This window comes from Lagenorhynchus albirostris, chromosome 9, assembly GCF_949774975.1.
Source record: "Lagenorhynchus albirostris chromosome 9, mLagAlb1.1, whole genome shotgun sequence".
Taxonomy (NCBI): domain Eukaryota; kingdom Metazoa; phylum Chordata; class Mammalia; order Artiodactyla; family Delphinidae; genus Lagenorhynchus; species Lagenorhynchus albirostris.
In genome coordinates this window covers 67,038,638-67,326,995 of record NC_083103.1, presented here as the reverse complement: position 1 = coordinate 67,326,995, position 288,358 = coordinate 67,038,638, and positions in this window count along the sequence as shown.

Sequence of the window (288,358 nt, the reverse complement as noted above, 5' to 3'; positions counted from 1 at the left end):
AAGAGTTTGATGGTGTCTGGCCTTACATTTAGGTCTTTAATCCATTTTGAGTTTATATTTGTGTATGGTGCTAGGCAGTGTTCTAAATTCATTCTTTTACCTGTAGCTGTCCAGTTTTCCCAGCACCACATATTGAAGAGTCTATCTTTTCTCCATTGTATATTTTTGTCCCCTTTGCCAAAGATAAGGTGACCATATGTGCGTAGGTTTATCTCTGTGCTTTCTCTCCTGTTCAATTGATCTATATTTCTGTTTTTTGTGCCAGTACCATACTGTCTTGATTACTGTAGCTTTGTAGTATAGTCTGAAGTCAGGGAGCCTGATTCCTCCAGTTCTGGTTTTCTTTCTCAAGATTGCTTTGCTATTTGGGGTCTTTTGTGTTTCCTTACAAATTGTGAAAATTTTGTTCTACTTCTGTGAAGGATTCCATTGGTAGTTTGATAGGGGTTGCATTGAATCTGTAGACTGCTTTGTGTAGTATAGTCATTTTCACAATGTTGATTCTTGCAGTCCAAGAACATGGTATAACTGTCCATCTGTTTGTATCATCTTTAATTTCTTTCATCAGTGTCTTATAGTTTTCTGCATATAAGTCTTTTGCCTCCTTAGGTAGGTTTATTCCTAGGTGTTTTATTCTTTTTCTTCCAGTTGTAAATGGGAGTGTTTCCTTAATTTCTCTTTCAGATTTTTCATCATTACTGCATAGGAATGCAAGAGATTTCTGTGCCTTAATTTTGTAACCTGCTACTTTACCAAATTCATTGATTAACTCTAGTAGTTTTCTGATAGCATCTTTAGGGATCTTTATATAGTATCATTTCATCTGCAAACAGTGACGGTTTTACTTCTTCTTTTCCAATTTTGATTCCTTTTATTTCTTTTTCTTCTTTGATTTTTGTGTCTAAAACTTCAAAAACTATGTTGAGTAATAGTGGTGAGAGTGGGCAACGTTGTCTTGTTCCTGATCTTAGTGGAGATAGTTTCACTTTTTCACCATTGAAAACGATGTTGGCTGTGGGTTTGTCATATATGGCCTTTGTTATGTTGAGGTAAGTTCCCTCTATGCCTACTTTCTGGAGGGTTTTTATTATAAATGGGTGTTGAATTTTGTCAAATGCTTTTTCTGCATTTATTGAGATGTTCATATGATTTTGCTCCTTCAATTTTTTAATATGGTTTATCACATTGATTGATTTGCATATATTGAAGAATCCTTGTATTCCTGGAATAAATCCCACTTGATCATATTGATAATCCTTTTAATGTGCTGTTGGATTCTGTTTGTTAGTATTTTGTGGAGGAATTTTGCATCTATGTTCATCAGTGATATTGGCTTGTAGTTTTCTTTTTTTTGTGACATCTTTGTCTGGTTTTGGTATCATGGTGATTGTGACCTCGTAGAATGAGTTTGGGAGTTTTCCTCCCTCTGCTATATATTGGAAGAGTTTGAGAACGATAGGTGTTAGCTCTTCTCTAAATGTTTGATACAAGCCATCTGGTCCTGGGCTTTTGTTTGGTTGAAGATTTTTAATCACAGTTCCAATTTCAGTGCTTATGATTGGTCTGTTTATATTTCCTATTTCTTCCTGGTTCAGTCTTGGAAGGTTGTGCTCTTCTAAGAATTTGTCCATTTCTTCCAGGTTGTCCATTTTACTGGCATATAGTTGCTTGTAGTAATTCCTCACGATCCTTTGTATTTCTGTAGTGTCAGTTGTTACATCTCCTTTTTCATTTCTAATTCTGCTGATTTGAATCTTCTCCCATTTTTTCTTCATGAATCTGGCTAATGGTTTATCAATTTTGTTTATCTTCTCAAAGAACAAGCTTTTAGTTTTATTAATCTCTGCTAGTGTTTTCTTCATTTCTTTTTCATTTATTTCTGATCTGATCTTTTTGATTTCTTTCCTTCCACTAACTTTTAGGGTTTTGTTGTTGTTGTTGTTGTTCTTCTTCTTCTTTCTCTAATAGCTTTAGGTGCAAGATTAGGTTGTTTATTTAAGATCCTTCTTGTTTCCTTAGGTAGGACTTTATTACTATATAATTCCCTCTTAGAACTGCTTTTGTTGCATCCATAGGTTTTGGGTCATCGTGTTTTCATTGTCATTTGTTTCTAGGTATTTTTGATTTCCTCTTTGATTTCTTCAGTGATCTGTTGGTTATTTAGTAGTATATTGTTTAACTTCCACATGTTTGCATTTTTTACAGATGTTTTCCTGTAATTGATATCTAGTCTCATAGTGTTGTGTTCAGAAAAGATACCTGATATGATTTCAGTTTTGTTAAATTTACCAAGGCTTGATTTGTGACCCATGATACAATCTATCCTGGAGAATGTTCCATGAGCCCTTGAGAAGACAATGTATTCTGTTGTTTTTGGATGGAATGTCCTACAAATATAAATTAAGTCCATCTTGTTTAATGTGTCATTTAAAGCTTGTGTTTCCTTATTTATTTTCATTTTGGATGCTCTGCCCATTGCTGAAAGTGAGGTGTCAAAGTCCCCTACTATTATTGTGTTACTGTCAATTTCCCCTTTTATGTCTGTTAGCATTTGCCTTATGTATTGAGGTGCTCCTATGTGGGATGCATAAATATTTACAATTGTTATATCCTCTTCTTGGATTGATCCCTTGATCATTAGGTAGTGTTCTTCTTTCTCTCTTGTAATAGTCTTTATTTTAAAGTCTATTTTTTCTGTTATGAGAATTGCTACTCCAGCTTTCTTTTGATTTCCATTTGCATGGAATATCTTTTTCCATCCCCTCACTTTCAGTCTGTGTGTATTCCTAGGTCTGAAGTGGGTCTCTTGTAGACAGCATACAGACAAGTCTTGTTTTTTTGTCCATTCAGCCAGTCTATGTCTTCTGGATAGAGCATTTAATCTATTTATATTTAACATAGTTATCGATATGTATGTTCCTATTACCATTTTCTTAATTGTTTTGGGTTTGTTATTGAAGGTCTTTTCCTTCTCCTGTGTTTCCTGCCTAGAGAACTTCCTTTAGCATTAGTTGTAAAGTTAGTGTGGTGGGGCTGAATTCTCTTAGCTTTTGCTTGTCTGTATGGTTTTAATTTCTCTGTTGAATCTGAATGAGATCAGTGCTGGGTAGAGTAATCTTCGTTGTAGGTTTTTCCCTTTCATCACTTTCAATATGTCCTGCTGCTCCCTTCTGTCTTGCAGAGTTTCTGCTGAGAAATCAGCTGTTAACCTTATGGGGATTCCCTTGTATGTTATTTGTTACTTTTTTCTTGTTGCTTTTAATATTTTTTTCTTTTTATTTAATTTTTGATAGTTTGATTAATACGTTTCTTGGTGTGTTTCTCCTTGCATTTATCCTGTATGGGACTCTGTGCTTCCTGGACTTTATTGACTATTTCCTTTCCCATATTAGGGAAGTTTTCAACTATAATATCTTCAAATATTTTCTCAGTCCCTTTTGTTTTCCCTTCTTCTTCTGTGACCCCTATAATTTGAATGTTGGTGTGTTTAATGTTGTCCCGTAGGTCTCTGAGACTGTCCTCAATTCTTTTCTCTTTATTCTGCTCTGCAGTAGTTATTTCCACTATTTTATCTTCCCGGTCAGTTATCCGTTCTTCTGCCTCAGTTATTCTGCTATTGATTCCTTCTAGAGAATTTTTAATTTCATTTATTGTGTTGTTCATCATTGTTTGTTTGCTCTTTAGTTCTTCTAGGTCCATGTTAAACGTTTCTTGTATTTTCTCCATTCTTTTCCCAAGATTTTGGATCATCTTTACTATCATTACTCTGAGTTATTTTTCAGGTGGACTGCCAATTTCCTCTTCCTTTGTTTGTTATGGTGGGTTTTTGCCTTGCTCCTTCATCTGCTTGTGCTTCTGTCTTCTCATTTTGTTTCACTTACTGTGTTTGGTGTCTTCTTTTCACAGGCTGCAAGTTCATAGTTCCCATTGTTTTTGATGTCTGCCCCTAGTAGCTATGGTTGGTTCAGTGGGTTGTGTAGGCTTCCTGGTAGAGCAGAGTGGTGCCTGTTTTCTGGTGGATGAGGCTGGATCTTCTCTGTCTGTTGGGCAGGACTGTGTCCAGTGGTGTGTTTTGGTGTGTCTGTGAACTTATCATGATTTTAGGTAGCCTCTGTGCTACTGGGTGCAGTTGTGTTCCTGTCTTGCTAATTGTTTGGCATAAGGTGTCCAGCACTTTAGCTTGCTGGTCTTTGAGTAGTTCTGGCTCTTAACATTGAGATGGAGATCTCTGGGAGAGCTTTTGCCATTTGATATTATGTGGAGCCATGAGGTCTCTGGTGGACAAATGTCCTGAAATTGGCTCTCCCACCTCAGAGGCTCAGGCCTGACACCCGGCCGGACCACGAAGACCCTGTTGGCCATATGGCTCAGAAGAAAAGGGAGAGGAAAAAAACAAAAGAAAGGAAGAAAAGTAAATAAAATAAAATAAAATAAAATAAAGTTATTAAAATGAAAATATATTATTAAAAATAAAAAAAAATAATTTAAAAAGAAAGAAAGAAGAGAGCATCCGAACCAAGAAACAAATCCACCAATGATGAGAAGAAATAAAAACTATACCAGAAAAACCCCAAAATGGACAGACAGAACACTAGGACCAATAGTAAAAACAAAGCTTTTGGGAAGTCTGTGGTCTTTGTCAGCATTCAGTAGGTGTTCTGTTAGAGTTGTTCCACATATAGATATATTTCTGATGTATTTGTGGGGAGGAAGGTGATCTCCATGTCTTACTCCTCCACTATCTTGAAAGTCCCATGGTGAGTATCTTTAATGTTCTATCTCCAGCACCTTGAAAAGTACTAGGCATCTAATAGGTGGCATGCTACCATTTGCAAATGTCTTCTGATCTTTGGTTTTATCCAATAAAAATCTGTCATGTATTATTTTATCTAAACCAGAGGTCACAAGTTCCTAAAAGAATGAGGTGATTATCCAGGGACGAACAGGTAACATAAATGAGGGCAGCAGATTAGGTACAAGGCAGTAGGAAGAGGTGGGAAACTAGAAAGTACATATATATTCTTTCTAAAAGTGTTCAAGTTCTTTTCTTTTGTAACTCTCTCCAGTAAAGGGTATAACACAAAACAAACATCTATAGATAAATTCAGATCTCTGGTCAACATTTTTGTACCATTTGTATGGTATATCTCTTAACATAACACACTTAAAATGACCTCTTAATATAATACACTTCATTAGTAATGTAACTATAACCACAGTATTCCCTATGTGTCCATAGAAATTGCTGATCCAGGACTAAACTTTTTGGTTTGTAGCTTCATTCCCAAGGAGTACTAACAGCAGTTTTCTGGGGCAGCTCAGATCTCACAACTGAGATCATTATGTTACTGTCTTTGAAACCTCTTCTCTTCTGATCAATCCTTTGCCAAGCAGATCTAGAAATCAATTCTTGGAGAGTCCACCCTGCTAGCTAGTCAGACAAACCCTAACATGTTAGAATCCCCACTGAGGAAAATCCTAACTTTTGCTGAAGACATCTACTACATTTACTTAGAGTTCCTAGATCCCTCTGTTGATAGGTTATACACATAGAAAAGATTATTACATATTTTTTAAACTATTTCATAAGTTATGTTGTGTCTTTAAAAAGCATTAAATAAATTGTGTTTTAGCACATAGTCAACACTCAAATAAAAGTTTTATTACATGTTAAAGTTTCTGTTTCTTGTAACCAAAATGAAAGAGGTCAGCCTTTCCTCCAGATTATATAGATTATTTATGATTTTATGTTAATTCTTCAGGAGCAAATCATATCACTTGGAGCTTCCCAGTTTTATCATTCAGCCTATCAATTATATGCTACTTCATCCTTACCAAGAATAGCTTAACTCACACTACTGGGATATTAGCTGTGGACATACACTATATTTTAGTCTACTGGAATAACAAATTATGAATTATGTTTCACCAATCTATAATGAATTCTACTGGCATTCTTATAAAACACTGAATTTTCAGGTACCAATGAGCAAGCACCTTGTATTTAGTAGGTGCTCAATAAATAGCTCTTGATGGATTGATATATGCTTCAATAAAATAAAATGAATCCATTTCTTCTTTTTCCTCTTTCTCAATTCTGTTTTAAGAAGTTGAAATTGCCTGATCTGAGGATATTTTAAGCAATGTAGATGCCTTAGGTTCAGCATTCACTGACCACATTTGTCTTTTTCATGATAACAGATGAAAACAGTAATGGAATTGTGGAATGGGGTTTAAGTTTGAAGTTATACCTGATCTGTGTTTAATGGTGTATATATTTTTTTTACCCTTAAAATTTCCCTGGAGTGTGAAGTAGCATTGTCTGTATCAAAATTGGCTTTTGCTCCTAACACAGAATATTTTATTTCCCTATTCATGCTACATTTCCTCATCCTTCTCTGCTTCATTCCTTCCCAGGTGCAGACTTGCCATTATAGTCAGTTGTGTCTCATTCTTCTCTCTCACTATAGGGTCTGCCTCATCACACATGGTCACAAATCATATTCCTTTCAAAGTTAAAATTTCCCTTTAGCCCCAGGTTTTTATTTCTTCATGTGTTTTTTTCAGCCTATAATGAAGTTTCTAGGGTATCAAATGAAGGGGATAGCTGCCAAAGGTGTCACTTCTTACTGAAATGATAATTTATGATCCCCTTCATGATTTGTGCATTTGATGTCATATTTCACATATTCATATCCATCCCTTAACAGTTTATTTTATTATAACTGATTTTTTTTTTAAAAAGATTTATTTATTTATTTTTTGGCTGTGTTGGGTCTTCATTGCTGTGTGTGGGCTTTCTCTAGTTGTGGTGAGCAGGGGCTACTCTTTGTTGCAGAGCATGGGCTCTAGGTATGCAAGCTTCAGTAGTTGCAGCACATGGGCTCAGTGTATGTGGCTCATGGCTCTAGAGCACAGGTTCAGTAGTTGGGGCACACAGACTTAGTTGCTCCGAGGCATGTGGGATCTTCCTAGATCAGGGATTCGACCCTTGTCTCCTGCATTGGCAGGCAGATTCTTAACCACTATGCCATCAGGGAAAAGCCTGTGTGTTTTTTTCTTTACAGCCTTTGTTGTAGGAGAACTAGTCTGCTAGTATTCAGGTGGCTCTCAGCAAGGGTTGCTCTATATGTTATTACAGCTTTGATGTGTTTGTGGGGAAAATGAGCTCAGGATCTTGATCCCTACTCTGCCATCTTGATTCTGCCAATAAAGAAAAAAAGATGTTTTATTAGCACAGTATTGAAGCACAGAGCGTAAAAGAATTTCACACATACATGACAAAATATTGAGGAGCTGATTTTCACTAACAGTTAATAAACCAAGACAAGTGGTTTGGTATTTCAACAAGATGATTATTTTGGGGGATGGGGGATCTGAAGAAAAACAATAGTTATAAATTGCAACCTTAACCCAGATGTGATAAAATACTCCCTGATAGCTTGCAAATTAAATAATGTGCAGCTTTAGACATTTCATTCATTCAACACACATTTATTCTGTGTCTGGTGTATGCCACTCTTTGCTAGGAAATGATGCTGAAAAATGGATTGTCCTTTCCTTCATGGGATTTATAGATTAATAGGGAAATATTACTAAGGATGCTGTGAAAAAGTATGTATAGGGCAAAGAGATGAACTAAAAGAAGGTTGGACAAATTTACATGAAAGACAGAGGGAAGATTAATGAAAAGCTTCAGAGAAGAAGGAACAAGTGAGTCTTAACAACTTAGTAGGTCGTCAAGCAGACATGGCATAACCCATATGGAATGAAAATTAATCTTAATTATATCCCTAATAAAACAAACTAACCTAGTAGCACCAAATGTGTGGTACTTGACAAATGTCTTTTTATATTAAACAAACACACTTCATTTTTATTCATTTTCTCCTCTGTCAAATTGTCATACACAAATTTTTAATTATTATTTCTGAATTGTCATACAGCAAAATAAACTTTTTTGGTTTAGCAAATTTTAACATGTATAGATTAGTGTAACCACCAGCATAGTGACTATTCAGAACAATCCCATTACTCCCCCCAAAATATGCCTTGTGTTACAATCACACTCTCCCTACCTCCTACCCCCCGGCAACCATTGATCTGTTCTCTGTCACCATAGTTTTCTGCTTTTGAAAATGTCGTCTAAATTGAATCACTGAGTATGTGAATTTTTGAGACTGGTTCTTTCATTCAGTATAATCCATTTGAGGTTCAGTCAAGTTCCTGTGGTATCAATAGTTTTTTCCTATTTTATTGCCAAGTTGGGTTCCTTTATATGGATGTACCAGTTTCCTTATCCACTTACCTGTTGAAAGAAATTTGGGTTGTTTTCAGTTTTTGAAGGTGATGAACAGAACTGATAAAATATTCACATACAGGTTTTTGGGTAAACATAAATTTTTTATTTCTCAAAGGTAATAGTTTAAAGAGTGGGGTTGTTGAGTCATATGGTAAGCATATGTTAAACATTTTAAGACACCGAAGTGGCTGTGCCCTTTTCAACCTCCACAGCAATGTATGAGTGCTCTATTTTTTCACCCCCCTTGCCAAAACTTGGTGTTCTCAGTCTTTATTTTTTAAATTTTATCTATTTTCATAGGGTAGGTGGTAATATCTCACTGTGGTTTTATTTTGCTTTTAACTTTAGTGAAGTTCAATTTGTCAATTTTCTTTTCTTTTATGGATTAAGCTTTTACTGTCATGTCTGGGAATTCTTTATTTCACCTTCATTCCTGAAAGATATTTTTACTGGACATAGAATACTGAGTTGATAGCTTTTTCTTTCAGCATTTAAAAAGTGTTGGGTCACTTCCTTTTGGTGTTCATAGTTTCTGATGAGAAGTCCGTGATAATTCAAGTTGTTTTTCCTGTATAGAAAATACTTCTTTTTCTTCTAGCTGTTTTCAAATTAGTTTTATTGCTTTTAATTTCCAGCAGTTTGATCTTACTGGACATGGACTTTGGGGGAATCCTATTTGATGTTTACTGAGCTTCTAGAATCTATAGTTTTATGTCCTTTACCATGTTTTTAACCATTGTTTCTTCAAATATTTTTTCAACATTACACTTTTTCTCCTCTCATTCTAAGCCTCTGCTTTAAAAAAATATTAGATCTTTTGTTGCTGTCACCCAGGTCTCCGAGGGGCTATTCACTTATTTTCCTTTTTTTCCCTCTGTGTTTTTCAGACTGAATAATTTCTGTTGATCTGTCTTCAAGTTCACTGAGTACCTTCTTTATAATCTCCATTCAAAGATTTCAAATTTTCAATTATTTTACTTAGTTCTAAAATGTGCTTGGATTTTCTTTATTCTTTTTCTTTTGTGGATAATTTTATTTTTCTTCTCATTTCAATAATGTTTATGATTGCTTGTTGGAGTAATTTTATAGTAGCTACTCTAACGTCTTTCTCAGAAATTTCCAAGTTCTGCATCACCTTGGTACTTATGTCTGTTGATTGGCTTTTCCCACAAGAATTGAGGAGGTTCTTTGTATGCTCAGTAACTTTGAATTGTATCTTGGATATTTTGAGTATTATATTATGAGTGTATATTATGAGTATGTAAGTCTTTTTTAAATCTGTGGAGAATTAATTTTGTTTCAGTTATCAATCTACTTAGTTATGTTCCTTTGTCGGTTCAGTTTCCAAAGACTTTATTATACTATTTGCCTCTGTCCCCCACCTGAGGGTGATCTGTCTGTTAGTTTAGTTCTCAAATTGTTTGGTATTTTTATTACTATCAGATCTACACATATGTAGCTCAAGATTGAGCTCAGAAATTTATAACTTATTCTATGGTATTGTTTTCCCAAGCTCCTCCCTCCTTGCAATCTCTCTGGATGTTTCTTGTTCCCTGGGGCTCCTCTTTTAAGTCATGTGGCCAGCAAGCTGGGGCTTGGGTTGGTCCTCTCTCCTTGCCCTTTCACAAATATGTCCACCTCTAGGACAAAGCAGAGATATGACAGAGAGAAAAAAAATAGCAAGGGAGGATCATCTCACCTCTTGGGACCACAGGGCTGAATGTCCATATGCTTCACAGTTTTGCTCCTATGGGTTCTTATTACAACTCTTATTTTCCCCTCTGAAGTATTGTTTGGGGGCTCAAATGCAAGAGAATGGGAAAAAAGGGAAAACTACAAAAAGGTGATTTCTGCAGTCTATCTGAACATTAGATGTTCCTTTTCCTGCTCCTGGAGTCAGAAATAGAGGGGTTTTCTAGAGAGCTCTCTGGCTGCACCCTGTGCCCACTTCCAGATTTCAGGCTATACTTAATCTAGGTCTAAGATACTTGAAGGATATCCTGGTAAAAACTGGTAATCTCACCACTGGTTTGGTGATACTGTGAATTCTAGTCTTTATACACAAGTTTCCTGCATTACTTAATTTCCAGAAACCTCAAAATCTGCTCCATGCATTATATCCAGGTTTTATAGCTGCAATCCGTGGGAGAGACAGGGTAAAATGTGCTTATTCTATTTTATCCAAGATTGAAAACTCTTATGCTATTTTAAAACATTTGCTATTATTAATTAGGCCTATACTTTTCCTTTGAGGAGCTATGGAATACTTTTCATGTCTACGAGGCACATTTATGTAGAATCAATGGTACCACTTGTCAGTATAAGACTCTTTCAAAGGGCATTGAGGAAGGCTTGATTTCAGCACGTTGAAAGTTACCATTTGATATTTTGGAAGTTATAAAACACATTTTGTATTGTCTTAAATAGTTCCAGAATAGCACAAATAATCAACACAATTGAACAAAATAAGTTTGGCTTAGTAATATTAGTGTATCTACAATTGTAGTTGTAAATTGTAAGTTGTTTTTATCTCTTTTTTTATTTTGAGGACATATGTTTATATTTAATAAATATTGGTCCACATTTTATGTTTATCTTTCTTTAGATAATTTAAATCACTGAGGCTACTAACAAGAGAAACTATTAAAAATTTGAATTAATGCACATCCTTGAAAATCTAATGTAAGCAATAGACTTCTTTTCCAGGAAAAAAAAAAAAGAAGCATAAAATTTAGGGCTTCACAGATGGATTAGAGTTCATCTGTGAAAATTAGTTAAGAATCTCTATTATGATCAACATACTCATTGCTTTTAAGTAGTCAGTTATTAAAGTCTAGTTAAAATTGAAGTTTTGATTAGAAAAAGCTGAAGGAGAAGACTCAAGAATGAGTATTACATGCATTTGAAACAGGATAATCAAACACTAAAATTTGAAGAACTATAAAATATTTTCCTGTCAAAAAGGTTACTTCTGTTCAACTTGAATATTCTACTTTCATTTGATATCTCATTCAGTGTTATGAAGAAGAATCTTTTTGGAATTTATGCCAAAATCTTTTCACAGAGACACACAACTGATCTCTTAAAAATCTGAGTTAAATCGTGTGACCAAATTGCTGACAGCAACTTCTACTCCAGAAAGCACATCTGCTGACCTAGAGAAAGGATGACTGGTTGGATTGGCATCTCCTTCTTCAATGTTAGGTAAGAGGAATTTATAATCGTGTATGTGATTGGAGCAAAAATTAGCGTTTTGGCTGACAGAATCATCATCTTAATGCTTCGCCTGAAAAGACTGATCTGGAAGCAATTTAGAGAGTTTGATTTACAACCAACTTTGAAAAGAATAACACATGTTCTCAAGACGTTTCGAACATGCAGTGAAGAGGGAGCTGTCCAGCCACTTAAACTTGCTTTAATCTTATAGTTTAATCAAAGATTCCCTCACAAACTTTACCCTTGGGAGATCAGGGACACTCCTTGGAGAGGCTTAGGTCAGAAATCAATGTGTAGTTTTACTACAGTCACCACATGTACCTCATGTTTGCAAGACATGTTTCAGTTTATGTGCCAGGTTGAACTTAATTGTTTCAGAATTGCAGACCCCCCCAGAGAGTGAAAATCAGAAACTGTGCACAAAATATTAGCAGACAACACAGCATGTCCTAGCATGCCTGGCAATGAAATGAAGAGCATTTCTTCAGTGATCCTGGGATAACCAGCAAACAAGAGATTTTGGCATTATTAGACCTCTGCTTGTTGAGGATAAAGTGGTAGAGCTAAGACTTAATAGACTGAGCACGGTTCAAGCCACACTACATACATGCTGATATCCTATGATTACACTCTGGTAGGAACAGGGAGAGGGAAGGAGCTTCAAGAAGTTCAGTGTTTTTTAAATCTGTGATTCGAACTATAGCTTCACAGTTTTTGATATACCCTCTTGGGGTACTTATATATATAGTATTTCCCCCAAATAATTCTCTCTTCTTTATTGTTAAATTAATAACTCCTATTACAATACTCATTAATTGAAAAACCAGTACTCTTGCTACTAAGAGATGATAACCTTATGGAGAAATGTAGGGAAATACAATGAAGACAAAACAATATTAAACTATATTAACTATGTTAAATTATATTATTAGAAATACTACAAAATACAAATGGAAATAGACATGAATAAGGTAATTCAAATGCTATAAATTTAACTATTTATAAAATGTATTTCTAAATTAAAAGAAGAGAAATTCTTCTTCTGGAGAGGTGGAGTAGATATAATTTTCCCTGGTCCTCCTGCTAAGTACAACTAGAAATCTTGGACATCACACATAAAACAAACACAAGAAGAGTCTGAAAGATAGAGAGAACAAGGCAGACCAAGTAGGAATCTTGGGACCCAGGGAATGACACACAGTATCCTTTAGCTTTCTTTTTGCCTCATATATCCCAGACTTGGAGCTAAAAAGGACAGCGACCTGAAAACACCAAAAGTCCCAACAAAAACCTGCTCTTATTAGTTAAATGATCAGGAAAGGGGCAAAAGAGCAAGGTAGAAAACCTTTAGATAACAACTGCCCTACTCTGGTCAAATTCAATGGTTCCTGTGGCCCTACCCTGTCTATGTCAACAAAGGCACTAGGGAACCTAGACATCTACATTCATGAGGTTGTAACAAGATGCTAATCAACCCTGACAGATGTTGTTGGGGAAAACCAAACACAGACACGGGACTTTCATCCCTGCCAGCTGGTAACAAGCCACATTACCCCCATAGTGTTGGTGGAATTCATGTGGAGAGCCTGGCTTTTTATCCCTCCCTTACAGTGATGAGGCATCTCTCCTATCTGCTGGGGTCAGAGGAGATCAGTGGGAGTCAGAATGTTCAACATCTCCCAGAGATAATGAGGTCACCCTCAGTTCAATGTTAGTGGAGACAACAAGGGGAACCAGAACTCCTGCTTAGCCAGGAAGTAACAAGGACTACCCTCCCAAGTATCAATGGAAGCTGATTGGGAATCCTGAATTGCTACATCTATCTGGCACTAATAAGACAGCACTAACTTTTCTCCTGATTAAACAGTGTCAGAGAAAGCCAGTTAACAGAAAAGGTTTAAATAAGATCTAGAATTTCCTATATAATATGAAAATATTCAGGTTTTAATTGAAAATCACTTGTTATAGCAAGAACAGGAAGATTTCAGACTAAATGATAAAAAACAATAGATGCTAACACTGAAATGACAGAGAAGTTAGAACTATTTGGCAAATATCAAGGCATCCATGACAAAAATGCTTCAATGAGCAATTACGAGCAAGCTTGAAATAAACGATAGACCAGAAAGTCTTAGGAAAGAAATAGAAATATTTCAACAAAGGAATAAAAGATATAAAGAAGAAAAAGTGGAAATTTTAGAACCAAAAAATACAATAACGAAAATAAAAAGCTCAGTGATTGGGTTTATAACATGAAGGAAGAGGCAGAGGAGAGAATCAGTAAACTGGAAGACAGTACAATCTGAACAGCAGAGAGAAAATAGAGGGGGAAATGAACAAAGCTTAGGGTATCTGTGAGACTATAACAAAAAATCTAATATCTGTGTGATCAGAATTTCAAGAGAGAAGAAAGAGGGTAGGGTTGAAGAAGAAAATGTCCAAAAACTCTCAAATTTGGTAAGACATATAAACCTATAAATTCAGGAAGCTGAGTTAAATGAACTAGATAAAGAAAGACAAATACTGTATGCTATCACTTACATGTGGAATCTAAAATAGTCAGACTCATAGAAACAGACAGTTGAATGATGGTTGTCAGGGGCTGGGGATAGGAGAAATTGGGAGATGTTGGTCAAAGAGTACAAACTTTCAGTTATAAGATGAATAAATTCTGGGACTCTAATGTACAGCATAAGTATAGTTAGTGATACTGCACTCTATACTTGAAAGTTACTAATAAAGCAGAACAAATGTTCTTATCCCACACAAAATGTGGTAACTATGTGAGGTGATGAATGTGTTTATTAACTTGATTTTACTAATCATTTCACACAGTATACATATATTAAATTATCATGTTGTATATACCTTGAGATAATTAAATTTAGAGAAAAGAAACTGAGTGAATCCCAAACAATATAAACCCAAAGATATCCATGCCAAAGCACACCATAATTAAACTTGTAAAACTGAAAACAGAGAAAAAATTTTTGGGACCAGTCAGAGAAAAATAACATGTACAGGGAAAACAACTTGGTGACAGTGTATTTCTCATCAGAAACTGGAGAACTGAAGGAAGTGGCACGATATTTTTTCAAATGCTAAAAAAAAAGAACTGTCAACTCAGCTCTTGTACACAGTGAGGATATCCTTCAGGAATAAAAGGGGAAATGAAGACATTTTCAGATGAAGGAAGCCTAAGAGAACTTGTCGCTGGCAGTTCTACTATAAAAGAATGGTTAAAGGATGTTCTCTAAACAGAAAGAAAATGAAAGAAATATGAACTTGGGAACATCAAGAAAGAAGAAACAACATGATACATAAAAATATGGGTAAACACAATAGGCTTTCCTTTTCCTCTTGAGTTTCTATATTCTGCTTGACAGTTGAAGCAAAGGTTATTACACAGTGTGATGTGGTTCTAAATGTTTGTGGAGAAAATATCTAATAAAATCATGATATAATATAAATGAAGGAGATTGAGGGGTATAAAGGGAGGTAAGTTTTCTACATTTCACTTTAACGGGTAAAATGATGATACCAGTAGACCAGTTATGTATATATAATGTAATCCCTAGAACAACGAGTAAAAACACTATGCAATAAGACATACTCAAAACACTATTGATAAATCAAAATCAAATTGTAAAAAATATTCAACTATTTCAGAGGAAGGCAGGAAAAAGAAAACAGAGAAACAAAAAACTGAGAGAACAAAAAATAAAATATCAGACTTTAGTCCAAATATAACAATAAATGTATTATATATATATTTTTTCTAAGCAAACAAATAATGAGACAGAGTTTGAAAGAAGAAATTGAAAAACATGACAGAACTATATGCTGTCTATAAGAAACTCATTTCAAATAATAGACTTCAGAGGGAAAAAATATTTTACAGAGAGAGTGGGACATTATATAATGATAAACAGGTCATTTCACGAAAAAAACTTAGCAATCCTATGTATGCAACAAGCAACAGAGCCAAAATATAAATAAAACAAAAACTGACAGAACTAAAGGAGAAATAGACAAATCAATAACTATAGTTGGAAACTTCAAAACTCTCTCTCAAGGATTGATAGAATCACTGGACAAACAACCACTAAGGATATAGAAGAACTCAACAACATAAATTAATAGTATTTAATGAACATTTAGAGAACATTCTACCCAATAACAACAAAATTCATACTAGTTTCAAGTGCACACGGATTATATACAAAGATAGACAATATCCTGGAATATAAAACAAATCTCAACAAATTTCAAACAATTATAATTATAGGTAACAGTTAAAGTAATAAATTTTATTCTATTTATATTTTAACACAGTAGAAAAGGTAACTCTAGAATACCAGTAATAAAATGGTAGTGCCTTAGGCTGATAAAGAGTATCTATGAAATACATACAGCATGTAGAAGTCAGGAAATTAGATGCCCTCTGGGAGTAGTAAATGGAAAAAAATAAAAGAATAATTTAGGAAGTGCTGATTTCTTGACGTGGGTTCTTACAATGCAAATGTTTTCAGTTTATGGGAATTCATTGACCTACATAAATAGGATATGTGCACTTTCATCTATGTTTATTATACTTCAATAATAAATAAAAACTAAATATTTTTTAAAATTGTAAAAAGCGTGTTCTCTGATTATAATAGAATCTTAGTAGAAATCAGTAGCAGAGATATAACAGGTAAATCTCCAAAGATTTGGAAATTAAGTAGCATACTTCCAAATAATCTATGAATCAAAACGGAAGTCTCAAAGGAAGTTAAAAAGCATACACTGAACAGAATAAAAATGCAAATACTACATATCAAAATTTTGGGAAATAGCTAAAACAGAGCTGAGAGGAAAATTTATGGCACTAAATGTATGTAATAGAAAAGAAGAAAATCTAAAACTAATAATCTATATTCCAACCTTAGTAACCTAGAAAAGAACAAAATACCCATAGCAAATAGAAGAAAGAAAATAATAAAGATAAGAGTAGAAAGCAAAGAAATTAAAAGCTGAAAACGATAGAGAAAAATCAATGAAACAAAGAGATGGTCCTTTGAAAATATTAATAAAATAGACAAACCTCTACCAAGATTGACAAAAGAAAAAAGAGAGAAGATACAAATCCCAATATCAGGAATGAAATTGGGATATCACTAAAAATGCTGCAGACATCAAAACAATAACAAGGAGAATACTATGAAATACTATACAAATAAATATGATACTTTATACAGAATGGTCCAACTCCTCAAAAAACAAAAAGAACTAGAATTCAGCCAATAGATAATTTAAATTGCCTTATAACTATTGAGGAAATTGAATTTATAATTATAATTTCCCCCCAAAAGAAATCTCTAGACCTAAATAGTTTCCCTGGAGAAATATATCAAGAATTTAAAGAAGAATAAACAGCAATTCTACACCTTTTCTTCCAGAAAACGGAAGAAAAACACTTCTTAATTGATTTTATGAAATCAATTTACAAAATAAGAAACTGTAGTCATGTATACTTATGACTATAGATGCAAAATTCTTTAACAAATATTAGCAAATGAAATTTAACAATATATAAAAAGAATTATACAAAATGACCATGTGGAGTTTATTCTATGATGAAAAGCTGATTCAATATTCAAAAATCAGCTGATGCAATTCACCACATTAACAGGTCTTTGTGGAGGAATACATGTATAAATCAACGGAACAGAATAGTGGGCTCACACAAATATGCCAAAAGGATTGTTGACAAAGATGCAAAAGCATTTCAATGCAGGAAAGATAGTCTTTTCAACAAATGGTACTAGAGCAGTTGGACATCAATAGGGAGAAAAAATGAACTTCAATCTAATTCTCACACCTTATACGAAAATTAACTTAAAATGGGTCATGGACTTAAATGTAAAATATAAAAGTATAAGTCTTTTCAAAAAAGAAAATTTGGGGGATCTAAAGCTAGTCAAAAAATGCTTAGATTTGTTTCAAACCATATATTCAACAAAGAATGCATGTGTAGAATATATCAGTATTTCAAAACTCAATGATAAAAATCCCACATATCCAATTAGAAAATGGGCAATTCATGAAATGACATTTCATTGAAGAGGATATACAATAACAACTAAATACATGGAAATGTTCAACGTCATTAGCCATTAGGAAAATTCAAATTATAACCACAGTGGGTTATCACAATATGCCTATTAGAATGGCTAAAATAAGAAACAGTGGTCTAATTCTTGACAATCGTCTCTGAACCCAACTTCCGGTTCTACTTTCTTCTGAGTTTACCTTCTTGGAGTTCTTTGAAGTCCTTCCCATGAATTTCTGTTTTCCACTGGACGTTCTTACCCAGTGTGGAGTATACATAACCTTCTAGTTATAACTAGAGGTAGAAAGTCAATAGGCATCACAATTTGGTGTTGAATGAGATGTGTGTAATGACATTGCTCCTGTCTGCAGAGAATAGGCCATCTCAACCAGCATGCACTTGTGGTACTCAGTGAGATGTTGTTTTCCCAGATAACCTAGTCCTCTTGAGGTTAGAAAGGCAGGTGAAAGCAGGAAATAATGAGAAAGACATAAAGTGAACCAGTTTCACAAATGTGGGGGAAATGGCGATTGTGAAGATAAATATGTTTTCCCTTTATAATGGGAACTTATTGACCAAGAGGATAGTTAATCTCATGAAAAGATTTTTCTCTAGGGATCCACCAGCTTAAATTCCCAAAAGAAGGTATAAATGGTCTTGGGTGAGCTTTGGAACTCTGGGAACCCTAAAGATGGCATGAAAACATTTGGCAGCATTTACATCCTTGGGATGGTGAGAGTCATTTCAAGCTCTTGGTTTAGCTAATGTGCCTTTCAGAGAAGCAATAAACTGGCAGCCAGCAGGCACTGGGGAAATTAAAACATGGGCATAGTGCTTCCTCTTTCTTTATCCTGTATGAATTATGTTATTTTGCTGCTGCTGCCATTACTGCCACCATTCCTGCCCCTGCCTCTGCTGAAAACCAGAAAGCTTAAACATTGCCATCAGCGCAGCTTATTTTTCCAGAGAGAGCTCAAACCAGGAGAACAAAGGAAAAGTAGATATCAGAGAGCCGGATTTTGTGGGAACGGTGAGCCCTTAAACAGACTGAGACTGTAATATGAGTGGAATTCATTCAGAATGAAATGTTCTGATTTCTAACATCTTGATTCTCCCCTCCCCCACCATTTAATATTTACTTCTGGAGTGTTGATGTCTGCCTTCTGTCAGCAGATTTCCTCCTCATCATCTCTGGCTCTGTTCAGCCAATACTGCTAATGATGAATGTGCAGGAGAAATAAAGAGAGAGAGATTGAGGTGCAGAAGTGCATCTGGTCCTTCCACTCAGAACAGCTGTGTGGAACGGTTGCCTATGTAGACTGAGTCCAGCTGTCAGTCAGTTATTTTAGTTTGCACTAACAATTGGAATATATTATGATATATTTGATACATAATTGTTTCAGATGAACCTGAGTCTCCTTTTCATTTGCCTACAGTTCTGACCCTTCAAATACTACTACCCAACTTTGTGTTTATATAATGTGTTAATTAACTTTGTCCTTACAAAAACTGGGTAAGACAAATAGGGTAGACTTTAGCATCATTTTTCACAGTGGAAAATTGAGGTGACTTTATTTTTTAAAAAATTTTTATTGGAGTACAGTTGCTTTACAATATTGTGTTAGTTAATACTGTACAGCAAAGTGAATCAGCTATATGTATACATATATCCCCACGTTTTTGGATTTCCTTCTCATTTAGGTCATCACACAGCATTGAGTAGAGTTCCCTGTGCTATACAGTAGGTTTCCATTAGTTATCTATTTTATACATAATATCAATTGTGTATATATGTCAATCCCAATCTCCCAAGTACAACCTTCTAAGACTGAACCAGGAAGAAATAGAAAATATCAACAGACCAATCACAAGTAATGAAGCTGAAATTATGATTAAAAATCCTCCAAAAGATGAAAGTCCAGGACAAGATGGCTTCACAGGCTAATTCCATCAAACATTTAGAGAAGAGCTAACACCTACCCTTCTCAAAATCTTCCAAAATATAGCAGAGGGAGGAACACTCCCAAACTCATTCTACAAGGCCACCATCACCCTGATACCAAAAACAGACAAAGACATCACAAAAAAAGAAAATTATAGGCCAATATCACTGAGGAACATAGATGCAAAAATCCTCAACAGAATACTAGCAAACCAAATCCAACAACACATTAAAAAGATCATACAGAATGATCAAGTAGGATTTATCCCAGGGTTGCAAGGATTCTTCAATATACGCAAATCAATCAATGTGATACACCATATTAACAAAATGAAGGATGAAAACCATATGATCATCTCAATAGATGCAGAAAAAGCTTTTGACAAAGTTCAACACCCATTTATGATAAAAACTCTCCAGAAAGTGTGCATAGAGGGAACCTACCTAAACATAATAAGCCGATATATGACAAACCCACAGCAAACATTATTCTCAATGGTGAAAAACTGAAAGCATTTCCTCTAAAATCAGGAACAAGATAAGGGTGCCCACTCTCGCCACTCTTATTCAGCACAATTTTGGAAGTCCTAGCTGTGGCATTCAGAGAAGAAAAAGAAATAAAAGGAATCCAAATTGGCAAAGAAGAAGTAAAACTGTCACTGTTTGCAGATCACATGATACTATACATAGAAAATCCTAAAGATTCCACCAGAAAACTACTAGAGCTAATCAATGAATTTGGTAAAGTCACAGGACACAAAATTAATACACAGAAATCTCTTGCATTCCTATACACTAACAATTAAAGATCAGAAAGAGAAATTAAGGAAACAATTCCATTTACCACTTCAACAAAAAGAATAAAATACCTAGGAATAAACCTAGCTAAGGAAGCAAAAGACCTGTATGCAGAAAACTATAACATACTGAGGTGACTTTAAATGGTATCATTTTACTCAGCATCCAATGCTTCTCCTGTTCCTCTATGTTGTTTCTGCTGCCTGCTGTCTACATGGCTATTGTCTGCATGACTACTTTGCTTGAGGGTTGAGTCTACATCCTTATAATCCTAGAATATTGGTATTATTGGCCCTGATGTGCTTTTGTCGAGGTTAAGGTAAACCAAACAAAAATACCTCTTTAAAATTATTCCAAAACAATTTTTCTTTTGGTCTAGGTCCCCCAATTTTATGTTTTTGTCTATTTTTCTCATCAAGAGAAATTGTGAGCTTGGGAGAAAAAATAACTATGGATAATAAGTCTGAAATAATTGAAGTGACAGAGGGCTGGCCTCATGCTGATACTCTGTGGGGCATCAGTCCTGCAGGCTTTGGAAATGTGGCAACTTACTAAGGTTCTTGAAAACTAATCCTTCATATGACTGTGCTGGCAGTGTCTGGAGCCAGATCAGAGTTCTACTTGGTTTGTGGTAGAGCCTCCTGGACGAGGGGTCAGTACTTTGGCCTGGGTTTGTATCCTGGATCCGTCACTTATTTATGTGTGACAGGTGAAATTATTCACTCTTTGTGCCTGAGTTTCCTCATCCACAAAGTGGGCTTGTAATAATACCTATAACAGGGTTGAGAAGACTTCAGGAGTTAGTACATCTCAGTTATGTAGAACAATAATCAGGTACTCAATAAGCATTATCTATATTATTACCAATCTTTGCTTCCTTTTGCTACTTGGGCAATATTTATCTTTTGAACTTATTTTCTGAGATTTGGTAGTAAATTCTAAGCTTTTGATATTAGAGGGACTAGTGTTCATGCTCTTGTACAAATAATTAAGTAATATTAGAGACAAGTCACTGGATAGATAAAGCTGTAGGCACCCAAAATTATGATAGTGGTTTTGTGCAGCAAAGAGTAGATTTGAAGTCTTGCCACTTAACTTGCCAAGTTAAGATTGTCTTGCCACTTACTATGTGTTCTTGGCTACTTAGATAACTTTTTGATTATGTATCTCTGTAAGATGGAGATAATAACACCTAACTTCCTTCTTGGTTATTGTAGTGCTCAGAGATCATATTCAAGAAATGGCTCTGTGAGTGTCATATTGCAGTAAGAATATTGTTTATTATGATTCATATTTAGATAAAACTTAAGGGGAAGATAGTAGCTTGGTGATGGAGTCTGCTTTCAAGAGTGATAAATGAGCCACATTTCTGCCTATGTAAGCTCTGGCCTGGAGACTCTACTTCCTAGTCTGCATGAAAACCAAGGTATCTCTAATGATTCACTCAAATAATTAATTTCTTGATTATAAATGGGTCACAGTCCATCTGTTTTAATGGTTGTGATCTAGAAGATGGAGAACATACTTATTCAGAAAGCTATTTTCTGTTTTTGCCTGGCTCTTATGACATCTGCAACAAGTAAGAAGGCTAGCAGTCTGTGGTTGTCGTGTTTCTTCCTCCCTCCCTTCATTCCTTCTTCTTCCCTCTTTTCTTTCTTGCTTTCTTTTAATGGGTAGTATGGAATAGAATGGCGGATGTTTATTCCACTCTGAGACTTTCTAGACATTAACTGCTTTAATATTTCCATTTGGAAAATCAGCCAGTTCATTAACAATTTCTTACTGAATAGCTACTATGTTAAGTACTGAAAGGGATAAAATGAAAGCATAAGATAGGCCTAAGAACTTGATGCAGTTAGCAGTACAGAATATTCTCATAACATTCATTGAACATTTTTGCAGATTACAGATTGTTTTTAATATGCACTATTTCATTATAATCATGGCATTACCTTATTAATAATAATATTGCTATCACACTTTATGAGGCTCAGAGAATCAGAGACCTCAGGTATTTAGTAACTAATGACAAAAGTAAAGAGTGCAATAAAAAATGGAAGAGCAGGGTACTGTGAGAAGGTATAATAGAGGGATCCATTATAGTCTTGGGAGGAGGAGGCCAGAATGCACATGGGAAAGACTCAAGAAGGAATTAACTTCATAATGATTTGTAATTAAGCAAATGGGGTCAGGTTGGATTGGGGAAGCATTACAGACAGAAGAAAGTCCATGTTCAGCAACCAGGAAGTGAAAGTGTGTTTGACGTATTTCAAGAACAGAAAGCAGCCCCGTATAGCTAGAGTGGGGATAACAAAGGGGGAGAGTAACAAAAGTTTAAGCTGGAGAAGTAGTCATGGACCAGATCATGAAGAGCATTGTAAACTGTGCAAAGAATTTTAGATTTTACCTTAATTGTGATGGGAAATCATTGAGAGGTTTCGGGCAGAGGAACGACATGATTTTAAAATACCACTCTGGTTGTAAAATACAATATATGCGGTTATAATATTTAGTACCAACTGAACAGAGATCTATTAATTTAGGGTAGAATCTGACCTTTCATTTGGGGAAATGGAGCGAGTTAACATTAAGAATTATCAGAATTTCCAGTTGGATAACAGAGAATAAAGAATTCTAAGTAGAGAAATTGCATGTGAAAAGGTATAAGAAGAAATGGCATCAGTTCAATGCTGCTGCCAAGGAATAGGGTGCAATGTGAGAGAAAAATTTATAGTGATGCCTTTGTTTCTGGTCTTGGCAGGTGACAATTCCAAGATCATTTGAACCGTAAGGCAGAGGCTTTTAATGTACTTCTTGTATTTCTTGGCATTAGAGTAGCAGGGTGATGGCCTTGATCATGAAAATGGGAGCTGTCAGTAACTTTGCTTTAGGCAGCTAAGGAAAACAGATTGGCAGAATGGGACAGAATAATAAAGCTTTGAGACAACATAGGAGAGCTGGGACTAGGGGAAATATTTTCAAATTAGACTCAAGATGCCATAGCCACAAAGTAAAGAATGATCAATTGAACTACATTAAAATTCGGAGTTTATGTCCATCAAAAGTTGTCATTAGGGGCTTCCCTGGTGGCACAGTGGTTGAGAGTCCGCCTGCCGATGCAGGGGACACGGGTTCGTGCCCCGGTCCAGGAAGATCCCACATGCCGCAGAGCAGCTGGGCCCCTGAGCCATGGCTGCTGAGCCTGCACGTCCGGAGCCTGTGCTCTGCAACGGGAGAGGCCACAACAGTGAGAGGCCCGCGTACCACAAAAACAAAACCAACAAAAGAAAGTTGTCATTAATAAGTGCAAAGGAAAGCCAGACAGTGGGAAAAGATATTTACAACACATAAACTGACAAAGGGCTCACATTCAGAATACATAAAAACAGATATAAATCAATAAGGGAAAGGGCTAACTCAACACAAAAATAAGCAAGAGATTGTCTTCTTTTGCTAAATTATCTTCATCTCATTTCTCTATAATGTTTTGTTGTATGAATTCTCCATAATTACCATTCTAATATTGATGGATGTTTGGGTAATTTCCAGTATTGGACTATTAATATCCCTATTAACTTTCTTGTATACATCTCTTTTTGCATAGATAAACACATTTTTATAGGGTGTATATTTAGTAGTGGAACTTCATAAAAAAGATCCATTGAACATATTAAAAATTACAAACATTAATTGTAATGAGAGAAATAAAAATTAAATCATAATGAGCTTTCAGCCTATACTAAAATTGAAAAGACCCACAATACCAGGTATGAAAAAAAATTTGATGCAAAGATAACTGTCATATTCTGTTTGTGGGCGTTTAAATGGGAACAATGATTTGGGAAATGAGTTTTGCATTATCTACTAACATTAATGATATACATGTCTTTTGCTCCTTGGTGGGGGAGTGATTGGAAGGGACACAAATGGAGTATTGGAAATGGAGTACTGTTTCTTAGTAGTTAGTGGTTACAAAGCTATTCATTCTGTATCAGTTCACTTACTTATGTATTTATGTTTTGTGTAATTTTCTGAATGTATTATATACTTAAGAAAGCTTAAAATATAACAATAATTTGCCTTGCAAGAGAATTCTCCACAGTGTGCCATTTATTTGAGTTGCCAGATTATATTTAACTCCTAATTTATAGAGAGATGAGCTAGCTAGCTGGATCAGAATTTCCACAGCTGAAGTTTCCTATGTACCAAGATTTCCCTTTGGAAGAATTAATGAAGGAATATGAAATACTAGCAATGTTTTGGAAAAACCTAATAAAAATTATATCAACATATTTTTTTTGCAGTACGCGGGCCTCTCACTGTTGTGGCCTCTCCTGTTGCGGAGCACAGGCTCCGGACGCGCAGGCTCAGTGGCCATGGCTCATGGGCACGTGGGATCTTCCCGGACTGGGGCACAAACCCTTGTCCCCTGCATTGGCAGGCGGGCTCTCAACCACTGCGCCACCAGGGAAGCCCCTATATCAACACTTTTGATGTTACACAGGCTAACGTCAAAACATTTAATTTATTTATTCCTGTGTGGCATGATATTAGTCAGTTTACATATACTGTATTTACTTATTTCAGATGTCTTTAATGAAAATATGAAATTATTAATCCATTTAATCCATTGGTAGGCAGGGTTTTTTCAGAAGTGGCTTCCATAAATGAAAATAATGAAAGTTGTTTTGGCAGGTACAAACACTGTAAATTTTGGGATTGGATGATCTCTATAGTTTCTCTAATTTTAAAAATTCCACAATTACTTCTTATGATAGTGGAAAGTGAGGCAGAGAAATGTATTTACTGGAAGATACAGAGTAATGGTAAAACAAAACAAAACCTTTTGTTTTCAAGAGACCGATCACAAAATGAAGGCAAGGAAAATCATCTAATTTACAAGCAATACTTCCATGAAAATAATTAGGAAACTGAATGCATGTCAGTTCATTTAGTAAACTCCTTAAAACTGTAAAGTCTACACATTTTCTGAAATTTAGAAGTATTCTAAAAACATTTAACAAAAGTTGCACACATTTCAGGAAAGCTGTTGCTTAACTTGCACAAAAAAATTCCTCCAAGTTAGCACAATGAGAAGTAAAACAGGACACTCAGTAAAAGACAACTCAGAAACAAAGAAAGTAACAGAAAGTAAAGAGTTAGACAAAATACTTCCATATCACGTGCCTCTCTATTGTTTTACTCAAGTCTTTAATCGGTTTTCCCTGAGGCATCTTAACTGGTGGTACTGCCTTTCTGTATTAATATTCATACTCAAGGAGTCTCTTCTTAGCTTCCTGTTGTGTGAATGACACTTGAGCTTGAAAAAGAAAAAGTAACAGTGAGAGCTAGAGCAAGAGAAGACAAAAATGAAGGAAAGAGTAACTGGGATTTCATTTTACAGTAAATAGCAATTTTAAACAGTTCTATAAAGCCACTAAAAATTTCACCAACTGGATGTCAAATATAAACTGATGAGTTCCCCCTCCTCACTCTTACAATGGCCAATCCTTAAGTTTTACTCATGATCGAATAACATGTATTCACCTTGTGTATCTGTGTGTGTGTGTGTGAGGTTAATTTATTAGATGATAAACTCCAAGAGACTGGGAATCATGTCTTTCTCACTCACTGTTTAATCTTCGCAATTCTGGTAACAGTGATTTGCCCATCATAGACTCTCAATAATTGTACATCTAATCATATCTCGTCTATGAATACTGAATTCCAGTTTTTTGTTCCAAGAAAGCATAGTTAATCATTTAAGCATGATTCTGAATATACATTTATTAGGAAGGACCATGTGCTTCAGCTATATGTTCCAGACAAAAAGAAAAAGAAAAAAAAATGAGTAGGCTACATGGTTGGCTTTGTGCCAAATGAAATCCAGATAAACTTGTAGAAATCCAAACATTTTAATTTGCTGTTAGCCACCAGCAGATTTAATCAATGCATGTGCTCTTAATGAAAATAAGGGTACCTAGGCAATTAATAGAAACAGAGCTGTTAACAGTTCTTATTTGCTTAGAATAGTAGACTTTGGAGTTGACTCACAACTTAAATGAATACATTATGTGTAGTGTTCATATCTGTCTTCACAGTATTTATTTTGATATTAATTAGGTTAACATCTAGGTTCTTATCATTTAAAACTAACTTCAAAACCCTCAAAAGTATTATAAACATCACTTATCAGACAACTATTTTAGAGCACCCTCTATATGTGACACACATATAGGTGATGGGGGCTTTAACATAAATCCAGAAGTCATTCCAGCCTTGCATAGCCTTACAGTGTAGTTTGAAACATGAAATACAGTGCAGTTTGAAATACAAAATACACAACAATGTGAACATTTTAGTATAATCTTGACAAACATAATGAGTGAGATACCCTCATTAAACATCCAGCTTCTTTCACATGTGTTCTTAATATTATCATACAATTCACAAAACATTAAAAACTGCATGATCTGCATATTGCTTTTAGCATATGTTATTGCTAATATTTCTTGATGTTCAAAAATGGTCAATGGCATTAAAACAATCTCCTATTAAGATCAATTTGCAATGTGAGACTAGGTGGTTTGAAATCAGAGAGGTAAATAACATTGTTCCAAGAATCCTCTAGTGAATTATAAAGGAAAAGGAGTTAAAGATCAGAGAAGATTACCAGTAAACAAATGGTGTATTTTATTCCCAGATAAAAAATGTTATAATTGCATAGTTATGCTTCATATAACTCCACATATGCATGCATATATATTTCCTATTCTCTGAATGGAATACCTATAATGTAATCATAAATATGATGTACTTATTTCATTGTTTCCTTGATCCATGAAGACATTGCAGATGTTTCAGTGAGTTAGAAAAAACAATGTACCTCATTTACAAAAGCACACTTAGGGTAATTTTTTTCATGTGACAGTCATGAAACATGAAAATGATTATGAAATCATTAATTTGTTTTCATTTTCTATCCAGTTTACTATTAATTTTCAGATGACCATTTAATTCAAGTAACAAAGTGATTGCCTGGTGCTCTAGAACTAGATCTAGAAGGAAATGCCCCCTTCTCTACTCACATGAGTACATAAAACTAAAATATCTCTGTCCTGTCTAGATGGGAAGGAAGATGGGCCCCTAACCCAGCCAGAGTTTGGGTTATAGATGTTATTGTTTCTGGTAAAGTGAGGTGCATGGTGAAGGGGTTTGCCTTGGTCCTGGTGGTGTGATCTGCCACCTTGTTCATTCAAGTCAAAGATAGAAGTTCTTTTCAGGGTTTCTAGCATAATAGCAACATAAAAACCAAAGTGCATGCCTGATAACTTCAAAATATCCCAGGGACCATAGAAAAAAAATTTTAATATAGTCATAACTCTTTTGAGGAACAGTCAGCAATTATGGACTTCCCCTCTTCCCCATGCTCATATAAGCAATTGATCTTTCTAAAGTGTGTTCCTAAGACCCTATCATTTCCTAAAAATTAAAATATAGGGCTTGTGCCTACATTCTAACAACTGCACCATAACGAAGATTCACCAACTTGGTTATTAACAAAGATGCAACGGACATGATCTAAACGGGGAGCTAATCCCCTATGCCCATAACCGCTAGACCTTGTTGCTTTTTTTCTACTTCTTTGGATTTCCTCACAGTACATATCTGGAAATAATTCAAAGTTGGCATGCAGGTACTATCAATTGAATTGCATTTACTGAAGATACATTTCTCACAATTGCAAAATGAAGCCTATGAGAAAATTATAATGGATTTGGGATAATTTAGCCTACTGAAGAGAAAACCTGCTCTTAAAATATTTTCACAATGTTTTGTCCTATTTATATACCCCTGATTTTCCATTTACTTGCAAAGGAATATAACATATTAAGATATTTTTGGTAACAGTTGATGAAGAAATTACCAATAAAAGGAGGCATTTGTTTGCAGGTCCCTGGTTCCATGAAATGGAAACATTCCCAGGGCCTCTATCAACTCACCTTGCTAAAATATTACCTTTGATATATACCTGATGATCACATATGTGAATATACTGAATGAGCACAATTAAAGAAACACTTTCTAAATAAATTGACCTCCAATTTGTAACAACCTCAATTTTATTTGCTGCAGTTCATACTTAGAAGGCCTCCTGCATATCCCCACAGACATTGAATGATGCCTTGCATAGAGTGGTAGTCAAGAAGCACTTCTTTCTTTTATTTATTTCTTTTTTCTTTTTTTTTTGCAGTACGCGGGCCTCTCACTGCTGTGGCCTCTTCCGTTGCAGAGCACAGACTCCGGACGCACAGGCTCAGCGGCCACGGCTCACGGGCCCAGCCACTCTGCGGCATGTGGGATCTTCCCAGACAGAGGCACGAACCCGTGTCCCCTGCATCGGCAGGCGGACTCTCAACCACTGCGCCACCAGGGAAGCCCAAGAAGCATTTCTTGAATAATATCTCACTTTCCCTGAAAATGAAAGCAAAAACCTGATCTCCAGGTTATCAGATCTTCAACCAGATGCAACGTGGAACATCATCATCAAAGTAGAGATTACTACCAATAACATTTTCTTTTAATTGTTCTTAGGTTGCTCATTGATTTTTATAAAGATCTGTTTTGTATGGAGACTTGTGATACTTGATAATTCATAAAATAATTTAACTTTGAATATTTTCCAGCAGCTCCCTTGGTTTCTTCTATAATAACAAGAGTTCAAAGATTTTTCTCTTTTGTCATGGTATAAATCTATCAGTGTTGAAAAGGGTATGAAAGTTTTATATACAAATGTTTTATTCCTGCTGTGTTCTCTGTAATGGTGAGAACTTTCCATGGATAGATCTGAAGCCAGGACTACCAGTGGCTGTAGGGAAGGCTACTGTCTGTGAGGGCTTATACTGGTTTTCTCTTATGGGTTGCAGGAAAAGTGGAGTTTGCTATTTGTTATGTGAACTCAATGTTACATGAGCTCAAACTTTCTATGAGATTTGTGTGTCCTAGGGGTCCCAATAAAAATCAGATGCTGCAAATTATTAAAAACTTCCTAAAGAATATATTTTCAAACCATATATCAGCACATATCAATTTAAATCAAAATACTTTTGTCATTAAGATTTTAATTTCCTGTTTTGCAACCATAAAGTTTGACTCACTAGAACAATTATTAGTATAGACACCTGAGAGCAGAAATAGAATTAACCTAGTTGGAAGAGCTCAGAAATAAAATCTAGGATCCTGAAATCTCAGTTTCTTGGACTGAGGTGTGACTTGGCTTTCGAATATTGCAATGTTAGATATGATTCTCCTTTTGGGGCAAGAAAAACATGTTTTCATAAGTAAACTTGGAATTGCAGTGGACGGTGATTTTCCTTTGTCTTTCCTTCTTCCCCATAAAAAGGCAAGTCTGTCTCTCTTTGATTCACAATTTCACATGAGTTATCTCAAAGGAGCCCTGATTTCTGCGCAAATACCCTGTCAAGGCCAGCTGCATCCCTTGTCTGGTTTGTGGCATGGTAATATGAACTATGCCTCTGGCATCATTGAATTTCTCTGCTCAGCTCCTGATGATACTAAAAAATATATTCAGTAGCCTAGATCAGGAAAGCAACCAGACAACCTACCTCATCCTAAGTAGCAGATGCAATTATTTTGGCTATTAGATCTTGGAATTTGGTAATGTGGTTCAGTAGCTCAAATTAAATAACTTGACCTATAGGCCCAATTTCAGAAAATACCTTAACAGGGTGCCTTAGTAATAAATTGAAAGGAGCTATTTTCCATACCCTGTCATGCTTTCTTACCCAATTACCTCAGTGTTAAGGGACTATTTATAAACATTGTTGCCTCATTTGTCAAAGTTAAGGGTAAAGGAAATTTCACGCTATTTCCACCTGTACCCCTTGCTCTTTGAAGCCAGTTGAGGGTCCAAATCCCTTAGCTAGGCTGTTTTGCTTATGCTGCATCCATTAACGATCCACATACCTGTAATACCAGAACTCCAGGTCTCGACCAGCCAGATGCCCTGCTGTATGTTACTTACTTTAGTAATGAACCACTCACTTTAGCTTACAGCTGCATAAATTGCATCCACATATGTTTCCTTCTAATATATGATAAGCTATAGTCCAGGAGAATTGCTGATGTAGTAGGTTTATGGAATAGAATGGAATGGAATGAGTGACTGCATAACAGAGAGATACAGTAGAAACATCAATGATCTTAGAAGCAGTAGATCAGGGGTCTGCCCTCAAATAAGCTCTTTGAGGAGAAGCAGCATGGCTAATAAAAGGTAGCTAAGGGCATCCCTGGTGGTGCAGTGGTTGAGAGTCCACCTTCCGATGCAGGGACACGGGTTCGTGCCCCGGTCCGGGAAGATCCCACATGTCGCAGAGCGGCTGGACCCATGAGCCATGGCCGCTGAGCCTGCGCGTCCGGAGCCTGTGCTCCGCAACGGGAGAGGCCACAACAGTGAGAGGCCCGCGTACCACACAAAAAAAAGGTAGGTAAGATTTACAACACACCAGGCTTCCGGCTAAGCACTTTTAGTACAATATTCTAATTAATCCTTACAACAGACCAATAAGGCTTGCACTGTCATCCTCTTTTTATAAATGAAATATATGAGCCTTTGTGCATTCAAATATTTTGCCCAAAGTTATATGGTTTGCAGGTAGGAAAGCTTGTTAGGACTTAAGTCTTGGTCTCTTTGACGCTGAAATCCCCATCCCTGTAACTGCTAGACTTTGCTACTCTCTTTTGTTTTTTTGGATATTCTCACTGTATATAACCCAGAGCCAATTAAACTGGCATTCAATTCCAATCAATTGAATTGCATTTATTGAAGACTCGTTTCAAACAATTGCAACAAAAAGCCTGTGGGAAAATGATAAAGAATCTGGAATCATTTCACCAACTGAAGAGAATGTGTGCTCTTAAAATATTCTTATATTTATTTTGCTCTTTTTATGCACTTGTACTTTCTCATTTACTTCATAGAAATGTAACATATTAAGGCATTTCAGTAACTTCTTCCTCTGTCTAGGGTCCTTTTATGTTAATATTCTTCAAATCGATATAGGTTTAATACCCAGCTATTCTCCATTTCTACTGCTGACAGAACAAAAGAAAATAGACTTAAAACCATACTGTAAGATATTTAGACTACATATAAGAAAAGATCTCCTGAAAGTAAGAATGGTGAAAAAGTAGACTGGTAGATTGATGGTGATGATGGAGTAGGTCTTTAATGATAGAAGTGATCCTTTAGAATTCCATGCAGTCAAGCAAAGCATGGGCATGGGCAACATGACATTAAAAATTTCAGTTGGACTCACAGTTCTTGGCTCCTATAGCTGTCCACATACGTCAGATGGAACATTGAAGAAAATGACTTGGTAACTCACTAATATCAATACTTGTGGCATGTCTACTTTGTATCAAGCATATGCTCAGAGAAAGTGAACAAGATAGACTCAGTTCCACTCTTGCAGAGCTTACAATATAGCGGGACATTCAGGTGGAAATAATTTTCCATAACATTTTTAAGTAATTGAAGACAAATTATGTTAAAATATTAAATTAGTAAAAGTTGATTGCTATCATCGTGTTTTTTAGTTATAACCAGAATAAAATAAACTTTTCATGACTAGCCAATGATGTCTTTCTCTTTCCATAAAGAGGCTTCTGTGTCAGGTCAAATGAAACTTCAACCACACATATTGGAGTATCAAAAGTCATATAATTAGTATTTGGAAATCTCTCCAGTTCTGACTTCATAAATATAAAGTGCCATTATATTGGCAAAGGTGCAGAGGGTTTAGCCCATGTCAAAGTAAACTTGCCCCTGACATACTTTTGCAGGGAAAAGACACATTGCATAAGAGCTTATTATTTCAAAAGGCTTCCCTCTGTATAATGCAATCAATATTGTTTAAAGGATGATACTATTGATTCTAATTAACCAAAATTGCTTACCTCATTAGTTTGCAGTTTATAGGTGTTCCCAGATAGATGATAATATAGTGATTATAATCCTACTCTCACTGTATGGGATAGAGACGTTTATATAAAAATGCTAACTGTGGCACTCTGGTTTTGAGTTGCCTTGGCACTTGTGATAAATGAACAATTTTTCCTGTATATACATTATTTTTAAATAATAAATTATGTAAGCACTCATACTAAATGTGCAAACATTGAATTTTGGAAAACTGAATTATTAAGTACTGGGATTGTTCTATTACTAAACAATTACTAAAGAATCGTTCTATTACCACCATCAATGCTGGATTCCAATATATTTTGAATGGACATTTTTCATTCTAAATGATCTGCCAAAGCCTCGTTTATATTTCTGTGGCCTGACATTTGTTAAGCACTGAGTCGTAGAGTATAATGGATCAATTTGTCTATTTTCGGGACTATATATATGGATATGTTTAGATAATAAAACACAAGGGCCTTTTTTTTAACATCTTTATTGGAGTATAATTGCTTTACAAAGTTGTGTTAGTTTCTGCTGTATAACAAAGTGAATCAGCTATATGTATACATATATCCCCATATCCCCTCCCTCTAACGCCTCCCTCCGACCCTCCCTATCCCACCTCTCTATGTGGTCACAGAGCACTGAACTGATCAACCTTTGCTATGTGGCTGCTTCCCACTAGCTATCTGTTTTACGTTTGGTAGTGTATATATGTCGATGCTACTCTCTCTCTTCATCCCAGCTTACCCTTCCCCCTCCCCTGTGTCCTCAAGTCCATTCTCCATAGCTGCGTCTTTATTCCTATCTTGCTTCTAGGTTCATGAGAACGTATTTTTTCTTTGTTTTTTTGTTTGTTTTTTACATTCCATATGTATGTGTTAGCATATTGTATTTGTTTTTCTCTTCCTGACTTACGACTTACTTCACTCTGTATGATAGACTCTGGGTCCATCCACCTCACTTCAAATAACTCAATTTCGTTTCTTTTTATGGCTAATATTCCATCATATATATGTGCCACATCTTCATTATCCATTCATCTATTGATGGACATTAAGGTTGCTTCCATGTCCTGGCTATTGTAAATAGTGCTGCAATGAACATTGTGGTACATGTCTCTTTTTGAATTATGGTTTTCTCAGGGTATATGACCAGTAGTGGTATTGCTGGATCGTATGGTAGTTCTATTTTTAGTTTTTTAAGGAACATCCATACTGTTCTCCATAGTGGCTGTATCAATTTACATTCCCACCAACAGTGCAAGAGGGTTCCATTTTCTCTACACCCTCTCCAGCATTTATTGTTTGTAGATTTTTTGATGATGGCTATTCTGACCGGTGTGAGGTGATACCTCATTGTGGTTTTGATTTCCATTTCTCTAATGATTAGTGATGTTGAGAATCCTTTCATGTGTTTGTTGGCAATCTGTATATCTTCTTTGGAAAAATGTCTGTTTAGGTCTTCCACCCATTTTTGGATTGGGTTGTTTGATTTTTTGATATTGAGCTGCATGAGATGCTTGTGTATTTAGGAGATTAATCCTCTGTGAGTTGCTTCATTTGCAAATATTTTCTTCCATTCTGCAGGTTGTCTTTTTTTTTTTTTTTTTTTTGCGGTACACGGGCCTCTCACTGTTGTGGCCTCTCCTGTTGTGGAGCACAGGCTCCGGACGTGCAGGCTTAGTGGCCACGGCTCACGGGCCCAGCCGCTCCATGGCATGTGGGATCTTCCCGGACTGGGGCACGAACCTGTGTCCCCTGCATCAGCAGGCAGACTCTCAGCCACTGTGCCACAAGGGAAGCCCCTGCAGGTTGTCTTTTCATCTTGTTTACGGTTTCCTTTGTTGTGCAAAAGCTTTTAAGTTTCATTTGGTCCCATTTGTTTAGTTTTGTTTTTATTTCCATTTCTCTAGGAGGTGGGTTGAAAAGGATCTTGCTGTGATTTATGTCATAGAGTGTTCTGCCTATGTTTTCCTCTAAGAGTTTTGATAGTGTCTGGCCTTACATTTAGGTCTTTAATGCATTTTTTTTTTCTGTGTGATGTTAAGGAGTGTTCTAATTTCATTCTTTTACATGTAGCTGTCCAGTTTTCCCAGCACCACTTGTTGAAGGGGCTGTCCTTTCTCTATTACATATTCTTGCCTCCTTTGTAAAAGATAAGGTGACCATATGTGTGTGGGTTTATCTCTGGGCTTTCTATCCTGTTCCATTGATCTATATTTCTGTTTTGTGCCAGTACCATATTGTCTTGATTACTGTAGCTTTGTACTATAGTCTGAAATCAGGGAACCTGATTCCTCCAGCTCCATTTTTCTTTCTCAAGACTGCTTTTGCTATTTGGGGTCTTTTGTATTTCCATAAAAATTGTGAAATTTTTTGTTCTAGTTCTGTGAAAAATGCCATTGGTAGTTTGATAGGGATTGCATTGAATCTGTAGATCGCTGTGGGTACTAGAGTCATTTTCGCAATGTTGATTCTTCCAATACAAGAACACAGTATATGTTTCCATCTGTTTGTATCATCTTTAATTTCTTTCATCAGTGTCTTATAGTTTTCTGCATACAAGTCTTTTGTCTCCTTCAGAAGGTTTATTCCTAGGTATTTTATTCTTTTGGCTAAAATGGTAAATGGGAGTGTTTCCTGAATTTCACTCAGAATTTTTGTCATTAATGTATAGGAATGCAAGAGATTTCTGTGCATTAATTTTGTATCCTGCTAGTTTACCAAATTCATTGACTAGCTCTAGTAGTTTTCTGGTAGCATCTTTAGGATTCTCTATGTATAGTATCATGTCATCTGCAAACAGTGACAGTTTTACTTCTTCTTTTCTGATTTGGATTCTTTTCATTTCTTTTTCTTCTCTGATTGTCATGGCTAAAACTTCCAAAACTCTCTTGAAAAGTAGTGGTGAGAGTGGGCAACCTTGTCTTCTTCTAGATCTTAGAGGAAATGGTTTCAGTCTTTCACCACTGAGAACAATGTTGGCTGTGGGTTTGTCATATATGGCCTTTATTATGCTGAGGTAGGTTCCCTCTATGCCCACTATTTGCAGTTTTATTTTTATTTTTTTATAAATGGGTGTTAAATTTTGTCAAAAGATTTTTCTGCATCTATTGAGGTGATCATATATTTTTTTATCCTTTAATTTGTTAATTTGGTACATCACACTGTTTGAGTTGAGTATGTTAAAGAATCCTTGCATTCCTGGGATAAACTCCTCTTGATCATGGTGTATGATCCTTTTAATGTGCTGTTGCTTTCTGGTTGCTTGTATTTTGTTGAGGAGTTTTTCGTATATGTTCATCAGTGATACTGGCCTGTAGCTTTCTTTTTTTTTTGTCATCTTTGTCTGGTTTGGTATCAGGGTGATGATGGCCTTGAAGAATGAGTTTGGGAGTGTTCCTCCCTCTGCTATATTTTGGAAGAGTTTGAGAAGGATAGGCATTACCTCTTCTCTAAGTGTTTGATAGAATCCACCTGTGAAGCCATCTGGTCCTGGGCTTTTGTTTGTCGGAAAAGTTTTAATCGAAGTTTCAAATTCAGTGCTTGTGATTGGTCTGTTCATATTTCCTATTTCTTCCTGGTTCTGTCTTGGAAGTTTGTGCTTTTCAAGGAATTTTTCCATTTCTTCCAGGTTGTCCATTTTATTGGCATAAAATTGCTTGTAGTAATCTTTCATGATCCTTTGTATTTCTGTAGTATCAGTTTTTACTTCTCTTTTTCATTTCTAATTCTGTTGATTTGAGTCTTCTCCCTTTTTTTCTTGATGAGTCTGACTAATGGCTTATCAATTTTGTTTATCTTCTCAAAGCACCAGTTTTAGTTTTATTAATTTTGCTATTGTTTTCTTCATTTCTTTTTCATTTATTTCTGATCTTATCTTTATGACTTCTTTCATTCTGCTAACTTTGAGGTTTTTTGTTCTTTCTCTAATTGCTTTAGGTGTAAGTTTAGGTTGTTTATTTTGACTTTTCTTGTTTCTTGAGGTAGGATTGTATTGTTATAAACTTGCATCTTAGAACTGCTTTTATTGCATCCCATAAGTTTGAGTTGTCGTGTTTTTGTTGCATTTGTTTCTAGGTATATTTTGATTTTCTTTCTCTTTGTTATTTAGTAGTGTATTGTTTAGCCTCCATGTGTTTGTATGTTTTACAGTTTTTTTCCTGTAATTGATATCTAGTTTCATAGCACTGTGGTCGGAAATGATACTTTTTTCAATCATCATTGAAAGATGATTTCAATTTTCTTAAATTTACCAAGGTTTGATTTATGAACCAAGATATGATCTATCCTGGAAAATGTTCCATGATCACTTGAGAAGAAAGTGTATTCTGCTGTTTTTGATGGAATGTCCTATAAATATCAATTAAGTCCATCTTGTTTAATTTGTCTTTAAAGCTTGTGTTTCCTTATTAATTTTCATTTTGGATGATCTGTCCATTGGTGAAAGTGGCATGTTAAAGTCCCCTACTATTACTGTTATTGTCTATTTCCCCTTTTATGGCTGTTAGCATTTGCCTTATATATTAACGTGCCCTTATGTTGGGTGCATAAATCTCTATGATTTTTATATCCTCTTCTTGGATTGATCCCTTGATCATTATGTAGTGTCCTTCTTTGTCTCTTGTAATAGTCTTTCTTTTAAAGTCTAATTTTTCTGATATAAGAATTGCTACTTCAGCTTTCTTTTGACTTCTATTTACATGCAATATCTTTTTCCACCCCCTCACTTTCAGTCTGTATGTGTCCCTAGGTCTGAAGTCGGTCTCTTTTAGACAACATATATATGGGACTTGTTTTTGTGTCCATTCAGCCAGTTTTTGGTTGGATCATTTAATCCATATACATTTAAGGTAATTATTAATATATATGTTCCTAATACCCTTTTCTTAATTGTTTTGGGTTTGTTTTTGTAGGTCTTTTCCTTCTCTGTTTCTTGCCTAGGGAAATTTCTTTAGCATTTGTTGTAAAGTTTGTTTGGTGGTGCTGAATTCTCTTAACTTCTGCTTGTCTCTAAAAATTTTAATTTCTTCACTGAATCTGAATGAGATCCTTGCTGGTTAGAGTAATCTTGGTTGTAGGTTTTTCCTTTCCATCACTTTAAATATGTCCAGCCACTCCCTTCTGGCTTGCAGATTGTCTGCTGAAATATCAGGTGTTAACCTTATGGGGATTCCCTTGTATGCTATTTGTTGCTTTTCCATGGCTACTTTTAATATTTTTCTTGGTGTGTTTCTCCTTGGATTATCCTGTATGGAATTCTCTGCACTTCCTGGATCTGATTGACTATTTTCTTTCCCATGTTAGGGAGGTTTTCAACTATACTCTCTTCAAATATTTTCTCAGACCCTTTCTTTTTCTCTTCTTCTTCTTGGAACTTTATATTTTGAATGTTGATGGGTTTAATGTTTTCCCAGAAGTCTTTGAGACTGTCCTCAATTCTTTTCATTCTTTTTTCTTTATTCTGCTCTCTGGTAGTCATTTCCACTCTTTTATCTTCCAGGTCACTTATCCGTTCTTCTGCCTCAGTTATTCTGCTATTGATTCCTTCTAGAGAATTTTAATTTCATTTATTGTGTTGTTCATTATTGTTTGTTTACTCTTTAGTTCTTTGTCCTTGTTAAACATTTCTTGTATTTTGTCCATTCTATATCCAAGATTTTGGATCATCTTTACTATCATTACTCTGAATTCTTTTTCAGGTAGACTGCCTATTTCCTCTTCATTTGTTTGGTCTGGTGTGTTTTTACTTTGTTCCTTCATCTGCTGCATATTTCTCTGTCTTCTCATATTGTTTAACTTACTGTGTTTGGGGTCTCCTTCTCACAGGCTGCAGATTCGTAGTTCCCATTGTTTTTTGTGTCTGCCCCAGTGGGTGAGGTTGGCTCAGTGGCTTGTGTAGGCTTCCTGTTGGAGGGCACTGGTGCCTGTGCTCTGGTGGATTGGACTGGACTTTGTTTTCTGGTGGGCAAGTCCATGTCCATTTGTGTGTTTGTGGTGTCTGTGAACTTATTATGATTTTAGGCAGCCTGTCTGGTAATGGCTGGGGTTGTGTTCCTGTCTTGATAGTTGTTTGGCATGGGGTATCTATCACTGGAGCTTGCTGGCTGTTTGGTGGAGCTGGGTTTTAATGTTGAGACAGAGATCTCTGGGAGCACTCTCGCCAATTGACATTATGTGGGGCCAGGAGGTCTCTGGTCCTCCAATGTCCTCAACTCCGCTCTCCCACCTAGGAGGCTCAGGCCTGACACCTGACCAGAGCACCAAGACCCTGTCAGCCACATGGCTCAGAAGAAAAGGAGAAAAATAAGACAGAAATAAACTGAATAATAATAAATAAAAATAAATAAATAAAAAAGCAAAGAGCAACCAAACCAATAAACAAATCCACCAATGATAACAAGCACTAAAACTAAACAAAGACAAACAGAAAAATCAGAAAGAAATCAGTCACAGACTGCAAACCCAAAGTCTACAGTTTTTCCCAAAGTCCATGGCCTCAATTTTGGGAACATTTGTTGTCTATTCAGGTATTCCACAGATGCAGGGTACATCAAGTTGATTGTGGGGATTTAATCTGCTGTTCCTGAGGCTGCATGGAGAAATTTCCTTCTCTTCTTTGTTCACATAGCTCCTGGGGTTCAGCTTTGGTTTTGTCCCCACCTCTCGTGTAGGTTGCCCTCAGGAGTCTGTTCCCCACCCAGACAGGAGTACGTTAAAGCGGGGCCTGATTAGGGTTCTCTTGCTCACTCAGGCTGGGGAGAGGGAGGGTTATGGTAGTCATCACTGGAATGCGAGATGAGCCTACAGCAGCAGAGGCCAGTGAGACATTGCAACAGCCTGAGGCACACTGTGTGTGTGTGTGTGTGTGTGTGTGTGTGTGTGTGTGTGTGTGTGTGTGTGTTCTCCCTGGGGAGTTGTCCCTGGATTGCAGGACCCTGGCAGTGGTGGGCTGCACAGGCTCCTGGGGGTGGGGGCTGTGGATAGTGACATGTGCTTGCATACAGGCTTCTTGGTGGCAGTGACAGCAGCGTTACTGTTTCATGCCCGTCTCTGGGGTCTGTGCTGATAGCCTTGGCTCACACCCGTCTCTGGAGCTCACTTAGGCAGTACTGTGTCTTCTGTGAGCACACGGGGAAGGAATCCCCTCTCCTCGCACAACCCAAGACAATGGTCTCTTGCGTCTTTGGCAGTTCCAGACTTTTCCTGGACTCCCTCCCAGCTAGCTGTGGTGCACTAGCCCCCTTCAGGCTGTGTTCACGCAGCCAACCCCAGTCCTCTCCCTGGGATCTGACGTCCGAAGCCCGAGCCTCAGCTCCCAGCCCCCACCCGCCCTGGCGGATAAGCAGACAACCTCTTGGGCTGGTGCATGCTGGTCGGCACTGATCCTCTGTGCAGGAATCTTTCCACTTTTCCCTCTGCACCCCTGTTGCTGCACTCTCCTCTGTGGCTCCAAAGCTTCCCCCCTGCCCACCTGCCGCCTCCACTAGTGAAGGAGCTTCCTGGTGTGTGGACACTTTTCCTCCTTCACAGTTCCCTCCCAGAGGTGCAGGTCCCATCCCTATTCTTTTGTCTCTGTTTTTTCTTTTTTCTTTTGCCCTACCCACGTAGGTGGGGATTTTCTTGCTTTTTGGGAAATCTGAGGTTTTCTGCCAGTGTTCAGTAGGTGTTCTGTAGGAGTCGTTCCACATATAGATGTATTTTTCATGTATTTGTAGAGAGGAAGGTGATCTCCACATCTTACTCTTCAACCATCTTGAAGATCGCCATGTTGGTTTTTTTAATCAGTGAGATGAAGGCTAATAGTGATAGTTATGTGCTGGTAATAAAAGACAATACAATATTTCTATTTGAAGGTAATGTATAAAAGACTTTCCTGAGATGGTGGAAATGTGAAAAAGAAGGAGAAAGGATGTATTAACATGCACTGAACATCTGCTTTCTACCAGGAATAGTACTTAGCACTTTGTGATCATTATCTCATTTAATCCTCATAAGTCCAGGATTAGGAAGTGCAATTAGCCCCATTTTGTATATACCAAATAAAAGCTTCATGTTTGGAGCTTACATAAGTTTCCCAAAATTTTATGGATATTAAATTGTGATTTGAAATGATAACTTGCTGACTCCAGACAACTGCTTTCCTTTTTCCTTTTTTTTTTTTTTTTTTTGGACACTGACATTCAGAACAAGCTTAAAAGCAAAGGGTTCAGGCTTTTTGCACCTGGCCAGGAAGGAGAAATATAAATAGCACTAGGAATCTCCTTGTATATGGATACACACTTGTCATTTTAAGCAAAATTAAGACCTAGACAAGAATGCCTAGTATTACTACAAATAGCTAAATTTTATTAAGGACTAGTATTCTGGGTAGTGTTCAAAATATTTTATGTATTTTAATTCATTTATTCCTCATAGAGAACTTATAAAATATATATTATCATTATCACCATTTTAAAAAAGAAAAAACAAGAGAAAGTAAAGTGATCTGTTTTTATTAGTGTATTTTATAACTAGGAAATCCAAGAGAGTCTAGTTTAAAGCTATTTGAACTAATAAAGGAATTTCCAATATGACTGAGCACAAGAATATATAAAACTCAAAGGTATTTTTCATTTAAGTAAAAAGCAAGAAAAAGGACATGGAAAAAATCTATTCATAATAGTAATGAAGACTATATACATTTAAGAATAAATGAAATGAGAAAGATATAGGAAATAAATGAAGTCATTTTATTGAAACACAATACCTTATGTTTCAGAATGGGAATATTAAATATCAATTCCCTCAAAAATTAATATATGAATTTAGTTATCTGCTAATTAGTAAAGAGCAGATTTTCTGAGGGAGATACATTGTCTTTGAAATGGATAAAATGATTTTAAAATTCATGTAGAAGAATAAATGCCCAAAAAAGAAAATTATAAAAAGCAGATAGGAGAAATGGGTTAGGAAAAATGGGAGGGGATTTATTTTGCCTAATACAGAAAATTTTATAAATGTACTATAGTAAAATTAATAGTATATTAGCATGAGAATCAGTGAGCAACAACAGTGACAACAACAAAATACAAAAAAAAAAAGCAACATAATAGAGACTCTGGAAATAAATCTGATATATTTGAGTATTTAGTATATGATTGAGATAATTCAACTCAATGGGAAAATGATGGCTCATTTAAGAAATGATTATCCACTGTAAACATAAAATTATATCCTTATTTTACTCCAGATATAAATCTAAATTTAAAGTAGATTATACATGTACATAATGACTATGTTAGAAAAACATCTAAGAGATTACATGCCCCACCCAATAACATAAGTGACCATCCTGACAAAATAAGTTATTCAAAATCTGTAATAAAATGTGCTTATATTAGGTAGTACAAAATTAAAAGTGTGTATGGCAAAAGATACCATGAAGAAAATCGATAGACACTGAAAGAGTTTGGAAAATATATTAGCAACATAGATGACACATAAGGCTCTAACAAATTAGTAAAATGAGCAACTACTCAAGAAAATGGACTAAGATTTTAATAGACAATTCAGAGGAGAGTAAAATTAAATAGAGAGTAAAATTAAATACATACATATTTACTTTAAATTTATACATATATATTCACTTTACAAACAGTAGTATTTGGTGATATGCAAATTAATGCAAAAAAAGAGAAAAAGACAACTAAAATAATAGTTCTCTTATATGAACAGACTTTTTCAAAATATGCAACTTTCTATTTTCAAAGAAGGATTTGAAACTTAGAATCTTGAGCTCAATGCCTGTATCCTGAATCCTGAGTTCAATGCCTGTACCAAAACATAGAATTATTATTTTCAGTAAGCTTGGTTCCCTGTCTCAATATTGATAAGAATAGCCAGTCTCTGATTATATAAATAAGAAGATCTATGCCAGACTGAATTTTAGTAGTTCACTGTCTTGCTCAGTGAATTAGTTCAGAATTAGTAGAAAGAAAAAACAAACAAACAAACAAAAATTAGAGAGTGTTGACACCAAGCCAAAAAAGAGTATTTAAGAAGTTCAGATTCAGATGTGGCTGTCAATTTAACAGCTTCTATGGAGAGTAGGCATAACAGGCTATAATGGCTATTGTGTGGGAAAATGTTGCAATATTGACAGAAATAGAGAGAATAAAAATGATGGAAATTGACATTTTACAGAGAATTATATTAAAGTATAGTGATTCTTAAATGTATGTATTCAAGACCAGCTTGAGATAATATTGGAACAAAGGCACTGTATTTCACCATATAGATTGCTTATTCAGTCAGAGGACTAAAAAGATTAGGAGAGGATTACTAAGTACCAGTGTCACATTGCCCATATTTGTCTGCAACTCAGGTCACTTGCAGAAGAAGGACTCTAAAAAGGAAGTGAATATAGTTATCAGACAGGATGAGCAGATGATGGGAACAGTAATCATATAGTTATGGCTTTCTTTGCATGGCTTGTGAGTATGACCTTGAGTACTTGAGCTGCTAGAAAGACAGCTACGTAGGCAAACAATTGGTTTGTATGCCATATTAATTCATTTTTAATTTGTATTTCTTTTAAATGTACAGGAAGTTAGGAGATTTGGTATCATTTATGAATTTGCCAAAAACCTTGTCCTTGAATGCTGAAGGTGTATGAAGTTGACTATTAAATATAGAATACAGTTGGTCTGGAAGAGAGATAATGAAGATGACTTAAGAAAAGTTTGCAGATTTATGAACAGCCATTATAAGGAGTATGGTTACCAGCTGTTCTACATGCCCAGAGAGACTCGAACAAGAAGTCCCTAACTGCAAGGGTAATTAGACACATAAATAAGTTGCTGAAGGAATGGATGTAGAGTTTCCTTTTTGGGAGTGATTTCTGGAATAGGATGGTTATCTTCTGGGGGGGTTGCTTGGATACAGGAGGGTAATCTATATGACCTCTTTGAGATCCGATTTAGTCCAAAAATCCCATTCTGAATTGATCTCTGTGAAGTATAACTTCAACGAGCCACTGCTTCAGTAAATGTTTTCAGTGATGGAAATGCTAATTGAAATAAAGACATTATTATAAAAGATAACAGTGGGGAAATGTTTAGAAAAGAAGTTGAGGCAGGGTCACAGATACAGTTTAGTACTGTTGTTTAAAATGATGTTGAAGTTCTAGGTTGTATAAATAGAATTATTGTAGAAACTGTGAGACAATTCTCTATACTAAGCAGACATCAGACTTTTGTTGTACTGTTATGACAGTTGAGGGTCTCACAACTTCAGCTAAAAGTGAGAAGCTTGGAGCAACTCCAGCAGAATGAAGAAACAATGATAGGGGTGTTAGCAAAGAGCTTCTTTAACAGTGAAAAGAATAGAGGAAATGCAATTTGAAATGGGAAATCACTTATTTCTTTATATTTTCTTTGCTAGACATCTTCCTTGCTACCTACATTTTAAAAATAAAGCTGTATGGGATTTAAAATTTAGGAGTGTCCTTTGGATGTAAGTACTTTAGGATTAATTAAGTTATGTTTGTCTGCCTAATCATTAATTTTTCTATCTCCATGTTGAATCTTGTCTATGCTTCTTTCTTCATTTTTTTCTTTCCTGGGCAATCACATCTTCTGATAAGGAAGGCTCTGATTCCCATTCATAATCTTCTCCCTCAATGTAATAGGCAGAATTCTAAGATACCCTATAAGACTGCTGCCTTCTGATGGATACACCCTGCATGGTTCCCCTTCTTGGTGAGAGGAGCATGTGCATATTATGAAATATCAATCCTGTAATCACGCTACCTTGTATGGTAGAAGGGATTTTGTTGATATAATTAAGTTCCCTAATCAGTTGAGTTAATTAAAAGGAGATTATTCTGGGTGAGCCTGAGATAATAGTACATTAAAAGAAGTGAGATACTCAAAGCAGCAGCAAACACTGTGCTGCTGGCTTTGGAGGAATAAACTGCTTTAGGAGCTGAGAGCATCCTCCAGCTGACAGCTAACAAGAAAATGGAGACCTCAGTCATATGGCCACCAGAAAATGAATTCTGCCATCAATGCAAGAAAGCTTGTAAGTGGATTTTTTTTCCTAGTCAAGCCTCAAGACGATGATACATTTAGCAGGTGCCTTAATTTCAGCCTTTTGAGATCCTGAACAGGGGACCCAGCTAAAGCAGGTCAGACTTATGACCCACGGAAACTGTGAGATAACGCATTTGTGTTGTGTTAAGTAGCTAAATTGTGCCAATTTGTTACACACCAATAGAAAATTAATATACCAAGCATTCTCTACTTTGTGTGCTTTCTAGATTGCAAAGGTACATTTGGCCACTTATGGATCACATCCTAGCTCCCTTCATTCCTCTATTTGTCAGTGAGAACTGTTGTTTTTAATTTTAAATATCTCTAAAGCAACTGGCCACAATCTTCCAGGTCAGCCTTCTTTATTTAACTAGAGATACTATGGTCATCTCCTATTTGGTTTCCCTTCCTCCAGTCTTGCTTCCCTCTAATACTTTTGTGTCTGGGCAGTCAGAGTGAACATTCTGAAATAAAGATCTGTTGACACCATGCTGTTGCATAATATCCTATATGAACTTCATAGTTCAAACTCTTTTCCATAATATAAAGCCTTTTAGGACTGGTCCTGGACTGTCCTTCAGATCTCAGCTACTCCAAACATCTCCAGGACATCTTTTTCCACCTTCAGTTCTCTGAACAAGTAAGTAGTTCATGTACAATATTTTCCTTCACACTCTTTCCACAGCCTGAAATTCTCATTGCTTGGCTAATCCTTACTCCGTCTTCAACAGACAAGTAAAATATCACCACTTTTGGAAATGCTTCCTTGATTCCCACGCTCACTTATATGCCTTTTCTGTGCCTGCTGCATAGTCTTTCTTATATTGTAGTTGTGAACCTCTTTGTCGATCATTTTAATTTGATTGAGAAATCCATGAAATTTGAAAGTCAGCTCATCTCCGTAGTCTTATCATCTTGCACAGAGTCCAGCATGTGTAAGGAGCAAATACATGCCGATTTTACAAGTTGAAGACTGGATTTCTTAATAATGAAAAAAAATTCAAAGTGTTTTGGCTTAAATAAGGTTTTGTAGTCTTTTAGTGTCCAGAAGAAGAGAGTAACCAAAGAAAGCTGAAGACACTTCCAATGGGCAAAATGTGAGAGCATTAGATCTAAGACTTGTCAATATTTTCCAAGGAAATTTTTTAAAAATGGGGGTTCTCTTTATACCAGATATAAATCATTTATATCTGTATCAGATAAAAATTGTATGCAATCCAATCCCTATGGATTGGGAGAAAATATTTGTGAAAGATGTGACAGACAAGGGGTTAATTTCCAAAATATGCAAACATCTGATACAACTCAATATAGAAAACAGACAATCCAATCAAAAAATGGGCAGAAGACCTAAATAGACATTTCTCCAAAGAAGACTTACAGATGGCCAACAGGGACATGAAAAGATGTTCAACATTGCTAATTACTAGATAAATGTAAATCAAAACTACAATGAGGTATCACCTTACACCAGTCAGAATAGCTATCCTCAAAAAGTCTATAAATAATAAATGCTAGAGAGGGTGTAGAGAAAAGGAAACCCTCCTATACTGTTTGTGGAAATGTAAATTGGTGCAGCCATTATGCAAAACAGTATGAAGGTTCCTTAAAAAACTAAAATAGAGTTACCATATGTTACCAGCAGTCCATTCTGGGACATATATCTGGAAAAGATGAAAACTCTAATTTGAAAAGAAATATCCACCCCAATGTTCATAGCAGCACTATTTACAATAGCCAAGATGTGGAAGCAACCTAAGTTCCCCAACAGATGAATGGATAAGGGAGATGTGGTATATATATAAAATAGAATATTACTCAGCCATAAAAAATGAAATAATGTCATTTGCAGCAACATGGATTGACCTAGAGAATATCATACTAAGAGAAATAAGTCAGACAGAGAAAGACAAAAATTATGTGATATCACTTATATGTGGAATCTAAAAAATAATACAAATGAATTTATTTACAGAACAGAAACAGATAAACAGGCACAGAAAACAAACTTATAGTTACCAAAGGGGAGGGGTAAATTAGGAGTATGGGATTAACAAAAATAAACAATATGTAGTTTCTCAGTCTTATAAAAGTTAGCATCTTATGCTACAGCATCTGGGCTTTAATAAATAGTAACTAGTATATCAAGTAAAATTACCTTTTTCTACAGTGCACCTTTGGGTAGATTTTTTAGATAGTGATCCAGTATGACATTAGTAGGGGACATCATAATGTCTTTGCCCTATTTCCAAGTTTTGGATAATTTTTTAATGGCATAGCCATTCTCTCCTCCAAATATTTTCACTGTTGCTTTGAAAAGAGAGAGGAAATCCATATGTTAACAATGGAGGAAAGGAGGAAGAGGCCTGGGTGGCAGCATTCTTTTCTGTCTTCTTGATTGTGCTGTATCTTTTTAAAAATTCGGCAGATTTAACAGTGTGGAATTTAACTCTGGCCATTTGCTTTCCTCTTGCCTGCCTTATGATATTCATATCTTCTTTATAATAGCATAATTTTTACCCTCTTCCCAATTTGAGGTGACATTACAAAGCCTACTTTCTTTAATTCAACACTGGAACATACTATGCCACATTTTCCCATTCCCCTTGGTGATTTTCTCTGACAGAGAGGGAAGGATACATTTAAAGAATGAGACTAGAGAACAATTGAGCCACACAAGTTAAAGGAGGGCATGGATAAATTCTATAATCAAAAAAAAAAAAAAGAACTAAGGTACATTGATGAATTAGATTTATCTTTTCCTTTATTCTTTAGAACCTGGAGTCAATATCCATAGATCGCTCAGTAATCCTCCCCATCTCTCCTTTCCATACACATACACTTATTCCATTATTATATATTTTTCTCCCTGCCTTAAAATCGTTTTGTTTTATTCTAGTGAATTACACCTACAACTTAAGTCAATAATAAATTTTTCAATCGACAATCTTTAACCACCAGCAAAATTACATATTTTTTCCTATCTAGACAAAAGCTCTTGAATTTCAAATAACTTCCTCCTAAGGGGTGGTCTTACTCCTTTGGGTAAGAGCTCTAATTTTTTTTTTTTTCCAGTACACGGGTCTCTCACTGTTGTGGCCTCTCCCGTTGTGGAGCACAGCCTCCAGACGCGCAGGCTCAGCGGCCATGGCTCACAGGTCCAGCTGCTCCGCGGCGTGCGGGATCCTCCTGGACCAGGGCACGAACCCGTGTCCCCTGCATCAGCAGGCGGACTCTCAACCACTGTGCCACCAGGGAAGCCCAAGAGTTCTAATATGAAACAAGCAAAAATAAATTGTTCCAATATTTATATATTAAGTTACAGAAAATAGTTTTGAATCTTTGTAAAAATTTTTTCTGGACAATCTTTAATTCTAAATATATCTAGTCTGGTCTTTCTGGTACAATTTCTAATCATGATATAAAATGTATTCATCATTTTGAAAATGACAATTTAATGGAAAGTACTTTTTCAAAGCAAACCTGAGAACTTAAATTGCCATTTCTGTTCTACTCCAAAGAGATAGTATACCAGTCTTCTTTTGTGAATGCCAGGTAAACAGAAATGGACCAACTTCCTCATCTGTAAATTGAAAGATATTTGAGTATACGAGCATTTACTCAAGCTGATTCAGAAAAATTTTAATACTAAGAATAATGCCCATTGTCACATAAATTAGAGAAAAATTGGGTAAACAAAGGGAGTCATTCATCTGTAGCAATTCGTAGGATCACTCATTTCATAGGAAAACTCTCTCTTGATAATGCCACCTAATTATTGCATCATACAATAGTATAATGGAAAAAGAACCCAGATAAGAGTCAGGTAATTATATGTTTGCATTCCATTTTTTTACTTCCTGGCTCTGTGACCATGAATCAATCACTTTACCTTTCTGTGCATTTTTTCAATGATGAGCATATTTTCCTCTTAGATGTGGTGTGCTGATTAAATGAAATTACCTATGTAAAGTTTCTAGCACACAATATGACAGTTCTTTTTCCCTTTTGAAATTAGCTTTTTCCTACCATCACTCTCTCAAATTTTCTGCCCTGGGAATTTTGTATCCTTCATTTTTTGTTTAGGTATAAATCTTGGTCACTTATTCACTGTCTCAGGTGAAAATGCTGTTCTATTCCATTTAGCACTAAGGTATTTGTATACCAATTTACAGTCTTTTCTGAAAATGTGGTAGAACAAGGTCTCTTCCTCAATATTCTCAACTATAAGGATTTATAATTGTGATGAAGGGGTGGATATTAATAATGAACAATTCTTAATTATCACCATAAGTCACACATATAATTATACATGCATATATCTAATAAATTGACTAGCTTGAAATTGCATTGGAATGATGTTATGTGGCTTGGACATAGAATCTGAATCTTATTCTGCAAACATCCATATACCATCCTGGAACGTATATATATACAGAGAAAGAGAGAGAGAGATCAAGGCCAGAAAAAAGTATACTCCCTGTAATGAAGATTTTTCTCCAAACCTAGTATGAATTACATTGAACAAGATTGGAGACTGTGCCTTGACTTGTTTTCCCCTGAGTGTATACCTATTTCTGATCCCAAAGACAACTAAAGGTAAATCCTGTGATATGGATGGAGAGAGAGAAAGAGAGCGAGAGGGAGGGAGGCTATATGACTCTATCCCAGGAATCTATCGAGAAGTTTTCCCTAATCTGCACATGCCGGCTCTAAGGCAGGCAGATTTTCCCCAAAGCCATCTCACTGACAACCTTGAGAGAGAAAGGAAAGCAGTACATATCCCTATGTGGACTAAAAGCTTTATTATAGGGTCACAATGCAAATGCCTATGGTGGCAAGTCAAGAATGTGTCAGGTATGCAGGCAGGTTGAAAATTAGACAGTACTTGGTCTTTCTGAAGGGAATAGCTGCCCCCAGAGCCTGTAATTATTGCCACACAGGAATGCAGAACCAATTCAATCAAATTTTTTGATATCCGAAAGGTATTTTAAATCCAGATTTTTATGCAGGATCTCTTGGTAAAGAATTGTTTGTAATTTACAAAACAAAACACTAAGCTGGTTCAACAAAATATGTCTCTAGCAACATATACAGAAAGAAGAGAGAAGATTATCAGGCCAGGAGACAATGTTAGGATTTGTTGCCTTAATACAAGTGATTCACAGTTTAAATGCACTCTAGTGTATTCTGTATGTGCACTTCTATATTCCATCTAAAAACATCTAACTCTAAAATAACTTGAATCAACTTACTAAGATTGTGTTTATTCATATCAAGAAAAACTTCACTCTTTTAAAAATATATCATATAAGTGTACTCATTATCAAAGGGTTTTAAAAACATATGAGGTTTTCTTGTTGTTGCTGTTGATTCTGAACTTCAGGAACATTTATTTAAAGACCATCAATATCTTTCTGTGTTAGATATATTGAGAAGAAGAGCAGTAAAGAAGGTTAACTCTTTTCCTTTTCTGTTGTTCCAATTTATTTTTATTATGAATTTTCACAGTTGAAATCTAAAACATAAGGATTTATTTTTAAAAGAATGACACCCAAATAAAAATCAGAACATGTGGTTTAAACAAATGATCAATGAAAAGATAATAGTGGTTGGAGGTAGCCTTATACCAAAGAGTCAGCTAGAAGATTAGATAGCTGGGGGCTACATGCTACAAGAGGGTTGTCGCTATGACATAGATTAGGAGAAGGGATTTCTGAAATAAAGAAGAGAGCTGGTAGAAATGTCTCAGTGACAGAGACATTGCCAAGTGTTACCAAGCATGCACGTTGGAGAAGAAAATGCAAGAATATATCATCATTTAATCAGGAAGATGAACAGCTTGTAGTTTACTGTTTCCTCTTTATCAAAAGTGTTTTTATGAAATAAGTGAGTTGGTTTATTTTTCTGGCAAATGATATTTAAGTAATTACTGAAGGAATTATGGCTTTTCTTGAGTAGCACTAGCAGAGAATACTTAAAATATAATTGATCCATGAGTTAATCTCTGGTTTGTAGATTTCAAACTCACATACTGAAGGGCCAAACTATTCATAGCTCCTTGGATGATGTTTTTCTATGTCTGCATTAGTTTGCTTACTCACTGAGACCTCAGTGATTCAATATAACAAAGAATTAAATGTTTGCTTTTTACCTGAAATTAAAACCACTGGGGAAAAAATTAGTTAAACAGAACTTTGATTTGGCCAATTTATTATTTGATCTGAAAAGACCTAAATAGCATGGAAGGTGAATAAAAGTTAAGGAGTTTACAATAACAATTCTTATTACTCCCTTTGTTCTCCAAGTCATTCCTTTCTTGTTTCTATTTTCTCGATTCTCTTTTCTTTAAATCATTAAAGGTATATTAAGGGAGTATATCAGGCAGACACTTTTGTCATTTAATAGGATGCATTGTTTGGTTGGCAAATATATTAATTGGTCTCCTGGTATTGAGTAAAGTTGAAGTTTATTTATAATAATACTGATCAGTTAGTTCTAATGCCCATTCTATTAGGTAAGAAGAATCTTTGTGACTTAATACTAGACTCTCAATAGAACCAGAGACTGTGGATCTCTACATAAAGAAGTTGATGTGGCCATTTATATTACTGTACCAATAATTTTCTCAGTGTGCCATAGACCTCAGGCTTCTGTGCATTTTCCTACTTACTTCCTCAATTTTAAATACTTTTTTCATTCATTCCTCTACCGTCTCTCCCTGTTGTTAGTCTGGTGACATTTGGTCAAATTGCCAATTTTATAAATTATTTGTCTACTAAAAGGAGAAGAGGGGGAATGTCTAAGGACATCTAGTTCTTAAAAAATTTAAAAAAGAGATAATTAGAATGATTAATTCAAAGGAGCAATTAAAGTCAACTATGAAAGGTGCCTAGGAATTAATAACAAAGCTCAGATAAGGAGCTGCATGGCCAGTTTATATGCAAAGGTCATAGTGGCAACATTAGCATATGTGTCCCAATTTCTATATTCTAGGCAAACATACATGCACACACACATGGATATGCTAGTTGAACATGTGTGGATAGAATAAGCATTTTATTTCCTCAAGGAATGATTATAAAATGGATTGTGGAATCTTATTGGGGAAGGAATGGAAGTGCTTCCATTCCTTCCAGAGTGAGTGGAAGTGCTAAGAATGACTGAAGAAAGGATGTGGGAAAAGGAGCTTTTGGACTTTATATAACTATTGATGTGAGTAGGTGGCTGTAAAGGAAGGCAAAACAAATTTTGAGTTAAGATGGTCAATGAAATGAGAGGCTAAGGAAGAGAAAAAGAAATATTTTAGTTTTATCTTCCAAAAAATCAGGTTCTGGTCATCTAGAAACAAAGAAATTTTCAAGCTTAATTTTGACTTTTTCATTTTTCTTTGGTGCATTTTAGCCCCTACTTAGCCTTCCCATTTTAGCCAACTCTGGTTTTCAATAGATTCCCTTGGTCTAGAATTTCTGATCTAATCTTTTTTCTCTTCTGAAATTGTTTACTTTTTCATTTTCCTTTTTAATTATTTGTGTTGTAAATTATATTTAATATAAAACCATGACACATTTTTTGAAGTGGGCAGAGGATACAGAAATAATTGCTAATAATAAACATTCTGGAAAATACTGAACTGACAAATAATTGTTTACAAACTGACTAAACTTTTCCCAGTGTATAGTGGTTATAATGTTCATTGAATTTTGGTGGTAGGATTTCTGAGTAAACAAGATGTTAGTAATCAGAGTTCTGCAAATATCTGTGACAGACTGGACATTTACTCAGTTGCCTTGTTTTTTGCAAATTAACCATGCTTTGCATGCTTTGTCTTTGTCCTTTGGTGATATGTTTAAGATGCCATCCTCAGAAAAGTCACAGAAACCACATTTATCCTTCACTTGAGTCCCTACAAGAATTCTCAAAATAACAGATTTGTGTTGTCTACTAGACTCCCATATATTTTTTTCTATCTGCCTTTATATTCTATGTATTTATTTTCCCTGTCTTCTAGAGTTATCTTTCTCAGGTTCAGGGAATCCAACCTTGTCTTCTGTCTAGACTTTATTGTTTGACTTACTCCTTTAGCTAATTTTAATAACCAAGGCTCTGCTTTAAAGGCAGGTTGTATTCCTAACCTCTTTATACTTTGACCATTGATGGGTCCCCTGAAAGGATCACATTCTATTATGCATTTCGGCTAAGTTTTTTTATCTTTTATTTCATCCTGAGTTCTTAGAAAATCTTTCTTCTAGTCCTTGGCTCTCTCACCTCCCTTTGTCTTTAACTGGTCAATTGATAAGCAGTATAAATATTGGAGAAAGCTTCATTAAATATCCTTCATAGCTTCTGCCTGTTGATCACCTCCCAGTTTTTTAGAGTTTAAGCAATTTGACAAGCTTGTAAGAAGTGTGCTCTAAGTAACATGGATAAGACATGTATCCTTATTGTAGCTCTTATAAATTTTTCCTTATTTTTCTGTCTTCCCCCATCAGAAAATGGGGTTATAATTAGACTTTACTGTCAATCTTTTTGACATGAGAATGACTTGGCACATAAGGTGCCCAAGAAATATTTATTAAATAAATGAATAAATGAACAGGTGCTATGGAAGTAAGGGTGACTAAGATTGATGACTAAGATTGACCTTATCATCAATAAATTTACAGTCTAATGAGGGACACACACAATACCAATATCATTTAGCAAATGTGATGTTAGTTAATTAAATAGAAAGTACGCTATGAGGCCAGATATAATCTGATTTGTGTTATCTGGGAAGACTTCCAAGGAGTGGTTGCATCATTCATTCATTCATTCATTCAACAAATCTTATTAAGCTCTGTGTTTCAAGTATGTTGGGTGTTGAGGGTATAATAGTGAAAACTCACATCAAGGACCTTGTTCTTGAAGAATTTTCATTTTTTCTCAAAAAATGAGTAAATAAATAAATGAAAATGAAAATTTCATATCAGTAAGTTTTACTTAAAACAAAAATCTAGAGTCATCTATGATTCTTCCTTTTGCCTTTTCCTCTGTTTAGTTCCATCAGTTAGTTATGTTGGTGTTATTTTCCAAATATATCCTGAAACTACCTTTTATACAACTTCATAATAACCAACCTATTAAAGATAACTTTAAGCTCTTTATACCTCTGGATTATTTGCATTCACTATTTCTTTTTCTTGGAATTTGCTTCCTTTTAGGTCACTGCATGGGTAATATTTTTTGAACTACAGTATCTCACCTCAAATATCACTTCTTCAGCAGTGCCTTCCTTGTCATCTTACTGAAAAAACACTCTAACTAGCATTCCTTAAGATGTTATAGTGTTTAGTGGTTTTTGTCATTACTTTGCCTGGATTAATAAAATAACTTCCAAAATGCATTACACCCACTTCTCTCTGTCTCCACTTCAACCATCCTAGCCCCAGCTGCCATCTTCTCCCAGTTTCCAGGCTACAATAAATTCTCCATTTAGGAGATAGGGTAAACATTTAAAAATATCAGTCAGATCACTTTATCCCAGTTACCATCAAGATGCTGAGTCCAAATCAACTCTAGAAGAATTACACAGAGAAAATGGGAAAAACTGGTATTCTTTTCAACAGTATTTGTGAGGAGAGATGCTATTGTAACTGGTGTATGTCTGTGGTGGGGTGAGTTGGTGGACAGAGAGGCAATACCTTTGTCCTGGAGCAGAGAGCACACTGGCTAGGCTAGGGGAAGGCAAATGTTAGAATTCTGCTTTTGCTTCTACCACCTCCATCTCCCTTCACCATCTTCCCTTATAATAAAGACATATACACACTACTATATATAAAATAGATAACGAATAAGGACCTACTGTATAACACAGGGAACTCCACTCAGTACTCTGTAATGGCCCATATGGAAGAAGAATCTAAAAAAGAGTGGATATATGTATATGTATAACTGATTCACTTTGCTGTACACCTGAAACTAACACAACACTGTAAATCAACTACACTCCAATAATTTTTTTTAAAAAAAGAAAAGAAATGCCTCCATAACTCCTCACCTGCTGGCTCAGGCCTCTTGTCCAAATGTCCCCAAGAGTAAAATCAGGTAGCTTAGAGTACTATGCTTGTGAGGAGCTGAGAAAAACTGCTGGCAGATAACTGACCTGAGCAATTTCTTCTCGAACGCTCCCTTTCCGAATTCTTAAACCTGGAGAATTACAACTCGAATAGTGCTTCCTCCTAATGATATTTCTTCCTAGAGTGTGAAGAGTGAAGATTTGACCTAAGGAAATGTTTTATGAACTGGGAAGTGATTGGTTGTAGTTTTCTGGTCTCTTGGTCCTTATGCCCCAAAGATCACTGAGGACCCCCAGTCTTATCCCCTAAGTTCATTATAATTAACATAGATATTGATTTTGATTTTAAGACAACATTTTATGTGAGACAATAATGGAATAGTCTCCCCACCCACACAAATTATTGAATGTAAGGAAGTTAGAATTTAGAATATGAGGGTGTAATAAAATATTTTAAGTATAAGGTCTCAGGAGTTTTGCTGGACAAAGAAAAACCTACATTGAAAACATTTTGGAATAAAGTTCTTAAAGAAGAGGAATGAACAATTCAAGATATATGAAAAGGCATATGAAGTAAAAGTGATCAAATACCTGAATAAAATGTGTCATTGTCGTAAAGATATATAGAACAAAAGGAAAAATGTGTTAATACCAATAAATAATTAAATATATATAATAGTAACATATATCAACATATTCTTTGAATATCAAGTACATAGTAATAAATATAACAAATGGTATTCAAGATTTCTACACAAAAACAGGAAAACTTTTATTGAGAGATAAGAAAGAGACCTAAAAAAAATGAAGAAATATACCATGTTCATTGAATGCAAGACTTAGAAGCAAAAAAATGTCAGCTTTTCCTAAACTGATTTATAGGTTGAGTCTAATCAAAATCTCAACTGGGTTTTTTTATGGAAATTGACTAGATGATTCTAAAATTTATATGGAGAAAAAAGTCAAAACTACCTAGGACATTTCTGAAGATAGGTGGAGAGATATAAAAAGTAATTGAAGGAATGTCTAGGAAGTTTAGGCTCAGACTAACATGTCATACAATTTTGTGTAAGACAGAGGTCACATGGTAGAACAGTGTAGAAAGTGTAGTCAATAAATTAAACCAGAAAAAAAATGGTTATCAATGTAGAAAAAAGGTAAAGTTAGATCTCAGCCCCTCAGTTATTACAAATAAACTGAATTTATTTGTAAAGACAAACTTAGAAGCACAAAGGACTTAAATATCTCATATATTTTAAAAAGTAACTTAGGAAATGTAGGTGTAAAAACTTTACAACTTTGGATAAAAGAAGTTCTGAAATAAGATGAAAATCATTAATGAAACTTTTATAATTAATTTTGATGCATATAAAGATAACAAGAGCTAGAGAAGATGTGGATTTATAGGGCTTCTTAAATGTTACTGATAGAAGTGTAAATTGGTGCAACTACACTGAGAAACAGTTTGGAATTACCTCTCAAAAGTGAACAGTTGCATTTGCTGTGACTCAGCATTTCCACTTATATATATTCTCAGGAGGAATTCTGACACATATTTAACAGGAGATACAAAGATGTTTGTTGCAGAACCATGCACAACTAAAACTCTGTAAACAACCAAATAATCCTCAAGAGGAGAATGAATATCATAATCACACAACAGAACATAACTATCACAACAAGTGATTTACAGTGACATGGATGACTTTCAACAATGCAATATTAAAGTTAAGATGTAAGTTCCTATATATTTCATACACCATGAGATAATTTCTATCTATTTATCTATCTATCTATCTATCTATCTATCTATCTATCCATCTATTTACCTATCTATCTATCTATCTACTTTTTAGGCAGACATAGAAATGAAAAAAAGTATTTAAAAAAAAGTGAAGAGTGAAAAACACTTGGTTCATGGTGGTGGTTGCCTAAGTGTTTGGGGTTGACAGCATGGGAGATGAATTATGGAATCATGGATTCTATGATTATATCAAAGTCTTAGCTCCTCTTTTAGATAATAGTTCTATGTTTATTTATAATATTAGTATAAATCAATAATAAATAAATAAATGAAAGTGGGCCATGGAGGAAATCATGACAAGATTATGTTATGAACTAAAAATATGATTAATCTAGTTCAAAGACCTTGAGGTCCAATTACTTTTGAGAAATCATATGATATTACTTGTCTCTTCTAAATTTTCCAGACCTCCTACTGGACTTACCAAAAAAAAAAAATGTATAACCTAGTTTTAATAGTGTGGCCAACACTTTTGGTGCATTGTGTTGTATTCTGTCTGCTTACCTCTGAATTCAGCTTTAAGTTTGATGTACAGTTCTCATATATGATGGCAACATCATGTGCCCTCTTTGTTTCTCTGCTTTTCTTCTCAGGGTTTTCTTTAAAACCTGGGGCATCTCTTACCAGGAGCCAAGAAAATCAGGGTAATTAACACCCAAAGGACAAACCTCAATCATTGGTGGATGGGAATGTGTGACAAATGTCAAAGACTCCTTTCCTTTGAGAGAAAATTATGTCTGTTCTACATTATTTCTCAGGGGGGTCCAGAGGAAGTGAGTTCTATGTACCCCAGATACTCTCAGGTCAATAAAATACATTTTATTCGCTTTTTTTCCTCCCCTATCTTCTATTTTTGTTCCCTTGCCCTGTTTTTAAAAAGTATATAACCCCAATAAACTACCTGCATGCAAATCATTGTCTCAGGCTCTCCTTAGGGGGCACTCAAACTAAACCAGAAAGGAACTGGCTTGATGATGGGTGTAGGAGTTGGGCTTACCACTGATAGGTTAGTTATAGGAAATTTCTGTGGGGAAGTTACATATGAGTTGTGATCAAACAGTGGAAATATCAAGCCATAGGATGCATCAGAAAATAAAAGCACTGTAGTCAGAGAGCACAGGAAATACAAAAACCAGGGAAGGGGAGAGAAATTAAAATGTTTAAAACTCAGAAAAAAATACCAGAGAGGCTGGCACATCCTGAAGTATTAAGGAAGATGCAGCAGGAGAACTAGGCAAGGACCAGAATCTGTAGGCCTTTATATGCCATATTAAGGAGTTTGAATTTAATTTCAGATGTAATCTGAAGTAAAGGAGGACTGTGACTTAGACTGGGGATATGAACTAGAGTGTTACCTTGACAGCTGCGAAGAACTTGGGAATAGAAAGGAGTGGATGGGGTCGAGATATAGTTTGAGGTAGAACTTATGCCACTTGCTAAAAGATTCGCCATGGTGGGTGATCAAAAGAGAGAAATCAAAGATGATACTTAGGTTTTAGGCTTAAGCAAGAGTTGTATGAGAATACTACACACTGAGATGGAATAAAATAAGATAGATTGGGTAAGTAGTTAGGATTCAAGACATATTTTTGGAGATTTTAATTTTTTCAATGCCTATAATATATGCAAGAAGTGTGTATGTGAATCTGAAGCTAAGTAAAATACTCAGTGTTGAATATATGACTCTGGGAGTTATCATCGTTTTGTATTTCATGCTTTGTTTCTGAAATTGATACTTTAGCATCTACAGGATGGTCACTAGCTATTCTCGAGTAAACCCTGACCCAACCAAAAACATCTGGAGACTTTAGATAACCCCACACCCACATGTCCTAACAGTAATAGCACACTTTCAAACACAGCTAGCTGATTGTAAGCCCACTTACCTTGTCTTGCCTGTTCTTGCTGGTGGAAAGCACAATAAAGGGGTTTGCCCACAGTTTCACTTTCTTCCTCTGCCTAGTGTCTGTCCTGTTGCTTCCCCTGAGTAGTCTGCATCCGGTACTGTTTCTCTGTAAGGAGGGGTGAGTAACAAAATTATGAACTCTTTCCATCTTTTTTCTCTTGATCTGAGTCTAGCCTTACCATAGCTTACCGAAGGTAATATGGTTAAGACACACTTAAACATGATTTGAGTCACATATGAATTCTCCAATGTCCCTCTTTATTGAATAAGCATAGGAATATGGACTATATCATTTAATAAACACATAATGAGTGGATATTATGTTAGGAAATGTAGTAGCATTTGAAAACAAAAGCATGAAAAAGACAAGGTCCCTACCCTGGAAGAACTCATACATTGTTTACTGACAGCCTCCGTCCAAATATCTAGAAACAGTTGCAATTAGGTCTTCACACCAAAAATTTAGATATGATATGAGCTGGATATGTCCCTTGAATCTTCATGTGACCTCATTGTTTTTCCAGCCCTATTCCTTGTTTTCATCAAGTTGGTCCATTCTATGGGCTTCTGTTTTGGTTTCTCTGCCTTACCTTAACTTTTCTGCTAGGGAGGCTAAGTTAGTCCTGGAAATTTAATTTGATTGCCTAGGACCATGATCTTTATTTACCCCAATGCAGGCTCCTTTACTTGGGAAGTGAAACTTCTTCTTTGAGATGATAACCATTTCTTAGTGACCAGTTGTCAATTTCTATTGAATCTATACCCCCTTGTCCAACTGTACTGCCACTACCCTAGTTCAAGCTATAGTCCTCTCTCACCTGGCCCAAAACAATAACCTCTTTGTCAGATTTCCCATTTCAAATATTATACTCCTCCAATCAGTTTCTATAATGTAACCAGAATAATGAGCACAGGTCTGTCAATGCATCTGTCATTCCCTCACTTAGAACCTTTCAGTGACTTTCCACTGCAGTTAGTTAAAATAATGTAAAAAATCCTTTCAATGGCCCATGAAAGTAAAAGTTCTGCACCCAACTCAAATGTGTGTGTGGGGTTTCCACACCAACAAGCAATTCTATGGACATCAGCCGTGTGTCCTTCAATTCAACTCAATTCTGACACCATCTACCCAGAGTACCTTCAGATTCCACAGGTTAAAGGTTCAGTCCTACAAAACTACACCCCCATTCAGATGCCAATCATAAGCCAAGGTTGTGCTTCTGATCAACCAGCTACAGATTGGAGGTTCTCATGACCCCCTCATTGACCTTCAGATGTCAGTTGCAAGTTCAGGTTGTTACCTGTACTTCTGACTGACTGGCTATAAATCAGAGGTTTTCACAATCCCTTCCTTAGGTTTGATTAATTGCTAGAGTGGCTGAAAGAACTCAGAAAACTCATTTACTTACTACATTACTGATTTATTATAAAAGGATATAACTCAACAGCAGTCAGACAGAGAAGATGTTTAGAGATATAGGAAAAGGGCACAGAGCTTCCATGCTCTCTCCACGTACCCATTATCCTCGAGAATCTCTAAATGTTTAATCCAGAAACTCTCTGAACCTTGTCCTTTTGGGGTTTTATGGAGGCTTCATTACACAGGCACGATTGGTTAAATCATTGGCCACTATGTATTGATTCAACCTCTAGCCCCTCTGCCTTTCCCAGAAATCAGGGGTTCGGACTGAAAATTTCTAACCTCTAATCACATGGTTGACTCCTCTGGCAACCCACCCTTATCCTTAGGAGCTTTCCCAAAGTCACCTAATTAACATAACAAAAGACACCTTTACAGCTCTCATCCCTTAGGAAATCCCAAGGGTTTTAGGAGATCAGTGCCAGAAAGAGGGACTGAGACTAAATATATATTCCTTATTATAAATCACATCACAGAGGCCTTGAATGAACTGGACACTACCTCCCTCTCTACCCTCTCTACCACTCACACCCTTTGTGTTTCAGTCACAATAACTACCATTTTTTCTTTAAACATTGTCTATTCCCTAATGCACTTGGACCTTTGCATATGCTATGTCTTGTATTTGGAATGCTTCCTCCACCTCCTCTTTCCCAAACAACCAATTAATGAATTAACTCCCATTCACCCTTCAGATATGTGGCACAGAATTGGAAAGGTGCTCATTTAATCAGTTTTCTATTTCCTGGGTACATAGCTAAACCCATTTCCCTATCTCTCCACGCTTAGGGTGAAATCATGTAATTAGTTCTTTCCAACAGAATGTGAGTAGTAGTTATGTGTCACTCTGGGCTGAGGCAACTTAGAGTGTGTGTGCCATTTCCACACTCTTTCTTTCCTTTTCATAGATGTTACATATTGAAGGTAGCAGAACCATTAGATACAAGGAGCCTGGGTACCCCAGCTGCTGTTTGGAGGACCTATGCCCAGGAATAATGCTTCTCCACCAGGATTTTCCATAATGATTTTATGTAAGTTCAACCACCAATAATTGAGGTTGTTTGTAATAACACTGTCCTTCCTCAACTTCACTAATTGAGGAACTTTTAGTTTAAGAATTTCCTCAGAAAAGTCTTTCCTAAACTACCTCCTCAAAACACACACACACACACACACACACACACACACACACACACACACACACTGCCATGGAGTTGTTTAACTTCCTTTCATAATAACTATCCCATTTTGCATTTATACACTTATTTGTATGATTATGTAATTAATGTTCATTAATGTTCATTCAGAGAGAATATCATTTAACCACACTAATTTAATTAATCTCTGCATGTTTCCTAAAGGAAATGATTTTGCATTACTTTCTTCTCAGATCCTGATTTCTTACCATATACTTAGCCTTTTTAAGTCTAAGTGAAAAAAAAACAGCCCCTTTTTAACTACTGTGTAAGTCTAACCGTAGGAGAAAGTTACAGAATAGCATCACTGACCTAAATTCTGCAGGCTAAATTATTCAGGATCTTTCAGTGACAGCTTCGCTGGAGGTGGGAACTCAGGCTTGACTTGGGTACCTAATGCTTTTTTGCAGCTTTTCTGTGACTTGGGAGTGACTTCCTAGAGTTGAGGTACTGATAAAGCTTTGTTCATTCTGATTTGCAGAAAGGAACTCATTTCTATTCCAAAAATACACAGGAGTGAAGCTCAAATATGTGTCTTCTAAAACAAATCATTATAAAAAACAAAGAAATTGATCTTATGTAAGATATATTTAATCAGAGGTCTGCTGCTGCCTGCACATCAACATAGCAACTCACGTTCAAATGAATTTCTGAATCAGATAATGACAGGCACATATTTTGTGAGTACTGATATTCTGTCATAAACATATCTTTCTTTTTGATTAAAAGGCTTATGTACCTTTTAACTAAGTGGATGATTCATTGCCCTCTTTTTGGCAGTTTTAGATGAGTTCTAGTTTAATTTTCTTTTCCTGGGAACATGAGTCAGTATCACACAGTGATGGAAAGTCCTGTGGCTGGGGGTGTGAAGTGATGAAAATAGGAGTGGCTTTCTTTTTTGACAAAACTGGGAACAAAAATCTTAGCAATGTTTCTCATTTTTTGTTTGTGTGACTTTGGTGAAGTCACAGAGACTCTGATTCTCCCTTCACTCACATGTTCAATTATTTAGTTTGAGTATTAAATGATGTGCTTCTGAGTACAGCACAGGCACATAGCAAATTTTTCATTGCTTAGCCTTTGAGAAGTATGCCTCATTAATATTTCTCTTCTTTTCTTGTACTGATCCCTTAATTTATGGGTGATTGGAGGGAGAAAGAGACAAAAGCATCTTTACAGAGAAAATTAAAATGAAATCTGTGAGTTGTAGCCTCTTAGTTACTAAAGCTGAATTATCAAAGACCTGGAAAACTAGGCAATGAGAGCAAATATGTAGAAACTTTTCTAGTTCTTCCAGGAGGCTACGGACCCACATTCTGAGAGATACAGACCACTCTACACACGGTCCTGCTCGATTTCCTAATTCATTTCATTTATTAACCTAATCTTTATAATTGCAGTCTTATCAGTCACATCTTTACTTCTATGATTTAGGACTCAATTTAAGAGAGGATAGCTACCTTTGTCTCCCTTCTGAGTATGGAAGAAACCCCCTGCCACAGAAGTGGACATCTCATGCTTGATGGAATACTGTGAAGTCCGCTACTTTATTCTTGTAATTAAAGCATCTCATCTGAGTACCACCTAGACCCAGCTCTGCTTAGCGTTAAAGATTGGGAGGGACTAAGCATGTTCGACATAGTCTGGGTGCAGTGTTCTCAATTAGCCCAGGTGTAAGCCATCTTTGAGTGCTGATGATGTGTCATTATACACATAGTTTTTTAAGTTCTTAGAAAGGAAGTCACAGTACCCTGCAGAAATCTATTGCTGTAGCTATACTGTTTCATTTTGCCTAAAAACTCCCACTTGCTTCTACCACAGTAAGCACATGTAACAGCTTTTTATATATTATAAATCTGCATGAAGTATAATTTTTGCCTTTTTCTCTATGACAAATTTGATAGCATTATTCAAAATTCACTTTATTTATCAAGCTAACTATTGGTATGTAACATAGAGAAAAAACTCACAAGTCGTGAATACAGTTGCATACATTTTCACAAAATGAACATATTCATGGTACCAGAAGCTAGATGAAGAAACAACTTTAACAGCATCCTACAAGCTCCCGTCTAGTGACTATCTCTCCCAAGGGTAACCATATCCAATACAACAGATACATTTTTTCAAGTTTTAAAGAGTTAAACAATTACAGAAAACAAAATTCTTTTTTACTTATAGACACTTTTCTAAACAAAAACTCCATCTCAAGATCTACATATAATAAATGAAATGTAATCTCTATTTATCTATAGTTATTACTATTAGCTTTTCAAGACCAAGCATATCCTTTAAAATATAAAGCTTTTAAAATAATAACTTTTTATACTTAAAATTCTCAATGTAGATTCACATAATTTTGGGAGAGAAGTTAATTGGACAGCATATATCAATTTTGTCAATATGATATTTCATTACTCAGAAATTCTAATTTGAAGAATATAACATATAGAAATAAAAATCTATTAGCATAGAGCTATATGTTTTAAATTGCAGAATTGTTTAAAATAGGAGATACGAGGGACCAAACCTAAACAGGATTCTGCGTGGTAGGGACTTCGCAATATGTGGTTCCACTATTAACTGAATACTTTCCAGCCTATAGAATGAAGTTAAGCAATTTCATTGCTTGGAGAGAAATTGCAATTTCATTGCATTGTTTAGAGGGAAATCTATATGCCTACTGATAAATGAAAAAAAACCAAAAAGCTAATGCAGAATGATATGCTATAGGGATTCTAGCTTTGTCTGAAAATCACAAAAAAATTGATAACAACAGTTTCATCATGACATTATGGATACTGATTTTGGAAAGTAGAATTGCAGATTTCTACCTCTTTACACAATTTTCTATTTTTACAATTTTTATAACATTCATTATGTTTATAATAAATATTGAAGATTAAAATTAAAAGTTGTATGCTGTAGGAAGCATGTTCCAAGAAATTAATTCACCTGCCTTGAAAATTTAAACTTGCATGTAAATTCTTATAGAAATTTTAGCTATAATCACCAAAAACTGGAAACAACCAAGACGTTCTTCAGTAAGAGAACTGATAAACAAGCTATGGTATATCCATATGAGCTATGGTATATCCTGAATGAGCTATCAAGCCATGAAAAGACATGAATGAAAGTAAGAAAGTACTGGGGAAAAAACAACAACAATGATGGAGATATGTCAAAGGGACACAGGAGCCAACTGAAAGAGCTCTGAACACTTTACACAGAAGAATAAAAAAGGTAATAATGTATTATAACTCAAAGTATAACATAAATATCAATGAAGCTACCCTCACATGAATAAATTATTTAATAATTAAAGAAATGAGGGAGAAGAGACAAATCTCCCATGCAAAAGGTTCCAAATAATTTTTTTTTGTTATTCTGACTTCATGGAGGTGGAACATACTTTCTCACACCCCAAGTGTGACCTGGCCCATAGTGACTTCCACAGAGTATAATATGGACAGCAGTTAAAGAAAGAATAACTTGATATTGGAGAAATCTGACAAATGCTACCTCAACCAGGTGATCTAAGTCAATACCAAGAATAACTCATGTTGATATTATCTACATTTGATTTAATGTGATGAAAAAGGTACTTTACCTCTTTGATCTTCCTCCCCAAACCCATAACCTCATTCTATTATGAGAAAAAAATCAGACACATTCTGATTGATGGGTATCTTATAAAATACCTGACCAGTACACCTGAAAACTAGCAAGATCACCAAAAACAAGGGAAGACTGAGAATTGCTACAGCCAATATGAGCCTGAGGAAACCAAATAACCAAATGTATTATGAAATCCTGGATGGAATTTGGAAAGAGAAAGAGGATATCAGGTTAGAATTAAGAAAATCTGAACAAGGTGTGCATTTTAGTTAATAATAATGTATCAATATTAGCTCAGCAAGTATAGCAAATGTAAAAATAGTACTCATTTTGACATATTTTTGTTATAAGACCATTTTTCCCCAATAAAAGTTTTCAATAAGAAATGTAATGTGCAATATATCTTCAAATGGATTCTACCCAGTGACATTAAAAGAGGCTTAAAAAAATGGAGTCACATATTTATGCATAAGAAGACACGTAATTGAGACAGCATGCTTTCCTTATCATTTTAAAAAATATGATTCCATTAACAATACAAACAAAAATATATATTTTGAAACAAAATAAGATAGTTCTATAATTAAGCAAGTACATGCAAGGTGATTATATAAAAAATAAAGAGTTATAAGAGACTGAACTTTCTAGAAATTTCAATAGATTATAAAAACATAATAATTAAAACAGTGTGTTACTGGCCCATGCACTAACAGATCCAAAAAACAGTATAGAAGATGTAGCACTGCAGTTTTAGCACATTACTTTAGTTTAAATTTGTAGAGAACTTCTCCGTATCACTACAGAAAAATGAATCGTCCAATTCAAAAAGAGAGGGACTTCCCTGGTGGCGCAGTGGTTGAGAGTCCGCCTGCCGATGCAGGGGACATGGGTTCGTGCCCCGGTCCGGGAAGATCCCACATGGTGCAGAGCGGCTGGGCCCGTGAGCCATGGCCGCTGAGCCTGCACGCTCCGCAACGGGAGAGGCCACAACAGTGAGAGGCCCGCGTACTGGAAAAAAAAAAAAAAGAAAATGATGCATACAAATAATTCACAAAAATGGAAATACAAATGGATTTCTTAAACATGTGAAAAATGTTCAACCTTAAAGATAGTAAGAGCATTGCAAATTAAATCATGTAGGTTGAAAAGTTTGCTAACAAACTTCATTGGTGTGGGAAAGGGAAACAGTCACACTCTTATGTTTCTTGCTGAAGTGTAGATTAACATGACTTTTATGCGAGGTTCTTCATTAAATCTATCAAAATTTAAGATGCACATATACTTCCATTCACCAAATCTTAGTCTAGTAACATTCAACAGGTATACTTGCTCATGTCTGAACTGATATATGAAGAAGAATAAACATCAGTGCATGTTTTTAATTGCAAAGATTATACCAGTGTAATTTTGCATCCATAATTCTGCTCAGTGCAATACCATGCAGCTGTTACAAGGGTCTATCTATATACTGGTCTCCAAAACATATTGTTTAGTAAAACAATGTAAGACATAATAATGTGCATAGTATGCTATACTGTGGGAAAAACAAATGCCACTGTAGGGTTATATAGAGTATCTTTGGATTGATACATATAAAAAAAGATAACAGCGTTGTATTGGGGAGGAGGATATGAAGAAGGATTTGAAAGACTTGGTGGGAAGTACATTCACTTAGTTTTGAGTTTTGTGCCATGTGCATATATTACTTATACATAAATAAGTAAATAAACAATGAAGAAAAAGATAAGGTAAACATTTCCTCCTAGTCTGTATTTGCATAATTTTGACTGTCAGTATAAGTGAGAAATAAAATGGTAAGTTTCATATTATCTGTTTTTACTTAGGCAACAACCTCAAACAACCTTACATTTCTGAGTAAAGAAGAGTTAAAATCTAAAAGCAAAAGGCCAAATCTTGGTCAGGAAGACTGGGCTTATCATCGTGAAAACAAATATTAAGCGTAAGGTGAATATGCCTTCAATCCCAAAGCCAAGTAACTCCTGTAAAATGTGCATGTACCTGTAGGCTCTTGTTTCTCCATTTACTATACCAGTATGAGCTACTTCCTCAGACCTCTTTTGGTCTAATCAACTTCTTAGAGACCCTTATAGAATGTTAGAGCTGGAAGAATCTTCAGCTTTTTAATGGACACAACTTTTATAATTCTGCAAAATAAAAATGATACTGCAGGGAGGTTGAGTCATGAGGTGAGGTAATAGTGGAGCTAGGTTTACTGACTCCCAGTTCAGGGCTACATTTGCCTTATACATCCTGGTTTAACGGGCTGTCCTTGGGTTCAGCTGGTCTACCTAGACAAGAATACCTCAACAGGAAGTTGAAGTAGTTAATGCACACATCCAAAAGCCCTGAAGACTCAGGACATAGATGTGGATCCAAAGCCTCTACTTTCCCACTGTTTTTAATCTCGTGAGATTTACCTGGTTAGGGTATCTTATCATAGGGCTTTTGAGGAGCACTGCTAAGGTAGACAGAATTCTATCTACCAACTGAGAGCAGTGTTATGTTGCAATCTTGCTGCTACATCCATGTAACATTCCCTCTGGTTGAGCTTCCTGGATGCTTCCAGGGGGTGGAATGGCTTTTAGAATGATTTTTATGTCCTTTAGGAATTCGACTGTAAAGTAGTTAAGAAGAAAGACAATTAGCATTAATAGGTACTTACCATGTGCCATGTTTTATGTTTCATGCTGAAGGTTCAGGAATTGAAAAGATACTATACCTTTCCTTAAGAAGTCCAGTGGTTAACTAGGGAGAGGGTTAAGTAAATAAATTGATAGAAAACAATATCATATTACTATAGAAACGCATCTTCATCACTTACTGTGAAGACTGAATGGAGGCTCTGATTGCCTGGGGACAGGAGAGGTGAGTCTAGAAATAGACTCAGTGAAGGCATTATAGAATAAATGATGATGTGACTAAACAAATGTTCCAGACTAACAAGGAGCAGAGAATAGCATGCACAATGGCAGGGGCATTAAGAAAGCAAGATCTGTTTTAAATGTCTTTTTTGAGGTTTAAATTTGTTCACTATCAATATTTATTTTATGCTTACTTTGCATGTATTCTATTTCTTAGAAATATGACACATCTCAAAGTCCCAGAATAATTCAAAGTACAATTGTATGTCATTCCATAAACACAATTTGAGTAGTGGTCTAGGGTGTTGTGAGAAAAATGCTTTAGCTTCTTTTTGCTTTATGTAAATCCATTGTTATGGATACTTACAAAAATTAGGTGAAAACACTTTATAAAGAATAAAGAGCTAAATCCATACATGTGATTATGATGAAAGGATGATGATGGTGATGGTGAGGATGATGGTGGTGATGAAAAGCAAAGAAATCTGCTTTGGTTCATGGCAGAAGAGAATTCTCTTATATATGATAAATTTATTGGTAAGTAAAGACTGGTTCCCCATAAGCTAAAATCCTGAACAGAGCTACTGTCAAGAGAAAATGAATTGATACTGTCTTGACATATCCCTATGAACTGAAAAACAGATAGATGATTTCCCCTGGTATCTGAGAACTTGGAGAAGAGAGACTGCGTCACTAATAACTCTATTTCTTCCACCAAAAACTTCAATAAAAATTATATATTTCGAGGTTCTGCATATGTCCTTAGTTGTGAGTGGAGTCTGGCCTTTTTGAAATAATAGGAGTAAGGAGACACAAAAGCCAATGAGATTTTGTGTGCGTTTGTGTGTAAGTGCATGTGCATGTGTATACTCACACATTACACATGCATACATACACGCATAGATGTATGCAAATATATCCACATCTATCACACACACACAGACATATCTAATCTGTTATCTGCAAGTGTCTCTCATACATGCTTCCATTCTGTGAATTTATTTTTCTTTCCAAATGACACAGGCATATAAATTTGAGCCAAGATGTTTTAACATCATTCTGGAAACTGATGTCCTTACATTCCTGACCCAGAATTCATAAAGAAAACATCAGTAATGACTAATATCTAATGCAGTGTATGAGGCTTCTAAATGCATGAGTTCATGATATATTTTTTTTTTTTTTTTTTTTTTTTGCGGTACGCGGGCCTCTCACTGCTGTGGCCTCTCGGAGCACAGGCTCCGGACGCGCAGGCCCAGCGGCCATGGCTCACGGGCCCAGCCGCTCCGCGGCATGTGGGATCCTCCCGGACCGGGGCACGAACCCGTGTCCCCTGCATCGGCAGGCGGACTCTCAACCACTGTGCCACCAGGGAAGCCCTCCTCACTTGTTTTAATAAAATTATTTCAATGAATGATAGTTAAAGAGTTTGGAATAACAAAATATTTTCCTCCAAAATTTAAACGGATAGCAAGCTGCATGACAATATTTTATTTGCTTTCTATTAATTTTCCGTACATTAACTACACAGAGATAAAGTATATTAAAAAGGATAGATGGAGTAGTGAACTAGCTGGAAATAAATATACATCCAAGAAATATTTTGGGTCATTGAACCTAAATATCAGAAGTAGCTAGGAAAATAGGACAATAATCTTAGACCTCAGATTTAGCTTTCATTGCACAGAGAGGCATATAGATGAAGGAATTTGAGTTGCAAAGAAAATGAACTCAATAAAATTTGCTCAAATATGGATGAGGGCAAGGTTTGATTATTATATTAATATGATGAACAATCTCATTGACATTAATAACAAGGAATGGAGTATATAGCTGGGCTTCATGGGACTGGATCTAGATTGTTAGGAGTTAATCTCTCTCTCTCTCTCTCTCTCACACACACACACACACACACACACACAAATGCACCATGGCCTCCCTTCCTTTTATAACATAATAAGAAATAACTTCCCTTTTCCTTCCCTCCCTCCCTCCCTCTCTCCCTCCCTCCCTTCTTCCCTTCCATCCTTCCTTCCTTCCTTCCATTCTTCCTTCTCTATCAGCTTGTCTGATGCATTCTACCCAGTGGGAACTGGCTGTTCTACTTACTCTTTGTGTTATTTTCCCCATAACTATAGCCTGAAGGTGCCTATGATTTGTCTTGACACAAACTCTGCAAAGTCTGGCCTCAACACTACATAGATTTTTATCTATAGAACAACATACTACCGTGTGATTAATCTCTCTGTCTTCTGGTTCATTTTCTCAAGAAGACTCCACTATGCCAATGGGCTGTCTACCCTTGGTTAAATTTAGGTATTACCAATTGCGTTCAGTGGAGATGTGTGCTCATTTGCATCGCTCCTTTCTGGAGTGATGTGGGACAAGCAAGTTGACTCTCATACTCTGGTATATTACAGACAGCTAATCCAAATAATTTAGGCATCTACTGTCCACCTTATTTACTAGTCATCCTCTGTAATTTGACTTTCCAAATTAAGTTTAATCAATTAATTGACAAACAGTTTTTGAGCACATTTGATGGATCATCATTACCTTAAACTCTGGAGAGATTACAAGACAATCATAAGATATATTACTAGTTTTAAAGGAGTTTAGAAAATAGTTGGGGAAGAAATCAACAATGCATTTGAGATAACCAGTAAATAAATTACTCATTTCTGCAGTATAGATATAAAGTATGATAGTTAAATGATAGCAGAATTATGGGTGAGTATAGTCTGAAATTTCACAGACTGGATAGGAATTAATATGTGCTTAAAATAATGGGTAGGACTTCTAGAGTTTAGGAGAAAGGACATTCAATATAATATTAAGTCACACGTGATATCATCCTTTCTAAAGAGAACATTTAGTGCAAGATGGAGGAGACTAGTGAATAGAGGAAAATAAGTTTGGGGTCAAGATTATTGAGGACCTTGAGAATTTAACAGAGGAGACTATTCTATAGTAAGGAAGTAGTAGAATAAAAATGAAAAACAAGTAAATATAGGAGAATGATAGCCTGCAGGTAGGTAAGACCATCTGGAAGTTTAAGTTAAAAGTTAAAGAATTTATTTTAAGGTGATGGTTGCATCTATGGAAAAAACATGAGCATATGGGATGTGATGAAATGAGTAATTTTTTTTTTTAACTCTCTTGCCCCCCCTTTTTTTTTTTTTAAATAAGATGTTGGGGGTAGGAGTTTATTAATTTATTTACTTTTGCTGTGTTGGGTCTTCGTTTCGTTTCTGTGCGAGGGCTTTCTCTAGTTGTGGCAAGTGGGGGTCAGTCTTCATCGCGGTGGGCGGGCCTCTCACTATCGCGGCCTCTCTTGCTGTGGAGCACAGGCTCCAGACGCGCAGGCTCAGTAGTTGTGGCTCACGGGCCTAGTTGCTCTGCGGTATGTGGGATCCTCCCAGACCAGGGCTCGAACCCGTATCCCCTGCATTAGCAGGCAGATTCTCAACCACTGTGCCACCAGGGAAGCCCTGAAATGAGTAATTCTTGAGAGCAGATGTATTCAAGTTCAGGCGCTGGCTCTGTTCTGATCTGGAAATGTGTCCTGGAGCAAGCCATTTGTTTTCTCAGGGACTTAGCTCATCTACATGATGCCTTGTTGGAGGAGATCATTAAGAGACCATGACCACTGGTTGACCTGCAACTGGACTTGTGATCAGAGGCTCCTCATTCCTTGGAATATACTTTTCGTCCACCATTCCCACAGTGGAGCCATTTTCAAGGACGCAGCCTTGAAATAGCAATGTGATGTTGAGACCATCTGGATGGTATATGTGACTGATTGTTCATATTAAGACCTATATATAAACTTTTAAAATTCTGGTGCGTGGATGTGGAGATCTACTCATCTTGAGGCTGTCCAAGACAAGCCATATCTATAAATCCCTTGCTTATTAAACCTGCCACCTGCCAATCTGGAGTGATCTGCCTCTTTCTTCAGTCTCTCCTTGACCTCCATGTACAGGGCCAGTTTCAGATTTCATCCAGGAAGCTCCTGAGGTTTCAAACCAATATGTCTGTATTATAATGTTTTCTCAGTTTCCTTCTATCTTGAGCCTGAAAAAGTCAGTGATACATGTTGGAGAAAGTTATTATTGGGCTTTGTGACAGAAAGAATAGAAGGATAGAAGAGAGAGAAAAATCAGGAATCTCATCAGTGTTTCTAGTCTAGTTTTATGAATTTAGAAATCCAAATTTTTCATATAAAAATCGGTTGTGTTGAGGTCAGTGTAATGCTAAAATTTTTAAGCCTAGAGCTGAGATAAATGCTTAGTTTGTTTAAGAAAGGTTATTGCTTATCACAATTTTCATATGTAGGTGAATTATATGTATCTTTGCAGTAAAGCTGGAGTGAAAATTTTTACTTTTTGTCGTGGGCTAGAAAAAGTGGTTATATGTGATTTTTGATAAAGTAGTTCTGTTATGCTTTGGAAATTAGTTGTGGATTTCAGCAAACCTGATTCCCTGCTGTGTGAAATGAGAAACCCAGAGAAGAAGAAAGATCTGTCAGGAGAGTAAGTGAGCTCAATGCTTTGATTAACAGGCGGCCAGGTGTTAAATTTAATTGCCTCTAGAAAAAAAGGAAATTTTGCTTTTCAGCATTAGTCTCATAATTCCTAACGATGGTGGACTTTTACATGAGGAAAAAAGGGAATGGTGTAAATGGCAAAACTTAAATTTTAAGGAAATGTGTTCATGGCAGAGATTTAAATTTACTCTTTGTTAATAGATTTTTAGTATAAAATATATAGAACATACAACATAGAGAGTAAAAGGCATACTTCTATATTCAATTTTCTCAAATACTGACATTCACCATATTTACTTCATATTCACTTGTTAAGAAGTCAAATAACTACAGATCAAAGTGTTATCCCTAAGATATCTTCTTTTATATAATTCCTTATTTTCTCACAGAAATTTAATATCTTAAATTTATTTTCTTCACCATGAAAAGGAAGAGACAAAGCTTATGGACACATATATTTTCTACATGTTTATATATTCATAAAACTATACTATATGATAGTCAATATTGCATATTCATATGTATTTTTTAAATGAATGTTTGCAAAATTTATAAAACTGTGTCTAAGTTTTTCATTTTAAAAATCTTTATGAGAATTACCTGTACAGAAACATATTAGCTCTATTTTACTCCATTTTGTGAATATGTCATCATTTATTTATTCTCTTTTTAATGAACATTTAAATTATTTCCATTTTTAACTTATTAACTACATGAACATTCTTGTTTATATCTCCAAAGAAATGTGTGCTCTTTTCTCTATAAATCCACAGGTATAGCAGTTGGTCTAAGGATACATGCTCTTCCATTTTACCTTTCACTGATCAACTGCTTTCAAAAGAAATTATATTAATATAAATTATAAAATCCCACCAGTAATGTATATGATATCTGACTCGTTCATATCCTCACTATTAATTGAAAAGTTCAGACTTCTCAAGTTGTCAACATGCTGAATATTGAAAAATATTTCACCTTGTCCAATTTGTATTTCCTGGATAATGGTAGAATTAAAATATTTTTGTAGGTTTACTGGTTATTCTGATTTCCTCTTCTACAAATTGCCTCTTTGTAGTTCTTGTCAATTTTCCACTGCATTGTCTATCCTTTTCATTAAGATTTGTAAAGTATTTTAAAATAAATTATTAATGCTTGTCCTTTATTAATAATTTTCCTTTATCATTTGACTTTTAAAATTTTTAATGTTTCCTTCCATTCACAGAACTTTTAATGTACTCACATTTATTGATATTTTTTCTTTACATGGCCTGCTATTCATGAATTCTTTAAGAAATATTTTCCCATCTTAAGGCCATAAAAATGTTATATTTTACTTGGTAAATTTTAAATATTAACATTTAAATATTAAAATAAACATTTAAACCCATATGAAATACTTTATTTTAAATATATTGTTATTTTTTCAACAAGGATAACTGACATTATTGAGTAATCTGCAATTTTCTACCGACTTTTAATGCTACTACAATCCTAAATCAAATTTATATATTGCTGCCTTTCTAAGCTCATTATTATAAAATGATATTTAGTAAGGTTAATCCTATTACATGGTTCTTCTTCCAAATTATACTTTATTTTCTTTCCACTTTCTGTATGAATTTGTGATTTGGACCATACCAAAAAGTAGAAAAAACTATTTAAGTATTTATTATATTTGTATTAATTTTATAGGTTACAGTGGAGCCATTTACATCTTTATGACATCAAATACTCTTGTCTATGAACAGAGCATGTATCTCCATTTGTCCACATCTTTTTATTTTATGTTCTTGAATAAAATATTCATATCTTTTGAGAGATTTGTTCATAGGCCTCTCTCATAGTGATGGTACTTATTAAATAGGAATTATTATTGTTGTTGCATTGGCTATTTTTGACTAATAAGAATGTTATCATTATTTGAAGATTGAACTTTTACCAGAAAGACTGGTGAATGCTCCAAATTTACTAAGAATTATTTTACATTTTTTTGTAGAAATTATATTTATTTAAATGGGGATTTTTTTCTATTTATTTACAATTATTATACATTTCATTTCTCTTTATTTGTCTTATCACTCTGGCTAGAACTTATAGTAACATTTTATGATTTTATTAGATTACTTGGAGTTTTCCACATAGATATTTATATCATGTGCAGACAGGGACTATTTTACTTCTTCCTTTCTGCTCTGTATGTCTTTTATTTCCTTTTCTTGCCTTATAATGCTAGCTAGTACTTCCATTACTGTGTTGAATAGCAGTGGTGAGAGTGGATATCTTTGCCTTGTTCCTGTTGTCAGGAGTTGAGAATTCAGTCTTTCACAAATATGTATGATGTTAACTTGAGTATTTTTGAAGATACTTTTTATCTATTGTAAGATATTTCCCTTATATGCCTAGTTTTCTGAGAGTTTTTATGTTACAAAGAGATACTGAATTTTGTCAAATTCTTTTTCTGCATCAACTGTTTTGTTTATGTGATTTTTCTTCTTTATCCTGTTAATATGGTATATTACACTGATAGATTTTAAAATATTACATCAAGCTTACTTCCCTGAAATAACCCCAATTGGTCCAATATCTCTGTTGGAGAAAAAAGGCTTTACTACATTTTCTAGTTTGTTGCCTTATAAGCATCTTTGTAAAATTAAAAAAAAAATCCCTCTTTATCAATAGAGAATGAATTCAATCAACTATTGAATTGCTGATAAGCTAAGAGGCTTATGTTCATATATTTTATATCCTTGTAGCTTTTTTTCAACAGTCATTTCATATCAGCATTATGCCAATGTTCCTTTTGCTCATATAGAGCTATCACTCTCCACTTAAAAAGACTTTACCCTTCCTTTTAGGTCATGTTGAATCTCAGCTTCTCTGAAGAACTTTTCCTAGTTTCCATAATCTTGCCCCCCTGATGTGTTTATCGTTATGTAATTTACCAAATATTGAAGTCTAGTGCTTTTTCACCTTATTGTATGCGTTTAAGTACTACCTTCCATCTAGTCTGCACCTGACAAATTAAACTAAAATCTGAGTGTGTAACCCAAGTATCAGTATTATTTAAAGCACTGCAGTTGATACCAATATGCAGGGAAGTGTTAGAACCAAAGTTGTCCTAAAGCAGTGGTTCTCAGATTTTAGCATATGAAAGAATCATGGGGGGTGGGGTGAGGTTGACAAAACAGATTCTAGGTTCAACCTCTAACATTTCAGATTTGGTAGAAATCTAGATGTGTGAAACTCAACAACTTGCATTAAATAGTTGCATAATTGCTAGTTCCCCAGTCCACAAATCACTATGTAAATAACAGATGCACACATATTCAGTGAGCAATCACGTCACTCCTATGAAGGCCTGTCAGTGATTGGTAACAGTACATCTATTATCCAGTTCTCTCAGGCGTAGCAAAGTTGTAGTTGTACTGCCTTCTCATCTCCGAGTAATAAATCCACATGAAATTTTACAAAAATGGATGACGGAAAGACAAAATTGGCCAAGAAAGATGAAAGTGCAGCAAAGAAATTAAAAAGTAGTGATGCTGAAATTGAAATTCAAATCTAATGTCAATGAAGTTATAGAAGAAATAGCTGACTGTAGGAAAGTTCACACTGACAACATTATATATGCAGTGAGAGGAACTTAGTAAAGGGGAACTTATCAATAGAAATAAGGAATATAATAGTGATGAAAAGAATGGCAATATCCCAGAGAAGACACACTGGCAAAAAAACTTCATCTTATAGGAAATCAAGATCTTTCATGGCACTGGATATGCAAAAGATGAAATGTTGGGAGCTAATTCAAACTTAGAAGGAATTATGACAATTTACAAAGGCATAAAAGAGATACTTACCTCAAATCATAAGTTATCTGATGAGAAGAAGGGAAGCAGTACTTAAATTACTTTTGATACTTTTTACAAAGAAATAAAACATTAATTCTCAATGTTTTTAATATTTTAAAATATAGTGTACTAAAACATAATTTTGTTTTAAAATTTTCTATATATTTATAATCTACAGTAAGAGAGTTTTAAATGTTTTGACAAAATATAATTCTCCCATTGGTCATTAAGACTGTTTTACATGGTTTCAGTTTGCATAGTTATTTTTATGGTCCCTCACTACTGTATAAGGTGAGAATTGCCTAGCATTAAATAACTGCTATCAAAGAAAATCTTTATCCTTTGTAAAGGGAGTTGACTGTATTCATGACCGTCATTAATCTCTATCAGTAAGAAGAGGACAGAAGGGGTTTACTTTCTTATCAGACCCATCCTATTTTCATTTTATGAGTAATGTTTTGAATTCCTGACATAATTCCATCAGCAAAGAAGTAACCACAACTTTGCCATTTATTAGTGGAAACGATTATTTAGGTGAAATACTTCAAGCCCAAAGAAACTAGAAAACAATGCAACAAATATCCATTTTAAATACTAACATTGTGCCATATATGTTTTATATAATTACACTTTAAGAAATGAAACATTACAGATAGATTGTAGTTGAAGCTTCATCTCTCCTTCTATCTTCTTAGCCAGAGGTAATCATGACCCTGAATGTGGTGTGCATCAAGATAGGAGAAATGTTTATGATAATAGGATATTTTGAAAGAAGCATTAGTTTCAGAATGAGACAGGTTGTGTTTATTTCCAGGACCAACCACTGGAGATGAGCCATTTAACTTCTCTGAGCCTCAGTTTTCTCATGGATAAAAAGGGAATAATCCTACTTGTCTCACAAAGTTGAGTAAAGATGAAAAATAATTGATACAAAGCTTTTCACACTTAGGAAGCTCTCAGTATGTAGTAGATACCAGTTTTACTATTGTTATTTTGTCTGCTGTCCGCTCAGGAGAGTTCAATATGGAGAGACAGTTACAATGTTTCCTGACTTTGGATTGTTCTTTCTCTTGAGCTAATCCACAGCTCTTCCTTTGAACAAGTGGTCATTCCTCACTTTTACCTCATCTTTCGGTTTTTGAAAGCAACTGTGGTTAAGTGGCTCATTGCAGTCTCAAAAGCAGTCCTGCCTGAAGCTGACAGTAGCCCTACAGCAAATAATAATATATAGTGAAGTTCCGGGGTGGGAGTGCATTAAAGACAAAATGATTCTGTATATTCATTGGAGGTTGGAACCCTTGTCGTGTTGTACATGTGTCAAGCAATTTACCATCTGCGGCATCACGCCCCCTGCCTTCAAAGTTGTGGGATATTTTGCCAAGTGCGTTTGTGTGGCAGCAAATATTACTTGCTCTCTTTTTGTCACAACCTATAGAATGGTTTAAACAAAACTTAAAAGGGCATCCCAAAGCACGGCTGGCACTGGACAATTTTTTCAGCACCAACACAGCTAGAGGAGCATTTCAAAAATTTCCCTTTTGGGCTTCCCTGGTGGCACAGTGGTTGAGAGTCCGCCTGCCGATGCAGGGGACACGGGTTCGTGTCCCGGTCCGGGAAGATCCCACATGCCGTGGAGCGGCTGGGCCCGTGAGCCATGGCCGCTAGGCCTGTGCGTCCGGAGCCTGTGCTCCGCAACGGGAGAGGTCACATCAGTGAGAGGCTCACGTACCGCAAAAAAAAAAAAAAAAAAATTCCCTTTTGCGAAAGCAGGCCTCCTTGGTTTCCTCCTACAGACTTCATTGGCAGTCTGGACCCATCCCAACTAATCAATAAATAAAGCCCAGTTAAGTCACATTTATTTCTAGAAGGAAATAGCAATCAGTGGATTACCGTGGAAGCTCAGCCCTGTCCATCAGCTGAATCAGTAAACAACGAAGGTTGGGGCTTTGAGACTCCATTCTGAAGGGAAAGTGCTGCCTCAAAGGCAGGGAAATAAACCAGATCACTCAGATTTATATGTTACACTACTCTATTATCTGGAAAATAAGATCAACCCTGCATTTCACTTAAAATGTATAAGCACCTCCTTCTTTGATGTACTGTCTTTTTACCGAGACTTTGTTGTTGTTGTTTTTCATCCTCTAATGATTTTTATAGCGATTAGTAACTTGAAAGGAAGACATTTGATAATTGCCTACTATTTCAGGGACTTGTATATATTTTATCTCAATAAATTCTCATACCACTGAATAAAAAAGAATCCAAGTTTATAGTGGTAATAAGCTGTGTGTTTATTATTCAATTCCCAGTTTGCTAAAATGGTTTGTTTACTTGATTTATCCTTTCAAATACATTATAATCTCCTTAAAGGCATAGAACAGGTCTCATTCAACTTGTAGCCTTCACAGAACCTTGCTTGGTAGGTGCTCAGTAAATACATATTGATTAAATGAATGGACTAAAGAGTGTAGACATCCCCAGAAGTAGTTGTCTTATTTCCACACTCTTGCCCTGTAAAATTAATATCACATGATTTTCATTTTGATATAATGGAATCAAGAGACTCTGCTACAGAACAGCTGAGTGACCTTGGGCAAGCCGTTGCACTTCTTTGGGATTCATTTACTTCATGAAAGGGGGAAAAGATGCTTTGTGAACGTCCCTTCTACTTCCAAACTTCTGTTTAATTTCACTGGGAAAGAATTAGAATGGGTCTTGCTTTTTTTCATAATTTTACTCTTAAGTATCTTTTTTGTTATAGTGGTACCATGAGACATATCACTGCAGATGTAGAAACATAGCAGTTATAGTAAGTCTGGGGGAAGGGGTGATTATATCTTCTTTCTGTGAAAGTCCAGAATCCTTTGGCCCCATGTAGCCATCTTCAACAATATGGTGATGGTCATGTGAAGCTTTCTTCTGCCGCATTTTCTTTAGAAGAGTGGATAGCTGAGAATCACAATTTAAATAATGGTCCTTCCATGCAGTTGTAATTTAATAAGTCATATGTATAACTATTTGCATATAATTAACCTCCAACCCCAGATTTTTGGAACATTTAATGCATTTATTGTGTGTGATTGTGTGTGTGTGTGTATATATATATATATATATATATATATATATATGTAATAGGAATAAGCACTCAAGCTCTAACATAAGTGTTTATTTACTTTTTTTAATAAAAGATATTTTCAGACCCATTCAAATCTTTTAACTTTTATTTTACAGACCCACAACAGGGCTGGCTAAAATCATAAACCTGCTGCTTCAGACCCTAGAGCTGTGTATCCACAAGCCAATGTGCAGCATCAGCTCAGCAGCACATCAAAGCTCCAGGCTGCTGTGGGAAAGGACTGATTATTTCTTTGAGGTACCCTCAGGGGCCTCCCAACAGTGAGTTTTGTATATCTTATGGAGTCTATTTTTCAAGTTAGAGCATCAATTTCTTTTTTTTTTTGAAAATTGGGTGAAAATCTGTCTAGCCATTTTTTTTTCACTTGAAGAAAAAGTACATGGATAAAATTTTCCTATCTTTTATTGTATCAAAGGAGAATGACAGTGAAGTGGAAGCATGGGATTTGCATTTTTAAAACTCTTTGGCTTCAATAGGAGAATATTTTGGCAAGGGGCAAGCCAAAAATGTTGGAGGGCCCAGAGAGGAGATAAAGGCAGTAAGTGGTTCACTCAAGAGCTGACTGTGGTGTGGGCAACGGCATCACATTATTGTGAAATGGAGAGAAACAAGTATATCTGAGAAATGCTTAAACTGTAGAACTCACTGTACTTGGTTGAGAGGATGTGGAATATAAGCGAAATTTCAATGTATAGGTCTTGAGGCTTATAAGGGAAAATTAAATTTAATTGGATGTAAAGTTTGATGAATTATCTATTAATTTAAACTTATTAGCCTTAATATTCAAATTCTTCATCTTATTTAATTTTTGTCTACTTCTTAGAGCAAAGAAAATCAAAGATTTGTATAAAGTCTCTGTCTTTTTCATCTTTGTTATATGGGGAGCAATAAGTCATTGTTATATTTTTTACTTTTATTTATTACAAATAATCTTTTTGGTATTTAGTGAATTTTCTAGCTGGTTAAAAATTAATGTTGACCTTTTTTCTGCTTATTTCTATTTTTCTGAAAAAATATGGGCTGGGTATTCCTTTGATGTATTTCATTTTTAATCATTTAGTATGAGAGTCCTTGTTGCTCAACAGAACCATTTTTTTTTTTGGCCGGGCCATGGGGCATGTGGGGTCTTAGTTCCATGACCAAGGATTAAACTCATGCCCCCTGCATTGGGAGCATGGAGTCTTAACCACTGGACCACCAGGGAAGTCCCAGAAACATTTTATAAGAATATTTTTTGTTTCAACTGATATATTTGATTTTAGTTTAGTTATTTATGCTTTTTCCTTTTGTATTTTTCTACTTATTTTCTATTAAAAGTATGTTTTCTTTGTTTTGTTCAGTGATTTTTAAATGTATCAGGAATTACTTTTAAGTTTTTCCAAGATGTTGAATCAAAACAAAATAAAATAATGAAATGTACATTTTTATTCTCCTTCAAAGATGAGGAATTAATACACTCTAGTGTTTGTAAATCTAGGCTGATTAGTAGAACCACCTCAAACACTTTTAAAAGTTCCAATGCCCAGGCATAATATAAGAAACACTAATTAAACCAGAAATTTGAGGGTGGAACCCAAGTATCCACATTAAAAAACAACAGCTATCGAGTGACCCCAACATTCTCCTGCTAAGGTTGAAAATGAGTACTCTGTTCCTCTTCTTTCTACTCTCTTCTCTTTTCTCTTCCTTTTATTCATCACACAAATCCAATCCAAGCCTTTTGTTTCAGTTACGCATTGAAATAGGCTACATCAAAACTTAGTATCATAAAGTAGTAGTCATTTTTTCTATCTCAGGATGCTATAGGTTAGGAATTTGGCAAGGTTCAATAGGGAAAACTTTCATTGCACATAACATTGCAGAGGTGACTTGGGGTAATTCTACTGGCAGATGGGCTGGTCTGGGGGATCCATATGGTTTTACTCACATGCCAGGCACCTTGGCAGTGATGACTGGAAGATTGGGCTCAGCAGGAATTATCTAATGTAACAATTAATTGTGGCCTCTCTAGCATGTTTTATGTGCCAGTGTGTGTATGTGTATATGTGTGTGTGTGTGTGTGTGTGTTTTGAATAACAACAGTAGAATATTCTTTACTAGAGGAATTCAAATATTTTGCTACAACTTTTAAAAACGAGAGCATAATTTTTTTTGTTTTGCATAGAATACTGCCATCGAAATGGAATAGCTTCCATTTTTATACTCAGATTTTTTTTGTTTTTATTTTCTTTCTAATTCTAGAAATTTTCTTAGAATATGTCTTCATTACTGTCCTGCACTAAATATTCTGATTTCTTTCTCATGAAGTCTTTTTATAATGTACACGTATAATTAAAATATACCATACATAGGGTAGCACAAATTATAAGTGCACTGCACGTTGGATTTTCAAAACATGAATTACCCAAAAGAAAAGAAAATATGCATCCATGAAAAGATGCATACACAAATGTTCACAGGAGCTTTGTTTGTAGTAGCCAACTGGGAACTATTTAGAAGTCCATCAACAGGTGACAGTATAAACAAATGGTGATATATTCATACGAGAGAATACTATTCATAAATAAAAATGATGAGTTATTCATGTGTGCAACAATATGGATGAATCTAAAAATAATTATACTGAGTATAAGAAGCCAGACAAAAAAAAGACAGAATACTAAAAAATTATATTTATATAAAACTCTAGAAAATGCAAATTAATTTCTTTAGTGACAGAAACTGTATCAGTAGATCTGATCTGGTGAGTAGAAGGGAAGAACACGAGGGGGGAGTATGTTCTCTAAGTTGATTGTCGTGATGGTTTCATTGGTTTATACATGTGTCAAAATGTATCCAATTTTACAATTTAAATATTTGCATTTATCATATGACAGTTATACTTCAATAAAGTTATGTTGTTTTAAAATGTATAAGATCTGTGTAATGCACATCCAGATGAAGAAACAGAATATTACCTGGACCAGAGAATCCTCCCTCATGCCACCTCTCAGCCACTATCTTCCCCCATGTCATCAAGAGTAACTATATCTGGATTTTTAACTCCATAGATCAGTTATATCTATTTTTGAGCTTTATATAAATGGAATTATACAATAAGTGCATTTTTGTCTGTTTTATTTTGCTCAACATTATGGTTGAAATATTCATCTATGTGTTGCATTTGTTAATTCTCATGGATGTAATTTTTTTTTTTTTTTTTTTGCAGTACGCAGGCCTCTCACTGATGTGGCCTCTCCCGTCGCGGAGCACAGGCTCCAGGCGTGCAGGCTCAGCGGCCATGGCTCACGGACCTAGCCGCTCCATGGCATGTGAGATCTTCCTGGACCGGGGCACGAACCCGTGTCCCCTGCATCGGCAGGTGGACTCTCAACCACTGCGCCACCAGGGAAGCCCTCATGGATGTATTTTATTTGATTACATTAATAAAGAAAATTTTCATATCCATTATCCTGTTGGACATTTGAGTTGTTTCTATTTCTTGGCTTCTTTGAGTCTTGCTGCTATGAACATTACTATTTGTGCCCTTTGTACTTTCCTTTTTTACTGTATACATATCCAGAAGTGGCATTGGTAAGTGACAGTATGTGTATCCTATGGTATGTGTAAGTTTTGATTTTAAGAAACTGCTGTTTTCCAAAGTATTTGTATCATTTTTATTTCAGCCCATAGTGTTTGAGACTTTGAAGTCTACTCTATCTCCAACACTTGGTCCAGCCAGTCTTTTTAACTCTAGGTATTCTGATGTTTGTAGTATTCTCTTCTTGTGTTTTAATTTTAATTTCCCTAATGATTAAAGATGTTGAGGATATTTTCATGTGTATATGGGCGATTTGTATATCTTCTTTAGTAAAGTGTCTCTTCAAATCTTCTACCCAAGTTTTATAGGGATGTTTATTTCCTTATTCATAAGTTTCAATGGTTCTATAAATATTCATGATGTAGGAATCTTATCAAATATGAAGTTTGCAATATTTGTTTCTCTGTTTGTAGTTTGTCTTTTTATTCTCTTAATAGTGTCTGCTGAAGAACAGAATTTCCTGGTTTGATTTATAATTTTTTTCTTGTATGGATCAGGCTTTTAATTCCTTACCTAAGAAATCTTTGCCTAACTCATGATCACAAAGTTTTTCTCTTGTGTTTTAATTCAGAAGATTTTTAGCTTTAAGATTTCCATATAGGTCTTTAATCCACTTTCATTTTGAGTTAATTTTGCATACCATATGAGGTATGAATTTAAGTTCCTTTTTTGTACATTGGTATCCAATAATGCTGACACCATTTGTTTAAACGACTATTTTCCACTGAATTAGTTTTGCACTTTTGCAATTAAGTGTGTGTGTGTGTGTATGTGTGTGCACTTCTATTCTGTTCCATTGATCTATTTTTTATCTACATGCCAATACCACACTGATTGGAATTTGGTATCTCTTAATTTTTTTTTTTTTTTTTGCTGTACGCGGGCCTCTCACTGTTGTGGCCTCTCCCGCCACGGAGCACAGGCTCCGGACGTGCAGGCTCAGCGGCCATGGCTCACAGGCCCAGCCACTCCGTGGCATGTGGGATCTTCCCGGACCGGGGCACGAACCCGTGTCCCCTGCATCGGCAGGCGGACTCTCAACCACTGCGCCACCAGGGAAGCCCGGAATTTGGTATCTCTTGATAAGTCTTGTAGTTGGGTTGTGAAATCTCCCAGCGTTATTTATCTTTTACAAAATTGTTTTGGTCCTTTCCATTTCCATATGAATTTTGGAATCAGCTTTTCAGTGTCTACAAAAAATTTCTGTCACAAATTTGACTGGGAAACCATTACCTTTATAGATTAATTTGGGAAGAATTAACACCTTAATATCTTAACAATAGTAAGTCTTTCAGTCCATGAATTCTATAGCTCTCTCCACTTATTTATATATACTTCAATTTCTCTCAGCAATGTTTTGTAGTTTACAGTGTATTAGTATGCACACCTTGTGTCACATTTATCCCTAAATATTGGATATTGATGATGCTATTGTAAATGATATTTTTAAATGTCAGATTTTGATTGTTCTTGCCAGTAATAGAAATACAGTTTACTTTTACAGATTGATCTCATATCTTGTAATCTTGATAAACTCACTTATTAAGTCTCCTGGCTTATTTATGGATTTCATAGCATTTTCTACATAGAAAACAAAAACTGCAGATAGAGATTGACTTCTTCCTTTACAATCAATCTGTTTTTATTTCTTTTTTGTGCCTTATTGCCTTACTTGTAAACTAAGTTGAATAAAAAGTGAGAGCAGTCACACTTGCTTTGTTCCTCATGTGTAGGGGGAAGGCATTCAATATTTCACCTGTAAGTATGCTATTACTTGTATGATTTTCATAGATACCCTTAATTAGATAGAGGAAATTCTAGTTATCTAGTCCTGTATAACAAATTACAACAGAATTCATGGCTTAAAACAATAAATATTTATAATCTCACAGTTTCTGTAGGTTAGGAATCTGGAAACAGCTTAACTGGGTGATTCCTGGTCAAGGTCTTGCATGAGGTTGCAGTCAAGCTATTTGCCTGGGCTGCACTGATCTTTTAAATTTATATTATTTTATATAGTTAAGTATTTTATATTATTTACTATATCTATATAGTTATACATTATTCACATAGATACACACTGACAAATTCAAATATATACATATATGAACATATATACATTATATGTAAATATTTAGATTCACACCATATATAATATGTAGTATTATATATATAAATATATATGTCACATATAAATTTAGATTCACTGAATTCATTGAGAGAGGACCAGAAATATTAAGTGGGTAAACATATAAGATTATGTTTTTCTTCTTATAATTTTCCAGGAAAGACAACATACAGTTTAAAACAGAAGGGAGTGGCACGATATATTTAAAGTGACGAAAGGGAAAAACTTACAACCAAGAATACTCCACCCAGCCAAACCTCTCATTCAGACTTGATGGAGAGCTCAAAAGCTTAACAGACAAGCAAAAGCCAAAAGAGCTCAGCACCACCAAACCAGCTTTACAACAAATGTTAAAGAATCTGATCCAGGTGAAAAAGAAAAGGCTGCAACTAGAAACAAGAGAGTTAAGAAACGTAAAAGCTCACAGATAAAGGCAAACATACAATAAAGGTAGGAAATTATCCACACACAAAGCTAGTAGGGAGGTTAAAAGACAAAAGTAGTAAAATCATCTATATCCACAATAAGCAGTTAAGGGATACAGAAAACAATTAGAAGTAAAATCAAAAGCAGTAATCATGAGGGGAGGAGAGTAAAAATGCAGGGTTTTTAAAATGCATATGACATTAATAGATTGGCAACTTAAAACAATCATGTGTATATATAGACTGCTATATGAAAACCTCATGGTAACTGCAAACCAAAATTCTCCCTATATATATTTGACTCAGTTAGTGATTACATTTTATATATGGGAATATCTTCCTCTCTTTATGTGGAAAAATTTGAGGTTGACATCAAGAGTGAAAGAAGAGGCATGTCAAACCTTATAAGTTCTTCAAAATTCTTAAAACTGTATAAATTCAGTGTGAGACTGTTAAATACTTGTTTTAATTTAGATCTTATCACAGTAACAAAGCAACATAGTAAGGCGTATTTGTACTGTTTTCAGCTAGAAAATCAAGTAAATATCTTCCAAACTCTATTGCAATATTAAAATTAAATAATAGTTTTCTTTACTTTGTTTAACTCACATCTACCAATTATTTTAACCTAGGGATTAGGAAAGTAACAGAATTTTACATAGCATATGGTTTTGGACATGTGAAATGTCCAAAACCCAAAATGTTTAAAAAGAAGTACATTTAAGTATAACTAAAAACAATTAGCTTGGCAAATTATACTCTTAACTTTTGCTTAGGAACAAAACTTTTCTTTCTCATTGAAAGCATCATGGGGTTCTGTCTGGCGTCATGTATAGTAAAACTCAGATGAAGAAGACAATATAATGTAATAGAAAAACCTATTGGTATAGGAGTAATAAAAACTAGATTACCAAAAGACACCACTTGCTTTGTGACAAGGTTTGCAAATTAGGTAGAGAAAAAGAGTGAAATGAGCCAGATGAAAATAAAACAATAATGCAAACCCAAGATGGGTAGAACTCACACTCAATCTCTATACAGGAGAACATAGGTAGTATTTGGAGTTGTAATAAGCTGCAGGGATCATGCCTTCCTAAAGAGAGGACACTGATACTTTTGCCTAGCTAGTGATTGCTATAAACATTTTTTTTTCCCTAGAGTTTTAAAAAGAAGGCAGAAATCCAGACTTTTATTTTAAAACTCCCAATTTGAAAATATTTGCAAGTTAATTATTTAAAAATCCTATGCTGAATTTCCATTTCAGCTCTGACTGAGTTAATGGTACCAGACTAGGTCCCCTGCTATAAGAAACAATAAGACTCGCCAAAATACAGGAGACAAGTATTTTCAGGCATAGGACAACAGGCAGCATAAAACCTCAATTCCTTAGAAAAGGAAACTTGTAAGGTATGATCTCAAATCATGCTGACTCTCTGATTTTGTACAAAACTATTCCAACTATGGAACAGTGATCTGAAATCCAAGCAAAGCATGGTGATCCCATTGAGCTGAGGTGGCAGGGGTCAGTTTGTGGTAGCTGAAATAGCTGGAATCTGTAGGGCAGAGGGGTTTGGGGATTTTCCCCAATTTCTTGGCAGACAGCTGGACTACACATGCCTAGGTAGAGACTGTATTAGATTTACCAGAGAGTGGATTATGCAGGGTTGAAAAAGAAACAGAAATATTCATGTCAAACAAAGTTAGAGATATTGTTTTCCTGGCTTAGCCAGGCTGAAGAGACTTGATCACACATGGCACCTAGCTGAGAAATCAGAAAGACCATGCCTTAGGAGTAAAGACTATGTCTTAAAGAAGGGCTTATTCTATGCTTATCCTAACAGTGCCTCAAAATAAACCCTAAGAGATAAACAAGGAGGCAAATTTTGCTGATTAAGTCACCTAAATTTAGAGAAACTTGAGAAACTCTTTGGTCTTTCAACAAATTCACCCTAACAGGCCATGAGACTAAGCCTAAATTCAAGATAGAGAGCCAATAATTATACTATTTACTAGAACAAAAATATATACTCTTCAGGGGGAATTTACAGAACTCAAAGTCTATAAATGTCTTACCAACAATGTACAGAACACAATAAAAAATTACTAGTCATGTAAATAAAAAGGAAAATAGAACTCATTGTAAAAAAAAGAAAAAAATCCATAGATATTTATCCTGAGAGGACTCAACTCCACCAAAAGAGGTTAGATTAATTAAATATAGACTTTAAAACAGCTGATAGAATGATGTGCAAAGATACAAATGAATATATGTTAAAAAAATGAATAGAAATTTGATCTAAATAAATGAAGTTAGGAATCTTGAGTAGAGAGAACTATTAAAAAAATTAAATGGATATTCTAGAACTAAAGATTACAGTGAGTTAAATTTCTAAAAAATAGACAAGATTAACAGCAGGTTAAAAATGGCAGGAAAAAAATGGATCAGTAAATTTTATGGTAGATCAATAGAAATTACCTAACAATTGGAGTTTCAGGGACCTGTGAGGCAATATCAAATGTTATAACCTATGTATAATAAAAGTTTAAAAAAGAGAAGAAAGTGTTAAGTGGAGAGAATCAAATTTTGAGCAATAATGTCCCCAATTTTTTCAAGTTTAATAAAAAATTTTGACATACATATTCCCAGGCTCTGAACAAAACATAATCCAGATACATAAAAAGAAAATCACACACTTGCACATCAAAATTAAACTACTAAAGATCAAAATAAAATCCTTATCATATACATTATATGCACATTAAATACAGAAAACAGTAATAAACAAATATGGCTGACTTCTTATCAGAAATATTGGGAACCCAAAGGCAGAAGAACAGTTGTAGTGTTGGAAGAAATAATAATCTATTAACATAAAGATATACCTATCCAATGAGTTCTTCACCAGCATTCCTAAACTACAAGAATGCTAAAATCTATTTTTCATGATAAAGGGAAATTTTATTAGAAGAAAACTTGGATATACACTGAGAGAGGGGCACCAGAAATATTAATTAGGTGGGTAAACATAAAATATTATGCTTTTCTTCTAATAATTTTCCTAGAAAGATAGCACATTGTTTAAAACAAAAACAATAATATTGTAAAATACTGCTTTAACATACGCATAAGTTAAAATAAGACAATAATAGAACAAAAGGAAATGATGGTTAGAGTTTACTCATGTAAGTTTATTATACTTGTGAAGTGGGAAGTTGGAATTAAGAACTCTAAAATATCAGGTATGAATTGAGAGGTAGGAAGTAGAAAGAAAGTACAAAGAGTAAAGGATGAGACAGGAGGTGAGAAAAGTGAAGTGGTAAAGTACTGATTTCAAATAAATGTTAATTAGGTTTAGGATGAACACTCTAGACCCTACAGGAACTGCTAAAAATAACTTTTAAACAACAAAATAGAAAACAACTAATATCTGTTAGATTTAAATCCAACCATATCAATCATTACAATAACTATAAAACATTCCTAATTTAAGGGCACATATTGTCAGATAAAAAGAAAGGCCACTATATATGCTATAATATGAAGCACTTTAAATTTAAAGATACACATCGTAAGTGATGATTTCTAATCTATACTAATATAATAATCCACAGATTTAAATTAGTAGTAATAGAGTTTAGGTTTTCAAAGAAGACAATTTGAACAACTATTCTTAGAAAAGGAAAAAAATGGGGAAATAACTGTAAGCTGAGATTGAGTAAATCAAAATATATTCTAAATGGAAAGATTTTATTATTCCAGAAAGTTATAAATGAAAACTGTATAAAGCAAGGTCTTGTGTTATGCAGTTGAGATAATACCTTCCAGTGCCTGGCAGTGTGGACTCTGGAGTCATGGTTTTTAGGGTTGAATCCTACCTCTACCAGTTACTAGTTATGTGGCCTTGGTTAAGTTAGAAAACTTCTCTGTGCTAGGAAGACATACGCTCTCCGTTCTTCAATGTTCTCACCTGTAAAATGAGGTTAATACATGATAAATGCTTAGAATAATATTTGGGACATAGCAAGTGTTCAAAAATATTAGCTAGATATCTTTTGGTTTCTTAAACTTTGAGACTAATTAATGTAAGATCTGTCTTAGAGAGTTGTAGAGGGAGTAAGATTTATTTTTAAAATATTGTTTTAACAATAGAAAGAAGGGATTCCTGGTGGATTTCCTTTAATTCTATATACTTTCAGGAGGGAAAATGAAAAAAAAAACTAGAAAATGCTAAACTCTTGTGTGAAATTAAAGCCCTATACTCTGAATTAATAAGGTACTTCTAACTTTAATTTTTATACTGCTCTGTTAAAAAGTGTTCAGGTGGCTTAAAAGTAAAAACATATTTAAAATAAAATGAATAAGAAAAGTGCAAAAGGAAAATACATGCAGAAAGAGATGGCTATCAACTTGTACCAGGTAGGAAACGAATGTGGCTCTGAACTTGATGGGGGTTGATGTGAATAGGCAAATAGGCTTATGTATAAGGTTCCCCGTGTTCATAAACTAAAAATAAAATATTGGCTTAGGAAATGCACAATTAATCCTATTACTAAGCTTAAGGAGAAATTTCTCTCCTTTGTCCTCATACGGACACTATACAAAATAATAAACAATATACTAATACCTTACAGTAAACATGATGACATGTTTGCTATAAGGATATTTCTTATCATCTCCATCAAACAGGCAAATGGCATTGTGCTTAAATGTAATTTCATAGGAACAATCTCAAGAGAACAATTATAATGTAGTACAGATGCATGGTTTTGATCATGTGGCATAGTTTAGGACAGCTCATCTGAGAAGCTTAAGGAATAGATGGAACAAGCATTGCGTCAGTCAGAGTCTGATTAGGGAAGCAGAACTGCGATGAGTAATATAGACTAAGAGGTTTTCTATAGGGGTTAGACTTCATAAGTTTGCGGGCATTGGTGGTGCTGTGTATGCAAGCTGTTGACCCTACATCTAGTATTAATCTTGAAGTCAGTCTGTGAAGATTGCTGCTTCTTAAGCCTGAAGTCAGTGTAGATCAGCTGACTGGCAGTCAGGAAGTAAAGCATCTGAGAGCAAGGACAAATTGAAACCTGAAAAAATAGACTGTACTCTCCCTGTCCCTCGTGATGTCTAATCTCAATGCTGCGGTCGACTTACTGTAGGGAAAACTGGTGACCTTTGCCATGGACCTGTACACCCCCTAGGATCAGGACTTGGAGAAATTTAAGGAGAGGATATGGCAGGATCTATAGGAACCACATTTCCAGGTGCTGAACCACACCTGTCAGGTGACATAGCAGAGTAGTGTGAGAGCTGCTTTAACGCTTGGCATCCTTCAACCACCTGCAGAAAGAGGTACTCTTGCCATGACTGTCTTCTACTTCTTCCTTCATGGAGCAAAATAAAAGCTCTACTGGGTGACTTCCATGACAATTAAAACCCTAATGGCAAAACAGTGTTGGAGTCTGCCACCAGCTTTCATGAGACGTACCATTCACTAAAATAAAACCCCATGATATAGTTCAGGATAAACTATTTTATAGATTTTAATCAAGAATAAATTCTTTCTACTAATAATTCTATTGGGTCTGAGAATCTTAGATTAGTTTAATTTCTTTATCTGCAAATATTGCTATTGTATATCTTCTAAGCATGATAGCTAGTAATAACAACTCTTTGGCCTTTTGAGCAACTTTAATTACTTACTAGTAAAATGACTGATCTGAAATATAGTTAATCTCAGTAACTGTTAGAGGTTTTCTTCTTCTATACCATTAGTAAGTTGTATTTCTACTTCTCATTTCTCTCCTTGAGCCTCACTTCTAGACAGAATAGCTTAGACTGTGAGTCAGACCTGGGTATGGATCCTATTTTTACAACCTGAGTAGTTATTTAACTTTTTAAACCTTAATGCTTCATCTGTAAAATGAATATCCTGATTGTACCTGGATGTAATAACGATTGAAAAGACACTAAATTAAAGCACTCAGAACAGAGGTGTATGGTAATAACTCGAAAAAAAATGTTTGTGATTAACATTCTAAGCAGAATTAGAAATGAATTGGACATAAAGAATGTTTTTGAGAGTTTGGTCCTTTAACCAATGTGAGGAATGCCTAAAATAGAAGTAACTAATATTGGCTTTTTTCTAAATCTTGAAGTGTCTAAATCTTGCAAGGTACTATTTGAAGATTAGAATGCTCATGGTCCAGAAATCTAATATACATAAGCAAAAATTTATGACACATTATTTGTGGCGTTTAACATATTTGGGATTTAGATAAACCTGTAAGACTTTCATTATCTGCTTGTGTAGTCAGATTATTTTAAATAACAACAATGTAGGAAACTGAGCATGGACTTTCCTTTTGATATTTAATAAGGAAAAATATTTATTCTTATATGGAAAACAATTTCCTGGAATCATAGAAAAACATATCAATGTAGCAGAAGCTGCTCTCAGTTTCCCAGCATGCTCATAGCTCCACACTGAAACTTTTAAAACAAGTGTTTTAATAGAACACATAAAATTGTTGTAAAGTCAAGTGGCACAGTTGTTCATTACAAGCAGTGTTTCTTTTGAAACAGTCATTTTAAGAGGTATTTTTTGAGTGAGTTCATTCTTGCTTCACTCTGCAGTCATTTGAAAGCCATTTTCCTACTTTCTGGCAAGGATTGAAATGTGTGGAGGGCCCTTGAGTCTCATGAATTATCATAGTGAATCAACAGAAATCTCTCTTTTATTTGGCCCAGGTGTTTCCATAATTGTGAACCATGGGGGACATAACTATTGTGTTCGATTGCCTTCACAGTCTCTTTCTACTGAAGTAGAGCTAAGGTTGTATACATAGTTGCCAATAACAGTTAAAATTTACCAAAGGGTGACTTGGATTTTATTTATAGGACGTAAAGATAAGCCGCAAATTCGCATTTTATAGCTATCCAACACACTGAAGGTAACACTCCCAATGATCAAATTCCTAAATAATTTGCAAAACAGATAATTTTGCTATAAAGTATATGGCGATTAAAGCTATCCATAAACCATGAAGAACATAAAAGGACAAAGGGCTGATTGCTTTTCAAATTGCTTTCACAAATCTCATGTAAGATTCACAATGGTGCTGTGAATTAGGCCAGTACTTTAATTTACAGAAGAAGAAACCCATTCAGAAAAGTAAAATGACTTCCTTAAGGTCACTTGACTAATAAGTATCAAGGCAGAGGCTCAAACCTGGATCACTTAATTTCAAGGCTACTGCCTTTTCTCCTACCACATAAATTTTGGCCACATATTGCTGGAGGACATCTTTATTGAGACATCAGCATTCTGGCTCTGCAGGTTACTCTACAGGTACTGATGTTCATGAAAACATGGAACACAATTTAGAATGCCAGCTACAGAGGAATGAGATAAAAACCAATGAAAATGACATTTTTACAACTGTTTGAAATAGATTTAATCTTATTTTACCTTAGAATTATGGTTTTCAGGAACTGCAAATAAATTACATTTTGTATATCAAATTCTGCTTTGAATGCTTCTAGAGGTCATAAAACTATTTTTGAGGAAACCTTTCTTAAAATGGTTTTGTAAAGCAAATATTCTTTCTCCACATTTTAAACTAAGTACTAAAAATATATCTTTCCAATAGTTTATCAAGTGTAGTAATCTAGAAATCAGTTTTGTTCAGGTATATCCTCAAATAAATCTAATAACAAGAATTGGCATCCTGGCTCTCAATCTGTGGATCAACATTCCCTGCAAGAGTTCTGACAAGAGTTCAAATTGAGGTTTTTTTTCCCTGATAGTTTTAGAGAAACCACCACAGTATAGAAAGGTTTATCCAATTTTGGTCATCCTTGAGAGCTTAAAACAAGGAGGCATCTTTCCAGAATACTTAGACAATCTAAGGTTCTTCTGTTACATTCTTTTGAAGCATTCTCCTTTGCTCCCTTGTCACACTTACAAATGGAACAATGCACTGCTCATGTGATTTTATTTTATTTTTTACTATTAACTTTTACTGAAAAGCTGTATGACTGCAGTCTCTGTCAACTCCACCACTATTCCTAATACTTACCTCAATGTCTGAAACAGATTAGGAGGAAAATCAATGTTTGTTCCATAAAGAATAAAGGCTTAAAAGTGTACAGTATTATATTGTATTTCTAAACTAAATTGGTCTATGATTAATCTATATCTTTAGAAAAATATGTACCAGCATTTTTAGAGAGACTATCTCTGGGTTTTGTAAAGTTACTGGTAATTTGATTTTGTTCCTAATGGTACTTGCTAATAATTTTATGATTAATGTATGTGATATTATTATTAAGGGAAAATAGTTATAAAAATAAACTTCTACATTATGAAAGTAGTATCATCATAAAACAAGAGGGTAGAAAAAGGAGCATTCAGTCAATAATGAGAGGAACAATTTGTTGGCTAAAGGGAAAATTTGTTAGATCTTCATATTAAACAATATACAAAAAATTGCCCTGTTAAGATAATTGTAAATGTAGAAATTTAAATGTAGCAACCAGTTGAAGGCACAGTTGAAAGACTTGTGGATGTAACGGCACATTAAAATCATAAATCAATTGATGGAAAGCCCTCAAAATATTTTGAGATTGGGTGAAATAACCGTATGTTAAGAAACAGCATAAAATTAATTAAAAGTAAACTCCAGAAAATGTTTTAAATTTAAAGAATTATTATAAAAGAAAAAGGAAAACATAAGACCCTACATATATAAATAAGCAAGAAGGTCTTATTTGCCTATAGGAACTCTGCAAAAGAGAAAACTGAAATGGCTAATAAGCGTATCTAATGTTGATACTCACTAGGAATCAAATTAAAATTAAAACAACAATGAGATACCATTTTTATATCATCAAGCTGGCAAAGGTTTTAAAAATACACTTAATGTTGGCAAGGTAGTAGTGAGACAGGAACTTCTGTTTGTATCATAAACTAGGTCAACTTTTATGAAAAGCAACACAGTAAGTATAAGGAGATCAAACTCAATAATGCTCCTTTTAGCAATTTATCCAAAGGGGAATAATATGAGATATAGACAAGGATGTGTATGCAAGAAGTATCACTGAAGATTTATTCATAATAGTGAACAATTGGACAACTTAAATGTTCAAAAATTAAGTAATGCTTACCCAATTTATTGGGCATATAGATGATCAATCATTACATAGGTATGAAAATGATTTTTATGAAATAATGATATAGGTCTATGAGTCTGTTTCTGTTTTGTAGGTAGGTTCATTTATGCCACATTTTGGATTCCACATATAAGTGATATCATGTGGTATTTGTCTTTCTCTTTCTGACTTACTTCACTTAGTATGATAACCTCTAGTTGCATATGTGGTGTTGCAAATGACATTATTTTGTTCTTTCTTCTGGCTGAGTAGTATTCTGTTGTATATATGTACCACATCTTTTTTTTAAAAAAATTATTATTTATTTATTTTTTTAACATCTTTATTGGAATATAATTGTTTTAAAATGGTGTGTTACTTTCTGCTGTATAACAAAGTGAATCAGCTATACATATACATATATCCCCATATCTCCTCCCTCTTGCATCTCCCTCCCACCCTCCCTATCCCACCCCTCTAGGTGGTCACAAAGCATCCAACTGATCTCTCTGTGCTATGTGGCTGCTTTCCACTAGCTAGCTGTTTTACATTTGGTAGTGTATATATGTCCATGTCACTCTCTCACTTCGTCCCAGCTTACCCTTCCCCTCCCCGTGTCTTCAAGTCCATTCTCTACATCTGCATCTTTAGTCCTGTCCTGCCCTTAGATTCTTCAGAACCATTTTTTTTTTAGATTCCATATATATGTGTTAGCATACAGTATTTGATTTTCTTTTTCTGACTTACTTCACTCTGTATGACAGTCTCTAAGTCCATCCACCTCACTACAAATAACTCAATTTTGCTTCTTTATATGGCTGAGTAATATTCCATTGTATACATGTGCCACATCTTCTTTATCCATTCATCTGTCGATGGACATTTAGGTTGTTTTCAGGTTTTGGCTATTGTAAACAGTGCTGCTATGAACATAGGGGTACATGTATCTTTTTGAATAATAGTTTTGTCCAGGTTCATTCCTAAGAGTGGGATTGCTGGATCATATGGTAATTCTATTTTTAGTTTTCTGCAGAACCTCCATACTGTTTTCCATAGTGGCTGTATCAGCTTACATTTGCATAGACATAGAAAACAGACTTGTTCTTTCCCAAGGGGTAGGGAGGGGAGGGAGAGGTATGAACTGGGAGTTTGGGGTTGGTAGATGCAAAGTATTATGTTTAGAATGGATAAACAACAAGGTCCTACTATCACAGGGAACTGTATTCAATATCCTGTGATAAACCATAATGGAAAAGAATATAAAAAAAAGAATGTGTATGACTGAGCCACTTTGCTGTATAGCAGAGATTGGCACAACATTGTAAATCAACTATATTTCAATTAAAAATGATATAAAAATCCATATTGTAAAGAAACAACAGTAAATTCAAAAATAAGTCATACAGAATAATCCATATTGTGTTAAAACATATTAAATATGATGGAAATATAATTGAAAAACAACTTTAAAAGCTAATACTTTATTGCACTTTGTTGAGGTCATATTTGATGGTGCTGAGGCAGGGATAACCACTAACACGTACTGAACTCCTACAGACGCGCACTGTCCTAAGCACATTGTAAGCGCCACCTCCTCTAATTCTCTTAGCAATCCTATTAAGCCAGTACTATTATTTTCTCCATTTATACATGAGACTTAACATAATCATTATGTCAGTTTGTTTTTGACAAACATTTAAAACAAGTATTTAGTAAATTATATAAGGAAAATGTGGCTATCATTATGAAAATAATTATATTTAATTAAAATCTGATATTATGCTTTTCAATATATTCTAAGTATATTATAGATTTAAGCATTTTTAAAAGCAATAAGAAAAAGAACAAAACTGGGTCCCTATCTTACACAACACAAAAAAGTCAACTTAAAATATATTAAAGACTTGGATGTAAGAATGGAAACCATAAAATTCCCAGAAGAAAACATAGAGGGTAAGATTTTTGACATTTGTATTGGCAAAGATGTTTTGGATTTGACACCGAAAGCAAAGGAAACAAAGCAAAAAATAAATAAGTGGGACTACATCAAACTAAAATGCTTCTGCAACAGCAAAGGAACTGTCAAAAAAATTAAAAGGTAACCTACAGAATGGGAGAAAAGTTTTGCAAATCATCTATCTGATAAGGGGTTAATATCCAAAATTTGTAAAGAACTCATGCAACTTAATAGCAAAACAAACAAACAAACAAAACTCCCAAACAACCTGATTAAAAATGGGTAGAAAAATAGAATAGACATTTTTCCAAAGAAGATATACAAATGGCCAATGGGTACATGAAAAGGTGCTCAACATTACTAATCATCAGAGAAATGCAAATCAAAACCACAATAAAATATCACCTCACATCTAGTAGAATGGCTACTATCAAGAAGACAAGAGAAAGCAAGTGTTATCTCCTGATAACAAGAGACACAATGCAATTTTATTTAGCCGTGAGAAGGAAGGAAGTCCTTACATTTGCAACAACATGGATGGAACCTGAAGACATTATGCTAAGTGAAGTAAGCCAGACAGAAAAAGGTAAATACTGCATGGTGTCATGTGCATGTGGAATTGAAAAAAAAAAAGTCAAACTCATAGAAATAGTGAGTAGAAAATAGTGGTTGTCAAGATCTGGGATGTGGGGGAAATAGGGAGTGGTTGGTGAAAGTGTATAAACTTTCAGCTGTAAGATGAATAAGTTCTCGGGATCTAATGTAAAACATGATGACTAGTGTTAATCACATTGTATTGTATAATTGATATTTGCTAAGAGAGTAGAGCTTAAATGTTCTCAACCACACAAATAAAAAAACAAATATGTGAGGTGATGGATGTGTTAATTAAGTAGATGGGGGAATCTTTTCAAAATGTATACATATATCAAATAATCATGCTGTAGGGAACTCCCTGGCAGTTCAGAGGTTAGGACTTGATGCTTTCACTGCTGAGAGTGTGGGCTCAATCCCTGTTTGGGGAAACTAAGATCCCGGAAGCCATGTGGCATGGCCAAAAAAAAGCATTATGCTGTACACTTTAAATATCTTACAATTTTATATATCAATTTTACCTCAGTAGAGCTGAAATTTTTAAAAAGCAGTTAATAATAAAATAGAATTTTATACATATCCCAGCTGTACTAAGAAGACATTTTATGCTTCAAGACCGAGGAAGAAATAGTCATTGATCATTCACATAATAAAATGTATGTACCTCTGATTATGTGTAAAAGTTAAGTAAACTTAACATAATGAGAGAAAAGGTAATGGGATACATTTTTCTCAGAAATATAACAAACATATGTTTGATCTCTAAAGTATGTGAGGGTTGTATTTGGATCTAAAGTGTAAAACACAAACATAGTGGATAAATGGTTAAAGAATTATTCATTCATTTATTTAATCATTCAATGAAAACTTATCACCTTCTATATGCCAGGCACTGTGAACAAAGAGTTATGAACACTAAACAAGTACCTTTTAAAAGTCTAGATAACTAATAAATTAGCAAAATGCTAAAGAGCACAGGATATATTACATCATTCTGGTATACAAGAAAAATCTTTTTAATTGACAGAAACTTAACATCTACAGGCTGAGTGGGAGGAAATAGATTCCTACATGACTGGTGGCACCGTAAATTGGTGCAATATTTTGGATGAGCAAGTTGACAACTCATTACAGAAATAATAAAAATCATGATTTTTTTTTTACCTAGTAATACCATTTTTTAGAACCTATCCCATGGGAATAATGCAAGAAGGAAGAAAAGTCTCTATGTTAAAAATGCTTATAACTGCATTATATAACTGAAAAATTAAAAGAAAAAGTCCAAATGACCAATTGTGAGAAGAATGCTAAGTGACCAATTGTGAGAAGAATGCTAAGCAGATAGTGCTATATTAAATTAAAGAAATATTATTGTTATTAGAATGACAAATGTAAGATCTATGCACAAACTGAGAATGAATGATACCATTGAAAAAAAAGGTAGAACTTGAAAGGCAGTATACATGACAATTATAACTATAGGAATTAGTCCACACGATCATAATAATAGGCACAGTATACACTATGGAGTTTGTATATAGACATAGAAACTTGGGCTTTACATCATTTTTTTTATTTTTCTGATATGATAGATCTAGAGACAGTATAACACGGTAGAAGATGATAACAAATTAGTAAAAATGCAGATTTAGAGTCAAACAGACTTTTTTGTTCAGATATAAACTGCCACTACATTGTATATGTTTATAGAAAGGCTCATCACCTTCTTATTAAGAGGCTGTCAGGCACATTCATCACTGTATTGAGGATGAACAGTGGGTTCATCAATGGGAGGAAATGCAATAATTGTTCTAAAATTTAAGTCAAAATCTTTTTGATGGCATAGGTAGCAATGCTATTTAAGCACATGGTCCAGTTTTATTCCATAAAATGATAAAGGGACCATATGAATTCAATGAAATGAATTATAGTAGTAGGATTAATCATGAGTGAAAATGAGTACATCAAAAATAAGAGAGAAAGGGGAAGGGAAAAGTAAATTATATCTCCCTCTGTTCAGCTTCTTGGAATTTAGTCATTTCCACTCTCAGCCTCTAAATGAATAGAGCTCTCTGGAGAATATTTTGGATAATCTAATAGTCAAAACTCTTTAAATATATTGCCCGGTTTCTGTATAGTTCCTGCTGAAATTTTTTTCTCATTCTCTCAGGCTCAGCTTTATTTTGTCCTTCTCATACTCACTTCCACAAGGAAGAACTCAAAAGCAGATGAAGTGAAGCACTATTGATTTTAAAACACACTCTTACAGTCTTATGTTAGCTTGTTTGTTTCCTTACACGATAATTTACTCTATGAGTCCAGGAGGATGCTCACTGACCTTCAGTATCCCTAGAATCTAATGCAGTGGCTCACATAGAGTGCACTTGATTAAGCTTTATTGAGCCACCTGAGAAGTCTGGAAGTCACATAGAAATTTACTTGGTTCTCATTATCCAAGAAGGGCATATTCCTGTTCCTCGGATGAAGCAAAATTTGTCTTGCACTTGCCTAGCATGAACATAGACTGTTCAGGCTCTTCTCAACAGGCCCTTATTAGAGAGGTTTGCATCCTTCAGATGGCAACAGTCTTAAATATCCAGAAAAAGCTGCCTAAGAAAATTAAATAGAAAAGTTTCAATTAAAGAGACAATGATACAATATCTACTACTAGCAAGGCCTAGTGCTAGTCCTGGCTAGTTTATTTAGACTGGGAGAAGTCTATCCATTTCCTTATCCCACAATTCTATTTGTTCTACTCAAATATATTCAAAAAAAGTATCTGAAAGAATGAGCCACATTCTATGTGATCCATCATATTGAAAAGAGCAAAGTAAAAATAGGAAATTCTTGTAATAATATACATATATAAATACTAAACTGAAATTTCCTCTGTTAGTCTCATCATTTTTAGTGATTTTCTTATTCAGTTACAGTTAGGTCAAAAATTAATTCCAGTCTCTATTATACAGAGTCTGATCTTGATATTTTTCCCTATTATAGACACCAAATATACATTATCGTATGAAAATTACATTTATTAGTTTTTGATTCTTTTCAAGTAATTTGACATTTACTTTACAGTAAACAATAAAAATAATGAAAAACCAAAATATTTTCAGGAGAGGTCTCCTGATACATAACTATGGAAAGATCTCTTTTGGAGACTGATACACTGATATTAAAATTATTTTATGTGTCTTTAAGCATAATATCTTATGTCATAAAACTTGATACATCTCACACACTAAATCCTATGAAGTTCTTTTTTAGAAGACTGTTCTCTATAGAATACAAGAGGTGTTCTTCCTAGTTACAATAGTTCATGCAGCTTGAACTTGGCTAATGATATTACATATTATTTTCCTGTATTTTTTTTTCTGGGATGGGCAGATTACTTTTGCCTATGAAGAACCACTTACCATTTAAATAATCCAAACGTTTTATGAGTCGTTAAGAGATAAATTAAGCAGCTTTAAATATTATCAGCAAATAGATTTGCATTACTTTTGGTAAAAAAATGTGAGTGACAAACAAAATGTTAATTAATTTAAATAAAATTAATTTAATTTTAAATTAAAAATATAAATTTGTGGTACATATATAGAAGTTATATATATATAACTTTTGTTGACCATTAGACCATAGAAAATCATCATCATCAAAGAAAGATGGCCTAAGTATATAAAAGTTGTGAAGAATAATCAGATATAATTTCAAGGAATTTGCAATCTATTTAGAAATACAAGGTGATATATCAACAGATGTATATGTATCTATACCTCTGCTTCTGTGTCTATATGTATATCTATATGTCTACTTCTATATCTACTGCCCTATATCTGAGGTAATAATACTCAATACCAAGTAAACTCATGGATTCATTGTAAGTTCTGTGTTATTTTAAGTTCTTCAGGGATCCACTGGAGGGAATGATCATTGTAGATAGATGTTTTTGGAGAGGTCAGAAACAAGATTAAACTGAAGGAGCTGAGCTCAATTTGAATAACAGGAGAAAGAGCACTTCAGGCATGATGCCATAAACAAAAATACAGGAATGAGAATGTGTAGGAAAAGTAGCGTGGCTCTATAGAAATGGAGTTATTTAAGAAGGTATCAGGAGGGCTTCCCTGGTGGCGCAGTGGTTGAGAGTCCGCTTGCCGATGCAGGGGACGTGGGTTCGTGCCCCGGTCTGGGAAGATCCCATATGCAGCGGAGCAGCTGGGTACGTGAGCCATGGCCTCTGAGCCTGTGTGTCCGGAGCCTGTGCTCCGCAATGGGAGAAGAAGGTATCAGGAGGTAATATTGTAGAATTTGTTGCAACTGAGTTTTGAGTAGAAATCGTAGACCATAATGTAGATCAATAATATAATCTGATAGATTGATGCTGCACAAATATACACACATAACTCAATTGCCACAGGTTCTGCAAAGACTTTTATCATACATTTCTAAGCTTAAAATTTAGACAAAATAATACAACAAGGAAGAGAAGATGTACAGACCCAACCACCAAATGGGAGTTCATGCCTTTTGTATTAATATGAAGACAGTCCCCTCTACCTTTAAACATGTGATATCAGGGTTTCCCTGGTGGCACAGTAGTTGAGAGTCCATCTGCCGATGTGGGAGACACGGGTTCGCGCCCCGGTCTGGGAAGATCCCACATGCCATGGAGCGGCTAGGCCCGTGAGCCATGGCCGCTGAGCCTACGCGTCCGGAGCCTGTGCTCCGCAGTGGGAGAGGCCACAACAGTGAGAAGCCCTTGTACCTCAAAAACATGTGATATTATTTTCCTGGCCTTTTCTAGTTGACTACAACTGATTTTTGATATCTCACTCTAGATGTTAGCCTAATTTAGTTTACCCTGTGCTCCAGTAGCACTCTCTGCTGATTCATTACAGCAGGTATTCTGTATTATGATTACTTAATCATAATACAGATTAACTGATTTATCCTTAGGTCTAAAGTTCCTAAAGGCAAGTTGTCTTCTCACATCACCATTTCAGGTACTCATAGCACATAGTAAAGTACCTATCCCATATGTATTAATTTGCCAGGGCTGCCATAACAAAGTACCACAAACTGGCTGGCTTAAACAACAAAAATGTATTGTCTCAATTTTGGAGGCTAGAAATGTGAGATCAAGGACTTGGCAGATTTGGTTCTTTCTGAGGACTTTGAGGGAAGTTGGCTTGTAAATAGCCATCTTCATTTTCACATGGTGTTCTTCCTGTATCTGCACATCATTGTCCTCTGTACATATCTCTGTGACCAAACATCTTTTCATAAAGACATCAATCATGTTGGATTAGGGTCAACCCTTATGACCTCACTTTAACTTGATTATCTCCATAAAGACCTTCTCTCCAAATAAGGTCACATTCTGAAATACTGGGGATTTAGGATTTTAACATATGAAATTTGGTGGGGTACAATTAAACACATGACACCATAATAGATGTTTGTCAAATCAGTGATTGCATGAATTGATACCATTTATATAACTTACAAATTTGTTTTAATTATCCAACATGTGTGTTTCGCCAAGACTGTGAGCTCCTTTAGAGCAAAGTCATATCTCATTTATGCTTGAATCTATAGTGCTGAAAACAAAGACCAACACAGGGTTGGTGCTCAAAATGCTTGTTAAATGAGTGATAATTAGCAAATAACGTAAATGTATTTTCTGTAAAAATACCTCTAGAAGAATGCTTCATTTGGGTCTTGGATAATGCTTTGTTTAATGACTTTTCTGCTGATTGCTGCAGATTGTACAGTCCCCAGAGTTTCAATGCCTTAGGCAATTTGAAAAAGATACTGTGTGTTATTCAGAGACTGGAAGTCTAAATATTTCCATGACCTTAATGTCTTGTTGCCTTATTAGAAATCAGCTCTCATCTACGCTTTTGTGTCATTTCCATACTGTTTTTTTTCTGATTGATTTTTAAAAATGCTAAAAATAAAATGTAAACTGACTTTCAGTGGAACCTGTCAGAGAGATATGAAAGTGTCTTTACGATGTAAATAGAAAGATGATGAAAAGTGGAGAGACTGAGTGTGGGAATGGGGCCCAGAGGAAGAACTTCAGATGTCAATGTTGTTGTCTAGTTCAGTATGACCACCTGAGTTATCATCAGAATGAGGAAGGTGAGTAGAATGTTGATTTGTTTCACCTTTTCTCTAATTTAGGATGTATAATCAGCACCAGTAGTAGTAAAACAAGTATAGATAAAGCTACTCTCTGAAGAAATTCATGAACCTAAAGTAATCTAATAAGGCAAACATGGAGGAATTGTATTTATTGGAAAGAAGACAGTAAGTCTGGGTAACAATCAGGGTGACCTTAGGGATGCAGAGGGCCATGCCCCATTTGTATTCAAGCTAATAAATTGCATTCATGCTGCATCCACAAAGCATTTTTCCAGGCACTTCTTAGTTGTACTGGTTAGAACAATCTTACCATTGAGTTATTTTCTGACTAACTCATAGTTTTAAAGATAGATAAAAAAGAACAAAAAGAAATGTTAGGAAGCAGAATCCAAATAAACAGAGCATTTGTGAAGTTTTGGTTGACGAGATTAAAATTAGAAGAGAAAAGTATTTTATATGTGCCCAGTAGTTACCATATCTGCCACTCCTGCTTCTCTTTTTGCAGATCCAGATTGCTACCTGGTATGATTTTCCTTCTGCTTGAGGGGCTCCCTTTAATACTGATTATACTGTAAGTCTGCCAGTGATAAATTTTTTCAGCTTTTGTATATATGAAAAAATTTTAAGTTTTCTTTTAGTATCTTCCCTGGTTTTAAGTAATTTGGCTTTTGTGCAATTTTCTTCATGTTTTCCTTTGCTTTGGGTTGATTGAACTTCTTATATCTATGGATTTATAATTTTCATCAAATTTGAAAAGTTTCCAGCTATTATTTCTTTTCATATTTTTCTAACCCCTTTTTTCTCGCCTTTCTTTCAGAGACTGTAATTATACATAAAATAAGATGCTTAAAGTTGTCTCACAGCTAACTGATGTTCTATTCATTTCTTTTAATTCTTTTTAAATCTCTGTGTTTCTTTTAAATTTTTCATTGCCATATCTTTTCATTCACTAACATTTGTAACATCTAATCTGCTATTAATCCCATTTAGTGCATTTTTCATCTCAGACATTTTAGTTTGTATTTTCTTGAAGTTCTATTTGGATCTTTTTTTAGTATCTTCCATGTCTCAACCTTTCATCTAGCTCCTTGAGCAAATGGAATAGAGTTATAATAACTATTTTAATGCCTTTTTCTACCTGACATATCATCTGTGTCATTTCTGTATAGGTTTTGATTGATTTTTCTCTTATTTATGTGTTGTATTTCATGCATCTCTGCATACCTCATAATTTTTATTTGCTAAATATTGTAAATTTTAAATTTCAGGGTGCTATATACCTTTGTATTCTTCTAAATATTCTTGAAAATGTTTTCTGAGATAGAGTTTAGTTACTTAGAGACAGTTTGATCTTCTTTGGTCTTGCTTTTTAGTATTCTAGGGAGAACCAGGGGAACGTTTAGTTAGGGCTAATTTTGTGCCACTACTGAGGCAAAACCTTTCTGAGTACTAAACCCAATGTCTCATGAATTATATGATTTTCCACTACTGGTGTGATCAGGCACTATTACCAGTCATATGTGAGTGCTGGAAATGGTTTTCTCTAATCTTTCCTAGTGACTCTTTCTTGGGTAGATTCCTCACACGAATGCACTGATTAGTCTTCAGAGGAAGGTTCTGCAGATCTCCAGAGTTCTCGCTCTGTACTCCTGTCTCTTCCCTGTTACTCTTCCCTTTAACTCTTGCCTGTTGTTCTCCTTGGACTCCTAACTCAGTATCCTAAACTCAGGGAGACTGACTGCTGGGTTCCAGCAGGGTTCCTTACTCATGGCTCCAACTGAGTTCTCCTTCTCCATGCTATTACTTGGAAACTGTCTCTAGGCAATAAGTCAAGGCAATCTAGGACTTACCTTTGCATGTCCTGTCTTTCAGAGATCACTGTCCTTTATTACCTTATATTCAATGTCTTAAAATCTATTGTTTCATAAAGTCAGTCTTGTTTTTTATTGATTTTAGGTAGTAAGATTTTTTGTGAAAAGATTTTAAGATGTCATAAATCTGTATAATAAAATATTATTATACAGGGTATGTAGAAAAACTCCTACTTGTTATGAGGCTTATTGTTGTCAAGCTTTATATGTTAAAACTGAGGTCAGCATATCCTAACGTGTAAGTTGTTTCAGTAGCCCCTGGCCTCAAAATAAATTTGAATTTTCCATCACAATTTCTCTTCTTTCCTATTTTCCTTCTAACATAAGAAGAATTTTGTCTTTGCTAGACTGGTTCCTAGGACCTCTGTAATATAAAATTGGAATAATTCATTCATTCATTTGTTCAACAATATTTATGAAGTACCTGTTCTGAGCTAGACACTATTCTGTGTATGTGAAACATATCAAGTGAACAAAAGAGAAAACATTCCTGCCCTCATAGAGCTTTATTTATTTATTTATTTATTTATTTGCAGTACGCAGGCCTCTCACTGTTGTGGCCTCTCCCGTTGCGGAGCACAGGCTCCGAATGCGCAGGCTCAGTGGCCATGGCTCACAGGCCCAGCAGCTCTGCGGCATGTGGGATCTTCCTGGACCGGGGCACGAACCTGTGTCCCCTGCATTGGCAGGTGGACTCTCAACCACTGCGCCACCAGGGAAGCCCCCTCATAGAGCTTTTATTCAGAGAAAAGCTCTGAATAAAATTAATAAATAACATTAATAAATTAATGTTAGAGCAAATAACATTAATTTATTAACATAGAAAATAAGTAAATTGTCAATCATAGTGAAAGGAAATGTGTAGATCAGAGAGAAATAAAGAAAAGCCAGAGATGTCAGATCAACATCCTTAATAAACAGCTGGGAAAGGAGGGATAAAAAGGAAGAATTGCCTGAGAAGATTGGGGATTTATTATGAGAGAGGTTCTTCAGCTGCTGAGGGGTGGAAAGAATTTGTGGAAAAGAAAACAGAGACTGTTAGGAAGAGTAGCTGGATATTATGTACTGGAATTGCCTGAAATTCTCTCTGAGAGATTAAATTCAAGATTTCAGTTATTTTATTACCTTTGAAATGTTGGAATAATCTTCCTTGAAAGTTATCTCACATTAAATTACAGGAAAATAGAGGACCCTATTTCATGTACAATCTACTTACACATTGTCATCATTCTTACCTTTTAAGGAATGCATTTTATTTTATAGATGAAGGAACTAAAGTTCAAGAATTTTAAAAAATTGTCCAACTAGCAAGTGATATTCAAAACTAGAATACAACTTGGCCTGTTTCAAAAGTCAATGATTTTGCTTGTACACAAAACTACTCTATAACCTTGTTTATGATGTAACAAAGGTACATTAAAATGGAGGATGTACAAACAAGTGCTCAAATAAAGTTTCCATGACCTTTGGTCTAAGTATATCTCAGAGGATTCTCTAGGCCACTTTCATGGCTAAGCATCTCAAAAAGTTTGTTGATTTTATAGCTTAGAACTTTAGGTGGTAAGTCATTCTTTTTATAAAAGAGACTAAGAAATAGAGCAGAGATCCACTAACTATAACCAATGGGCCAGAAATCAGCCCATCACATGCTTTTGTAAATACACTGTTATTGGAACACAAGCATGCTTGTTTTCTTATTGTCTATGACTGCTTTCAGTAGACAATGGCAGACATGAGTAGCTGTGAAAAAGACCCTATAGCCTGTAAGCCTAAAACTTTTACTCTTTTTATTTTAACCAAAACAGTTGATAATCCCTGAAGAGGATCTTACTTCTGTAAGGTCTTAGTGGTTCTCAAAGGCAAGATGTCAGATCTGTGCTGATCCTCAAGTCTGGAGGATTAATTAAGTAATTTCCATAATGCTACATATTTTTTTTAAATTTTATTGGAGTATAGTTGATTTACAATATTGTGTTGGTTTCAGGTGTACAGCAAAGTGATTCAGCTATACATATATATATATATTCATTCTTTTTTAGATTCTTTTCTCTTACAGGTTATCACAGTATATTCAGTAGAATTCCCTGTGCTATGCAGTATGTCCTTGTAGGTTATCTATCTTATATATAGTAGTGTGTGTATGTTCATCCCAAATTCCTGATGTATCCACCACCCCATGTTTCCCCTTTGGTAACCACAAGTTTGTTTTTGATATCTGCAAGTCTGTTTCTGTTTTGGAAATAAGTTCATTTGTATCATTTTTTAAAAATTAGATTCCACATGTGAGTGATATCATATGGTATTTGTCTTTCTCTGTCTGACTTACTTCACTTAGTATGAAAATGTCTAAGTCCATCCATGTTACTGCAGTAGCATTATTTCATTCTTTTTTATTGCTGAGTAATATTCCATTGTATATATGTACCACATCTTCTTTATCCATTCCTCTGTTGATGGATATTTAGGTTACTTCTATGTCTTGGCTATTGTAAATAGTGCTGCAATGAACATTGGGGTGCATGTATCTTTTCGAATTATGGTTTTCCCCAGGTACATGTTCAGGAGTGGGATTGCTGGATCATATGGTAGTTCTATTTTTAGAATTTTAAGGAACTTCCGTACTGTTCTCCATAGTGGTTTTATCAACTTACATGCCCACCAACAGTGTAGGAGTGTTCCCTTTTCTCTAGACCCTCTCCAGCATTTATTTTTTGTGGACCATTTGATGATGGCCATTCTGACTGGTGTGAGGTGATACCGCATTGAAGTTTTGACTTGCATTTCTCTGATAATCAGTGATGTTAAACATCTTTTCATGTGCTTTTTGGCCATCTGTATGTCTTCTTTGGAGAAGATCTTACTGCTACGTCTTGAGGAATAAAAATTCTTACAGCCCATCCCCAGCAAGACTCACTGTCAGCAGGATATCCCCTCCAGCTTTCTTCCTTGATGAAGTGTTGCTCAACCAACTGGCCAATTACTATACAGTCTGCCCTGTCTTACTGAGAGAAGTTTGAGGAGGCAGTCAGAGGCCTGGGAGTCTTTGTTACTGTTTGTTCCTTAGTTTATAGTATATTCTGTATTGAATGAACAAACTTTAAGAATGACAATTCCATGTTTTTCAACATATTTGGAACTGGATTTTCAATAACGTCTAAAATTAAAACAAAGAATAAAGTCACTAATCATTTTATGTTGCATTGTTGAATAAGATGTCCTCTAAATTATACATTCTGGTAAATAAAACACTTGCATGAAGAATAAAATAGGATTTTGTATTGTGATTTTGGCATTTTAAAAAATAATATAGACTGACTTTAAACAAATTTTGATATGTTGTTGCAGGATTGGGAAATGCCCATTTAAAGAAAGGAGACCATACTCATTTTTTAAAAAATTATTTTTAACCTTCCATTTTGAATGAATTTTAGATTTATACAAAAGTGACAAAATCATACAGAGTTCTTGTATTCCCCCACCCAGTTTTTCCTGATGTGAAGATTTTACATAGCCATCTTACAATTATAAAAGCTAGTAATTATCATCTGTATAATGCTTATTAACTACATAATTTACTCTAATTTCACTAGTTTTGTTTTATTTTAAGCAAAAGTCTCTACTGAGAATTTTTTTTGGTCCCAGAAACACATCTTGCATTTAATCATCTCTAATCTGTATAGCTTTAGACTTTCCATATCTTTCATGATCTTTACAATCTTGAAGAGCACTGGTCAGTTATTTTGATGCAGATGTATTTGCTTTTTTTTGTAAGTGAAATGATGGAAAACTGAAGTTCCTTCCAATGGGCAAACAAATAGACTGCAGGTCTTTGGGGATTTCAGATAGCAAATGACTGAGTTCATAAATCCACTGGCTACTTCTGGAGACTTTTCTCATAAGTGGAGCAAAGTAGGAAGAGATTGGAAAGCTGAAGTTCTTCCTAGTATTTACTCTGGTACATTCTCCAGTATATTAAGATGGCAAATCAGAAACTTAGTTATTTTCTACATATGAGTTCAACAACTCAGTACTTATCTGAATAAAAAGTGGACAGTATACTCCTAAGCTGAAATATAATAATTAATCTGATTAGAGAGCAATGCTTTCATTTGAAAAGAAGCCTGAAAATACATATGAAGATAATCATGTTTGCTTGTTCAGGGAATGACCCATCTTATTATATTCATTATTCCCAAATAAATGGTAAATTTATTTAAACCACTATCCTTTCAAGACTGAGATTTTAAAAATAGCAATAATGATGAAGCACAGAGAGGTTTCCTCAAAGCATTGTAATCATATTACTATTGAGATGGGAAATGTCACCCATTATTAAAAAATAAATAATAGTCATAGAGTTTAAAAACAACAACATGTTAATTAGAGAAAGACTATTTTATAGAAAACAGACTATTAAGAAAGTATTTTCAAGGAACAGTCCCCCTTGATTTAGTAAATTATTATCCCTTTGTTAACTGTCTATTGAAAAAAAAAAAAACCTAAACAACAAGGTTTTCCCTAGCTTAATATAAAATACATTGTTGCCTGAGGAAGCCTGTTTGCCTGGTAACAAACACTTTGCATTTTGTGTAATTAATCTGAATCTGTCAGGTGGCCAAATTCCTTAATCAACCATTTTCCTACTGGGGAGCTGGATTCTCAGGTGACAAGAGAAACAGCAGGATGATGTCACATCTACCTCATTAATTTGCATTCCAGGTTGTTTGAAGAGAGGTGCAATAGAAAGCATAAAATAAGTGTCCTGAAGATAAATTTTGTTATGTTATCCCATCCTTCCCAGTGTTGGTCACAGGCAATAAACACATTTAAAAAAATCTGTTCCCCCAGGCAACTGACAAGTATGGAACTTTCGCTGCTCTTGTGGAAGCTATAGTCAACCAGCAAACACACCCTTTAAATTGGTATGTTAAAATCCACAAAAGAGGGACACAGTATGATAAAGGAATACATGTTGGGGTATGAGGAAAACTAGAGATTTCAACTCCAGATGGAATGAAATAGGGAAAAGAATGGGAATGTGGTCAGGGGACAAGGTGAAAGAAAAGGGTTCTGCCCTGAGCTCATGCATATGTTTGTAGAAGAGCAGAAATTTACTTATCACCCATTTTTAATTCAGAAGTCAAAATATACCAATTCCATGTTGACATGCTTTGAATGAAATGTGATAAAATATTATCTAACATTCTTTATTGATGATAGAACAGAATAAAAGTAGAATGTAAAATTTTAAAATTCCCAAGACTTTATCTAAGTGAGAAATCAAAACGAAGTTTGTAAAAAAGTGAAATATATCTTTAAAACTATGTTAAAATCTAATTTGTCATGAGAGATTTAAGGTGTTAGGGATATTTTTTCAAGGACTTTCTAAAGGATTTTTTTTCATTCGGGAAATACTTTTTAAAATAACCAGGTTTAAAGTTGAAGAAAACACTGACTAGATATATTTGTGTAAAACCAATCCACCTATCACTAATTACCTTAGGAGAAAAATCTAAAGTAGAGGGAAAAATGTGTCTCAAGGTCAAAATGTCATTTTAGCATCTGGAGGCAAAGGATCAAAAGCAAAAATCTTTAAATGTTTTTAATAAATTGACAGACACTTAAATAGGTCCAAGAAAACTTAGTTTCCTAAAGTTGTATGTTCCAGATAGAGGATATTTTAATTTAATAGATTTCCCATGGACATAAGTAATTCCTGATAGATAGGTTAACTGGCCTTTATTTATAACCATTTTGTCTGTCGCTAATATATGTAATTTCTTTCAAAGTGGCTGGTGAAGTTTTTTTAGTCTCTTAACCAGAGAGATTCAATTGTCTCTAAGACAGGGATTCATAGCCTTCTGCATTTAACTAGTTTCTCAGTTTCTTGGGAATTTAAGCTTGTAGCATATCTGTTTGCTAGGTGTTACTAGTAGAAGGAAGATCACAAAACCAACTAGCACAATTACAATTTAGGCAGTGCCATTTATAATCAATACTATCTCATGCCAAATGAGCCAACTGATAACACAAAATGGCTTCAAGGATAAACAATAGCTTGTTTTCTTTTTGGGTTTTCCAAAACCAAGTTGTGTATAATCAAGAAAGGCCATGTGGCTCATTTCCTGATTAATTATTGGAATTCTCTGTGTCATATAAAATGTAGCTGGACCATCTATGGAGTGTGTAGATACTTTGTATATTCCCTGGCATTGAACTGATTATTTCCAGGGATATTAAACAAGCTCAATGACAACAAAAACATAGCAGCTTCCCTGGTGGTGCAGTGGTTGAGAATCTGCCTGCTAATGCAGGGGACACAGGTTCGAACCCTGGTCTGGGAGGATCCCACATGCTGCGGAGTAACTAGGCCCATGAGCCACAGCTACTGAGCCTGCGTGTCTGGAGCCTGTGCTCTGCAACAAGAGAGGCCACGATAGTGAGAGGCCCATGCACTGCCATGAAGAGTGGCCCCCGCTTGCCACAACTAGAGAAAGCCCTTGCACAGAAACGAAGACCCAACACAGCAAAAATAAATAAATAAAATTAATAAAAGACAGAATAGGTGATAGTGTGCCCCGAGCACACTATTAAAAAAAAAAATCACCTAGTTTTGCTAACTTCCTAACAAGTGTCAGGAGCATACTCAGAGCTGGGGATAGAAAGAAACTAATACATTAATCTTGCTTAGCAGATACTCTGTTTACAAATATAAATTTTATATCTGCAACATGGGAGACTAAATGAACTGCTTTGTTAACTCAATGTTATGTAGTGAGGGAGAAGCTATAATGTTAATGTTCTTTATTAGAAACAACCACCTATCATACAACTTAAATGTGTAGTATCAGATTTCAATATCATGTGATTATTATCCCATGAAGCATATTGCATGATTTTGATATGCAAAGGTCATGGGTTAAAATATGAATCTATGTAATTATTATAATTAGCGACACAGTGGGAATATCAGTGTTAGAGAAATGAAAATGAATAGGTAAAACTCTTTATATTTCTATAATTTCAAGGGGTACTAAGGCTAAGTGCATAAAAATTAGAACAAAGATTTTAGTATTTATAATATGACACATTCCTAAAGTTCAAAGTTTTATCACAAGTTTAGAAGTTTGTCCATATCTTACTTCCATTAATATATTTCACACTTGAAAAAAAATGTCAAATACTACCTAATCTTGCCAGAATTCTGCCTCATGTACTCATTTTCTAAACTTGGGGTTTGCCAGAATAGATCATGTCATTGGCTAGCTTTCACTGAAATTCATCCCACACCATTTCCTTTCTTCATTATTTCATATGTAGATAGTGCCTTTGGCTTTAAGATGTCCTACTACTTTTTGGGAAAATTTGCTATCACTTACAAGAATATTAAACATAGTACATTTAAGTCATTTCAATAAAGCTACTTTAACTAAGGCTAGTCTTAGAAATAACCTTTTGCAGTAGTATAATAAGCATTAGGTTTAACATTTCTAAGCCTTCTATAGAGAGGATATATTACAATCATGCAGTAAAAAACTGTATAAAATATCTAATAAAATGGTTCTTTGGGTACCAAACACTATAGAGAGTGTGTTTGTGTTTGTGTGTGTGTGCATATACAAGTCCCTGTAACTTAGGGGAGGTGAATAAGAAGGAGCCTGCACCAGGGGAAAACTCACTCCTCATCAGTTCTATCAACAGATTTTAGGTAACAGAAATAGAGTCAAGAAAAATACAGAAAAAGAGAACACAATCACTAGAATTTTAAAGAAAGATGACTCAAGGCTGCTCTGGCTGCCTCTGGTATGAATAGTATATTCAAGCACTAGTTAGGAAAACAGAACTGTAGGAGACAAAGAAATAGTGGTAGTTAGGGAATTTTTTTCTTATCCTTCTCTTCTCCCTTATATTACTAGATTTTCAAATTACAATGAGAAAAGCACTACATAATGACTGAGAAGTCATTGTACTGTGGTCATGTGATAACCCTGGAGTCAGACAAATCTGAGTTCAACCCGAGCTCTTTGTGTGACTGTGGTTAAATGTCTCATTGGAGATCCCCAATGAACATGCTATTCTGATATTCACATCCTTGTGTAGTCTCTAATTACATTACCTCTGGGCTTGTTCATGTGACTTGCCTTGGCCAATGGAATATTAACAAGTGTGACATGAGAAGGGTTTTCATAAACACTTGAACACTGGGGCTTGTCCCCTCTGAAATATACCTTCCCTGTAAAGAAGCCCAGATCTAGACATATGGGGAAACCATGTGGATTCTCAACCCCAGCCGCTATCTGACTACAAACATGATACCCCAAAGGAGAACAGCAGAAGAACTATCCAGGTGAGCCTTTCCCAAAGCACAGAAGCATGAGCATCAGTAAATAATTGTTGGGTAATATGGTAATTCTATTTTTAATTTTTAAAGGAACCTCCATACTGGACTTGAGGACACAGGGTGGGAGACAGAAGCTGGGGCGAAGTTAGAGTAGCATCGACATATATACACTGCAGAATGTAAAATAGATAGCTAGTGGGAAGCAGCTGCATAGCACAGGGATATCAGCTTGGTGCTTTGTGACCACCTGGAGGGGCGGGATAGGGAGGGTAAGAGGGAGGCTCAAGAGGGAGGGGATATTGGGACATATGTATGCATATGGCTGATTCACTTTGGTGTACAATGGAAACTAACACAGTATTGTGAAACAATTATACTCCAATAAAGATCTATTAAATAAATAAATAAATGTTATTTTAAGCCACAATGTTTGGAACTAGTTTAACATGCAGCAGTATATAACTATAGCTGAAACCTATATCAAATGACTTAACTTCTGTGAGTAAGCCAGGATTATGGCTTTACATTTAATAGATGAAGGAGGAAACAAAGCTGGGTCTGAATTACCTTGTCTTTAAGTTATATCACTGTTTGTCATGCTCATTCTTCTTTAACTGTTTGGAGAAATAGAAATGTGAAAGACACATCTATAAGAACTTAACTTGGGGTCATTTTTTTTAATTTTTTTTTAGTTTTTAATGATGGTTTTCCTGAGACATTTACCTAGGTTTTGAAATCTGAGTTGAAAGTATTATTCAAAAAATGGTTACCAATGCAATATTTGTTGATGAAAGTGTCAGACATAGCTCCTACCCTTACAGGAATTTGTAATCTAACAAAAGAGATGGATATTAGAGAAAAATACTTAGAAATATATGCAACAATTTATTGAATGGACAGATCTTAGCTGGACACAATTAAAGTACAGCTTTATTTTTTTCCCCACTACTGGCATTAAACATATTCTGATGAATCACACTTCCTCAGTCATTGATAAGAACATCTCAGGAAGATCCATACATTTCAGGTCTCTTTAAGCTAGAATAGTCTTATTTCAGACATCAGAAAATCTAGTCCAGTCAAAATCTCAAATCCAGTTCAAACTCTCATATCTAATCTTATATGCAATAAAATATCTCTCCCTTTTTATTCACTTATACATTTTTTTTTCAATTTCCTCTTCTGCTTCTGGATTCTCCCAAGTCTGAGCTATGGAAGAGAGAATTTGAAGGGGAAGATTAATATCTTCAGTGACTAAGACTATTGTAATTGAGCCTTTGAGGTCCTCTCTTATGGAGATACTTTTCCCCAAAGAAAATTTTGTTTGCTTCTTCCAGGAAGATACAACCAATACATGACCTCTTGAGCTCCCCTCATGTCAAATGTGTCAGGTTTACCTCCTTTGGCTTTCAGAGGCCACAGGTCTTACTGTCCTTTTTGTCCAGGACCCAGCATTCTTATGGAAACACATATGGCTTTCTAAACACCACCTATAACTCTGATCTTAGCTCACGTTATTTTCTGTCTGTTTCATTTGTTTACCATTAGATATATAGCTTATTTATAAAAGAAAAGCCATTTTAAAATGGATTTTATTCATGATCCAGTTGTTTTGCAGTACTTGGTGCCTTCAGAGTACCTAATCTCATTAATCTTGGAAGTCATAACATGGTGTTTTTACTCCTCATTTGACTTGGAATTATGGAACAAACTCCACTCCTTTAGAAAGGGGAAGGAAATCTCTGCTCAGTGAGTCTTAAAATCGTTTTTTCCCCTTTATTTCTTTTATTTCCCTTCTTTTAACCCTGAGGGTTTGGTGATAAAGGTTTATGGTTGGAGAATTAATATTAATATCTCTTAATAAGTCCTGCAGCTCCTATTAGAATGGGAGGATACAGTTCCCTATGCTCAGATTCAGTCTTCAGCTGAAATTTCATGGTAAGTATCATTCAACATCATTTTATATTATATTTATGTGTCACAAAGGTTCTGTTAAATATTATAATGAGAAAGATTTAATTTACATTGTGAGGCCAGCAAAGGTCTTTCTAAAGAAATAACATTTGATTTGAGAGATGAAGGGTGATTTGGAGTTATCTAGGGAAAGAATAGGAAGAGAAGATTGACTGCACAGGGGAGTTGTAATGTGGGAGGAAAGAGTGGTATGAATGGTAATTTGTAAAAATAACTCAGGCTGATAAATGGAAAGGGAATTTAAGCCATATGTCCAAATAGAAGGCTTTTCCAATCATCTAGATTAGAAGTATAAACAGTGTAGGTGCAATGGAGGTGAAGACAACCAGTTAGATTCAAGAAATATTTCACATGTAGAATTGAAGAGATATGCAATGGAAAGTATGTGAGATACGGAGAGGGAAGTATATTAAGAATAACACCCAGATTTCACAATTCAGCAATGGATAGATTAAGTTGCCACTTACTGAGATAATCAAAATAGGAGGAAAACAGAAAGGGGAGGTTTTGGTAGATCAAGAATTTTGTTTGAAAGGGCTGTGAATCATACAAATGATGGATTTAGATGTATGGAGGAGAGACAGAGTTGTAGATTGTTACTTATCCCTGATGAGTTCGTGACCTCTCAATGGGTCCTTTACCCAGAGTCACAAATGCCAATCAAAGAAACCACGTTCGGTAGAGTAGAACATGAACTTTATTCGTTGATCAAGGAATGGAGAAGGGAGAGCTTGTGCTCTGAAAACACCTTCTACTCAAAGGAAGGGGAGTAAGGGAGTTTTAAGGGGTAGGAGGCAGACCTGTCACCAGGACTCTAGGAAAGAGGTGGAGATTTCCAAGGGCAGCCTGGAGCAGATAGGGCATGTACAATCTTCCAGGCCTTTGCACGTGGCAGAAATTGTGCCCAGCAGAGTACAAATTCAAGATCTTAGCATAGTAATGAAGCAAAGGTAACTTTCAGACACCTTTATCTCTCATCTGTGCAGGCACGTTCTTGTGGTCAACTCAGAGTCATTTCAGGGCCATTGAACACAGCAAATCTCTTAAAGCACAGCTGCAAACATCTCTGTCAAATACCAGTGCTTTTGAAACAGAGATAAATCAGGACAAATATCCTTTGGCTCTCAGGGGCTAATATGGGTGACAACATGAAAATTTGAGGCCATGAATACACCTGAGTAATTCTAGTATTTATTATTCGAGTTTAGAAGAGCTGGTAAAGGCAATTGAGAATGAACCATTAGAAGAAATGGAGGAAAACCAGGATAATGGCATGGGGCTAAGATTACAAGACAGGAACAGAACAGTGTTAATTGGATTTGGCAACGTCGAAGTCAAGAGTGGATTTATGGGGATGTCAGTGAAAAATTAATCAGTCAATCTAAGAAAGAAGTAGAAAATTTTATTCGAGCCAAATTGAGGAGTATAATCCAGGAACAGAATCTCAGAAGCTCCAAGAACTGTTTTGCCCTTTCTAATGGCAATTCTAATGCCCATTCTAATGTACAGAGGGCTGTACATTAAATGATGTATTATTATTACTATGTTGTTTTTTGTTTTTTTTTTTTCGTGACAGGAGCAAATTTTATTTAATACTTCTTTTTTTTTTGCCACTTAGAAATTTTTTTTTTAACATTTTTATTGGGGTATAATTGCTTTACAATGGTGTGTTAGTTTCTGCTTTATAACAAAGTGAATCAGTTATACATATACGTATGTTCCCATATGTCTTCCCTCTTGCGTCTCCCTCCCTCCCACCCTCCCTATCCCACCCCTCCAGGCGGACACAAAGCACCTAGCCAATATCCCTGTGCCATGCGGCTGCTTCCCACTAGCTATCTACCTTACGTTTGTTAGTGTGTATATGTCCATGACTCTCTCTCGCGCTGTCACAGATCACCCTTCCCCCTCCCCATATCCTCAAGTCCGTTCTCCAGTAGGTCTGCGTCTCTATTCCAGTCTTACCCCTAGGTTCTTCATGACATTTTTTTTTTCTTAAATTCCATATATATGTGTTAGCATACTGTATTTGTCTTTTTCTTTCTGACTTACTTCACTCTGTATGACTAACTCTAGGTCTATCCACCTCATTACATATAGCTCAATTTTGTTTCCTTTTATGGCTGAGTAATATTCCATTGTATATATGTGCTACATCTTCTTTATCCATTCATCCGATGATGGGCACTTAGGTTGTTTCCATCTACGGGCTATTGTAAATAGAGCTGCGATGAACATTTTGGTACATGACACTTTTTGAATTTTGGTTTTCTCAGGGTATATGCCCAGTAGTGGGATTGCTGGGTCATATGGTAGTTCTATTTGTAGTTTTTTAAGGAACCGCCATACTGTTCTCCATAGTGGCTGAACCAATTCACATTCCCACCAGCAGTGCAAGAGTGTTCCCTTTTCTCCACAACCTCTCCAGCATTTATTGTTTCTAGATTTTTTGATGATGGCCATTCTGACTGGTGTGAGATGATATCTCATTGTAGTTTTGATTTTCATTTCTCTAATGATTAATGATGTTGAGCATTCTTTCATGTGTTTGTTGGCAGTCTGTATATCTTCTTTGGAGAAATGTCTATTTAGGTCTTCTGCCCATTTTTGGATTGGGTTGTTTGTTGTTTTGTTGTTGAGCTGCATGAGCTGCTTGTAAATTTTGGAGATTAATCCTTTGTCAGTTGCTTCATTTGCAAATATTTTCTCCCATTCTGAGGGCTGTCTCTTGGTCTTATTTATGGTTTCCTTTGCTGTGCAAAAGCTTTGAAGTTTCATTAGGTCCCATTTGTTTATTTTTGTTTTTATTTCCATTACTCTAGGAGGTGGGTCAGAAAGGATCTTGCTGTGATTTATGTCATAGAGTGTTCTACCTATGTTTTCCTCTAAGAGTTTGATAGTTTCTGGCCTTATATTTAGGTCTTTAATCCATTTTGAGCTTATTTTTGTGTATGGTGTTAGGGAGTGATCTAATCTCATACTTTTATAAGTACTTGTCCAGTTTTCCCAGCACCACTTATTGAAGAGGCTGTCCTTTCTCCACTGTACATTCCTGCCACCTTTATCAAAGATAAGGTGTCCATATGTGCGTGGGTTTATCTCTGGGCTTTCTATCCTGTTCCATTGATCTATCTTTCTGTTTTTGTGCCAGTACCATACTGTCTTGATTACTGTAGCTTTGTAGTAGAGTCTGAAGTCAGGGAGCCTGATTCCTCCAGCTCCTTTTTTCGTTCTCAAGATTGCTTTGGCTATTCGGGGTCTTTTGTGTTTCCATACAAATTGTGAAATTTTTTGTTCTAGTTCTGTGAAAGATGCCAGTGGTAGTTTGATAGGGATTGTATTGAACCTATAGATTGCTTTGGGTAGTAGAGTCATTTTCACAATGTTGATTCTTCCAATCCAAGAACATGGTATATCTCTCCATCTATTTGTATCATCTTTAATTTTTTTCATCAGTGTCTTATTATTTTCTGCATACAGGTTTTTTTGTCTCCTTAGGTAGGTTTATTCCTAGATATTTTATTTTTTTTGTTGCAATGGTAAATGGGAGAGTTTTCTTGATTTCACTTTCAGATTTTTCATCATTAGTATATAGGAATGCCAGAGACTTTTGTGCATTAATTTTGAACCCTGCTACTTTACCAAATTCATTGATTAGCTCTAGTAGTTTTCTGGTAGCATCCTTAGGATTCTCTATGTATAGGATCATGTCATCTGCAAACAGTGACAGCTTTACTTCTTCTTTTCTGATTTGGAGTCGTTTTATTTCCTTTTCTTCTCTGATTGCTGTGGCTAAAACTTCCAAAACTATGTTGAATAAGAGTGGTGAGAGTGGGCAACCTTGTCTTCTTCCTGACCTTAGTGGAAATGCTTTCAATTTTTCACCATTGAGGATGATGTTTGCTGTGGGCTTGTCATGTATGGCCTTTATTATGTTGAGGAAAGTTCCCTCTATGCCTACTTTCTGCAGGGTTTTTATCATACATGGGTGTTGGATTTTGTCAAAAGATTTCTTTGCATCTATTGAGTTGATCATATGGTTTTTCTCCTTCAATTTGTTAATATGGTTTATCACATTGATAGATTTGCGTATATTGAAGAATCCTTGCATTCCTGGAATAAACCCCACTTGATCATGGTGTATGATCCTTTTAATGTGCTGTTGGATTCTGTTTGCTAGTATTTTGTTGAGGATTTTTGCATCTATGTTCATCAGTGATATTGGCCTGTAGTTTTCTTTCTTTGTGACATCCTTGCCTGGTTTTGGTATCAAGGTGATGGTGGCCTCATAGAAGGAATTTGGGAGTGTTCCTCCCTCTGCTATATTTTGGAAGAGTTTGAGAAGGATAGGTGTTATCTCTTCTCTAAATGTTTGATAGAATTCGCCTGTGAAGCCATCTGGTCCTGGGCTTTTCTTTGTTGGAAGATTTTTAATCACAGTTTCAATTTCAGTGCTTGTGATTGGTCTGTTCATATTTTCTATTTCTTCCTGATTCAGTCTTGGCATGTTGTGCATTTCTAAGAATTTGTCCATTTCTTCCAGATTGTCCATTTTATTGGCATAGAGTTGCTTGTAGTAATCTCTCACGATCTTTTTTATTTCTGCAGTGTCAGTTGTTACTTCTCCTTTTTCATTTCTAATTCTATTGATTTGAGTCTTCTCCCTTTTTTTCTTGATGAGTCTGGCTAGTGGTTTATCTATTTTGTTTATCTTCTCAAAGAACCAGCTTTTAGTTTTATTGATCTTTGCAATTGTTTCCTTCATTTCTTTTTCATTTATTTCTGATCTGATTTTTATGATTTCTTTCCTTCTGCTAGCTTTGGGGTTTTTTTGTTCTTCTTTCTCTAATTGCCTGAGGTGCAAGGTTAGATTGTTTATTCGAGATGTTTCCTGCTTCTTAAGGTGGGCTTGTATTGCTATAAACTTCCCCCTTAGAACTGCTTTTGCTGCATCCCATAAGTTTTGGGTCGTTGTGTCTCCATTGTCATTTGTTTCTAGGTATTTTTTAATTTCCTCTTTGATTTCTTCAGTGATCACTTCATTATTAAGTAGTGTATTGTTTAGCCTCCATGTGTTTGTATTTTTTACAGATCTTTTCCTGTAATTGATATCTAGTCTCATGGGGCTGTGGTCAGTAAAGATACTTGATAAAATTTCAATTTTCTTAAATCTACCAAGGCTTGATTTGTGACCCAAGATATGATCTATCCTGGAGAATGTTCCATGAGCACTTGAGAAAAATGTGTATTCTGTTGTTTTTGGATGGAGTGTCCTATAAATATCAATTAAGTCCATCTTGTTTAATGTATCATTTAAAGCTTGTGTTTCCTTATTTATTTTCATTTTGGATGATTTGTCCATGGGTGAAAGTGGGGTGTTAAAGTCCCCTACTATGAATGTGTTACTGTCGATTTCCCCTTTTATGGCTGTTAGTATTTGCCTTATGTATTGAGGTGCTCCTATGTTGGGTGCATAAATATTTACAATTGTTATATCTTCTTCTTGGATCGATCCCTTGATCATTATGTAGTGTCTTTCTTTGTCTCTTTTAATAGTCCTTATTTTAAAGTCTATTTTGTCTGATATGAGAATTGCTACTCCAGCTTTCTTTTGGTTTCCATTTGCATGGAATATCTTTTTCCATCCCCTTACTTTCAGTCTGTGTGTGTCTCTAGGTCTGAAGTGGGTCTCTTGTAGACAGCATATATAAGGGTCTTGTTTTTGTATCCATTCAGCTAATCTGTGTCTTTTGGTGGGAGCATTTAGTCCATTTACATTTAAGGTAATTATCGATATGTATGTTCCTATTTCCATTTTCTATATTGTTTTGGGTTCGTTATTATAGGTCTTTTCCTTCTCTTGTGTTTCTTGTCTAGAGAAGTTCCTTTAGCATTTGTTGTAAAGCTGGTTTGGTGGTGCTGAACTCTCTCAGCTTTTGCTTGTCTGTAAAGGTTTTAATTTCTCCATCAAATCTGAATGAGATTCTTGCTGGGTAGAGTAGTCTCGGTTGCAGGTTTTTCTCCTTCATCACTTTCAGTATGTCCTGCCTCTCCCTTCTGGCTTGTAGGGTTTCTGCTGAGAGATCAGCTGTTAACCTTATGGGGATTCCCTTATGTGTTATTTGTTGTTTTTCCCTTGCTGCTTTTAATATGCTTTCTTTGTATTTAATTTTTGACAGTTTGATTAATATGTGTCTTGGCATATTTCTCCTTGGATTTATCCTGTATGGGACTCTCTGTGCTTCCTGGACTTGATTAACTATTTCCTTTCCCATATTTGGGAAGTTTTCAACTATAATCTCTTCAAATATTTTCTCAGTCCGTTTCTTTTTTCTTCTTCTTCTGGAACCCCTATAATTCAAATGTTGGTGCGTTTAATGTTGTCCCAGAGGTCTCTGAGACTGTCCTCAGTTCTTTTCATTCTTTTTTCTTTATTCTGCTCTGCAGTAGTTATTTCCACTATTTTATCTTCCAGGTCACTTCTCCGTTCTTCTGCCTCAGTTATTCTGCTATTGATCCCATCTAGGGTACTTTTAATTTCATTTATTGTGTTGTTCATCGTTGCTTGTTTCATCTTTATTTCTTCTAGGTCCTTGTTAACTGTTTCTTGCATTTTGTCCATTCTATTTCCAAGATTTCGGTTCATCCTTACTATCATTATTCTGAATTCTTTTTCAGGTAGACTGCCTATTTCCTCTTCATTTGTTAGGTCTGGTGCATTTTTATCTTGCTCCTTTATCTGCTGTGTGTTTTTCTGTCTTCTAATTTTGCTTATCTTACTGTGTTTGGGGTCTCCTTTTTGCAGGCTGCAGGTTCGTAGTTCCTGCTGTTTTTGATGTCTGTCTCCAGTGGCTAAGGTTGGTTCAGTGGGTTGTGTAGGCTTCCTGGTGGAGGGGACTAGTGCCTGTGTTGTGGTGGGTGAGGCTGGATCTTGTCTCTCTAGTGGGCAGGTTCACGTCTGGTGGTGTGTTTTGGGGTGTCTGTGGCCTTATTATGATTTTAGGCAGCCTCTCTGCTAATGGGTGGGGTTGTGTTCCTGTTTTGCTAGTTGTTTGGCATAGGGTGTCTTGCACTGTTGCTTGCTGGTCGTTGAGTGAAGCTGGGTGCTGGTGTTAAGATGGAGGTCTCTGGGAGATTTTCGCTGTTTGATATTATGTGGAGCTGGGAGATCTCTTGTTGACCAGTGTCCTGAAGTTGGCTCTCCTACCACAGAGGCAGAGCCCTGACTCCTGGCTGGAGCACTAAGAGCCTCCTCAATTTGGGGTCATTCCTTGTCTATTCAGGTATTCCACAGATGCAGCGTACATCAAGTTGATTGTGGAGCTTTAATCCGCTGCTCCTGAGGCTGCTGGGAGAGATTTCCCTTTCTCTTCTTTGTTCTCACAGCTCACAGGGGCTCAGCTTTGGATTCGGCCCTGCCTCTGCGTGTAGGTCGCTGGAGGGCGTCTGTTTTTTGCTCAGACAGGACGGGGTTAAAGGAGCCGCTGATTCGGGGGCTCTGGCGCACTCAGGCCGACGGAGAGGGAGGGGCACTGCGTGCGGGGCGGGCCTGCGGCGGCAGAGGCCGGCATGAAGTTTCACCAGCCTGAGGCCCGCCGTGTGTTCTTCCGGGGAAGTTGTCCCTGGATCCCGGGAACCTAGCAGTGGCGGGCTGCACAGGCTCCACGGAAGAGGGGTGTGGAGAGCGACCTGTGCTCGCACACAGGCCCCTTGTTGGCAGCAGGAGCAAGCGTCTCCCGCCCATCCCTGGGGTCCGTGCTTTTAACCGCGGCTCACGCCCGTCTCTGGGGTTCGCGTTTTTAGCTGCGGCTCGCGCCCGTCTCTGGAGTTCCTTTAAGCAGCGCTCTTAAACCCCTCTCCTCGCGCACCAGGAAACAAGAGGGAAGAAAAAGTCTCTTGCCTCTTCGGCAGGTGCAGACTTTCCCCGCACTCCCTCCCGGCTAGCCGTGGTGCACCAACCCCTTAAGGCTATGTTCAAGCCGCCAACCCCAGTCCTCTCCCTGTGCTCCGTCTGAAACTGAATCCCGAGCCTCAGCTCGCAGCCCCGCCCGCCCCGGCGGGTGAGCGGACAAGCCTCTCGGGCTGGTGAGTGCCGGTCGGCACCGATCCTCTGTGCGGGAATCTCCCCGCTTTGCCCTCCGCACCCGTTGCTGTGCACTCCTCCGCGGCTTCGAAGCTCCCCCCTCCGCCTCCCGCAGTCTCCGCCCGCGAAGGGGCTTCCTAGTGTGTGGAAACTTTTCCTCCTTCACAGCTCCCTCCCACTGGTGCAGGTGCCATCCCCATTCTTTTGTCTCTGTTTTTTCTTTTTTTCTTTTGCCCTACCCAGGTACGTGGGGAGTTTCTTGCCTTGTGGGAGGTCTGAGGTCTTCTGCCAGCCTTCAGTAGGTGTTCTGTAGGAGTTGTTCCACGTGTAGACGTATTTCTGGTATATCTGTGGGGAGGAAGGTGATCTCCGCGTCTTACTCTTCCGCCATCTTCAAGGTCCCCCCGATGTATTATCATTAACAGTCTACACAATCCAGATCTGCAAGTACAGAGTGGTGAGTCACTGTGACCCTTTACAAGATGAAGAAGGAATGTTACCTTTTAAGGAGTTGTCTTGTTGATGCTAGGAGAATGTTGTTCTTTATGGTTGAGCAGATATTTCTGCCAATGGGGAGGTCCGGTTGATGCATAATACAGGTACACAATGCACAGTAGAGGGGAAAGAGAAGGTCAAAAGGCAGAGAAAATTTTTTATGTTTAAATTTTTCTTGGCATAAAATATGAATTTTATTTCACAGGGGGATGATTGGTTGAGTGATAGAGAAGGAAACCAGTAGTCTTAAAGACTGAAGTTTTGGAAGCTGCACTGCTAACACCATGGCAACTTCTTTCTGATTCTTTCATTGAGGAAAATTATGAATTAAAAAGGAAACTCAGACACTTCATAAATGTATGGACTGGATTCATTGAGTGGGATAATATATCCTGAAGGATCAAGGACCATCTCCATTTTATATTTTCTCTTCTTTTTTTTAACTTTTAATTTTATATTGAAGTCTAGTTGATTAACAGTGTTGTGTTAGTTTCAGCTATACAGCAAAGTGATTCAGTTATATATGTATATATAAATATATATGTGTGTGTATATATATTATTTTTCTGATTTTTTCTGTACTTTCTTTAAATACAGGTGTATTTGTTAAAACACACGTGCTAATCTTTGTTTCTCTCTGTATATAAGAAATTAGTGGAGGGCTGGAAAGGTAATACAGCTTGTCAAATGTATACTAAGACTCAGTAAAAGTAAACTGGATATTTTTGGGTCTCATATCCGTGTTGTCCCATTTGTCCAGCTATTTCTCAACCGTAGAAAAAAGCATATGCTTCATTTATTCCCTAATTGTCTCAGAAGGCTGAGTGGGAGCATTAAAGTGCCTACCCTTCTCCAAGTTGATGAAGCACATTATATGACTTCAAGAAAAGCAAGCCACTGTCCTCCTCTCTAAACTAAGCCTTTGGATTATGGTCACCAATTACAACCAGATGGGTGTCCAAGAATTCAGCTGAACTCTGACTCTATCAACCCAGAAATAGCATCAGATTCCACAGGTAAAGGGCTCAGCCCAAGATGGCCCTCCACTTCGGACCCAGTTGCAATCCCAGGTTGTTACCTGTGCTTCTGATTGACTGGCTATACATCAGAGGTTCCCAGGACCCCCCTCTTTGGGTTTGATAAATTTCCTAGAGTGGTTCACAAAACTCAGGAGACCTGTTCACTGACTAGATTACCAGTTTATTACAAAGGATGTTAAAGGATAGGAATCAACATCCAGATGAAGAATTACATAGGGTGAGGTTAAAATTAAAGGAGTTTCTGTCCTCATGGAAGTTGGGACCCACATGGTGACACATGGAAGTGTTCTGGTTCCCCAGCCTGGAAGCTCTTTAAGCCCCCTCCTTTGGGGTTGTTATGGAGGCTTCATTATATAGGCATGATTGATTAAATCATCAACCACTGGTGATTGATTCAACCTCTAGCTTCTCTCCCCTCCCTGCAAACCAGGGGATGCAACGGAAAGTTTCAATCCTCTATTCCTGGTTGGTTCCCTGGCAACCAGCACCCCTCTTTAGGAGCTTTCCCAAAGTTACCTCATTAACATAAACACAATTGCGGTAAAAAGGGGCTTTTATGAATAAAAAAACACAAAATTTACTTTTATGGCTCTGAAGGATTTTCAGGAACTGAAGACAAGAGAACAAATATTATAACAAAAGATGTTTTTAGTGCTCTTATTACTCAGGAAATTCCAAGGGTTTTGAGAGCTTTGAGGCAGGAACCTGGGATGAAGATCAAATATATGACAAATATAATTTGGTTACCTGAATTACCAAATATGTATTCTTTTTTCAAAATAGATCTTTATTGGAGTATAATTGCTTCACAATACTGTGTTCGTTTCTGTTGTACAACAAAGTAAATCAGCCATATGCATACATATATTCCCATATCCCCTCCGTCTTGAGCCTCACTCCCACCCTCCCTAACCCATGTCTCTAGGTCATCGCAAAGCACAGAGCGGATCTTCCTCTGCTATGATACTGCTTCCCACTAGCTAAATATTTTACATTCAGTAGTGTATACAAGTCAGTGCTACTCTCACTTTGCCCCAGCTTCCCCCTACCCACACTGACCCCAGATCCTCAAATCCATTCTCTATGTCTACGTCTTTATTCCTGCCCTGCCACTAGGTTCATCAGTACCGTTTTTTTCTTTTTTTTTAGACTCAGTATATATGTGTTAGCATACAGTATTTGTTTTTCTCTTTCTGACTTACTTCACTCTGAATGACAGACTCTAGGTCCAAACACCTCATGACAAATAACTCAATTTTGTTTCTTTTTATGGCTGAGTAATATTCCACTGTATATATGTGCCACATCTTCTTTATCTATTCACCTGTTGATGGACATTTAGGTTGCTTCCATGTCCTGGCTGTTGTAAATAGTCATGCAATGAACATTGTGGTACATGTCTCTTTTTGAATTTTGGTTTTCTCAGGGTATATGCCCAGTAGTGGGATTGCTGGGTCTTATGGTAGTTCTATTTGTAGTTTTTTAAGGAACCTCCATACTGTTCTCCATAGTGGCTGTATTAATTTACATTCCCACCAACAGTGCCAGAAGGTACCTTTTTCAACACATCCTTTCCAGCATTTATTGTTTCTAGCTTTTTTGATAATTGCCATTCTGACTGGTGTGAGGTGATACCTCATTGTAGTTTTCATTGGCATTTCTCTAATAATTAGTGATGTTGAGCATGTTTTCATATGTTTCTTGGACATCTGTATGTCTTCTTTGGTGAAATGTCTATTTAGATCTTCCACCCATTTTTTAATTGAACTGTTTGTTTTTCTGATATTGAGCTCCATGAGCTGTTTGTATATTTTGGAGATTAATCCTTTGTCTGTTGTTGCATTTGAAAATATTTTTTCCCATCCTGAGGGTTGTCATTTCATCTTGTGTATAGTTTCCTTTGCTGTGCAAAAGCTTTGAGGTTTAATTAGGTCCCATTTGCTTATTTTTGATTTTATTTCCATTAATCTAGGAGGTGGGTCAAAAAAGATCTTGCTGTTGTTTATGTCAAAGAGTGTTTTTCCACTAAGAGTTTTATAGTGTCTGGTCTTATATTTAGGTCTTTAACCCATTTGGAGTTTATTTTTGTGTATGGTGTTATGGAGTGTTCTAATTTCATTCTTTTACATGTAGTTGTCCAGTTTTCCCAACACTATTTATCAAACAGTCTGTCTTTTCTGCATTGTATATTCTTGCCTCTTTTGTTGTAGATTAGGTGACCATATGTGCGTGGGTTTATCTCTGGGCTTTCTATCCTGTTCCATTGATCTATCTTTCTGTTTTTGTGCCAGTACCATACTGTCTTGATTACTGTAGCTTTGTAGTACAGTATGACATCAGGGAGCCTGATTCCTCCAGCTCGGTTTTTCTTTCTCAAGATTGCTTTGGCTATTTGGGGTATTTTGTGTTTCCATATGAATTATGAAATTTTTTGTTCTAGTTCTGTGAAGAATGCCATTGTTAGTCTGATAGGGATTGCACTGAATCTGTAGATTGCTTTATGTAGTATCAACAATGTTGATGTTTTCAATCCAAGAACATTGTATACTTTTCCATCTGTTTATGTCATCTGTGATTTTTTCATCAGTGTTTTATAGTTTTCTGAGTACAAGCCTTTCACCTCCTTAGGTAGATTTATCCTAGGTCTTTTATTATTTTTGTTGCCATGGTAAATGGGATATTTCCTTAATTTCCCTTTCTGATTTTTTATTGTTAATGTATAGGAATGCCAGAGACTTCTGTGCATTAATTTTGTATCCTGTAACCTTACCAACTTCATTGCTTAGTTCTAGTAGTTTTCTGGTGGCATCTTTAGGATTTTCTATGTATGGTATCATGTCATCTGCAAGCAGTGACAGTTTTACTTCTTCTTTTCCAGTTTGTGTTCCTTTTATTTCTTTTTCCTCTCTGATTGCCATGGCTAGGTCTTCCAAAACTATGTTGAATAATAGTGGTGAGAGTGGGCAACCTTGTATTTTTCCCAATCTTAGTGAAAAGGCTTTCAGATTTTCACCATTGAATATGATGTTTGCTGTGTGTTTGTAATATATGGCCTTTATTATGTTTATGTAGGTTCCCTCTATGCCCATTTTTTGGAGAGTTTTTATCATAAATGGGTATTGAATTTTGTCAAAAGCTTTTTCTGCATCTATTGAAATGATCATATGGTTTTTATTCCTTAATTTGCTGATATGGTATATCACATTGATTGATTTGCATATACTGAAGAATCCTTGCATCCCTGGGATAAGTCCCATTTGATCATGGTGTATGATCCTTTTAATATATTGCTCCACTCTGTCTGCTAGTATTTTGTTCATGATTTTTGCATCTATTTTCATCAGTGGTATTGGTCTATAATTTTCTTTTTTGTAATATATTTTTCTGGTCTTAGTATCAGGGTGATGGTGATTTCATAGAATGAATTTGGGAGTGTTTCTCCCTCTGCAATTTTTTGGAAGAGTTTGAGAAGGATAGGTGTTAGCCCTTCTCTAAATGTATGATAGAATTTGCCTGTGAAGTCATCTGGTCCTTGACTTTTGTTACATGGAAGATTTTTCATTACAGTTTCAATTTCATTACTTGTGATAAATCTGTTTATATTTTCTAATTCTTCCTTGTCCAGTCTTGGAAAATTGTACTTTCCATGAATTTTTCCATTTCTTCATGGTTGTCCATTTTATTGGCATATAGTTTTATTTAGTAGTCTTTCAGAATCCTTTGTATTTCTGTGGTGTCAGTTGTGATTTCTCCTTTTTTATTTCTAATTTTATTGATTTGGGTCCTGTTCCTTTTTTTCTTGATGATTCTGGCTGTTTATCAATTTTATTTATCTTATGAAAGAATCATCTTTTAGTTTTATTGATCTTTGCTATTATTTTCTTTGTTTCTATTTCATTTATTTCTGCTCTGATTTTTATGATTTCTCTCCTTTTACTGACTTTGGGTATTCTATGTTCTTCTTTCTCTAGTTGCTTTAGGTGAAGGGTTAGATTTTTTTTTTGACATCTTTCTTGTTTCTTGAGGTGAGATTGAATTGATATAAACTTCCCTGTTAGAACTGCTTTTCCTGCATCCCATAGATTTTGTGTCATTGTGTTTTCATTTTCATTTCTTTTTTTGCATTTCAGATAAACAACTAATACTTTATTCTAGTATAAGTATTCCTTTTTTTTAACATCTTTATTACAGTATAATTGGTTTATAATGGTGTGTTAGTTTTGGCTTTATAACAAAGTGAATCAGTTATACATATACATATGACCCCATATCTCTTGCCTCTTGCATCTCCCTCCCTCCCACCCTCCCTATCCCACCCCTCTAGGTAGTCACAGAGCACCGAGATAATCTCCTTGTGCTATGCGGCTGCTTCCCACTAACTATCTCTTTTACATTTGGTAGGGTATATATGTCGATGTCACTCTCTCACTTTGTCCCAGCTTACCATAACCCCTCCTTGTATCCTCAAGTCCACTCTCTAGTAGGTCTGCATATTTATTCCCATCTTGACCCTATGTTCTTCTGACCATTATTTTTTCTATTTTTTTTTTAGATTCCATATATATGTATTAGCAGATGGTATTTCTTTTTCTCTTTCTGACTAACTTCACTCTCTATGATAGTCTCTATGTCCATCCACCTCACTACAAATAGCTCAGTTACGTTACTTTCTGTGGCTGAGTAATATTCCATTGTATATATGTGCCACATCTTCTTTATCCATTCATCTGTCAGTAGACACTTAGGTTGCTTCCATGTCCTGGCTATTGTAAATAGAGCTGCAATGAACATTTCGGTATATAACTCTCTTTGAACTATGGTTTTCTCAGGGTACATGCCCAGTAGTGGTATTGCTGGGTTGTATGGTAGTTCTAATTATAGTCTTTTAAGGAACTTCCATATTGTTCTCTGTAGTGGCTGTATCAATTTACATTCCCACCAACAGTACAAGATGGTTCCCTTTTCTCCACACCCTCTCCAGCATTTATTGTTTGTAGATTTTCCGATGATGGTCATTCTGACCGGTGTGAGATGATATCTCATTGTAGTTTTGCTTTGCATTTCTCTAATGATTAATGATGTTGAGCATTCTTTCATGTGTTTCTTGGAAATCTGTATATCTTCTTTGGAGAAATGTCTATTCAGGTATTCTGCCCATTTTTGGATTGGGTTGTTTGTTTTTTTGATATTAAGCTGCATGTGTTGCTTGTATGTTTTGGAGATTAATCCTTTGCCAGTTGCTTCATTTGCAAATATTTTCTCCCATTCGGAGGGTTGTCTTTTCATCGTGATTATGGTTTCCTTAGCTGTGCAAAAGCTTTTAAGTTTCATTAGGTCCCATTTGTTTATTTTTGTTTTAATTTTCATTTCTCTAGGAGGTGGGTCAAAAAGGTTCTTGCTGTGATTTATGTCATAGAGTGTTCTGCCTGTGTTTTCCTCTAAGAATTTGATGGTGTCTGACCTTATATTTAGGTTTTTAATCCATTTACAGTTTATTTTTGTGTATGGTGTTCGGGAATGTTCTAATTTCATTCTTTTACATGTGGTTGTCCAGTTTTCCCAGCACAAATTATTGAAGAGGCTATCTTTTCTGCACTGTATAGTCTTGCCTCCTTTATCAAAGATATGGTGACCATATGTGCATGGGTTTATCTCTGGGCTTTCTATCCTGTTCCATTGATCTATATTTCTGTTTCTGTGCAGATATCTTACTGTTTTCATTACTGTAGCTTTCTAGTATAGTCTGAAGTCAGAGAGCCTGATTTCTCCAGCTCCGTTTTTCTTTCTCAAGATTGTTTTGGTTATTCAGGGTCTTTTGTGTCTCCATACAAATTGTCAAAATTTTTTGTTCTAGTTCTGTGAAAAATGCCAGTGGTAGTTTGATAGGGATTGCATTAAATCTGTAGATTGCTTTGGGTAGTAGAGTCATTTTCACAATGTTGATTCTTCCAATCCAAGAACATGGAATATCTCTCCATCCACTTTTATCATCTTTAAATTCTTTCATCAGTGTCTTATAATTTTCTGCATACAGGTCTTTTTTCTCCTTAGGTAGGTTTATTCCTAGGTATTTTATTTTATTTTTGCAGTGGTAAATGGTAGTGTTTTCTTAATTTCACTTTCAGATTTTTATCATTAGTGTATAGGAATGGAAGAGATTTCTGTGCATTAATTTTGCATCCTGTTACTTTAACAAATTCAGTGATTAGCTCTAGTAGTTTTCTGGTAGCATCTTTACGATTCTCTATATATAGTATCATGTCTCTGCAAACAGTGACAGCTTTACTTCTTTTCCAATATGGATTCCTTTTATTTCTTTTTCTTCTCTGATTTCTGTGGCTAAAAATTCCAAAACTATGGTGAATAATAGTGGTGAAAGTGGGCAACTTTGTCTTCTTCCTGATATTATTGCAAATAGTTTCAGTTTTTCACCATTGAGGATGATGTTGGCTGTGGGTTTGTCATATATGGTCTTTATTATGTTGAGGAAAGTTCCCTCTATGCCTACTTTCTGGAGGGTTTTTATCATAAATGGGTGTTGAGTTTTGTTGAAAGTTTCTCTGCATCTATTGAGAGGATCATATGGATTTTTCCTTCGATTTGTTAATATGGTGTATCACATTCATTTGTTTGCATATGTTGAAGAATCATTGCATTCCTGGGTAAACCCCACTTGATCATGGTGAATGATCCTTTTAATGTGCTGTTGGATTCTGTTTGCTAGTATATTGCTGAGGATTTTGCATGTATGTTCATCAGTGATATTGGCCTGTAGTTTTCTTTCTTTGTGACATCTTTATCTGGTTTTGGTATCAGAGTGATGGTGGCCTCATAGAATGAGTCTGGGCGTGTTCCTCCCTTTGCTATATTTTGGAAGAGTTTGAGAAGGATAGGTGTTAGCTCTTCTCTAAATGTTTGATAGAATTCACCTGTGAAGCCATCTGGTCCTGGGCTTTTGCTTGTTGGAAGATTTTAAATCACAGTTTCAATTTCAGTGCTTGTGATTGGTCTGTTCGTATTTTCTATTTCTTCCTCTTTTAGTCTCGGAATGTTCTGCATTTCTAAGAATTTGTCCATATCTTCCAGTTTGTCAATTTTATTGGCATAGAGTTGCTTGTAGTAATCTCTCATGAACCTTTGTACTTCTGCAGTGTCAGTTGTTACTTCTCCTTTTTCATTTCTAATTATATTGATTTGAGTGTTCTCCCTTTTTTCTTGATAAGTCTGTCTAATGGTTTATCAATTTTTTTATCTTCTCAGAGAACCAACTTTTAGTTTTATTGATCTTTGCTATCATTTCCTTCATTTCTTTTTCATTGTTTGCTGATTTGATCTTTATGATTTCTTTCCTTCTGTTTACTTTGAGGATTTTTTGTTCTTCTTTCTCTTATTGCTTCAGGTGTAAGTTTAGGTTGTTTATTTGAGATGTTTCTTGCAAGTTAGGCTTGGATTGCTATAAACTTCCCTCTTAGAACTTATTTTTGTGCATCCCATAGGTTTTGGGTCATTGTGTTTTCATTGTCATTTGTTTCTAGGTAGTTTTTGATTTCTTCAGTGATCTCTTGGTTATTAAGTAGTGTATTTTTTAGCCTCCATGTGTTTGTACTTTTTTTTTTTTTACTGTAATTGGTATCTAGTTTCATAACTTTGTGGGCCGAAAAGATTCTTGATATGATTTGTTTTCTTAAATTTACCAGGCTTGATTTGTGACCCAAGACATGATCTATCCTAGAGAATGTTCCATGAGCACTGGAGGAGAAAGTGTATTCTGTTGTTTTTGGATTGAATGTCCCATAAATATCAATTAAGTCCACCTTGTTTAATGTATCACTTAAAGCTTTTGTTTCTGTATTTATTTTCATTTTGAATGATCTGTCCATTGGTGAAAGTGGGGTGTTCAAGTACCCTATTTTGATTGTGTTATTGTCGATTTCCCCTTTTATGGCTGTTAGTATTTGCCTTATGTGTTGAGGTGCTCCTATGTTTGGTGCATAAATGTTTACACTTGTTATATCTTCTTCTCGGATTGATCCCTTGATCATTATGTAGTGTCCTTCTTTGTCTCTTGTAATATTCTTTGTTGTAAAGTCTATTTTTTCTGTTATGAGAATTGCTACTCCAGCTTTCTTTTGATTTCCATTTGCACAGAATATCTTTTTCCATCCTCTCACTTTCAGTCTGTATGTGTCCCTAGGTCTGAAGTAGGTCTCCTGTAGACAGCATATATACAGGTCTTGTATTTGTATCTATTCAGCCAGTCTATGTCTTTTGGTGGGAGAATTTAATCCATCTACATTTAATGTAATTATCGATATGTATGTTCCTATTACCATTTTCTTAATTGTTTTGGGTTTATTATTGTAGGTCTTTTCCTTCTCTTGTATTTCCTGCCTAGAGAAGTTCCTTTACCATTTGTTTTAAAGCTGGTTTGGCTGTGCTGAATTCTCTTAGCTTTGGTTTTTCTGTAAAACTTTTAATTTCTCGGTCAAACCTGAATGAGATCCTTTCTGGCTAGAGTAACCTTGGTTTTAGTTTTTCTCCTTCATCACATTAAATATGTCCTGCCACTCCTTTCTGGCTGGCAGAGTTTCTGCTGAAAGATCAGCTGTTAACCTTATGGGGATTCCCTTATGTGTTATTTGTTGCTTTTCCCTTGCTGCTTTTAATATTTTTTCTTTGTACTTAATTTTTAATAGTTTGGTTGATATGTTTCTTGGCTTGTTTCTCCTTGGATTTTTCCTGTATGGGACTCTCTGTTCTTCCTGGACTTGATTAACTATTTTATTTCCCATATTAGGGAAGTTTTTAACTATAATCTCTTCAAATATTTTCTCAGTCCCTTTCTTTTTCTCTTCTTCTTCTGGGACCCCTATAATTCGAATGTTGGCCCATTTAATGTTGTCCCAGAGGTCTCTGAGAGTGTCCTCAATTCTTTTCATTCTTTTTTCTTTATTCTTCTCTGCAGTAGTTATTTCCATTATATTATCTTCCAGGTCAGTTATCCATTCTTCTTCCTCAGTTATTCTGCTATTGGTCCCTTGTAGAGAATTTTAAGTTTTATTTATGTGTTGTTCATCACTGTTTCTTTGCTCTTTAGTTCTTCTACGTCCTTGTTAAACATTTTTTGTATTTTCTCCATTCTATTACCAATATTTTGGATCATCTTTAGTATCATTATTCTGAATTCTTTTTCAGGTAGACTGCCTATTGCCTCTTCATTTGTTAGGTCTGGTGGGTTTTTGCTTTGATCCTTTATCTGCTGTGTGTTTCTCTGTCTTCTCATTTTGCTTAACTTACTGTGTTTGGGGTCTCCTTTTTGCAGGTTGCAGGTTCGTAGTTTCCATTGTTTTTGGTGTCTGTCCCCAGTGGCTAAGGTTGGTTCAGTGGGGTGTGTAGGCTTCCTGGTGGAGGGGACTACTGTCTGTGTTCTGGTGGTTGAGGCTGGATTTTTTCTTTCTGATGGGCACATCCATGTCCGGTGGTGTGTTTTGAGGTGTCTGTGGACTTATTATGATTTTAGGCAGCCTCCGTGCTAATGGATGGGGTTGTGTTCTTGTTTTGCTAGTTGTTCAGCATAGGGTGTCTTGCACTGTTGCTTGCTGGTCGTTGAGTGGAGCTGGGTGGTGGTGTTGAGATGGAGATCTCTCAGAGATTTTCACCATTTGATATTATGTGGAGCTAGGAGGTCTCTTGTGGACCAGTGTCCTGAACTTGGCTCTCCCACCTCAGATCCACTGCTCTGATGCCTGTCTGGAGCACCAAGAGCCAGTCCTCCACATGGCTCAGAATAAAAGGGAGAAAAAAAAGAAAGAATAGAGGAAGAAGATAAAATAAAATAAAATTAAATTTAAAAGTTATTAAAAGAAAAAAGAAAAATTAATTATTAAGAAAACAATTTTTTTAAGTAATAAAAAAAAAAGGACAGACAGAACCCAGGACAGTTGGTAAAACCAAAGCTATGCAGAGAAAATCACTCAAAGAAGCATATACATACACACTCACAAAAAGAGAAAAGTGAAATAACAATATATAGCATTGCTCTCAAAATCCACCTCCTCAATTTGAGATGATTCTTTGTCTATTCAGGTATTCCACAGTGGAAGGGTACATCAAATTTATTGAGGAGATTTAACCACTGCTCCTGAGGCTGCTGGGAAAATTTCCCTTTCTCTTCTTTTTTCACACAGCTCCTGGGGTTCAGCTTTGGATTTGGAGCCACCTCTGAGTGTAGATCATCTGAGGTCATCTGTTCTTCACTGATACACTGCAGGGTTAAAGGAGAAGCTGATTCGGGGGCTCTGTCTTGCTCAGGCCGGAGGGAGGGAGGGGTATGGATGCGGGGATAGTCTGCACTGGCAGAGACCTGTGTGACGTTGCACCAGCCTGAAGAGTGCCTTGTGTTCTCCCAGGAAAGTCGTCCCTGGATCATGGGACCATGGCAGTGGCGGGCTGCACAGGCTCCCAGGAGAGGTGTGGAGAGTGACCTGTGCTTGCTCACAGGCTTCTTGTTGGCTGCAGTAGCAGCCTTAGTGTCTCATGCCTGTCTCTGTTGTCCGGCTTAAAGCCTGGGCTCGCACCCATCTCTGGAGCTCCTTAGGCGGCATTCTTAATCCCCTCTCCTTGTGCACCAGGAAACAAAGAGGCAAGAAAAAGTCTCTTGTCTCTTCAGCAGTTCCAGACCTTTGCCCAGACTCCATCCCAGTTAGACATAGCGCACTATCCCCTTTCAGGCTGTGTTCTCGCCGCCAACCCCAGTCCTCTCCCTGGGATCTGACCGAATCCCGAGCCACAGCTTCCAGCTCCCACCCATCCTGGCGGCTGAGCAGACAAGCCTCTCGGCCTGGTGCATGCTGGTTGGCACTGATCCTCTGTGCGGGAATCTCTCCGTTTTGCCATCCTCACTCCTGTTGCTGCACTCTCCTCCATGGCTCCGTTGCTTCCCCCCTCCTCCACCTGTAGTCTCCAACCACGAAGGGGCTTCTTTGTGTGTGGAAACCTTTCCTCCTTCATAGCACCCTCCCACTGGTTCAGATCCAGTCCCTATTCTTTTCCTCTGTTTTTTTCTTTTTTTGCCCTACCCTGGTATGTGGGGAGTTTCTTACGTTTTGGGAGGTCTGAGGTCTTCTGCCAGTGTTCAGTAGGTGCTCTGTAGGAGTTGTTGCACATGTAGATGTATTTCTGATGTATTTGTGGGGAGGAAGGTATTCTCCATGTCTTACTCTTCTGCCATCTTGAAGTTCCTCCTCATTTGTTTCTTTGTATTTTTAAAATTCTTCTTTGATTTTTTTCAGTGATCTCTTGGTTATTTAGCAGCACACTATTTAGCCTCCATATATTTGTGGTTTTTACATTTTTTTTCCTGTAATTCAATTCCAATCTCATAGTATTGTGGTCAGAAAAGATGCTTGATATGAATTCAATTTTGTAAAATTTTCTGAGGCTTGATCTGTGATGCAAGACATGATCTATCCTGGAGTATGCTCTGTGTGCACTTGAGAAGAAAGTGTATTCTGCCACTTTCAGGTGGAATGTTCTATAAATATCAATTAAACCTATCTGGTCTATTGTGTCATTTAAAGCTTCTGTTTCCTATTTATTCTCTGTTTGGATTATTTGCCCATTGTTGTAAATGAGGAGTTAAAGTCCCCTACAGTTATTGTGTTACTGTCAATTTTCCCTTTCATTGCTCTTAACATTTGCCTTATAAATTTAGGTGCTCCTATGTTGGGTGCATAAACAATTATAATTGTTATATTTTCTTCCTGAACTAATCCTTTAATCATTATATAGTATCCATCCTTAACTCTTATAACAGAATTTATTTTAAGGTCTATTTTATCTGATACAAGTATTGCTATTCCAGCTTTCTTTTGATTTCCATTTGCATGGAATAACTTTTTCCATCCCTTCACTTTCAGTCTATATGTGTCCCTAGGTCTGAAGTGGGTCTCTTCTAGACAGCATATATATGGGTCTTGATTTTTTTTGTTGTTGTACGTGGGCCTCTCACTGTTGTGGCCTCTCCCGTTGTGGAACACAGGCTCTGGATGCACAGGCTCAGCAGCCATGGCTCATGGGCCTAGCTGCTCTGTGGCATGTGGGATCTTCCCGGACTGGGGCACGAACCCATGTCCCCTGCATCGGCAGGCGGACCCTCAACCACTGCGCCACCAGGGAAGCCCTGGGTCTTGATTTTGTATCCATTCAGCCAGTCTGTGTCATTTGGTTCGGGCATTTAATCCATTTATATTCAAAGTTATTATTGATATGGATGTTTCTATTACCAGATTCTTAATTGTTTGGGGTTTGTTTTTGTGGGTCTTTTTCTTCTCTTGTGTTTCCTGCCTAGAGAACTTTCTTTAGCATTTGTTGTAAAGCTAGTTTCTTGGTGCTGAATTCTCTTAGCTTTTGCTTGTCTGAAAAGCTTTTGATTTCTCCATCAAATGTGAAAGATATCTTTGCTGGGTAGAGTCATCTTGGCTGTAGATTTTTCTGTTTCATCACTTTAAATATAACCTGTTACTCCCTTATGGCCTGCAGAGTTTCTGCTGAAAAATCAGCTGATAAACTTATGGGAATTCCTTTGTATGTTATTTTTTGTTTTTCCCTTGCTGCTTTTAATAATTTTTCTTTGAATTTAATTTTTATTAGTTTGATTAATATTGTGTCTTGGTTTGTTTCTCCTAGGGTTTATTCTGTATGGGACTCTCTCTGCTTGCTGGACTTGGGTGACTATTTCCATTCCCACATTAGGGAACTTTTCCAGTATAACCTCTTCAAATATTTTCATAAGCCCTTTCTTTTTCTCTTCTTCTGGGCCCCATCTAATTCAAATGTTGGTATATTTAGTGTTGTCCCACAGGTCTCTGAGATTGTCCTCAATTCTTTTCATTCTTTTCTCTTTATTCTGATCCTTGGCAGATGTTTCCAACATTTGGCCTTCCAGCTCACTTATTCTTTCTTCTGCCTCAGTTATTCTCTTATTGATTGCTTCTAGTGTTTTTCTTTTAACATCTTTATTGGAGTATATTTGCTTTATAATGTTGCATTAGTTTCTGCTTTATAACAAAGGGAATCAGCTATACATATACACATATCCCCATATCTCCTCCTTCTTGTGTTTCCCTCCCACCCTCCCTATCCCACCACTCTGGGTGGTCAAAAGGCATGGAGCTGATCTCCCTGTGCTATGTGTCTGCTTCCCTCTAGCTATCTATTTTATATTTGGTAGTGTATATATGTCCATGCCACTCTCTCTCTTTGTCCCAGTTTAACCTTCTTCCTCCTTGTGTCCTCAAGTCCATTATCTAGGTCTGTGTCATTATTCCTGGTTGTCCCTAGGTTCTTCAGAACCATTTCTTTTCTTTTTATTTATATTCCATATATATGTGTTAGCATACACTATTTGTTTTTCTCTTTCCAACATACTTCACTCTGTATGACAGACTCTAGGTTCATCCAGCTCACTACAAATAACTCAGTTTCATTTCGTTTTATGCTGAGTAATATTCCATTGTATACATGTGCCTTATCTTCTTTATCCATTCATATGTCGATGGACACTTAGGTTGCTCCATGTCCTGGTTATTGTAACTAGAACTGCAATGAACATTGTGGTACATGACACTTTTTGACTTATGGGTTTCTCAGGGAATATGCCCAGTAGTGGGGTTGCCGTGCCATATGATAGTTCAATTTTTAGTTTTTTACATAACTTCCATACTGTTCTCCATAGTGGCTGTGTCAATTTACATTCCCACCAACAGTACAAGAGGATTCCCTTTCCTCCACATCCTCTCCAGAATTTATTGTTGTAGATTTTTTGATGATGGCCATCTTGACTGTTGTGAGGTGATACCTCACTGTAGTTTTGATTTACATTTCTCTAATGATTAGTGATGTTGAACCTCCTTTCATGTATTTGTTGGCAATCTGTATATCTTCTTTGGAGAAATGTCTATTTAGGTTTTCTGCCCAGTTTTTGGATAGGGTTGTTTGTTTGTTTGATATTGAGTTGCATGAGCTGCTTGTAAATTTTGGAGATTAATCCTTTGTCAGTTGCTTCATTTGCAAATATTTTCTCCTGTTCCGAGGGTTGTGTTTTCATCTTCATTATGTTTTCTTTTGCTCCACAAAAGACTTTAAGTGTCATTAGGTCGCATTTGTTTATTTTTGTTTTTATTTCCATTTCTCTAGGATGTGGGTCAAAGATGATCTTGCTGTGATTTATGTCATAGAGTATTCTACCTATGTTTTCCTCTAAGAGTTTTATAAGATCTGGCCTTACATTTAGGTCTTTAATCCATTTTGAGTTTATTTTTGTGTATTGTTTTAGGGAGTGTTCTAATTTCATTCTTTTACATGTAACTGTCCTATTTTCCCAGCACCACTTATTGAAGAGGCTGTCTTTTCTCCATTGCATATTCTTGCCTCCTTTATCAAAGATAAGGTGACCATATGTGCAAGGGTTTAACTCTGGGCTTTCTATCCTGTTCCTTGATCTATATTTCTGTTTTTGTGCCAGTACCGTACTATTGTGATTACTGTAGCTTTGTAGTATAGTCTGAAGTTAGGAAGCCTGATTCCTCCAGCTCTGTTTTTCTTTCGCAAGATTGCCTTGGCTTTTCAGGGTCTTTCTTGTTTCCATACAAATTGTGAAAATTTTTGTTCTACTTCTGTGAAGGATTCCATTGGTAGTTTGATAGGGGTTGTATTGAATCTGTAGATTGCTGTGGGTAGTATAGTTATTTTCAAAATGTTGATTCTTCCAATCCAAGAGCATGGTATATCTCTGCATCTGTTTATATCATTTTTAATTTCTTTCATCAGTGTCTTGTAGTTTTCTGCATATAGGTCTTTTGTTTCTTTAGGTAGGTTTATTCCTAGGTATTTTATTCTTTGTGTTGCAATGCCAAATGGGAATGTTTCCTTAATTTCTCTTTCAGATATTTCATTATTAGTGTATTGGAATGCAAGAAATTTCTGTGCATTAAGTTTGTATCCTGCTACTTTACCCAATTCACTGATTATCTCTAATAGTTTTCTGGTAGCATCTTTAGGATTCTTTATGTATAGTATCATGTCATCTGCAAACAGTGACAGCTTTACATCTTCTTTTCCGATTTGGATTCCTTTTGTTTATTTTCCTTGTCTGATTTTTGCAGCTAAAACTTCCAAAACTATGTTGAATAATAGTGATGAGAGTGGGCAACCTTGTCTTTTTCCTGATCTTAGGGGAAATGTTTTTCACCATTGAGACCATTGTTGCTTGTGGATTTGTCATATATGGCCTTTATTATGTTGAGGTAAGTTCCCTCTATGCCTGCTTTCTGGAGGGTTTTTGTCGTAAACGGGTGTTGAATTTTGTTGAAAGTTTTTTCTATATCTGAGATGATCATATGGTTTTTCTCCTTCAATTTGTTAATATGATTTATCACACTGATTGATTTGCATACACTGAAGAATCCTTGCATTCCTGGAATAAACCCCACTTGATCATGGTGAATGATCTTTTTAATGTGCTGTTGGATTCTGTTTGCTAGCATTTTGTTGAGGATTTTTTACATCTATGTTCATCAGTGATATTTGCCTGTGGTTTTCTTTCTTTGTGACCTCTTTGTCTGGTTTTGGTATCAGGGTGATGGTGGCCTCATAGAATAAGTTTGGGAGTGTTCCTACCTCTGCTATATTTCAGAAGAATTTGAGGATAGGTGTTAGCTCCCCTCTAAATGTTTGATAGAATTTTCCTGTCATTTTTAATCACAGTCTGAATTCCAGTGCTTGTGATTGGTCTCTTTATATTTTCTATTTCTTCCTGGATCAGTTTCAGAAGGTTGTGCTTTGTAAGAATTTATCCATTTCTTCCAGGTTGTCCATTTTATTGGCATATAGTTTCTTGTAGTAATCTCTCATGATCCTTTGTATTTCTGCAGTGTCAGTTGTTACTTCCCCTTTTTCATTTCCATTTCTATTGATTTGAATCTTCTCTCTTTCTTTTCTTGATGAGTCTGGCTTATGCTCTATCAATTTTGTTTATCTTCTCAAAGAGCCAGCTTTTAGTTTTATTGATCTTTGCTACTGTTTCCTTCTTTTCTTTTTCATTTGTTTCTGATCTTATCTCTATGATTTCTTTCCTTCTGCTAACTTTGGAGTTTTTTTGTTCTTCTTTCTCTAATTGCTTTATGTGAAAGTTTAGGTTGTTTATTTGAGATGTTTTTGTTTCTTGAGGTAGGATTGTTTTGTTATTAACTTCCCTCTTAGAACTGCTTTTGCTGCATCCCATCGGTTTTGGGTTGTCATGTTTTCATTGTCATTTGCTTCTAGGTATTTTTTGATTTCTTTAGTGATCTCTTGGTTTTTTCATAATATATTGTTTAGCCTCCATGTGCTTGTATTTTTTACAGATTTATTCCTGTAATTGTTATCTCGTCTCATAGTGTTGTGGTTGAAAAAGTTACTTGACACTATTTCAATGTTCTTAAATTTACCAAGGCTTGATTTGTGACCCAAGATATGATCTATCCTGGAGAATGTTCCATGAGCACTTGAGAAAAATGTGTATTCTGTTGTTTTTGGATGGAGTGTCCTATAAATATCAATTAAGTCCATCTTGTTTAATGTATTATTTAAAGCTTGTGTTTCCTTACTTATTTTCATTTTGGTTGATCTGTCCATTGGTGAAAGTGGGGTGTTAAAGTCCCCTACTATGATTGTATTACTGTCGATTTCCCCTTTTATGGCTGCTAGCATTTGCCTTATGTATTGTGGTGCTCATATGTTGGTTGCATAGATATTTATAATTTTTATATCTTCTTCTTGGTTTGATCCCTTGATCATTATGTAGTGTCCTTCTTTGTCTCTTCTAATAGTCTTTATTTTAAAGTCTATTTTGTCTGAATGAGAATTGCTACTCCATCTTTCTTTTGAATTCCATTTGCATGGAATATCTTTTTCTATCCCCTTACTTTCAGTTTGTATGTGTCCCTAGGTCTGATGTGGGTGTCTTGTAGACAGCACATATATGGGTCTTGTTTTTGTATCTTTTCAGCCAGTCTGTGTCTTTTGTTTTGGGACATTTAATATATTTACATTCAAGATTATTATCAATATGTATGTTCCTATTACCATTTTCTTTAATTGTTTTGGGTTTGCTTTTGTGGGTCTTTATTTTCTCTTGTGTTTTCTGCCTAGAGAAATTTCTTTAACATTTGTTGTAAAGCTGGTTTGTTGGTACTGAGTTCTATTATCTTTTGCTTGTCTGAAAACATTTTGATTTCTCCATCAAATCTGAATGAGAGTAATCTTGGTTGTAGGTTTTTCTGTTTCATCACTTTAAGTATATCCTGCCACTCCTTTCTGGCCTGCAGAATTTCTGCTGAAAAATCAGCTGATAACCTTATGGGAATTCCTTTGTATGTTAGTTTTCGATTTTCCCTTTCTGCTTTTAATATTTTTTCTTTGAATTTAATATTTGTTAGTTTGATTAATATTTTGTCTTGGTGTATTTCTCCTAGGGTTTATCCTGTATGGGACCCTCTGTGCTTTCTGGACTTGGGTGACTATTTCCTTTCCCATGTAGGGAAGTTTTCCAGTATAATCTCTTCAAATATTTTCTGATACTGTTTCTTTTTCTCTTCTTCTTTTGGGACCCATCTAATTCGAATGTTGGTGCATTTTGTGTTGTCCCACAGGTCTCTGAGATTGTCTTCAATTCTTTCCTTTTCTTTCTGCTCCTTGGCAGATATTTCCAACTTTTGGTCTTCCAGCTCACTTATTCATTCTTCTGCCTCAGTTGTTCTGTTATTAATTCCTTTAGTGTATTTTCATTTCAGTTATTGTGTTGTTCTTCTCTGTTTGTTTGTTCTTTAGTACTTCTTCATCTTTGTTTAACATTTCTTGTATTTTCTCAATCCATGCTTCCATTATATTTCAAAGATTCTGGATCATTTTTACTATCATTTCTCTGAATTCTTTTTCAGGGAGATTGCTTATTTCCTCTTCCTATTTATTTGGTATTGTCGCTTTTTATCTTGCTCCTTCATCTGTGACATATTTTTTTGCTGTCTCATTTTTTTTTCTTTTTTTTAATGAGTGGGATTGTGTTCCTGTCTTACTGGTTGCTTGGCCTGAGGTTTCCAAAACAAGTTTGTAGGCTGTTGGTTACAGCTGGGTCTTGGTGCTTAGATGAGGACCTCTGGGAGGCTTCCCTCTGATGAATATTCCTTGGGATCTGAGGTTCTCTGTTAGTAAAATGGTTCAGACTCGGAGCAGGAACTGTGGTACAACCCCCAGCTCTTGAACCAAGACCCTGCAAGCTATGCAGGGCAGGAATAAAGAAAAAAATAACAAAACAAAAAATAAAATTAAACTAGGAAACCAAGAGCTATGATAGAAAAAATAGAAAAATAAAAATATGGATGAAACAACAACCATAAGGTAAAATAAAACCAAAACAGTCTCAAATATGTATTCTTTACAAATCACAGTACAGGACTAAGAAACAGCTCCTGCATAGTTGTGGTTGAATGGATTGTCATTGCTTTGAAGTATGACAGGATCACACAAGAAATTAGCTACATAAGATCAAAAAAATAAAATCAAAATAATTCTATAGAAGACTAGTTAATGTACAAAACTGAGTCAGTGATAAAACCATGTTGTCCCAATATCTCTGTTCCAAAACATTGATGAATGATGGTGCTGGCTCAGAAATGTGATTGAAGTTGTGAAAAAAACTAGGGTATATTTTATATTTATGGTTCTTTTATGTTTTTACAAGTCTAAACAGGTCTGAAGAAACAGTTTCATGTTTTGTCTTATCCTTTCTTATTTGGCAGATTTACTATGATTGTTCTATGTCCCCAAATATTTCTTCTAGTTCCTTTGATGGTGTAGTCATGTAATGTGTCTAGTTTTAAATATAAGTTGCACTAGACAGTTGACAAGATAAACTGTGGAGTTAAATGATTTCCCAGTTATTTTATTTTCTGCAATTACCCTTTGATTTCTTCTTGTTGACTTAGTCTAAGGTACCCTGTTCTCTGCCACTGCTACCTCTTTTTCAAGAAGTCTCATGTGAGAATAAGTCTGTCCAAATGTGCTGATACAGAGGCTTTGGAAGTAGCTAGATCTTGGTCTTCTACTCTTTACTATCTGAGGGATCTCTGTCAAGTTAATTAATCTGAAATTTTCTTTTTCTTCACCTGTAAAGTGGAGATTGTAATAGCCCTAGATACTTCAACAGGTTGTTGTGAAAATTAATGATTTGTAAGAAAACAGTTTATAAAACATAAAGGAATTCGAATATTAGTTATTATTTTTAAAGGAAATAAATTTCTCATGGTAAAGTGTATAGCATATGCTGAAGGACATGAGACTTTTCATCAGCTTGATCAGTATTTGAACACAGTCTGCATCAATTACAAGTTGGGTGAACCATTACAAGTTACTTAATGTCATTGCAACTCCATCCTATCATGTGAATTTGTATACCAATATCTTCCCTATAAGACTATTAAGATGTTTAAATGAAATTATGCATGAAAAGTGTCTAATTCCATTTACTATGTGCACATATTATATTCTGCATCAAAATAATATATCTTGGAAAGGAAGGTAACCCACTATGTCTTCCAGCATATGTGCACATATTATATTCTGCATCAAAATAATATATCTTGGAAAGGAAGGTAACCCACTATGTCTTCCAGCATATTGAAAAACCCTTCCTTGATTCTAGGGCATGGTTCCATTGGAGACAATTTATCCCTATTGTCTTAAAAGGAAAAAAGTATCATACTTTTGTTCTACTAGTACTGGTATTACTATTGTTTGCCAAGGGTGCCTTTATTCTAAGAGATCTTCTAAAGAAGATCTCTTTAAAGAGATATTGTGCCTTAAATAATGTAAAATAATCACAAACATTCTACAGGAAGTTAATCAGTGAGATAAATTTAGAAAGGAAAATTTTGCCGTGTCCCTCAAATAACATGTCTGGTACTTCTTTTACATATAAGGATGATCATCTTAAATGAACAGGTGTGTATGCATTAGAGTATCATTTCACACAACATATTTTTTTCCCTCTGCTATACCTGGAAAAGTGACAGGGAGTCAATCTGGCTAAAATCACTGTTAAGGCATGGAAATTATTCCCTCAGTCTGTCCACCACCAACATCAACCCTAAAAGCAAAACAAAAGAAAAATAGAGTATTTTTTCCTCCAGGGAATGACTCTGTTAGAGGCAATCCAATCCTCTTCAGCAAGGGATATTAATTTTTTTTTATTAAGAGTTACTGGGAGGAGATTAATTAACTTGGAAAACAATCTTCTAAGACTCCCTTGGAGTAGGGTGTGGAACACTCCATTGCTATGATGCAAATGGAAACACCTCTATTAATTTTCTGGGTCTGAAAAGGAAAGCAGTCAACTCTATCATGGTTGAGTTTTTAGAGCCTGGAGAGGTGGAGGCTCATGTAGGTTCTTCAAGGGCAAATGCTGAATCTAATCTAACCCAGTACCTATGAGGAGAATGGCTTTGTGTTTAACAAGTGTACACTGAACTTAGTTACTGTAAAATGCAGCAGGGATAGGTAGGTGAGCAGACACTCAGGGAGCAGGGTCCCCATATAATAACTGCCTATAATGGACATGCCAGTATATCCTGAGAGCCAGGACAGAAAGACTTGGCTGCAACTTTTATCAACCAGCAGGTCAGGTATTGGAGGACACCGTGTGGCTATGGATCTTCTCTCAATTTGGCAAGTGAGCTCTCTAGACCATTTTAATTTAATTTGACAAAAAAAGACATTATTAAAAATCTGCACCTGAAAGCTACAAAGCAGTTCTTACCAGTTTCCAAGATATTCAACTATTTAGGACAAGGCCTTAGTTGGTTGGGTGTTCTAGCTAACCCATCATAAAATTTTCTTATGCCATGGAACTTCATTATCATCCTAAACAGGTAAAACTAGCTTTCATATTTATGTAATTTTTTTCAAACATGGAATTTGGAATGACTAAACTGTGCTGTTCAGGTGGGCATGATTAAGTACCATGTAAATAAGAAGTGATTTTTATTTAACCTCAATGAGCATCTTCTAAAACTGTACAATATATATACAGTTTGATCAATCCCTCAAATGTGGACAAATAAATTCTAGGAAGAACACTAGGCATAACCATATCATGTGTCTGAAGAGAGGCAAAAAGATAGGGAAAGCAAGTTTCTCCTTCAGCTGTTTAAATAAACAAAGGGGAAAAGTTCACAGCAACAAACTTCTGTGTTTTCCTCTCAGCAACTTCAAATTATTGAGGAACTGAACTGGTATTACAAACCTGTATCAGCTGATGCTACAGCTTACTCTTTAAAGAAAGTGTTATAGGCTGTTCAGGAAGGGATCTGATGAGAGTCCAGTCACATAGCAAGTCAGGTAGATCTGCCCTTATTTAAAGATAAGTAAACAGGAGAAAAATGAGATTAAATTAAGAAGTTGCTGAGATATATATATATATATATATATATATATATATATATATATATATATTCAGAGCATGTGAGAGCATATTTTATAGCATTTTACCAGTGAATCAAAAATCAAAATGGAGTTAATATTGCTAAGAATGCTCTCTAAAATGGAGCTAGGACACCATTAAGAAAGTGTGACTTATGCATGTCTCAGCCTGGATGGAATCGGATCTTTTGACCACTTATTGTTCTAATGAAGTCATCCAGAACATCTGTCAGAAACACAAGATACTTATTGGACCTTACCCTAAAATAACTAGTAACATCTTATCTACGTAACAGACACTTACCCTAAAATAACTTGTGATTCCTTAAGGACAAATATTTCCTGACTACAGTCAGAGTCAATCACATTTTTCCCCAGGCAACTTTTAACAAACTCATGGCTTTTTGTCTGTATAACTTCCAACCCTTTCTCTTCCCTGGAACACTCTTTCAGTTCTACCTGAATCTGTGTTTTCTGAACTGCAATTCTTAAGACCCCCAAATAAACTCTTTTCTTATTTGCAGCCTTCTGCATTGTATTTCGCCATCACACCAAACAAATATTTGGGAAAGCAATTTTCATTCTCAAGACAATTAATGAAAATAAAACACCCATGTTATAACCATATATCTATCAATGAAGAGATAAGCAAATGTCGTATATACATACAATGGTATACTATTTATCTTTCAAAAGGAAGAAAGTTCTGATACATGCTACAACATGGATGAACCTTGAAGAGATTATGCTAAATGAAATCAGCCAGTCACAAAAAGCCAAATACTGTATGATTCCATTTATTTGAGGTACCTGGAGTAGTCAAATTCATGGAAACAGAAAGCAAAAAAGTGGTAATTAGGGACTGGAGACAGGTGAGAATTGGAAAGTTGTTGTTTAAATGAGCAAGGAGTCTCAGCTTTCCAAGATAAATAAATTCTGGAGATTGATTGTACAAAAATATGAATACACATAACACTATTGAATTGTACCCTTAAAGGTGGTAAATTTTAACATACATTTTTTAACCACAATTAAAAATATATTTTAGGACTTCCCTGGTGGTACAGTGGTTAGGAATCCACCTGCCAATGCAGGGAACACTGGTTCGAGCCCTGGTCCGGGAAGATCCCACATGCCTCAGAGCAACTAAGTCCATGTGCCACAACTACTGAAGCCCGCATGCCTAGAGCCCGTGTTCCGCAACAGAAGTCATCACAGAGAGAAGCCCGCGCACCGCAACAAAGAGTAGCCCCCACTCACCGCAACTACAGAAAGCCTGCGCACACCAACGAAGACCCGAGGCAGCAAAAAATAAATAAATAAATAAGTAAATTTATAATATATATATATATTTAAAATAGAATTAATGAAAATAAGAGGATATGATAATATATTGCAGAAATAACTATCAATATTAAGAAGAAAATTTGAAGAAATTGTGCTACAACAGAATTGATTATTCTGTTGTTTTATTAAGTTATTTTCTCCACTTCAGTTTCTTCTTCCATTGAAGGTGCTTGACAGTTCCTATCCTTTAGAGTTATGATGATGAGAAAATGTACTTGAATCTAGTATAGGATCAGGAAGACATGAAGTGCCAGTGAATAGAGCTGTTTTAATCATTTTCATTTTTATTTCAGATATATGACCATCATTATAATATCATACAGAGTATGATATTATACTGTCCTAAAAATCCTCTGTGCTCCATCTATTCATCTTTCCCCCTGCCCCCTTAACCCCTGGCAACCACTGATCATTTTACTGTCTCCATAGATTTACCTTTTCCAGAATGTCATACAGTTGGAATCATACAGAATATAGCCTTTTGAGATTGGCTTCTTTCACTTAATGATGTGCATTTAAGTTTCCTCCATGTTTTTCATGGCTTAATAGCTTATTTCTTTTTAGTGCTGGATGATATACCATTGCCTGGGTGTACCACAGTTTATTTATTCATTCACCTACTGAAGGACATCTTGGTTGCTTCCGAGTTTTCGCAATTATGTATAAACATGTGTGGCATGTTTTTGTGTGGACATGTTTCCAATTTTTTGGGGTAAATACCAAGGAGAGGGATTGCTGGACCTCATGGTATAGATGTTTAGCTTTTAAGAAGCTGCCAAACTGTTTTCCAAAAGAACTGTACCATACCATTTTACTTTCCCACTAGCAACAAGAGAGAGTTCTTGCTGCTCTACATCGTTGCCTGCATTTGGTTTTGTCAGTGTTCTGGAATTTGGCTGTTCTAATAGGTGGGTAGGAGTATCTCATTGTTGTTTTGCTTTTTATTTCCCTGTGGAATATCTTTTCATATGCTCATCTGCCAACTCTAGATCTTCTTTGGTGAAGTGTCAAAGTTTTGGCCCATTTTTTAATCGGATTGTTTGTTTTTGCCAACCTCTTTTTATCTTCTATAATTTTCACAACAAACCTGTCAGTTAGGGATTATAATTATTTTTTCAAAATGTTAAATATTTTTCCTAGAACCACTGGGGCCTGAGTCCTTTTGACCCTTGATGTTTTGAATCTAAACCCGAAGTTCTTTGCCCTATGCCCTGATGACTCTTAGAAGAAATTGACCATCAAAAGTGCCTTGAATAGTACAATGAAGATTGGCCCAACCTTTACAAATTCTTGTTCTGATGTTTCATCCTCCATATGCCATGGAGAAATTCTTGTCTACTAGAAACCATGTGGCTCCCAGTAGAGTTTAATGATCCTTCTGCTCAGACTAGCAAGCACAAACATGCATACTGTGCTCTAAAAAATGTCACTGGGAGTCAGGCTGGAGTTCAGTGCTTCCAGCAGGGGAAGCAAAACAGCTGTTGCAATGCCTGCAGCTTGGGACAGTGAAACAGAGTTATAAGAGCTGTCATTGAGAGCCCCACGAGCTCTGCTTTCATGGCTTTCTTACCCACACTGTGCCTCCTGATCTCAGAGGCTGTATTATGATGATGACTCTATTTCTAGTGAGCCCAAAGAGCATAAGGGAGATTATTGTATGAAGCACTAAAGGTATATAGGACTTATCCCTATATCCCTTCTACCATTTCAAAAATTTTGGGTTTCAACCATTCTGATGCTTTAAAAATAATCCAGGGATTTAGAAATTCTGAAAACAGAATTGTGCTCAAGTTAACAGTATGGTACACAAAATACTCAATTTATCACAAAAGACAGCAAGAGATCAGGGCATATTCTCACCTCCGAAGTATACATTTGGATCTATCAAAGATAGTTTATGGTTGGGGTTTTTGAAGTGTCTGGTGTCACAGAATCCTTACATTAAAAAAAAAAAAAGTAAGAGAGAAAACTTTTAGAAAGAAACTTGATCTTCTATAGACCAGCGAATGACACTTTAATATTTTGTGTAAAATAATATGCAATAAAACAAATTCATAGTATTTTGCAATAAAAAATGTGATAGGCAATTCTCTTATTAAGGATAAGAATAATGAGAAAATATCCATGTAGTGGGTTTGAATGAATTGCTGAGGAACGTTAGTCAATGTAAGTTTTATGTAATTAATATTCGTCAGTGTTTTTTCTCTTGATAAGGCACTGTTTGAATTGTTGCTTTTATATGTGGTTCTTTATGACGTTTCAGATTCAATGTACAAAAATATTGTAGAGAAAAAAGTGTAACTTTTATATAGATGGAAAAAGAAAAAAATAAGAAATATTCTGATTAAAAACTTAGGCATTTATTAAAAATAATTTTATTTTAACAAAAAACATGGATCCTCTTTGCACTAGTGAAATACCACCACGTTTTCAGAAAATACTTCTTAAAAAACTTGGTTATAGGTGAACACAATAAGTATGGAGCAGGTAATAAAAATTAGGAAAATACATATCAAACATGTTAATATTGTATCTATAAGAGGAAAATTTCTCCAATAAATAGACTCCTAGAAAAATTCACACTGAGAGGTATTCACATTGTAGAAGTTACAGGATATTTCTTCAAGAGATCTGGAATCCCCAACAGGAAATATATTTTCATATATCTAACAGATATTAAGAACCTATTTTTGTGTTTTAAAATAATTTTTCAGGTCTGCTGAAATTATAGATTTCAATGTTTTAATTTTTCAACAAAACAAACATTTCAGAAAAAAAGTGATAAAGAAAAGAAAAAACAAACGTTCAAATTGAAATCTCAACACCTAAAGGCCATTAAAGTAAATTTAAAAATCTGTATCATCACTTTAACTGTTGTGTCCATCATATAGAAATCATAATTTATTCAATCACTTTGCTAATATTGAAACTGAGTTTGCTTGTAACATTTTGTTGCATCAACACTATAACAAATATACCTGTATGTATGTATGTATATATATTTGACCTCGTGTTCAAGTATACTTTATTTCTCAACTTTTATTTTGGAAATATTTATATTGAAAACTGTCAAAATTACAATTAAAAGAATAGTTCTATGAATACTAGTATGTTTGTCCTTTACTTTAGTTCACTAATTCTTAATAAATTGCTGTATTTGCTTTATCTCTCTCATTCATTTTATTACTCTCATCTATACATGTTCATACTGTTTTTTTCTGAACCACATAAGAGCAAGGTGCAGACATCATGACTCCCCACCTCTATTTTAGTGTGTATCTCCTAAGAACAAGAATATTCTCTTATTCTCTTATTGTATTGACAATACAAATATTACATTCACAAAGCTAACACAAAAAGTCATATCAAATGTCCAAATAAGGTCCTTAATGACTTTAATAATTTAGATACAATCGAAAACATAAATATCCCTTTAACAGGAATTTTATATAGAGAGATGTTGTGTTCTTTTCAGTGCATCATATCAGAAGACACGTGATTTCAATTTCTCCTATTACTGACAATATTAATTTGATCACTTAAAGTGGTGTCTGAATGGACTAGGAAGATGGCGGAAGAGTAAGACGCGGAGATCACCTTCCTCTCCACAGATACACCAGAAATACATCTACACGTGGAACAACTCCTACAGAACACCTACTGAAGGCTGGCAGAAGACCTTAGACCTCCCAAAAGGCAAGAAACTCCCCACGTACCTGGGTAGGGCAAAAGGAAAAAAGAATAAACAGAGGCAAAAGAATAGGGACGGCACCTGCACCAGTGGGAGGGAGCTGTGAAGGAGGAAAAGTTTCCACACACTAGGAAGCCCCTTCGCGGGCGGAGACTGCGGGAGGCGGAGGGGGGAGCTTCGAAGCCGCGGAGGAGTGCACAGCAACGGGTGCGGAGGGCAAAGCGGGGAGATTCCCGCACAGAGGATCGGTGCCGACCGGCACTCACCAGCCCGAGAGGCTTGTCCGCTCACCCGCCGGGACGGGCGGGGCTGCGAGCTGAGGCTCTGAGGCTCGGGTTTCGGTTTTGGACGGAGCGCAGGGAGAGGACTGGGGTTGGGTAGCCTGAAGGGGTTAGTGCACCACAGCTAGCCGGGAGGGAGTCCGGGGAAAAGCCTGCACCTGCCGAAGAGGCAAGAGACTTTTTCTTCCCTCTTTGTTTCCTGGTGCGTGAGGAGAGGGGTTTAAGAACGCTGCTTAAAGGAACTCCAGAGACGGGCGCGAGCCGCGGCTAAAAGCGCGAACCCCAGAGACGGGCGCGAGCCGCGGCTGAAAGCACGGACCCCGGAGACAGGCGCGAGCCGCGGCTGAGGGCGCGGACCCCAGAGACAGGCGCGAGCCATGGCTGAGGGCGCGGACTCCGGAGACGAGCGCAAGCCGCGGCTGGAGGCGCGGACCCCAGAGGCGGGCAGGAGACGTTGGGGCTACTGCTGCCGCCACCAAGGGGCCTGTGTGTGAGCGCAGGTCGCTCTCCACGCCCCTCTTCTGCGGAGCCTGTGCAGCCCGCCACTGCCGGGTTCCCGGGATCCGGGGACGACTTCCCCGGGAGAGCGCACGGCGGGCCTCGGGCTGGTGCAGGGTCACGCCGGACTTTGCCGCCGCAGGCCCGCCCCGCATTCCGTGCCCCTCCCTCCCCGCCGGCCTCAGTACGCCAGAACCCCCGAATCAGTGGCTCCTTTAACCCCGTCCTGTCTGAGCAAAAAACAGACGCCCTCCAGCGACCTACACGCAGAGGCAGGGCCAAATCCAAAGCTGAGCCCCTGTGAGCTGTGAGAACAAAGAAGAGAAAGGGAAATCTCTCCCAGCAGCCTCAGAAGCAGCGGATTAAAGCTCCACAATCAACTTGATGTACCCTGCATCTGTGGAATACATGAATAGACAGCCAATCATCCCAAATTAAGGAGGTGGACTTTGGGAGCAAGATCTATGATTTTTTCCCTTTTCCTCTTTTTGTGAATGTGTATGTGTATGCTTCTGTGTGAGATCTTGTCTGTATAGTCTTGCTTCCACCATTTGTCCTAGGGTTCTATCCGTCCATGGTTTTTTCTTAAAATTTTTTTCTTAATAATCAATTTTAATTTTAAGAACGTTATTATACTTTACCTTCGTCCTTTCTTTCTTTCTTTCTTTCTTTCCTTCCTTCCTTCCCTCCTTTAGACAACGAATCATCCCAAATTGAGGAGGTGGTCTCTGACAGCAAGATTTATGATTTTTCCCCCTTTACCTCTTTTTGTGAGGGTGTATGTGTACGCTTCTGTGTAAGACTTTGTCTGTATAGCTTTGCTTCCAACATTTGTCCTAAGGTTCTATCCGTCCCTTTTTTTTTTCCTAATTAAGAATTTTTTAATTCAATAACTTTATTATACTTTATTTTAATTTTACTGTATCTTCTTTCTTTCTGTTTTTCCTTCTTTCCCTCCTTCCTTCCTTCCTCCCTCCCTCCCTCCCTCCTTTCGTTCCTTCTTGCCTTCTTTCCTTCTTTGCTTCTTTCTTTCTTTCTTCCTTCCTTACTTCCTTCCTTCCCTCCTTCCTTCCCTCCTTTCCTTCTTTCTTTCCTCATACTTCTACTAATTCCCTCTACTTTTTCTCCCTTTTATTCTGAGCCGTGTGGATGAAAGGCTCTTGGTGCTCCAGCCAGGAGTCAGGGCTCTGCCTCTGAGGTAGGAGAGCCAACTTCAGGACACTGGTCCACAAGTGACCTCCCAGCTTCACATAATATCAAACGGCGAAAATCTCACAGAGACCTCCATCTTAACACCAGCACCCAGCTTCACTCAAAGACCAGCAAGCCACAGTGCTGGACAACCTGTGCCAAACAACTAGAAAAACAGGAACACAACCCCACCCATTAGCAGAGAGGCTGCCTAAAATCATAATAAGGCCACAGACACCCCAAAACACACCACCAGACGTGAACCTGCCCACTAGAGAGACAAGATCCAGCCTCATCCACCACAACACAGACACTAGTCCCCTCCACCAGGAAGCCTACACAACCCACTGAACCAACCTTAGCCACTGGAGACAGACATCAAAAACAGCAGGAACTACGAACCTGCAGCCTGCAAAAAGGAGACCCCAAACACAGTAAGATAAGCAAAATGAGAAAACAGAAAAACACACAGCAGATAAAGGAGCAAGATAAAAATGCACCAGACCTAACAAATGAAGAGGAAATAGGCAGTCTACCTGAAAAAGAATTCAGAATAATGATAGTAAGGTTGATCCGAAATCTTGGAGATAGAATGGACAATAGAATGGACAAATTGCAAGAATCAGTTAACAAGGACCTAGAAGAACTAAAGATGAAACAAGCAACGATGAACAACACAATAAATGAAATTAAAAGTACTCTAGATGGGATCAATAGCAGAATAACTGAGGCAGAAGAATGGATAAGTGACCTGGAAGATAAAATAGTGGAAATAACTACTGCAGAGCAGAATAAAGAAAAAAGAATGAAAAGAACTGAGGACAGTCTCAGAGACCTCTGGGACAACATTAAATGCACCAACATTCGAATTATAGGGGTTCCAGAAGAAGAAGAGAAAAAGAAAGGGACTGAGAAAATATTTGAAGAGATTATAGTTGAAAACTTCCCTAATATGGGAAAGGAAATAGTTAATCAAGTCCAGGAAGCACAGAGAGTCCCATACAGGATAAATCCAAGGAGAAATACGCCAAGACACATATTAATCAAACTGTCAAAAATTAAATACAAAGAAAGCATATTAAAAGCAGCAAGGGAAAAACAACAAATAACACATAAGGGAATCCCCATAAGGTTAACAGCTGATCTCTCAGCAGAAACCCTACAAGGCAGAAGGGAGTGGCAGGACATACTGAAAGTGATGAAGGAGAAAAACCTGCAGCCAAGACTACTCTACCCAGCAAGGATCTCATTCAGATTTGATGGAGAAATTAAAACCTTTACAGACAAGCAAAAGCTGAGAGAGTTCAGCACCACCAAACCAGCTTTACAACAAATGCTAAAGGATCTTCTCTAGGCAAGAAACACAAGAGAAGGAAAAGACCTATAATAACGAACCCAAAACAATATAGAAAATGGGAATAGGAACATACATATCGATAATTACCTTAAATGTAAATGGACTAAATGCTCCCACCAAAAGACACAGATTAGCTGAATGGATACAAAAACAAGACCCTTATATATGCTGTCTACAAGATACCCACTTCAGACCTAGAGACACATACAGACTAAAAGTAAGGGGATGGAAAAAGATATTCCATGCAAATGGAAACCAAAAGAAAGCTGGAGTAGCAATTCTCATATCAGACAAAATAGACTTTAAAATAAGGACTATTAAAAGAGACAAAGAAAGACACTACATAATGATCAAGGGATCGATCCAAGAAGAAGATATAACAATTGTAAATATTTATGCACCCAACATAGGAGCACCTCAATACATAAGGCAAATACTAACAGCCATAAAAGGGGAAATCGACAGTAACACATTCGTAGTAGGGGACTTAAACACCCCACTTTCACCCAAGGACAGATCATCCAAAATGAAAATAAATAAGGAAATACAAGCTTTAAATGATACATTAAACAAGATGGACTTAATTGATATTTATAGGACACTCTATCCAAAAACAACAGAATACACATTTTTCTCAAGTGCTCATGGAACATTCTCCAGGATAGATCATATCTTGGGTCACAAATCAAGCCTTGGCAAATTTAAGAAAATTGAAATTGTATCAAGTATCTTTTCTGACCACAACGCCATGAGACTAGATATCAATTACAGGAAAAGATCTGTAAAAAATACAAACACATGGAGGCTAAACAATACACTATTTAATAATGAAGTGATCACTGAAGAAATCAAAGAGGAAATCAAAAAATACCTAGAAACAAATGACAATGGAGACACAACGACCCAAAACCTGTGGGATGCAGCAAAAGCAGTTCTAAGGGGGAAGTTTATAGCAATACAAGCCCACCTTAAGAAGCAGGAAACATCTAGAATAAACAACCTAACCTTGCACCTCAGGCAATTAGAGAAAGAAGAACAAAAAAACCCCAAAGCTAGCAGAAGGAAAGAAATCATAAAAATCAGATCAGAAATAAATGAAAAAGAAATGAAGGAAACAATTGCAAAGATCAATAAAACTAAAAGCTGGTTCTTTGAGAAGATAAACAAAATAGATAAACCACTAGCCAGACTCATCAAGAAAAAAAGGGAGAAGACTCAAATCAACAGAATTAGAAATGAAAAAGGAGAGGTAACAACGGACACTGCAGAAATAAAAGAGATCATGAGAGATTACTACAAGCAACTCTATGCCAATAAAATGGACAATCTGGAAGAAATGGACAAATTCTTAGAAATGCACAACCTGCCAAGACTGAATCAGGAAGAAATAGAAAATATGAACAGACCAATCACAAGCACTGAAATTGAAACTGTGATTAAAAATCTTCCAACAAAGAAAAGCCCAGGACCCGATGGCTTCACAGGCGAATTCTATCAAACATTTAGAGAAGAGCTAATACCTATCCTTCTCAAACTCTTCCAAAATATAGCAGAGGGAGGAACACTACCAAACTCATTCTACGAGGCCACCATCACCTTGATACCAAAACCAGGCAAGGATGTCACAAAGAAAGAAAACTACAGACCAATATCACTGATGAACATAGATGCAAAAATCCTCAACAAAATACTAGCAAACAGAATCCAACAGCACATTAAAAGGATCATACACCATGATCAAGTGGGGTTTATTCCAGGAATGCAAGGATTCTTCAATATACGCAAATCTATCAATGTGATAAACCATATTAACAAATTGAAGGAGAAAAACCATATGATCATCTCAATAGATGCAGGGAAAGCTTTTGACAAAATTCAACACCCATTTATGATAAAAACCCTGCAGAAAGTAGGCATAGAGGGAACTTTCCTCAACATAATAAAGGCCATATACGACAAGCCCACAGCAAACATCATCCTCAATGGTGAAAAACTGAAAGCATTTCCACTAAGATCAGGAACAAGACAAGGGTGCCCACTCTCACCACTCTTATTCAACATAGTTTTGGAAGTTTTAGCCACAGCAATCAGAGAAGAAAAGGAAATAAAACGACTCCAAATCAGAAAAGAAGTAAAGCTGTCACTGTTTGCAGATGACATGATCCTATACATAGAGAATCCTAAGGATGCTACCAGAAAACTACTAGAGCTAATCAATGAATTTGGTAAAGTAGCAGGGTTCAAAATTAATGCACAAAAGTCTCTGGCATTCCTATATACTAATGATGAAAAATCTGAAAGTGAAATCAAGAAAACTCTCCCATTTACCATTGCAACAAAAAAAATAAAATATCTAGGAATAAACCTACCTAAGGAGACAAAAAAAAAACCTGTATGCAGAAAATAATAAGACACTGATGAAAAAAATTAAAGATGATACAAATAGATGGAGAGATATACCATGTTCTTGGATTGGAAGAATCAACATTGTGAAAATGACTCTACTACCCAAAGCAATCTATAGGTTCAATGCAATCCCTATCAAACTACCACTGGCATTTTTCACAGAACTAGAACAAAAAATTTCACAATTTGTATGGAAACACAAAAGACCCCGAATAGCCAAAGCAATCTTGAGAACGAAAAAAGGAGCTGGAGGAATCAGGCTCCCTGACTTCAGACTCTACTACAAAGCTACAGTAATCAAGACAGTATGGTACTGGCACAAAAACAGAAAGATAGATCAATGGAACAGGATAGAAAGCCCAGAGATAAACCCATGCACATATGGACACCTTATCTTTGATAAAGGTGGCAGGAATGTACAGTGGAAAAAGGACAGCCTCTTCAATAAGTGGTGCTGGGAAAACTGGACAGGTACATGTAAAAGAATGAAATTAGAACACTCCCTAACACCATACACAAAAATAAGCTCAAAATGGATTAAAGACCTAAATATAAGGCCAGAAACTATCAAACTCTTAGAGGAAAACATAGGTAGAACACTCTATGACATAAATCAGAGCAAGATTCTTTCTGACCCACCCCCTAGAGTAATGGAAATAAAAACAAAAATAAACAAATGGGACCTAATGAAACTTCAAAGCTTTTGCACAACAAAGGAAACCATAAACAAGACCAAAAGACAACCCTCAGAATGGGAGAAAATATTTGCAAATGAAGCAACCGACAAAAGATTAATCTCCAAAATTTACAAGCAGCTCATGCAGCTCAACAACAAAAAAACAAACAACCCAATCCAAAAATGGGCAGAAGACTTAAATAGACATTTCTCCAAAGAAGATATACAGACTGCCAACAAACACATGAAAGAATGCTCAACATCATTAATCATTAGAGAAATGCAAATCAAAACTACAATGAGATATCATCTCACACCAGTCAGAATGGCCATCATCAAAAAATCTAGAAACAATAAATGCTGGAGAGGGTGTGGAGAAAAGGGAACCCTCTTGCACTGCTGGTGGGAATGTGAATTGGTTCAGCCACTATGGAGAACAGTATGGAGGTTCCTTAAAAAACTACAAATAGAACTACCATATGACCCAGCAATCCCACTACTGGGCATATACCCTGAGAAAACCGAAATTCAAAAAGAGTCATGTACCAAAATGTTCATTGCAGCTCTATTTACAATAGCCCAGAGATGGAAACAACCTAAGTGTCCATCATCGGATGAAGGGATAAAGAAGATGTGGCACATATATACAATGGAATATTACTCAGCCATAAAAAGAAACGAAAATGAGCTATTTGTAATGAGGTGGATAGACCTAGAGTCTGTCATACACAGTGAAGTAAGTCAGAAAGAAAAAGACAAATACAGTATGCTAACACATATATATGGAATTTAAGAAAAAAAAATGTGTCATGAAGAACCTAGGGGTAAGGCAGGAATAAAGACGCAGACCTCCTAGAGAACGGACTTGAGGTTATGGGGAGGGGGAAGGGCGAGCTGTGACGGGGCGAGAGAGAGTCATGGACATATACACACTAACAAACGTAGTAAGGTAGATAGCTAGTGGGAAGCAGCCGCATGGCACAGGGATATTGGCTCGGTGCTTTGTGACAGCCTGGAGGGGTGGGATAGGGAGGGTGGGAGGGAGGGAGACACAAGAGGGAAGAGATATGGGAACATATGTATATGTATAACTGATTCACTTTGTTATAAAGCAGAAACTAACACGCCATTGTAAAGTAATTATACCCCAATAAAGATGTTAAAAAAATAAATAAAGTGGTGTCTGATTAATATATATATATATATATATGCACATTTTTTTTTCATTTCAAAGATAACTTTTTCCACTGACAGCTTAAAAAGTGAACTGTGGTACTTTGAGCTATGTGACTATCTTTTTCACTAACAAACCTCCATCCTATGTAAGGGAGCTTGGTTACTGAAGGATAAATACCTATGTATTCTTCATGGATATTGTTAAAATCCCATCAATATTGGTTAATACTATTTTGCACTCCTAGCAACAATTAGGAGCATAGACTTACCACTAGAGTATATCATCAAGCTTTTGCATTTTTGTGAATCTGATTGGAGAAAAATCGTATGTGTAATTTGTTTCCAAGTATCAGCTTTATTGCTTGTAAAATTTGATTGAATTATATAACTCAAATCTACAGGTAGTGCTGTGCTAAAACCACTATACTGGTTTGCAAGAGCCAAGTATGCATCTCTTCCCCACTCCACATTAAGTGACATCATTTTCATAGCTTGAAAAAGGACACAGTGGGACTACTTGTCCTGGAGAAATCAGAAAATGTTACAGTTCAGAGCTCCCCCCGACCTCATCCTCAAAAATCCAGTTATAAAGCATTCATTTCTTCACTACTCTTTGTGACCAAAATGGTCTTCATACTCCCTAACCTCCACTACCAGCCTAGTACTTGGGACCTGTCTGTGAGGAGAGTTGGGTCAATAGCCAGCTGAGAAGATTGTGACCTGAGGCACATCTAGTGAGAACAGTGAGACCAGAAGAGGAAGGTTCCCCTTTGCAAATGACGTTTAGCATATTACCCTCCCTACAACAGAAAAAATATGGATGGCTGTCAGTCCCTTGACATTTTAGCAACTAGATAGATTATTCCTACTTCTGTGGGGAGAAGCCAGTAAAATGTGTAGAGAGGGTAGTTAGTGGTTTCTACTGATGATTTTCAAGAGAATAGAAGTTTATGTTTTACTGGGTGGTAAGATCAGAGAGAGAGGGAGTGTGTAGGTGTTCGCTCTACTCTCTTATGCTGTCTTTTTTTTTTTTAATCACACTGCTCTTTTCCAACTTAACACGTGAGGAATATGAGGCCCAGAAGAATTAAAGCGCCAGTTTTGAAAACAATACACCAAATTAAGGACCAATCTAGGGCTGGAATCATGGGCTTCTGTATCCTAGGATGTCAGAGTAGAAGAAAGTGTAGAGCTCATGAGGTCAAACCTCTTATGTAATAAACAGCAAGTACACTACCAATCTGCCATGTTACCTGCCCAAGAAAAGACAGCAAGTAGGTGATAGAGCCAGAATTACAAACAGAGGTCTTCTGACTTGCAGTTCAAGGGTATTTCTAGTATCCCATGGGAGTCGCCTTCCTAAACCTGTTATATTTATGCTCTTTAATTCATAGAATGGGATTTGGGGGTTCCAATTCAGCATCCATGAAAGAGAATTAAATGATACTAAATCCCCCTTGCATACTTGTGAAAAACAGAAGAGAAGAGAGTTAAAAAAACAAAAAAAAATGAAAACTACTAATGACTGGAATACACACTCAGACAAATTAAAATGAAATTTCTGTATGAGAGATTCTGTCACTGATCTATTTTTATTGTAATATATATTTAATTAATTATTTTATTTTAAAAGAATAAAATTTATATTTTTTTGTGTGGAGTTTTATGGTTTTGACAAATTCTTCCAATGATGTAACTATTTCCACAAACCCTTGTGATGTCCCTTTGAGTAAACCCATTCCCCAAATCACAGATCTATTTTCTGTTACTACAGATTTGCCTTTTACAGATGTTATATAAGTGGAATCGCGCAGCATGTAGCCTTTTGAGTCTGGCTTCCTTTACTTGTGACAATGTATAGATATTGTTGAATGTTTCAGTAAACATTCTGAATTACTGAATGTGTATGACTACTACATTTTGTTTATCCATTCATAGCTGAAGGATATTTGAGTTGTTTCTAGTTTGAGGGATTATGAATAAACCCATGGTAAACAATCATGTACAAGTCATTTCTCTTAGGTAAATATGTAGAGTAGAATTGCTGGATCATATAATAAGTAAAGGTTTAACATTATAAGACAATGCCAAATGCTAAATTGTTTTCCAAAATGTCTGGAGCATTTTGTATTTGCACCAATATGATGAGAGATCCTTCCCTAGCATTTTGTACTGTCAAGTTTTTTGTTGTTGTTGTTTAATTTTATCCATTCTAATAAGTTGTAGTAGCATATTTTCATGGATGTAATTTGCTTTTCCTTAACGCCCAGTGATGTTGAGCATCTTTTCATGTGCTGATGTGCCATCTATATATTTTATTTGATGAAGTGTCTGTTCAAATATTTTGTTGTTTTTTTAATTTTTAAAATTCTCTTACTATTGAATTTTAAGTGTTTTTTTATATTATGGATAAAAGTCCTTATTCAGATATGTGCTTTGCAAATATTTACTTATATTTTGTAGCATTCCCTTTTCATTCCTGTAACTATGTTTTCACAGAGTACTTTTTAATTTTGATGAGGTCCAGTTTATACACTTTTTTCTTTTATGAATTATGATTATGGTGTAATATCCAAGAAGCATTTGCCTAATCCAAAGTCACAAATATTTTATCTATATTTTATTCCAGACATTTGAGACTTTTAGGTTTTATGCTTAGATCTATAATTGATTTTGAGTTAATTTTGCATAAGGTGAGCAGTATGGATTGACTTTTTCTTCATTCCTTCATCCTTCTTTCTTCTTCTTTTTTTTTCTTTTGCATATAGCTCTCAAATTGCTCCAGAGCAATTTGTTGAAGAAATTATTCTTTCTCTATTGAATTGTCTTTACTCCTTTATTAAAAATCAATTAACTATATATCTGTGGATCTATGGCCTGACTCTATTCTGGTCCATTTAAGTATATATCTAGCCTTCTGCAAATATTATGGTGGTTTAATGACTCTATAGCTTTATATTAAACATCTAAATAAAGTAGTTAAGTCTCCAAAAATAATTACTTAAAGTTTCTTTTAAGTAATCAAAGATCTTTGATTTTCCATATATATTTTATAATCATGTTATGACTTAAAAAGAAATGCTTCCTGGTTAATGATTGGGATTGTAATGAAGCTATAGACCAATTTGGGAGATTTGATACTTAAATATATATGTCACCTTGGCTAGGCCATGGTGCCCAGATATTTTATTAAACATTATTCTGGATATTTCTGTGAGAGTATTTTTGAGTGAGATCAACATTTAAATTGTGTGTGGGATTCATCTAATCAGTTGTAACTCTGAATAGAGCAAAAGAGTAAACTCCCTGAAGTAAGAAAGAATTCTGTCAATAGACAGTCTTTAGACTGGAACTGCAACATTGGATATTCCCTGGATCTTCAGCCTGCAGATTTTGGACTTGTCAGCCTCTATAATTGCATGAGTCAATTCTTTAAAATAAATATACATACACACATTACACACACACACACACATCTTACTGGTTCTCTGTTCTGTTTCCCTGGAGAATCTTGACTAATACAGGAGAATAACATCTTAAAAATATTGTATCTTCCAGACCATGAATATTATCATTCTCTTAATTTACTTAAGTCTTTGAATTTTTTTATCCTTGCTTTGAAATTGCCAGTATTCATATCTTGCACATAGTTTGTTAGATTTATATCTAAGTATTTCACAACTTTAATGCTATTTTAAATGATATGCTTTCCTTAATTTCAATTTTCATTTATTATTGTTAGTATGTAGGAAAAAAATTCATCCATATAGACCTTGAAACTTGCAACCTAGATGTAGTAATTCCATGAGCTTTTTTGTTGTTATTGTAGGTACCAAGGGATTCTCTGTGTAGATAATCATGTGACGTATGAATAATGATGGTTTTATTCTTTCTTTTCTAACCTGTATGCATTTTAATTATTTTCCCTGTTGTGATCCACTGGTTAAGATTTCTAGTAAGATGTTGAACACAGGTAATAAAAAAGCATATTCTTGGCTTCCCTGGTGACACTGGTTGAGATTTTGCCTGCCGATGCAGGGGACACGGGTTTGTACCCTGGTTCGGAAAGATCCCACATGCCACGGAGTGGCTGGGCCCATGAGCCATGGCCGCTGAGCCTACGCATCCGGAGCCTGTGCTCCACAACAAGAGAAGGCACAACAGTGAGAGGCCCGTGTACTGCAAAAATAAATAATAAATAAATAAATAAATAAAATAAAAAAGGATATCCTTGCCTTGTTCCTCATTTTAGGATTCAGAATTTAACCCTCAGATATCATGTTAGCGATAAGATACTGTGGATGTGTTTTATAAGTTTAAGGAAATATCTTCTCTTCTTATTTTACTGAGTATTTTATCATGAATGAATGTTGAATTTTATTGATATTTATGCACAATGAGATGATCATATATATGATATATACATATATATTTATATATTAATCTATTGATACAATGAATTATGTTTATTTTTGAATTTTGAAACAGTCTTGCTTTCTTAGAAAAGCACTGTTTGTTCATTATATTAAACTTATATTTCCTGGATTGGTTTACTAATAATAAGTTGAAAAAATTTGCCTTTATATTCATGAGAAATTTGAGTCTGTACGTAGTGTTCTCTCCTTGTAATGTCATTGTCTGATTCTGGTATCAGGAAAATGCTGGCCTCATAAAAATAAGTTGGGAAATATTTGATTCCTTTCTGTTTGATGGAGGACTTTTGGCATAATTAGTAATATTTCTTTATTAAATGTTTGGCAGAATTTATGGGTAAAATCATCTGGGTCTGGAGGTTTATTCATTGAAATATTTTAAAGTATGAATTCAATTTATTTAATGAATATGATATTATCTAAATTATCAATCTTTTCTTAAGTTTTTTTTTAGCTTGTGTCCTTCAAGAAATTTGCTGTTTATTTATGTATATTTATGTTCATACAATATTCTTAGTATTCCCTTATCACCTTTGTAATATCTTTAGGATATGTATTGACTTCCCCTCTTTCATTCCTAAAATTGATAATTTGCATCATTTTTCTTTGTCAGTCTGACTAGAGGTTTATTAATTTTATCAATCTTTTCAAAAACTGCTTGGTTTTATTGACTTTTTGTTGTTTTTAAGTTTTTAATTATATTACTTTAATTACTTTCTGGTCTTTATTTCCTTCCTTCTGCTTGCTTTGCATTTAATTTGCCTTCTGCTGATTTCTTTTTTTTAATTGACATGTAGTTGATTTACAGTATTAAATTAGTTTCAGGTGTATGCCACAGTGATTCAATGTTTTTACAGATTATACCTTATTTTAAGATATTACAAAATAATGGATATATTTTTCTGTGCTGTACAACATATCTTTATTGCTTATTTATTTTATACATAGTAATTTTTATCTCTTAATCTCCTACATGTATCTTGCCCCTCCTTTTCTCCCAGCTGGTAATCACTAGTTTGTTCTCTAAATCTGTGTCTATTTCTGTTTTGTAATATTCATTCAATTGTTTTATTTTTTATATTCCACATACGTGATACCATACAGTATTTGTCTTTCTCTGTCTGACTTATTTCACTAGCATAATACCCTCTATGTCCAGCCAGATTGTTGCCAATGGCAGAATTTCATGGCTGAGCAATATTACATTGTGTGTATATATATATATATATATATATATATATATATATATATATATATATATATACACACACACACCACATTTCTTTATGTGTTTATTTGTTTTAGGACACTTAGTTTGCTATCATATCTTGGCTATTGTAATTAATCCTGCTATGAACATTGGGGTGCATGTATCTTTTCAAATTAATGTTTTCATTTCCTTTGGATATATTCCCAGGAGTAGAATTGCTGGATTATATGGTAGCTCTATTTTTAGTTTTCTGATGAACCCCCATACCATTTTCTATAGTAGCTATACCAATTTACATTCCCACTGACAGTGTACTCAGGTTCCTTTTTCTCCACATTCTTGCCAAAATTTGTTCTTTGCAGACATTTTGATGATAGCCATTCTGACAGGTGTGAGGTGATATCTCATTGTGGTTTTGACTCGCATTTCTCTGATTATTAGCAATGTTGAGCATCTTCTCATGTTCCTGTTGTCCATCTATATCTTTTTTGGCAAAATGTGTATTCAGGTCTTCTGCTCATTTTTTTAAAAAAATATTTATTTATATATTTATTTATTTTTGTCTGCATTTGGTCTTTGTTGCTGTGCATGGGCTTTCTCTAGTTGTGGTGAGTGGGGGCTACACTTCATTTAGGTTCACAGGTTTCTTATTGCAGTGGCTTCTCTTGTTGTGGAGCATGGGCTCTAGGCACACAGGCTTCAGTAGTTGTGGCATGCAGGCTCAGTAGTAATGGCTTGTGGGCTCTAGGGCACAGGCTCAGTAGTTGTGGTGCATGGCTTAATTGCTCCATGGCATGTGGGATCTTCTCGGACCAGGGCTTGAAACTGTGTCCCCTGAATTGACAGGCAGATTCTTAACCACTGCACCACTCGGGAAGTCCCTGCCCATTTTTAAATTGGGTTATTTGTTTTAATAATATTGAGTTGAATGAGCCATTTGTATATTTTGGATATTAATCCCTTATCAGTCATATCATTTGCAAATTTTTTCTTCCATTCAGTAGATTGCCTTTTTGTTTTGTTGATGGTTTCCCTTGCTCTGCAAAAGGTTTTAAGTTTAATTAGATTTAAATGTTTATTTTTTGCTTTTGTTTCTTTTGCCTTAGGAAAAAGATCCAAAATAATATTACTGAGATTTATGTCAGAGAGTGTTTTGCCTATGTTCTCTTCTAGAAATGTTATGGTTTTAGTTCTTACATTTAGGTCTTTAATCCATTTTAAGTTTATTTTTTTATGTGGTGTGAGAAAATATTCTAATTTCATCCATGTTTTCCAACACCACTTATTGAAAAAATTGTCTTTTATCCATTGTTATATACTTGCCTCTTTTGTCATAGACTAATTGACTCTATGTGTGGGGTTCATTTCTGGGATCTCTATTCTGTTTCATTCATCTATGTGTCTGTTTTTGTGACAGTATCATGCAGTTTTGAATTCTGTAGCTTTGTAGTATTGTCTGAAGGCAGGGAGTGTGATATCTCCAGCTTCATTCTTTTTTTTTCCATACTGTTTTGTCAGTTCAGGGTCTTTTGTGGTTCTTTATAAATTTAAGGATATTTGTTCTAGTTCTTTGTAAAATGTCATGAATATTTTGATAAGGATTGCATTAAATCTATAGATTACTTTGAGTAGTATGGACATTTCAACAATATTAATTCTTCTAACTCATAAACATGGAACATCTTACAGTTTCTTTGTATCATTTTCAGTTTCCTTTATCAGATTTTATAGTTTTCAGAGTTTAAGTTTTTCACCTCCTTGATTAAGTTTATTCCTAGGTATTTTATTCTTTTTCACCTTTCACTGTTGAGTATGATGTTAGCTGTGTATTTGTCACAAATGGCCTTATTTATATTGCAATATATTTCCTCTATACCAACTTTGATGACAGCTTTTTATCATGAATGGATGTTGATTTTTGTCAGATGCTTTTTCTGCATCTATTGAGATGATCATGTGATTTTTATCCTTCTTTTTATTAATATGGGGTATCACCTTGACTGAGTTGCAGATATTGAACCATCCTTGAATCCCTGGAGTAAATCCCACTTGATTGTGTGTATGACCCTTTTGAAAACTGTTGAATTTAGTGTGCTGATATTTTGTTGAGGATTTTTGCATCTATATGCATCAGAGATATTGGTCTGTAATTTTATTTGTGTGTGTGTGTGTGTGTGTGTGTGTGTGTGTGTGTGTTTCTGCTTTTGGTATCAGGGTAATGGTGGCCTCATAGAATGAATTAGGGAGTAGTCCTTCTTCTTCAATTTTTTATTTTTTGTAATAATCTGAAAGGATAGGTATTAACTTGCTCTTCTGCTAATTTTGTAAGCTTAGATTATTGATTTAAAATCTTTCTTCTTTTCAAAGTGCTCAGTGCTATAAATATCACTTTAAACACTGCTTTGGCTGCATCCAACAAATTTTAATATGTTGTATTTTCATTTGTGTTCAGATCAAAATATTTTCTAATTTTCTTTGAGACTTCTTATTCAACAGATGTGTTACTCATGAGTGTTTTTAAATTTCCAAATACTTGAGAAATTTTCAGGTATTTTTTCCTGTTATCAATTTCTAGTTAAATAATCTTATGGTCAGAAAATGTATTTTGCATAAAGTCAATTCTTTGGAATTTGTTCATGTTTTTAATATAGCCCAGAATATTGTCCATTTTGGTAAATATTCCAAGGGCACTTGAAAATAAAATTTATTCTGTAGATGGGTTTTTCAAGAAATATTAATGAGGTCAAGATGGTTGATAAGGCTGTTCATGTGTTCTCATTCTTGCTGATGTCTTGTCTACTTATTCTATCTATTACTGAGAGAGGAGTGTTAAAATTTCAACTATATTTGTGGATTTCTCTATTTCTCCCTTGAGTTCTTTTGGCTTCATATATTTTGAAGCTCTGTTGTTAGGTCACATACCTTTAGGATTGCTATGTCTTCTTATTGTATAGAACCTTTTATCATTGTGCAATGTACCTGGTTATTTCCTTGTTCTAAAGTTTACTTAATATGATATTAATTTAGCCACTCCAACTTTCTTTGATTATTGTTTTCATGATATGTTCACTTTGCTACTTAAACTTTAATCTATTTAAAGTATGTATATATATATACATGTATATACACATATATAGATTTTAATCTAGCCTGAAAATCTCTATTTTAATTGTGTCTAGAATGTTTGCATTTAATTTAATTATTGATGTGGTTTAAAATTGTAACTTTTTTTCCTCTTTTCTCTGATTTTAGTTGTTCTATATTCCCTTTCCTCATTTGTTTTTGATAATTTGAGTACTCTAGTATTACGTTTTAATTTATCTATTGTTTTTTGGCTACATTTATTTCTTTTTTTCTTGTCATTAAGAATTACAATATACATATTAAATGTCTACAGTCTATTCAGAGTTAAAATTTCATCAATTTTATCAATAAAATGTAGATGTATTTTAATCCTTAGGTCTATATAACCCCTCCCCTTTAAGTTTTATCACATGTATTCCATCTGCATACCTTGGAAATGTTACCAGAAAGGGTTATAATTTATACGTTCTGAGCTTGTATATATTGTAACAGACTTAAGAAAAAAATAAACTTTTATATTTTTTTCAGATATGTAGCATTTCTATTGCTCTTCTTTCCTTCTCAGTATTCAAAGTTCCCCTCCTGTATTATCTAGCTTTAGCCTGAAGAGCTTCCTTTAGTATTTATTTTAGAGCTGGACAGCTGGCTAATAATTGTCCTAATTTTCTTTTATCTAAGGATGTCTTTGTTCCTTCATTTCCAAAAGATATTGGGTTGGTCAAAAATTTCATTCATTTTTTTCTGTAAGATAGCTCTAGTAGTGTTTAGTTGTCTTTAACTTAATTCAAAACAATTTTGTTAGATTGTATTGTGACAGCTGTCATATCAGCATGCATTTAAAAAACAAAAACTTATCAAAATTGATGAAGTTTTGTGTAGCCATTTTAATACTGAAGGTGTAAGAAAAAAAGCAATATTTTGGCATATTATGCTTTATTATTTCAAGAAAGGTAAAAACACAACTGAAATGCAAAAACAAAACAAAACAAAAAAAGATTTGTTCAGTGTATAGAGAAGGTGCTATGACTGACCAAATGTGTCAAAAGTGGTTTGCAATGTTTCATGCTGGAGATTCCTCACTGGACGATGCTCCACGGTCGGGTAGACCAATTGAAGTTGATAGTAATCATATCGAGACATTAATTGAGGACAATCAACATTATACCACATAGGAGATAGCCGACATACTCAAAATATTCAAATTAAGTGCTGAAAATCATTTGCACTACCTTGTTTATGTTAATCACTTTAATGTTTGGATTCCATAAAGTTAAGCGGAAAAATCCTTGACCATATTTCCGCATGTGATTCTCTACTTAAACGTAACAAAAATATTCCGTTTTTTAAACAAATTGTGATGGACAACGAAAAGAGGATACTGTCCAATAATGTGGAATGGAAGAGATCATGGTGCAAGTGAAATGAACCACCACCAACCACACCAAATGCTGGTCTTCATCCAAAGAAGGTGATGTGTATACAGTGTGATTGGGAGTCCTCTATTATGAGCTCCTTCTGGAAAACCAACCAATTAATTCCAACAAGTACTGCTACCAATTAGACCAACTGAAAGCAACACTCAATGAAAAGCGTCCAGAATTAGTCAACAGAAAACACATAATCTTCCATCAGGATAACGTAAGACCACATGTTTCTTTGATGACCAGGCAAAAACTGTTACAGCTTGGCTGGGAAGTTCTGATTCATCTGCTGTATTCACCAGACATTGCACCTTCAGATTTCCATTTATTTTGGTCTTTACAAAATCTTCTTAATGGAAAAAAAATTCAATTCCCTGGAAGACTGTAAAAGACACCTGGAATAGATTTTTGCTCAAAAAGATAAAAAGTTTTTGGTAAGAAGGAATTATGAAGTTTCTTGAAACATGGCAGAAGGTACTGGGACAAAAGGGTAAATACGTTGTTCAATAAAGTTCTTGGTGAAAATGAAAAATATGTCTTTTATTTTTACTTAAAAAACAAAGACACTTTTTGGCCAACCCAATATTTTTTATGGGTATATAGTTCTGGGTTGAGAAGTCTGTTTTTCAACACTTATAAAGATAATATTCCACTTCTAGGTTGTTGGTGAAAAATCCATAGTATTCAAATTTTTCCCCTGTATGTAATGTCACTTTATTCTGAGTGTTTTTAATATTTTTTCTTTCTCTTTTTGTTTTTTGGCATTTGAATTTAGAGTGTCTGGGCAAAGTTTACTTTGATTTTATCCTATTTTGTGTGCGTCAAACTTCTTGAATCTTTAAATTTTGATTTTTCACCAAGTTTGAGATGCTTTGCAAACATTTTTTCTTCAAATATTTCTTTGTACACCAATTTATTTCTCTTTTTATTCTGAGACATTCATGACACAAATGTCATCCTTTCTTAGGTTTATTTATTTTTCAATCTTTTTTTCTCTATTCTTCTTCTTTTTTTTTTTTTTTTATGGTATGCGGGCCTCTCACTGTTGTGACCTCTCCTATTGCAGAGCTCAGGCTCCGGACGTGCAGGCTCAGCGGCCATGGCTCATGGACCCAGCCGCTCCGCAGCATGTGGGATCTTCCCGGACAGGGGCACGAACCCGTGTCCCCTGCACTGGCAGACGGACTCCCAACCACTGCATCACCAGGGAAGCCCTCTATTCTTCTTATTGGATAATTTCTGTTGACTTACCTTCAATGTCAAAGACTATTTCTTCTGCCATTCCCATTCTGTTACTTAAATCTTTTCTGTTAGTTTTATTGTTTTGATTTTAGATATTGTGCTTTTCAGTTCCCAAAGTCCATTTGGTTCTGTTTAAAATAATTTTTATTTCTCTGTTACGTGCTTTTATTTTTCCAATTATGTCAAAATGTTTACCTTTACTTCATGCAGCATAGCTTTTAAAAAAGCTTTACAATTTTTGTCTAATTGTTGAGGACTGAATTGTGTTCTCCCAAAATTCATAAGTTGAAGCCTTAATCCCAATGTGACTTTATTTGGAGATAGGGCTTTTAGGAAGATAATTAAAGTTAAATGAGGTTATAAGTGTGGGGACCTTATCTAATAGGACAGGTGTCCTGATAATAAGAGGAAGAAACACTGGAGATCTCTATCTCCCTTCATGAACAAAGAAGAAAGGCCATGTGAGGACAGAGTGGAATGGTGGCTGTCTACCAGCCAGGAAGAGAGACCTAGCAACCAACCTAGATGCAAACTTAGACTTGTAGCCTATAAACTTAGGTTATTTAAACCACCTGATCTGTAGTATTTTGTTATGGCAACCCCATAAGACTGATAATTCTCCATTTGCATTATCTCAAGGTTAGAGTCTGTTGATTGACTTTTTTTCTTGAGAATGTATCAGATGTTCTAGTTCTTTGTGTGTCAAATTTTTTTGTAATATATTTTGGATATTTTGAACATTATGTTGTGTATACACTGAATTCTTTCAAAATTCTCCAAAGAGTTTCATCATTCAATACCCTCTTAAGGATTTCAATGTTGAGTATACTGAGGTTTTGATTATTATGTTGGAAAGAGACACCTAAGGAACTTGTCTTGATATTAAGTTCACATAATAGGAACAATACTTTAACCTATATTGTATAATTTTACTTGATGTCGTTTAGTGGAGTAGATGGATATTTAATGAAACAAAGACTCTTCCTGTATCCAATTCCACCCTTGCTTCTGTTACTGGCTTCTAGTAAATTGGAACCAAAAGACGTTTTGGTGATTTGAGATCTATCCAATCCACAATTACTTTTAAATATCAGTTGTTTCGACTAATTATTTAATGCTTTTTATACACATTCTCTAAGGCGTAAGTAGAATTATATATTTATATACAATTTAGGATTAACTTCTTTTCTGGGTAAATAACACAAATTTTCTTCTAAAAATATATTTTATTCTATCATTTGTAGCAGCACAATATTTATGATATGTAATACAATATTATTTGATATATAACAGAAAATATTTTAAAATTCTATCAACTGAAAAGTCATTTCTACTATCAGCATAGCTGCTAAGTACAATATTTGAAAACTGATGGTTATTTTACTTGCTGTTAAAATATGTAGAAAATCAGTTCATTTATGTTAATAAAGTAAGTTTTGGTTATTGCAAATAATAACAACCCGCATTAACATAATTTTCCATGAATCTAGATTTTTCTGCTGTGAACCAAAAATTTAGTTATTTATGTAGTCTGTATCACTTAATATGTGCATATCAAAATCTCAACATTAGCCACAGAGTTATGAGGAATAAAATCCAGTAAGCTGTAACAAATTCATTTGCTTGTAACTAATATAAATTAATAATGAATATTACAAGAACAAGTATTTTAAAAGTTACACAAATTCACTAGCATGCCAAGTTACACTGCATTAACAAAACATAAAATTGCAAATGCCAATTTACAATGGTTTAAATGCCAAATTTCCTGTAGTCTGCAGAACTTATGTAATTGAAGACCCAAGCAGAGGATAGCCTATTTGTGCATTTAATAAAGTGGCCTAGGAATATTGGTGTGTGTGTGTGTGTGTGTGTGTGTGTGTGTGTAGAGCAAAATAGGCAACCTAATTCCATAGAATTCAATGAGCTTTTGGAATGCAAATTTCAACTGTCAAATCTTAATTAAAAAGTACCAGTCAGCACTATTTAAAAATTGGAAGAGAACTAATGGTGGGTTGTTGGAAAATGTGCAACTTGCCTTCTAAATAGAGTAGGTAGGCTGACAGGTATATAATTATCATCACATCAGGTGAAGGACAGGAAGCCAACTGTAGTTCCTTGAAGGGAGGAGCTTCAACAATTTTCAAGGCAGGGAAAAGTTTCTTCAATCTGAGTTAATTTATAATTCCTTTTATTTCTAAAGAGAATCTACTTGTTTTGTATTGAACTTCTCTGAACCTTAGAAAGAAGTGACATTTTCAGAGTTGAGGTTTTATTCTAAGAGGTTAATATTAACATAAATGTTTAGGCACCTTGTGTCAATTAGAACACTTTCCCAGTTTTATTGGACTTCTGGTATCTTTGGGTCACTGTGCTCTTCAATTCAACTTTTATTTTTTTTGCTATATTGTTTCACTCATGTATAAGAAGGTAAATTAGGCAACTGTCATTTGGAAGAAAAAGAGATTTCAAACCTTAATGTTCTTTCCCATAGAAATATCTTTGAGCACTCAGAATTCACAAGAGCTAGAATACATTTTGGACAGTGATATGATTAAGAGGATAGTGTGACTCTTCTAGGCTCAAACTGGTATGCTGAGGATGGTAGAAAATTGCCTAGTTCATGGTTTTCCTTAAAACTGTGCACTAGTGTGAAGTTTTCTTTGAGAATATTCATGAGAAATATCTCCTTGGATAGAGATCAATGGTTAACCCACCACAAGAAGAAAAGGTTAAAATTACCACTGAAAGAAGTTGTGCAACAATTATCTCATGGTTAGAGACTGGCAAAGGACTGGAACATTGGTTCATTTAGGATTCTAGGTATGGAATCTTCATGAGGAGTGAGACTTGGAAAACATAGGAATTGTGCAGACACAGAGGCAGGAGATGGGTATATATTCTTTATAATATCAAGCACTTTGGACACACTGGAAATTCAGGGGTCCTGTAGGGTAAAAAGATTCATAAACATCTTTTTTAGGATAGTGCTTTTGCTTTCTGACTTGATTTTGTCTCTATTTCCAGCATATACATAGAATTTTGACAGCTGGCAACTTCGATACAGAAAGTTTCAGTTTCTGATTGCAAATTCAAGGCAAACCTTCTCTCGGTTTCCTATGGTATACATTATGTCAATACAGCACACTCTGGTGTTGGCACCTATTAAGGTACCCACCAATGTGAAACTTCTGATAACTTGTGGAACAATGTGGAACTTGCAATAATACTTACTGTTATTGAACTAGAGATTCGAAAAGAAAAACCAAATATAAACAAGAAACTCACTATTAGGCCATCTTAATTTCCTATTTCTCTCGCATTTTTAAAAATTAAAACTGTGAAGTAGAGTAAATAATGAACGACTTGCTTATTTTAAACACCTACTGTGGACAATGATTGAGGAAAACAACAGTGTGTTACCTCCAGCTGCTAATTCCTACACACTTCATTAATTACTCGGAATTCAGAGAAGTGAGGTATTTAATTACCTCAATTATCTCAAATTTCTCAAATGCAAAAAGACAACAGTCAGCCACCATGTAAATGTACATCATAGATGTAGCATGAGCATTTTTGACAGGAATCCTGTAGGCAGTAAAATGTCAAGTAAAGAAAACCTTTACCAAATAAAACCAGTGTGTGTAACTGCCTGTTGTAACCTAAAATTACAGAATTCATCTACAACAAAGGGCCATGTCTAGTAAAATGTGATTTGATTTGGGGAATCCATTTGGATTTGCTCATGCCAAGAGTCCGAGAGTAGCAACATGGCTCATTTGTACCTGGATGTCCATCAGTACTATCTTTGCAATCACCATACAGTCCCTGTTTTCCTTCTATAGCACAGATGTTCAATGGAAGGTGGATTAGATTGCTTTTTTGAGCACATTTTTCAAAATTTTCATGCCCTCTAACTCCCAGGAAATTAATTGTACTCTAGAGGGAAGAGACTGTGGTGGAGAAGGAGTGTACCCAAGCTTTTGTATTGAGAAAGTGTTCTTGAGTAAGTTTGATACATGTTGCCCCTTCAACTGTGAACAGTTCTCCAGGGCATCTTGTGGTGGGCATGGAAATACGGTTTAGTTCATTCAGTCATTCAGTTATATCATTCAGCAAATATTTACTAAATGCTCGTGTGTGTTTATGCTTGGTTCCAGTGAAAATAATGAAAGAGAAAAGATGATCTTTGTCCGTGGAGATCTAGAATTCTTGAGAGGATGGAGAAATTGAGGTATCATAGACAGATTTCCAGGCATTACAATGCAGTGTGATAAATGGTCTGAAGTGAGGAGACAGTGAGTATAGGGTATTCTGAGTACAAGAGAAGATACCTAACCCAGATTTGGTGTGTGTGTGCGTGTGTGTGTGTGTGTATGTGGGTGTGCACGCGCACGCAGTATGAGGGTAGGTGGTGCTAGGGAGGGATTTCAAAGATTAAGTTAGGGCCTGAGGAAAAAGTGAGAAGTAACCATTTTGATGGAGGAGGGAGAATAGTGGTCCAGGTAGGTCAAATAGCATTTTTAATGGCTTGAATGTGAAAGAAAATATAACATGTTTTATACCAGTTTACAGTCAGTATAGTCAAATTTGCCCGATAATTAAATACATCCTGAATTTAACTGAGACAACTTAACATGTAAAATGATAACAAAAGCAGCCCAGTGTCATTCAAAAACATATTGAAAATGTTGACATCTTTATATCTTCTATGGCCACTGAGGTAGGCATATATAAACTATGTCATGCATCTAAACTTACTACAAGTCCTCTTGACCTATTTCTTTAATCCATCTTCCTTTTCTTTCCTCTAAAAACTTTCACCTGTTTCTCCTGCCCACTCCTATAAATAACTTTAGCCTTTCTGAACTTCTATGAATTTCTCATACCTAGTTCAGTGAGCTAGTAGCCCAAGTATGAACTTCTGAAAAATTGTGAAAGAAAAAATAGGAATACTTACAAGTAAGATACTCTAAACTGACTTATTCTGTTATCAAAATTTGACCATCTAGGGAATATTGTGATTTATGACCATGGCATATTGAATGTTGATTTGCATGCCTACCAAGAGTTGATTGTATTTACTCCCTAAACTGTTTATTCTAACTGTATTGTAATTACATAATTTAATTGATAAGAGAATTTTTTGTCCCTGGCATGTAAATAAGGACTGACAAGTGATCATGGAATCAACTAATAGAGTGTTTCATTTGAGTGAGGGAAGTAAAAAACAAACTGTAATAAAGTACATGAACAAATATCAGACAAGGAAGTGAAGACTGTGAGAATAAACAACTCTTTCAACAAACTTGGCTGTGAAAAGACAGAAGTGGAATAGTGGGTACAGGTGACATGGGGTCAAAGGAGAATTTTTGTCATTAAATGAGAGATTTAAGAAAGCATGTTAAATGTAGATAAAAAAGATCCTCAAGGGACATGCTGAAGACACGGGAAGGAAGTGACAATCATGAGGATATCCACGTGGAAAGGTGTGGCTAAAAAATCATGGCCTTTGTAATCATATACACCTAAGTTTAGTTTAAAGCACTGTAACTCATACTCATCAATAAATTATTTAATCTCTCAGTTTTTCACTTGACAGTGGGGGTAAATAATGTCTTTAGTGAATATTATTAAAGTTAAATAAAACATGCAATTAATTATTTGTGTATGCCTATTCTTTGTTAATGATTTAAGTCCAAGACGGATGAAATTTTTTGGGTAACTGTTATATCCCCAAAGACAAGAGCAGTAGCTTGTATTAATAAATATTTTCTAAGTAAATAATGAACAAATAAATTAATGAATACACACTAGTCTCTTAACTAATCACAAAACAAGCAAAAAAAAGAAAGAAAATTAAAACTTAGTTAACTTTACCACTCTATAACAAAAGTAGAAAAAAATCTGCTAATGGGTTTCTTCCCAAAGTGTTACATTTTTGAAATCCAATATTTTGAATTTTATTATTTAGCTTACATTTTGGTGACCTGTTAAGAGATATCACTTAAAGATATGGTTCTTTTGCATTTAGTTTAATAATTAGATCACGTTTTTAATCAGGGTTAAGCAAGAAGATTACTTGCATTCATGATGAAAGTAGGACCTCTGAGTGGGGAGATGATGGTACAAAAGTGATAAACTAGATGTTCAAGACAATTTCTTCCTACAGATCACACAGTAAAGATATCTATATCTTTCTCTTAAGTCCTGAAGACACTTAAATAGCAAGTCAAGCCTAGAGGAAAAAATATGAGGAAAAGTACAAAATAGCTTATATTGCTTTTGTCTAAATTTTAAGAAATTTAAAAGACAAATTCTAATTTTCCCTCAGTATTTAATTCCTACTGGTTTCAAAAATTGCTAACAAATCTACTCAAATGCCAAAGCTGGGCATATATGAACTCAAACCTCTCTGAAGCAGGCATAGTTATTCTTATTTTAAATATTGTATAAATAGGATTATGAAAGATAAGATGCCATGCCTGAAGTCACCCATGTAGGTAGTCAAGGGTCCAGTATTCAAACTCAGGCATCCCCCAATGGTATGATCTTATTTCTTTCTCTCTCACAAGTTTGTTTTCTATATCTAAGTGTCACCACAATGTTCATAGCAGTATTATTGACAATAGCCAAAACATAAAAGCAACCTAAATGTCCATTGACAGATGAATGGATAAAGAAGATATGATATTGATATATATATACACACATATTTATATATATACACACATATATATACACACATATATATACCTATATATATATATACACACACATATATATACATATATAAAATGAGATGTTATTCATAAAAAAGAATGAAATAATGCCATTTGCAGTAACATGGATGAACCTAGAGATTATCATACTAAGTGAAGTAAGAAAGAGAAAAACATGATACCACTTATACATGGAATCTAAAATGTGATACAAATGAACTTATTTACAAAACAGAAACAGACTCACAGACATAGAAAACAAATTTATGGTTACCAAAGGGGAAAGGGGGTAGGGGAGGAATAAATTAAGAGTTTGGTATTAACAGATACAAACTACTATGTATAAAATAGATAAACAGGGACCTCCCTGGTGGTCCAGTGCTTAAGACTCTGTGCTACCACAGCAGGGGGCATGGGTGCGATCCCTGGTCATGGAACTAAGATCCTGCATGCCAAGTGGTGGGACCAAAGAAAAAAAGATAAAAAAATAAATAAAATAGACAAACAACAAGGTTCTACTCTATAGCATAGGGAATTTAATAGTATCCTATAATAAACCATAATGGAAAAGAATATGAAAAAATAATATATGTGTATCTGAATCAATTTGCTCACCAGAAACTAACACAACACTGTAAATCAACTATGCTTCAATACAAATTTTTTTTAACTAATAAAAAATAGAATTTTTTCTGTTTTGTGAGAGAGAAAAGGAATAAAAAAGGTAGTTACTATTGGTGATACCAAAGATATGATCTGACATAGTACCCAGCTTCAAGAAAATGAGGGTGCCTTAAGACTCAAAATATTACTTTCAAGAAAAATCTTTGTAAACTTTGACAATGATTATGTAAGAGTAGCTGGTTGATTTATTTCTGAACTTTGGAATTAAGGTTGAAAATAGAGAAGTTAAGATTACATAGAGATTTTATAAGCCATTGGGGAAAATGAAATGCTTTTTAAAAAAGAGTTTTCTTGTTTAGTCAGTTTGAGCCTTGTTTTTTCCTTAGAGAAATTCAGGTAAAACAAAAACACAGTTCTCATGGATTTAGAGAGAATGTATGTGTGTGTGTGTGTGTGTGTGTGTGTGTGTGTGATAAACAATTTTTAAAATCCATATTGTATCTAGAAGAATAAAATATGCCTTTATTCCTTAATACTCAGTAATATTTTGATTAATTCATAAATGGTAAAATATCTATTAAATTGCCCTACCTCACACAAAACAGACAAAAGTGACAATAAAGTTATCAAATCACTAAAATATAAGAAAAGCAATGAAAATAAAGAGTGTAATTTTAGCATATTTGACTTTTCCAGCAGTTTAGAAAATTAGAGTTTTGAAAATTAATAAAACTTACTTTCAATGAAAATTGTTTAATTGTGTAAATAAGAAACAATGGAAGATTTTTTTTTTAACTTTCTTAAGCTCTCAGGGAGCAGGGAACATGCTGGCCCGGGGTGGGGGAAAAAAATAATGGAGGCAAACTCTACGAGTAAATTCAAATGAAGTATTCAAAGACACATAGATCAGTTAAGCACAAAAGTCTCAGAGGGAATTAGAGAGTCCTTGGTCTCAGATATGCTAAGTTGCCTCTCAGGGGTAAGAAATTTAATGTATTTACAGAGTCAGTATATTTTCATACTCAACCATTAAAGCAGTGATTTTCTTATGATAAGCTATACTTATGAGAAATAAGAAAATCAGGTAATCATGTGGATATGATTTTTAAATGAGTGCTCTCTCATTTTTGTCTTCTGGATCATTTGCTACCCTCTCCAATCTGGCTTTCACTAGAGCCTCTTGAAATAGACCCTAATCATCATGTCCCATGGTGACGGGCTCCCAGCATCTAGCATAGTGTTTGTCAAATAGACAATTATAGATGTTTGGCCATTCCAGTCACCTTTTTAGTTCCTAAAATCAAAACCTGGACTTCAATGATGGCGCTTTATCTTGGTTCTTCTTCCACGTTTTCTTTTCAAGAGTGTCTCCTTTGATTGTTCCCCAAAGTAATATTCAATTCTAATGCACTCCTTTGGAGATTTCAGCCATTCTGTGGTATCACCAGAGATGGATTCATAGTGATGTTTAAGCTTCTGTGCCTCTCACTTTCATGGGTCATTTCCAAAATCCCAAACAGAATTTTGTATTTACAATATTCCTTTATTTTTCTTAAAGTTGCCCTCCTTCCAAATTGATAAATTTCAGGTCCACAACACCTGTATCTGTCCATAATTTTATGTGTATATGTAGCTTTTTGTTCCAACATCTTTTCTGAGTTCTATGCCCTGTTAGAGTTCACTAACTTCTCCTATTTAGTATGATTAAAACCAGCTGTTCTTTCTTCAAGCTAGCCCCCTCTTCTGACTTACATGTTTCTGTTAAGGTCAATGCAGTGCTCTCAGTCATCCTAAGTAAAAAACTGAGCATATTGATTAAATATTCCCTCATCTGCATCCCATATTTACAGTTAATAAGCTGTATCCAGCTTCATTTATTTCAAACCCTTTCCTTTCTATTAATGCCATCCCAATTCAGGTCCTTGTTACCACTTGTCATCTCATCCACTGTTAAAACTCTGGTTCAAGTCACCACTGTATTTTTAACCTTCTGTTATTTCAGTGAGTCTCCTGGCTTCTATTTATGCCCTGCTCCTGTCTGACAGTCTATTTTCAACATATTAGTTATAGTTATTTCTTTAAAACATAATTATTTATTTAAAATATTTATTTACTTAAACCATAAGATCATGTAATTCTTTCAAACCTTCTAGTAGCTTCCCACTTCCCTCAGAACAAAGGCTATCTTTAGAGCGTCCTATGAAACCCTATTCAGTGTTCTTAGTTCTCCTCCCATGTCTCTCTTTCTACTCTTCTCACCTTACTCCAGCTGCACTGACTTCCTGATTCTCCCTTGAATATTCGGATACATTTCTGCATTAAGGCCTTTCCCCTGGCACTTGCTTCTGCCTGATACATATTTCTCCCAGCTATCAAATACCTACTCAATCAAGTTTTCCCTAAATGTCCCTTCTCAGTGAAGTGTATTGTAACTTATTTAAAATTATAACTCCCCCATTTCCCATCTCATACTCCTGAGTTCCTTTCCCTCTTGATTTGCTCCCAAATCACTTGACGTCTTCTCACACAATTATTTACTTATTTATTACTGTTTTGTTTATTGTCTGGCTCTTGCTGCTGGAGTGTAAGCTCCATGAGGTCAGGGATTTTGTTTTGTTTTGTTTACATCTCTATTCTGATCATGTTGAAGAGTGCCTGACAGATAGTAGAAGTTCAGTGAATATTTGTTGAGTATATTAATTACTCTGGACTGGCCTTTTGCAGTATTTATAAAACTAATTCCCTGCCTTATATCTCTTCCTTTTCTCAGCCAGCCTCCATTCTGTGGCAGATTAATTGCTCTGTAGCTCAAGTTTATTTGTATAATTTTGGTTAAATCCTTTAACAGCTTCAAATTTCCTATCACAAGAAGTTCAATTTCTTGGCATGCTACTCAACACTCTTCACACTTGGTTTCCAAGCTTTCTTTCCAGTCTCAGTTACTGTGATTCACCTACAATAACCTCTGCCTCACCCTCCATCTCTAAATATTCCTATTTCCTGGCATTTTGCTTTGCTATTTTCATTTCTCATTGCAGGTCTTTAAGCTAAACCTGATCATGGAAATGTTACATGTACTTTGATGAGACCTAAGCAAGATGCCATTGCCTAAAAAAACAAAAATAGAAACTTTCATACCAGCTCAACCATCAGTGTTCTTTCAAGTATGAAAGTATATTTATTGCAAGCTAATTTTATAAATAATCAATTATTTAGTAAATTTTTTCATGTCATGGTGGTTTTCATTTCCCCTTGTAATTTTGTAACTCTTGGGAAACGAATGATGAAAATCAGATAAACACCGTTATTTCCATCATTATACTAGCAGTTCAGTCTATGATAAAATTGAAATGGAAATATTAAAACACATATATAAAAATTTGTGATACATAATGAATATTTCAATTACTAGTCTCTTAACTATAATGACACTTCTTCAAAAAGTCTCAAGGACTTAGAACAACCAGTTACATCAGAAAAGCTGAGGATGTTCAGTATGTATGCATTAATAGTGTAATAAGATGTTCTCTAGTGCTGTTGGTGAATATAAAGTATTGACTCTGATATTCTTTAATTTATTTAAAAGTTCACAGTTGGTTTTCAGAGATGATGTAAGGTTCAATTTCTTTCAGTCTTTATCAAGATTATTAAATATATGCTAACAATAAGAGTTTGTAAAAGCTATTTACCAATTACTATGTTTTCCTTTAAGCAGATATTTTAGAGAGTTCTATAAAATAATTCTGAAGGAATTATTATTTTTAAAAATAAAAAATAGGAATTAAAGAAATTAGTTTGTTTTAGCATTTACATAAAATTAATAAGGTTTTCAAACATTTTTTAAGACCAGTTTGGGTCTCAGACAGACAGTTTTTGAACATAGGTAATAGTGAAATTTTACTCTTATGTTGAAATAAGCAAAAAAAAGAAAGAAAAAATGAGGCAAAAGATAAAAATCCCAGCTATTGCAGTTAAAGTGTTTTTTATGGTGAACTGATTTTTGAATCAGGTTTGCAGTGTAATAGCTCAAATTAACTTTTGACTTGTGTAAAAAGAATACAGACTATGCTACTTAATTAAAAAAATAACAAACTTGAAAAGTAAAGATTAATCTAGTATTCTAAGCCTTAATGACCAAATCAGACTAATTTCATAAGTGATTCTATTAATTATGCGAGAATTCCTCAACAAAAGATATTAACCGGGGGTGGGGGGAGAGAAAACAATCAAAAACCAATTGATCCCATGGCTATTTTTAAACTTGAACTCAGAGAATATTAATATCAGAATTGTCTAACTCACAATCACTTAGGGGTAGGAAAAGTGGGCCGACATTTGTTAAACTACTTAGAAGAATATTTGAAACATCATTAAGAACTGGAATAAATGCCAAGCAATTGAGGAGAAACAGACGGTACAAAACTTCAAACAGAAGACAGTAATCAGTGTGATACGAGATGTGTAATGTCTTTTTTTTTAATATAAGTCCCAGATATTTAAAAGGAATCTATAAACACCCAGAGAACAAATAGACTAAGTAATATGGTTATATGGACTTGTAAAAAATTAATGATGCCAAAAATTGTGTGTGTTTGTGGAAGGACAAAGATAGTAGCATTGTGAAATACGATCTGTGTTTTATTGGGGCAATAGTGGAAGCCTTTAATGGAGTGTCCCAGAAAAGTTAGTATTCCAACCTGTTTCAAGTTGGCTTGGATGTGAGCACTGTCACATCATTTGGCATGTTGGCTGAGCCAGTGCAAAGGGAGGTGGTGATAAATGGGAGTGCGTCCAGTTGTGAGGAAGTGGCTAGTAGGGGGGCTGCAGGAGCTTTGGCACGAGGTCAGGTTTTATTTTCCATCTTTATTAATCATCTCCAGGGGGGAGTAAATTGCCTGCTAATGAAATTTGCAGATAACACTAAATTTTGAGGTATTGCCAACACGGTTAACAAAGGAGAAATTAATATAAATGGACGTAAGCATGCTATTTATCATTTATTTGGATTTAATCAAAATTGTTCCCAGGATACATTTATAAGCAATTCCCACAAATTAAATTTTAGAGAAGGAACTCTCCATCACAGAGCAAGACAAATGGGCTGAGGTAGGGTCACACTCTGCATTCTGCCTGGTTAGAAGAAAAAGGATATTCCATAACAAAAATGCACTGGTTAGAACGTCCTCTTTCTACGTCCATTGATTTCCAATTTAGAAAATAGGCAGATTTCCAAAACTTGAAAAATCTCAGTTTTAAGAATTCAGCTAAAGCACAGAGATTAAGGATAGCATATATCTTCCTTTCGTCTTCTTATTCTAACTTGGCCATCCCCAGAAAACATTGTTTTCCCTGGAGCTCTCTTAAGGGAGAGGTGTTTTTTTCTTTTTTTCTCCTTAGGTCCCATGCCAGCACAGGGCCTGGAGGTAAGGTGGGTATTCACATTGCTTTTCCTTGCTGTTTCAATTGACCTTCTCTATAAAAACAAACAAACAAATACAAAGAGATATATACATACATATATACAAACATACATACATAAAATACTAGCTCCTTTGAAGTTCATGCTATCAAATATTTTAGTTACCTATGATTCTCATAATTATTTCCTTATTCATGAAAATTTCAATATTTTACTTGATGTTTTCTCTTTATCACTATATCCATTGTGATATCAACATCCATTAATCCAACACTATAGATTCTCAGCTCCTAGACGTCCAATTTCTAATCTCTTTGCTCATTCTACATAGCCTCCACTCTCTGGTTGGTCCCTGCTTCTTATCATTAAAAATATCTGTACCATTGCCCCCAAATCTTGATATTCTAATCTCCCATTCTCTGATCTTTACCTTTTATCTTTACAGTTCTCCAATTCTAATAATTATTTGACTCATAACTTGACTTCCAATCAATTAGTCCCTTTTAGGTTTTTACTTTCTACTTCCTCATGTTCTTCTCATTTTATGTAGCTCAAACTCCATTTGTCTATTACTATATTTACTCCCTGGTATAATCCTCAACTCACTTCTCTCCTTCTTTTGTTCTTCCTTTGTAAAATGCCAACTTGGTTCAATCCAATTATATTACACATCAGTAAAAAGAAGCTGAATATGGATACCTACGGACTTTACCACTTTTACATTTATGACCATAAAAGTGAAGGACGGCCTTGGCACTATTTAATACTATCACATTTCACTAACCACTTTATTATGTTCTTTCTGAGAAAGCTGTTTAAACTTTCTTCCATCTTCTCCAACTTCATTCATTTCTTTTTGATTTATTAATTCTCAGCTGGGGATCTAATTTTCTATTTCAGGAAGAAAAATACAAGCAGTGAGAAGATAATCTCATCTTCTCACCATCAAATATTACAACTGTTTCCAAAAACTCTGCTTTCCTTCCTATTAGAAGAGACAAACTCTTCTCTGACAGTTCAAACCTTCCCCTTCTGCATTGAATTTAGTCCTTCTTGCCTTGAGAAGGACTTTATTTCAGTTATCTTCTTCTGTCCGGCATGATTAACGTTATGCTTTCCTCAGTCATTGCCATCACCATAAAAATTAGTTTAAATAACACCCACGGTAAAAACAAAGCAAGAAAAAAATGTTTCCTTAACACGTCACCCCCTGTAACTATGCTTCATTTCTAGTTCTCTTTCAGTGAAATCTCCTCCAAAAATTCTCTCTCTTTCCTGTTTCTACCTCTTCAGTTTCCATGCCTTTTCGCTTGGACCCACACCAGTTAGTCTTTCAACCCCACTACTTCCCTGAAACCTCCTTTGTCAAGGTCTTCAAGGAATGCAATATTGCTATATCCAGTGGTTACTCTCAGTCCTCATTTTACTCAATTTCTCAGTCATGCGTAACATTTTATATCAGTCCCTTGTCAGGGGGGAAAATTTTTTTCTTGGCTTATAGGATATTATCCTCTCCTGAATTTTCTCCTCTTAACCATCCAATCTCTCTCAGTAGGAGCCATTGTTCTTCCTCCTTTTTCTAACCTTTTTAATGCCATTATTCCCTAAGACTTAGTTCTTAACCACTTTTCATCAGTCTCTATAAACTCTCCTTAAATGGTCTCACTTAGTCCAGTCGTTTTAAGTATCACCTTCTTGCTGAAGATTCCAGTATTTGTTTTTTCCTCCAAAAGTTCCTTATCTCCAGTATTTCCAGTCTCAGTAAATGTACTATCATTTATACAAATTTTAGGTCCCTGGTTTTGCCATTTCTTTAATCACACATCTACTGAGAAGAATATGGATTTTACTGTTTGCGGGGGGAGTGTTCTGCAGATGTCTGTTAGATCTGCCTGGTTTATACTGTTATCAAGTCCTCTAGAGCATTGTTGATGTTCTGCTTAGTTGTTTTATCTGTTATTGAAAGCGTGATATTAAAATCTTTATTATTGTGAATTTTCTGTTTCTTTTCTCATTTTGATTTTTACTTCATGCATTCTGGTGCTCTGTTATTAGGTACATACATGTTTATAATTATTATAACATTTATGGGTTCATCTTTTTATCATTATAAAATGCCCATCTTTATTTCTAGTAACATCTTTCTTTTGTTGTAAAGTCTATTTTTATTTTTCTGATATGAGTACTGCCAATCTTATTTCTTATGGTTACTGTTTGCATAGAGTACATTTATCCCATTTTTTACTTTCAATCTTTTGTATTTTTGAATATACAACTTGTCTCCTATAGAGAGCACAGAGTTGGATATTGTTTTTTTGTATCTAGTCTGACAGTCTCCTTTGATTGGATTGTTTAATTCATTCACATAGATAAGGTTGGATTTACTTCTGCTGTTTTATCCTTTTTGCATTAATAAGCAGATACATGTATATTTTCTTATTTAACCTTCTTCTTCATATTAAAGTTAGCATGTTACAGATATGATATTCCAGTTACATTTTTCCACTTAACAATATATATTGTGTATATTTCAAATTTGACTGTTCCTCATGACTTTCATGGCTACATCTCTGATCCAAAGACTATCAGGTCTTAATGATTATTGATGCTTATTTTTTAATAGACACTTTTTTATTGAAGTATAGTTGATTTACAATGTTGTGTTAGTTTCAGGTACTCTGCTGTTTATTGCTCTTAATATAGCAATAGCCTCTTAACTGGCCCACCAAGCAGTCAAAGTGATATATATTTGAAATGCTAATGTCTTCCGACCATGTGCAGAAGAAAATCAAAACACCTTTTCATAATCTTCCTAGCCCCACATAACTGTGTAGGTCTGCCTTGCATAACTCTAACCTACTGCATGTTACTAACCCTAGCCTTCATTTTTCTTCCTTGAATTGGACAAACACAGTATCTTTGTAATTGCTGTACCATTGCCTGGAATAGTCTTACTTTGGATCTTCTCATGGATTACCTCTTAGCTCATTCAGCTCTAACCTCCTTCAAGAGCTCTTCCCTGATCCCATTATGCCCCCTAAAATCAGATCATTATCAGTTTTAAAAATGCTTTTCTTAATAGCACCCATCACAATTTTACATAATCTTATTGTTATTATCTCTCACTTGAAAGCATGCTCCTGCAGAATAAGGCTTTCTTATATTCAGTGCCATATTTCCTGAACCTAGAAGATAGCTGTCATAAGAGTAGGAAATCAATAATTTTTATTTAATGAATGTGCAAAGTAATTACATATATATTTTAGGCAATCAAAACTGCCTTCACCGGGGTGGTCCATACAGAAGATCAAGAGGATGCTATATTAATAAATAAACACTGATATAACAAGGAGCTGAAAAGAATCACAGCAAGTTGAATAAGCAGTAAATATTTTATCCATAACAAATTATATACTCCTAATTTTTATATTTATGTTGATTTGAAATTAATTATGGGCAAATAAAATAATTTAATTTGATGCTGGACATAGTTCTTCATCTCTTACTATCATTTCTTGTATTGTCATCTTTCTTAATATTTCTATTTTTAAGCAGGAAGGGCTGGAGAAGAATGTCTTGATGGGATACTTTGGCTTGGCTTTGGCTGAAAAGGTATGTACAAAATACATATTGCCAAGATAATTCAGGACTTCTTGTGACTTATGTGATTTTTTGGCAGAGTGCCACAAAAGAAGATTTTAGAAAGATGTATATGACCTAATTTTTTCATTGCACTTATTTGCTACAGTTATTTTTTTGGAAAATATAAAGAACCTGTCTGTCATAAGAACAGCATTTTAATATAATTCCTATATAGGTATATAATTGTTGTTCTGTATTAATTTTTTACCTCACCTCTGTAGCAGACAAGGATGCACCAGATTATAAGGTGATTAACTGTTGACTTGAAAAGTTGATTGGGAGTGATCATTTTACCTTTACAAAATTAATTACAAAAATTGCTCTGATTAACTCATCAGATATTTCCTTTTGTAACTTTTATGACTCTCTCAGCAAGGAATTGTGTTTGAAAGATGAAAGCAACATGACTGGTATTATAAAAGTTGGAATTATTTTCAAAGAAAAGAAATGTAGCACTACAATAAAATAACTATATTCAGTCACGTGTCCTGGTCCATTTTACTTTATCCTTATATCTGAAGTCTAAAGCTTGCTAATTCCTGGTTTTCAGCTTTGGAAGCCAGATTGGCTAGAGGAATTTCTTCTGATCAGGAGCAAGCTTTCTTCAGAAGGTTCACCAGAAATTGAAAGAGAGGAGGGAGGCATAAATTAGGACGGGAGAGATGAGGAATGGGGAAGAAACATGATGTGGCAAAGTTGGTCACATGCCTTCCCTTATACTTGGAAATATAAATATAACTTCTTTCACTGTTTTTCCTTCTAAAGAATTTTTTACCTTTTCTGAATTCTGAAATGCAAACGAGTATTTTGCCTAAGGAATTATGAAACAAAGTTGTTCTTCACTTATACACTTTAAGTTTTTCTACTGCATTTTCCCCTATTAGGCCTCTCTTGTCTTGAGTGGCCTCTTACTCTCTTTCCCACTTCATTAATCAAAACTTGCTCTCAGGAAAGAAGTTGACAAATACATTCACACTAAGGCAAGAATAATAAATAGTATCCTAAACATTGTTACCCATTTCCAGACATTATCATCAATCTTGATAATCTTTATCACTCATACTGGCTGTGTCCTCAAAAGCCCTTTAACTCACTACATCGAGCAAAATGTATCAATTGCTCCTAGTTGGTGCTGAGGAGAAAAACCATTTTCTAATCATGCACTAAAATACAATTACATTTTTAAAATTATTTTTTAACATCTTTATTGGAGTATAATTGCTTTACAATGTTGTGTTAGTTTCTGCTGTATAAAAGTGAATCAGCTATACACATACATATATCCCCATATCCCCTCCCTCTTGCGTCCCCCTCCCCCCTCCCATCCCACCCTTCTAGATGGCCACAAAGGACAGAGCTGATCTCTCTGTGTTATGCAGCTGCTTCCCACTAGCTATTTATTTTACATTTGGTAGTGTATATATGTCCATGCCACTCTCTCACTTCGATCCAGCTTACCCTTCCCCTCCTATGTCCTCAAATCCATTCTCTATGTCTGTCTTTATTCCTGTCCTGTCCCTAGGTTCTTCAGACCATTTTTTCCTTTCTTTTTAGATTATATATATATATATATATATATATATATATATATATATATATATATATATATATATGTGATAGCATATGGTATTTGCTTTTCTCTTTCTGACTTACTTCTCTCTGTATGACAGACTCTAGGTTCACCCACCTCACTACAAGTAACTCAATTTTATTTCTTTTTATGGCTGAGCAATATACCATTGTATATAGGTACCACATCTTCTTTATCCATTCATCTGTTGATGGACACTTAGGTTGCTTCCATCTCCTGGCTATAGTAAATAGAGCTGCAAGGAACATTTTGGTACATGTCTCTTTTTGAATTATGGTTTTCTCAGGGTATATGCCCAGTAGTGGGATTGCTGGGTCATATGGTAGTTCTACTTTTAGTTTTTTTAAGGAAACTCCATACTGTTCTCCATAGTGGCTGTATCAATTTACATTCCCACCAACAGTGCAGGAGGGTTCCCTTTTCTCCACACCCTCTCCAGCATTTATTGTTTGTAGATTTTTTGATGATAGCTATTCTGACTGGTGTGAGGTGATACCTCATTGTAGTTTTGATTTTCATTTCTCTAATGATTAATGATGTTGAGCATTCTTTCATGTGTTTGTTGGCAGTCTGTATATCTTCTTTGGAGAAATGTCTATTTAGGTCTTCTGCAATTTTTGGATTAGGCTATTTGTTTTTTTGATATTGAGCTGCATGAGCTGCTTGTAAATGTTGGAGATTAACCCTTTGTCAGTTGCTTCATTTGTAAATATTTTCTCCCATTCTGAGGGTTGTCTTTTCATCTTGTTTATGGTTTCCTTTGCTGTGCAAAAGTTTTTAAGTTTCATTAGGTCCCATTTGTTTATTTTTGTTTTTATTTCCATTTCTCTAGGAGGTGGGTCAAAAAGGATCTTGCTGTGATTTATGTCATAGAGTGTTCTGCCTATGTTTTCCACTAAGAGTTTTATAGTGTCTGACCTTACATTTAGGTCTTTAATCCATGTTGAGTTTATTTTTTTTAGGTGTTAGGGAGTGTTTATTGGAGTATGGTTGCTTTGCAACGTTGTGTTAGTTTCTACTGCACAGCAAATTGAATCAGCCATACGTATACATATATCCCCTCCCTTTTGGACTTCCATTCCATTCAGGTCACCACAGTGCACTAAGCAGAGTTCCCTGTGCTATACAGCAGTGGTCCCCAACCTTTCTGGCACCAGGGACCAGTTTCGTGCAAGAAAACTTTTCCATGGGGTGTTCAGGTGTAATGCCAGTGATGGGCAGTGGCAGATGAAGCTTCGCTCAGTCGCCGCCACTCACCTCCTGCTGTGCAGCCTGTTTCCTAACAGGCCAGGCACTGGTACCAGTCTGCAGCTCAGGGGTCAGGGACCCCTGCTATACAGTAATGCCCTCATTATCTATCCATTTTATACATAGTATCAATAGTGTATATGTGTCAATCCCAATCTCTCAATTCCTCCCACCCACCCCTTCCCCCTTGGTATCCATACATTTGTTCTCTACGTCTGTGTCTCTATTTCTGCTTTGCAAATAGGATCATCTATATCATTTTCCTAGATTCTACATATATGTGTTAATATACAATATTTGTTTTTCTCTTTCTTACTAGATGACATCTTTTTCCTGAGGCCTTTTAAATATTTATTGGGAAAAAATGCTGCATCAGTCATAGATGATTATCATCTGATAAGGAAGTGGTAGTGACATATTTACAAGTTATGAAGCTCACCATTCTTCCCGAACGTTGAGTGATGGACACTCTTCCTGTTAATAGATTCAGTAGAATCTATAGTTTATTCCCATAAACTTCTCATGTGTTTCTCTAGTTATTTTATATCTGTAAGAATGGTTTTCTTCTCCATTTTGAAGCTCTTTGAGGCTAGGGGTTATTGCTCCTGATCTCTTTTCCCTCCTTGGCCCCATGTCCTGGGATGAGTTTAATAAATGCATTTTGTCTTTGACAGGATCCTGTATTTACCTAAATTCATGGAAGACAGATACAAGCTGAATAGTTAATCAACATTTTAATGTAGATATGGTCAGAAGAAAAGAGGCAAGAGGTTTATACTTTTTGATGGAAATCCAATTAAACTAATTTAAGCAGAAAAAAAGGTGTTTTTTAGCTAGTTCAAAAAGCTGTTCATGTTGCTGTCTGGATTCAGACATGGTTATTCTATAGGTTCAAGAAAGTTATTAGTTTTCTCTCGCTTTCTCTCTATATCTTGACTGTACTGTTTCCTTTGTTTTAAAGACTGTCCCTGATGCAGCATGGCAGCAAAAAAGAATTCTTGGCTGTACTATTAGTAGAAAATCTGAAGGGATATGGAGTTTTCTTAGTGTAGAATTCAAACCTCCTGGATTACAACTGGCTGGACTTCTCTGAAGTCTAATGCATTAAGATGATTAAAATTTCACCCAGCAGGTGAAAAGGGTAGAACAGGTAGAAGAGTCACAAAATACATGTGGCTATTGAGATATAGAATGCTCTCCTTGATATCACCCTAGCTGTAACCATAATTCATCAGATGGAAGAAGTCCAGCATGTGAGATACACAAACACTAGTGACCTGGATTTAGTAGGTTTGAATCAGGAAACACTCTATGCCAACACCATTTGGGAGTTTTAGAGATTGGTGAGATTATTATTATTTATTTCAAAATCAGAAAAGAGTTAGAAAACATGGGTTCCTAGGAATATAATATAAATAAAACAGATATGGACATTGTTTTTGCAGAACTTAAATTATGGAGATTCATTCAGACAAATAGGGAGGCAGCTCCAATAAATAGTGTGATAAGCACTACAATGAGAGAAGTATAAGTTATTATGATTTCACTTAGGAAGTAGTGCTAATCTAATTATCCAATGGGCCATCCAGGATATAAGGATAGACAGCATTGGAAAGTTATGGGAATAATGTATGAGTCAGTCAGTTATTTTTCAAAAGAAATACTTTGAAAAACGTTCTTATTTACTTGTCTATTTGCTTTAACTATTTAACTATTAAATAGCTGTGTCAGAATCCTTGAAGAATTACCCTGCTTTCTCAAGATATTTCCCTCCACCAACTGCTACCACTTTACATGTAGCCCACTGATATAAAAAGAAGGAAATAGTTCCTGCTCTAATTTTTGGATCTCATTCAGTTCTTCATTGAGAACTCAATAATCTCAGTTGTAAGGCTGGAAAGCATCTCTTAAAACAGTGAGAAGCAAGCTGTACCAAGCCTAGCCTGGCATAGTACAAAGAATCCTTGAATAGACTTCTCAGGTTAGGTCCTGGTTGTAAAAGCAGGGAAGTCAAACAGATATGGGGAGGCAGCAAATAAAATAAAAGGGTTCCTTTGCAGCTAGAAAAAACCCAGTGACAAGCCCAAGTTATGTTATGTAAGGAACAGTGTTTTCTCCCAAGACTCAAATAACATTCATCTTGCAGGATTTAGACAACACAGTCCAAGCGCTTCGTACATAGTAGATGCTCAATAAATAGTGGTTTAGTTCTTGATTATTAATAGGTAGTGACGGTTTTTGAGAAATTGGATTAATTATCACTATCTTCTATTTATAGAGATGACAGTTTGCAAAAAAATAAGAAAGAAGTCATTTATTGACTTTCCAGTATAGGTCAGGTGTAGATGTTACTTTGTTCACATTTATTTTCTTACATAGTTTTCAAATACCCACTGGGATATTTGATTTTTTCTCTTGATTCAATTCAAACATCACTGAAGAGCATCCAAAAGCCAGACTGTACCAGTGAACTGACAGCTGGCACTCCAACTCATGTTCACACACACACACACACACACACACACACACACACACACAGTGTTAGATCTCAATTATTGGCAGCATCTAATTGTTCTCTGAGTTGGCATCACAGAATTCACATGCAGAGCCTCATGTGTACCACAGTCCTAAAAGCATTAATGAATTCTGCCATCTAAGACAGCTTGCTCTCCAGGAAACAAATAACCTAACGATAATATTTATAGCAATAGCTGTAGTTTACTGGGTGATATCTATGCTGCTGCAGTATACAAAATTCTTATGAATTCCACTTTACAGGTAAAGAAATCAAGATTGAGAAAAAAATAAAATAAATTGCTTAGAATTACGCAACTGAGTCAACATGATTTCAAATAGACACTCCCTGAATCTAAAGCCTTATCCACCTCATTTATAGCAGTAAGAAAGCTGACCTGTACTTAGGGGACTAAAAGTGATTGGTGGTCAAGAGTTAACTAATTCTTTTCTCTTCTGACTCTCCTCTTCCATTCAGTTAGCCTATTGATTCTCAGAAACATTCGAAGGTTCCCTATTGCCTAGTGAATCAAGTATGAATTCCTTAAAGTTTTCCATAATATAGCCCTAACCTGTGTTTCCAAAAAGCTTTCAGTGCTCCCCTGCACGCAATAGTCAAATTGGATTGTTTATTGTTCTCAGAACCTGCTATGGGCTTTCCCGTATTTCTTTTTTGCTAATGATAGTCCCTCTGCTTGAAGGATACCATTCTATAAGCTAAACTGTTAGCTATTTTTCAAGTATCAGGTTAAATTCTCTCTTGTCTAAGAAGCCTTGCTTGAACCCTAGAATCAGGTGTTATCTCACTCATTGTAACACCCAAGGCACTTACCACTACTTTGCTCTATGTTGTGGGCAGAGGTAGTCTAATGTTGGGTGTACTTTGGAGTTCTGCAAATCCTCATTTGGTATTTCACTCACCATTTACTTATTAGGCAAACTGTTTTCTTTTTCTGAGCCTCCATATCTTCTTACATGTATAATATTATCAACCATGATAGGGTGCTTGTAGAGATGAAACTCATTTTTTTTCAACAGAATCTATTAGCTGTTTTTTGTTTGTTTGTTTTTTTGGGTTCTCAACCAGGTGCAGTACCATCTCTCTAGGGGATAGTTGAAAATGTGTATGGGTCTTTTTGGTTTATCATAATGACAAGGGGGCACTACTGGTACTAGTGACAGGAGGCCAGAGATGTTGCCATGTGTGTGACAGTCCCATACAAGGAAGGATTGTCCCACCCCAAATACTAAATGCTCCTAGTTTGTGTGTGTGTGTGTGTGTGTGTGTCTTGTGGTGGAGGTGACACAAGACAAGTTATCTTTGGGTAGCTATTTTCCATTTAAGGAAGGACCAGAAGAATGGACTTTTTTAATTATGCAAGTCTAAGGTGAGAAAACTCTTAAAAAAAATGCAGCTATATATTTTATGACCTGATAAAATCTTGATCCTCCCCAAATCCATTATTATGCAGAACTGATCCCTCAGGATTGGGAGGGGGGGCAGTGGGTAACCTTCCTTAGAAGCCAAGTAGTTAGTAGAGCTGTAATTTAGATAGAAACATATAGGTTACAGTTGAACTAAAACCTAAATCATGAGAAAAAGCCAACCACTTATGGAAACAGAGAACACGTCAGACAAATGGAATATCAACTGTGAAAACTAGAAAGCAGAAAGGAGCTAGGTATATTCCTGTAACATTAGACCAGTGTGGCTGGAGCATCACAAATGAAGAGGGGGGAGGTACAGCATGACGTGGAATCGGAGGAGAAAGTGGGCCATGGATTTTCTCCTGAATTCAATAAATGATGATTGAAGGGCATAACAACACAGGAACGGTCTAATCTTATTTTCTGATTTAAATATGCATTCTTGCTCTTTTGTGTAGTTGATTGGAGGAAAGATAAACGGCAATAAGGCAGTTAGGAAGCCATTATAGTAATTCAGATAAAAGGTGTTGATACTTAGACCCGTATAGTGTCTGTTAATATGAGAAGTGTGAGATTATGGATATAAAATATTTTGTAGGTAAGCAAAAAAGGAGATGGCAATGGATGGATAGAACATGTAAAGTATAAGAAAACCAAGAATTAAGAGAAACTTTTAAAGGGTTGTGATATGCTGAGAACACATGGCCACCAAAAGTTTTAGTGAGAATGTAAAACGATAGGCTTTGGGTACCTTAAGGTTGAAGTCATAATCATAGTAAATTTGAATGTAAATTACATGGCTGCATATCATTTGGGTCTAAGAGGAGTGATCAAGGCTATATATAAAATGTGCAAGCTAACATATGTAAAACCTAGTGAGAGTATAGACAAAAATAAAATATCCCAGATTGAGTCATAAACCATTCAGCATTCAGAGATGCAGCAGAGAAAAAGAGTCAGCAAAGGATATTTAGAAAGAACAGCCAGAGTGAAGTGAAAGAAAAACAAAGAGAAGGGCTATCACAAAGACCTGGAAATGAAAGTGTTTCAAGAAAGATGGTGTGGTCGGCTCCGTTGAAAGCTACTCAGCGGGTCAAGTAAGAAGTGTGCAGAAAATGACCATTACATCCATCAATATGGTACCCTTAATAAAAAGCATTTTCTGGGGAGTGATTGGGATAATGGCCACATTGGAACTGGTTAAAGGGTGACTGGGACTTGCAGGTCTGAAAAATTGACAGATTAAGGTAATGTGAAAAGCATTTAGAGATGTCTAACTTCCTAAAAGCTATGTTTTAAACTTTAAATGTAAAAGACGGAAACCATATAAATGCCTGCGATGCACTAAGAACTGAATCACAGAATGGTCAGCACAAGAACTGATGCTGTGGTTGCCCGTTGGAAGGTAATAATTGTCAGTAACATAAGAGTTTGAATTGAAAAGACAGGGACAAGGATTGGGTCTCCAAGTTGGTGAGATAATATTGAAACACTTGCAGAAATCTAGTACCCATGAAGGGCTGCAGCTCAGAAAGTGTTGTTTTTGTGTGACAAAAAATAATCCCCCTAGAAAAATCAAAATTAAAAGCAGGTATTTCACAAGGGTTTTACACTATCCAAATGACCCAGATTAACATAAATATTAACATAAACACCAGAGATATCCTTATGATGTCTGAAAGGAGCAAACATTAAAAGAAAAAACACTGAAAATTCAGCCTGCTAGAGAATTTGTCCATGGAAGGGAAAGGAGGGAGGGCTGCAAAGATGAGTCCATAATTTTAAAAAGAGTGAGAATGGATGTATTAACTTTCAAGAATACAGTATCATATGATCAATTTAGCAAATGGAGATTGCGAAAAAATATATTTTAAAAGACTGTCCCTTCTATAGAAATATGAAAGATTATATACTCTGAAAACTCCTCAAACTATAGATATTTTTTCATGTTTGAGAAGCTCAATAGAACTTTTTAAATATATAGCTGTCCTTGGAATAAGAAAAGGGAATTTTAGGGACCGACACAGAAAAAGATAGCTGAAACCAGAGTGGTAAACTACCACTGAAGCTCTATTTAGTGGCAAATTTTAAAATATTCAGAGTTTTTTCCCTAATATTTTTATGAAAGGTTTTGAACATATAGAAAAAATGAACAGGAAACATTCATATTTTCACCACCTGGATTCTGCCATTGACATTTACAATATTTGTGTTTTTACATATCCATCCATTTATCCATTCTTCCACCTATCCATCATTCCATCTTATTTTTGATGCATGCCAAAATGAATTGCAGACATCAGTATACTTCACCCTAAATATTTCAGGATACACATCATTAATTAGAATTCAGTTTTTCCAGCATTTTTCTTTTTATGTAAAATTTACATACAATTGAATGCATAAAATTTAAACTGAGTTTTGGCAATTGTGTAGAACTGTGAAATCTAGCACTTATTAGGATACAGAGTACTAGCACATTACCACTATTTCAGAAAGTTATTTCATGATCATTCCCAATAAATCCCCCCACCACTTCCCCAGGGGAAACAACTTTCTTGATTTTTTCTCACCATAGAATATTTCATATAAATGGAATCTCATTGTATGTATTCTGTTGTGTAAGAATTCTTTCACTTATTATAAATATATTTGAGATTCATCCATGTTATTGCTTGTATCCATTATTCATTTCTTTTTATTCTGAGTAGTATTTTATTGTATGAATATACTATAATTTTTTAATTCATTTTCTTTTTAACTAGAGTTTCATAGGCCAGGGCTATCAAAACTTCAAAGAACAAATAATATTCATTTTACATAAACTATTTAAAATATGCTATCACAGCTGCAAAAGAGTAATTTGAGAAAGAAAAATCAGTCTGGCTTATTTTTATTTTTATTTTTTTTGTGGTATGCGGACCTCTCACTGTTGTGGCCTCTCCCGTTGCGGAGCACAGGCTCTGGACATGCAGGCCCAGCAGCCATGGCTCACGGGCCCAGCCGCTTCGCGGCATGTGGGATCTTCCCGGACCAGGGCACGAACCCATGTCCCCTGCATCGGCAGGCGGACCCTCAACCACTGCGCCACCAGGGAAGCCCCAGTCTGGCTTATTAATATTGGTATAAAAATATCTATTAATATATTAGCAAATATAAGCCAATAGACTCTAACAGAAGAAACAAGCTAATAGTACAATCACTCAAACACACATACAAATAAACATCAGTACCAAGTGGAGTTTAACATAAGAATGTGAGGAACATTTAATCTTCAGATGATTAAGCACCGTTTTAGATGGAGAGGAAAAACTACTGTATCATCTTCATGATTATTGCCAAAAAAAATTTGATATAATGTAATATCCATCCATGATAAAGCAAACAAAACCAAAAAATCTCTCAGCAAGCCAGGAATAATTAGGCATAGTATCTACAGAAGTATCTACAATCATAAAGTTGATGTGTATCATTCTTAGGTCTGTTTTTATACCTCTACTTTTAATGTGTGTCTATACAGAGGATAGAATATTGTTTTTATGTTAAGTTTTTACATAGAAGGCACTATTTTACTTATTTCTCTGCAGTTTGCTATTTTTCCCCTTTAATATTATGGATTTATCCATGTTGGTATCTGTAGCATAGTTAATTTGTTTTAATTAATATATTATTCCATTATATGAACGAGACATAGAATATTTATGAATTCTGTTGAGGGGCAGGTAGGCTTTTTGTTTGTTTGTTTGCTTCTTATAGAGGCAAGTAGTGAGTGTCCTTGGATGTATGCCCTTAATGCACAGTTTTTATCAAAGTAGAATAGCTTAGGTGGAAGGTTTATGGGGATTTTCAACTCTTCATATGACGCTAATTTGCTCTACAAGTTATAGCAATTGATACTCCTACAACAATAAATAGTATCCCTTTTCCCCATATCCTCACTAAAATCCAGTGTTATCAGATTTCTTAAATTCATTTTAAAACATTCACTGGAAATGAGATTGTTTTCTATTAATGTTTAAATTTGCATTATTCTTATGATTGCTAATAATATTTGCATTTTATTAACTAGTTGGGTTCTTATCAGAATGTTTATTCGAAGTTTTTGTCTATTTTAAAAAACTGAGCTATTTATCTATTTATTATTTATTTAAAGAAAATCTTCATGTAGATTGTATTTAAATATTTGTTGGTTGTGATTTCTCATACCTGCAGCTTAATATTTTATTTCACTTCTAAAGTCTTTTGTCAGATAGAATATTTCATTTTCACATGGCCAGATATACCAATCTTTTTTCTATTATGGTTTTTGACTTTTGTCTTTTTCAGAGAAATATTTTCCTATCCTGAAATCATGAAGATATTTTTATCATAGTTTCTAAAATTTCCATGGTTTCTCTTGTAAACACTTACATAGTGATATTAAAATAACCCTATGACTTAGGAATTATTTTCCTCAGTGATAAAAATACTGAAGCATCATGAGATAAAGTGACTTGTTTTCCATTTCATAACTAAACAGAAACAGACACGGGACTGAAGTCTATAGCTTCTATTTATAAGCCCAGGTATATTTTAACTGGATAAAACAATTGGAAATTTGAAATATTTTCTTTCTAGAAGTACTTGCATCTGAGACTCTTCAAGATTTAGCACCTAATACCAATATAATGCAGCAATAATGGACATCTCAGATATTTTGACAGTCTTTCACGGATGCTACTTTGAGGTAGATGGGAAAGAAATAAGAAGTAGGAATTCAATTTATAGTGTTATTTACACCACAGTCACTATTTTTATCTTATAATGGTAGTTGATTTTATAATACAATTGTGAGGTATTACATACTATGCACACTTAATTAACTCATTTAAAGTTCATTTAATCCTATGGTAGGTAGTTTCATTAGCCCCAGTGAAGACACAACTGAGAAACAGAAAGGTAAAACCCACTAGCCCAAGTCACAAAGCAAAGCTGGAATTCAAATTCAGACAGTCTGGTTTCAGAACTTATAACTACTGCATTGTACTAACTCTTTGTATCTTAGATTCTGCTTACTTACAAGACTTTTCTTTAAAATAAATCAATATTTTAAACTACCCTAAATTTACACCAGTAATATATGTTTATTATATAAAAATTAGAAAATACAGATACAAATAAATAAACTCCCTACCATTCCAGTTCCTCAGGGATATTTATGTTAATATGCTTCATACATCCAGTGTGAATTTCCTCTAACAATATATCACAAAAATAATCTGTACCAACAAAAATTATTTTTCTGATTTTTAAATTAAGCATGAAAGATAGTTGGAAATTTAAAAGGGTGGATATCAGACATTTCATGGTGATGGAAACAAACTGATGGGGAATATTTAGCATGTATATTACAAATGTCCAATGACTGGAACTTGTGTATAGGTATTTTCAGCTCTACCTGGGTTAGTGCAAAATGTATCAGTTGTGATCAGATTTGGTTATGTATATGAGAAAACATGAAATTTCAGAGGTTTAAGAGTTATAGCATTTATTAATATTCTCTGTCTCATATTATTGTTGCAAAGATTAAATAGATAGTTTTCATACCAGACAGCACAGTCGTTGGCATATAGCATGCTATGACTATTATTGTCAATATAATTATCATTACTCTAAAATTATCTAATATTATTACTAGATTAGATGGATTATTTTTTGAGTTATCAATCTTTGTTTCTAAGTGTCTTTCTGAACACCACAATCCAATATTAAATTCAAAGGGAACCAGGATCTTCTCTTAAGAAAAACCAAATGCTTCTCTTGAAATTACAGAGAAATGGAAAGAGAAAAAATATTAACTTGGTAAAGGCATGTAAGAGAATCTTCACTCTTCTTTTCACTTTGGCTTTTCTGAGGTTTGCCTGAGGTTCACATATACACTCCGAATGTAAACTGCCGTTCCTGTAACATTCAACAGGATTCAAAATGAGCAATAAATAAGATTGGGTAGATTCTCTTAGAAGACAGAGGTATCTTACCCCTGGCCTTCCCTCCATCACTCCCCCTTCCCCCAAAAAACTAAAGAAAGACTGGGGTGAATAAAGATGTGAATTTTGATTAAAATATTAAGCTTGAAAGACTGTCAGATTTTCTTACGTGCAATTAAGTAGGATGAGATACTAGAATGGATGATGGCATAGGCTATTCAAAGGAAAATTATTATATGTTTAAATACGCTCTTCATAGTGACTTCATCAGGAATAAAAACAGACCAAGCTGGATGAAAGAAAATATTCAGAAAATTATCAAAGAAAAGAAATCAGTGCCTTGGATGTCTGAGATTTCAGAATAAGAATACTCTGGAGATGTATAACAGTCATCTGAGAACAAGACTTTATGAAAAGAGGAACTACCCTGAATAATGATAATATAGTACTTTTCACTTCAGAGCATTTGGTAAATAGATATGAAAACTGTTTTGATCACATCATTCTAGCAGCAGAATTCATTAGGTGTTTAACCATTTAAAGTTACTATGCATAGGAGGAAATGTTGAAAGAATAAAGTACAATTAAATAGCCTTTTTTATTAATAAACAGAATTAACTACATAATCTCAGAGGTGTTTTCTGTTTCTTAAATTCTTGATTTGGACAGTGCATTTTGTGGAAACTTCACTGGTTACAACATTTTCTTGATTATATGACTTTTGGTAACCTTTTCTGTACCTTGGTTTCCTCATCCCGAATAAAGCAATATATCTAAAGAAAATTTTTTAACAGTAAGGTAAACTTTTTTTAACAGTAAATGTAAGTTTTGGTTGTGTCCAAGACTGATCTGGGCTCCTTGATTTTATAGAGAGGCTAAATAATACTTATACATATTGTACACCTAAGAACTTGTGAAAAAAATGTGTTAACATATCTGAGTGGCATAAAGAAACAGCCTATAACTTGTTTATTGTATTACTCTAGCACTGAATACATTGTATTCTAATCATTATTGAGTGTCACTGTCCCTTCTAGGACAAAACTAAAGTCTCTTGTGTCCCAAGAACTCTGAATTTAGTAAACTCTCCTTACAGGTAAGTTGATGCCTGGTTGGTGTAAACCCTTCTGGAGGAAGACGAAGATTAGGGTCCAGGGCAAGATGTATATTATATGATCAGATACAGCCCACTAAACTAAGAATTAACCTCATAACTCACACTCTGAGAGAGACCTGCATCTATAAGTATTGACTAAATTAATACTTCTTAATGAGTCTTTTTCTTTTTTAAAAGAGATATAATTGACATATAAAATCATGTAAGTTTAAGGTGTACAGTGTATTGATTTGATACATGTATATATTATGATACAATCATCACAGAAGTGTGCATGATTATAGTCAACGATGCTGTATTATATAGTTGAAAGCTGCTAAGAGACTAGATCTTAAATGTTCCCACCACAAGCCTTTTGAATATCTCAGGAAAACTGTGGAATCTCTCCCCAGGGCAGGGTAAGGAGTACCAGGGGAGGGACATGAGACACAAAAAACAAAATCCTGCATCCAATTTTAGAGGAGTCTCAAAACTATTGAAAATTATTGATGTACTCCCTAAAAGGTTCATGAACCTCAGATTAAAGACACCTAACCTGAATTTCTGATGGGAGACAAGGATCAAGGGTATTTTTCTAGACAACTAATTTAATTACATTTCCACATACAACAATTTCATATATTCCTTTTCTATCCTATTTTTCTCTTTAGTTTTTGAAGGTTTATTAAAATTAACTAAAAATTGATTTTTATTGCCATGTAAGTTATCAAAACAGTATATTCACTAACATGTTCTAAGTTCTACTCTATCTGTTACAGTATTTGGAAGGGCTATTTCATCAAATCATGACAGGAAGCCATGTAAATCTGACTCAAGGGAGTAGAAAATCAATAACATAAATATTAGATATGTATATTAGATATATACATGCCTCTATGTGAAGATATGTATATGAAAAAATGTTGCTTATTACCTGTCTCCTTGCTTTGAGAGCAAGAATATTCATCTGTTTTATTCGTTGTTGTATCTCCAACATAGAACATAGTTCATGACACATAGAGGGCAGTCAAAATATATTTATAGAATAAATGATTTAAGTATTAAAAATAAAAGGAAATTTTACCACTGTTTGCTTAAGTACATGGCTTTAAAATTTGTACCTGCTACCTTAGTATCAGTATATAGTTTTCATGTTGCTCATAATAGGTAAAATTGCTTCAGCATAATAACATTCACCTTTATTGAATACTACTTTGTACTAAATATTATTCCAGGTGCTTTATAAAAATACCTCATTAATTCTTACAGCAATCTGCAAAGTGGATATCATAATGCCCATTTTATTAATCAAGACTGAAGTTTCTACCAATATTAAGGAAAAATAAAATCAAGTATTCAGAGGCTTTCAATTTTATCCCCATCAGCCTTCACTTCAACCCTCATCTCTATCCCCATGAAAACCTAAAAAGTGGAAAAACGAATATAGTTCCAAGAAAGTAAACTATAAGAACAAATATAAATTATTATATACAAATCACCTTAAAGAATGTTATATGCAAAGCCAGAGTAACCCTTGGCTATAATCATACTGCAGGTATTAAATTATCTCAAGGAAAAAGGCACATGAGAACATAGTTGGTTAGCAGTCACAAGGCTCACGCACAGGGAAGCCACAGAGTCAAAGGCTCGCATGACCTCCCCAAGGAGAGGTCCTGGCCTCCAGACAGTTATCTCTCCAAAGTAGATTGGATGTGTGTTTTCTGTATAATACATTTTTTCTCATATTCATTGAATAAATTAAAATTCAGGCTTAAGATTTCATCTCTGGAGACATGGCACAGTCCAGAGGACCAGAAGAGAAAACCAAGCTAGTGACAGAGAAAGGCATGAGGTCTTTAGAGAGGAACTAAGTAATTAGTTACACTCTCTGACAAATTTCATGTGGTCAAATGTAAGCAGTCATTATAATTGGTGACTTGCGATCTTACCTAATAGGTAAGATTTTGGACTTGAGGACAATATAAGGTTTGCATTACCTAATTTGTATGCACAGGCAAATTCCTGCTATTCCTTGTTTGTGATTGGGTTAACAAGTTCAACCCAGGGGAAACTATTTTAGTGATGTTAAGTAAAATAGCAAAGTGAAAAGGAAGACAGAAGTAGATTAGATGGGAAAATCAATGCCAGGAACATAGCATATTAATACAGTTCTCATTTGTTTGCATTTTTCAGAGGAAGTTGGGAAGAAGTAGAACTGTCTGTCCTGTGCCATCTAATAAAGTCTTGCTGCATTGCTACTTTTGAATTTGTTTAGCATACAAATTTGCATAATAAATTTAGAATTTAGACGGAAACACAGATTCCAGCTATCTGTACTCTGTTTTGGGAGTTGCAATATAACCAGAACATTTTCTAGAGAAGAAAATCAAGAAGCCAAGCAGCCCATACCAAGCTGGATTTTGTGAGATCAACAGAATGAAAGGTGTATGAAGAGGTCAGGGACAGTGTAAATCCTGAGATTAGATTTTAAAGTGAACCCAACAATTCAGCACCTAGACGAGAAAGAGACAGGGAAGTTGGTAGTTGCTGTATATGCTGAATCTTTTGCCAAATGTTTGGAGAATGAAAAAAGAACAGGGGAATGCAATCCTGTTATGTCTATCCTGAGAGCTTAAGAATGTAAATAATTTGAAAGTTATTCTGGTGAAATAAAATATAAAGCTCTAGTCACCTGAAATCCCTGTCACTAGGTTCAAGGGGAAGCTCAGCCATCAGTATCTCCAAAGACCTCGTTCTAATTGTTTAGATGATTTCTTTACAAAGACCAGAAACTAAGGTAAGGGACAGAGATAGACAGAGATTTGTATTAGATTTTACTCTCTGAGAAATAGCATTCATATGGCCAAGAAATCTTGGTTAGTTCAGCAAAAAATTTAACACATAATTTTCTACCTGATATTGTACTAGACACTAGACATACTGTGGTAATTTTTTTTAAATGCAGAAGGAGATCTAATAATTATGGCTGTGATAAGCAACATAAAAATGTTTCCATAAAAAGATTAAACCAATCAACATAGTCTAGTTTTGGAAGCTAAAGGTATCAACTTAAAGTTTGTCTTGAAGGATGGACAGGGATCAAGTAAATGTATGTGCAGACAGCATTATAGGCGAGGCAACATCATACATACAAGCTTTAAAATAGAAAGTAGTTGGATATACAGAAGAGACTAAAAGAAAGTTGCTGTAGTTACCAATATTGAGTGAAGTAGAAGTGATGTAAAATGAGTGAGGCAGAGAAGGGTACCATTTATAAAAAGCTAAAGAGCAGATAAATACTGTTTGTGTGTGTGTGTGTGTGTGTGTGTGTGTGTGCACGCCTGCATGTTTGTGTTTTAGTAACCTGTGTGTGTTTGAGTATCTAGAGGATCTGTGTGTGTTTGTGTATCAAATATTTATTATTATAAACAGGTTTATCATTATAACATTGGATGCTGGCCTTCTTGACTTCTGCACAGCTTAGAATAGTGTTGAAACTGGGCATGTCTTTGTGATGTTCATTAGGGCTATTCACAAACACTAGTTTCCTTCCAGTCCTATGTAAGATTGCACTTCCCTGAACCTTAGATGAGGCCTTTGGCCTATGCAATGTGAGCAGGACTGTGGGCATCACTTATGCAGATGCATGAAGAGCCAGAGTACAATCTGCCATGTCCTCTTCCCCTGCTGCAGCAATTACAAAAGCCTGTGTAGTAATGGGTCTTCTATCAGCCTGTGCCCATGAATAATAAGGTGAGCAGAATCCCCTGTTTGAGCTGCAGCAAAGGTTTACTCTTATTATATCAAGAAGGGTTTTGATCATCAAGTGCTGGTTAAAATTATTATCACTGCATCCCCTATAATATAACATCCACAGCATTCTTACCACTGGAAAATTGACTTTCGAAACATCACTTAAATGGAAGGAATGCTAAGAGTGGAAAAGCATGGCCTTCTAGATGCCAAGAATTAATTCCTCCTCCTCATTCAGCAGACAGAAACACTTGTGTCCTGCCTGTACTTATACTCTAAAGCTAAGGTTTTCAAAACGGGAGTGGTGTGGCATTGGTACATTGAAATTATTTGCAAGGTAAATCATAAATAATGTATTGTGAATAGTACAGTACTGAAGTTTGCAATTTATTGACTTAATTAAAATAGATTCAACACCATTCTCTTTAACTTGCATCCTTTTTTATTACTATTTTATACAGCAGGTTCTTATTAGTTATCCATTTATACATATTACTGTACATATATCAATCTCAATTTCCCAATTCATCACACCCCCACCACCACTGTCCCCCCTTGGTGTCCATACATTTGATCTCTACATCTGTGTCTCAATTTCTGCCCTGCAAACGAGTTCATCTGTACCATTTTTCTAGGTTCCACATATACACATTAATATACGATAATTGTTTTTCTCTTTCTGACTTACTTCACTCTGTATAACAGTCTCTAGATCCATCCACATCTCTACAAATGACCCAATTTCGTTCCTTTTTATGGCTGAGTAATATTCCATTGTAAATATGTACCACATCTTCTTTATCCATTCATCTGTTGATGGGCATTTAGGTTGCTTCCATGACCTGGCTATTGTAAACAGTGCTGCAAAGAACATTGGGGTGCATGTGTCATTTTGAATTATGGTTTCTCTGGGTATATGCCCAGCAGTGGGGTTGCTGGGTCATATGGTAATTCTATTTTTAGTTTTTTAAGGAACCTCCATACTGTTCTCCATAGTGGTGGTGTCAATTTACATTCCCACCAACAGTGCAAGAGAGTTCCCTTTTCTCCATACCCTCTCCAGAATTTGATGTTTGTAGTTTTTCTGATGATGCCCATTCGAACAGGTGTGAGGTGATACCTCATTGTAGTTTTGATTGACATTTCTCTAATGATTAGAGATGTTGAGCAGCTTTTCATGTGCTTCTTGGTCATCTGTATGTCTTCTTTGGAGAAATGTCTATTTAGGTCTTCTGCCCATTTTTGGATTGGGTTGTTTGTTTTTTTAATATTGAGTTGCATGAGCTGTTTATATATTTTGGAGATTAATCGTTTGTCTATTAATTCATTTGAAAATATTTTCTCCCATCCTGAGGGGTGTCTTTTTGTCTTATTGTAGTTTCCTTTGTTTTGCAAAAAAATTCAGTTTCATTAGGCACCATTTGTTTATTTTTGTTTTTATTTCCATTACTCTAGGAGGTGGATCAAAAAAGATCTTTCTGTGATTTATGTCAGAGTGTTCTTTCTATGTTTCCCTCTAAGAGTTTTGTAGTGTCTGGTCTTAGATTTAGGTTTCTTATCCATTTTGAGTTTATTTTTTTGTATGGTGTTAGGGAGTGTTCTAATTTCATTCTTTTACATGTAGATGTCCAGTTTTCCCAGAACCATTTATTGAAGAGACTCTCTTTTCTCCATTTTATATACTTGCCTCCTTTGTCATAGATTAGTTGACCATAGGTGCTTGGGTTTATCTGTGCACTTTCTATCCTTTTCCATTGATCTATATTTCTGTTTTTGTGACAGTACCATACTGTCTTGATTACTGTAGCTTTGTAGTATAGTCTGAAGTCAGGGAGTCTGATTCCTCCAGCTCCTCTGTTTTCTCTCAAGACTGCTTTGGCTATTCGGGGTCTTTTGTGTTTCCATAAAAATTTAAAAATTTTTGTTCTAGTTCTGTAAAAAATGCCATTGGTAATTTGATAGGGAATGCATTGAATCTGTAGATTGCTTTGGGCAGTATCGTCATTTTCAAAACATTGATTCTTCCAATCCAAGAACATGGTATATTTCTCCATCTGTTTGTGTCATATTTAATTTCTTTCATCAGGGTCTTATAGCTTTCTGCATACAGGTCTTTTGTCTCCCTAGGTAGGTTTATTCCTAGGTATTATATTCTTTTGTTTGCAGTGGTAAATGGGAGTGCTTCCTTAATTTCTCTTTCATATTTTTCATCATTAGTGTATAGGAATGCAAGAGATTTCTGTGCATTAATTTTGCATCATGAAACTTTACCAAGTTTATTGATTGGCTCCAGTAGTTTTCTGGTGGCATCTTTAGGATTCTCTATGTATAGTGTCATGTCATCTGCTAACAGTGACAGTTTTACTTCTTCTTTTCCAATTTGGATTCCTTTTATTTCTTTTTCTTCTCTGCCATGGTTAGGACTTCCAAAACTATGTTGAATAATAGTGGTGAGAGTGGAAATCCTTGTCTTGTTCCTGATCTTAGAGGAAATGATTTCAGTTTTTCACCATTGAGAATGATGTTTGCTGTGGGTTTGCCATATATGGCCTTTATTATTTTGAGGTAGTTTCCCTCTCTGCCCACTTTCTGGAGAGTTTTCATCATAAATGCTGTTGAATTTTGTCAAAAGCTTTTTCTGCATCTATTGAGATGATCTTACAATTTTCACTCTTCAATTTGTTAATATGGTGTATCCCATTGATTGATTTGTGTATATTGAAGAATCCGTGCATCCCTGGGATAAATCCCACTTGATCATGGTGTATGATCCTTTTAATGTGTTGTTGGATTCTGTTTGCTAGTATTTTTTTAGGATTTTTGCATCTATATTCATCAGTGGTATTGGTCTGTAATTTTCTCTTTTGTAGTATCTTTGTCTGGTTTTGGTATCAGGGTGATGGTGGCCTCATAGAATGAGTTTGGGAGTGTTCCTTCTTCTGAACTTTTCTGGAGCAGTTTGAGAAGGATGGGTGTTAGCTCTTCTTTAAATATTTGATAGAATTCACCTGTGAAGCCATCTTGTCCCATACTTTTGTTTGTTGGAAAACTTTTAATCACAGTTTCAATTTCATTACTTGTGATTGGTCTGTTCATATTTTCTATTTCTTCCTGGTTCAGTCTTGGAAGGTTATACCTTTCTAAGAATTTGTCCATTTCTTCCAGATTGTTCATTTTATTGGCATAGAGTTGCTTGTAGTAGTCTCTTAGGATGCTTTGTATTTCTACGGTGTCTGTTGTAACTTCTTTTTCATTTCTAATTTTATTGATTTGAGTCTTCTCCCTCTTTTTCTTGATCAGTCTGGCTAATTGTTTTTCAATTTTGTTTATCTTCTCAAAGAGCCAGATTTTAGTTTTATTGATCTTTGCTATTGTTTTTCTTTGTTTGTTTGTTTCTATTTCCTTTATTTCTGCTCTGATCTTTATGATATCTTTCCTTCTGCTAACTTTGGGTTTTGTTTATTCTTCTTTCTCTAGTTCCTTTAGGTGTATGGTTAGATTGTTTATTTGAGATTTTTCTTTTTTCTTGAGGTAAGCTTGTATTTCTCTAAACTTCCCTCTTAGAAGTGCTTTTGCTACATCCCATAGGTTTTGGATCATCGTGTTTTCGTAGTCATTTGTCTCTAGGTATATTTTGATTTCCTATTTGATTTCTTCAGTGATCTCTTGGGTATTTAGTAATGTATTGTTTTGCTTCCATGTGTTTGTATTTTTTACATTTTTTCCCTTTAATTGATTTCTAATCTCATAGCATTGTGGTCAGAAAAGATGCTTGCTATGATTTCAATTTTCTTAAATTTACTGAGGCTTGATTTGTCACCCAAGGTATGATCTATCCTGGATTTAACTTGCATTCTGTCATTCTTCTTTGAATGTGAATGAAGAGTACATGGGAATGTAGTATATCTGAAGCCAAGTCTATGACCAAGTTCCCAGGAGAACAACTGGAATTCTAGTTAGATATATAACCATGGACAGGTTGCTTATTCCCTCTGTGTCTGTGTCCTCATTTACTAAATGTGATAACCCTACCAGCCTACTTTCCAACAGGGGGAGTTCAGTGTATCATACAGATTAATAGACACAGTTGTTCCTTATGAATAGTAACGTTCTATACTTATGGAAGTTATTATTTCTGAATAAGTAAATAACTATCACTTGGTTTAAGTACAATCAAGAGATTGAAAGCAAAGTGAAAATGTGCTTTCAAATTTTTATTGTTGTGAATATAAGTTACTCATGTTAAGAGATGGCTAACAAACATGCTGCTAGATTGTAAATGAGAATGTACTTACTGCAGAATTCCAAGACAGGGGTGATGATTGTGGATTTAAGAACCAGGAAAAGTTTCACCAAGGAGTAAAGATTGGAACTGGGCCTTGTTTGCAAGGGAGGATTAAGAAACTTGAACAGGAGGAAGCTTGACATTATGAAAGGTCTGCAATTGTATCCTCATTCTGGTCTGTACTGACCCAGGTGATATCCAGCTTCACACATCTTGCAAAAAGATGCTTTTAAATTCATGGTGCAGTTGTTGCAGTCCTAATGCCAAAATTAGAAACAGAAATTGTGGTTTTAAGGAATATTTGTTGATCATCTACCAGAAGTAAAGCAGAAAATAATGCAAATTATAAGGGGCAAGGCAAAATAGAAGTGATATTTACTGAGTGACAATCAGGGTTAAACACTGGTAGACGTTTTGCATAGATATCATCTAATTATCAGAAAACCTTGCAAAGTGGATATTACTTTCTTAGTATAGAAGTGAAGAAACTGGGGCTCAGAAAGCTCAAGAAAAATTTTCAAGATTTTATAGCATAGAAGTTATAGAGACAGGATGTTTACCCAAACCTATCCAAATTCAAAGATTTTACAAGCTGGTGGTGGTGGGAGGGAGGATGGGGAAGTAGAAATTACCCACAAATTACAAAATACAAGACAGCATGTAATAAGTACACATTGCCAATAGTTAAATTAGGATAGGCACTCTTGCTGAAACAGACTTAAAGTATAAGGAGATGTTCTATCTTTGGTAGGATTAGATCCAGGACAGGTATAGAAAGCAGCTTATTTATGTGATGAAAGACACTGTTTGTCTTCATCTCTGCCCAGTCATTCTCAGTGTTGCCTTTGATCTCAGGCTAAGAGCAAGACGACACCAAGGGTCATAGCCAGACCCAGCAACATACAGTGGAAAAAAGAGATTCTTTCTTCATATAACTCTGACTTATTAGCAAAGAAGCTTACGCTATAGGCTTCCCAGATTTTCCTTCTTGTCTCACTGTCCATAAGTGGGTCATGTGCCCACTTCTGAATCATGTATAAGTAGGAGGAATGGATTGCCTTTAATAATACTAGCAACATTGATTGAGCATTTACTAGGTGCAGACAATGTTCTGTGTACTTCACCTACATTTCATGTTCATAAAAGCTCTATGATATGGGTATTAGTATTATTATGATTCACCACTTTAAAGTTGTAGAAACTAAGGAAGAGAGAGATTAAGTACTGTTCTCAAAGTCAGGAAGTGAGCATGTGAGTTAGCCAAGTCAAGCCATTGAACATGTACTCAATCTACACACTGTATTGCTTCATGTCATGCTACTCTTAAACCAGACAGACCAGTTCTGGAGCTGGGAGTGAGGTATGTGTCCCTGAGGTTCATGAGAGGTAAACAAAACTGAGGTATTAACTGAAAGAAGGAAAGAGATATACACTGAGAGATACCTGCAGATAAAAGAGAGATTACTTCATTCCTGAGATAGTCAGTGAAAACGTTGTGGAGGAAGAGGCATGGCACAGCTTTTTGATGGATACACAGATTTTCTTCTCTTTTATTAGATCAGTATGGGATGATTTTTTAAAAGCTAGTTTTATTGAATAATTATATACCAAACTATGTGCTTAACTATTTCATGGGCAATTTTTATTTAATTTTTACAACACCTTATAGAGTTATCTCTGCTTTTACCATGCTCATTTTGTAAATGAGGAAATGTCAGCTTGGAGAAGTTAAGGTCCAAAACCCACCACTAGAAAATGGTAGAAGTAGGATTCAAACCCAGTTCTGACTCTAAAGTCTAGCTCTTATAAAGTACATTAGATTTCATGTAAAAAATACATATTTGGAACCTGAGAAAGGAAATCCCCATAATTCAGTGCAAGCGGGAGCCCTGCATCAATTCATGATTGTGAACTCAATTGACCATCTAGGCAGACATCATGTAAATCCATTTCAAACCTCCTGACCTACCCACAATCAATAAAAGTAAATTTGAATATCTGTATTTCTCATCCTGCTCTGTGATCTAAATTAAATAATTTGCCTGTCTGTCTCCAGCTAAACTTGTAGAGAAGAGCAGAAACCAGGACTTTGATGGGACTCTGGGTGTCTTTCCCTTCTCCATGCCTTAAGTGTTGCCAGAGGTAAGAGTTCAGTCTTCCTGGGGATCCTGACCCCTTCTATAAATCCAATTTGGTTGTATTCACAAAGAATGAGGTTGCCTTGAAAGGCTTGAAGCATGGGTCATGCTAGTTCACAGGTTGCTTGCCAACAGATTTTAGGTAATAATAGCAGGTAAGCTGTTTGGCTCCATTACAGACTTAATAGTGGGCAAATAAATATTTTAATAGCTTTATTACTACTTTTGATGTTGAAAACAAAATCCATAAAAATCTTTGTACCATATGCTAAGTGATGTCAAAGAGAAGAAAAATTGGCAGTCTGCAATTCCAACTGTCACTTGCACAGTTGCCTGTAAAGTGGGGTCAGAATTTAACTTTAGTGGACATTCCTCTAATTTTAAATGGCTAATGAATACAAATGACAGTAACGACATGGCCATTAGCACTGATCTCCAGATTAATGAATCTGTTTCATATCTGTTAGAATTTTTTTGAATGATCAACTTGAACCCTTTTAATGGTTACTTAATTAAAGGGAATTAGAACTTTAGCAGTGTGACAATCTAATTTTAAAAAATGAGAGAGAAATGTCACAGCTACATCTTACATTCATTTTAATTTGAGAAAATGTATTATCTTCTCAGAGAATATAAAATAAGAGCTGAAAAGCATTTTTTCCCCAAAAAACGTGGGCTATAATAACATGAATCACAAAGTTGCCTCATATTTAGTTGTCATTTAGTCAATGTTTTTAACTTGGTTTTATAATAGCTTAAGGGGGTAGATTCTCTTAGAGTAATTCTATCAGTAAGAGCAAGTTCCTTAACCCCTGTTATAGCAAATCTCTTCTATTGATTTATAGGGCATGTGGCAAATGAGGAAAAATGCAAAGCAATCATAACATTATATGGAATATCAGACCTTAAAAGCAGTTGGTCTTGAGAGCTGGGAGCTCATCTTTGTATTTCATTGCTACACAAACTTTCTAGTCTATTCATTTTAAGAGTTATTAGGGTATTTCAGATACAACTTCTAAATGCCACACACAATTTTAATTCCAATATATTTTCATTTCTTGGAGAATACAATATATACAGCTATGAGTCCAATTTCCCACCTGCACTGACATAGATGGCAGCAGTCCTCCGAATGGTGTACATTTGGGAAGATGCACTGAGTGAAGAGCTCAAAACGTTTGATACTGTCTTCATTTAAAAGATGTTTGGACCTTCAAGATGGTGGAGGAGTAAGACGGGGAGTTCACCTTCCTCCCCACAAATACATCAGAAATACATCTACATGTGGAACAACTCCTACAGAACACCTACTGAACACTGGCAGAAGACCTCAGACTTCCCAAAAGGCAAGAAAATCCCCACGTACCTAGGTAGGGCAAAAGAAAAAAGAAAAAAACAAAGACAAAGGAATAGGGATGGAACATGAACCTCTGGGAGGGAGCTGTGAAGGAGGAAAAGTTTCCACACACTAGAAAGCCCCTTCACTGGTGGAGACAGGGAGTGGGTGGGAGGGAATCTTTAGAGCCACAGAGGAGAGCGCAACAACAGGGGTGCAGAGGGAAGAGCAAAGAGATTCCCGCACAGAGGATCAGTGCTGACCAGCACTCACCAGCCTGAGAGGCTTGTATGCTCACCCACCAGGATGGGTGGGAGCTGGGAGCTGAGGCTTGGGATTCAAAGGTCAGGTCCCAGGGAGAGAACTGGGGTTGACTGCATGAACACAGCCTGAAGGGGGCCAGTGTGCCACAGCTAGCCAGGAGGGAGTCTGGGAAAAGACTCTGCACCTGGCTAAGAGGCAAGAGACCATTGTTCCAGGGTGTGAGAGGAGAGGGGATTCCTTCCCTGTCTGCCCACAGAAGGCAGAGCACCTCCTAAATGAGCTCCAGAGACTGGCACGAGCAGTGGCTATAAGTTTGGACACCAGAGACAGGCATGAAATGCTAATGCTGCTGCTGCAACCACCAAGAATCCTATGTGCAAGCACAGGTAGTGACTTGGGGTCCCGTGATCCAGGGACAACTTCCCTGGGAGAACACACGGCAGGCCTCAGGTGGTTGCAATGTCACTCCAGCATCTGCTGCTGCAGGCTCGCCCTGCATTCCAAATATAAATAACATACCCCTCCCTCCCCCCAGCATGAGTGAGCAAGAGCCCCCTAATCAGCCACTGCTTTAACTCCATCCTGTCTGGGTGGGAACATAAGCCTGAGGACAACCTACACAAAAGGTGGGACCTAAACCAAAGCTGAAACCCAGGAGCTGTATGAACAAATAAGACAAAGGGAAATTTCTCCATGCAGCCTCAGGAACAGCAGATTATACCCCCACAATTAACTTGAGATATGCTGCATTTGTAGAATACCTTAATAGACAATGAATCAACTCACAATTGAGATGGTAGACTTTGGAAGCAACTGTAGACTTGAGGTTTGCTGTCGGCAATGGACTTGTTTCTGATTTTTATGTTTATCTTAGTATAGTTATTAGCACTTGTTATCATTGGTGGATTTGTTTATTGGTTTGGTTACTCTCTTCTTTTTTTAATTACTTTTTAATTTTAATAATTTTTAAATTTTAATTATTTTATTTTATCAATTTTTAAATTTTTGTTCTTTTTTTTTCCTGCCTTTTCTTCTGAGCCGTGTGGCTGACAGGGTCTTGGTACTCCAGCCTGGTGTCAGGTCTGAGCCACTGAGGTGAGAGAGCCAAGTTCAGGACATTGGACCACCAGAGACCTCTCTGCCCCAAGTAGTATCAATAGTTAGAGCTCTCCCAGAGACCTCCATCTCAGTGCTAGGACCCAGATCTACCCAATGGCCAGCAAGCTGCAGTGCTGGTTGCCCCATGCAAAACAACTAGTAAGACAGGAACACAACCTCACACATTAGCAGAAAGGGTGCCTAAAATCATACTAATTTCACAGACACACCAAAACACACTACCAGACACAGCACTGCCCACCAGAAAGACAAGATCAAGACCCACCCACCAGAACACAGCACCCTCCACCAGTACCCTCCCAGTACCCTCCACCAGGAAGCCTACACAACCCACCGAGGAAACCTCAACCACTGGAGGCAGACACCAAAAACAATGGGAACAACGAACCTGCAGCCTGTGAAAAAGAGACCCCAAACAGTAAATTAAGCAAAATGAGAAGACAGAAAAGTATGCAGCAGATGAAGGAGCAAGGTAGAAAGCCACCAGACCAAACAAAGGAAGAGGAATTAAGCAGTCCACCTGAAAAAGAATTCAGAGTAATGATAGTAAAGATGATCCAAAATCTTAGAAAAAGATTGGAGAAAATACAAGAAACATTTAACAAAGAGCTAGAAGAACTAAAGTAAACAAACAATGATGAACAACACAATAAATGAAATTATAAATTCTCTAGAAGGAATCAGTAGCAGAATAACTGAGGCAGAAGAACGGAGAAGTGACCTGGTAGATAAAATAGTGGAAATAACTACCACATAGCAGAATAAAGAAAAAAGAATGAAAAGAATTTAGGACAGTCTCAGAGACCTTTGGGACAACATTAAATGCACCAACAGTCGAATTATATGGGTCGCAGAAGAAAAGAAAAAAGAAGGGTCCAAGAAAATATTTGAAGAGATTATACTGGAAAAATTCCCTAACATGGGAAAGGAAATAGTCAATCAAGTCCAGAAAGCTCAGAGTCCCATACAGGAAAAATCCATGGTGAAACATGCCAAGACACATATTAAGAAAATTATCAAAAATTAAATACAAAGAAAAAATATTAAAAGCAGCAAGGGAAAAGCTACAAATAACATGCAAGGGAATCCTGATAAGATTAACAGCTGAACTTTCTGAAGAAACTTGGCCAGGCAAAAGGCAGTGGCAGGACATATCTAAAGTAATGAAAGGGAAAAATCTACAACCAAGATTACTCTACTCAGCAAGAGTCTCATTCAGATTCAATAGAGAAATTAAAACCTTTACAGACAAGCAAAAGCTAAGAGAATTCTGCACCACAAAACCAGCTTTACAACAAATCCTTAAGGAACTTCTCTAGGCAGAAAACACAAGAGAAGGAAAAGACCAACAATAACAAACCCAAAACAATTAAGAAAATGGTAATAAGTACAGACATATTGATAATTACCTTATATGTAAATTGATTAAATGCTCCAAACAAAAGACAGACTGGCTGAATGGATACAAAAACAAGACCTGTAGATATAGGCTGTTTACAAGAAACCCACTTCAGACCAAGGTACACATAGAGAATAACAGTGAGGGGGCGGAAAAAGATGTTCCATGCAAATGGAAATCAAAAGAAAGCTGGAGTAGCACGTCTCATATCAGACAAAACACACTTTAAAATAAAAACTATTACAAGAGGCAAAGAAGGACTCTACATAATGATCAAGGGATCAATCTAAGAAGATATAACAATTGTAAATATTTATGCACGCAAAATAGGAGTACCTCAATACATAAGGCAAAGCCATAAAAGGGGAAATCGACAGTAACACAATCATAGTAGGGAACTTTAACACCCCACTTTCACCAATGGACAGATCACCCAAAATGAAAATAAATAAGGAAACACAAGCTTTAAATGACACATTAAACAAAATGGACTTAATTGATATTTACAGAACATTCCATCCAGAAACATCAGAATGCTGTTTCTTCTCAAGTGCTTATAGAACATTCTCCAGGATAGATCATATCTTGGATCACAAATCAAGCCTTGGTAAATTTAAGAAAATTGAAGTCATATCAAGTATCTTTTCTGACCACAATGCTAGGAGACAAGATATCAGTTACAGGAAAATAAACTGTAAGAAATAGAAACACATGGAGTCCAAACAGTATGCTACTAAATAACCAAGGGATCACTGAAGAATTCAAGACAAAACAAAACAAAACAGAACCTAGAAACAAATGACAATGAAAACACGGCTACCAACAACCAATGGGATGCAGCAAAATCAGTTCTAAGAGGGAAGATTATAGCAGTGCAATCCTACCTCAAGAAACAAGAAAAGTCTCAAATAAACATCCTAACCTTTCACCTAAAGCAATTAGAGAAAGAAAAGCAAAAAAAAAAAAAATTTATCAGAAGAAAAGAAATCATAAAGTTCAGATCAGAAATAAATGAAAAAATAATGAAGGTAATGATAGAAACAATCAATAAAACTAAAAGCTGGTTCTTTGAGAAGATAAACAAAATTGATAAACCATTAGCCAGGCTCATCAAGAAAAAAAGGGAGAAGACTCAAATCAATAGAATTAGAAATGAAAAAGGAGAAGTAACAACTGACACTGAAGAAATACAAAGGGTCAGATGAGATTACTACAAGCAACTATATGTCAATAAAATGGACAACTTGGAAGAAATGCACAAATTCTTAGAAAAGCACAACCTCCTGAGACTGAGCCAGGAAGAAATAGAAAATATAAACAGACCAATCATAAGCACTGAAATTAAAACTGTGATTAAAAATCTTCCATCAAACAAAAGCCCAGGACCAGATGGTTTCATAGGCGAATTCTAACAAACATTTAGAGAAGAGCTAACACCTATCCTTCTCAAGCTGTTCCAAAATATAGCCGAGAGAAAAACACTCCCAAACTCATTCTACTGGCACCCTGACACAAAACCAGACAAAAATGAAAGAAAAAAAGAAAACTACAGAACAATATCACAGATGAACATAGATGCAAAAATCCTCAACAAAGTAGTAGCAAATAGAATCCAACAGCACATTAAAAGGATCATACAACATGATCAAGTGGGGTTTATGCCAGGAATGCAAGGATTCTTCAATATAAGCAAATTAATCAATGTGATACACCACATTAACAACCTGAAAAATAAAAAAAAAACATATGATGATCTCAATAGATGCAGAAAAAGCTTTTGACAAAATTCAACACCTATTTATGATAAAAACTGTCCAGAAAGTAGGCATAGAGGGAACTTACCTAAGCATGATAAAGGACATATATGACAACCTACAGTCAACATTATCCTCAATAATGAAAAACAGAAACCATTTCCTCTAAAATCAGGAACAAGAGAAGCATGCCCACTCTCACCACTATTATTCAACATAGTTTTTGAAGTTTTGGCCACGGCAATCAGTGAAGAAAAAGAAATGAAAGGAATCCAAATCATAAAAGAGGAAATAAAGCTGTCACTGTTTGCAGATGACACGATACTATACATAGAAAATCCTAAAGATGCTACCAGAAAACTACTAGAGCTAATCAATGAGTTTGGCAAAGTAGCAGGATATAAAATTAATGCTCAGAAATCCCTTACATTCCTATACACTAATGATGAAAAATCTGAAAGTGAAATTAAGGAAACACTCCCATTTACCATTGCAACAAAAAGAATAAAATACCCAGGAATAAACCTACCTAAGGTGACAAAAGACCTGTATGCAGAAAACTATAAGACACTGATGAAAGAAATTAAAGATGACACAAACAGATGGAGAGATATACCATGAGCTTGGATTGGAAGAATCAACATTGTGAAAATGACTCTACTACCCAAAGCAATCTATAGATTCAGTGCAATCCCTATCAAACTACCACTGGCATTTTTCACAGAACTAGAACAAAACATTTCACAATTTGTATGGAAACACAAAAGACCCCAAATAGCCAAAGCAATCTTGAGAATGAAAAACGGAGCTGGAGGAATCAGGCTCCCTGACTTCAGACTATACTACAAAGCTACAGTAATGAAGACCATATGGTACTGTCACCAAAACAGAAATATAGATCAATGGAACAAGATAGAAAGTAGAGATAAACTCAGGCACATATGATCACCTTATTTTTGATAAAGGAGGCAAGAATATACAATGGAGAAAAGACAGCTTCTTCAATAAATATTGCTAGGAAAACTGGACAGCTACATGTAAAAGAATGGAATTATAACACTCCCTGACACCATAAAAAAAAATAAACTCAAAATGGATTAAAGATCTCAATGTAAGACCAAACATTATAAAACTCTTAGAGGAAAACATAGGCAGAACACTCTATGACATAAATCACAGAAAGATTCTTTTTGACCCACCTCCTAGAGAAATAGAAATAAAACCAATAATAAACAAATGGGACCTAATGAAACTAAAAGCTTTTGCACAACAAAGGAAACCATAAAGAGGATGAAAAGACAACCCTCAGAATGGGAGAAAATATTTGCAAATGAAGCAACTGACAGAGGAGTAATCTCCAAAATTACAAGCAGCGCATGCAACCCAATATTAAATTAAAAAGACACCCAATTTATAAATGGGAAGAAGACCTAAATAGACATTTCTCCAAAGAAGATATACAGATTGTTAGCAAACACATGAAAGGATGCTCAACATCACTAATCATTAGAGAAATTAAAATCAAAATTACAATGAGGTAACATACTGGTCAGAATGGCCATCATCAAAAACTCTACAACAATAAATGCTGGAGAGGTTGTGGAGAAAAGGGAACCCTCCTGCACTATTGGTGGGAATATAAATTGATACAGCCACTATGGAGAACAGTATGGAGGTTCTTTAAACAGCTAAAAATAAAACTGCCATATGACCCAGCAATACCACTACTGGGCATATACCCTGAGAAAACCATAATTCAAAAATATCATGTACCACAATTTTCATCACAGCTCTATTTACAACAGCCAGGACATGGAAGCAACCTAAGTGTCCATCGACAGATGAATGGATAAAGAAGATGTGGCATATATATATACAATAGTATATTGCTCAGCTATAAAAAGAAATGAAATTGAATTATTTGTAATGAGGTGTATGCTCCTAGTGTCTGTCATACAGGGTGAAGTTAAGTTAGGAAGAGAAAAACAAATACCATATGCTAACACATATATATGGAATCAAAAAAAAAAAAAGCTCTTGAGAACCTAGGAGCAGGACAGGAATAAGGATGCAGACGTAGAGAATGGATTTGAGAACACAGGGAACGGGAAGTGTAAGGTGGGACGAAGTGAGAGAGTAGCACTGACATATATACACTACCAAATATAAAATAGATAGCTAGTGGGAAGCAGCTGCATCACACAGGGGGACCAGCTCCGTCCTTTGTGGCCACCTAGAGGGGTGGGATAGGGAGGTGGGAGGGGGACACAAGAGGGAGGGGATATATGTATACGTATAGCTGATTCATTTTGTTATACAGCAGAAACTAACACAACATTGTAAAGCAATTATACTCCAATAAGTATGTTAAAAAAAGATGTTCAAAAGTGTATCATACTTTTTTATTAGAATGCCAAAAACCCAAGAATAGGCAATGTCCATTTTTCAAGATGTTAACCTAGTTCAATTGGATGAGAGTTATTTTTATGTCACTGGCAAATATACCTTTTTTCTTCCTAACTATGTTTGTGATTTTTTTTTAGAAAATAATTTGATTAGTGATTCAGTGCTTTTAAAGAGAAGTAGAGGCATCACCTCTTGGAGCTGAGAGACAACGAAGGACAGAAAGAAATAAGGATTGCAAAAGCCTTGGGAATTAGGGACAATGAAGGATAGAAAGAAATAAATAAGAAACAAAGTGAATCTGAGTCTTCTGGGAATGTCCTTTTAAATCCTTTGTACCTTATTAGTTAAAACAAAATCTGCTACTAATTTCACTTGTTTATTTAAATGTTTGTCATTCAACTTCTTCTCTAGTGTACTACATATACTAGGGGAAGAACATTTAAGAAAGAAAAGTGTGAAAAAGACTATAGATGGATCCACACTAGGCTGTGTTTGATGACAAACAAGGAGACTAGAGTGCCTGGAGCAGGGGATAGAGTAAAGGAGAGTGGGAGATGTCCTTGGGAATAAAGCCAGGGTCCAGGTCATACAAGGTCAAGTAAGAACTTGAGATTCTTTTTTTATCCTAACAGGAAGTCATTGGGGGGTTTTGAGCAAGTGGAGATATGATCAAATATTTAATAATCTATATATTTATTACATATTTTATTGTATTTTATGTGAAAACATTCAAACACACACAAAAGTGGAGAGAATAGTGCATTGAATACATATAGCCATCACTTACAGTCAATAATTATTAAGAAACTGCCATGCTCACAATTTTACCTATCCAGCTCATTTTTGGTGCTATTTTATTTAAGCATTTATTTTTTGCTGAGATAAATTCAAATCCCAGATCTCATATTATATCACTTCTACTTCCTGAATATGTATCTCTAAAAGTTATTATTCCACTCAGGAAAATTAGTATTTCCTTGTAAATGTACTATTCAGTCCTTACTTAAATTTCTTCTTTAAACATGGCCACCTACAGCTATCATATTGGACTAAGACCTCAAACTGATTACACACATTGTATTTGATTACTATTTCTCTTAAATCTCCTTTAATTGGAAGCAGTGCTTCTCTTTCCCACCACGACCATATTTTCACCATGCCCATTGATTTTTTGAATACATGTGGTCACTTTTACTGTAGATTGTTTCATAGGAAGAATTTTTCTGTTTGCTTTGTTGTGGTGTCACATGTTTCTCCTTTTTCTCTATCTTTTTAAATTTTTAAAAATAATTTTTAAAAAATTTATACACTGGAGGTTAGCTGAGAATTCTTGATTGGATTTTTTTCCCAAAGAATGAGGCTGTGTACTTCAGATTGCGCCACAGCATGAGGCACAGTGTCAGGCTGCCCCACTATTAGTTAGGCTACGATTAATCTGTGTTTTGAGTTCATTACTGCCTTATCCTTTCATTGTAAAATTTTCCATCAACATTTTACCTTATCAACTATTGATGAGTTTTGCCTGAATCAACTACTTCATTAGGGTTTACTGAATGACAATTTTCTAATTCTGTCAGTCTTCTCATATTTATCAGCTGGAATTATGTATAAAAGAATTTTCTCTAAATACCAAGTGCTATTGTTCTCTTTAAATACAGTTTGCAGGGCTTCCCTGGTGGCGCAGTGGTTGAGAGTCCGCCTGCCGATGCAGGGGACGCAGGTTCGTGCCCCCGTCCGGGAGGATCCCATATGCCGCGGAGCGGCTGGGCCCGTGAACCATGGCCGCTGAGCCTGTGCTCCGCAGCGGGAGAGGCCGCAGCAGTGAGAGGACCGCATACTGAAAAAAAAAAAAATACAGTTTGCACAGGAAAGGTGATATATATGTTGAAGCCTTTTATTTGAATGGCCATTTTCAGAGAAAGGACTTTGTTTCCTACTTACCAGCAATGTCTATTACCTCTCTATCTGTATCTTTCTCTCTTTGGAATATCAATATGAATTCATTTTATATACTCAGTATGCTTCAATCTATTATAATAATTATTGTTTTTGATGCTCAAATTCTCTGTTTTGTCCAATAAGAAACATTTTAGTTAGGATCTGTACTCTTGTCCTTTTGACACAACCTCATTCTTTTTTGAAAGTTTGTTTTGTGGCACAGTAAAATGTACTTTCTCATCTATTTTTCCTGTCTCATCCTGGAATTAGCCAATCTACCAAAAAACTGACTTTCTTTTAGTGAGGAATAATGGAGACCACTATCAGAACAGTAGATGTATTCATTGCTCTGGTTTCATTATTGTTTCTTGGTATTTTCAATGGCTAGAACTAGGAAAAAGTATTTTAGGGAAAATATCAGAATTCATACTTGTATATCTAAATGAAATGTAAAATAGTTAAAATTTATTTATTCTATACTTATAACTCTTTTCTCTTAACAGGGAAATACTGGTTCCAAATGACATTAAATAATGATCTTTTTTTTTATTCTATAATGTATGAAATAGTTTCAAAACAGAAATGCTAACATTACTACTCAAAATAAGACTACTGAGTGAAGCTTAAGATTTCTTCCCAGCTCTATTTGTCCTTTGAATATATTCAATTTTTCCTACGTAGTCAAAATATTGTGTTTTGAAGTCACTAGAAAAAGTACTTTTTAGGTAGTTATGTCACCAACTTGATATACGGTTAGGTTCATTCATTTATTTGCTCTCACTTTTAGGGATTGCTTTATTATTTCTCAGTTTAATTTTATTTTTGAAATCATGATACTGTTAGATTTGTCTGAAATCAAAACTATATAACAAGGTATACTGAGAGGAATTTTTTCCATTGCTGATCCCTCCTATTGCTTTGGATAACATTTTCTTTGCTTGTTTATACTCTCAGGGTTTACTTTTGCCTATATAAGGAAACACATATACATAATCATGGCAACTTTTTTTAATACTATATTATATTCTGTAATTTGCCTTTCTCACTTAACAGTATATCTTAGAGATTACTTCCTTTCAATGTATATGAAATTATTTTTACTTGCTTTTACTGCTTCATGTTATTCCATTAGTATGGATTTAGTGGTGGTGTTAGTTTCTAATTTGATAGGATCAGTTTCTAATTTGATAGGATAATATATTGTAAGGTAGGGGTCAAGAGCAGAAGGGGTTAAGGGCAGTTAGAAGATTATCACAGTAGGTCATGTGAAAAATAGCTTGGGGTAGGGTAGCAGTGGTGGAGGTGATGAGAAGTAGTAAATTAGGAAAATTTTGAATATGCAGACATTTGGGGATACTGATAACTTGGTTATGGACTGAGAGAGGAAAATAACAAATGCACATTTTGTGCCTGAATATGGTGGGAGTGGAATGCCGTACACCGAAGGGAGAGTTGGTATGGATGTGTGGAATAGCAAATGTTGATTTTGAGACATACTACTTTGAGATGCTTTTTAGATATGCAAGTGGAAATGATGTATGGCTAATTATGTGAATCTGAAATTCAAGGGAGGAGCTCTTAATGGGATGGAGCTCTAAATTTGGGCATTGATAATTTAATTCTATTATTTCATTTCCCATCTAGCATTGTGATAAAAATTTGTTTCTTTCCTGTCAGATTTTTGGTTTGGGTCTTGACTCTGGCACTTGCTATGTAATCTTGGACAAGCCACTAGACTATAAAACTGATTTTTAGTCTATAAAATGATGAAAATAATAGTACCTACCTCAAAAAATTAATGATTGGAGATAATATATGTAAAGTACTTAACATAATATCTAGCATTTTGTATACTCTTAATTAATGTTAGATAATATTATTTTTATGAGTCATTCCTCAGGGCAATCTCAAGATGTATGTAATTAATTCAACAGATGTTATTTTACCTCTTTATGTGACACCTATGTTCATCTATCCGCTAGTTTTGGTAGCATAAATATATGACATAGCCCCTGCCTTGAAGACCTCATGGTATCATTATTCCCATACTATAATTGGAAAATTTGGTTTAAGGGAAGACTTGCATTTGTTTAAATAATTAATTAGTGGAGTATTATTTTTACAGTCAGGCATGCTTTGAGCAAATTTGACCAAGCAACAATTGATGAAGTCTGGGAGCAAATTCAAATAAAAACCACATCTGACCATATTTTTATTTTGTCCTGTAAAAACCAAGTATAGTCTTTTTATCTGGGATACTGAACTAGCATATTGATTTATAGAACCCAACAAATGTGTACAGAGTCCTTGCCCTGCTGGTTATATCTCAATCTAATTGTAGCATATGTGCTAAATCGATTGTTAGTTCAAATGGGCAGCTGAATCAAGCATAAATAGTAAGCGGGTGAAGCTTGAAGATGGTGGGCCAAACAAGCCTTTACTTGGAGTGTATCTAAATGTATTAAGCAAGGCTGGGCGAAGAACTAAAGAAGGTTTGATTCCTGCAACCACACAATAGGGAAAATGAAGTGAAGCGGTGAAAAGATAGCCAGAGAATATTTTCAGATAGAAAGGATTTCTTTGCATTTGACTTTTACATACATGCATTCTCTCATAATAGTAATAATATTGATGACAATTCTATTGGGGTTGCCTCTTCATAGATGAGAAACTGAGGATTTAGAGAGGATGAATAACTTGCCCAGAGTCACTCAGCAAACAAATGAGAGCCCAGATTTCCAGTCTTATAGTCACTACCAAATTCTTGCTCTGCCCATCTCACTGCAGTACGAGTCCATTGAAGATTCAGAGTGAATGATTTCTTACTTCTGGTGTCTTTCCTTTATTTCAGAGAAGTTGTTCACTGAATTTGTTGCCAGGAAAAAACTCTAACTTTGAATATCACTATACATTGAAAATTTAGTATATATTTCCTGATTAATCCTCAAATTAACTCAATAAAGTAGAAATGATTATTACCCTTTTTAAAATGAGGAAATCATGCCTTAGAGAGTAAGTAATGTGTCAAAGTTCTCACAGGTCGCACAGCAATTAATGGAGCTGAGATTCTATCTCAGGTTTACTGAACCCAAACCTAGTCCTTTCCTCACCCAAAAGAGCTCTTGTGTCATAGGCCAAATGAATGTCAGCTTTTTATGACTTACTTTCTGACTCACTTTCTGCTTCTTATTTATCTTTCATGATGATACTAAAGCATCATTTCTATGAAGTCTCTTATAAATGATTGAGCTGAGTTATTCATTTCCCCGATGTGCTTCTATGGCAAATTGCCTATGATACATATTTTCTTTTCTCCCCATATTCTGCTGTAGTGACTTGTCTTCCACACCAGACATTGAGTTCCTTTAAGCCAAGAGGTTGCTTAACATACCTTTGAAACTGGAATGCACTAAGTGAGTTTCTCTCTATAATCAAAATGTCATTGTTGTTTAGACAGTTGTATTTTTCCCTATTTTGCAGTTTAAAAAAGAAAAAAGAAACAACAAACCTCTGTTGGGTATGATGAATGAAGAAGAGGATAATAGGATGTATTTAGGGTAAAGGTATTATATAAAGCAACTTAAAATATCTTGGCAATGATGGAAACCCATGGCCAAAAAGGAAAAAAAAGTTAAAAATAGAGCCTCATATTTTGCAAACTAGTGATTTATGTGGGCTCAAGTGAATATTGATAGTTTTACTTCAAGGATTAACTACTGGAATGTAGAAATAACTGAGATGATTAGGTAACTCAAGGTGCTGAGTTTTTTTTTTTAATTAAAAGTAACAAGTTGGTTAAAGATAAGAAGAGAAGAAAGAAACTGGTATAAATGATTATTTTATAGTGTGTGGGGAATAGTTGAATGGATCCTCAAAGCTTGCCCTGAGGATCTGATTCTACAGATCAAAAGAGACAAGAAATTTACTAGTGGAAACACAGATGTGTGAGACTAACTTCAGAGACCTCAAAAGGGATGATTAGAAAGAAGGGAGCACCAAGGAGCCAAGAAAAATTAATCTCTTCTGAGAGAACGGTGAGTTGGAATGACTTAAAATCTTAGTAAGGTGTTCCTATGGGGTCCATGCTGCCAAAGGGAGCATGCAAAAAACTAGGGTAAATGCAACACAGTAACATTTTACTTGAGGGACAGCTTTATTTGTAGAGAGAATATAGACTCAGGAATCACCTTGACCTGAATGAAATCCCTATTCTAACTCTTACTACTTTTTAACTTCTGTGAAACTTACTTTCTGGGAGTGGGGAGTGGGGCAAGTAGAGGAAAGAGACATGTATCCAGTGGTTCTTTGGAAGTATGGATGTCACAGTGCACGTAAAGAGCATAACTTAGTATCTGGCACATTATAGGTTATTAATTTATCTTCCCCGCACACTCTGCACTTCTATTTCCTTGTGTTTTATTAAAGCCCTTTCCTTCTTATCCTCTTAGTATGAGTTTAGAAATAGGAACAGATATTGGAATCTATTAGGGTAATATAAGAAAGATGAGATAAACAAAAAAGGAAATGACATAATAAAATGTCAGTAGAAAAATATAGAGACAGTTTAAAAGAAAGCAGACAGTTTTTAGAATTATTTTATTGGCAAGGGAACAAAACTGGGATTTCGATTCTAACAGTGGGACTATGGGACACAAATGACTAAACCTTTCTGTTCTTGAGTCTTCTGTTTTTATATCTGTAGAGTAAGTACCATAGCACCTGGACAGCCATATAAAAACTTGGGGGGAAGGTAGAATGTATAAGTCCATTAAAGAAGTTTAAACCTACACCCATCAAATTGATTGACCTTCATCAAGTTATAATGGAACTGGCTAGATAGGCCTATTAGAACTCTCTGATGTTGAGTTTGTATTCTCAAAATTCAGATTGCTACAGACTTACAGGTCAGTTAATTTACTAGGTGGATAAATAAAACATTTAAATCATTCTCTTATTATTTCTTTCTTTTTTTTTTTTTTTTTTTTTTTTTGCGTTACGCGGGCCTCTCACTGTTGTGGCCTCTCCCGTTGCAGAGCACAGGCTCCGGACGCGCAGGCTCAGCGGCCATGGCTCACGGGCCCAGCCGCTCCGCGGCATGTGGGATCCTCCCAGACCGGTGCACAAACCCGTGTTTCCTGCATCGGCAGGCGGACTCTCAACCACTGCGCCACCAGGGAAGCCCCATTCTCTTATTATTAATGGGTAAGGAGCTGGAGATAATACCTGAATACAACTAATTTAGATGTATCCAAACAAAACAAACTGTGCATTAAAACATCAGGGCTGTTATTAATCACACATTGCCATAGAAATTTATTTTAAATGATACTTAAATTAATAATAAAAATAGCATCCATAAATTCATAAATTCTATGAATGAACACAAACTTATATAATATTATTATTGTAGTCATTATTAATTACAATGCTAATATTAAGTCCTCTACTTTTGAGCATCATATCTGATATTCTCAGCAATCCTGAAAATCGGTACTGTTATCTCACTATTAACATTTAATCGGTGAAAAAGAAATGATGCTCAGAATAGATTATTGGCCTTCAAAAATCATGAAGTGAGAAAACGGAACCAGGACTTGAACCAATTCTTCAGATGTCAACTCTCTTGTCCTACTAGGCAAATTATGCTTTGAACATTTATATTCAGACAGATCATTTTGGGAGGCTTCTGTGTATCAAAGTGGGAAATGTCACTAATAGGATTTAGGATTTAGCCTTTGATTTTTCTATTATTAGAACCTGTATATCTAAATCTCTTCCAGACCACTGTTCCTAATTAAGTCCCTGTATTAGCTTGCTAGGGTTGCCATAACAAAGTACCAGGGAGTGGGCAGCTTGAACAACAGAAATTTATTTTCTCACATTTCTGGAGGCTAGAAGTTCAAGATCAATGTGTTGACGAGGTTGGGTTCTACTAAGTCCTCTCTCTGCTTTTAGATCCATTTTCTTCTAATGTCTACACATGGTCTTCCCTCTGTGAGTGTCTGTGTCCTAATCTCTTAAAAGACACCAGTCATATTGGATTAGGGTCCACCCATTAGACCTCATTTTACATTAATTACTTCTTTATAGGCACTATTTCTAAATCTGTTTGCATTTTGAAATACTGGCAGTTAAGGCTTCAATAGAGGAATTTGGAGAGGACACAATTCAGTCCCCACTTTTTATCCTCCGATTTTATTGAAATATAATTGACATATAACATTATATTAGTTTTAGGTATACAACATAATGATTTGATATATAGACATACCTCATTTTATTATGCTTTGCCTTATTTCAATTTTCAGACATTATGTTTTTTACAAATTGAAGATTTGTGGCAACCCTGCATCAAGCAAGTCTATTGGCATCATTTTTCCAACAGCATTTGCTCACTTAGTGTCTCTGTGTCACATTTTGGTAATCCTCACAACATTTTAAACTTTTTCAATATTATTATATTTCTTAGGGTGATCTGTGATCAGTGATCATTGACATGGACATTACTACTATGACTTGCTGAAGGCTCAGATGAGGGTTAGCATTTCTTAGCAATAAAGTCTTTTTTAAATTAAAGTATGCACATTGTTTATTTAGATCTAATGCTATTGTGCACCTAACAGACTACAGTATAGGGTAAACATAACTTTTATGTGCACTGAGAAACCAAAATACTTGTGTAATTTGCTTTATTACAATATTTTCTTCATTATGGTGGTCTGGAATGGAACCCACAGTATCTCCCAGATACGTCAATTATGTACATGTTGTAAAATGACAACCACAATAAGTTTATTCATCACCACACATACTTACAACTTCTTTTTCTTATGATGAGAACTTTTAAGATCTACCCTCTTAGCAACTTAGCAAATGTAATCTAGAGCATTGTTAACTGTAGTCACCATGCTCTATATTATAGCTCCAGGACTTATTTAACTCATAGCTGGAAGTTTGCAGCCTTTGATCACTTTTAACCATTTTGCCTACTCCCTCCCACTTTTGGCAATCACCAATGTGTTCTCTGTATCTATGAGTTTATTTTTTTTTAATATTCCATGTATAAATAAGATGTTATAGTATTTCTCCTTCACTGTCTGATTTATTTCACTTAGCATAACACACTCAAAGCCCATCCATGTTGTTGCATTCGTCAGGATTTCTTTTTTTTTTTTTTAATAACAGAAATATATATATGCAGAAAGAGTTTTTTTATCAATTGATCCATCAGTGGATACTTAACATGGTTTTCATGTCTTGGTCATTGTAAACAATGCTGGAATGAACATAAGAGTGCAGATATCTATTCAAGATAGTTACTTCATTTCCTTCATGTGTATACCCAGAAGTGAAATTGCTGGTTCACTTTTTGTTGAAATTCTCACTTTGTTCATACATTGTTCTCCTAACTGCTGTAAGCATCTTTATGACCATGATTTTGGACTCTTTATCAGGTAAATCACTCACCTCCATTTCATTAAGGTCATCCAGCCTGGCCCTATCTCTTGGTTGTCTGTTAAACCTTTGTGATTCCATGAAAATCGTTTTTGTTCTTAGTGGTTCCTAGTAGTTGAGGGTGAGCCAAGACCTCTCAGTGTCCCTAAAAGAAGATATCAGTCAGCACCTAGATGCTGGTTGATTGGAAGCTGGCTCTTCAGAGAGGAGCTTTGAAAGCAGACTTCTTTCAGGGAAATACTAGTATCTGGGTGTTTCCATCTTCTCCCTCTGTGCTGAGACCTGGGGGAATAGTCACATAACGGTTTCATTTTTGCCACAATCCTGTGGGACCCATGAATGTAAACCCCCTGGCCAACAGAGTCAGTTGATCAAGTGGTGCATCTTCTGGCTAGCAGCTGAAAAAGCAGAGGCACAAGATGTGTGTATAAACTTGTTCCAGGTAGACACTGGTGACCTAGAATGGGCAAGAGGGAAATTTGGAGATGGTGACTGCCAGCCTCTCTGGTGTCCAGGATAAACTGAAGTCTGTCCCGAGATGTGTGTTTAATTAGAAGCCAACCCTCAGACAGCCCCTGTTAATGTATGCAAATAGGCCATTTTAAGGGAAAAACTGGGAGATAGGCATTTCTTTCTGCTCCCTCTGCCCTGAGAACTGTAAGGAGAGCTAGTTAAGAAATATTCATTTGTTTGCTATAATCGTGTGGGACCTAGAACTGAAGCCTCACTAGCCACCAGCAGCAGGTGATCAAAGGTGTGTCCCCTGGGTGGGAGCTGCAACAGCCAGGGTGTCAGATATATGCACCCTGGAGCTGGCCAGATAAAAATGCAGAGATGGCACCTGCAGGCCTTCTAAGTCTCTGGAAAAGATTGCAGTATGTTCCTAGATGTGTCTTCAGTTAGAAGCATGACCCTCAAGCGGAGGCTCAAGATATGCAAATGTACTTCTTTCAGGGAAAGACTGGGAGCTGGGCATTTCTGTCTGCTGCCTCTGCTTAGAGCGTTGAGGATGTCGACTGAAAAAAAATCTGCACAACCTAAAAGTTGAGAATTATGATTTATTCGGTGTTCTTACTGAGGACTACAGGCTGGGATACAGCATCTCTGATAGCTCTGAGGAACTGTTCAGAAACAGGTAAGGAAAAAGCCAGGATATACAGGAGTTTTGCAAAAACAAAACAAAACAAATGAATAAACAAAAATACCCCATGTAGTTGAACATCAAAAGATACTGCAGGCTTTTCCAGATGTTTGTCGGCCAAGAGGAAGGGCGGAAAGCACATCCCAGAAAGGTGGAAAGACTATCACCCAGTTGGACAGTGGATGCCTGGTACATGTTTCATTGCTTTCAAAGTTCCTTTTAAAAAGAGTTTTGAAAAGAATCTTGCTCCAGAAGAATGTTTTTCCCCCTTGGATCTTTTTTAACAAAATCCAAGAACAGAATGAAGAACTTGGGCTGATTATTGACTTAACATACACTTGCCGCTATTATAAGTCAGAGGACTTACCAGAAACTACTCCTTATTTAAAAATTGGTGCAATTGGGCATCAGGTGCCAGAGGACGACACTATTTTTAAATTCCAATGATCTGTTAATGGGTTTTTGAAAGAAAATAAAGATAATGACAGACTTATTGGTGTCCACTGTACCCATGGCTTAAACAGGACTCACTACCTCATCTGCAGCCTGAGTCGTGTGGATGAAGGACTCTTGGTGCTCCAGCCAGAAGTCAGTGCTGTGCCACCGAGGTGGGAGAGCCAACTTCAGGACGCTGGTCCACAAGAGACCTCCCAGCTCCAAGTAATATCCAACGGCGAAAATTTCCCACAGATCTCCATCTCAACACCAAGACCTAGCTTCACTCAATGATCAGAAAGTTACAGCGTTGGACACCCTATGCCAAACAACTAGGAAGACAGGAACACAACCCCACCCATTAGCAGTGAGGCTGCCTAAAATCATTAAAAGGCCACAGACACACCAACACACACCACCAGATGAGGAACTGCCCACCAGAAAGAAAAGATCCAGCCTCATCCACCAGAACACATGTAATAGTCCCCTCTACCAGGAAGCCTACACAACCCACTGAACCAACCTTAGCCACTGGGGACAGACACCATAAACAACAGGAATTACGAACCTGCAGCCTGAGAAAAGAAGACCCCAAACACAGTAAGATAAGCAAAATGAGAAGACAGAAAAACATACAGCAGATGAAGGAGCAAGGTAAAAACCCACCAGACCTAACAAATGAAGAGGAAATAGGCAGTCTATCTGAAAAAAAAATCAGAATAATGATAGTAAAGATGATCAAAAATCTTGGAAATAGAATCGAGAAAATGCAAAAAACATTTAAAAAGGGTCTAGAAGAACTAAAGAGGATAAAAGCAACAATGAACAACACAATAAATGATATTAAAAATACTCTAGAAGGGATCAATAGCAGAATAACTGAGGCAGAAGAATGGATAAGTGACCTGGAAGATAAAGTAGTGGAAATAGCAGGGGACTTTAATACCTCACTTTAACCAATGGACAGATCATCCAAAATGAAAATAAATAAGGAGACACAAGCTTTAAATGATACATTAAACAAGTTGGACTTAATTGACATTTATAGGACATTCCATCCAAAAGCAAAAGAATATACATTTTTCTCAAGTGCTCATGGAACATTCTCCAGGATAGATCATATCTTGGGTCACAAATCAAGCCTTGATAAATTTAAGAAAACAGAAATCATATCAAGTATCTTTTCCGACAACAACGCCATAAGACTAGATATCAATTATAGGAAAAGATCTGAAAAAAATCCAAACACATGGAGGCTAAACAATACAGTACTTAACAACCAAGTAATCACTGAAGAAATCAAAGAGGAAATCAAAAAAATACCTAGAAACAAATGACAATGGATACAGGACAACCCAAAACCTATGGGATGCACAAAAAACAATTCTAAGAGGGAAGTTTATAGCAATATAATCCTACCTTAAGAAACAGGAAATATCTCAAATAAACAACCTAACCTTGCACCTAAAGCAATTAGAGAAAGAAGAAGAAAAAAAAAACACAGTAAGCAGAAGGAAAGAAATCACAAAGATCAGACCAGAAATAAATGAAAAAGAAATGAAGAAAACAATAACAAAGATCAATAAAACTAAAACCTGGTTCTTTAAGTAGATAAACAAAATTGATAAACCATTAGCCAGACTCATCAGGAAAAAAAGGGAGAAGATTCAAATCAATAGAATTAGAAATGAAAAAGGAGAAGTAACAACTGACACTGCAGAAATACAAAGGATCATGAGAGATTACTACAAGCAACTCTATGCGAATAAAATGGACAATCTGGAAGAAATAGACAAATTCTTAGAAATGCACAACCTGGTGAGACTGAAAGAGGAAGAAATAGAAAATATGAACACCACTGAAATTGAAACTGTGATTAAAAATCTTCCAACAAACAAAAGCCCAGGACCAGATGGCTTCACAGGCAAATTCTATCAAACATTTAGAGACGAGCTAACACCTATTCTTCTCAAACTCTTCCAAAATATAGCAGTGGGAGGAACACTCCTAAACTCATTCTACGAGGCCACCATCACCCTGATACCAAAACCAGACAAAGATGTCACAAAGAAAGAAAACTACAGGCCAATATTACTGATGAACATAGATGAAAAAATCCTCAACAAAATACTAGCAAGCAGAATCAAACAGCACATTAAAACCATCATACACCATGATCAAGTGGAGTTTATGCCAGAAATTCAAGGATTCTTCAATACATGCAAATCAATCAATGTGATACACCATATTAACAAATTGAAGGAGAAAAACATGATTATCTCAATCGATGCAGAGAAAGCTTTTGACAAAATTCAACACCTATTTATGATAAAAACCCTGCAGAAAGTAGGCATAGAGGGAACTTTCCTCAACACAATAAAGGCCATATATGACAAACCCACAGCCAACATCATCCTCAATTTTGAAAAACTGAAACCATTTCCACTAAGATCAGGAACAAGACAAGGTTGCCCACTCTCACCACTCTTTTTCAACATAGTTTTGGAAGTTTTAGCCACAGTAATCAGAGAAGAAAAAAGAAATAAAAGGAATCAAAATCAGAAAAGAAGAAGTAAAGCTGTCACTGTTTGCAGATGACATGATACTATACATAGAGAATCCTAAAATTGTTACCAGAAAACTACTAGAGCTAATCAATGAATTTGGTAAAGTAGCAGGATACAAAATTAATGCTCAGAAATCTCTGGCATTCCTATGCACTAATGATGAAAAATCTGAAAGTGAAATTAAGAAAACACTCCCATTTACCACTGCAACAAAAAGAATAAAATATGTAGGAATAAGCCTACCTAAGGAGACAAAAGACCTGTATGCAGAAAATTATAAGACACTGATGAAAGAAATTAAAGACGATACAAATAGATGGAGAGATATACCATGTTCTTGGATTGGAAGAATCAACATTGTGAAAATGACTGTACTACCCAAAGCAATCTACAGATACAATGCAATACCTATCAAACTACCACTGGCATTTTTCACAGAACTAGAACAAAAAATTTCAAAATTTGTATGGAAACACAAAAGACCCCGAATAGCCAAAGCAATCTTGAGAACGAAAAATGGAGCTGGAGGAATCAGGCTCCCTGACTTCAGACTATACTACAAAGCTACAGTAATCAAGATAGTATGGTACTGGCACAAAAACAGAAAGATAAATCAATGGAATAGGATAGAAAGCCCAGAGATAAACCCCCACACATATGGTCACCTTACCTTTGATAAAGCAGGCAAGAATGTACAGTGGAGAAATGACAGCCTCTTCAATAAGTGGTGCTGGGAAAACTGGACAGGTACATGTAAAAGTATGAAATTAGAACACTCCTTAACACCATACACAAAAATAAACTCAAAATGGATTAAAGACCTAAATGTAAGGCCAGACACTATCAAATTCTTAAAGGAAAACATAGGCACAACACTCTATGACATAAATCACAACATGATTCTTTTTGACCCACCTTCTAGAGAAATGGAAATAAAAACAAAAATAAACAAATGGAACCTAATGAAACTTAAAAGCTTATGCACAGCAAAGGAAACCATAACAAGACCAAAAGACAGCCCTCAGAATGGGAGAAAATATTTGCAAATGAAGCAACTGACAAAGGATTAATCTCCAAGATTTACAAGCAGCTCATGCAGCTCAATACCAAAAAAAGAAACAACCCAATCCAAAAATGTGCAGAAGGCCCAAATAGACATTTCTCCAAAGAAGATAAACAGCTTGCCAACAAACACATGAAAGAATGCTCAACATCATTAATCATTAGAGAAATGCAAATCAAAACTACAATGAGATATCATCTCACACCAGTCAGAATGGCCATCATCAAAAAATCTAGAAACAATAAATGCTGGAGAGGGTGTGGAGAAAAGGGAACACTCTTGCACTGCTGGTGGGAATGTAAATTGATACAGCCACTATGGAGAACAGTATGGAGGTTCCTTTAAAAACTAAAAATAGAACTACCGTAAGACCCAGCAATCCCACTACTGGGTATATACCCTGAGAAAACCATAATTCAAAAAGAGTCATGTACCAAAATGTTCATTGCAGCTCTACTTACAATAGCCAGGACATGGAAGCAACCTAAGTGTCCATCAACAGATGAATGGATAAAGGAGATGTGGCACATATTTACAATGGCATATTAGTCATAGAAAGAAGCGAAATTGAGATATTTGTATTGATGTAGATGGACATAGAGTCTGTCATACAAAGTGAAGTATGTCAGAAAGAGAAAAACAAATACTGTATGCTAACACATATATATGGAATGTAAGGAAAAAAAAAGGTCATGAAGAACCTAGGGGTAAGATGGGTATAAAGACACTGACGTACTAGAGAATGGACTTGAGGATATGGGTAGGGGGATGGGTAAGCTGTGAAAAGTGAGAGAGTGGCATGGATATATATATACTACCAAACGTAAAATAGATAGATAGTGGGAAGCAGCCACGTAGCACAGGGAGATCAGCTCGGTGGTTTGTGACTACCTCGACCGGTGGGATAGGGAGGGTGGGAAGGAGGGAGATGCAAGAGGGAAGAGATATGGGAACATATGTATATGTATAATTGATTCTCTCTGTTATAAAGGAGAAACTAACACACCATTGTAAAGCAATTATACTGCAATAAAGATGTTTAAAAAAAAGATACTGCTAATCACAAAAACAGACAATTAAGTTAATGATTTTAGTGCTTTTCTATGTAAAAGAAGATGCAGGAGTCTGGGATTATTGAAATTATTCCTTTGACATGCATCTTAAATATATAGGAAAAGTATCCTGTTTTTCTCCATCATGAATTCGTCTCAGGGTACACTGGAGGTGGCTGCAGTAGCTGATAGATTTCTGGTGAATACATCCTTTATTTACTGAAATGGCAGGCAACAGTCTCTGTCCACAGGGGATAGCCAAGGCCAAACCTTGCGATCCCATTCAGAACTGCTTGTTTGCTGTAGTCTGGTGGGTCTTTTGGAAGCAAGTCCCTTTTGCTTTCAGAGCTGGGTATTTTGGAGGCCCATACCTCTGGTGGAAGACTTAAAAGTTGGGGTGGGAGATATTGGGTCCAAACCCTTCACTCCTCAGGGTGAAGCTAGGAGTTGTAAGTTCCCATGTTGAGCTGTAGATTCAATGTATCCGTAGGAGGAGGTAATTTCAACAGTCTCCTATGTCACCACCTTGGACCAGAACCCCACCACCCTGCCCACCTTTTTTTCCATGTGTTTCAGTAAAGCTCATGTACCCCTTGCCATGTGATCTTTCTTGTGTGATGGTAACTCTCCCCATAGAGAACTGAATCAAAGCTGATTCAGAAATCTGGTCAGAGGAATTTGGCATGAATAGCACAGATGTAAGAACCAATTTAGTCTGTTCCCAAAGAGGAAGTTGGTAGAGTCTTACAGTTCATTGGGTTGCAAGGAAGAGAAACCCAATTAGCCTAACTTAACCAAACACAGGGAATTGTGAGAACTATTTTTTCTTTTATTAAATTATTGGTTTATTCGTTCAACAATTATTTAAGGATTGCCTCCTATAAGCACTATTCTAAGTGGTAAGAAATACAAAAGTAAACAAAACATACTAAATTCCTTACCCTTCTGGAGTTTACAGTGGAAAAAAAAATGAGAGGAGGAGGCATATAAACATAACATATAAATTATTTGGTACATAGGTCGTAAAATGTACTATGGAGAAAAATAGAACAAGGAAAGTATAGGTGATGGATGAATGAGCGTGATTGCTATTAAGGTGGTCAACTATCCTGGTTTGCCTGGAACTGAGGGAGTTACTGAGATGTAAGACTTTGAATGCTGAACTCAGGATAGTCTGAAGCGAATGAGGATGGTTGGTCAACCTACTGCAAATTCAGGAAGTATTCTGACAGGAAGCACTGGCTGGAAGTTGTCTCTGAGAAAAGATATTTGACCAAACACTCGTAGGAGGTGAAGGGGTGATCCAGGTGTATATCTAGGAGAAGGCAATTCCGAGGCAGAGATTAAAGCAAATTCTAGGAGCTTGAGACAGGTGAATGCCTGATATGTTTCAGAAATACAAGAGGACTAGAGTGGTTGGCATCTAGGAAGTCGAGGAGGAGAATGGTAAAAATGAGGCCAAAAAAGTGACAAGGACTGGGTCACATAAGAGCTTATAGTCAATAGAAAGACACTAACTTTTACTGCTTTCATAGTGGAGAACTAATGCAGGAAATTAAGGCAAATATTATCATAATCTGACTTAAATTTTAAAATGATCATTCCTGAGGTTGGCTGAGAATAAACTTCAGAGGGTAAAGGTACAAGCAAAGAGACAAGTTAGGAAGCTATTGCAGTATCCCAGGCAAGAAATGATGGCAGTTCAAAGGGGAAATGGTGAGCTCTGGCGTTCTGTTTACATTTTTATTTGTAAACTGACAGATATTGCTGATATAGTGGATATGGACTATAAGACAAAGAGAAATGTAAAAGGAAACTGCTTTTTATGACATTACACAAAAGAAATCTACTCTTTATGCAGAGGATTACAGACACATCATCTATGTTGATAGGAAGAAAGAACATGTGCACGGGGTGAGATATGGAAGTGGGAGTTTCTGGAAGTGCTTTTGTAATTGTTCTTGCTTTTTCAGGTTGTAGAAGAAATGTTATCTGAGAGAGAGGATGGAGGCTAGGAGAATAAGGACTGGAGGTTTGAGGAGATAGAGAGTATGAAATCATCATATTAAAGTTGTGAAAGTAAATACTCCAGGGAAAGGTAGTAAGATTTTTGGGCAGTATTAAAGGCTCACTTGAAATCAGAGGTCACTATATTAAAATAGATTCAGATAATGTGACTGTGAGGTTTTTTTAGCTACTTTTAGCTGCATGGTATTAGACATTGAATAGCTGGAAAATTGGATTTAACTAAGGTGGAAGTTTCAACAAAAGGAGTATTTCAAAGTTAGAGGTAAGGAGATGAGAAAATAAACAAGGAATTCATTTTTAAATGATTTACCTTACAATTTAAGCAAGGCTAAGAGAGAAATGAGAGGAAATTGAGAGGGCTAAAGGATAATGAAAAGGTGATAAGTGTGGGTTACAGGCTTTGGTGTGGTGGAATAATCACTAAAATGGGGGAACAAAAGGTGATGCATACATGGGATATATCACAGATTCCAAGAGAATAAAGGGCCTCCTATATTCCTGGAATCAGATATGAGAAGTGTTACCTTCTCTGTGTTTCTGAGGTTGCATGGTTTCTCATCTCTCTTTCTCTTTGCATGCCTGCTTCATTTTTCTCCTTGTTTCTGGAGAGTTACTTTCTCTCCTTTGGTGGATCTATAGTAATACCTAACCCAGCATTACATGGAATCCCAGTTAAAAAGTCCTGAAGTGTCCATGAGAAAGAGGAAGGTTGGCCTAACTTGGCACCAACTTTTTCCAATCAGCTGATGCCAGAGGTATGATATCATATATCCTACCACTGCAATGCAGATGTAATGAGAACTGACTTCTGAGAAGGGGGAACACACAGACTTTCTAATAAGAGTGTGTAGAGGCTAGGAAGAAATTATTATTAGAGGAAGTAGAGGAATTTTATGAAGGTCAATGGAGCATCATGTTAATGGTCATCATGGACTAGTTTCAGACTAAAGTGAGAGGGAGGTAACTATGGTCTTACTGTCATGTTGAGTCATCCAGGTAGTGGTCATTTGCCATTCCTTGGTTGAAAATGAGTTGACAATTCATGTCCTCTGGATTTTCCAGCCACCTGAGACACCCTTGTCTCAGTCTTTGCTCTTTCATATCTTACTCAATTTTTGAGGCTTGCCTCAAGTTCCATCTACAAGTTTCATTTCCCCAACTCATCTTGTTCATATGATTTTCTGAGCCCTGTGTAAAATATAATGTCTGTACCACATCTTTAATTCTCCATCACTGGCAGTTTGGCATTGTTTTTCAGTCTTCCATGTTTCCCATGTACCCGTCTTATCCCTAAGTAGATGATGGTTTCCATAAGGAAAGGAGATTTATTTTTCTTTACATCCTCTACAATTCAATGAATAGTAATAGTTAATAATCATCTTCTACATGTCCATACCCAGCTACACATTTAGATTCAATTTAAGTCAATGAGTAACCATTTGTTTAAAACAAAACCAAAAAAAAAACTAGAGATATGACACTATAACTGCAATGTAATATATAAAAGTGAAGAAGAAACACATAATGTCTTCCAACACCTTTCATCTGATGGAGGTTCTCAAATAACTTGAGCTGAAGAATGACTACTTACGGGAGATTGGGATTGACATATATACACTAATATGTATAAAATAGATAACTAATAAGAACCTGCTGTATAAAAAAAATAATTACTACTTATAAGAAACCATGGTGAACAGGTGAAGTCCTGAATCTTGCATTGGACATGGGATTAGAAAAGAGAGGCACTTCAAAATGGGATAAGGTGATGGGCAAAGTTCTTGGCAGAAACATATCCAGGCACCAAATTATGGAGGTTCTTGAATGCATGCAAAAGATTTGGGACTTCCTTCCCTAAACATATGACAACCAATAATAAATTATGAGCAGTGGGGTATTATGATCAGAATGGTGCATAGGATGAACCATTCAAAATAATTGCTAATTATGTAGCAGTTTTAAGATTAAAGGCATGAATGTGTGGGTGATTGAATGGATGACAGAGGCTAATTGTCTTCACTCCCTCTGCCATAAATACTGATGAAACCAGACTCACTGATAAACAAAATGGGCAATATAGGTAATATTTTACTTTATAGCTTGAGCTTAGCAAGGCTTTTATATAGTTCTTACATGGCATTGGCTTCAATTAACTGAGAAAATACAGTTAAGAAATGCAGCTGCTCAACTCCTGATTTTGATGTAAGACATAGTATGGAAGATTCAAATGAGAGACACAAAATAAATTTGCTCCATTTTTTCCTCTCTGGCTCTACTCTGGAAGCAGTGAGTGGGTGAGTATTTGGGAGGAACAAAGCACAATGAGCTATAAGATTAAAGAGCTCTCTGACTGCTATTCCCTTACTAGTGGTAGGATGATTTTTTCCTAGCAGCAGGAAAACCTGAGCAGTTATGTTTGTTGAGGGGCTGGAGGGAAATCTCCTTTAAATATCCCAGGAAATCAAGGGGTTAATTTCACAGTTCACAGCCTTTATCAGGCAAGCAGTGGGCCTCTGTTTTGTCTATGTCAGCCAGTGAATTGAACTAAGTAGTAGACCTTCTGGTTTTTCCTTCTAGTAACTTTATATGTTGAAAATCTCCCAGTGTTGTGCCTCCACCATCTAAATCAAGACTTTAAAATTTAGTAGAAAACTTTTTTTTTCTTTGAAAACTTTTAAGATGTGAATACCAAGTGCCTTGGTGTACTGAAAACTTAAAATTGATGGGTGTTTGCAGGAGCCACTGATGAGGCCATTGTGATTTAACAGTAGACTGGGCTCTCTATCGAATAAATGAGTGAATGATGAATACAATCTCGAATTCTTTCTATTCAGTCAAGGCTATTTTTAATCTATTATTCAGGTATTTATATTGCTAAGTGAAAGCATATGATCCAATTTTCTTTCTTTATTCATGATTTATCATACACTAAGGTATATTAGAAAAGAGATCTTGATGAAAAGCAGTCTTGGGCTTGAATTCTGGTACCAGGCTTTGTTAATTGTGAAGTTGGTCAAGTGATTCCATTGTCATAACCTTAACCTCCCCATCTTGTTAAACTTTCCTGGATTCAAATCCCAGTTCTGTCACCTTCTAGCTTATAATATTGAGAGAGTTCTTAACCTTTTGTGCTTCAGTTTCCCCTTCACTAAAATAATGATTAGAATAGCACTGAACTCATAGATTTATTGTAAGGATTAATGTGATAAGAAGTAAAACAATTAGAATATGATTGATATATTAGAAACACTCAATAATTATTACTTATTATAATCTGCTGTTGAGGTAAAAGTTTCCTTTCACAGGGTTGTTGAACAAAGTAAGGTCGAGATAGTGTAGTGTCTGTGATATATATATATATATATATATATATATATATATATATATATAGATCGATCTAAATAAACATTAGGTTAATTTGGATCTGAATCTAGATGAAACACATTTTCTCATTTTCCTTTCTTGAATAAACTGGATCTCAGACCATGGATTTGGGATGAAGAAGTCCCACAGGCCTAGGGTGAGGATTAACTGAGATGCATCCTCTGGATAAAAGGTGTGAAGCTGAGAGAGTGTCAAGGAGAGAAACTAAAAATAAAGTGAGATAGAAAGTACAGTGAGATCAAGAGAAATAGTATCTTGATATTCTATAATATTACTGAACACAGAAAGATTTTGAAGGATGAGAGAGAGAGAGAGAGAGAGAGAGAGAGAGAGAGACAAGCACCATGAAAAATTCCTTAGTTTACTGGTGTTAACTGCTGCTTGGACTTTTAGGCACTAGAATGGGGTAGATACCATTGACCAAACACTTGGTCAGTACCTGTCCAATAGTCTGTTCAGGTGTTGAGGAAGGGAAAGGGACTCCTGATTAACCTACTTTATTTCAAAGAAGCAGGTGGAGGTAAGGAGTTCCTGTTTCATCCCTGAGAAGGAAAAGGTGTTGGAAGACACCTCTCAGTCTCTCTACCCTCAATGATTTCCTCCTCTTTACCAAGGAAGAATGATATTTCTTGTTGATAAAATTAGAACAGAGATAAAGTGTATCCTGGCTTTGGGGATCTTGCTCTTTCTATCTTGGACCTATTTGTATTCAGATCAATTGAGTTCATTTTCACTATTCTTGTTTACCATAGATGGCCATCCATACCCCCTGTCTACCTTGCACTAGACACAGACAGCAGTGGGGAAGCTGCACTTCTATAGCTGTCCTGCTTTGGAGTCATTCAGTTCAATGAGGAAGGGACTACAGTGTTCTCCAACTTTCCTTTATTAGGAAACCTGCACTTTAGGTTAGAAGGCTGATATCTTGTATCATGTTTAGTGTCGGTTTCTATTTATCCAAATTTTCTATCCCTTGACACTGTATGTTAGGGTTTAGAGTGCTAATTAATCAAACCCTTCACCACTCTCACCAGCTACTGATTTAACCAGTTGAAATAAGTCAGAGATGGGGGTGGAGAGTGGGATGGAGGCCTTCCTGATGTTGTTCCCTTCTAGGCATGGATAAGTCATTCTTTCCCCTTTAAGAAAAAAAAAATGGGGAATAAAGGATTAGGATAAGTGTCATTCCCTAACAAGGACCAATTTGAAATTATTGTGTCTGGATGTCACATATAGACATAACCTTAAGTTCCCAGCTAACCCCATAGTTCTAAAATATTGATATTAAAATCCAAATTATCCACTAATGCAATAAACCTAATATAATTTGTGTGGACTTGAGACAGGGCAGGAATTAATTTTAAAATGTTCAGAAGATGCCTATTTATCTTTTTATGTACAAATCAATAGAGACATTTTATGCACTCCTATTCTCTAAAAATCAAATCATGTTCATAGAGAGATGCCAGAGAGCAAATTGATCAAAGACTAACAACAAAAAGAATTGATAAATATATACGCAGACACCCTAAGCCCACCTTGTTAAGATGTCTGGGTGGGTGTCATGAGATCTGTATTAGATCCAACTTAATTAGCAGTTTGACTCTCTCTTAGAATGGTGTAGATAGTAAGGGAAATTTGCAAATTAGGCCAATTTGAGAGATATAGCACATATTAAGAAAAATAGATGAATTGATTTGAAAAAGAAGTTGGAAGACTGCTGAACAAATAAAAGAGAACATAACCCTGCCAACTTCTTGACTTTTAGCCTCTATAACAGTGAAAGAGTACATTTTTGTTATTTTAAACCACACTGTTTGTGCTACTTCGTTCTGGCAACCTGGGAAACTAATGCATAACAGAAAAACATGGCTTTGGAGCCAGAATGACCTAGAGTTGATTCAGTGTGTCACTAAGTAGCTCTGAGTCACTGAGCTAATAATTGTTTTGGTGCCTTTTTCAATCTACGAAAGGGGAATAAGGGAAACCACACACTGTGAAGTTTGAAATGGATAATTTTTGTAATTTAGTGTTTAAAAATTAAAAAAAAATCTTATTTATCATTATTATTGTAGTTGTTGCTATTAAGTGAAATTATACTGGTGGATCTTCTAAGGAACATTCCTAAAAGAAGTCAGGTTTCCTACTGAGAAAAATATCATAGACAGTTAACACATCAGTCTACTTCTTCTATGTAATTCAGCTTCTGGCTGAATTTGGAGTCTCCTCCTATTCTTCTGACTACAAAATATAAATTTGACTATTCTATAGGGATGAATACTATCCTTAGTAAACATCCATCCAGTCATGGATCCCATCCTCTGTTTAGTCTGTTACCATCTATCCACCTTGCTGAGATCATAGAGATGACACCTCTCTACTCACTAACAGAATTCATTCTACAACATCAGTTGAAACTGCAGCATAGCTCTGACCACCCCAAAATGGAACAGAGCCAACATCATTAACAAGACAGGCCCTGCAGGTAATGGCTGCTTGTTTTTTCCTGTCAAGTTTCTAGTTCTTAGGGTGAGGAGCTAGGTGAGATGAAGCAGAGCAGGCTTTTAGAAAGCTCTTGACAGATGGGTTCTCTGCCTCTTTGTAGCCTAGGTAGGATCAATAGAAACTTGTCACACACACACACATGCAATCCTGCTCAAGGTAATGAGCATTGACTAATACAATTTTATTTGTGCCTCTGCAAAATGTTTCTGGTCAAAGGTCAGTGTTTACGGGCAAACGCTGGTATTTATTTTCTCATAGAGGTTGTTGGACAGCTCGCTGGAGTGGGATTAGAAAAACAATGAAAATACACATACTGCATGTAATCTCCTCCCACCACTGCCCACCCCCCCCCCCCCACACACAAATACACTCAAACATGTTTATCAGAAAACTCTTACACTTAAAAAGAACAGGTTAGGAACATGGAGTCTGAAGTCAACCAGATTTGAGTGTTCCAGTCACTAGCTGTGTGACGTCTCAAAACCTCAATTTTCTGATCTGTTTAATGGATCAGAAATTGGAAATTAACAGTGTGACTCTCATAGGCTTTTGTTGATTTTTTTTACAAGTTTAGCTCCTCCTTTAGACTGACTCTTTAAGGAAAAATTCTATATATTTGTTCTACATCATCAGCATCTAGCATAATACTTGATATGTGAGAAACATTTCACACTTGCCGAGTGAAGGCTAGGCGATGCTTAAGTCAGGTTTGTTTCTTATACAGTGTGTTTTTTTCCAAGTCACTTCACTTCTTTCAAACTCTGTCTCCATAATGTGAGAACTATAATAGATAAGGTACAAAATAATGTCTTTGCCACTGTTAATATTCACGGTGTCACTGGTTGTTCATAGTTGGGGAAAAGGAGATGTTGTTTTCATATGATAGTTTCCTTTACTTGGATTTGATTTCGTAGCCATTGGACTTTTTCCCCAATGCCTGCTCATTTGTATCCAAAGGCAAATACTCAGCTGCGTAAAATGGAATCCAGCAGAACAAGCACTATTTAGAGGAACCTCAGATCTTTATTTGAATGACTTGCTGTAGTCCAGGAGAATTAAGGATGAGGAACATATCATCACTCACCACTTTGTCACGGTCTACATAGCTGCTGTCCCTTGACAGTTTTCACTTTTTTTTGTGGAATAATCACATTTCCTTGCCTTTTGGGGAGAAATCAGAATGAGCTAAAATGATACTGCTTTAAGTAAAACATATGCCTTGTATTTATCACACTTTTCAGCAATACCTACATTGTCTCTATTGACAATTCATTTTAAGCTATTCCTAGTTACATTCATTTCTCCCTTTAATTGAATATATCATAAGCAGAGCACTTTGGACTCTGTCCTTCCACCCATCCTGGGCTGGAGGAATCAGGAAATTGTAGTTCTAATATTTTCTTCTTTCACACTTTGGAAATTGGTTAATTCTAAGTTTATGTAAGGGAAAGCAAAATAAGTAGAGGTATATATTTTTCCAACTGGCTAACAAAGATGCAATCTTGCACTTTAACTGAGGATTCAGAGATAAGTTTCTGTGGTGTTTTGAGGTGTCATACATGCAGGAGACACAAGTGGCAGCTGGTTGCTGTAGAGGTAACAAATGTGCAAATTCACTAATTAGAGAAATGCAAATTTCAAAGACATATTTTGTTATATTCTGCAGCCATGTGGAAGCAATCGACATAGGAAGGAACCTAAGAGTGTCCACCTTTGGGGGATCTTGGAGCCAAGATGTGGTTGGTTTACACTTATTGGTACACACTGAAGCAGCTGTTACTGCTCTAGATGCAGAGGTTGAATACGGGGAAACTTTCAGTTGTGAGGGCGAAGAGAGGAATTTGATGGACCTTTAACCTGGGTGACCTACTTGTGAACCATTTGACATCACAGAATCCCCTGTATTCCTGTACTCTGTCCTGTCTTTGATTCAGTCTTAGATAGTACAATGTGCAGAGTATACTGGTGATATGGGAAGAAAATGGGTTAAATATGTGTGTATTCTTTTCATTTCTGAGCAACTGACCAACTATGAGAACAAGGGATTAAACTAGGGAATTGCCTGGTGGTCCGGTGGTTAGGACTCCATGCTTCCACTGCAAGAAGCCTGGATTCAATCCCTGATCTGGGAACTGAGATCTATCAAGCCACGTGGGGTAAGAAAAGAAAGAAAGAAAGAAAGAAAGAAAGAAAGAAAGAAAGAAAGAAAGAAAGAAAGAAAGAAAGAAAGAAAGAAAGAAAGAAAGAAAAAAGAAAGGAATTAAACTACTGTTAGAAACATGAACAAATTTAAATACATGCTTGATTGTCTTTTGTTCTTGTTTTGCTTTTGCCCGATGACCAGTAGATTTTTTTTCCCTTATAGAATGAATTCATTTTTAATTAAATCAAAATAATTGGCTGATTGTTGTTAACATCAGACTGCCTAAATGTCTGTCTTCTAGTGCTGAAGTCCTTGCTTAATTTATTGATTAACAGATTGTAGGTCAGTTGTTCTTAGTTTCAGGTTTACAGATTTCATGGAGATTTTTAAGTTGACATAAGGAAATCTATAAACATACCAGAAATCTAGGAAATAGTGTTTGTTAAAATGCATTTGTACATTTTTCTAAGGAGAAGTTTTATGGCTTCCCATATATTATTATAAAGGCTCAATCCCAGCCTCCAAATTTAAAAATGTTATTGCAGTCTTATCACCAATAGTTTAGGCAGCCCTGAATAAGTGTGTCAGCCCATTTCTCCTCAATTCTCTTCATTTACATTCATTAATGCAGGATTTGGGGGAGATCACATGGCTTAGAATATATCGTAAGTATAGACATCAGGCTCGTCCTTCACACAGCCCTTAATGCCTTGACCCATATCTCCCTGCTGTACAGGAGTCTCGTGTCCCTGCTACCATGGTTGGATCCTGCAGCAATATTCTCTTTGCCCTAGTAACCAGGCTGCCGGATAGGCTTACCTACCCAAACAGACACTCAAGAGAGCTGAATAAAGGCCTGACATTTCCCTAGACTAGGATAATACTGCCTCCTCTCATAGTCATCTTTCTGTTTCCTCTTTCTTTTTCTTCTTGTTTCCACAGCACTCAATTCCAGAAGTATGAGTGGTTTTCTTTCTTTGCTTGTTTTTTTAACATAGGTGGACACTAATCTGAATCTAGAACCTTAAAGGCAGTTTTGTACTGTTGTTGTTCTGGCTTCACCACCTCCTGATTCTGAGACCTTGACTCCTTATTTTATTCTGTTGTACCTCTGTTTCCTTATCTGTAAAATGAATGTAATAATCCATGACTTGTTTTCTTATAGGGTTTTTGGGAAGAGCAAATGAGATGATTGTGAAAATTCTTTGTGAAAAGTAAATTTTCTAATAAGTGGATTATATTTATTTTAAAAGATGTCTATCATAAAATTGTCTACACAGGTAGAGAAAACTACTTTAGACCCTTTATTTTTATTAGTAAAATGCCTCTTTGAACTATTAGGAAACTTGGTTTTCCATATACTTCTGCATAAATAGAAAAGCTCACCCAGTAATAGGAGAGAGGTTACGAGGTTCAGTGTTAGTATTTTGGGAGCTGGGAAAGGAAACAATTTTGGTTTGTTCATGACAATTGTGTATTTTTTTAATATAATAGACAAAGAAATGTCACCTTATGAATATATATATTTGAAGCTAGTTCTGGTGGAGGTCAGGAGAAGTTAACTCTGTATCTGTGGCCTCCTGAAAAATATTTTTTGAAAATTATCTATATTGAGAATTGGGAAAACACTGCAAGCCTAGTTTTATTCCATCTCACAAGGTACCACACTGTCTTCTGAGAGAGGTTGCCCCATGGCAGAAGGAGAATGTTTGCAACAACTGTGAGTGGGGAGACATGACAGCTCCCTTAATGGAGATCCATGGCCCCAGCTTCCAACCCACTAGTCGGAAAAGTGGGTTTACTACTTACTGCCCACTCAGAAGTTTTCTTTAGGCCTATTTGAAGGATTAAAAAAAAAAGGGCATTCCTTTTTTTTAATTACATACTTGCATCTGTGTTATACAATCATATAAATCTTGTAAGAAATGTATTGCAATTATTAGGCATAAAGGAAGTAATAGTACAATGATTATTACTTCTTTGTAATATTACCTCAACCATGTTATTTGTCAGATAGAGACACCTAAACCTCATTAATTCAGGGGCCACTGATATATCATTTGCAATTATTGGCCTGAATTGTTTTCAAGCCTAGCTTTGCACCATATATAAAGAGCATACATTGTGAAATAATAGAAAAAAATGTATATAAATATAGACCTGCTCCCAGTTCCTGGTACAGATCTCCTAAACCTGTAGTAATTTCCTAAGTGCTAAGAGCACTAAGAGCATCTATCATTTCAATATTTGGTCTTTGTTATTGTTTCTGGACACAGAATTCCTAAATCCCTTTGAATTTCCCGGGTGATGGAAGTGTCTATTATTCTAATGAAGTGACTCTGGGTGGGCTCCTGGATAGCTTCAGGATGGGAGCTGGTCACCAGAAAGACCAAGCCATGATTAGAAGCTTGGAACTTTAAGCCACATTTTCCATCCTCTGGGAAGGGAAGAGGGACTGGAGATTGAGTTACTGACCAGTCATGCCTATGTGATGTTGTCTCCATAAAAATTACTAAAGTATGGATTCAGAGCTTCCTGGGTGGTGAACATATCTATGTGCCAGGAGAGAGGTGCACCCCAACTCCACAGGGACAGGAGTTCATGTGCTCAGGACCCTTCCATATCTCTCCCTATGTATCTCCTCATCTGGCTGTCTATCTGTATGCTTTATTCTATCCTTTATTATATAATAAACTGGTAAATGTAAGTGCTTGCCTGAATTCTGTGAGCTATATCTAGCAAATGATAGAATCCAAGGAGGGGATCATGGGAAACTCCTCTTTGTAGCTGAGTCAAACAGAAGTTGTGGATAACCTGGGGACTTATTCATTTCACTTGTTATCTGAAGTGAGGGGCAGTATTATGGGACTGAACCCTTAACCTGTGGGGTCTGCACTGATTCTGATTAGTGTTAGAATTGAATTGAATTGTAAGATACACAGCTGGTGTTTCAAAGAATTGTTTGGTGTGGAGGGAAGAAAGTCCCACATATCTGGCATCAGAAGCATTTTGTGTGTGTGAGTAAAGGGGAAACACAGGAGTATTTTTCCCAGACAGATATATTTCAGTGTTATATATGGAACAAAATTTAAGTAAACCTTACGTATAATTTTATGATGTTTTAAAAATAAGATCATATAAGTTACTTATTTCCAGATAAGAATAATACCAAGTAAATATATCTAATTGATTAAGATAGTCCAAGCTGGACTTCAATTTATCAACAACTTGTTTTCAATTATTTGGCATACTAAGAAAATTCTATTTCTTAAAGAAAAATTGTGAGATTCTATAGACCGAGTTCCCTTCTAAATAGTAAGAATTAGTAAAACTTGAACAAAGGGATTTTATAAAGGAGATTAAAATAAACAGAGAATAATTTAATACATTTTATCAAAATCTCATATCAAAGTAATGTTAAACAGATTAAGCCTTCAGTGATAAAATAATTATGTCTTGAACAATTAAATGTTGGGATAAAGTGGAGTAACTCTTTATACAGTCTCATACATGCTTTTCTAAGCCAACAATTTATATTTTCTTTAACATGGTCATAACAACAGCCTAATTAGATAGTAGGGGAGGGGGGAAATACAGACTCAAAGAGGGCAAAGGACTTGCCCAAGTCCTATAGCCTCAGGTTTAATAAGAATGAGGTTTTAAGTAAATTTTTCTTTCTGTATTAGTGAATTTGTTCAGCATAGTGCTAAAGGCAATTTAAAACTCCACTACTTGGAGTCAGATAGATCTGTATCTAAATCTATTTTACTTTTTAACTGATATAACTTTAGAAGAGGCATTTCTTCTCTCTGCATTTCTCTTTTTCCATCTACAAAAGTGAGTTACTAATAAGAAACTGATGGAAGTTTGTTCTATCAATAAAATAACATGAGAACATCTCTGGCATATGGTAGCCTGTTGAAATGTATGTTTTAGAGGAGCAGTGAGGTGTAGTGGAAGGAACATGGTTGTACTTTGGATTTGAAGAGATCTGGCTTCCAGGGCTGGCTTTGTTGATTTCTATGTTTGTGACCTTAGGCAAGTTTCTTCATCTCTCTGTAATCCATCTGTAAGGTGTATATTTGTTTGAATAAGATAACACGTACAAAAATGAAGCATGATGGCTGACATATGGTAGATGGTGTATAAATAAATGTTTCTATTATGCCAGCCAGGCTGCCTGCACATCCTCACCTACAGTTTATAATAAAATTCCAGTACATGCTGGACACACATTTTAATATAATTTACAGGAAAATTTAATTATCAAAAATAGAAAGCAAATAGTAGGGGATTTTTTGGATTGATAAAACTTCACCCTGTGTTAGGTGTAGTCTGGGAACTGATTCCTTGAACTTTACTCGGGATTGTATTCCAGGATCTTACTTCTTATGATTTTCACCTGCCTTGGACTTAGAACTTGAATTTAGCTGAAATGAGATCCTGGCCTAAGATGTGTATGGTGATTTCAGTCAGATTCAGAGTTCACAGTCTCCAGAATCTTAATTTCATCTGCCCAAGTTGGCTGTAATTCTTATATAATCAGAGAAAGCCAATGGCAGTTTGACCACAATAAATCTAACCCTGACTGTGATATCACTGTCGTCACACTCCTGAGAAGATGACTCCTTTTTGGAGATACCTATAAAACATCTATTATAATGACATAAACGTGAAGTTTCTTGAGTAGTCCATCATTATATCATGCCAGTCCTTTCTCCGAGGTACTTTAAGGGAGATTATTTCTCTCCATTTAACTTTCACCCCAACTCCTCACTTTTACATTCTTGTAATACATTTTTTAGCTTAAGTTTTGGATTTCTCTCTTAATAAGATATTCATCATTCATCAATAAATACAAAATATCTTAGGCAGAGTATAGAATACCACTTCAAAATTATGTCCAGACACTGCAACAAGTCTAAGTTACCTCTCAAAAAGCATTTAGTATTTTCATAAAGTGTTCCATGTCGACATCTACTAATTTGCTAGTAGTTCCATTGTTCACTTAATCATTCTGGTCTAAGCCAGTCAATCAGTCTATCATCTTATAGTTTGTCTGTGTCACTTTTGGCCTGACAGAAGGGCAAAATCCCTTTTCCTGTGGTGGCTCCCATAGGTGTGTGTGTTTCAGTATATGTTTAGTGAGTATCTACACAGTACTTTTCTCTGAGCTAAATCCTGGGGATTCAGAAATGGATAAAAAGTTCCCTATCCTCAAGATGCCCTCAGTCTACTAAGACACATAAGTAAACTGATTAACTGGGCACACTATGATGAGTGATATGATGGAGTGATATCCTGAGTTATACACAGGATAGAATGGGAGTCAGTAGTGAGGAAATGCAGGCAGATCTGTCCTCACAGAAGAGCTGAAGTCACTCTCTCTTTCTTTAATGCAGACTATGGATTCTAGGGTCAGAAAAAAAATATCACATCCTAAATACTATAACTTGTTTAGTGTTATTATTTCTTTAATCCACATTCCTTCCATTTTGAAATACACTTTGTATACACTTCTTTTGAATACTTTATTTTTATTTTTTAAATTATTTTATTTATTTATGTTTGGCTGCATTGGGTCCTTTTTTTTATTTTTATTTATTTATTTTTTTATTTCCATTACTCTAGGAGGTGGATCAAAAAAGATCTTGCTGTGATTTATGTCAAAGAGTGCTCTTCCTGTTTTCCTCTAAGAGATTTACAGTGTCCAGTCTTACATTTAGGTCTCTAATCCATTTTGAGTTTATTTTTGTGTATGGTGTTAGGGAGTGTTCTAATTTCATTCTTTTACATGTAGCTGTCCAGTTTTCCCAGCACCACTTATTGAAGAGACTTTCCTTTTTCCATTGTATATCCTTGCGTCCTTTGTCATAGGTTAGTTGACCATAGGTGTGTAGGTTTATCTCTGGGCTTTCTATCCTGTTCCATTGATCTATACTTATGCTTTTGTGCCAGTACCATATTGTCTTGATTACTGTATCTTTGTAGTATAGTCTGAAGTCAGGGAGTCTGATTCTTCCAGCTCCGATTTTTTCCCTCAAGACTGCTTTGGCTATTTGGGGTCATTTGCGTCCCCATACAAATTTTAAGATTTTTTGTTTTAGTTCTCTAAAAAATACCATTGGTAATTTGATAGGGATTGCATTGAATCTATAGATTGCTTTGTGTAGTATAGTAATTTTCACAATATTGATTCTTTCAATGCAAGAACATGGTATATCTCTCAATCTGTTGGTATCATCTTTAATTTATTTCATCAGTGTCTTACAGTTTTCTGCATACAGGTCTTTTGTCTCCCTAGGTAGGTTTATTCCTAGGTATTTTATTCTTTTTGTTGCAATGGTAAATGGGAGTGTTTCCATAACTTCTCTTTCAGAATTTTCATCATTAGTGTATAGGAATGCAAGAGATTTCTGTGTATTAATTTTGTATCCTGAAACTTTACCAAATTCATTCATTTTCTCTAGTAGTTTTCTGATGGCATCTTTAGAATTCTCTATGTATAGTATCATGTCATCTGAAAACAGTGACAATTTTACTTCTTCTTTTCCAATTTGGATTCCTTTTATTTATTTCTCTTCTCTGCCATGGCTAGGACTTCCAAAACTACGTTGAATAATAGTGGTGAGAGTGGACATCCTTGTCTTGTTCCTGACCTTAGAGGAAATGATTTCAGTTTTTCACCATTGAGAATGATGTTTGCTGTGGGTTTGTCATATATGGCCTTTATTATGTTGAGGTAGTTTCCCTCTCTGCCTACTTTCTGGAGAGTTTTTTATCATAAATTGGTGTTGAATTTTGTCAAAAGCTTTTTCAGCATCTATTGAGATGATCATATGGTTTTTCTTCTTCAATTTGTTAATATGGTGTATCACACTGATTGATTTGCGTATATTGAAGAATCCTTGCATCCCTGGCATAAATCCCACTTGATCATGGTGTATGATCCTTTTAATGTGTTGTTGGATTCTATTTGCTAGTATTTTGTTGAGGATTTTTGCATCTATATTCATGAGTGGTATTGGTCTGTAATTTTCTTTTTTTGTAGTATTTTTGTCTGTTTTTTGTATCAGGGTGATAATGGCCACATAGAATGAGTTTGGTAGTGTTCCTTCCTCTGTAATATTTTGGAAGAGTTTTAGAAAGATAGGTGTTAGCTCTTCTCTAAATGTTTGATAGAATTCACCTGTGAAGCCATCTGATCCTGGACTCTGGTTTGCTGGAAAATTTTTAATCACACTTTCAATTTCGTTACTTCTGATTGGTCTGTTCATATTTTGTTTCTTCCTGGTTCAGTCTTGGAAGGTTATACCTTTCTAAGAATTTGTCCATTTCTTCCAGGTTGTTCATTTTATTGGCATAGAGTTGCTTGTAGTAGTCTCTCTGGATGCTTTGTATTTCTGTGGTGTCTGTTGTAACTTCTCCTTTTTCATTTCTAATTTTATTGATTTGAGTCCTCTCCCTGTTTTCTTGATCAGTCTGGCTAATGGTTTATCAATTTTGTTTGTCTTCTCTAAGAACCAGGTTTTAGTTTTATTGATCTTTGCTATTGTTTTCTTTTTGTTTGTTTCTATTTCATTTATTTCTTCTCTGATCTTTATGATTTCTTTCCTTCTGCTAACTTTGGGTTTTGTTTGTTCTTCTTTCTCTAGTTCCTTTAGTTGTAATATTAGATTGTTTATTTGAGATTTTTCTTGTTTCTTGAGGTAGGCTTGTATTGCTCTAAACTTCCCTCTTAGAACTGCTTTTTCTGCATCCCATAGGTTTTGGTTCGTCGTGTTTTCCTTGCCACTTGTCTCTAGGTACTTTTTTTTTATTTCCTCTTTGGTTACTTCAGTGATCTCTTTGTTATTTAGTAACATATTGTTTAGCCTCCATGTGTTTGTGTTTTTTTACATTTTTTCCCTGTAATTGATTTCTAATCTCATAGTGTTGTGGTCAGAAAAGTTGCTTGCTATGATTCCAATTTTCTTAAATTTACTGAGGCTTGATTTGTGACCCAAGATGTGATCTATCCTGGAGAATGTTCCATGTGCACTTGAGAAGAAAATGTAATCTGCTGTTTTTATATGGAGTGGCCTATAAATATCAATTAAAACTCTCTGGTCTATTGTGTCATTTAAAGCTGTGTTTCCTTATTAATTTTCTGTTTGGATGATCTGTCCAAAGTCCCCCACTATTATTGTGTTACTGCCAATTTCCTATTTTATAGCTGTTAGCCATTGCCTTATGTATTGAGGTATTCCTATGTTGGGTGCATATATATTTAAAATTGTTATATCTTCTTGGATTGAATCCTTGATCGTTATGAAATGACTTCCTTGTCTTTTGTAACATTCTTTATTTTAAAGTCTCTTTTATCTTTTATCTGATATGTGTATTGCTACTCCAGCTTTCTTTTGATTTCCTTTTGCATGGAATATCTTTTTCCATCCCCTCACTTTCAGTCTGTATGTGTCCCTAGGTCTGAAGTGGGTCTGTTGTAGCTAGCAAATATATGGGTCTTGTTTTTCTGTCCATTCAGCAAGCCTGTGTCTTTTGGTTGGAGCATTTAATCCATTTCACATTTACGGTACTTATTGATATGTATGTTCCTATGACCATTTTCTTAATTGTTTTGGGTTGTTTTTGTAGGTCCTTTTCTTCTCTTGTGTTTCCCACGTAGAGAAGTTCCTTTAGCATTTGTTTTAGAGCTGGTTTGGTGGTGCTGAATTCTTAGCTTTTGCTTGTCTGTAAAGCTGTTGACTTCTCCATCGAATTTAATGAGATCCTTGCCAGGTAGAGTAATATTGGTTGTAGGTTCTTCACTTTCATTACTTTAAATATATTATGCCACTCCCTTCTGGCTTGTACAGTTTCTGTTAAGAAATCAGCTGTTAATGTTATGGGAGTTCCCTTGTATGTTATTTGTCATTTTTCCCTTTCTGCTTTCAATAATTTTTCTTTGTCTTTAATTTTTGCCAATTTGATTACTATCTGTCTCAGTGTGTTTCTCCTTTGGTTTATATTGTATGGGACTCTTTGCACTTCCTGGGCTTGGGTGGCTATTTCCTTTCCCATGTTAAGGAAGTTCTCGACTATAATCTCTTAAAATATTTTTTCAGGTTCTTTCTCTCTCTCTTCTCCTTCTGGGACCCCTATAATGTGAATGTTGTTGCATTTAATGTTGTCCCAGAGGTCTCTTAGGCTGACTGCATTTCTTTTCCTTCTTTTATCTTTATTCTGTTCCACAGCAGTGAATTCCACCATTCTGTCTTCCAGGTCACTTAACCGTTCTTCTGCCTCAGTTATTCTGCTATTGATTACTTCTAGTGTATTTTTCATTTCACTTATTCTATTGTTCATCTCTTTTATTTTTGTTATTTAATTCTTCTAGGTCTTTGTTAAACATTTCTTGCATCTTCTCGATCTTTGTCTCCATTCTTTTTCTGAGGCCCTGGATCATCTTCATTATCATTATTCTGAATTCTTTTTCTGGAAGGTTGCCTATCTGCACTTCATTTAGTTGTTTTTCTGTATTTTTTTCTTGTTCCTTCATCTGGTACATAGCCCTCTGCCTTTTCATCTTGTCTATCTTTCTGTGAATGTGGTTTTTGTTCCACAGGCTGCAGGATTGTAGTTCTTGCTTCTGCTGTCTGCCCTCTCTGCGTTGGGTCTTCATTGCTGCACACGGGCTTTCTCTAGTTGCGATGAGTGGGGGCTATTCTTCATTGTGGTGTGGGGGCTTCTCATTGAGGTGGCTTCTCTCTTTGTGGAGCATGGAATCTAGGCATGCAGCCTTCAGTGGTTGTGGCTCGTGGGCTCTAGAGTGCAGGCTCACTAGTGGTGGCACATGGGCTTAGTTGCTCCGTAGCTTATGGGATCTTCCTGGACCAGGGATCAAATCAGTGTGCCCTGCATTGGCAGGCAGATTCTTAACCACTGCACCACCAGGGAAGTCCCTGAATACTTTTAGATAAATAAGAGATGTCATTCAAATTTTCTAAACTATAATCCACACTAAAAATACAATTTAATCCAGCATATGCATATATATTTTTGTGTAGGTACATACAGACATTAATATAATACATTTCTGGGTAAAGCACTCTGATATTTTCCATCCATTCCACTTTCTATTCTCTTGTTAATAATAGCCAGAAGAATCCTTGTCATGACCCACTGAACTCTGCTTAATGATATGATAATGGGCTGAGGTCTGTAGCTTGGACACACTGAGGTAATATGGCCAACTAATTAGGAAATTACATAATGTAAGAAGTCACACAATAGGTACATGTAAAGATGCCAAAGAGGGCTAGAGGAGGGAGATCTGATAAGCACATTGAGGGCAAGCACTGGGTTATGGTCATTTTTACTCTATGTATCACTTAGCATTTGTTGGTTCTTAATAAATGCTGTTAGATGAATGCAGCTGGGTGAAGTTAGCATCACTTACAAATAACTGTCAAGCATGGCCATTGCTTCTTTCAGCTATGACAAAGAAGAAAAGGCATGACACATGGGCTACCACCCTTGCCTGCTCATGGCAGGTATTGTAATGACACCCCTTTTCTTTGAACCTCAGATTCTTTCCCCATATAAGGATGCCAACAGCTGTGACCAATCTCCTGGATCTGGCATGGATGATGAAATCTGCTTTTAGGATATTTTTTAATAATTTTGTTTGTATATTACTGACAGGTTGACCAGAGGCATGTTCACTCTCTATCTCTCTTTGGACTTTCTGCTTCTTTAAAGGCAAGCACAATGTCTCTTCATTCATTTCAACTCCAAAGAGTGTCTAACAGGATTTCTGGTGCACAGTGGGTTCACATATTGAGATGATATAAGTTTGTTATAAATACATTCAATTCCAGTTTCCCATCAAATGGAACTGTTAAATTGTGAACATATTTTTTGCTTTCCTGCTTCATAAAATATGAGCACTCTAATCCCAGATGGCACATCCTCCAGAAACATATGGACAAGACAATTTATAAGGAGTACTCTTTCAGGAGCTGGTTCCATTTAGCTGAGGAGGCTGTGTGATTTTGCCAAGACCTTTCAAGCAACTCATTGAGAAGGAGGGTGAGCAGGTCTTAGTCATGTAGCCAAGGGATTAAAAAAAGTTTGATATAAAGCTCCTTTCTGTAAAGGTCTGGGTTTTCATAATTAGGGAGGGAGTGGGGTAGATTATGTGGGAAATTCCTCTTTACAGTGCAGGGCACAAAGACTTTGCAGTGAATATAAAACATGACTCTGTGCTTTTTTTTGGCTATCTACAACCAAAGTAGGTTCTGCTCATCATTCCAGCCCATGCCCAGCTCAGGGAGGGCATCTGCAAAGAAGAAAAAGGACCTGATATTTACTTCTCACCTACTACACACCACTGTCTAAAGGTTTGCATACATTTTTGTGCATTAAGGGTGTTATATTCAGGATGGGAAGTGGTATTCAACAGAAAATACTTCATAGGTTAATGGGAGTCATATGGTGACAAATTCTGTATATCATGATAAGGGTTCATATTTTTACTTGGCAATGGGAGGCATAGGAATATGTGTGTGTTTTTGCTTCCATGCATATAGTTTACAGAGTTAAAAGTTGGATCCTCCCTTGCTGTGTCACCAGAGGTAAGAAGGTCTCAAAGCAGGAGATTCTGTCACTGTTTTAAGGAGTACAGGACTTCTATGCTTTCCAGAAACAAAAAGGAATGAGTTATGTATATAAGATAAGCAGTGAGTTGGGGCGAGTTCAGTTTTTAGCTTTCCCCGTGCACACCAACGAAATGCCTGTGAACAGAGTCCCGATGTGTCCTGATGTGTCTGACTCTGGCACCTACAGTCTTTACATTAAGCTGTGCTGCCTTTCCTGGTGAGCATTCTCTACAATGCCTGATATATACCAAGTGATCAATAAGTGATGCTTGCATGAACAGGCTTTGGATTGTTTCAGTGAATATTTTAATGGACTATTTCAGTGCATCACTCCACCACGACCTGCCCCCACTGCATCTGTGCTCCCAGGAGTTTCCCCTGACGTTCCCTTTCCTTTTGGGCCACTGGCAGCTGAAGCTGGAGCTGGAGCAGCTATTTATAATCCCTTATGTTGCCTTTTAGACTGAGGGTCAGGGCAGAGTCCCAGACACTTTGCTCCATGCCAGATTAAACAGTCCACTGAGGTGTGTTTCCAGGTCCCTATAAGTTGATGACTAGTATTTGTAGGAGATTTAAATCATGTTTGCACGGTTTAACAAAATAGAGTGAGAAAAACTGTTTAAATATGTAGTTAAAGTTTTAATGGTTTACAAATACATCATGGTTTTTATTTACTTTCTATTGTTAACAGAAGTTTAAGTCCATACAGTCAGAAAAATGTCACAGAGGTGACAGACTGGGAAGAGTTACCTTGTACTTATTATACTTTCATCACTGTGCTATGTGTGCCTCATTACATTATTATTTAATCCTTATAACCATAAGATGTAGGTATTATTAGTCCCAAGTTTCTGATGATAAAACGGAAATACAGAGAGGTTAGACAATTTACCCACGGTCTTGCCCCTAGTAAGAGGAACAACTCGGATTCGAACATAGATCTGACCACCTCCAAAATCCTGTACAGACACAGCCTTTTACTTAAAAACCCAGCCACTGAAAAAGCCCTGCTTATTCTTCTGTAAATTTCTACCATCTGCTGAGAAGCTGGAGCATCACCTAGCCCAAACACTGTCTTATTACCAGCAAATAAATGTCAGGATAAAGACCATGAAAATCATCTGTTACCTTAGCGTTCAAGCAGTGCATCCTCTCCCACTTGACAGCGATGCTGGGAAACAAATAGATTAGTGAGGCCGGAGTCTTTGGGGGTGCATAACCTTATGTTTCTGAACATTTAACTTATTAAAATTCACGAAGAAAGACCTTATGGTGCCATCATTTTATCCAACTAACATCATCAGTATGGCTCAAGGGCTATGGCTTTTTATAGTCACCCTAGCAAGCGGTGAACATATGGTTTTACTTCTCTCTAAAGCCTCAGGGCATCTGACAGTACCTTTCATGGATAATGGATAAAGGCTGCCATACCAGTAGGTAACTTCTGTTCCATCAGTATTGCCTTCTTGCCAAGAATGCTGAATAAATTCCAGGAGGTTTTGAACTGACCCAGGTCTATTCTGTTAACAGTAACATCCTCAGGAGCAGCAGGGGAAATGTTTCCTGTTTACCTGCATTTTGGAGTTCCTCTGCTTGCATGAGCTCCTTAGAGCAGGAGCCTATGTAACACAGTTAAGTCACAGGTTGTAGCTACCACAATTTTTTAGCTGTTGCTTTGATTGCATTAGTTTATTCTTTTGCTACTTCCCCTACTCCTTCTGAGTGAGAAAATGTTTGTTATAATAGCCTCAAGGAACTACTGCAAGTATATTTTGAGAATGTATCCAAAGAAAGTAAGATAAGCGAAAATGTTTTTTGCACATTATTCCCAGGCTCCCTGCAGCATCTTAACTATAAATAGCATCAATGTTTATCAGTGTCAATATCTTCCTAGCAATTAAGTGCAATTCTATCTAATCTGTGTCCATTGTCAATTGCTCAAGAGGGTCAACATCTCCTTTCTGCTTTCTCCCAGGAACTCATAATATTGAAAAATAGTGCAGTGGATTTACCAAAAGCCTGGAAATCCACTAAGCTCAGCAGTGAATTTTCACTTATTTTGTAGAGGAAACACATGCAGTTTTTATGCCTTCAGGACTTTCTATAGCATAGTGAATGCAAAGAGGGTAGGCTTTTGAACCAGATCAGATCAAGCTGGGTGCAAATTTAAACTCTAGTAGTCATCTAGTCATCTTTGGCAAGTTGCTTAATTTTCTGATCATTGGTACTCTCATTTCCCTTCTTCCTTTTTGCTATGTTTTATGCATATTCATGAATATTATCATAATTCACACACTTGTTCAGGACCCCAAATTAGCACTCATGATTGACTTCCTTAGCTCAGTTCCACAAATTCATGTTCAAAATCTATTCTGAACTTTACCTTTTCTCATCAGCTCCAGGACCAAAAACTCTGGTCAAAGGCATCATCTTTCTTCACTGGGCCATAGCCTCCTATTTGGTCTCCCTGCTTTAACTTATGTATTCTTTACAGTTTATTCTACACAAAATTTATCTCCATGATCACTCTAGAGCCAGAGTGAACCTCAAAATCAAAATAGATTATATAATGCCTTAGCTGAAAGCATTCCTTGGCTCAAATTAAAATTATATATTCCTTATGATTGCTTTTAAGACCCTATCTTATCTGGCCCTGACCTAGCTTTCTTTCTTCTCCTCTTTCTACTTTTTGCCATAACCACTATGTTCCAAACAACCTAGCATTTTTGATGCATTATTTATTTATTGTGGAAAGTCAGCATATATATATATATATACACACACACATATTTATTGGAGTTTATTTATTTATTTATTGTGGAAAGTCAGCATATATATATAAATATATATATATATATATATATATATATATATACATATTTATTGGAGTATAATGGCTTTACAATGGTGTGTTAGTTTCTGCTTTATAACAAAATGAATCAGCTATACATATACATAAATCCCAATATCTCTTCCCTCTTGCATCTCCCTGCCTCCCACCCTCCCTATCCCACCCCTCCAGGTGGTCACAAAGCATCAAGCTGATCTCCCTGTGCTATGTGGCTGCTTCCCACTAGCTATCTATTTTACATTTGGTAGTCTATATATGTCCATGCTACTCTCTCACTTTGTCCCAGCTTACCCTTCCCCCTCCCTGTGTCCCCAAGTCCATTCTCTAGTAGGTCTGCATCTTTATTCCATCTTGCCCCTAGCTTCCTCATGACCTTTTTTTTTTCTTAGATTCCATATATATGTGTTAGCATATGGTATTTGTTTTTCTCTTTCTGACTTACTTCATTCTGTATGACAGACTCTAGGTCCATCCACCTCAGTACAAATAACTCAGTTTCGTTCCTTTTTATGGCTGAGTAATATTCCATTGTATATATGTGCCACTTCTTTATCCATTCATCTGTTGATGGACACTTAGGTTGCTTCCATGTCGTGGTAATTGTAAATAGAGCTACAATGAACATTTTGGTACATAAGTCTTTTTGAATTATGGTTTTCTCAGGGTATATGCCCAGTAGTGGGATGGCTGGGTTATAGGGTAGTTCAATTTTTAGTTTTTTAAGGAACCTCCATAATGTTCTCCATAGTGGCTGTATCAATTTACATCCCCACCAACAGTGCAAGAGGGTTCCCTTTTCCTCACACCCTCTCCAGAATTTATTGTTTGCAGATTCTAATTTTTTTAATCTTTATTGGAGTATAATTGCTTTACAATGGTGTGTTAGTTTCTGCTTTATAACAAAGTGAATCAGTTATACATATACATATGTTCCCATATCTCTTCCCTCTTGCATCTCCCTCCCTCCCACCCTCCCTATCCCACCCCTCCAGGCAGTCACAAAGCACCAAGCTGATCTCCCTGTGCTATGCGGCTGCTTCCCACTAGCTATCTACCTTACGTTTGGTAGTGTATATATGTCCATGCCTCTCTCTCGCTTTGTCACAGCTTACCCTTCCTGCTCCCCATATCCTCAAGTCCATTCTCTAGTAGGTTTGTGTCTTTATTCCTTTCTTACCCCTAGGTTCTTCATGACATATTCTTTTCTTAAATTCCATATATATGTATTAGCATACGGTATTTGCCTTTCTCTTTCTGACTTACTTCACTCTGTATGACAGACTCTAGGTCTATCCACCTCATTACAAATAGCTCAATTTCATTTCTTTTTATTTATGCCTGAGTAATATTCCATTGTATATATGTGCCACATCTTCTTTATCTATTCATCTGATGATGGACACTTAGGTTGTTTCCATCTCTGGGCTATTGTAAATAGAGCTGCAATGAATAGTTTGGTACATGACTCTTTTTGAATTATGGTTTTCTCAGGGTATATGCCCAGGAGTGGGATTGATGGGTCATATGGTAGTTCTATTTGTAGTTTTTTAAGGAACCTCCATACTGTTCTCACAGTGGCTGTATCAATTTACATTCCCACCAACAGTGCAAGAGGGTACCCTTTTCTCCACGCCCTCTCCAGCATTTATTATTTCTAGATTTTTTGATGATGGCCATTCTGACTGGTGTGAGATGATATCTCATTGTAGTTTTGATTTGCATTTCTCTAATGATTAATGAAGTTGAAGATTCTTTCATGTGTTTGTTGGCAGTCTGTATATCTTCTTTGGAGAAATGTCTATTTAGGTCTTCTGCCCATTTTTGGATTGGGTTGTTTGTTTTCTTGTTATTGAGCTGCATGAGCTGCTTATAAATTTTGGAGATTAATCCTTTGTCAGTTGCTTCTCTTGCAAATATTTTCTCCCATTCTGAGGGTTATCTTTTGGTCTTGTTTATGCTTTCCTTTTCTGTGCAAAAGCTTTTAAGTTTCATTAGGTCCCATTTGTTTATTTTTGTTTTTATTTCCATTTCTCTAGGAGGTGGGTCAAAAAGGATCTTGCTGTGATTTATGTCATAGAGTGTTCTGCCTATGTTTTCCTCTAAGAGTTTGATAGTTTCTGGCCTTACATTTAGGTGTTTAATCCATTTTGAGCTTATTTTTGTGTATGGTTTTAGGGAGTGATCTTATCTCATACTTTTACATGTACCTGTCCAGTTTTCACAGCACCACTTATTGAAGAGGCTGTCCTTTCTCCACTGTATATTCTGCCTCCTTTACCAAAGATAAGGTGACCATGTATGCGTGGGTTTATCTCAGGGCTTTCTAACCTGTTCCATTGATCTATCTTTCTGTTTTTGTGCCAGTATCATACTGTCTTGATTACTGTAGCTTTGTAGTATAGTCTGAAGTCAGGGAGCCTGATTCCTCCAGCTCTGTTTTTCATTCTCAAGATTGCTTTGGCTATTTGGGGTCTTTTGTGTTTCCATACAAATTGTGAATTTTTTTGTTCTAGTTCTGTGAAAAATGCCAGTTGTAGTTTGATAGGTATTGCATTGAATCTGTAGATTGCTTTGGGTAGTAGAGTCATTTTCACAATGTTGATTCTTCCAATCCAAGAACATGGTATATCTCTCCATCTATTTGTATCATCTTTAATTTCTTACATCAGTGTCTTATAATTTTCTGCATACAGGTCTTTCGTCTCCTTAGGTAGGTTTATTCCTAGATATTTTATTCTTTTTGTTGCAGTGGTAAATGGGAGTGTTTTCTTAATTTCACTTTCAGATTTTTCATCATTAGTGTATAGGAATGCCAGAGATTTCTGTGCATTAATTTTGCATCCTCCTACTTTAATGAATTCATTGATTAGCTCTAGTAGTTTTCTGGTGGCATCTTTAGGATTCTCTATGTACAGTATCATGTCACCTGCAAAGAGTGACAGCGTTACTTCTTCCTTTCCTATTTGGATTCCTTTTATTTCTTTTTCATCTCTGATTGCTGTGGTTAAAACTTCCAAAACTATGTTTAATAATAGTGGTGAGAGTGGGAAACCTTGTCTTGCTCCTGATCTTAGTGGAAATAATTTAAGTTTTTCACCATTGAGGATGATGTTGGCTATGGGTTTGTCATATGTGACCTTTATTATGTTGAGGTAAGTTCCCTCTATGACTACTTTTTGGAGGGTTTTTCTTGAACTCACTGAATTCACTCCTATCTTAGGGCATATGCCCTTGCTGTTCCTTCTACCTGGAATTCATTTCCTCAAGATATTTATTTTAGATCTGTGATATGACTAAGGGCTCAGAAAGCCTTCCTATGAGCATAATATTAAAATAAAACTATCCCCATCCTGACTCTCTATCCTGTAACTCTGGTGGTATTTCTTAATTTGATCATAACTACCTGCCTCTGTTTTGTATAATTATTTGCTTATGAATTAAAGACTTTAATTCTTTTGTTTGATGTTGAATTCTCAGTATCCAGAGAAATGTCTGCAAATAAGAAAGTATTAAATTTTTACAGGATCAATAAATTAATAAATGAATGAATACACTATATTTTCTAAAAATGATGTCGATATTTCCTCCCTTTCATGGTTTCTATAAGGATTAGAGTTAAAATATAACCCAACTAATTATGTCTAGCCTCAGTTTTGCATAATTATTGTTGTTACTACTAAAATTTGAACTAGCTAAACTGTTAAGATGCATCTCAATGGCAAGTACTACTTTTTGATCTTACATGGAATGCAGTGAATTTAGCTAATAGAGTGGAGTACCTGGGGGTTTTTGAATACCCACATGATGACTCAGGCACAGTACCCCTCATGTGATATTATTGAAGAAAATGCATTTCATTATATTTTATACTTATATACACATTAAAATTTTTGGACATACACAAAAAATGTAGTATTCTTAGAACTATTTGTAACTTACTATTATTAATCATTTTTGATATATAAAGAAATGCTATGATCACCAGGCTGAGATTTGGGTGTAATTCACAGTGGCTCTGGCTGCCACTGTTTATAGATGTATGAATTTAGTTATGTGATTATCTGATTGTGACTTTTTCACTATTATTATATTGATAGAACCACATCTAGATTAAGTTTAACTTATATTTTTCTGTATAATTATTGTTTAATGTATCTTCCAATTGTTACATAAGGATTTTATATTGAAAATACTTATTTTGTATGCATAAATTTTGTGAGGCAAACATACACCAGTGAAATCATATCTTCTAATTAATTTTTAAATTCATTTCCTGCATATTTATTTGTCTTTATTAGTGGGCTTTTATTGTGAAAGGTTTTATGCCTTGCCTCACCACATCTGTCCCCTCCTGGACTTCTGGGGCTTACTCAGTCCAAGGGTCCTGTTCCTTGACAAATAGAACAGAAAGGATTACAAGATAGAGAATGATAATTGGAATATTGTTGCAGACTTTAATCCAGTTGCTTTGGTTATAGTGACCAGAGTCATTTTTGAAGTTCACTCCAGCAGAGACCATCAGAGGCCTGTCCACAGCTGACTTGAAGCCTTCCTGGTACCAGAGGGCAGCTTGCCAAGCTCTGGGGTTGCATTTATTTGAATGGTTCAGACTCACGTGCACAGCCACATCTGTGCCATGTGCTAGTGCTCCCCTGGAAAAATAAGGAACTTTTCATGCCTGTACCTCTCTTCTCTCCTAATGCATTCTCCTTTGACCTTTGCAGAAGAGAGCTTTGTCTGGGTCACTAGCTCTTCTCTAGCAGACCTCCATGGCTACGTTATGGGAGATGAGGCATTAAGTACATCAGTGTTTCTCTGCAGTGTTGAGAGCTAAGGGCCCTTGGGTTGGGGAGCAGCACAGCTTTCATTAAATTTCAGAGTTCCATTCTAGCTTTTCCTTGGACTGTATGTCTATTCACCTTACATAACCATAACTAAGCATTGCTCTTCAAGTGACTTTTCTTCAAACATCAAATCTGCACAAAGCTATTCTTGATTAAAAAGAGAGAGAGAGAGAGAGGGAATGGCACCTAGCTATATCTTATTGTTGTCTGATTAATTTACAAAGCAGACAAACCACAAGAAATAACAAAACTTACTGTATGCATTTAGTGTATTTTGTTGATCCTGAAAATTTGTTTTTGAATTGAAGGTGTATCTTAAAATCATCGATTGTTTTAGGATTTAGATACAGAACAGAACAACGACCAAGTGTAAAGTGAAGCTATTATTACATTGTATTTTGGTGTCAAAACTGAGAGATGAATAGGCAGAGCACAGACGTTTTTATGGCAGTGAAAATACCGTGCATGATATTATAATGGTGGATACACGTCATTATACATTTGTCTAAACTCGTAGACTGTACAACACCAAGAGTAAAACCTAAGGTAAACTACAGACTTTGGGAGATTATAATGTGTCAGTGTAAGTTCATCTTTGATTAAAAAATAGTACCATCTTGGTGAGTGATGTTGATGTGGGGAAAGCGATGCATGTGTGAGGGCAGGGGACATATGGGAAATCTCTGTGAATTTTGTTGTAAATCTAAAACTGCTCTAAAAAATAAAGTTAAAAAAAAAAAAGGAAAGGAAGATGTGTGGCTTTGACTTCTGGAGTAACTCCAAGGTAAAAAGACAATAGCCTGTGCCCTGTGATCTTTGTTACCAAATAAGACTATGCCCAATATAAATCCTGGAATTCATCCAGTACAGGTCAGTCTTCTGCTTCTTAGGAGGTCTCATAATTTACCCTTGATTCTGATTTATTCTCGTGAAGTTTGGAGTGAAAGTGTTGGGCTGTTCTTCTAGAGGCTGCCAATAACTAGAAAAGACAGACCCAATTAATGGTATTCTGCTTACTCCAAACATTATTGGAAGAATAAGGTAAGCTGTGGATTTTTCCTGAAGGGTTCCAATTACATGGGATCTTCTTTTATTAATAAAAGTAAATCCATAAATATATCACTTCATCTGATTCTTCTTTTACACTTGTGTCTGGAAAAAAAAAAACTTCTCAGTATATTGCAAGGACCCTTTCATGAACAATCAACAGTAACAGATATTATAAGATTATTTTTAGTCAAGAGAAGCTTTTAGTTTAATTCTTCATTTAAGTATCACTTGGGTAATCCTCTCCTAGTTACAAAACTGTAAGTAGCCGGAGATGGAGGCAATAGGTTCACCTTTTGTGATTGATGAAGGTTAACTTTTTATTAATTCACTTCTGAAGTCCTGGACTACTTGGCATAAGAAGCTCTGGAAGAAAAGTGCTGAGTCTGTTGTCTTTTCTCCTAATTTGAAGTTAGAAAAATCTGTCAGAGAAGACTAGGAGACCATAAAGAAGGCTTTTTTTATTATTATTAAATTGTTAGATTCATAAAGTTCATACTTTACTTAATCTTTAAAGATCACATAGAATAATGATAATATTAATTGCCTCTAAGGATTGTTATATGGATGAAATGAGACAATGTATGTAAAGTGCTTAGAAAAGCAACTAAAAGCTCCTATATTTGCCGAGGCATCCACAATCTTTTTCCAGGAATATAAACAGATTCAGTCATGGGCATGTAGACATTACTCAGTGAATGATAATATTGTGATTTTTACTAGCCATCAAACTTCTACAGTGTATAGTAAACTCTATGATAAACAAAATCCTCATTTTTGTTTTTTCTACAGTGGAGTTTATGAGTCATTTGCATTTATTAAAGGAAACAAATGACAATATGATATGCCATACTTGAAAATTATGTTTAAAAATCAATTTCCAGTCTGCAGTAGGTTCAGTCCATTCTTTTTTTTTCTATTAGAATGTAATGGAAGTGATTGGAAGCAAGTTTGAACATGAAATTGCACAATGGGCAAATTCTTGTCCTCTAAAGAAACTTTAGTAAAATTTGTCTTCCAATTCCCCAGCTATGGATGAGAAGTACCCAGGCAAAACTTCTTGCCACTAATTAAACTTAGATTGTTATCTCTTTGAAACCGACTGTTACCAGCATTCCATGTCTTGCTGCCTCTGGTGTATACATTTTCCTTTTCTTTAAGCAATGCTAAAATCTCTTGGTCATTATCACTTGGATATTTGTTTTAGATTAAAAGATATCAGATCACTGAATAAAAAACAATGATATGACTATGCAACTTATAGGAATAATATTAAACATAAACACTGCATGCAACTCCCTCCCCCCTGGTGGTACAAAGATCAAGGAGATGAGCAAAGTGACACATGACACTTTTAACAGAAAGGATGTAAGTCAGCTCCACCACCACAGCTCACTTCCTGATCTTGGGTTTTATGGCATTTTCCTCTTGTGGGTTTTCTTGACAATTTAATTTGGTGTTTCACCTAAGTCTCTACAAATCCCTCCAAATGCCTATATGTTTGCTGGCTCCTGAGCATCACTAGCAAAGTGTTTAAAGGAAGAAAAATCAACTGCCTTCTCACTTGCTATGAAAAACCCACTTGTGACGATCAGGCTGGAAAATCTCTTCTCTACACAACTGTGCTAACAAATGCTGATCAGTCAGTAACCTTTCTCACCAGGGCAGTTCAAAGCCTTCTTCCCAACTTTGCTTTTAATTTAATTATCATCTGAAGAGAGGAAAATCCTTTTATGCATCACTGAGAAAGAGATATATCTTGGGACTGCAATGACAGTGATATTGCCTATTATAAGGCCTGAGAACTGTCTGATAAAAGCAAAACTTTGTGCCAGATCAGAGAAGCACTTAGTTTTAAAAAAATTTTTGGATTGCTCTTCAAATAATGCAGACCTTAGGCAGATTGAAAACAGGAAAAGTAAATGTTCTCTATGAATCACAGACACTACTTGGAGCAACAAAATTCTTTAAGTTGATGATTGTCTTGGTTTATTTGATTGGTGTAAAAGAAAAATCAGTTTCATTCCAGTGTGAACCTTTTTATATTGCTTTCCCATGCGAACCAGGGCAGAAAGTATCTCACGATCTTGTTTATTCTAACACTGAAATAGCATGTGTGAAAAGATGAATAACTTAGGGAAGGCTAAGTGATTTCTCATCAAGAGATTGATAATAATGATATATTCAGACTAGCAATTTCCTTTACTAACTTTGAATAGTGGTCTCAGATTCATGACTTTCCTTTCATCCCACTTTACTATGGTCATCATTTGTGTAGTGGATGAATGATCTGGCTCTCTAAATTTAAATGAGCCCATGGACCACAGGCCACTGGCCCATATCCATTATGAGTTAACCCCTGACCCTGACTTTATTCTCAACTTTGCCCTTGAAAAATCATATCTACTCTGCCCTCTGCTTCCCAGGCTGCTCTTGTTATCCTACATTTCTGACTTCCTCAGTTCAGTTTAAATCAATATTGCTGATTTTGATTAAATGTATCTGCTTCTTATGCACCTGTGCATAATGTTAACCAGTAGGGCTACAGGAATAAGATACACCCTCCTTTTTTGATACATTTTGTCTCATGGTAAAGATACTCAAAAAAATCATTTCAGTAAAGTGAGATATTAGCAGATTGTTTTCCACAGGTTGATTTAAGGACTAAGGCTTCTCTCATCTTGTAGCTCCAAGGTAGAGTCTACCTCTAAATTCTTGGCTTCCAATTGGTGGGTAGAGAGCAAAAGAGGGTGAAGAATTATGTGACCTTTTCATAGGCTAGGTCTATTGTCAGATACATTGATTTCATCAACATTTCCTGGTTGTATCTTGCTCATGTGTCCATACCCATCTATAAGTTATCTAGATTTGTTAGTTTCCTATTGCTACTGTAAAGAATTATCAGAAATGTAGGGTTTTAACAGAATACAAACTTATTCTCTTACAGTTCTTGATGTCAGAAGTCTGAAATCAGTTTCACTGGGCAAAATCAAGACTCTGAGGGAAGAAACAATTTCCTTGTCTTTCTTAGCCTCTAGTGGCTGCATGTGTTCCTTGGCTTGTGATCCCTTCTTCACATCATGCCAACCTCTTGCTTCCATTGTTATTTATTGTCCTATTGATTTTTAATCTCCTGCCCCCCTTTATAAGGGCCATTGTGAATACATTGGGCCCAGCTAAATCTTCCAGAATAATCTCTCAAGCTTGAGATCCTTAACTTAATCATATCTTCAAAGTGCCCTTTACCATGTAAGGTAACGTATACACAGGTTCTGAGGTTTAGGATGTGGACATCTTCCTGGACCATTATATCTATAACAAGAGGGAAACTCTAGCTCTGTGTCCTGGTGGGGATGGGGGGAGGAAACTGATTTAGAGACGGTTTTCCAATTTCTATAATAATAATAATGTCTGTTGTATAGTGTGCACTTAATCTTTATGATACATTTCCTATATGTATGTATCACTATATAGTAATACACATGTATATATATATATGCGTTAGATAAACACTGTATATGTATTATATTAATTCATTCAACAATTCTGTGAGTAAAGTACTACTATTTCTAATTTATGAAGGCAGGAAAATGAGGCTTAGAAGATTTAAAATTTGTCCAAAGTATCAAGGTTAGTGGTGAAGCTGGAATGAAATCCAGGTCTGCCTGACTTTACAACCTGCCCCTCTTAATCTCTACAAGGTACTGTCAACAGAGAATTAAACACAGGATACTCTTGGATGATAAGAAAGGAGCCCTTGTCTCAAAGCAGAGCTGCAGGGATAATTTCTCAGAGGTCTTCAATACAAGAACTTATACTGATTCTCAGTTGCTGACTCTTAATTCCCTGGCAGTACAGTCTCTCGCTGTCTCTTGGTTTGTGTCTCCTTCCAGCTATTCTTGGAAACCCATTAGCTGATGTATCCAGTTCCTTGTCATTCCCACCAGTGCTGGAATCTGTGACTCAAACTGGGCCTTAAGTTCTGTCATTCTGACACTAAGCTGATGCTATCACTGGGAAGGAGAAAATTATGACAAGATTCAGGTCAGGAATAACTCAAAAGAGAAAAATGCAAGACAGTGATCAAGGCAGGCTCAAATTGTCAGCATGTCCTCAACAAAGAGCCTGGATGGCTGCCACTTCAATGCACCTTTCTGGGGCAGCTCTGCTTGGCCTTGAAAGAAGGGTCTTCGAGTCTTCGGGTCAGCTGACCTCTATTCTCGCCTCATCAGACTACACACGTCAGAATTGCATACAGCATCTCTTTAGCAAAGAGATTTTGACTTGTGCCCACCCAAAATAAATCATCACTTCTGCATGGACTCTCTCATTTGGCAGAAATTAAGTTAATATGCCAGCACATGGATGACCCAAATGACCTTTTTCTGAAAAACATCAAAGTGAGCCATTGTGGTTTTGCACTAACAAGCCTTGAGAAGTGGTAATCATTCTTTCCCTTACTTTTTCACAGTGACATCTGTTAACCTTTCCCTGACTTTCTCATAATGTCTATGCTATGAACAGAAGAAGACAGAGTGGTACAATTTAGCAAAATATGATTATTGGTGTATCATATTTTTAATGAAACACCGCAAACTTCTTGTTGCTGAAGCCTCCCCATCCTCACCTAACAAAGATGATCTACCTGTTTAAAAACAACATATTTGAAACTCCCACTTATTTAAATTCATAGTCAGATACCTTAGTTACCTGATTAGCAAAACCTGAAGTCATCAGCTCTTCTAAATGAAGGCTTTCAGAGGACACCATTGAAAAGAATTCCATACGAATCCATTGTAACACAATGCAGTAGACAGAGCCCTCTATACTATGGCCAAATTTTCAAACATGAATGTACTCAACACATATTCAATAAGGACCTATTCTTTACCAAACACCATGCTAGATGATGCAGAAAATCTGGGTTCTTGTACTAGCTTTGTTAATAATTAGCAGTGTGACTTTAAGGAAAACACAACTTCCTAAGCAAAAGCATTCCGATCTCTCAAATAGGTATAATACTAGTTGTCCAATCATGCTAAGAAATTTGTTGTGAATTTCAAATAAGATAATATATTTGACATTCCTTTGTAAATGACAGCAAATGACTCTATAAGCATTTATTATTCATATAAATGTGATGAGCTTTACTTTCAATTCAAACACAGTGAGTATATATAGTTTCCAAAATTGGTGAAAAATAACTCACTTTCTTAGCAAAGATTCTATGAAAAATAACTGTTCCCCTATTCCCTCATACTGATTGGCATGAGATTTTCTGTACTAATTTCTTGATAACCTGTAGGTAAGTCATCACAATGTAAATACCTCTCTGGGCTACAGGGCACATTATGTGCAATACTAGTGTTGCCAGCACAGGAACACAATACTCTTGAATAATGTGTAGCTATTCACCTCTGACATGCTTAAGTATATGCATGTTGAGTTTCCTGGCAAAATTACAGAGAGTACAAATTATTTCAATTAAAAACAAACATGCTTTCCATGAAATTAATTACATGTTACATTTAGACTTAGACATTGTATGGTGAAATATGGTTGTAAACACAGCTATTAAAACTGCATTAGGGGGCTTCCCTGGTGGCGCAGTGGTTGAGAGTCCACCTGCTGATGCAGGGGACGTGAGTTCGTGCCCTGGTCTGGGGACATCCCACATGCCGCGGAGCGGCTAGGTCCGTCGGCCATGGCCGCTGAGCCTGCGCGTCCAGAGCCTGTGCTCTGCAACGGGAGAGGCCACAACAGTGAGAGGCCCCCGTACCACAATAACAAAAAACAAAAACAAACAAACAAACAAACAAAAAACTGCATTAGGGAAATTCAGCCTATGCAAATTTCTCTCTCCAACACATGTTTAAAACTTTGAATTAAAGAATTGATTAATTTTTGTTTCTTTACCAGATAGTGCTCTTTATAAAAGCAGTGGTATTTTCATGTACATTCAATTGAATTACAAGCTTCTAGGTAAGATACTGACTGATGAAATGGTGCATAGTTTCACTGGGAAGAACGTTGGAAAAAAATTTTATACACAAACATGTCTCTGCATAAGTGTGTAATATCCCCATATGCACAGAATCATAGCGTTGGAAAGGACCATGGATTTAATGTAGCCTGAACTACCATTAAGTGATTGATTGTTCCCTTACAACATACTTGAGTACATGCAAAGTCCTGGCCATCCATCCTTAAATCTTCTAGTATGGAAGAGGTCATTGCTGCCCAAAACAGGGTATTCTATTTTGGTTAACTCTCTTTGTTTAAAGTTCTTTGTAATTAAAAATATATATATTTATCTAGCTGGCACAGTCGTAGGCTCAGGATAAACAGATAATAAGAAATGTATCATTCTTATCTTCTGGAAGTTTAGAAGCTAGATCAAAAATATGAAAAAATAGTGAATTTCTAGCAAATTCATTAATTTTCTCTAGTCACAGATGTGAAGATGATTATACAAAGGTAAAAATATTAAATGATTTATACTTTATAGTATGCTTTCTTCAAAGGTATATTAGAAATCACTTAATACATAGTTCTAATTGTCTAATTAGAGGATATATATACATTAATATGAATAGAACACTGTTTCCCTGAAATCAAAATTTTAAATGAATTTTCAGAACATTGCTTTAGATGAAATATTAAATACTGTTTAGATGATAACATCATCTATGATTTTGAATAATAATATAAATCTTCCTTGAATAACCAGTTGTTCTACAGTGATTAGATCAATTTTGACCATTGAACAAAGAATGCATAACATTCAGAACAGTGCCTCACACTTCAGTTTTCAGAGTATAGAAAATTATTTTCTATGGTAAATACCCTCCCTGGTTCTACAACTTTGAAAAACTTAGTACTCTTAAAGTGATTTGGAGAGAACAGTAGTTTAAATTATCAGCCCTCAGTTTAAGCAATCTTATCAGACTATCCTTCTTTAGCTAAACTTTATTAGTTAAAATAATATTACAATTAGATATCTAACGATAGAAATGCATACAGAAAATACACAAGTTTACCTGCCTATTGTATTCTAATTTCTGAGTTGAATCAAGAAATCCTAAAATATTTTTAGCAATTTTTAATTTAGAGATTACTTTAACCATTGAAGAAAGAATTAAGGAATATGAACCTTTTAAGAGGAATAATTGGAATTTATAATACCCTAAGAACAGATGTGAAGTATGGAAGATTTCATTCTGATGATCATAGATCAATAAAAATAATCTCAGGATGTGCACTCATTTTAGATTTTCATTTGTTTAATATATTATGATCAAATTCATTGTGAGTTTTTTAAAAAGGCAGCTTTAATGAGATATAATGAACATGTCATTCAATTCACCTAAAGTGTACAACAAAATGGTTTTTTTAGAACATTCAGAGTTGTGTGACTTCTCACATTCTATTTTTAGATCATTTTTGTCACCCCAAAAGAAACCCTGTACCCATTAGCAGTCACACTCCATCTCCCCTCCAAGCTCAAGACAAACAATACTCTATATTCTGTACATACATTTGCATTTGGGACATTTTTTGTAAATGAATTCATACAATATGTGATCTTTTGAAACTGATTTCTTTCACTTACCATAATGTTTTCAAGGTGTAGTCATGCTGTAACATGTACCAGCACTTCATTCATTTTTATTGCTGAATATTTTTCTATTATTCATCATAATCATGGTATGATTATACTGCATTTTGTCCATTCATCAGTTGATGGACATTGAATTATTCTACATTTTGTCTATTAAGACTAATGCTGCTACATACATTCATGTAGGCACTTTTGTGTGGATGTACATTTACATTTATCTTGGATAAACACCTAGGAGTGGAATTTCTGGTTCATATGGTAACTCTATGTTTAACATTTTGAGAAATGGTCAAATTGGTTTTCGAGGCTGCTCTATTATAATATTTCATATTTTGCCAGCAGTGTGTAAGGATTCCAATTTCTCCTTTATCTTTGCCAATATGTTATTTTCTGTCTTGTTTTATTGTGATCCTAGTGGGTATGAAATATTATCTCACTGTGTTTTGAAATTGCTTTTACCTAATGACTAATCTTTTACCTAATGACTAATCTGAGCATCTTTATCTATATAGGAGTTCCTTACATATTCTGGACACAAGTCTTAGATAATGCCATGAAAATATTTTTTTCCTTAATGTGTGTGTTGATTTTAACTTTCTTCATGGTATCATTTCAAAACAAAAAATTTTTATAAAGTCCTATTTATCTATTTTTTAATTTTGTCAGTTGTGCTTTTGGTGTAGATTTTCTGAAGGCTTTGCCTAATCTGAGGTCATGAATATTCACTCGTATGTTTTCTTCCAAGAGTTTTATTTTTTTATCACCTGTATTTAGATCAATGATCCTTTTTGAATTAGGTTTTGTGTATGGGATGATAAAATAAAATTTATATTTTAAGGGAAGACAAGAAAATGTAAACAAAATCCTCTCTCTCTCTGGCCGTTTGGGCCTTCTCTCTCCCTCCCTAATGTGCAGTGTACATCTGCATTACACATTAACCAGACCTCTTCAAAGATGGGAGTGCCTGCTCAACCTTAATGATCTATTTTTTCTAACTCTAGCAATATAACTTCTTAAAAGAATAGCATTTTTTCCAACTCTGTAGGGGGTCATGGTGACTTGCTACTCACTTTGTTTTGTATGTGCTTACCTGGATTATGTATCCTTGGTGAACTTTATGTAAAGTAACAATATGTCATTTTGATGTATGCTCTTTTGTCTAGAAAATGTATATAACTGTGCCTTCGACTTCTAACATGCAGAATAGTTCTCAGAACTTTCTGAGAGTCTGTCTCCTGGGTTATAATCCTTAGTTTGGTTTGAGTAAAATTCCCTTTTTTCTTCTTGATTGTTAATTGAACTTTCATCAACAGGGATAAGGAAGGGATCCAACTTCATTGCTTTTGCATGTGAAAACACAATTTTCTCAGAAAAGTTTATTGAAAAAATGATCATTTTCCCATGTAAGTGTCTTAGCACCCTTGTCACAAATCAATTGACCAAAATACAAAAGTTTATGTATGGACTCTAAATTCTATTCCATTATCTTATATGTCTATCTTTATGGTGGTATTACACTGTCTTGATTAATGTAGATTTATAGTAAGTTTTAAAAATAGGAATTCTGGGTTTAACTCTGTTAAAAATTTTAAGATTATTTTGGCTTCTCTATTTATTAGAATTTCCATATGAATTTTAGGATCTGCTTGTTAATTTTTGCAAAAACAGAAGCCAGCTAGGATTTTGATAGACACTGTGTTTAAGTTGTCCATCAATTTGGGGAATATTGTTATTTTAACAATTTTAATATCAAGTAGTCTGAGCCATGGACATTGAATGTGATTACATTTATTTAGGTATTCTATAATTTATTTTAACAATATTTTCAAGTTTTCAGTGTGAAAATCTTACATTTCTTTTGTTAAATTTATTCCTAAATATTTTATTCTTTTTGAGCCATTATCAGTGGAATCATTTTCTTAATTTCATTGTCAGATTCTTCATTGTGAGTGACTAGATATACACCTAAATTTTCTAAAATTATTTTGCATCCTGTAACCTTGCTGAACTTGTTTTTTAGTTACATAAGGCACACTGCTCCCATGGATTCTTAAAAGTGTTCTACATAAAAAAATCATTTCGGGCTTCCCTGGTGGCGCAGTGGTTGAGAGTCTGCCTGCCGATGCAGGGGACGCGGGTTCGTGCCCCGGTCCAGGAAGATCCCACATGCCGCGGAGCAGCGGGCCCGTGAGCCATGGCCGCTGAGCCTGCGCGTCCAGAGCCTGTGCTCCGCAACGGGAGAGGCCACAACAGTGAGAGGCCCTGTACCGCAAAAAAAAAAAAAAAAAAAAAAAAATCATTTCATCTGCAAGTAGAGATAACTTTACTTCTCTTTTTCAGGTCTGAATGCCATTTATGTTTCTTGTCTACTTTCGCAGACTAGAACTTCCAATACAATATTGACTAGAAATGGCAAGAGCAGATATTGTTGCATTGTTCCAGATCTGAGGGTAAAAGCATTCAGTCTTTCACAATTAAGTTTGATGTTACATGGTGTTTGCCAATATAGTTCATCTTTAAAAAAACAAAAAAAAATTGTTTCATTAATTTTCTCTACTTTTTTTTCATTACTCTACTTCACTTATTTCCATTCTAATGTCTATTATTAATTTTCTTTTACCTAATTTCAGTTTAGTTTGCTTTCTTTTTCCCAGTATCTTTAGGTAGTATAGTTAAAATATTGATCTGAGATTTAAAAAAAAAATTATTATAGTACTTATGGCTATACATTTTCTTCTAAACACTGCTGATATATATTTATTATTATTATCATTATTTATCTCAAAGCATTTTCTAATTTCCCTTGTGAGTTCTTAGGCCTATTGATTATTTAAAATTTATTGTTTTATTTTCATATATTTTTTAATTTTCAAAATTTCCTTCTGTTATGGATTTCTAATTTCATTCTATTGTGGTGAACAAGCATACTTCGTATGATTTCAATCATTTTAAATTTATTGAGGCTTGTTTTATGGCCTTGCATTAGTATCTGGTCTATTCCTGAGAATGTTACATGCTTACTTGAGGAGAATACATGTTTTTCTGTTGTTAGGTAGAGAGTTCTATAGATGTCTCTTAGGTCTAGTTGGTTTTTTGTGTTTTTCAAATCTTCATTTTCCTATTCACCTTCTACCTAGCTGTTCTATCTATTATTGGAAGTGGGGGCTATTAAGATCTCCAACTCTTATTGTTGATTTGTCTATGTTTCCCTTCAATTCTGTCAGCTTTACATCATCTATTTTGGGACTCTATTATCAGGTACATATATATGTATAATCATTATATTTTCTGATGGATTAACTCTTTTTCATACTAGAATGTCTTATTTTACCTCTTGGAACATTTCTTTTAAACTCTGTTTATTCAGACATGAGTACAGCCACTCCAGTTCTCTTATAATTGCTGCTTATAGAACTTTATTTCTATATAGCTTTATTTTCTCTCTCCCTTTTTTGAAACTATTATTGATATACACATGCCATCAATATATGTTACAAATCCAACAATGAATAGTTATAATTATTACTTTATATAATTTGTGTCTTTTAAGGAAACTGAAAGATGGATGGAAAGCAAATATACATTTATGGACCCAGTATTACTGACCTCCCTCACTTCAGGTTGCTCTTCCTCCTTATAAGGGGGAGCTCACTGTGATCAAATAAACTCCAAAACCCTGGGTTGCACTGCCTAGAATAGATTAGAACTTCTGCAACAGGGAACTAATGGGAGAGGTGAGAAACGCTGACTGTCTGTTTCTTCCAGCAAGAGACTGGAGCACTAAACTAGGACCTGGGAGACAAGGTAGCCCATTCTTGGCACATTTGACCAGAGGGAAACTTCTGTCACACTAGGCTAGGGGGTGTGGAGTGAATGGATAGTAGCTGCAATGCCACACACTTGCTGTTCTTAGCAAGATTTTGTAGATTTTCTCCATAAATGTTTTTCCATTTTCTGTGTGCCCTTAGGACAATTTCTAGACGCTTAAAGGTTGTTTTTTGTTTTTTGTTTGTTTGTTTGTTTGTTCCAATCATGATTATTTTGCTGGGGAGAGTGTGTCTGATGGACTCCTCACATCACTATTCCAGAAGTCTTGTCTGAGAGAGCTATTTCTTTCATTGAACTGATATAATTTGTTTGTAATTATTGTTCTTAAGTTTGCCTCTTTTCATTGGCAGATCTTCTGTGCCACTGATCTACAATATGGGGTGCGTAAAGATGCCCACATTTCCCAGAGTGACACCCCTGCTGTATGACCATGGAGCTGGGTTAGGATATAGCCCCTCATATCTGCTTCATTGAATACCTCTTTTATCCACAGCCATCCTTGTATCTTTTTATCCCATGTCTTAATTTCCCATAATATATAAGGCTCCCTTACATATAAGCTCCTTTAACTGTTTCTTGCTTAACATGTTTTTTTAGTTCACTACAACAAATGCTTTGTTATGAGTGAATTCCTATTTGCTGGTGTCTCTCTTTAGGTGTGGTGCCAAAATCTCATATCACACTCAAGGTGTCATCTGAAAAGCAAGGCAGAAAGTGATCCTAACACCTCATCTGCTAAAAAACATATTTGCAACCTCTTGTTGTGACTTCCTCTTTTCACAGTTGACACAAAAAGCTGTATTGTCAGCTAAAACAACACATTCCTTTGTTGTTTGCAGTATTCTTTTCCATATCTTTCTCTACTCTTCACTTATACAGTATCATCAGAAAATAATCTTGATTATCTATCCACTGCATCAAAGTTTGGGGTGGTGGTAGTGGAGTCTTGGAGGTCATAGCTTTAGTCTCTCTTACTTGGGCCAAACTAAATATAATAAGTTCTTCCTTGTCAAAGTAGTGGTAGCTTTTTCTCCTTAGGTTAGTTGTCTCTTTCTTTGACAGATGTCCAGTTACAATTTTAAAAGGCTGCTCAAGTTTTGTTAACTTTGATTTGTGTTTTATTACATTACTTCCTGTTGCTGCTGCTTTCTCTACTCTGTACTTACACAGCGTTCTCCTGTGTTACATTAACAAACTCTGCTTCTCTCACTCTGTTCCTTGCCATAACTTCACCTCTCCTCCATTCCTCCTATACTTCAGTAGGTTATTTTTAACTACTTTTTGAGATGAAAATAATCCTATTTAATTAATTCATACTAGCTTGTGAGTGAATAACAAATTCATCTTCTTCCAAATGGTATTCATCTATTTATTTCTAACAAGTCAATAGCACATTAATTGTATTCAGAGGCTATCAGTGCACTTTGTCTTAACATGATGCCTTCACGGTGCCTTTAAATTATATCACATAAATGATAGGACACTTCACTTATACAAAATTAAAGTACTACTAATAATGACTGCTGATAATAAATTTTTCTCTGACACTTTACAATTTACAAAGCATCTTTGGCATTACTCTTTCATTTGATCTTAAAAATATTTTGTGAGGTAGGTATCATCATCCTCACTTGCATTTTACTAGTATATTTAGTTGGAAAAGAATATGTGTCAAATTAAATTTGCAGCATTTCTCCTGTTTTATTGCAATCACAATGCAGGGAATATTGAATGGCATAATTTAAATTATCTGCATGTATCCTATATTTCCTATATGGAAAATTATCTTCTCATTGAAGACCTTGAAAAGCTGACTTTAAAATGCTGTTGCTATTCTGTAAGAAAAAGTGACCTGATTTATAGCTTATTATTAGGAGCATGCAGTATTGCTAGTGATTCTCTCCCTCTCTGTCTCTCTCCGGTGCTTGGGGAAGAATTAGAAAGCAAGTGTCCACTTGCCCCATGATAGGAAGTGAAATTAGCTGGTTGATAAAGTTTCAGACTCACACTCACCCTCCTCCAACACCACTGAATTTTTAATGGTCTGTTTTTTAATTGCTTCTTCAACTGTGCAAAGATAGTGTGGGAGTGAGAAGTGGGGGAAAAAGGGATGTGAGATGTTGAAATTTTTTTTCCTTTGGATGGTGCTATAAAATAGTACATATTATGTAAAGGTTAAAAAAAGAATAAAGGTGGGAATATAATAACATATTCTGTTTCATAAAAACTTTCCATTTAAAATGCTTTCCAAGCATTAATTTACTCATTCATCACTGTCTTAGGCTAGAGGTACAAATATTTGCGTAAGACTCGACCACTAACCTCAACTGACTCACGGTCAAGTGGTAGAGACATGTAACCAAATGATGCTACTGAGTGTTATCTAGAGGACTTGGTTAGAATTATTCAGTCCATTATTTTGTGTTATTCCAGAAGGTAATATACACATGGAGACACAACAAGAATACTTTAGGAGAAAAAGGAATCTATGTATATTTCACACTATTCATATTCTATAATGAACAAGATAAGCTGTTCGTTAACTTTCTTACATTTGGAATGCATGTAAAATCAGGAACTGCATTTTGGTGTGTGTGTATGTATGTGTGCATGCATGCGTGTGTGTGTGTGTTTAATTCTCAAATGTTTTGATTGATGGTCCCTTTCTACAAACCAGATTGAGATTTCAAGAATGTGTGCATCTATTTACAGTAGCCCGGACATGGAAGCAACCTAAGTGTTCATCACCAAATGAATGGATAAAGAAGATGTGGCACATATATACAATGGAATATTAGCCATAAAAAGAAACAAACTGACTTATTTGTAGTGAGGTGGATGGGCCTAGAGTCTGTCATACAGAGTGAAGTAAGTCAGAAAGAGAAAAACAGATACCATATGCTAACGCATATGTATGGAATCTAAAAAAAAAATGGTACTGATGAACCTAGTTGCAGGGCAGGAATGAAGACGCAGACATAGAGAATGGACTTGAGGACACGGGGAGGGGGAGGGGAAAGCTGGGGCAAAGTGAGAGTAGCATGGACGTATATACACTACCAAATGTAAAATAGAAGCAGCCACATAGCACAGGGAGATCAGTTCTGTGCTTTGTGACCACTTAGAGGGGTGGGATAAGGAAGGGTTAGAGGGAGGCTCAAGAGGGAGGGGATATGGGGATATATGTATATGTATAGCTGATTCACTTTGTTATACAGCAGAAACTGACACAGCATTGTAAAGCAATAAAGATGTATTAAAATAAATAAATAAAACAAATGTACTCTTTTCCCCCCAAAAAAATAATGTGTGCATGATGTTGTGAGGTGTTCCACCTCAGAGAACTTGGAAATAAAGGTAAAAATGTTTCTTTCTGGGATTTAGAAAATTAATTTAATGTGTTATCAATAAGATTAGATACATTTAGGCATACTTCAGAGATATTGTTGGTTCAATTCCAAGAAATTCAGTCACATCTTCAGGCTCCACTTCTAATTCTCTTACTATTTCCACCATTTCTGCAGTTACAGACAGGACTTGAACCCTTCAAAATCATCAATAAGGGTTAGAATCAACTTCTTCCAAACTCCTTTTAATGTAGCTATTTTGACCTCTTTCTATGAATGAAAAAATGTTCTTACTGGCATTCAGAATGGTGAATCCTTTTCAGAATGTTCTCAATTTACTTTGCCCAGATCCATCAGGGGAATCACCATCTATGGCAGCTATGACTTTACAAAAATGTGCTTCTTAAATTATAAGACTTGAAAATCAAAATTACTCCTTGATCCCTGAGCTGCAGAATGGATGTTGTATTATCGGGGATGAAAACAATATTAATCGCATTATATGTCTCTATCAGAGATGTTTAGTGACCAAGTGCATTGTCAATGAGCAGTAATATTTTGAAAGGAATCTTTTTTTTTTCTTTTTTCCTGAGCAGTAGGTCTCCATAGTGGACTTAAAATAATCAGTAAACCATGTTGTAAACAGATTTGCTGTCATGCAAGCTTTGTTGTTCAATTTATAGAGCATAGGCAAAATAGATTTAGCATAATTCTTAAGTACCCCAGGATTTTCAGAATGATAAATGAGCATTGGCTCCAACTTTAAGTCACCAGCTGCATTAACTCCTAACAAGAAAGTTAGGCTTTCCTTTGAAACATTGAAGCCAAGCATTGACTTCTCCTATCTAGCTATGAAAGCCCTAGATGGCATCTTCTTCTGGTATATGGTGATTTTGTCTACATTCCAAATCTGTTGTTTAGTGTAGCCTCCTTATTTCATTACCTTAGCTAGATCTTCTGGATAACTTGCTGCAGCTTCTATATTAGCACTTGCTGCTTCACCTTGCCCTTTTGTGTCATGCAGATTGTTTCTTTCCTTAAATCTTAAGAACCAAAGACTACTAGCTTCAGACTTTTCTTCTGCAGCTTCCTCACTTCTCTCAGCCTTGATAGAATTGAAGAGAGTTAGGGCCTTGCTCTGGACTAGGCTTTAGTTTAAGGGAATGTTGTGGGTGGTTTGATCCCCTGTCCAGACTACTAAAACTTTCTCCATATCAGCAATAAAGGCTGTTTCACTTTCTTACCTTTCCTGTGCTCACTCTAGTAACACTTTTAATTTCCTTCAAAAACTTTTCCTTTGAAATCATAGCTTGGCTGACTGTTTCATGCAAGAAACCTAGCTTTTGGCCTATCTCGACTTTTGACATGCCTTTCTCACTAAGCTTAATCATTTCCAGCTTTTGATTTAAAGTGAGATAAATGCAACTCTTCCTTCCACTTGAACACTTAGAGGTCATTGTAGGGTTATTAATTGGCCTAATTTCAATATTGTTGTGTCTTGGGGAATAGGGAGACCAGAGGAGAGAAAGAGAGATGGAGAACAGCAGTCAATGGAGCAAGCAGAACACACACAACATTTATCAGTCAATTTTGTGCTCTTACATGGGCACAGTTAGTGACACCCCAAAACAATTACAATAGTAACATCAAAGGTCACTAATCACAAAATCACCACACCAATGGTGATAATGATGAACAAGTTTGAAACATTGCAAGATTAACCAAAATGTGACACAGAGACACAAAGTGAGCAAATACTGTTGGAAAAATGGCACCAAAACATTTGCTTGACTCAGCATTGTCCCAAATCTTGTTTTTTAAAAACACAATATCTACACATGTCAATAAAGCACAGTGCAGTAAAATGAGGTATGCCTGAACATTTGTTCCTTATTGGTACACGATGGCTCCAATATCCATAAAATCTTGTCTGAATCTGACTGAATTTATTGACTTATCAGAAGATTAAAAATGACCTGTTAATTAGAATGGAGATCGGTCAATAATGACAGCATGGATAAAGGAGGGCCGGCTGGCCAAGTGTTGCCAGTGTTCATCAAATACACTATTCTGGGCTTCCCTGGTGGTGCAGTGGTTGAGAATCTGCCTGCTAATGCAGGGGACACAGGTTAGAGCCCTGGTCTGGGAGGATCCCACGTGGCGCGGAGCAGCTGGGCCCGTGAGCCACAACTACTGAGCCTGAGTGTCTGGAGCCTGTGCTCCGCAACAAGGAGGCCACCATAGTGAGAGGCCCGCACACCGCGATGAAGAGTGGCCCCCGCTTGCCACAACTAGAGAAAACCCTCGCACAGAAACGAAGATGCAACACAGCAAAAATTAATTAATTAATAAACTCCTACCCGCAACATCTTCTTTAAAAAAAAAAAAAAAGGAAATACACTATCCCATGAAAAAGCTGGCCAAGTAAGACATAGTACATTTTAGAAAGATTAACATTCATATACCATGTTCAGTCTGGACAGTGAGTATGAATTAAGTTTTAACACATTCTATGACTGTGTAAAGTATTCTCCTTTTATAAGTGGAGTTCCTTGAATTAAGCATGATTATAATTTTTTAACACTTCATTTCTCAATTGCTGGGGAATCATTTTCTTTGCTTTATTTTTCAAAATAATGTCTAGTGTCCTTTGTTCCCTTCCTCCACCTCTTCCTTACATCCCTGCCCCCTGCTGCACTACCTGAGGAGGAGTAATATATTGATACAGGACTATAAGATGATGAATTTAGTGATGTCCTGAGCTGATGAAAAGGAGAATAATAGGCACAACTTTGTCTGGATTTATAATATGCCATCACTCTGATAAGCTTTTTATATATATTAGCTTGTTTAATTTTCATCACAACCCTATGAAATAAGCATTATTATTTCCATTCTATGGTGAAGTTAGCTAATCTGCCCAACACCACAGTTATCAAATATCAAGATTGTATTTAAATCCAGGTCTGTTAGACTCCAAAGCTCAGGATTTTAACCAAATGTTACACGAACTTGGAATTTGCTTGTAATTTAAATTTTATTAAACTATTCACAACAAAAAACAAGGATGACATATGAGCTGAATTCTCTCTTTATTAGAAGTGTTGTCATACCTAACTCAAACTGCAGTAATGGAGACAAAAAAGAACATAGTACTTGTTATCTCAGAAGCTAGACTTTGGGGGAAAGGATTCACTTTTTAAAGTTAACTGTTCAAATGCAAATAGAAATATTCCTTGTGATAAGAGAGGTTACAAATTATGGGGCTTTTTTAGTGCATTTAACGGAACTTATGTTTAAGTATGTCCTTGGATAAAATTTAACTGCAAGCCAAAAATGTTTTTAATGCCTTCTCCCTTGGTTTTGTCTATATTACATATCCATAATCACCATTTTATTGTGTTTCTTACATACTCTATTCTTGCTACTTTTTTTGTCTGCTTATTCTATTAGTTACAAAAGAAAAGTTTTTAACACTTCCATCACGATTGTAGATTTGTCTATTTCTCATTTTAACAGTCAATATTTGTTTTTTGTGTATTGAATCTATGTGATTGTGTACATACAGATATAGAATTATGATATTTCTGTTGGATCAACTCTTTTATCATTATGTAATGTCACTGTTTATCTCTAGCAATTTTCTTTGCATTACTCTATTTTGTCTGATATTAGCATATCTGTACCATATTTGTTTTGGTTACTTCTCTCTGTATGTTTAAGATATATCTCTTTTAAGCATAACATTTTTTTTAGTTTTTGTTTTGCTTTTGTTTATTTGTTAATCCAGTCTGGCAACATTAGCTTTTAACTTGGAGTATTTATTCTATTTGTATTTAACATAACTATTGATGTAGTTGGGTTTATATTTATCATTTTGTTATTTGTATTCAATTAGGCCAAGTGTTTCATGATTTTTTTCTCTACTTTTGCAGCTTCCCTTGGATTAATCAAGTATTTTCATTTCACATTTTTTCTCATACACTAATTTGTTGCATATGTATTTTTATAATATTTTAATGGTTACATTTGAGATTAAACATCTATCTTTGATTTATTAGAGTCCAACACAAATTATTACTTTACAACTTCCCCAATAATACAAGATACCCAGGACACTCTTACTGCATTTACCTCTATCCCACCCTGGGTGTTAATGTTGTCATGCCTTTTAAAATTTTATATATTTTCATCCCACAACGCATTACAATTATGTTTTGTGCAGTCAAATTTTATTTTTAAAATAGTTTTATTAAGGTATAATAGATATACAAAGAATTGCACATATGTAACATGTACAATTTGATGAGTTTGGTCATATGCAAATATCCATGATTCCGTCACCCTTTGCTTTTGATTTTTGTTTCAAAATTGATTTGAGTATTCATTATATTTCCCCAGCTGTTTACTCTTTTCTTTGCACTTCATGCCTTCCTTTCATTCAATGTTTTCCTTTGTGATCCTTTTCTTCCTACCTAAAATTTTTCTTTACTGTGTCTTTTGGTACTGGTTTACTGTCACCAATTCTCTCTTTTTGTCAGAAAACCTCTTAATTCTACCTTTATTTCTGCAGAATACTTTTAATGGGTGTAACTTTCAAGACTGACAGTTATTTTTTCTCAGAACTTTGAAAGTATCATTATACATCTTGATTGCTAATTGTTTCTATTGAGCAGACAGCTGATTTTTTTTGCTACTTTGAAATTAAAATCTTTGTTTTCTCTGCAATTTTTAAATCTGCTAATTGAAATATAACATGTGTAAAGAAAAGTGCATGTAATTCTGGTTGCTTTTAAAATTTGCCTTTGTTTTATAGCAGTTTAACTCTGATGTGAACAAGTATATATATTAAATTCTGATTGGGGTTTGCAGAGCTTCTTGAACTTATGGGTGATAGTTTTCATCTGTTTGGGAAAATTCTCAGCTTCCATCATTTAAAATATTCCTTTACCCTATTATCTCTCCTCTTTCTATCTGTGGCCCTAATTAAACTTGTGTTTGACCTTTATATATTGTCCATATATCTCTGATGCTATTTTCTGTATTTTACATTATTTTTACTATATGGAAATTTTCTTTGAGTTGTCTTCCAATTTATAAATTATGTTACCTACTATATTTTATCCACTCAATCTTATATGCCGTCTGGAGTTAAGGAATGGGATAGAAGTCTGGGCTTCAATGGGGAGGAGGGTGATTCACAGGATAAGAAGAGCAGATGTTTGGTAATTAGATGTATGTCCTGTGATAAAGATAGGTCATTCAGAACAAAAGTTATCTCTGGGTAATATCTCTATTTCTGGGCCAGGACCTCTAAGTTCTTTAGGGTAGTTAAGGGAGAGGTAAAAGTGTTTCTTGAGTCCATTGGGTTTCCACTGTCTTCAGTTCAAGATAGTCTGCATGCCTAAGTGGAATATTTTGCGGAGGCTCGTTCTGAATCCCTTCAGTATTTATTATATCTATCAGAAAAATGTTTTTGCTTAATTCCCTCAGTATTGATCAGAATTATTTTATTTATATTTACTTCATATCTATCTTTTATTTATTTTTAATGATGTAAACTCCATAAAGGTAGGAAAATTATTCACCTTATTCATCATTTTATACAAAGTATCTAGTAGTATAGTGCCTGAAACAGAGTAGGTTCTCATTAAATTTGGGGGGATAAATAAATTTTAAAAAGAATTATGAAGAAAATTATAAACTTTGTACAGTATATAAAGGAAGAATATCTCATTGAAAATTTAATTCCTATTTTGCAAATTTATATGACGTGATCACAAATGTGGGGGCAAAAAAATGGAATTGTGCCACTTAGCAACTTTGCTATTCAGTGTAATTCTTTTTTTTTTAACATCTTTATTGGAGTACAATTGCTTTACAATGGTGAGTTAATTTCTGCTTTATAACAAAGTGAATCATTTATACATATACATATGTTACCATATCTCTTCCCTGTTGCATCTCCCTCCCTCCCACCCTCCATATCCCACCCCTCTAGGTAGGCACAAAGCACCAAGCTGATCTCCCTGTGCAATGTGGCTGCTTCTCACTAGCTATCTATTTTATGTTTGGTAGTGTATATATGTCTATGTCACTCTCTCACTTTGTCACAGCTTACTCTTCCCCCTCTCCATATCCTCAAGTCCATTGTCTAGTAGGTCTGTGTCTTTATTCCTGTCTTGCCCCTAGTTTCTTCATGACCTTTTTTTTTTTTTTAGATTCCATATATACGTGTTAGCATACGGTATTTCTTTTTCTCTTTCTGACTTACTTCACTCTGTATGACAGACTCTAGGTCCATCCACCTCACTACAAATAACTCAATTTCATTTGTATTTATGGCTGAGTAATATTCCATTGTATATAAGTGCCACATCTTTATCCATTCATCTGTTGATGGACACTTAGGTTGCTGCCATGACTGGCTATTGTAAATAGAGCTGAAATGAATATTTTGGTACATAACTCTTTTTGAATTCTGGTTTTCTCAGAGTATATGCCCAGTAGTGGGATTGCTGGGTCGTATGGTAGTTCTATTTTTAGTTTTTGAAGGAACCTCCATAATGTTCTCCATAGTGGCTGTATCAATTTACATTCCCACCAACAGTGCAGAGTGTTCCCCTTTCTCCACACCCTCTCCAGAATTTATTGTCTCTGGATATTTTGATGATGGCCATTATGACTGGTGTGAGATGATATCTCATTGTAGTTTTGATTTGCATTTTTCTAATGATTAATGATGTTGAGCATTAGTTCACGTGTTTGTTGGCAATCTGTATATCTTCCTTGGAGAAATGTCTATTTAGGTCCTCTGCCCATTTTTGGATTGGGTTGTTTGTTTTTTTGTTATTGAGCTGCATGAGCTGCTTGTAAATTTTGGAGATTAATCCTTTGTCAGTTGCTTCATTTGCAAATATTTTCTCCCAATCTGACGGTTGTCATTTTGGTCTTGTTTATGGTTTCAATTGCTGTGCAAAAGATTTTAAGTTTCATTAGGTCCCATTTGTTTATTTTGGGTTTTTTTTTTCCCATTTCTCTAGGAGGTGGGTCAAAAAGGATCTTGCTGTGATTCATGTCATAGAGTGTTCTATCTATGTTTTCCGCTAAGAGTTTGATAGTGTCTGGCCTTACATTTAGGTCTTTCATCTATTTTCAGTTTATATTTGTGTATGGTGTTAGGGAGTGTTCTAATTTCATACTTTTACATGTACCGGTCCAGTTTTCCCAGCACCACGTATTGAAGAGGCTGTCTTTTCTCCACTGTACATTCTTGCTTTCTTTATCAAAGATAAGGTGACCATATGTGTGTGGGTTTATCTCTGGGCTTTCTATCCTGTTCCATTGATCTATATTTCTATTTTTGTGCCAGTGCCACACTGTCTTGATTACTGTAGCTTTGTAGTAGAGTCTGAAGTCAGGGACCTGACTCCTCCAGCTCCATTTTTCGTTCACAAGATTGCTTTGGCTATTTGGGGTCTTTTTTGTTTCCATATAAATTGTGAAAATTTTTGTTCTAGTTCTGTGAAAAATGCCGTTGGTAGTTTGATAGGGATTGCATTAAATCTGTAGATTGCTTTGGGTAGTAGAGTCATTTTCACAATGTTGATTCTTCGAATCCAAGAACATGGTATATCTCTCCATCTGTGTGTATCATCTTTAATTTTTTAATCAATGTCTTATAATTTTCTGCATAAAGGTCTTTTGTCTCCTTAGGTAGGTTTATTCCTAGATATTTTATTTTTTTGTTGCAGTGGGAAATGGAAGTGTTTTCTTCATTTCACTTTCAGATTTTTCATCATTAGTGTATAGGAATGCCAGAGATTTCTGTGCATTACATTTGTATCCTGCTACTTTACCAAATTCATTGATTAGCTCTAGTAGTTTTCAGGTAGCATCTTTAGCATTCTCTATGTACATTATCATGTCATCTGCAAAGAGTGACAACTTTACTTCTTCTTTTCCAATTTGGATTCCTTTTATTTCTTTTTCTTCTCTTATTGCTGTGGCTAAAACTTCCAAAACTATGTTGAATAAGAGTGGTGAGGGGGGAAACCTTGTTCCTGATCTTAGTGGAAATGGTTTCAGTTTTTCACCATTGAGGATGAGGTTGGCTGTCAGTTTATCATATATGGCCTTTATTATGTTGAGGAAAGTTCCCTCTATGCCTATTTTCTGCAGGCATTTTATCATAAATCGGTGATGAATTTTGTCGAAAGCTTTCTCTGCATCGATTGAGATGATCATATGTTTTTTCTCCCTCACTTTGTTAATATGGTGTATCACATTGATTGATTTGCATATATTGAAGAATCCTTGCATTCCTGACATAAACCCCACTTGATCATGGTGTATGATCCTTTTAATGTGCTGTTGGATTCTGTTTGCTAGTATTTGGTTGAGGATTTTTGCATCTATGTTCATCAGTGATATTGGCCTGTACTTTTCTTTCTTTGTGAGGTCTTTGTCTGGTTTTAGTATCAGGGTGATGGTGACCTCGTAGAATGAGTTTGGGAGTGTTCCTCCCTCTGCTATATTTTGGAAGACTTTGAGAAGGATAGCTGTTAGCTCTTCTGTAAATGTTTGCTAGAATGTGCCTGTGAAGCCATCTGGTC